The sequence below is a fragment of the Schistocerca americana genome, chromosome 3, assembly GCF_021461395.2.
Source record: "Schistocerca americana isolate TAMUIC-IGC-003095 chromosome 3, iqSchAmer2.1, whole genome shotgun sequence".
In the NCBI taxonomy this organism is placed as follows: Eukaryota; Metazoa; Arthropoda; class Insecta; order Orthoptera; family Acrididae; genus Schistocerca; species Schistocerca americana.
This window is the reverse complement of record NC_060121.1, coordinates 180663735-180952092: the sequence shown is the minus strand read 5'-3', so window position 1 is coordinate 180952092 and position 288358 is coordinate 180663735. Positions and strand designations below refer to the sequence as shown.

At 42.5% G+C, this 288358-nt stretch overlaps 1 protein-coding gene and 1 non-coding gene across 2 annotated transcripts; both read left to right on the top strand.

The window, feature by feature from the left end:
- The first annotated feature begins 152475 nt into the window (after positions 1–152475).
- Trnap-agg lies at positions 152476–152550 on the top strand. The gene has a single exon. It is a non-coding gene; the product is annotated as a tRNA-Pro (tRNA).
- Positions 152551–159839: 7289 nt separating this feature from the next.
- On the top strand, positions 159840–271972 carry LOC124605958. Its single transcript, XM_047137921.1, has 5 exons — positions 159840–159900; positions 190660–190760; positions 226154–226298; positions 253010–253160; positions 271639–271972. Exons 1-5 carry the CDS (start codon positions 159840–159842, stop codon positions 271970–271972), a joined length of 792 nt encoding a protein of 263 aa, XP_046993877.1.
- The last annotated feature ends 16386 nt before the right edge of the window (positions 271973–288358 follow it).

Sequence of the window (288358 nt, the reverse complement as noted above, 5' to 3'; positions counted from 1 at the left end):
ATTTAAATGGCAACTATGTAGAAAAGTAATATTTATGTGTGGCTTTAATCTGTATATAATAAAAAAAATTTCCAATACTTTATTTATTTTTAATTCCAAAACGTTATGTACTTTGTGGATAGCCCTCGTATAAAACATAACTAACGGTGCTACATACATAGTCGAGAAGGTAAGAAGGTTACCTTCTAATTTGCCGCACGGAGAGAGCCATTGTAGCTTCCGATGTTGTGTAAGATGTTAGCTTCGACTTCAAAAGACTATGGTGACCAAAAAAACAGTATATTCTTGAACCAAATATGGTCGCAGACACAATGAAAGACTTCATGTCCAAAGTAATGAAACTGGACATTTTTCAGATAAAATCTATTGTCAGATGTGAATGAAGCGACATACCTGTGTGCAAGAAAATAATGCTAGAATCTACTGAGTACTAAGAAGCAGACATTTGGATTATTGGAACTAAATTGCTTATTCTCGGAGTTTTTCGCGGCTGCATGTCTGAATAACGTCTTCTTGGTTTTCAAGCTGCGTCAGTTCAAACAAAATTTTCTATCTCCCGATTGCCATCTCCACCATCGTCGTCAGGAGTAAAGCCACTGCGTGACAACCTATGGCTGTATGAGCAGCCCTTAGAGGCTCGCCTTCACACATTCTTTTTAAATATATTGTGACGAAAGCCCTTCTTGCCTCTTATTTATTTTATACGTGACATGTAAGTACTGTCTCTGTCTTGTATTGTTAACCAGTACTTAACACTTTTTTAAATAAAAACATTTTTTCTTCCCATAAATTTGCAACTATTTTATAAACGACTTTAAATGTCTTAATTCTAATGAAGACACTGTCAGAAGTGTTGAAACCTGGTTAATATGACTAAAAAATTGTGGCCAAGGGCTCATTTGTTTCAATTTTAATTTATAAACGGTCACTGAACCAAGCCGCCATCTTCAAAACTTCGCGGTTTACAAAATAATATAATACAGTAGAACAAACAGAGTATTGTGCTTATCATTTACAGTTAACGGAAAACATTTTCCTAAGTTGTACACGTTAGGATAAGATAGTGTGTTAGGGTGTCCGTGGCTTTCTAATACCGCGAGCATCTCGCTGTGTCGTCGTTGCTGCAACCGGAGGGCATGTTACACAGAGAGTGACCATGCCCCGCGTAACGAGATGCATATAAAGTGCAACCCTCGTACCTCAATAAACTGTTTTGACAGATTTCAAGGGATTGATGCGTTCACTGCCGCATGTAGCGAATTATTAAGAGCCCGGTGCAGGCAAAGAAACATGTGATGCAATCACTGCAACGGACATCAAAGGTAAGCACCCCTGGGAAGCGTCTTCAAAAAAAGTTTACGAATACCGGCGAATATTACGAAAATACGCATGGTGGTGTTGACGCATCGCTTATTTTAGCTAGCTATGAGTCAAATGATGCATTGCCCAGGACAGGTGTGTTTTAAAAACCTCGGTTTATTTGCGCGGGCGCGTTCTGCTCTACCTCGACCTCGGCGCGTTTGATGTGCGTGCCGCATTCCGTTGCAGGCCTGTTTAGACCATCTCCCTCCGTCCATCCTCTGGTAAAACTCGATTTTTCTGTTCGCAGTGGACAGTATAACTTCGTCCTCCTGCTTGTGGTATCTACAAGCCCAGAGTTGTAATACACTCTTGGAAATTGAAATAAGAACACCGTGAATTCATTGTCCTAGGAAGGGGAAACTTTATTGACACATTCCTGGGGTCAGATACATCACATGATCACACTGACAGAACCACAGACACATAGACACAGGCAACAGAGCATGCACAATGTCGGCACTAGTACAGTGTATATCCACCTTTCGCAGCAACGCAGGCTGCTATTCTCCCATGGAGACGATCGTAGAGATGCTGGATGTAGTCCTGTGGAACGGCTTGCCATGCCATTTCCACCTGGCGCCTCAGTTGGACCAGCGTTCGTGCTGGACGTGCAGACCGCGTGAGACGACGCTTCATCCAGTCCCAAACATACTCAATGGGGGACAGATCCGGAGATCTTGCTGGCCAGGGTAGTTGACTTACACCTTCTAGAGCACGTTGGATGGCACGGGATACATGCGGACGTGCATTGTCCTGTTGGAACAGCAAGTTCCCTTGCCGGTCTAGGAATGGTAGAACGATGGGTTCGATGACGGTTTGGATGTACCGTGCACTATTCAGTGTCCCCTCGACGATCACCAGTGGTGTATGGCCAGTGTAGGAGATCGCTCCCCACACCATGATGCCGGGTGTTGGCCCTGTGTGCCTCGGTCGTATGCAGTCCTGATTGTGGCGCTCACCTGCACGGCGCCAAACGCGCATACGACCATCATTGGCACCAAGGCAGAAGCGACTCTCATCGCTGAAGACGACACGTCTCCATTCGGCCCTCCATTCACGCCTGTCGCGACACCACTGGAGGCGGGCTGCACGATGTTGGGGCGTGAGCGGAAGACGGCCTAACGGTGTGCGGGACCGTAGCCCAGCTTCATGGAGACGGTTGCGAATGGTCCTCGCCGATACCCCAGAAGCAACAGTGTCCCTAATTTGCTGGTCTTGGCGTGCATCCGTGCGTCGCTGCGGTCCGGTCCCAGGTCGACGGGCACGTGCACCTTCCGCCGACCACTGGCGACAACATCGATGTACTGTGGAGACCTCACGCCCCACGTGTTGAGCAATTCGGCGGTACGTCCACCCGGCCTCCCGCATGCCCACTATACGCCCTCGCTCAAAGTCCGTCAACTGCACATACGGTTCACGTCCACGCTGTCGCGGCATGCTACCAGTGTTAAAGACTGCGATGGAGCTCCGTATGCCACGGCAAACTGGCTGACACTGACGGCGGCGGTGCACAAATGCTGCGCAGCTAGCGCCATTCGACGGCCAACACCGCGGTTCCTGGTATGTCCGCTGTGCCGTGCGTGTGATCATTGCTTGTACAGCCCTCTCGCAGTGTCCGGAGCAAGTATGGTGGATCTGACACACCGGCGTCAATGTGTTCTTTTTTCCATTTCCAGGAGTGTATATTGTCCATAGTGTTCTAACAGTTACCGGAAGTAACGAATTTGAGGATGCATACGCAAACCAGTCGAAACCCCTGCGAGAAACACACACATTCTGTCCAAGGGTTATCCAGTCTTCGAATATATTCTCGTAAAGATCAATTTGCGAAACATTTGGTCCACGATGAGGAGCCCCAGGTGGACCACTCCAAAACGAGGTTATCTGGGGGAGGAATTGTCGAAACGAAAAGGTTAATCATCAAGTTAAATCAGGTTTAGTAAGGGTTACTAACGTTAAGTGTTAAGAGGGATGGAGATTCCTGGTGAGGTTGATGCACGTTATCACCAAAAACCTAAGTGATTGATATAACAGGTTTCGGCACCAGCAAATCATAGCATGAGTACTTCTCCATACAGTTCAATCGAAGGCAACGGAAAATAGCATTTTCCAAATGTACAAACATACTAGCTTACAAACCCGCCATCGTGCGGGAATTCATTTTGATAAATTTTTCTTACAAACGAAAACCAAAAATGAACTCTGTTTGTAGTGTGATATCTAAAAATTTTGTTCCACGCATTCGTGAAAAGACCTCTGAAGCTATGAAAGAGTCGTCCAAAGAAATATGCACATTTGTCAAATGTATGAGTAAAGCTGCTTCGCGTGCCTACAACGCGATTTTTTAAATGCCTCTACGCTAGCTTCTCTTGATAGCTTTTTAGACGGCTACTGCTTCCGCCCACAGCTGTTTGCGCTTCGGAGTTGAAAGCTGCCAAAAGTGCTGCTTAACTTGACTGAAGGAATCTCGTTGTAGTAAAGATAATCCAGTCAAATGGTGATTATTTGAGGGAAGTTCTATAGAAGTTTGTTTGACACGCATTCTGTATGTTTCCGAGGGTACTGAATCCGAATTTTGAAAGATCCACCAAGATTTCGTCCCGGGTCATAACAACAAATATCACCTTGCGGAGACACCTCCAGCCAGGACGTACATTGCTGTTCTAGACATGTAGATAGTCCTAGCTCACCAGATGAAATTTTGCATATACTAATGTCAGATGGATTTCCCATACGCAATGACTACAAAGTCAATACATAGAAACATTTTAAAAATGTTTAATTAATTAAAGAAATAGTTGTTATAAAGGTTTCAGCTATCAGTTGTCCCTTTGAAAATTTTTATAGGCAGATCTAGAGTTCAGCTAGAAACTAGCCATTCTCAATCCACTATTATTTTTGATCAATGCATGTAATGCCTGTTGGTCGGGCTGCATCCACAGTTCATTGAATAATATTGATCAAAATTGATAGTGCATTGAGAACGGCTAGTTTCTAGCTGAAATCTAGATCTGCCTATAAAAAATTTCAAAAGGGTGACTGATAGCTGAAATCTATTATTTACAAGTCAATATAACAGGCGCTGCGTGCAACAGCTTTCTGAATGGAAGGTAAACTGATTAATTTAATAGTTACTAAAACATAGTAATAATTCTAAAGCCCACCATCCATTTCACATTTTCTAATGAACCTAGTATGTCCTCCTTTACAGCATTGTTGTTGTTTTCTGGGTCTACGGGCGAGTTTATGGTTTCGGTTATCTTCCACAACTTTTGGACGACTTCCAAGTTGTTTTCGTTATTTGTCCAGTATAGGTGCCATTGCTCGAAACGAATTCTGCACTCGACACCACCGGGAATGGCAGGGGTATCGCATTCTTTTCTGGTAGTTGGGTCCATGCAACTGGTAGTCATCGTTTCCTACACACAAAATCACGTAGTGTTATTCAGGAAACAATCAACATAGCTCCGATGTGGTTCACGACAACATGAACAGTGATTTCACTCATCAGCTGCATGTGTATCAAGCTAAGATGCTCCTTAACATTCGGACGGAAACCAATATGTTTCTCCTGCTGTTGCTATGTCCCTGGAGTACTGTCATTCGTTGTAGGGGTGTGCGGTAATTTCTTCTGTAGTTGACATATTTTTCTTCATCTCCCGCCTTCAACCAGTACCCTACCCTTCTTTCTCAATTTCGTCTGTATTGCTCAGATTCCCAGGATGTCTAAGGGAATCCAAGCCGCCATAGACTTACGTTCACTTGAAAAAATGCGGAGTCACGCTTCGCCACTTACGTAACAGAGCTTGCATTAGTTTCACCAGTTTCAGCCGGTAAGCAAACATGCTCGTGCGATATTCTGCAATAGCTGTAAGAATAGCCTGGTGATATTAAATAACGGGAGTTCGAATCAATTGTAACCTAATTCGTGCATTACATGAACTATCTGTTACGCGCGGAGAGGTGTTACTTCTCGTTTATCAGCAATGGGCCACATCATTACAAAGCACTAAAACAAAACAAGTTCTTTTAGTATTTTTTAATAACGCGACCTGGCACCCAACAGGATTTTACTCAGATTGACTGTGGGAGCCTAACAACTTACAGTATGGGAAGTACTCCACCTGACTGTAAAAGCGAAACACTCACAAGACATGGTCGGTTGTCAATGTCAATTTGTAGACAAGTATACCACCGATAAGTATGTAAATGATTACAGAGTTGCAATTCTTTGTGGCAGACACAACAGTCACAAGAGTGTGTTAGTGTTGATTGTGTTTCGCGTTGTTGCCAAGCCTCATACGGTATAAAAGAGGAGTGAACAGCGTCAGATGTAGAATGAACGCTGTGAAGGAGACGGGGATGCTGCGTACATGTTTGAGACAGCGTTATCAGCACTTGACAGAATTTGAAAGGGGTCGCATTGAGCGCCTCTATATGCTCGGCTGATTGATTTATAGAATATTCAGGTTTCCGAGACAATTGGACGTGACAGCGTCTCAATGTTGGACTGCATGGGGACTTGAGTGCAGGCATAGTTGTTGTCAGGTTTCCGATCGACGTCTGACCACCACTATGTAGGATCTGCATATTGTGCACCTGCATAACTGTACCTGCCATTCGAGAACAAGTAATGGACTCCCTGCTACAGCCTGTATCATTGGTTGTAGACTATCAGCAGCCGGACTAGAGCTTACTATCCCGTGTGTAGCCCGCCGTTAATACCCCAGCACAAACAGTTGCGTTTGGCGTGATTCTCTGACCGGGAAGCAGAGACTAGAGATGAACAGCGTCGAATATCATCGAACAGTGAATCGCAATTCTGCACCACCGCGAATGACCATCGTTTGCGAATGTTGCAGCTACCTGACGAGAGGTTCCAGTTGTCCATTGTTTTGGAGATATTCTCCTGGCTTCATGCTGTGGGAGATGAGATCATGGCTGGTAGTTGCTGATGGAATTCGGACGGCACGCAGATACGTCAAGGACATCCTGCGTTCTTATGTGTTGCGTCTCATGTGACATAATGGTGGTATCATTTTTTACCAGTGCAATGCTCACCCACACGTGGGACACGTTTCTATGAACTATTTGCGTGGTTCTAAAGTGCTCCCATGACCAGCAAGAACCCAGATCTGTCCTCATTGGAACACGTGTAGAATGAGCTCGGACGTCAAGCACCAGCTACAACCGTTCTTTTTAAGCGTTCAGAGTACTTAGCATATGCTTGCTACTGTCCACTAGCCTTGAATCAGTTTTTTTCTTAAAATAGTGCGAAGCAAGGTTATAGAACTTAGATGAGAAATGATTTCTACAAAAACTGTAAGGCCTTAAAATTAATATGGAAGGAATGACATAAATTTACACAGTGTGTCTGACGTGTGAGAATAATTGAAATGCTTTATTGTTATCACAACGGGGTACATGAATGAAATGAAGAACTTTCTATTGGGCAATTACTTCTGCTACGTGGAAGAAAATCTCTTAAGTGTACTATTTCAAGTTACTGTAGTGAACGTTAATATTTTAATACTATAATATTTGGTAGCGTTAAATCACTTAATTGTATTGCACTTTAGCAAATTGTGCATCTTTTGACTTCATCGTGGTGTCCATGAAATACGACTAATGTTATGTTGTAATCAATACTAAGTCCTTGTGTACTCATCTCAGTTTGATGCTTCATGCGATTGCTACTAGAATGGTAGCGAATCGCCTTACATCACACAGAATCTAGGAGGTTTAACACTACTGCCAAAGATCATACTGTACGATAATCACAGAGCCTGCATGAGAAGCCACGCATTGTCGACGTTAATTGACAGCTTATTGCCGATGCCGCTCTAATAGCCTTATGATGAACTGTAGGATTTGATAATGATGTTCCTCTGGTTCCCTAGTACCTCGCTGTACTATTACTTTTAGCGTAGTTTTATGCTTTTAATTTTCTACTAAGTCCCACCGCAATGCGGTAGCAATAGGTGGTTAAATGCACTGTTAAGTGGACACAGGCTCTCGTGGGTGTTCACTGAATTGCTTCATGGAAGTCACTATTCAGAGATTATTTTCTGTAAACTTCTATCATAAGTATTTTTGTGATCTAGTCTCTTCATCCATTATTACAGGTTCTTCATAAAGTCGCTACACGTGTAAATATATGATTACAAGCACGCACGTTCAAGCGTTTTACACAAGCATGAAGAAATCCCTCATGCCTCCACACATCTCAGGCATGCAATTACATGCATCAGTTCATACCTGAAATATGTGGCTGGTCCTACACAGCATATGATTTTGCAAAGAGATGGAATTTTCAGTACTGCACTGGCTGCGCTGGTAGAAAATATGCAGAGAGAGTTCCTTCAGCTGCAAGTGGCTCACTTTATTTTAATAACAAACACAAGCGCTGTATGGTTCTACTTACCTCAGCAGGGAGAAGTTACAGTATTATTGCATTATTCAAATTGCATGATGTTGAGTGGAGGTGATCTTCAGAACAAAAACATTTTAAGAGACTTGTGAAACTCATTGAACGTACAAAAGAGACTAAAGTCGCAAATAATTCAAGGAACTTGCCGTATGTATTCATAGGAGACGATAGTTTTGCTTTGAGGCCCAAGAAACTGAAACCATTCAGGCAGAGTGACATAAACTCTGTTGGGAAAAGAAAACTACAACTAGTTGGTAGGCCATCCACCTAGCAGCCGGCAACCAACAACACACGTGAGAGAAGCGATCATATAACTCGTAGGGGCGAGTATTCCCGAAGAGAGACGCAACTCGGCTGTGCTCCGGTCGTTCACCAGGAGATTTCCCAGGCGCCAAAAGAGGTCGCTAGCCCGATATTAATCTCCGTGGGTTACGTGACCTGAAGTACTGGCTATGGTATCTCGGTGTACGGGCAGCATTAAGGCCGGAACATAGGCCAGGCGGTTCAGCTCACTCCGAGTGAGCATCCTGGGCCATATGTCGTTTATGAAAATTCTCAGTCAAGAATTAACCTTGGAGATGCAACAGCGACGATGCCGATTTTCGTGATCAGCTAGTGACCTTAGAAGATTTCTTGTCTTAGTTTCATTAGTGCTACACTGACTGTGTCTCTTCTTTTGGGATTTTAACTCACAGGGTCTCTGAGTTGAATTTTTCTTTTCCCTGCGCAGTTCAAACACTCTCCCTAAATGGTTTCAGCTTATTAGTCCTTAAAATTAAAACTATCGTCTCCTATGAACACACATGGCAATTTTCTTGACTTACTTGTGATTTTCCCGTTAGGACTAAAACTTCGGCTAGGCTAGTGCAGTCTGGAATTTACTAGTTGTTGACGTCTTCCAACAGTGGTTGTTTTCCTAAAGGCCTTCAGCCTTCAAACAGTATTAAAGTTTTTTTTTGTTTTGAAAAATGACTGTTTATTGAGACCTAAGTCTCCAAATAAACTTCACGGTTATTTCAATAGTAGAGAAGAGACAGTCTTTCAATACTACTTACTCTTTACACAATTGGAAACATTTTTTCTAAGATGATTTATTTTGTACTGTCTGTGACACACGTCAGAGTAGCTGAATTCTCTCTTGTTAAATAATTTTTTTACTATTTATACATGAACATTTTGTTCATCAAGCCAGGCGGACATATCAAAAACTACCAGTTATGCAGAGGTCGCATTATTAAGCACGTTTCTGGTCTTTTTACTGCACTATTCTCGTTTTCTAATGCCACTCTAAATTAGGAATTATACTCTAAATTAGGAATTATACCATATGATCAAGCAATAAAAAAACTCTTGCTTCACAGAATTCTTTAAAAACTATAGATCATACCTACGCTCTTTGTGATTCCCTAGACTGTACTGGCGTAGAATGTGGCCTAATTCATGCTGATGTAGCCTAATACAAAGTAATTTGAATGTTATCATTTTGAATGTATATCCCTGGAAACACTTCAATTCATGATAAACATGTTAAAGAGTTCATGAACTACAGATATATGGAGGTCAAATTCCTTGGTCAATAAACCGTTGATTAAGAAAATGAAATCAGAACAAGCAAAAATAAAACTGTGTACATAAGTTTTGTAAAAGCAAGTAAAGGAAAATATCTTGAGCTCTAACAGTGTTACTGTAACTAATTCCAAAACATCTCTAAACTATACATTACTAACTTCTTTCTTGTATATTAGTTGCAAAGCTCCTGTCTGACTCCTCACCACACAGAAAGTTAACCAAATGAAAATAACACAGCACTGGCTAATACATTTGATATTCAGCAGTCCATAATTTGTAACTACTTACCATCTTTTTCTTTTCCATATCGTACATATTTATCTCGAAGAATTTATATTATTATTATTAATCTATTTCTGCTATAATAAGATTGCTTTATATTTAAGAAGAAGCGTCCCAGGTTGCATTATCATGATTTGATGTAGTAGAGGAAAGATTAGCTTTCATGATTAACGGTAGCTTCTTCTCCTTATATTGCGCTAATATATATGACAAAAACCCAGAAGCTGAAACTATATGTATTATCAAAATGATCTTACCAAATTCAATAACATGAGCTAAATAGAAACTGATGAGTCAGGTGTCATTATTGTGTTAGTCCTGTCTGAGAACTATTTTCTGTTCAATGACCACATGCATGAACATAAGAAGGCCTAATTATTGGAAAATTTCTTATCAGGAACGCTCCAAAATATTATTAGATCGCACTGACAACAAACTTTTTGAAAACTGCGATAATGTGACTAAAAAACGCCGCGTACTATCGCCGTTGCTTAAATGACACACTAGTCTTGTTTGATGGCACTCTTTGCGGGAGTAATAGATGTCACTACCGATTTAAGAAATTACATAGGGATATCACCTTCGCTACAGAACATAAAGACAAACGCAGTATTAATTTTAAGGACCTGAAGGTTAAAAGAGAATGAGATACCCACCTTTTCAACATATTCCGGAAACCCACAACATCTAACTGCATAACTCACAGCAGTTTTCGCCATCTACGATTCCATAAAGAAGTATATTTCTGCTCAACGATTGACGGATTAATCAAACACTCATTAAACGAGGCGGATATTAATACTGAATTACATACACATACACATCTAACAATGGCCCTGAGCAAAACCTAGTTACGATTTTATACACAAAAGGATGTGAAGAACAAGCTAAGGATGGAAATGAGATCATATTACAAAAAGTGCGGAAATAAAAAAGGCTAAGTTTATAACATTACCATACTGTGGTCATATTTCCGATAAGATAAGCCGTTTGTTTCGAGAAACTAGGCTGCAAATTGGATCGGGACAGACAATACTATAAGATCACCTATGACGTATAACACAGAGAAGAGACAAGTATATAAAGTGCCCGGTGTATATAAAATGACATGTAGTGACGTGATAAATTTTGCGTTGGGGGAACAGGGGGAAACTTCAAAATGAGATTTGGAGGAGCTCTTAATGTTAGTGAAGCAAACCCTGAGCATTCAGTGGTCATTTAATAGAGAAAAATACTTTGCTAATGACATAAATAAAGACAACACACTCTCAATAAAGCAGAAAATGGTAGATTAGTAAACATACGATACTGAGATATACACTCATTTGACGAAACACCCTGACAAAATACTTCACGAACTAACAATTACAGAATAAGACGTATGTGCAAAACCGACAAAGTCTGGTCGTTGGTCTCCCCATCTCCTACAAGAGAAGTTGTATAATCTGACATGAAATGTTGGATTACCATTGGATTCATGTCCGAACTGACAAAATCGTTATACAATACAAACAGATTTTACATTAAGGCCAACTTCCTCAGTGTGTACTTCGTGACAGTTAGAATCGGCTTTTAACTATTTGATATGCACACTACTCAGCCAGAACATTCTGATCATCGACCATTTCTTTTTTAGTCATCAGTATTCTGACTAATTTGATGTAGCCAGTCACGAATTCGTCGCCTGTGCCAACCTCTAGCACTTGCAACCTATGTCCACAGTTATTTGTTGGATGTATTCCAATTTATGTCTTGCTCTACAGTTTTTGTCCACTACAGCTCCCTGTAGTACTACGGAGGTTATTCCCTCATGTCTAAATAGATGTCCCCCTACTCCTCGTCAGTGTTTTACACGTATTCCCTTCCTTTCCGATTCTGCGCAGAACCTCCTCAATCCTGACCTTACTAGCCCAACTAATTTTCAACATTCTTCTGTAGGATCACATTTCAAATCCTTCGACTCTCTTCGGTTCCGTCTTTCCCACTGTCCATGTTTCACTATCATGCAATACTATGCTCCAAATGTACATTCTCAGAAATTTCTTCCTCAAATTAAGGCATGTGTTGGCCTGGAATACTCTTTTTGCCACTGCTAGTCGCCTTTTGATGTCCTCTTTGCTCCGTCTGTCATTGGTTATTTCGCTGCTTAGGTAGCAGAATCCCTTAACGTCATCTTTTTCGTGACCGTCCTGGTATTAAGTTTCTCGCTGTTCTCATTTCTGCTACTCCTCATTACTTTCGTCTTTCTTCGATTTGCTCTCATTCCATATTTTGTACTTATTAGACTGTTCATTCACCTACATATCATGTTATTCTTCTTCACCTTCACTCATGCTAGCAATGCCATCAGCGAAATCGTATCACTGGTACGCTTTCGCCTGAATTTTGATTCCAGCCCTAAATCTTTATTATATTTCCTATTTTTCTCAGAATTTCGGACACTTTGCTCCCTTTTACAATGTCGAATGCTTTTTCCAGGTCGACAGATTCTGTGAACGTGTCTTGATTTTTCTTTACTCTTGCTACCGTTATCAACCGCAACGTCAGAATTGCCTCTCTCATTCCTTCACTTTTCCCAATGGCAAACTGATCGTCATCTAACACATCCTCAATTTTCTTTACCATTTTTCTGCACATTACTCCTGTAAGCAACTTGGACGCATGAGCCGTTAAGCTGATTGTGCGGTAGTTCTCGCACTTGCCAGCTCTTGCAGTCTTCAGAATTGTGTGAATGATATTGTTCCGAAACTCAGATGGTATGTCACCAAACTCATACATTCTACACACTAACGTGAATAGTTGTTTTGTTGCCACTTCCCCCAATAATTTTAGAAATTCTGATGGAAGGTTATCTGTCCCTTATGCTTTATTTGATAAGTCATAGCGCTCTTAAATTCTGACCCTACTAATGGATCCCCTGTCTCCTGTAAATCGACTCCTGTTTCTTTTTCTAACACATGAGACACATCTCTCCTCTCATAGAGGTTTTCAGTGTATTCTTTCCACCTATCTGCTCTCTCCTCAGCGTCTGACAGTGGAATTTTCGTTGCACTCTTAATCTTATCATCCTTGCTTCTGATTTCACCGAAGGTTATTTTGACTTTCCTATATGCTGAGTCACTCCTTACGACAACCATTTCTTTTTCGATTTCTTCACATTCTTCATACAGACATTCTGTCTTAGCTTCCCTGTACTTCCTATTTATTTATTTCCTCACAGTCTTATTTTTGTATTCCTGAATTTCCCTGAATACTTTTGTACTTCCTTCTTTCTTCTTTTAACTGAAGTATTTCTTCTGTTATAGTTTCTTCGCAATTACCTTCTTTGTACCTGTGTTTTTCTCTCCTGCTTTTATGGCTGTCCTTTTCACAGATGTCCATTCCTGTTCAACCGTACTGCCTACGGAGCTATTCCTTATTTTTGTATCTATAGCATTAGAAAACTTCAAGCGTATCTCGTCATTCCTTAATACTTCGGTATCCCACTTCGTTGTGTATTGATTCTCCTGACTAATTTCTTAAACTTCAGCATAGTCTCCATCGCTACTGTATTGTGATCAGAGTCGATATCTGCTCCTCTGTACACCTTGAATCCAGCATCTGATTTCGGACGCTCCACCTGGCCATGATGTAATCTAACTGAAAAATTGTCTTATCACCCAGCCTTTTCCAAGTACACCACCTCCTCCTCCTCCTCCTTCTCGTGTGATCCTTGAACATAGTATTCTTTATTACTAGCCGAAATTTATTACAGAAGTGAATTATTCTTTCTCCTCTCTCATTCGTTGTGCCAAGCCCATATTCTCTTGTAACTCTTTCTTCTTCTCCTTCCCCTACAATTAAATTCCAGTCCTCGATAACCAACAGATTTTCATCTCCCTTTCCGTATTGTATTATCTTTTCAGTACTCTCATTTTGTCTATCTCCATCTTCAGCTTGCGACGTCGGAATCTATACGTGAACCATCGTTATCGCAGTTGGTTTGCTGTCAATTCTGGTAACAACAACCCTATCACTGAACTGATCACTGTAACACACTCTGTGCTCTCCTTCCTATCCATAATGAATCCTACCGATCTACTATCGATTGCAGCCCATCCAGGCAACAGGGAGGAAACACCACTAGTTAGTCACACGCACGGTGCTTGTAACACTAGTCACTAGGGAAGGAACGCAATCTATCTGAGTTTGACCGAGGTCAATTTCGATGGCCGAAAGCCCGGCATGTGCATTTCAGAAATTGCACGAATTGTCGGGTATTAGAGGAGAGCTGTGGTGAGTGTGTTCAAGACATGACGAAACGTTCAGACGGCGTCGAGTTGTGCGGCCACCCCTCATTACAGACGTCGGACGTCGTGAGCTGGGCAAACTGGTACAACAGGACAGGCGGAGAACTTTGGCGGAACTAACATCAGACTGTAAAGCTGGGCAGACTACAAGTGTGTCTGAACACACAGTGCAACGACAACTCCTAACGATGGGCCTCCACAGCCGACGACCAGTGCATGTGCCAATATTAACATCGCGAAATCGGCAACTACGACTGAAATGGGCACGTGACTATCGGCACTAGACGATGGGGCAGTGGCAGTGGTGTAATGAATTCCCATTCATATTTCATCACCCCAATGGGATGGCCGAATCCGTTGTCTTTCAGGGTAACAGCTCCTTCATACCATACCTGTACTGCGGGACAGACACAATCTGGAGCCGGCTCCATTATGCTCCTGCCGACATTCTCGTGGGCATCCATGGGTCCAGTGGAGCTCATGCGAGGCGCCATGACGGCCAAGGTGTATCGTACACAGGCTATAGACCACATACACCCCTTCATGAAGATCATGTTTCCCGACGGCAGTGGCACTTTTCAACAAGATAACGCGCCATGTCACAAGGCGAGGAGTGTGATGGAGTGGTTCGAGGAGAGCAGTAGTGAGTAACAATTGATGTGATGGTCCCCCAACTCTGCAGATTTGAATCCGATTGAACAGAACTGGGATGTGATTGAACGTGGCGTCAGACCCCATCGCCCCCGCCCCCCCCCCTCCCCCCATCCTCCACAGAATTTGCTGAAATTAGGTAACTTGTGTGTGCAGATGTGGTGCGAACTTCCTCCAGTGGTCTACCAATGCCTCATTGCTTTCATGCCACGACGTGCGAAAGGTGGACGTACCAGCTATTACATTGTGGTCGTAATGTGCTGGATGGTCAGTGTACATTTAAAATTGTATACCCCTTGTATTTTCTACCGTTACTTACTAACAGTCCAACATGATATTTTTCATGTATAAATGCATGTCACAGATGTAGACAAACATAGTTGCAGAAATAACAAAACACATGTTATATGGACTTTTCGGATTATGTGTAAGTTATATATTTAATTATATAACAGCTACCTCATATGTAACCAAGAAATCTCACTTCCTTACAAATGACAGCGATAATGTACATGACAACCCGCGTGCTGTGAGGTAAGGCGGATTTCGTAATCTAACATATTAAAATAAACAGTGTTGAAATTGAATTCTAGGTATCCACATAGATGTTTGCTTTCTAGATGGAATTCAAGCCGAACGTGGAAAAGAATTTATGACATGTGTGTCAATGGTATATAAAAATGTAATGTTAGTGGACTTACGTTTCTGGTATAATGTACACGTTTGTCAAGTTGTAAACGTCGATCTACATACAACTGTTGGTTGTCCTCTGTATCAGATGCCAGTGATGAGTTTTTCATTTAGCCAGTCTCCCTCCGAATTGTATAATATGTTTTCTAATATTATCTGTAACTGGAGAGAAAACATAGTAGATTTCAATCAGGCAAAGAAAAAAAAAGAAAAAGAAAAAAAACGGGCCTTAAAAGTGGATTTGGGAGTATAGCGGATTTAGGCATCTTTAACTTAATTATGGCGCTGAGTAGTGAAACGAGCTGCTGCTCTCTCTGGGAATCGTACACAATGAAAAAGTTTCTGACTGAATTTCAGCAAAATATGTCCCGACAGCCTTTGAGAAACAAAGCACTTATTCAACATATTGGCATAACGAAAAGCTGTGACACTGCTCTAAGCTCACAACAATCTTCATCAGATTGGTGGGGAATTCAAAACTGAAGAAGGAATCAGACCAGGAGATTATGTACCACCAAAGCCATCTACAGAAATGTTTCGGAAACTAAACCCGCGAAAAGCAGAAGAAACACTTGTTAATACCTTCGTTGTACGGATGACAGTGTTCTGTTTGCGTCTGATCGAACTAAAGAACTCAATAGATCAACTTTGAAAGTAAACATAAATGTCAGTTCAATCGTGACTAAACTAGCTTAGGATGCTATTAGCAAGTCTAAAAGAAATTACTACAAATTACCAGTGAATTCGTAGCAAAAATTCCTGGAGTACTTTTGTTATACACAGAGTGAAATTTTTCGTTTCTTAAACACACTGTCTTCATATTAAAATTTCTATCGTGGGAGAGTATTTTTTCCGTTGAAACTACTATAATTAAGATGACGGTTTTTCTCATTCTGCATCGATGTCATTTGTTTCCGACTGGATGCTGTTGTCATCTTCCGGTGTAAACATGCCTCTGTTTACACGTCCTTTAACTGTTCAGGAGCTTCCTGTCTGTCTGTTTGTTTGGCTCATTTAATGTGGCACGAAACACCCCGAGGCGCGCGCCTCGCTGTTTGATCGGCAGCCGCGTCGCAGATAACGGGAAGTCTCCCCTCAGGCTGCTGTCACAACGCGTAATCGTGTCTCCGCTGCCTCTGGGACACTGGCCCTGTCTCGCCGCAACCGGATTTACGTTTCTGTAACAGACTTTTCCCAGAGTGTTTGTTGTGTACTGCCATCGCCGATTTTGACCTGGCCTTTCTGTATTGGAACACCCCACCTTTCCGAGTCAGGTGGTGGTGTTAGAATCTTGCTTTTATTGTTGATCGCTTATTGTTAGAGACTCTGTAAATCTGTTGAGAGACCGTTCTTATCGCTCTTTAGATATTCCCCACATTCGTCTCAGATTATTGGACCTACTTACTCTTTATTTTTTCTTATCATGTCAACACTGACCAACAATATTCTAGCGCAACGCAATCTGACTGATTAAAAAAAAAATGCAACCTGACTTCAAATAATTAATTCAAAAGAATGGCCCTGATTAAATAGAAATCCTGCCAATAACCTATACATTTCATTAAGCACTTACCTCCCAAAAATCACCATTATGCGAACTACTGCAATACAGCGAGCGTCAATACTGCCAGCTAAATAAAATATTCTAACTACTACAACCATTAACTACTAATAGGCATGTGGTCAGCAAAGGAAAGATTTTGTTGCAAGCCAAATAATGTATTTTGTACACTAGTAATGTGGCATCCGGTTCAGACACAAACATAAATCGTCAATGACATCTAGTACAAAGGTGAATAATATTCAGTCTCCAAGTCGAACATGTACAGATCATTAGCCTACGCTAGCTCTTCAGACCTCTACCCTCTATCAATGCTAACTTACGCACATCTAACATCCATCACTGCTGGCCGTTCACCTCCAACTGTAGAACAGTACTTCCATCACTGCTGGCGACTAACTTCCAACTGCCAAACACTACTGTCGATTAACTTCCAACAACGAGTCCAACCAGCCACAGAGTCTCACAAAGAAAGAGCAGTGTGAGATCCAGTGCAAAGCGCTAGACAGCGCTGACAACACAGAAGAAGCCCACTTACACGTTCTGCGAATTGTGGCTTGCATGCCTTCAGTTTTCTTCCTCTTATTACTTCGTTATTTCGGTCCCATATTTACTGTGGATCCAGACTGGAAAGTTTCATGTATGTTACTTATGAAAGTTCTAAGGTACACAGCTAGAACACGAAATATACCTCACAGACGTACTTTTCTATTGAAGAGAAGTACTATTGTTGTGATTGTTATGTGCATCTTCTGCTCCATCGTCAACATTTCGATAAGGAATTTCGCATTTACACTTTAGAGATATTACTGACCACAAAACGGTAGGCATCCAGTTGTATAGAGTTGTTGCTGTGTCCAGTCCACCTTTCATAGACATGACAACGTCTGCCCCAGGATTATCAGGAACAAGTACGAGGATAAAAAGCATAAAATGTATAATGCTACTAAGAACGTACTGCAATACTCATTCGTCCAACATCTAGTAAAGGAATGGTGTTCTACGTGACCTTTCGCTCATTACAGTGTCTGCCACACTCTCTATAAAACGGAACTGAAGTACAGAGGTAAAGGTTGTCTCTAGTAGCCACAGAAATAAAATGGGAATACCAGAAAAAGGGCATAATGAGAAAAGTAAAATAATGTAAAAGAGTTTCAAAGGCAGGTTGTCATCACCCTTGCTTGAAATCTACATAGAGGGAACGGTCTGAACAGGGGAAGGCAAATAGGAAAACCAATGGTAACATCCGTGAACGTTCAGTATTTCTAACTGAATCTAAGAATGTCTTAGAATAAGTTACAGATTGTTGAACCTAGAGTTCAGGTTGGAGAGACTTGGAGATAAACAAGGCCGGCCGGAGTGGCCGAGCGGTTCTAGGCGCTACAGTCTGGAGCCGAGCAACCGCTCCGGTTGCAGGTTCGAATCCTGCCTCGGGCATGTACGTGTGTGATGTCCTTAGGTTAGTTAGGTTTAAGTAGTTCTACGTTCTAGGGGACTGATGACCTCAGAAGTTAAGTCGCATAGTGCTCAGAGCCATTTGAACCATCTGAGATAAACAAGACACAGACACAAGTGATGGAATGAATAACAAATATCTAATTTTCGGAAAATTACTGTTGAATTGACTGGTCAAGTTTCTTAATACTGAATCTTGGCTATAGTTGAAAAGATAAAAGGGAAAGTAATCATTAGCAGAAAAGAGAATAACGACTTACAAAGCATCAGAGTTGGTGAAGAAAAAGTGATGGAGACGAAGAATTTTTGTATTTTTGAAGCCAGACTACAAAAATATTGGATCAGTACTCATATCAGGACTGCCTACAGCTCAGAGATGGCATTTTCATAACGCGTTTCCTAATTGTACTGTCACAGATGCATGGTACAAAGTGCGTGTGTATTGGGTGGACTATGTGAGGAAGAAGATGGACATACATTCATTTCCTAACCTGGATCCTCTACCACACTGTGTCACTAGTTAATGTTAGTATTTGTTAATGTAATTATTGATAATTTATGTAATCAGTATTAGAGTCGTACGAAATGGTGACAAAAGTAACGATATTTTGAAAATAATCTAGATTAATGATCGAGAGGCAATCGGATGTTATTGTTTTTACCCCTCAGAACATTTCAAACCTCAGGATGCAATTGCACCCAGGTTGGGAGACAATGTAGTAGAGGGAGCTGTAGAGGGTACAAAATGTAGGAGAAGACCGCGATTGGAATACATCAAACAAATACCTGCGAACGTCCGGTGCAAATACTACTACGAGATGAAGAAGTTGGTACGAGAGAGAAATTCGTGGCCCACCGCACCAAACCAGTCAGAGGACTCAAAAGATTGATAAAAAAAAAGAGGATATTTGTGAATAGTCCGGACAGTGAACCTTGTGGCGAAAAAGAAGCTTTCTGCTTCTTTCCTCCTCAGTGTTCGTAGTGGCAGACGGCGGGGTGACAGAGGTCACGCAGACCGTCCCTCAGAATCAGCGGCGGAACCTGGTGTGCGCAGACGGCGGCTGACAAACAATGCGTGGGGCAAGACCGACGGCAGCGGCTGCGGCGGTGGCGGAGGCGACGGCGGGGGTGAAACTCAAAGGAAGTTCGCTGCGACCGAGAACTAAGGCGCTCTTCAAACGGCTCCAGGGCACTCTCCAGCGCAACGCCAGTGGCTGTCTCCTAGCAACATTTGTCTCCTCTCTCTACCGCACTCTACTAGATTCCTATACAGTGATTTACTAAACAATTGTGCTGTTGAGGATATTTTTCATTAGTTTATGTTATTTAGCTATCGAACATTCCAGAACAAAAACGCGCCAGCGAAACCAGTAATTGCGACTAAGAACATCATACACACTGCCTGAAAATTAAGGCTCACAGAAGAAATTATCGGATCTCGTTCCAGTTTCGTACACGTACACCCCATTGGTGGCTATGTGAATGATTATAGAGTTTAATTCTCTGTGACATTTAGAAAGGCTACCAGATTGCATTTGTGTTGTTTGTGTTTAGTGTTGTTATATGGCCGTGTCTCCGTAAACATGTAGAAACCGTTTAAACTATTGCCTTCATAATACATATTACAGTAGTTAGCCAAAGTAACAGCAAGCAGTATTCTCTGCTGTTTTATGTTTTGGCAAAATCTACTTTGTCTGAGGTTTTGTTTAATAAATCACCATTCGAACAGAAACTTTTTGTGCTCGTCACCTACTTTCTCATGGTTCAGTTCGTACTGATTAGAACAATCAGTACACTTGTTTTTCAATAACAGTAACGCTACTCGCAGTTTCGATGTCGAAAGATAGCAGAATGAGAAAGTTTCTGAGGGTTATTCTACAGACAATAAACCAAGAGGTACAAAATTTCGAAGAACAAAGTGGATTTGGAACCAGTAGAACACGCACATACAACACATGCCTTGTCGAACAGCTGGCAGAAAAAGTAACCGCACATGGACGGGGTTACACATGTTTACTAATTTGAAGCCGGTCTGTGACAGTGTACAAACCACAAGTTACTGGAAAACAATGAAAGACAAAAAAGTTCCTACAATATATATTAACTCGTTGGAACAGACGTAAGTGCAGAAAAAAATTATAGTCAAAGTAAGTAACCTTTCGTTGAAGTTTATATTTGACATCGAATTTAGAGAAAGTTGTTTGTTCGAAATATGTATTGACGATGGCCCTACAAACTGGTGGAAAGAATGTCAAAATATGGGCTTTTGAGTTGGAAGTGAGGATTTATTTAGTCTACTGTTTGACTGCAGTTGAAGATGAAAAGGATATGAGATACATGTATTGAAAATTAGTGGAAGAAGAGTGGGGAATGGGATATGATGATGAATGTTGTAGAAACATGGTGCGTCATTACAGGAGTGAAGAGCATGACCAAACGAAGAAGGTATAGTGGTTCCCCTTCATAAAACTGAATTAAATATAACAGTCTCTTCTGACGTAAAAGACGACTATTTAGATTCTCTCTAACACGATTTAGTACTGTAAATTAACACACTAAAAGACTACGTTATTGCTTATGTGAAGTTGCAAATGGAACACTACGTTGGGCAGACTGTAGTTTGCACTCAGAGTTTAGCTATTTGTCTGAGTGGAGATCCGCTCATCTCACATCTTCTATAACTGCCGTCTTAACACCACTGAAATTCTTCTCCGTACGTCACGGCTTCCAATGCGCTATTTTAGTTAGTGAAAGCCAGTGTCGATTTTGGGATTGCTGGTACGTTAGTAAAATAATGTTCCAACTCTTAAAACGCGTGGGATAACAAATTATTTATTGCTCCACGTTAAATAAATAAAACTCTGCCATAACACAATCAGCCCCATGTAATAGTCTAAACTAATGAATCATTGTATTGATAGCGGAAATCCATCGTAACAGTTCGAGCACCACAAATATGAAATATTAATTCACTGTGTATACTTCAGTGTCTATTATATTCTAATCGACTTTTTTCGAGCCAAAATTATATTTTAAATCAATTTCTTGAATAAAAACAACCGCTCTTATTTGTGTTCACATCACTGATGCTAGATGACGGCTGGTCCAAGGCTACTGCTAGACTGTCTTTGTTTCCAGCCTGCTAGTGCAGGGTGCTCTTTAGTGGTAATTCGGTTATCTCCACCGTAATCGGTAACAGTGACATGATACTTTGGTTAATTTTTGCAGTTTTGTTTTTCATACATAGGTGGCGCTGCAACGCACCTGCTGGTAAGAATGAGAGAACGTGAACTAAATATACATTGCCACTAAAACTTTATAAATATAATGCACATCAAGCATTAATGAGAAAGAATTACTGGAAGCAGCACCTGTGCATTAATTTACCCAAAAATTATGCCGGAGTAAAAATTAAAAATAAGGCGGTAAATTTACAGTGTGTATAATACAACACACAGATGCTGCGCCTAAACAGGTATTATGTATCATATATCACTAGAACGAGAACATTACTAACACAGGACCATAATTTCGGATGAAGAACCCCATCTATAACACGCAATACTGCGTCATACGGAGCAAGAACTTCTAACAATAAATTTTTTTTATAAAAATACCATAGTAAAATTATTACACTTGAAAGATGCACAGCGTGGAAGTAAGACGTAATGCGGGTGAACTTCTTTCCCATTTCCATTTTATACTTACATTAAAATGTGAAAGATACGTCAACATTTGAAGCGACAAACTCGCAATATTATTTTCTGGTCAAGTGCGAGTTTTGCCTAAATAAGGTTAAACGTGTAGTTGATAAATAAAAACACTAAAATTTCAACCAAGACTGTTTTCAACTAATAACAGAGGCAAACTATGTATCCTCAAGATAAAACAGTAAATTTGTAGGAAATGTTACATTATTGTTCCCCAGGAACTACTGGGTCATGTGATATGCACAGCACGTAAGAAATTCAATAAGACAGAAACTTGTTGAGGAACCTTTCCGCATGTTTCGGGTAGGAGTTTATAGACAACTAAAAATCGGACAGACTATTTTCACTTTTTCCTAGTGACTGTCTCACTTGTGTAAGCAGCTGAAATGGTTTTATTCCCAGCGCCATCTAAGTGGATTCGCGTCTTTTCACTTCACATGTCTGCTTTCGAGCCTTGGAGTTACGACAACGAACACTGGATATAGTATGGAATTTTTGTAATTTATGATGCTCTCCAAACGGCGCTTGTACTATCTCCCAATCATAGATTTCTATAGAAACGTTTGTAGGGAAACTAAAATCGTGCGCTATAGCGATCAACATGATTCATAAATTCAAACTGCGAGTGCAATTACCTAATGAGCGGTTATGTAACTGTTTGCGTTGGACGTGCTCTGAATTACCGCCGACCTGTGTGACAAAATGATATGTAAACACCGAGTTATTAGTTTCCACGAATCACAAATACAATCGAGTATCTGCTAGTTGTGGAATAGTGCAACAGTGTTCACTATACTCGTATTATCTTCAAATTAACTTTCCAGGTCACACTCATTAATCAAACCGCTATCAGTAAATATCGAAAGGGGACTAGTCTGCGAATGCGTAATTCCGCTATTAATGAAGACATTTAAGCAAAAGCAAAGCAGTTGGAATTTCATTTGCTACATATCCTTCTCTCTAGTGTCCCAACGCTCCAGATAATTGCATTCGTACCACGTAGAATTTCCAACATACTGGGAACGAGTAGTCGAACATTAATATCCTCTTGTACAACGGTCTCCGCTGTCGCTACGTGGGTGGCAGCATTGTTCCTGGAAACGATTTCATGATTTGTAATTTCAGTTTTCCCGGAGACGCATGAATCGCAGTGCCCTGCAGCCGTAATTCTGTATTGCGACAGTGTATTTCATTACTAAAAGGGCCATACTTCATTTCCGACGGGAAGAGAGTTGAAGTTCGATTAGACAGACAAAAAAAAAAATCAGCAGTATCTGCAACGAAATAAAGTCTATTGTTCAATATGTCAAAATAAAACATTGGAGTCTATTGCATTAAGTAGTCAAGTAAAACTGCTAGCCAAGCAAAACTGTAATGCGAACCGATATGAGTACTAAAGTTGGCAGTGACGACTGCGTTTCTGGTTGAAAATTAAACAGAAACTAGAAACTTATGTTTTAAAAGCCGATCGTTCCATTGTTCCATTCATTGATTTTCCATATATCTCGTCAAGAAGTGGTTGGAAGAAGTGAAGTAATATATCAGCAAAAGATAAGTAATTTTTATAGACTTAATCTGTAGATGTTGTTAATAATAAACTATCTCTGTAACAGGTAGTTCTGTTTGTTCTTGAATGAGCTAAATTTAACCGAGAATACTCGATTTTGAAGAAAGTTTGTGTTTCCTCAGTTGTTGTAAGTAACTTCTGATTATCTTCCGATATGTTATTATTTACTGAATTGCACTGGTATTTTTCTCAGAAAATAGTTAGCTCCGCCCATTTACGATAAGCTGCTATTGTACTTGTAACGTAGCTTTATAATAAGTACGTGTACATTCAGTGCACCTAACCATAATTTTAAATCCTTCAGTCCATGTAATTAGATAATATGGAAGGGCTTGTAAATAAGTTGCATTTCAAATTTCTTCATCCTTCATAGGTATTTCAAATTCCTTGCATTATGTTAGATGGGAGGTCACTGAAAGTCTTTGCACCGTAGTAAGGAAGGAAGAAAGATTAACGTCGTAAGTGTTCTACCACATGAGTAATTGAACTACTTGTATAAGTGGTAGCCGTGATTTAGTAAAATAATGCATTGTTATAATCAAACTCATGATTCAACAAAAACAATTTTGTAACGCTGTCTGACTTCAATAACGAAAAAAGGAAATTAAAAGAGTAGGTCACACATAAATCGCACAACTTCATGGAAGACAGGCAAGGTATGAATAATTTAACATTGATGAATAGGAAAATCAGTCGAAATATCCTACTAAATCTGCTAGGCGTAATAGTGACCAATTTATAGTTGACCGCTTTCAGTCAGAAAGAAATATGTTTAATTTAAAAAAAAAAAATAATTTTTGTGGCAGTCTGTTACTTAAGGAACTTTCCGGAAGGCTTATAACACTGCAGACTGAAAAAGATTCAAACTAATCTAGTTGGTATATGAAGATGGTATCATCGGTGACCATGCAGCGCTCTAGAATGAAATGATAATTAAATCAAGACTCTACGCTGTCGACAGGCGTTGGTGTACATCGACGGGGGCGATTGAAAATGTGTGCCGTGACCGGGACTCGAACCCGGGATATCCTGCTTACATGGTAGAAGCTCTATCCATCTTTTTTTTTCTTTTTGTTCCATTTTGTTCGGCGTTGTTCGTTGCGTTTGGTCTGAGCGGAGGTCACAAGACATCAATTCAAGTTGATCGTTGATTCCTTTACGCAGTTTTTTTATTACAGAGGGCAAGCAGCCCTCTGACCGAACAGTGCCAGCTATCCATCTGAGCCACCGAGGGCACAGAGGATAGTGCGACTTCAGGGACTTATCCCTTGCACGCTCCACGTGACCCACATTCCCAACTTAATGTCCACACATTACATTCGTAGTGCCCCTGCCCATTACACTAATACTCGCGGCAGACAATCTTACCGAGCCCGTAAGACTACGGGCAATTGTTGTGCATCCGAACAGAAGAAGAAGGTCAATGGCCGGTTAGCCTTGTAAGCAGCAGATCGCGGGTACGTGTCCCGGTCAGGGCACACATATTCAACTGTCCTCGTTGAAGTATATCAACGCCTGTCTACAGCGTAGGGTCTTACCCTAGTTAGACTTTCTACTGAAGTCGGAACCCAAGACGTGAATAATGTTAGCACACTTGTTTCTGTTGGCTATCAACACCACAAGAAATAAAGAAATAAAAAGAAATAGAACTCGTGTATTTTGTCCGGACGCGCCTACGCTAAATGTTGAGCAATGGAATGTGAGTACTGGGAACTAGACGTTAATTTTTACGATAAAACAGAGACAGGAAGAAACTACGGTTAATAATGCTATTCCTTGAACCAAATTGCACCACGAGCTGTTTGGTACTGACAGGTCCATCGTTGGACGCTTGTTCACATTGATGATTACAGTGAAATAACAGAACTTATGGGATACCTCCTATTATTGTGTCGGACCTCCTTTTGTGTCATGGGCTCAGAAAGCCGTTGGAAGACCCCCTACAGAAATACCGAGCCGCACTGTCTCTACAGCCGTCCGTTATTGCAAAAGTGTTGCTGGTTCAGGATTTTGTGCATGAAGTGAACTCTTGATTATATCTCATATATGTTCTGTGGGATTCATGCCGAGTCATCTAAGTGGCCAAATCATTCTCTCGAACTCTCCAGAATGTTCTTCAAAATAATCGTGAGCAATTGCGACTTAGTAGCATGGCGCATTGTCACCCAAAAATGGTTCAAATGGCTCTGAGCACTATGGGACTTAACTGCTGAGGTCATCAGGCCCCTAGAACTTAGAACTACTTAAATCTAACTAACCTAAGGACATCACACACATCCATGCCCGAGGTAGGATTCGAACCTGCCACCGTGGCAGTCGCGCGGTTCCAGACTGTAACGACTAGAACAGCTCTGCCCGCGCGGCCGGCATTATCACCCATAAAAATTTCATCGCTGCTTGGGAACATGAAGCCCCTGAATGGTTGAAGATGGTCTCAAAGTATCCGAACATAACCATTTCCAGAGGACCCAGTCCGTTTCATGTAAACACAGCCCACAGCATTGTCACCAATAGCTTACACAGTGACTTGTTGACAACTTGGGCCCGTGGCTTCCTGGAGTCTGCGCCACACTCGAACCCTGCCATCAACTCCTACCAGCTGAAATCGGGGTTCATCTGACGAGACCACGCTTTTCCAGTCGTCTACGGTCCAACCGACTTGATCCCAAGGCCAAGACAGGAGCTGCAGGCGATATCGTGCTGTTGGCGCTGCCACATCCCATTAACGGCAGACTTCGCCGCACTGTCCTAACGGATACGTTCGTCGTGCGTCCCGCATGATTTCTGCGATTATTTCACGCAGTGTTGCTTGAATGTTAGCGCCGACAACTCTACACAAACGTCGCTACCCTCGTTCGTTACGTCAATGCCGTCACGGGGCACTGTTGAAACGTCCCCTGTGCTGGTAAACCTCTTACGTTATTTGATTTTCAAACAGCTGAACAAAACTGAACGTACTCAAACATTTCTCTCTTTACTTATTCTGATCATCACTAAACTGACACACAATATTTTTAGCGCAACGCAATCTGACTTTCAATAATCCCTACAAAAGAATGGCCCTGATTAACAATAACCTATACCTTTCATGAATAATTTACCTCACAAAAATTTTCGTTACTCAAACTACTGCAATACAGCGTGCACCAATACTGCCAGCTAAATAAATGATTGTAGCTACTGAAGGCACTAACTACTGATAGGCATAGTTAGCAAATGAAAAATTTTGATGGAGAACAAACAATATATTTACCTTAATAGTGTTCAAAAGTCATAATATATATGTATATAAGTTCATGACATCCGGCCTTACAAATTTCGTTTTTCTGACGGACACACGTCCAGATCGTCCGCTCTCAAAAGTCTGCCATCTCTCTCCCCACATCCACCACTGCTGGTGGCTCACATCCAACTGCACAACGCTACGCGCTGTTCACATCCAGCTGCCCAACACTACAATAGCAAATATTCCAACAATGCAAACCAGCCACAGACTGCACACAGCGCAGTCAGCGATTTTCATACAGAGCGCTACGTGGCGCTACCAACATAAAAACCTAAACAGCCTACTTACACTGTGTTGTCCGTGTTGAGAGGTAATGCCTGACACTATGGATCTCGGAATACTGAATGACCTAAGAGAATATCGCACGTGTAGCTCCAACTACCGTTCCGCGTTTACAATTCATTAATTCGCGTCGTTTGGCCTTTTCAGTGAATCACCTGAGTACATATGACAGTTCCGCCAATGCACTGCCCTTTTACACCTTTTGTACGCGATACTACCGCCATGTATATATGTGCATATCGTCATCTCATGACTTCTGTTACCTCGTGTAGATTTAGCGCATTTTCCTTTAATTATGTTAGAGAAACTGTGACTAGTATTAATCTTAGATAAACTGTGACTAGTATTAATCTTGGTGTTAACTGGGGAGACGGATATTTTTTGTTGTCTTTGATATTCAGGTTAAGCTTTATTAGACTAGATTTACAATTTTTTTATATACATCTATTGTCAGAATGTGGCGACGTAATCTCAACGCTGTTTTGTCGAATACTGTCATGGTAATGTCGTGTCTGTACAAAAATGCAATTAGTTTCTCCAAAAAGGGAAAACAGCAATCAGCCAATGTTAATGTCGGTTATTAAGCCCAAAAGCGCTGTTGTCAGTTTCGAACAGACAGTTTTATTGTTCGGCTGTTCCCGTACAAAATTACATACATCTCATTTTACCTCAACTGCTTTATAGGTCTTTTTACTAGTATTAGCTACGAGCAGGAAATTTAATGCAATTTTAAACGTGAACAACTGTTTGACGCTGAACCTGTCTGTCGAAAACCAGTAACGATGTTATTTATTCTTAAAAAATAATATTATTAACCACACTGCCTGTCGTTTTTACTTTATTGTAAGAATTATCGCGTATCTTTATTCTGCCGTGGCCTCATAACGTCAGTTTTCGATGAAATACTATGCTGGAAATGCTATCCGCATCGCATTCGCTAGTTGCTGGTGTAAGCCCGCTAGCTTTTGAGCTGCTTCCGCCTCTGCGGATATTAAAAAACATCGCAAACTCTTCAGTCCGTGCTCTCTGCCGGATCCGTTGCGGTAGTTTTTTGCCTGCCCTGAGCTATTTCCCTCCACCGACTTCCGTTCACTCGGATGGGAAACTTGGCTGTGGATTAACGGCAGGATGTATCGGAATGGAAATCACACTAACGCTAAACCCTTCTCCTTCTGGATCGAAGAATGGCAAAGTACATTTTGTTACTTAATTTTCTGTTTTATACCAGTGATGAGCATATTTCAGTTCAAGGTAGCAGGCCGACGTTTATTGCCTTATGGAAAAAAAAACGAAGATAAATTTAGAAACGATTCAATACACTTGTTAGTAAAACACAGAACAAACTTAAGGTATTTTCAAAATTCAGTTTCATGGGAGGGATAGCCTATAAAACGCAAAACCAATGGAAAAGATACGTCATTAACTTCAAATAATAAAACAAAGCTAGTCATTTCTGACAACTGCAATCAGATATTTACAAGATCACGCCCCATCTAGTCTCTTTTATTACAAAGGTAGTAGGTACATCTTCTGGGATACAATAAATTGGAGACAATATCAGCTACACATGTAAATGAACACTACAAATCTGTGATGACAATTCGCCTTCTTGACAGCAAAAATTGACCTGCCAGACATTTTTAAAGAATATTACGACGTCCCATACATCCTCCTCAAACACAAAACTGAATACAGAAAATAAACTATATTTACATTCGAAACTATTTTCCAACACACTATTATCGTAAATGAAAAAAAAAAAAACCACGGAAAGAACTAATGTACTTTCGATATTTAATTACAGCCGCTCAGTACAACAGCTTCATAAGACTGAATGAACACAAATATCAGTCCCTTCTTTTCCCAGGATACAACTTTATCGAGCCGGCCGGTGTGGCCGTGCGGTTCTGGGCGCTTCTGTCTGGAACCGCGTGACCGTTACGGTCGCAGGTTCGAATCCTGCCTCGGGCATGGATGTGTGTGATGTCCTTAGGTTTAAGTAGTTCTAAGTTCTAGGGGACTGATAACCACAGATGTTAAGTCCCATAGTGCTCAGAGCCATTTGAGCCAACTTTATCGAGACGTCCCCTCACTCTCCCTGCCTCTCTTTGCTTCATTTCACTTTTCGTTCAACCCAAAGCTATGAGGTACAGCAGGATTCTATGAATTAGGGACTGCACTAGCAAAACGTTTAAGCAGAGGACAAGTGTACATACGGGCATCTCGAAAACATCTGCTAGTGAAGTATAAATGAGCACTTTCCAAGTGCACTTTTTATTTAGTGAAATTTAACTGTGGAAATATCACCAAATGTGCACTACTGTAATTGTGCTAAGACACTTTGTGTTTATATCGACTGTTTAAGACAAATTATTATGAAATTTATATATCTTCTACATTTGTATGGTTCATAATGACGGTAATGTATGTTTAACGTACAATGTATCTCTTGTTGAGGATGATTGTAACAATCCAAGCCCTCAGAGAATTACCAAAAACGTTTACAGCTAATGGCACAATTTTCTTTTCAAATTACTTAACAGATGTAGACAGTCTCTACTTAAAGGTATAATCCAGTTCTTTTTTATCCATTTGCATGGTCTTTCGAACGAAAATTTCACAGTCGTTTGGGATCCATGCCATATAACTCAACTGATATTCAATCATCCCTTTTAATATTCGTGCGGACACTAAGAGGCACGAAAACTGGACGAAGTTTAGAATTCTTTCCATATAAGAATTGTTTTTAGAAAAAAGATACTTTTACCACTTTATTGTGTATACGTTCGTGTACGGAAAACATTTTTTATTTCATAACGAACTAAAAATGGCGACTGCAGCCCTTGTCGAAGTACGCGCCTCACGGCGCATCCTAGATTGCGTGAAGCCTTGTGCAGAGTCGTGGCTATTTCTGAAACCTATAAAAATAGAAAATTCTTAAATTAGAGTGAATTTTGGAACCCATCACGATGAGGTTTCCAAAAATACCTCAAAAACGTAGTTTTGTTTGCATGTTTTTCTAAGTTCAAATGTATAAAACAAGTACTTAAGATTAGAATAATAAATAAAATCTAGCTAGGGCCTCCTAAGTTTAATTATCATTCATTTAAAAAATGAATTGAATCGGTTAATCTAGCGAGTCGCTATAGCGCGTCGAGCGCTGAAAAAACGTTGTTAAAAATTTAAAAAACGCGTTTAGAGTTTGTAGTAACAAAAAGAAACGTTGTTTCAAACCTCACGGTCAATTTTCCATAGCCATACAGGAATCCATCCTCTTCCATAAGCATACCCTGGTTCTGAGTTTGGTGCCGTATATTTTTCAGTCCGGGCTCTTTTAACGAACTCAGTGAGGGCACAGTACGTAGTGATAGTAAATCATCGAGTAGAACAGAAATGATATTTGGCGTTCCGCCAGGTAGTGTCATAGGCCCTCTGCTGTTCCTGCTTTAGATAAATGATCTAGGTGATAATCTGAGCAGCCCCCTTAGACTGTTTGCAGATGACGCTGTAATTTACCGTCAAGTAAACTCATCAGACGATCAGTTCCAATTACAAAATGATCTAGAGATAATTTCTGTATGGCGCGAAAAGTGGTAATTAGCAATAAACAAAGAAAAGTGCGAGGTCATCCACATGGGTACTAAAAGAAATCCTATAAAGTTTGGGTATACGATAAATCGCACAAATCTAAGGGCTGTAAGTTGAACTAAATACCTAGAAATTACAATTACGAGCAACTTAAATTGGAAAGACCACATATATAATATTGTGAGGAAGGTGAAACAAAGACTGCGCTTTGTTGGCAGAACACTTAGAAGATGCGACAAACCCACTGAAGAGACAGCCTACATTACACTTGTCCGTCCTATGTTGGAATATTGCTGCACGGAATGGGATCCTTATCAGGTAGGCTTGACGGAGGACATCGAAAAAGTGCAAAGAAGGGCAGCTCGTTTCGTGTTACCGCGCAACAGGTGTGAGAGTGTTACTGATATGATACGCGAGTTGGGGTGGTAGTCACTGAAAGAAAGGCGGTTTTCTTTGCGCCGAGATCTACTTACGAAATTTCAATCACAAATGTTCTCTTCCGAATGCGAAATATTTTGGTGACACCCACCTACGTAGGGAGAAATGATCATCATAATAAAATAAGAGAAATCAGAGATCGAACGGAAAGATTTAGTTGTTCCTTTTTCCAATGCGCCATTCCAGAGTGGAATGGTAGAGAAGTAGTATGAAAATGGTTCGATGAACCCTCTGACATGCACTTAAGTGTGAATTGCAGAGTAACCATGTAGATGTAGATGTAGATGTTCCTTGCTCCGCGGCGTTCCAAATGTAAGCGTTGAAGTTCTGGTTGTCATTATGCGTACTGGCCACGGTGCCTCTTTTAAGCAGATCTTAATTGGACAGATACTCGTATATACCGGTCGAATATTTTCATGAACTAATACATTCAACACGCTGTAGTTTATGAAGTACTTTTACAACCAAAAAATCCTTTTGCATGCATAATCTATACATCTCAGGATCCAAATTATATGGAAAAGTCAATTTTTTTCATTGTCTCGATCAGAACCTCCATTTAATGGAAAAACACAATAGCCAACACTCCCTCCTTAGCATGGCATTCGCCATGATTAATTATAACTCAGATTTTTATAACCACAGATTTTTAGTCAAGTGTATAGACTTACGTTTCGCAGTCCTTTAGGGATACCAGAATGTATTCACTTTTTTGGGGGGGTGGGGGTGGGGGTGGGGGAGGGGAGGAGGTGGAAGAGTGGGGAGCATGCTGGTGCAAGTTTTATTTTAACCACTAGTCGTATGTGTAGCAATGAGAATGAAACTAGTAACACTACCCTACAACTTGTATTCCTAAACCTGACAGTAAAAAATTTAAATCGCGAGCTATTTCTTGCCGAGTTGCTGCCTCAATTCGGTGCAGCACGTCATCTCACTCGATATTTTATACCCTTGAAATTTTTTCTTACCGACGAACACGAACATTGAAGGAAATTATCTATTAACATACCTCTTTGTACGAATTTTTACGCGTTTCACCACAGTCGAATGTACTGTCCCTAACAGCAACTTGTATATGGGATAAGGGGTTGAAATAACGGTAACAAGTTAATTATACATGGAGAGCAAGTACGAGGGAGCTTGTCAGCCGTGTTATTTTCAGAAGAACCATACTGGCATTTCACTTGCCTTTTGCTTTTCGCAGAAGCACGGAGAACCCATATGTGTATGGCCGACCAAGGGTTTCAACCACCATCATCTCGAATGCGAGTTCATCATTTTGCGGCTGTATCATTTCTCTCGGCTGGGTGGAAGGAGCTGTCCGCCTGGAGTGTATTTAGAGAAGCACGGAAAATGTAAACTGTGGTGGGCGGACGAATTAGAAACTTCTTCTACCGTAGTACGAGTCTGGGTATTGAAATACTGGTTCTTTCACAAGGTAAGGGAACCCCGAATTCTTAATTGGACGAAATCTGATTTAGTTTGGCCAATTTACCCATGAAACCATTGCTGACAGTTGTTATACGAAAATCAGCAGTAAGTTGGACATTGCAGGCTGCTGCACTCATTTGTTAAAATTACTAGCAGGTGACGATTAAGCATGCCCTTACGACTCAGTGTGCTTTCTATGTCCTACACAAATAATCAGTGAAGGTTATTACAGGGGCAAGACTCAATATTTCACAATAGGTCATGTAAACTGTTCTCTTTCATATAGCACAACTGTGTCATGTAAATAGTACGGATTGAAAATACCACTTCAGTTGCAACGTTTTTTTTTTATTTTTAAATACTAAGACCACAACCGGTTACGGGGTATTACCAGCCCATCGTCAGCTGTGGTACTTCGCGTCCTTTTCTCTACACTGCGCCGCTCGGGGTCGCAGGGCCAACTGTAAGTGTCCTGGTGTTCATTCCATACTTCTTTACCCAGACAGTCTTCCGTTGTATTGTCTGGTGTCACTTTGGCATTCATTTATGTTTTACTGCACCTAGCCCAGCTGCTGTTTCCTAAAAATTTATATGGTACTTCATTTTTGAATTCTCATGTGCATTAGTGCCTGCAAAAACTATAATTAGCATCGGCCTCTTGTTAATTTTCAGTACCACACCATATGGTGGGCATTTAATAGCCCAAAACAGGTCGTGGTCTTAGCACTCAAAAATACCTGACAACTGAAGGGATGTTTTCATTGACTGCTATAATGCTCAGTTGTGGATGTTCCTCCAGCAGGACTGTTCGGCCCATGTAAATACTAATGTTGTTGAAAGTTTGATTAGTGTTCTTTGCTACACAGGATATTCAGTACCAGCTCAAGTGTACAACATTTTTAAAACTAACATAGCTAGTGGCCAAGGTTTGGCTTAGTGATGTTTTCTCCGAATTGTTGCGCATGAAGACTTTAAATAATTAAAAGAGATTATTTTGCTTAATTTATGGAATACTTTATCATTACGAAGTATTATATTATCAAAAATGTGTCTTTGGCGTTTATTTATATAGCAACAGCTGCCTTATAAGAGGAAGATACCAAAAATGTATTTTTTGAATTTGGTACAAATATTTGACTGCTTAAGCGACATATTTTAATGTTGTACATTCCAGAATTGGATATGTCATCAGTGTTTGTTTTCGCGTTGCGTGGCAGCCTATTGACAGAGGCGCAATCCTTACCTCAATCGGCTGAAAATTTTTGCAACTCTGACATATCGAATCGAAGAGTGGAATAACAGTCTTTTGGTATACGATAATAATTTGTTGAGTTAATTTTTGTTTCTCGAAAATTTTTTTGTTATGAGTAATGGCTAATAGGCAGCTGAACCAGATGTTTGTATAATAATGTGGACTGCAGTTTGTTTAACTTTAGTGATGAATGGTATCTCATATACTTTGTGCAACATAAACCACACGTTTCTGCGTATAATATGGCAGGAGAATCTATCAATATAAGTAGTTTTATCCCGTATACCCTCAAACGATATTCATTTTTTTTTCGTGGACGAACTGAAGTCAACAAAGTAAACTGAAGTGTGTCGCTCATATCCACTATATTCAGTAAGCCGATAAGCGCTACATATAAGAGCCCAGAAGATTATCTTACCCGAAATGTTCGTGAATTTGTCATGGTTTATAGTGTGCTACTTCAGCGCCATAATCTGGGTAACATGGTGCACATACTGACTTTTATAGTGAAAGGAGACTGAAAGCAGACGTATGGCTACATGTAGAGAAAATACACATCTACACGTTGCCAGTGGTTTAAGGACCCGCTGTTTACACATGAAAATGAAGTAAACTTTCGAAATCCATCATAGATGACATTAATAGCTGTATAAATGAAGCAGATATGCGTTTCTGTCTCTCTAAATAAATGTTCTACATGAAGACGAGAAGGTCACATTCAAAAGAATTTGCAAAATGGAGCCCGTTCCACCTTTTATTCCTCATTTAACTTTTACGTCCTGTCTAGGCTCATCTCCGTGACAGACACTTTGTTGCAGATAGACTTCAGTTGCACAAGCAGTAATAGATTTAATTGATATACTGATCGCAGTAATATTAGTTATGCTGTTTTTATGAATGTGTTACGGTGTATCGCCATTGTCGGTCTTAAAGATCGGGCTATTTATGAAAAGTGAATGCTTTATTATTGTAGTAGTGGTTCTGTAGAATCACAGCATGTACAATGTCTTATAATGTAAACAATAATTCCAAGTTCCACGTTCTCATTGAAAATATTCTTTTGTGGAATAGTTATTTGGCTTAGTGTACATGCTGATGGGACACTGTTGTTGATGAACTACTGTATGCTGCAGCTCAGATGGCTACGTTCTACATCTGATACAGTAGTGAGGTTCCCATGTTCTCCCCTTGTGTGTGACACTAACGTTACCTCGTACACCAGTCTCTCATTGTTTACAATTATCTCTACCAAGTTCTTAAAAAAAGCCGCATAGGGTGAGTGTTGGCCGAATGATGTGATCGAAAGTATGCGCCAACAATAGAACACATTGTTGCAGATGTTCCGAGCTAAAAACTCTCGACCATTAGATGAAGAGATTTGAAGGAATGGCTAGAGATTTCGGGAAAAAACGTAACTGAAATCGACTACATGAATGGAAGAAAGGCGTAACTCAAGAAAGCTTGTTTAGAGTTAACAAAAAATTGTCTTTAAAAGTTGTCGCGAGAAACCAACTCTTTTCTACCTTATACTACATAACAAGTTAGACCAGTCTGCGGAGATGAGTTAAAGCACCTTCCCTTAAATGGGAATTACAGTTTCTTTAAGTTTCGCCCTCTATTTCCATAGTCGAATTTACTTTTTAAATACTTGCCTTCTCGTCACAATTTATAAAACACTATGCATGTCGGTATATGTAACAAGTGGAATACATTTGGACGTCAGGAAGAATGTAATAACTCCATTCCAAAACACACAAAATACACTGTAAACCTGTTAACTAAATGGCGAAGGCTGCAAATGACGTGTGAATCGCAATACGATGACTATGTTTGGGGTGCACGCTATGCCATCCGCACCCGTCAATGACTGCGCAAATTCGGCAGTCATACATAGTGGCACTGTTAGTTAGGCAAACCCATCCATCATGGCAATCTCATTCTACATCGGACGGGAAAAATCGCTTTTCAATTGTCCTGAGACCATAAACCGCTTAAAAAACAAAAAGATATAAGTTTTTTAAGTGTCTTGGGGCCAAAAACAAGCATAAAAATCAAAATGGCATCGGTTTCTAATTTGTCGTGAGACTGGTGCAAAACATGTTCAGTATGCTATCCACCATTTACTGCCACGAGCTGAGATCGAGAAAAAGAACGTTTCACAACACATCGGGATGTCTTGCGGTCACATTCAGTATGCGTTGCTCAACACGTGCTTTCAATTCAGCTATGCTCCTAATTGGAGCATTGAACGCAACATCTTTCGCATAAGCTATTACCTGACATTATCAGCTGTACTGGAGGCGATCTCAGACTCTTAACAAGGTTGTCCTCCTTACTACAGAAGTTTATTCTCCTGGATCGCTTAAAAATACACAGTGGTTACTAGTTCCAGCAAAAGTAAATAGCCATCTGCAGATCATTTGTATAGAAAAATTTTTACAGTGCCAATCAGTTGACTGTTTATGTTAAGTGCTAGAGGCGATGTTCTGTACTACCCTCTCTCGTTATACAATAAGAGAATAGCTGTGTGACCAGTGCACAGTAGCCATAGACAAACAAAACACGTAAGAAGTGTATAAAATCTTTTCATGTTGTGTCCTTTCTTGCAAAGCTGTTTTCTTATTGTATATTCCACAGTAATATGAATAGTTGACTAAATGGATTGACCGTGTAAAAATTTTTTCTGTGCAAATGATCTGAAGATGGTGATTTAATATGGCTAAAACTAATAATCGTTGTATATTTTTGTGCGATTTAGGGGAATAAACTTCCGTAATAAGAAGAGCAACCGTACTTATCTTTAAGATAACTCGACCGCCAAAAGTCACGCGGTTGAAGATCATTTGTTCTGGACAGCCAGGCAGTAGGGAAACAGTGGCGCATAATTCCAGCATTTCCGAAATGCCTCTGAAGTAGGCATTACACTAGCTGTTCAATGTGTGGAGAAGCTCCATCTGGCATTAAAATAATCCTTCCCACACATCCTCACTGTTGAAGTGCCAGAATGACGCTGGTGCAAAAAAGAGTGTCACGGGTTTCACCAGTGACGGTACAGGTTACAGGACCCTCAGGACTCATCACTTGGAAAAAAATAAGGCCCTATGACAAACGACGCACCACACAGTCAACTTTGAAGAATGAAGCCGTATCGATTGATATGCGTGCCGACTTTCCGTTGCCAATATTATGCTATTATGCGTATTGACATGTCTTTGGAGATAGAAATAGATTTCGTCTGACCACAGTATGTTCCATAGCCATTTATTTTCGACTTCCATGCGAGCAGACCGAGCGAGATGGCGCAATGGTTAGTACACTGGACTCGCATTTGTGAGGATGACAGTTAAATCCCGCGTCCGGCCATCGTGCTTTAGGTTCTCAGTGATTTCCCTAAATCGCTTCTGGCAAATGCCGCGATTGGTCCTTTGAAAGGACACGGCCGGTTTCCTTCCCTATCCTTCCCTAATTCGATATTCTGCTTCGTCTCTAATGACCTCGTTGTCGACGGGACGTTAAACATTAATCTAATCATCCTCCTCCTTCTCTTCCAATCCATGTGAGCAAGAAATTACACAGCGGAAGTGTGTCTTGCTGGCGAGTCAGCAGGAAGCAATTCCTGAATACGCGTGATTTTGTACGGATAGCAATGCAGTATGTTTCGTAGGATATTATGCACCGTGCTCGCAGACATGTCAGATGTTCGATCAATACCCTGTGAACCGCCTGTTTGCACACAACTGCTCTAACCCTCCTGCAATGCTGTGGCCGCATATTCCAGAGACGTCTAGTCAACTGCTGTCCTGTCGCTGCCTCACTGCACTTCAAAATAACCTGTCTTCTCGAATTTTGCAACCATTTTCTCCAGACCCGTTGTAGAAACCGACTCAATATATCTTTTCATAGCCTTGAGTGTCCGGAAGTTCTGTAGGGCCACTGGTGCACAGTCACCGTTCTTGTAAAAGAGCTACATCAGCAGCGTGCTATCCTTCATGGAGACAGTCATGTGTCTCGGACGCAAACTGAGGAACAGCCGTAGTCCACGCGTCTATTGGTGTGCATATTATGACGTTTAAAGACCATCTATGGGCAAATTTTGCTCTATGACATTTCCTCTTGTGTGAATGATATGCCGTTCGGACTTGAGCAGTGGTTCTCTTTCTACAGCCTTTTGAACCTGGATCTTTAATTATGGACACCTTGTACATCTTGGCGAAGTACGAGAATCCTTTTTTACTTTTTTATACTTCTAGTGCTTCTCACAATTTAAATACTTTTTTTCCAAAACACATAATATTAATTAAACTTTGTGGTTTAGGCACAACTGAAAATAACTTCTTTGTAGGCGCTTCACGTAGTAAGCATAACTCAAAGATTATTGGTTTTTCTCATAAACACCTCTTTCCACCAGAGATACTATGGTATAACGAGTATTAAGAAACATTAAATCATTTAATGGCGCTCCTGCCTTGGGAAATGTGGTTGGATGTTTTCTTTCGTAAGATTAGCTCCATGTTTTGAGTTTTCTAGCGATGCTCGTCGTAGCAAACCTTAGTTTTCCCATCATTACCTAACATTACCTACGTTTACGCGCTCAACAGAAGAGCACATGTCGTTGTCGAACAAAATTCCTTCCTGGAATTACATTCCTATGCTGTGCTTACGCCATGATCTGCGATATAGTTCGTAAGCTTGCTATATGAGCAAGGTAAACAGATAAAGTCAATGAAGTTTGAGAAACTAGGAGAGAGTTGTGTAATTCGGTTACCTGAAGGCGATAACGGTAAAATATTGTCCGGATGAAAAAAATCTGGAATCTAGCCTTTGTTTAAAAATCATCCGAGCGATTTAACTCAAAACAGCTCTGCAGTGAGAGTTGTTCGAATGAAAATGAATGGTCATTAATAATTCACGATTGGCTTGGAAGCAATGTGATAGCAGACAGCGTTCCGTTTACTGTGTGAACTGCAGAATGCTGAGTCCGAGTGAATATTTAAAGTACAAACATTCATACTGGTAATTCATTTCAGCTCGGCCCTCCGATTGAAAGCCACTGTTAAACGTTTCTCCCAACATTGATCAGCCTGCCTGCCAGTGGAATTGTTGATGCAAGGAAAATTATTTGCCCGACCTCTACCAGAGAAAGTGAACAGCTTTCACACAGCATCCTAGGGATGATTACCTGAAAACTATCTGCACTGGATTGTAAAGCAGAGGTTGGATGTTAGTAATTTTTTAATTTTTGAAAATTGCATGTTATAATTAAGCAAGAAACAGAAATTTGAAACATTGCATTTGGTGATTCCTCTTTATTACTGGCATATTATCACCGCAGTAATGATTTATCATTGAAGTAGGATGAGCACATGATGGAAATGAGTTGCTTTTCATAACCAAATATTTCTATGATTTGAACAATTATTTCAAACGTCTGTAGAGTGCGGGCCACTCAATTACATAATTTTACCGCACACTTGATACTTCAAATGACTCTACAGAAATGAATCCAAATCTGCTGATATTTCTGACCAACTTTCATTGGTTTGTCTCTGACATTATGTATTATCTAGAGGGTCTCCAACTAAGATGCTAAAGTGAATTAAATGCCTTCAGTAAATCACATGTGCCTCTCTTTCACGCCCTTCAGAACACCTGCACTCTTCGATTTGTGAATGCTATAACTGAATTCTTAGTTGAAATAGGTCCATATCTGCTTTGGTAAGACATCTCAAAGGCCGGCCGGTGTGGCCGTGCGATTCTAGGCGCTTCAGTCTGGAACCGCGTCACCGCTACGGTTGCAGTTTCGAATTCTGCCTCGGGCATGGATGTGTGTGATGTCCTTAGGTTAGTTAGGTTTAAGTAGTTCTAAGTTCTAGGGGACTGATGACCATAGATGTTAAGTCCCATAGTGCTCAGAGCCATTTGAACATTTCAAAGACTGGCAGAAGGCAAGTATGTACCGCCATCAAAAAGGCTATGACGAGTAAAGAATTGCGAGCGTCCAACTAATCTTCGCTAGGATCTGCTGTATTTTTTTTAAATTAATGACTAGTTATAGACACAGAGCATCATCATCGTCATATCAACCTGCCCAACAAAATAACGAACAGACAGAAAAAGCGAAGCACCCATGCATGGTCAGAAGTCAATTACGTTCATAAATACACACATCTTTGGCGGATACGTAGATCTTTGGAATTGCAGTTCTATGTGATAGGCAGAACGCCTACCAAACTTCATTAGACAATTTTTTTGGTAGGTTATAAAAGGGGCATGAACATCTTCAGATAGTGAATTACCACAGTGAAGGACACACAGGTGCAACTAACTCGTGTGAGGCACTGCTTTCAGCACCTAACAGAGAGGGTCAACATTAGGTCAGCTGGACTGCATGTTGGATGGCATGGGAATGTGAGGGCAGGCAGAGACTTCATCAAGGTTCTTGTCGACCGTAACTGACCACCAAAAGGGATGATCGCTGTGTTGTGCACCAAGTACATCATAACCTGTTCACATCTGTGCTTGCCACCTGAGAACAAATAATGCACTCCCTGCAACGTTGAGTGTCATATCTAACAGCAGTCGCACTAGGGAATTACCAACCCATACACAGCTGCAGTTAACATCACAACACAAACAGCTGTGTCTGGAATAGTGTCATGGTTGAAAACTGGTTCAAATGGCTCTGAGCACTATGGGACTTAACTTCTGAAGTCATCAGTCCCCTAGAACTTAGCCCTACTTAAACCTAACTAGCCTAAGGACATCACAGACATCCATGCTCGAGGCAGGATTCGAACCTGCGACGGTAGCGGTCTCGCGGTTCCAGACTGTAGCGCCTAGAACCGCTCGGCCACCCCGGTCGGCGAATAGTGTCATGACTGGGATGAATGGCGTTGCATTGTGTTCACTGATGAATCGTCATTCTGCATTACCCTTGATGACTATCATCAGCACGTATGATACAGTGGTGCCACTGCTGGCAATACTGTGATGGGGGGAAATCACATATGACTTCAGGCAAAGAGCCCCTCCAAGACCCCCAATGTGACAACATCCTCAGTGATGCTTGTGCACCTTTACTGATCACTTTAAAACAGTGTTCATGTACAGAGACTTCAACACCTATTCAGCTGAGTAGTGCTCCACTGCCTTCTTGTGAGCATGAAGAATCTAAGAAGTATCGAAGGTGTTGCCTACCCCCAGGCGCAAGAGCAGCACCACAGCACCACACAACTGAATGCATGTAAAGGTCACTGCCCATGGAAACTTTCAAAGTGCTCAACAAAGGTGCCAAGGTGGCTCCAAGCCTGTTGCCCAATAGTGGATCTTAGCCGTTTTATTCGTGCATGCATCAGTGGTCAATGTAACCTCACTCTTCCCCAACCTCTTTGATCACGGCGTAATAGAGTGCGAAACAGGAGGTCTGCTAAAGCATAAACACTCTTTCCTGCTTATAATCATGTTCGAAATACTTCAAACGGTTTTGAAAGGTCCCTGCTGGTTCCATCCTGTGTACCAGAGCAAAAATTGCAGTTACGCCTTGCTGGGAAGGGGTCAGTCACCTTCAGTGGGGCTGCAACTCCTCGGTATCTTTAGAGATGGATTGTATTGTGTGGAAGATGACTGCCACTGCGCTTCTGGCCAGAGCTAGTTGTTTGGCTCACTCCTTGTTGCACTTTTCAGCTGTTCATGTCACGCCACCGCATGGCCACAATGACTTAGTATGTATCCAGCCTCGGGTGGTTAATGATTTGGAACTGTTGTATTGCTACGCTGACTCCAATACATCCCAGATTTGCAAGTGCTTCGTTTACTTTGTGAACTGGATATGTTGGGGACGTAGAGAAACATATGTTCATTTCTCTGTGGTTTGGTGTATCCACCAGAGTGAGTGATTATAAACAGTTTCCGCCTACAGTATACAGGACAGAAAAATACGCTTCCTAACTGTATTAGAAAACCATTACATCCTGGATTTGCTAGTACTTCGTTTACTTTGTGAACTGAATCTGTTGGAGACGTACAGAAACACGTGTTCATTTCTGTGTGATTTGGTGTATCCACCAGAGGGAGTGATTATAAACAGTTTCTACCCACACCACATAGGACAGAAAAGTACGCTTGCTAACTGTATAAGAAAACCATTAAAGTTTGTTTAAAAGATGGGACCTGTCTCTCAGATTCTTAGATTTATCATTTAAACTGTGTTAGTAGGATTACTTGGGATAGTGTGCATTTGCGAGTGCTGTTCGGGATGTAACGACTGATAGGGCACAAAATGGAAACCGTAGTGACAATCCAATGATGCTTTGCACAGACGTGTTTTGCAGCATCTCTAATATTCTAGTCGATCATGTCACAACACTCTTTTCAGTTCTGAGCTGGCAGTGGGCATGTAAAAATGCCTACAAAATAGCGTCTCCCACCAAGTATGATTACCTAGTAAAGCGAAAAATTTCGCCTGATGTCATGCAGCCCACATAACATAACTGTCATGCTTTTCTTTCCTTGATTCTCGGCTGCACTTTGCTGGGGCAATGAAAATGTTCTTGCAACGTTGTCGATGGGAAGTTTTTGATCACCCAATACAGCTCATAACTGGCTGCTTCTGAGTTTCATCTCTTCTCATATAAAAAGCTGGCTGTGAAGACAGTATTCTGGTACAGATAATAAGCTGCAGACCAGAGTAGAGGATTGGTGGAAAGTACAGGCAGATACTTTCTATGACGAGGGTATTGGAAAATTGGTACAACGCTACGACAAATGACTAAGTGAGAGCGGGGACTATGTAGAGAAGTAGCTGTAAGGTGTACCTAACTCCTGAAAATAAAACAGGTTTGAATTTCACAGTGGTTTCCATTTCGTAACCGTTGGGACCTTATTTTTCGAATGGCCCTCATATCTTCAAATGTCTCACGTCGTGTTTCTCTGGCATAACTGTAACCCTCTCCCATGGGTCACACAATCATCTGATCATTCATGCTGGCCTGTGTCTGGAATACCGTCTGTTAGTACTATTTACTACAGGTTCTACACACTGGAGTAATATTGTGATCTGTTTCGCACGAATCAGTTGTAAGCAGTTTCCTTTTTTAGACTGAATGGATTTCCCTAGAATTCTGCTAATTGACCGAAGTCTGCAACCTGCACCATCTGCGTCTGAGCCTACGTGATCGTTCTGCTTCATACACTAAAAATTGTAAAACTCAGGTATTTTTTGTGCTGGCCGATTCCAACTACGGCTAGTTGATACTGTAGTCAGAGTACTGCGTCTTGTTCGTTTTGTAAACTGCACAGTTTGTACGTTTAAAGTAAGTTACCAGTATTTGCATAACTTTGAAATCTTATCGACATCCCACTGAGCGTTTGTACAGGTTTTCACAGCCAGTACTTCATTACAGATAACTGCATCATCTGCGAAAAGTGTGATGTGGCTATTAAATCAATATAGTTTACATCGTCATTAATACACCACATGAATAGGAACGGTCTCAACACACTTCCTTGGAGCACAGATGACGTTACGGATAGTTCTACATCTTTTGATGATTTTCCATTCACGACATCATGTTGCATCCTTCCTACCATGAACTCCTCAGTTCCAGATTTAGTTAAATACCTCACAGGATCTTACTTCCGGTATTAAGTGTGGGTTTGGCACTGAATCTAATGGATTTCGGAAATCAGTAATTGCCTGCCTTGATTCATGCTTTTCAGCGTGTCACGTAAGAAAATTTCTAGTTTGTTTTCACATCTCTCTGTGCATAGTCCTATGCTTTGTTTTGCATCTGTTAAGTAGTAGTCTCTGTTTTGTTACAATTTTATTTACTCTGACTGTATAGCATGGAATGTCCCTCTATCATAAACCATTTTATTACGCAAACATTCTCAAGTGCATAGTCAACTATTCTTCTAAACCTATGACATAGTTTCTCTACATGCTTCTCTCAAGAGCTAAATGTTTCTTGTACCTTATTGAGATGTGATATCACTGCCTCCTTGTCTAGTTTGTTGAACTTCTTTTAGATTCCCTTTGTACTTTAGTATCATTGTTGCTACAACTGTATCATAGTTACGTTTATCAGTTTCTATTTGGACAGACTCAAGGGGGTCTGATGTTATTAGATCAAAAATATTTCAAGAATGAGTGGGCCTTTGAATAATCTATTTCGGGTAGTTCTCAGAGAATTCCTTTATTAACGTTTTGCAGGACGTCTTGTCACGGCCACCACCTACTGAACTATAATTTTCCCAGTTGAGTGTTGGATACTTAAAACCTCCTCCAATGATACCAATATGATTGGGGAACATATCTAGTCGTGAATATTGATTACATCTGGAGGTGAGTCCAGTTATCGATAGAAGTGTCTGATAACACTTTTATGCCCATCCTTCATACTGAGTCTTCTTGAGAATTTCCCATGCTGATTCAATTTCTGTCCCGTTGGATTTGAGTTTCTTGTCGACAGGTAAATCAGTTTTTAATTTAGTAAGCGACCAAAGTTGTGAAATTCAGTTCTTCTCGTTTAATTGATGACTGGTTTCGGGTATCATAACTCATTCTCAGATCATCCAAACAGGGAAAAAACGGTGTATTCCGTGACAGCACGAGGGCCATGTTCTCTGTTTGGATGGCCTGAAAATCGGTTCTGCTGTGCGAAACCGGTCATCAATTAAATAAAAAGATCTGAATAGCTTTGGACGTTTTTTACGTCAAAATGCTTAACACAAGTTACAATCCTGTCATTATCGCAGCATTTTGGAAATCCAAAAGTACAGCACTTCTATTTATCACTAGCCTATCGTTTGGATATACCTTTAAATTTTCCCCAAATATATGGTCGCACAATCAGTTCTGGGTTTTAACCAACTCTCTGCTTGTCTTGGGATCCCTGGCCGGTCTCGTCATGTTTTCAGTGCAATTTTTGATAAGAAGACATATTCCATTAAGGACACTGAAGTAAAAACCTGCAATAAATGAAAACTTAAGGAAGTGGCTTTTTTTCTGTTTTCTTCCTAGATTTTGAATGCCTGGGGCACACCTTATCCTACTGACTTAAGATTCCCCTCTAAGTTTAGTGCAAGCAAAATTTTTCTTACGACAAAGCGCCATTTAAGAGCCACCCTAGTCTACTGGACACAAATAGACAAAATGAATATTTCAGCATCTGAGTTGCAATAAATGCACTTACGTGCACCGAAACAGCTACATTTGTGTGTGTTAATGGGGAATCTTTTCTTTTGCAGGTTGCCAGCATCGCAGGACAGGACAACAAAATAATTAGTGGTAAGTATACTGCAGGAAAAATTCATCTTTCTTTCAATACATAACACGCAATTTGTCTTTTTTGTAAAAGTTCCAAATGGAATATGCCCTGTTTCATTTCATTATCAACGTGTAAGGTTTAGTATTTGTCAAGTCGTTTCCTACACTTTGTAGAAGTACTAACTTTTTACTTTGACATACAGTTCTATGTCCATCTTCATTATAGTGCACCGTATGTGCTATCAAGAGATTGGCACGCCTTCACTCACCACACACTACGATTCATCATATCTAGCACAGGTTTAAAGCAGCATGGAATGATGTACCTCTTTCGGTCTTCAATCCATGCCCAGCTGGGTTACAGCCATCCTTGCTTTGCCTTGCCTTGCTGTGGTATACAATCATTGAAGAGCTATTGTCCATATGAACCTTGTGCAATAAGAGCTATTTAACATTACATTATGAAGATAATAACGATAGGGAATATCACGTCGTTTAATCAAATAAAAATTCCTTCCAGACGGCTAAGTTCAGAAGTAATTGTACAACTAGCGGGTTGAATTCCGTACTCTTTAACTAAACTGTGGTGATTTTTCTTCTCAGCGGAATAATTTTTGTTGCAGGTCATTTCATTAAAAATCCAAGTCGCCGTCCTTTTCTAATATTTACGTTAGTGTTTCGCTAATTTCACTTTTTAGTGTTGGCATCATTAAAAGTTGTTTCACCTTAGTACTATTTAAAACATTTGACAAGGGAAAAACGTAGTGGCACTTTCACACTCTGAATGCAATGATGGCTGTAACCCAGCTGGGCATCGATTGAAGACAGAAACTGGTACGTCATTACATGTTGCTTTAAACCTATGCCAGATATGATGAATCGCAGGGTATGGCGAGTGAAGGCATCCCAATCTCATGATAGCGCATAACTAGGTGTTTTAAGTGGGTATGCCGTCTGGAGGACATCCGGCCAGTGCAACATTCGAAGGGCCTCCGTATCGATGTAGGTTAAGGCAGAACGGCTAGGATATTAGTACGTTATATCGTTCAAAGGTAATGTCATGGAGTCATGATAGACCCACATTCACCTCCATAATACATCAGAAGTGTAACGTCTGATGTCAAAGTTAACAGCTATGAGACCGAGAGGTGATCGTGTTGTGTACGCAGTGGCGTAGCAGACCATGATTCCAAGTATTCGACATGTATGACGGTGACGAACACAATGTGGTGACTTTCATTCACCTCGGATTATCCAGAGACATACACCAACGTGACAAAGGCCATGGAATAAGTCCTGACATCGAGTCGGAGATCCTTTTCCCGTATAAGTGCAGAAACTCGACGTGGCATAGACTCATCAAGTCATTGGTAGTTTCCTGCAGAAATATTGGGCTATGCTGCCTGTACAGACGTCCGTAATGGCGAAAGTGTTGCCGGTGCAGGATTTAGTGGAGGAACTGACCTCTAGATTATGTTCCATAAATGTTCAATGGCACTCACGTCGGCGGTTTGGGTAGCCAAACCATTCGCACGAATTATCCAGAATGTTCTTCAAACCAGTCGGGATGAATTGTGGCCCGGCGATATGGTACATTGACAAAATTCCTTAGTTGATTCAGAATATGAAGTCCATGAATGGCTGCACGTTGTCTCCAAGTAGCTCAACATAACCATTTCCACTCAGTCATCGGTGGCTTCGTGGCGTCTTGCACCACACTCGAACCCTACCAAAAGGTCTTACCAACTTATCTGACCAGGCCACTGTTTCCAGTCGTGTAGGGTCCAACCGATATAGTCATGAGTCCAGGAGAGGCACGACAGGTGATGCCATGTTCGTGAGGGCGCTAATAAGCTCGCCGTTAAGCGTGCATAAGCCCCAATGTCTCTCTCTTTCTCTCTCTCTCTCTCTCTCTCTCTCTCTCTCTCTCTCTCTCTCTCCCTCTCACGCACACACAGACATACACACACATACACACACACATATTCATAATTTTTTTGTTGATTCTGGAGTTGTATAAGGTAGATGCCGGATGACATTTTTACTACAAAGAATTACAACTGTATCGGTAAAGTTAGCTCACTTTTATTTACAATACTTGTATGTGACCAAGTTGGCAAAGGTAAATACAATAACCGATAAAAAATCTCCAGACTCCCCTACGTAATGCCGAATGGAGCGGTAGATGTCAAGAGAGACAGACCCGCCAGTTCGAAAGGAGGTGGAGAGTAATTCGTGCTGATTAGAGAAGCAATAACAGGAGAATGGATGGGTAACGCGAGCTCAGCGTCTTCGACCGTCGATAAGACAATGGCTGTCACCTGAGTAAGATATCCAAGCTGAGCTTTCTGACAGCCAAATTGTCAGCTTACGGGCTGCAAGGATACATGGCCGGGACACATACAAGAATAGGCCATACATGCTGACGTCGAGGCGCATCATGAGACATTATCCAACTACAACAACCTATCGGAGGTAGGCGAGAGATAAGCCTCGAAAACGAACAGGAAGGATTTTCTGAGAAGCTGGCAGCCATCTTCCAATCTCTTCAAATTTGAGTAGCACGGCAGTACAGCCCCTGTGAATCCTGAGCTATTCTTCACCGCCCCAGGGGCTTAATATCCGGGAAAATGAGGACACCCAGTTTCGTCCTAATAATAAGTACAGCAGTTTAGGGTAATGTAGAATATAGTGCAGTACCGTGTAATGTAGTGCTGGGTTGTGTAGTGAAGTCTTGGACTATACATCACAAAATTTGTAATATAGTACTACAATATAGTACAGCAGACCATGAGATTACGCTATAGATGATTTTGGGGGCCCTAATCAACACGATGAAGGATCCCTACAGCCTCACACGACTAGTGCCAGAAACGACAGGTATTGTTCACTTCGGAGGACCATGCAGCCACTGTCGTACCTTGAGCCAGTAAATGGGCTTCTTTGCTGCAACGCAAGTATCAGAGGTGCTACAAGCTTGGAGCAGCACGAGCTGTCAGCACAATTGCCACAATTCCCTACACTCGGCAGCAGAAACAGATGTGCCGGAAGCGGTGCGTCCGACTACAACACAGGACACACGAGTGGCACCATGTTGTCTTCTCAGACGAGACCTGGTATTCTGTCAAGCGTTACGATGGAAATATACACTGTGGTGACAAAAGTTACGGAATAGCGGTAGGCACATATATGATAGCGATAGTATCGCTTACACAAAATATAGGAGGGCAGAGCACTGGCGGAGCTGTCTTTGTACTCAGGTGACTCATGTGGAAAGGATTCCGACGTTATTATGGCGGCACGACGGAAATTAACAGACTTTTAACGTGGAACCTAAGAGGTTGAAATTTCTCCACGCTCATGCCCTTGAATCTATCAAGTAACCACACTATCTCGCATTAGCTAAAACAATGGAGAAAAGGTAAAAGTAGCAGTACATGAGATTAAAGCACAAGTAAAACGAGAAAGGAGCTAATAGAAAGGCACAGATAAATGTCACAGGTTGACTACTTACAAAAAATACGGATGGGCCGGTCACCCTGTTAACACATTAAAGCCATCTCTCTAAAATCTAGGGAACGATTTGGATAATTCGCTAAACTTTAAAACTTGAACCACAATCGTGTGCACGTTGCTTAAAATAGAGGGCAGATGCGTCGGCAAATCAGCAGCGGCCTGCCCATCAGAAAATAAAATACGGTCGAGTAAAATGTAGCGCACAGTGATCTGTACGCCGTGAACCGATGCGTCTTAGGGTTGTGGGCTATGCAAAAACGGGTAAGAAGGACCTCGAAGGAAGTACTCCACGGCTGAGTTGTGGACTTAACGACACGGAGCTTATTGCCTGTCACTTCAAGCCACTCATCCTCCCACCGACGCATGACTGCACTTCAACAGCGTGGTGATAGCATGCAGAGGGATGGCACACTGAACAAAGAGATTCGCACCATTTCGTTCCCCGCAATATCCACGTCCCTAATACCCAGCAGAAAAACACCTCCTTCTCCAATAAAACTGTTGAGTGATACGAAAGTCAACTTGGTGGAGTTAACAGCCAGGTTGCTCCTCTGCTTCACGAAATAAAGAATTGGGGTGCCAGTCAATACAACGAAAGCGTTTTTCTCTGTCTCAGGGCCTTCTCTAGAAATTTCAATCATCAACTTTCTCCTCACACACACACTCACGCACACACACACACACACACACACACACACACACACACACACACACACACACAGGGGGGGGGGGGGGCAGACTGTCAATCGAAAGGGCCCGGGTTCGATCCCCGGCTGGGTCGGAGATTTTCTGCGCTCAGGGACTGGGTGTTGAGTTGTCCTAATCATCATCATTTCATCCCCATCGACGCGCAAGTCGCCGAAGTGGCCTCTAATCGAGAGTCTTGCACCAGGCGAACGGTCTACCCGACGGGAGGCCCTCGTCACACGACATTATTATTTATTTTCCTCACAGTGTGAAAGTATTTTGCTGGCGCACATCCTCATAATAAAATAAGAGAAATTAGAGCTCCCACGAAAAGATTTAAGTGTTCGTTTTTCCCGCCCGCTCTCCGAGCGTAGAACAGAAGTTGCTTAAAGGTGGTTCGATGAACACTCTGCCAGGCACTTAGCTGTGAACTGCAAAGTAGTCATGTAGATGAGATACTCCAAAGACGCTTCACTATTACCTTCCTGGACGTCTTTGCAGTAATGCGAAAGTATGGACTGTACAGGTGCACTTAACATAGTCTACCGGCAACGAAAAACTTCTCCGTTTCTTATAATGCCGGACTTTTTATTGATTTACAGTATTTATTAAGAAGACTAGCCACCAATGAAGACTGTTAGACGCCCCTAATATGCTTGAAATTGTATTTAAAAGTGTATGAAATCGTATATCCTTTAAGAATGACGGGATCAGCGGTCTAAGGAATTTTTCGCATCGCGTCAGTAAACAGGACTGGAAGTCAAAGTGATAAGTAGATCATACTTAAACAAAGGAAGGAAAATAGGCTACAGGTTAACCTACTATCTGATTAGTGACTGGGAACCATTTGAATCGGACAAGGTTACAGAGTGGGCAAAATAAGGGGAACAATTCATGCGTCCTAAGAGAGGCAACCCAAGTTACATCATCCACCCCGATTGCGAATGATGTACGTTGTGCTGCCTGCCGTGAGCTGAATGAAATATTTTCCACGGCAGATAGATTTTGCAACATTGTAAAACGGGAACGAAGCCACGGCCTTACGGCCTTACACATATTTGATGTGGGAGAAACAAGTAGACTATTCAAATACACGTCACACATGTTAGCTACAGGTCGCTGGGATCCAAGGGCTGGTAGAACAATTACTTCTACGAAGATGTGACGGTACGGCTTGGACCTGTATCTGGCAGGCTTCATTCAGCTCATTAGCACTTCACTGACGCTGCGTTATAGCAGGAGCCTTTGGTTCCCTATTATCACTTACCTGTTCCGATGCGTCCCGCAATGATTTTCTATCATAGGCATTTCGTGGTTGAACCTCTCTTTTCGTCCAGATATCTTTCAGATATTCTGTGATGTTAATTTCACTTCCTGCGGCTATGTCACAGTTACCTAGTGAGTTGGAGCTGTGTGTCTGACAAGGGAACCTCCCCATCGCACCCCCCTCAGATTTAGTCATAAGCTGGCACAGTGGATAGGCCTTGAAAAACTGAACATAGATCAATCGAGAAAACAGGAAGAAGTTGTGTGGAACTATGAAAAAAATAAGCAAAATATACAAACTGGGTAGTCCATGCGCAGCATAGGCAGCATGAAGGATGGTCTGAGCTCAGGAGCACCGTGGTCTCATGGTTAGCGTGAGCAGCTGCCGAACGAGCGGTCCTTGGTTCAAGTCTTCCTTCGAGTAAAAAATTTAATTTTTTAGTTTCAGACAATTATTATCTGTCCGTCCGTCCGTCCGATACGAGGTAACTGTGCCGTAGTATCGGGCAAGGTAGAAGAATCTTTTTACCCATTCGCCAAGTGTACAAAAAATGGTTCAAATGGCTCTGAGCACTATGGGACTTAACATCTACGGTCATCAGTCCCCTAGAACTTAGAACTACTTAAACCTAACTAACCTAAGGACATCACACAACACCCAGCCATCACGAGTCAGAGAAAATCCCTGACCCCGCCGGGAATCGAACCCGGGAACCCGGGCGTGGGAAGCCAGGACGCTACCACACGACCACGAGATGCGGGCCCCAAGTGTACAAGTTAGGTGGGTCGACAACATATTCCTGTCATGTGACGCATATGCCGTCACCAGTGTCGTATAGAATATATCAGACGTGTTTTCCTGTGGAGGAATCGGTTGACCTTTGACCTTGCGATCAAATGCTTTCGGTTCTCATTGGAGAGGCACGTCCTTTCGTCTACTAATCGCGCGGTTTTGCGGTGCGGTCGCAAAACACCGACACTGAACTTACTAAACTTCTTACAGTGAACAGAGACGTCAATGAACGAACGGACAGATCATAAATAAAAAAAGTAAACATTTCACTCGAGGGAAGACTTGAACCAAGGACCTCTCGTTCCGCAACTGCTCACGCTAACCGCGGGACCACGGCGCTCCTACGCTTACCCTCTCTTAGATGTTGCCTATCTTGCGCATGGACTACTCAGTTTGTGTATTTTGCTTATTTTCTTCAGTTCCGCACAACTTCTTCCTTTTTTCTCGATTGATCTGTGTTCAGTTTTTCAAGGCCTATCCACTGTGCCAACTTATAACTAAATCTAAGGGGGTTGCGATGGGGTGGTTCCCTCGTGAGAAAGCAGCCCTGCGCATGCCCTGCCGCGGCCTGGTCTTTTGCCGCCGGAACCTTCTCTGTAACCCCCCTTGTCGGCAGAAAGACCGCCGCTGTATCTCATTAGTTGGAGAAGGACCCGCTGTGGGGAGAGCAGGCAGTTCGCAGAATCGGGGCAACGACCCGGTCTACAACTGCTGAGACCTGGGGTGGCGCCTACGTCCGCCGGGGGCAGCGAACGCTGCAGCCACCTTGCGGGCCCCAGAAAGTAATTGACAGCGACAGTCCTCCTTTTCTGCACAGTTTCAAAAACACCGATCCCACGGCACCATCTATCCAGGGTGGGAGAATCAGCTGCATTCGCTCTAAAACTGTTGGTTGAACCAATAGTATTGCTCCGCTCTGGATAGGAATGCCGGACATTTGCCACGCCGGACATTCGCCACACTTGCCCCTTCAGCAGGTAGCTTGAGTAGCGATACCTCAGGTAAGGGATGCCCCTCCTCGTACTTCTTCCGTCCGCATTCAAACCGCCGTCTCCACATCTTACTCGATACAACCAGTACGTAAGGGAACTTCTTCTTCGACATCTTGGCGAAATACAGAGCTTCTTTTCCGAAATCGCAATATTTTTAACTTTTGGGAAACGAAAGCAATACCGACGATTATGTCAGTATGTAATTAGTTCTGCCAAGTATAAATATAAATCCCTCTCTCTGTACGGTAGCTTCCTTTCACACTTTCTGATTGCGATAGAAACAGTCCATCGCAATGGGAGCAACAAGAAAGGAACGATGCAAAGAGAGTGCGAATGTACGCTAATCATTTCTTTTTTATCACTGCATTTGTGCCTACGTTAATTACTACAACTGCATGCCCAAAAGACAATAAGGAAAGAAGAAATGGGTACGTGAATGTTTTAAAAGAAGAATGACATACTCCATATTAATTTACTCTCTAAAATTCGATATCCCTTGCGGCGAATTAGTTAATAAAGTGTAGCGGGACAATGTTGAAACCATGACCGAAAATACGTTCACTAAATAGAGATAAGAACATCTATGATTGACATGTCATCTAAAGTCGACGTACAATTTTAAAATGTTAGAAATAAGGAAATGAAGTAATACAGAATGCTATGCTTGTAACGTACGTTGTTGTTCTACATTGTTTAGTTCTGGTATTTACAACGTCACACAGTAAGCATCCTAGGTTTTGGAGGGAAAAAGCCGTAATTGTGATGATCTGCACTATAACAGAAACAAGAAGCACAACTTAAGGAAAAATAATGTACTGTGTGTCCCAGCTTACAAGCGACATTGAAGCAGATAGTTCCTGTGGGCAGAGGTTATATTCGACAACCGGAATAAATTAATAACTGGCTCCTTTTACGAACCCCCGGTCTCAGATGAAACAGTTGCTGAACTATTCAACGAAAACTTGAGTCTCATTACAAATATGTACCCTACTCATACAGTTATAGTTGGCAGTGACTTGAATCTACCTTCCGTATGTTGACAAAAATACATTTTCAGACCCTATTGTAGATAGAAAACAACTTCCGTAATTGTTCTAAATGCTTTTTAAAATTATTTTGAACAATTAGTTCACGAGGTCATTCAAATTGTACATGGTTACGAAAACACACTTGACCTCTTAGCCACAAATTATCCTGAGCATCACGACGGATACAGGGATTAGTGAACACATGGTCGTAGCGAGGTTCAATTCCGTAACAAAGAAATTCACCAAAACTAAACGCGAAATGTATCTATTTATAAAAGCAACTAAAATTTCGGTTGACTTCTTTCTAAGAGACAGTCTCCAGTCCTTCCAAACTATGTAAGTGAAGACCATATGTGGCTTAAGTTCAAAGAAATAGTATCAACAGCACTCGAGAGATTCATACCAAATAAATTAATAAGATACGGAACTGATCCCACATGATACACAAAACAAGACAGAAAGCTGCTGCAGGAGCACGGAAAAAGGCAAGTATAATTTAGACGAACGCAAAATCTCCGAGATTGGCGAAGGTTTACTGAGGCTCGAAATTTGGTGCGGACTTCAATGCGAGATACATTTAATAGTTTCCACGACGAAACTCTCTATAGAAATGTGGCGGAAAATCCAAAGAGACTCTGGACCTATGTTAAATAAACCGGCGGAAAGGCTCAGTAAGTACCTTCACTGCGCGACAGCAACGGTAATGTTACTGGCGAGAGTGCCACTAAGTAGAGTTACCACATGCAGTTCCAGGGGTCGGGCGACGGGTGAGGGGGAGGACGGGGAGACAAGGGACGCAAGCCTTCGGAGCAGGTAAAATCATGGCAGATGTCCGGCGTGGCAAATGTCCGGAGTGGCAAATGTCCGCACACCCTGGATAGAGTTCTTGGCGCGTAAAGCTGAACAATCATACAGCCAAGTGAGAACTTCATCTTAAAAAACTCTGGCGCCACTCCAGAGATCGCCGTTTTGTTTCCGGTTCGAAGTGATGGAACCCATGTTTCATCGCCTGTGACGATGTTTGACAAAAAATTGTCACAATCAGCCTGGTAGCGAGAAAGAAATTCCGCACAAACTGTTCTTCGTTGCTCTTTATTGTCATCTGTTCGGTAAGGAGTAACCCAGCGGGCACACGCTTTCGAATACCCAGACTGGTGGACGAATGTGTCAGCACTACCAACAGACACGTCCAGTTGAGCTCGAATGAGTGTGTCCTCACGTACCAACATTGTGGGAGTCACAGTTGTGTGCGGCCGAAAAGTAGCACCGATGAATATCTGCAGCGCTCCGGTTCTCAGCCAGAAGAAGCCCAATGACAGGTCTCTGTCTGGCGTGCACTACCGTTAGAGAGGCCATTGTGAAGGATACGTAAAGCGCTGCTAAGCTACCGTAATGTGATGGCACTTTAGGGGCTGAAGAGGGAATATTTTACAATTTCCACAACAAATTCCGCATTTCTTCGTTCCAAGTTGGCCGAGAAAAAGTGTGTTGCTTTACTTATAGAACACGCTTCGTATTTGTGGCTTCTTGTTGTTACGTCGTGGTCGACTATACGAGCTGCCCAGATAAACAGACCTTTTGTGCTAAGCGTATACCGTCATCCACAGTTTTTTCATATGCACTCGCGCATCCTACATCGGAACTCTGTACTATTGAGTGTTGCTGTGTGAAAGCTACGAGTACTGCACACTACTCGACTTGCGCTACCACACACGAACAGGGGGCCTGCAACGGTTCAATGTCTTTACATATTACTAAATTATATTCTGCTCCCCCTCGCCTTTTTCTGTTTGTGGATGCAAATCTCAGGAACTGCTATAGCAATTCTAATACGGTTTTCACTAACTGATAGACTGATTTAAGACATCGGTTTTTGCATCCACCTTTTGATCCTTTCGCGCCGATTACCTGAACTATGTAGATTGAAGCCCCGCCACTGTATTTTTCTCTCTCTCTCTCTGTGAGTGCCAATCTCTGGTAATACATTAGTGATTCTGATGTGGTTTCAGTAACTGACTAACTGATCTGCGAAGAAGGTTTCTGTGTAAAATTTACTAGCGGCCAGGTAAGTCGTTCGGCCGTAGCTCCTCTGTGCTACTGTAGCGAAGTAGTGGAGGATCGCTAGTAATTATGAAAACAGCCAGAAACAAATATAAATTTTTCTTCAACATGCATGCATTTTCGAGGAAGGTTCACCTTTACCAGAGGGTTAGTTTTATTTATTTAAGTTTCTGTGAAGTGTGAGTTAAAAATTTTGCATTATAATATACACAATAAATACACAGCCGTAGCGTTATTTACAAAATATATATCTCAGTATCACATATTAACAGTCATATAGCATTGCAGTACACCTATGTCTTTACTCCAGTTTGTCGTCTGGAAAAAATCAGGTTTTTTCAATAGTGTATTATATATTTTTGTCAAAATTTTGAACATAAAATGAGAGTATTGCTCTTTTCCGCTTTGGTAATATTAGATTATAGTACTGCAGTTGCCTTACATTCTGCTCTGCTAACGACAAATTAATTATGTATCTATGGTTTGGTAAGTTTGTTAATGATCCGATTTCTTCATTTCAGAGCATCACTTACAGAAAATCTTTGTGTTCCCGTACAATGTTTGCTCTCTACTGCTCTATCCAGTAAATGGAAGTTGTTTCTTGATGTCATAACACATGTCCTATCATTTTGTCCCTGCCCTTGGTTAGTGTTTCCCATAAATTGCTTTCCTCATATCATACGACTGAGTCGAATATTATACCCTCTGTTTGACATTACACTTGTTCTTAAAAATTTTCCTTGCAGCTGTAATTTTTGTATTTTATATGTTCTAAGTGCAAGAGCGTCGAAACAACGTTGATGGAACCGAAGCGCAGGCTGAGCCACTTCTTTCGGTGTATTTGGCGTAATGGGAACACATGAAACGGTGTCAATTTTTTTACGCAGCTGCTCGATAGTAGATGGTTCTTTCTTTTCGATACACGTCCTCCTTGACGGTTTCCTACATCTAGAAGATAGTAGCAATCAAGTCGAGAGATCGAGATTTGATCTGGGCACTGCCTCTATAATAACCCACGTACCATCTGACTTCTCGATGGCAATGAGGTAGAGCTCTGTCTGTTGCGTGTAAAACATTACGTCTCCTTTCAAGATTTGGATGACAGGCAAAATCCTTGGCCGAAGCACGTCAATACTCACCTGAGCAAGTATGGTATCATCGAAGAAAGGGAACAATCAAACTACGCGTTTATCGATCATATGCTCCATTTGCTTCAGAGTTAACCACATCAAAATAATGATTTTCGGGAATCCAGTAGACGCAATTGTGGAGGTTCATAGTAGCGTTACACTTTAGCTGCACCTCATCAGAACACAAAAATTTCGTTGCAAATTCCTCATCCTCGCGGAGCATGTGTACCATCCACTCGATCCAGGTTGTTCTCGTTCGTCTGATGGAGAGGTTGGCTGTTAGCAAGGCGAAGATTTGGTGAGGTGCAGTGAGGCTGTGTCCAAGATGAACACATTTGTGTGGTGCTCTTGCTAATCATTTACAGAAATCACGTAATTAATACCTTGACTCGCTTCTACAAAATTTTGAGGAGGAGAATAGCACTCAAGCATTCGCGACTGCAGAGCGTGTGTTCCGTGGGGAGAAACAGCCTTTGGGTATTTTGAGGGGAATCGATTTCGGTACTACGTACATAATCTGTTTGCTAATAATCCATCCGAATGGTAGAACATTCAGTTTCGTCACACTCGCTGCCAACGGGCTGTAGTCATTGTATTACGAGTTGTATAGTATTTTCTTATTCTGATTTTCTTATAAACGTTGAATGCTTCGTGTACGACGCATTTCCTGAACACTAGCTTTGGAATACTACAGTGCTTTAATTGCTCTTTGAGACAAATATTTTGATTTATATTCAATCCTACTTTTATAACATTTCCTGTTGCCTTCACATTCCTGTTTGGAAGAGTTGATGCCGACTTTTAGTTAGCAGTTAGTTTACACTCTCTCGAAGGGGAACGTAATATTTTCACTCAACAATGAAAAAATTATTCTAAAGTTTTTACATTAATTAATATCTAAATAGTGTCAATCACTGTTATCGTTATATAAGGATCAAACAACAGTTATTTCGAAGTACGTACAGCCCAGAGTCGGTATGTCAATCAGGGAACAACGTCATAAACATTGAGCCAGTCACCCTACCGACACACCATGTTGAAGATAACTTTTTGACAAAACACCGTGCCCTGTTGTGTGAAGAAGTCCGTAAGTGCCTGCTGTACATTCTCGTCCGACAGGAATCTTCGACCCCTAAAGGCTTTTTTTTAACCCTTTGAGCCCCGATAACATAAAAAATAATTTTAAAACTTTTCACCAAATTGATTTTTATCATCGTAGAAAGCAACGAATACAAGATGAAATTGAAAAAAAGTAAGCAATCGGTTGTTTTAAGGAAATGATTTCTCTTTGGAATACAATATTAAAAATTTTCACAAAGTTAACCTTTATTATCACAGTAAGCAACGAATAAAAGAAGAAGTTTGCAAAAAAAAAGTAAGTCATTTATTTAAAGGAAGTGATTTCTGTTTTGAGGCTCTGGGACATGCAGTTTTCAAACGTCCAGCAGTTCGTGAGATATATTTGAAAGCAAACCCGCATTTGTCCTAGATACAGACTCATATCTACAGACCTCCATGAACTCATGATGCCTAAAAGAAAATACAGTTCTAAATAACAAGCGATGATTGGCCTATACTTAAGAAACCTGTACAGTAGTACATACTGCCCCAATAATTTCTTTTCGGAACCACTCGTAAAAATAGTGGTAAAAAGTCAAATTTACGTTACAAAAACTTTAGATATACTTATTTTCGCTGTCAGTGATCATCTTCAGTATGATCACTGTAAAAAACCGCCTCACAAACTCCTGCAACCACATAGTACAATTGATTTAAATGCTTTAAGTGACTGCTACATCTATGGCTGCAAGTGCATCGGTTGTTTCAGAAAGAAAGAAAACATAAAAACATAATGGTGATTTCAGGCAGAAATCATTGGTACTTAAATGGTAATAGGTTACATCTGTTTTCGTAACAGTTTGCCGTTTCAGTAGGAAGCGCCCTTGTGTATGTATAGATGTAACTGACTGATCTGCAAGGCAATTCCCTTTTTAAAGACAAATCCCTTTAACGTTAAAAGTGTCCAGGACGTTAACATTGCATTCCTCAGCTAGTGTCTCCAGGCCTCCATAATGAGGTTGGAAAAGGGTTACAATATTAACACCAACATATGTGTGTAAAAGACATTTTTTCGACTGTGAAACTAACGAAGTCACGATATGTGGCAAACTGAGTGCGAAAATCTATTAAATTCACTGTGTCTGTCATATAGCGACAATTCGTACCGGATAAAAATTAGATGTCTTCAACACACCCAAAAATAGTTAAACAATACTGCAAATTTGTTTTGCTTGTGATCTATGTTGTTGAGAAATATGAAACATAAAACAAAGGAATACAAACGTCTCAAGAATGAGATTGACAGGAAGTGCAAAATGGCTAAGCAGGGATGGCTAGAGAACAAATGTAAGGATGTCGAAGCTTATCTCACTAGGGGTAAGATAGATACTGCCCACAGGAAATTTAAAGAGACCTTTGGAGAAAAGAGAACCACTTGTATGAATATCAAGCGCTCAAATAGAAACCCAGTCCTAAGCAAAGAAGGGAAAGCAGGAAGTTGGAAGGGGTATTTAGAGGGTCTATACAAGAGCGATGTACTTGAGGACAATATTATGGAAAAGGAAGAGGATGTAGATGAAGATGAAATGGGAGATACGATACTGCGTGAAGAGTTTGACAGAGCACTGAAACACCTAAGTCGAAACAAGGCCCCGGGAGTAGCCAACATTCCATTAGAACTACTGACAGCATCGGGACAGCCAGTCCTGACAAAACTCTACCATCTGGTGAACAAGATGTATGAGACAGGCGAAATTCCCTCAGACTTCAAGAAGAATATAACAATTCCAATCCCAAAGAAAGCAGGTGTTGACAAATGTGAAAATTACCGAACTATCAGTTTAATAAGTCACAGCTGCAAAATACCAACGCGAATTCTTTACAGACGAATGGAAAAACTGGTAGAAGCGGACCTCGGGGAAGATCAGTTTGGATTCCGTAGAAATGTTGGAACTCGTGAGGCAAAACTGACCCTACGGCTTATCTTAGAAGCTACATTAAGAAAACTCAGACCTATGTTCTAGTATTTGTAGACTTAGAGAAAGCTTCTGACAATGTTAACTGGAATACTCTCTTTCAAATTCTGAAGGTGGCAGGGGTAAAATACAGGGAGCGAAAAGCTATTTACAATTTATACAGAAACCAGATGTCAATTATAAGAGTTGAGGGACATGAGAGAGAAGCAGTGGTTGGGAAGGGAGTGAGACAGGGTTGTAGCCTCTCCCCGATGTTATTCAATCTGTGTTTTGAGCAAGCAAATAAGGGAAAAACAAGAAAAATTCGGAGTAGGTATTAAAATCCATGGAGAAGAAATAAAAACATTAAGGTTCGCCGATGACATTGGAATTCTGTCAGAGACAGCAAAGGATTTGGAAGAGCAGTTGAACGGAATGGACAGTGTCTTGAAAGGAGGATATAAGATAAAAATCAGCAAAAGCAGAAAGAGGATAATGGAATGTAGTCGAGTTAACTCGGGTGGTGCTGAGGGAATTAGATTAAGAAATGAGACACTTAAAGTAGTAAAGGAGTTTTGCTATTTGAGGAGCAAAATAACTGATGATGGTCGAAGTAGAGAGGATATAAAATGTAGACTGACAATGGCAAACAAAGGGTTTCTGAAGAAGAGAAATTTGTTAACATCGAGTATAGATTTAAGTGTCAGGAAGTCGTTTCTGAAAGTATTTGTATGGAGTGTAGCCATGTATGGAAGTGAAACATGGACGATAAATAGTTTGGACAAGAAGAGAATAGAAGCTTTCGAAATGTGGTGCTACAGAAGAATGCTGAAGATTAGATGGGTAGATCACATAACTAATGAGGAGGTATTGAATAGAATTGGGGAGAAGAGTAGTTTGTGGCACAACTTGATTAGAAGAAGGGATCGGTTGGTAGGACATGGATTGGTTGGTAGGACATGTTCTGAGGCATCAAGGGATCACCAATTTAGTATTGGAGGGCAGCATGGAGGGTAAAAATCGTAGAGGGAGACCAAGAGATGAATACACTAAGTAGATTCAGAAGGATGTAGGCTGCAGTACATACCGGGGGATGAAGCAGCTTGCACAGGATAGAGTAGCATGGAGAGCTGCATCAAACCAGTCTCGGGACTGAGGACCACAACAACAAAACAAAGGCGTACACAGTGGACTGCAATGCCATTTAAATGCGGCGCGTTCGCAGTTCCCTCTCATGGCAGTGGGGGAAACGTGCCAGCCAGATTGAGGGCTATGGTACTGGTGTCATGGACGGTCCGCTAGCCGAATTCTCGGTCACACCAGTTGTTCCTCTGAGTAAACTGTCCATAGTTGCTGGATGACATCAATAAAAATCCCATAGGTACAAGACCTGCAACAACATAAATATCTCTGAGTAAAGAGCTAGCTGTCAAACTTGAATTTCTACGACTGTCAAAATAATAAAAAGACGTATGATAATGAAACATGGGACTTAAGGAAGGCAGGAAAAGGTGTGTACGCGTCCTTACTTAGTTACCGTTGATTGCTCAGTAAACAGATAAACTTTATTTAAGGAAATAAATCTTTAAAAACAATCATTTTTTTTAAAAAAAGTGAGTGTAACACAAGCTACACTGACGACTGAAAGTCTTATTAAGAAATAATTCAAAATTGTTTGGCGGACGAAGGCCACAAGCAGTACTTCAGAACAATTAGAGGCTGAAGGCATGAATTACAAGTGAGGAAGACAATTACACGTTGATACTACCAAAATAATTTTTAAAAACAATAATTAAAAACTTGATTGTAACACAAGCTACACTGATGTTAAGAAGGAATTCAAATTATTTGTCGGATGATGACCAAAACCAATACTTTAAAACAATTAACAGTTGATGGCCTGAATTACAAATGAGGAAGGCAATTACACATTAAAAAATTACAAAATAATTTTTAAAACAACAAAATAAAAAAATTGACTGTAATACGATCTACACTGGCTGCTGAAGGTCATATTAAGAAGAATTCAAATTATTTGTCGGCTGAAGGCCACAAACAATAAGAATAATTTAAACAAAATATTATTTTTTGGACAATTGACACAGTGAGACCAAATAAAGAAGGGAGTGATCCACTGACAGTGCTCCAAGGATCGACCTGGAAAAGTTCCTTCAAAAATGGTTCAAATGGCTCTGAGCACTATGGGACTCAACTGCTGTGGTCATTAGTCCCCTAGAACTTAGAACTACTTAAACCTAACTAACCTATGGACATCACACACACCCATGCCCGAGGCAGGATTCGAACCTGCGACCGTAGCAGCAGCGCGGCTCCGGACTGGAGCGCCTAGAACCGCACGGCCACCGCGGCCGGCTGGAAAAGTTCCTCAAACGTAAGTAAGGTGAGACAGGCGGTCCAGTGTGATACTCACTTAATTGGATGGCAACTCAAACCAGTCACAGTTAAACGTAAGGCCAATACTTTCGCGAAATCTACCTAACGTCCGATGCCCATTACACGATAGAATAACCCATACCAGGCAGACGGGCTGACTACGCACTTAACATCGTAAAACGACAGTCATTATACAAGAGAAGCTGTTCAAACGCAAGGTAATCACAACAAGTTGCCTCCATGAATCCAGTACGCAGGCAGCGTTAAAACGACTGCTCTATCAAAACCACACTACACACGGATTAGCGAAAACGATTCCACAAACAACTCAAACAATACTAAAACCAGTCACTGTGGAGCAACAAGGACGAATTACAAGTCGACACAAACACAGAGAACCCAGAAGCGGTCGGATGACCACATACACGTCGACCGTTGAGACGACCGACCGAACGACCAACCAACGGTCGCTCTCGATCAAGTCAGGCAAGGAAAACGTCCCAGTATGAATGGCCAACTAACAGCTTGTTACCATGAGGTCACACACACAATGGTGGCGGTTTCACTACTCGGACTTAACAATCCATTCAACTTAAACTAGTTGAATCCGGTCTTTGGCGTGGTCGTGCACTCTCGTGACCACATCCTTCCATCGGGTGGTGTACGTATTGCTAGCCGTCCCGGCGAGTCCTAGGGCTGGGCGGACCTCACTGGTCCTCCGTCCCCACCGAATTCCGACACACGACGACCCGGAAATAGTGGATATCGCTCCAAACATAGTACCACAGCACTCCATATCGGTTAATGTCGTTGCTGCCACTCACGGACAGACAAAGCGTGCAAACGTAGTGGCGCCAGTGAACGCACTAAGAAAACGAGAGGTCACAATCCGAATACACGACGCCAACCTGTCAAAGGCACAAACGGCTCAGATCACATAGGTGCAACTCAAATCATCGAGCAACTTTAGAAGGTTACTGCAAAAATGTTACATCCAAGAACGGCAGACAGCTGTAATAGTTTACTCATAGTCTAACATTCTGTGTGGTGTCTGTTGTTCTATGTCGTGTCTCCCTACCACTTTCGCGCAACGACGCTCTGAGCGTGTTTTTTAGGGGATTGACTAGTTTGAACCTGGGACCTGTTGCTGGTAAGGAGACATCAGACCACACATGACATGTAGAGTTCAGAAGAGTTCAGTGAGACTAGCGATGATATAACCAAATACTTAATGATTTCAGCGTCAGCTCCACTGGACTCCCTGTAAAAGAATCTTAATACTAACTAAATTTAGTATAAGGGGTTCAAGGCTTTCCTATTTTTAGTTAGCTGGTAAAATAACGTCGAAAAAGCAGTTCAGTTTACCATTGGAAATTTTATTCTACTCAAAAACATTGTTTATAAATTGCACAATTGACAAAAGGAAATGTTTTAATACAGGATGATAAAAACCAACTGCGTTCAACAAAAATGTGAACGAATATTCCCTGAATCGGTTTCCAAGGTCTACAATGGATCGAAGGATGACCTATGCCATATCACATCTATAATCTAGGTTTAAATTAAGTTTCACAAAAGAGAAAACTATAAAAATGGTCTACAGTGACCCTCAATTATCTTTAATTACTTATCTAACTTGTCGTAAATTACAGTGGTTGATGTGGCTTCTCAATAATTATATAACAGAAAAATCATCGCGTTTCAGATTTTAACTTACGTAGCAAATGTGAATACCATGAGCTTCAATTGACGATCGACACTAGTATTACGTAAAAAGGGGATGTAACAGATGAGACTTCTGCAATTCTGAGAGAGCCTTATGCGCTCAAAACTGCGGCATGTCGTGCGTTCATTACCTTGTCAGTGTTCGTCAGGGGACGGCGGCCGGCGCAGCTCCATCCAGCTCGCCGTCTCCAAACCAACTCGTTTCTAACTTCTCCTTACTACGATTTACCGAAGTTGGTTTAAAAAAAAACTATCTGGCTGTGTTTTCATCTGACCAATCAGGGTCTCAATGTTAACCTTAGGCTCCGCCTACAAAAATTCTGTCTATCCAATGAGAGACGTTATACTTTTTGTGGTGGGGCAATGTTTTTGAAGTTTGCAACGTAACAGAGACGCGAAAAAGTCTCACACTAAAACTTGCGGCTGGGGTGGCCCTTTTAGTGTTATGGTAAGATCTATACTGTTTTTCTGGAGGGCTCTAGCTTTTAACATGGGCTGGGGGGGTGGTCCTGTCGGTTAGTTGACGACGTGGGTGTCCGTCCCTTATCGTAGGGCCTTCTAGCTTAACACGGTTCTGCTCTCAGCTTCTGTTCTCGTTTCTCCCCTCGGAACTGCGTCTGTCTCACGGTGGGAAGGTATGACATGCATTTAGGCATTCTTGTGTTAGTCTGTGGTATTCCATTTGCTCACTCGTTACTCTTATTACTTTGGTTAATTTAATGTCACGATTTACTCGGAGCTATGTGACATACTACTGGATTTTCTTATCATGTCAGGGTTTTCATGGAAGGTGTTGGATTTGCCTGACACCTTACATATGACCACCCTCTGAACTTAATTTTTGCACTGAAGTTAGGCAATGATTGAATCGTTGTCTAAGCCAGTCAAAAATTATTCCTTTATCTAAATTTTGTTGCCTACTGTTCAGCCGTGTTATTCTGGTTCTATGCTAGTTTGTATAACTAATTTATATTTTTATATTCTTCCACATTATTCTCAAAAATATGTTTATATTGACAAGCGAAGAATATTTTTATATTATTATTATTATTAAATTTTAATTATTTTCTTTCTTTATTTAAGTGTTAAGTTTGTTTTTTAAGAAGTTTGTTATCGAAAGTGAGGAGTCTTTAACATCGATTTTCTTAGAAATATTTTTTTTATAAATGTAGTAATTAAGTAAAATCTATTCCTAACATATTTTTTAAATATCATGTACAAGTAAAATGTTTTTGTTTCTAGACACTCATTTCAACATTGTTACACTAAGAAATACGAATTATTTCCAAGAATTGCTTTGACAAAGAAATATACATACACATGTGTTGAGATATTATCCTAACAAATGGTACAAATGTTAAAAAAAGGGAAAACATGCAACAAGATAATTTTTTATTATTTGTTTTTATAAGGAGAAAATAAGTAAAATATAGTTATTCTTTTAGTTTTATGAGGAGAAAACAAGTGGCATATAGTTTTAGTGTTTATTATGCCTTACTTTTGTTCTTTATATACTGTCCATTTCAGAACTAATGACTTATTTTTATCAACAGTCTATTTTTTACTTAAGTCCATAGTCGATGACTGTTATTTTGTAGTTTATTAACTGTCTGGTGTGCTTAACTTATTTAGTTTTTCACACGTTTCTTTTGCACAATTCCTACATCACATAATTTGATTTCACACATTCACGCAATCCCATGAATGTTTAAGCATGAGGTTGGCGAATGTTTTTTGCACAAAGGTGATGGACTTGAGCGAGATGGATGTGGGAAAGTATTTGATGTACAGCTTCGTTTGTCGTTCCTTGTTGGCTTTGCAAGTGTGTGTTGCTGTTGTGGAGGTCCCATAATGGAATGGAGCTGTGAGTGCAGAATCTCGTGGTTTACTGGCTTTGTATGCATGAAAGTCATCGTTATGTGTCGCTGAAAGCGGGCGTTTTTCGTTGTAATACTTCGCCGACGACTAGTTTACAATAGGATAGGGATTTGCAAAGGGATGTTGTCTATTCTTCGCCCATCTTCTTTCTTGGTCTCAATCTTGCGAATCTTCAACTTCTGTTCTTGCTGCTTTTTCTCTGCTTCTTACTTGGTTCTTGGTTTTTCTCTGAGCAGGATATGGAAATATTTATTGATAACTAGTCGCTTTGAAGTTCTCCTCCTACTAACAGTTTGATAAATTGTTTGGGCGTGTCATTTTTACTTTGTGGAAGTTTTCTTCAGTTTTGTGTATCAGCATGCTGTTTAATAGCAGTATTTTGACTTTTACACATAATAATATTTTTTTTTTTTTTTTTTTTTTTTTTTTTTTTGCCAGTGGTGGCTTGTCCAAGTGGTCTTTTCGTCAGGCCGTTTCTTGCTCGCTCCGCTGAGTCGGGGCGTCCTGGGGTTAACGAGTGGTGAAAGTCTGGTGTTTGCTTGTCAGTCCCTGCACTGGTCCCTTCTGTGTTGTGCCACTCTGTGGTTCCATGTTCTGTCCCAGCAGGGTTCTGCCACCCTGTGGTTCAGCGGATTTACTGCCCACTTCAGCTACCCTCTGTTGGTGTCGCTGTCCTTTCCCTTCTCTTGACGCTTCTGCCTTGTAGGAATCGTGTCTTGCTAATTACGTCATTTTCTTTCTTGATACTTCTCTCATTGCAACTTGTGGGTCGTTGCATCTCGTCCTCACTGGAGTTTTTACAATGGTTCTTACAAAAAGTTTTACTTATAATCATCTAATATATGTCTAGTACCTACATTGTTTCACGCCTTCTTAAAAAGCTTTACAAATTTCGGCGCCCTTTCCATGTTACAATTCTCATATAATTTGAGTCTTAACTTCTACAAGAATCCTCAAATTCGTTTATTTTTTATTTTTTGTGTAGTGTCATGGTGTATAGCATTTTAGTATGTCATGCTGTTAGACTATCTATGTTTTATCCCTTCACCTTAATCTATGGTACTATTGGTGTTATTTTTGTTTTTGTTTTTATTGAAACTACTTTCTTTTTCCCACCTTCCTCTCTCTCCATTCTTCTTTCTCCTGACGATCTTATCTGCAACATAATCTTGAAATATTGTGCCGATTATTTACCAGTAATAAAATCAATCTTCAAACTTTTTGATATGGCTCACATGGTGAAGTCCTAAGGTTTTGCCTGTTTTTGGGTTCGTTAGTTCCACAGCATTATCATGAGCAATTCGCCTTATTATGACAGGTACCTTGTATGCAGCGTAAAACTTATGTATTTTGTGTTTCTGATTGCTGGAGAGATGGTGTACCTTTACAAATACTTTCTGGCCTACTGAGAATGTTCTTTTAATTGCTGTTGTATCTCCTCTTACTTTTCTTTTAATAGCTGCCTTTCTGATGTTGGAGAGTGCTGTTGCTATGACTTGTTTGTGCTGTCTACGTGGTACAATAGTAAATCTAACATTTTCTCTTGTTATGTTTGGGGGTTCAATATTCTTAAGTACAGTAACTGGAGGTAGTAGTGTAGTGCTATGTAGCATTTCATTTATTACTTCTTGAAAATCTTTAAGGTATATATCCCAAGTGTTGTGTCTTTTGCCTGCATATAATTGGCATAAAGTGCCTATGTCCTTCATAGATCGTTCTGCTGGATTTACGCTATGTTTGTACTTAGATATGTAGATGGATTTTATTTTGTGTTGTTTTTACGTGTTCTGCCATTGCACTGATTTGTATTGTGGGCCATTATCCGAAATTATTCGTTGCACTCGACCTACTTGTCTGAGAAAATGTTGTCTAAATGCTTTACTTATAGTAAGACCTGTTGCCCGTTATAATGGTGTCAATGTAACATATTTAGAAGTAAGTTCCAAAACGACAAATATGAAAATATATCCATTTTTTATGCGTGGGAGGGGCCCATCAAATCTGTTGCAGATATTTGTTTTAATCTTTTAGGGATTATTAGAAACATAGGTGGTTTGGTTTGGAAAGTGACGTGTTTAGCCCTCATACATTTTTTGCATTTCACTAATACTGTTCTAATTCGTCTTTCCATATTAGGAAAATGGCTTGTTTGTTTTATTTTTAAAAAGCATTTCTTTGGTCCAAAGTGGCCATTACTTAAATGTGTATACCGTATGTACTTATTAATTAGTTCATATGGGATATAAATTAACCATTCATTCGTTGCAACATTTCGTCTAAAAAATAAAACATTGTTTTTTACGAGATAGTGCTGTCGAATGATTGGAAAATCCTTACTTATCCACTTGTGTTTGATTCGTAGTATTTTGGGATCCTTGTCCTGTTCTTTGCCTATGTTTTTCAATGCTGTCGTAATGTAGTTTTCGAAAGGTACTTGTTTCATATAGTACATTGTAAACTGGTCTTCTGCTGCTTCCAAACCTATGTTATTGGATGCACCCTGTGGACATCATGATAAAACATCTGCTAATACATTCGCTGGTCCTGGTATGTGTGTAATAGTCAAGTCAAATTCTTGTAGTATTAACATCCATCTGACTAACCTCCCATGAGTTAGTTTGGCGGATAACAGAAATTCTAATACTTTGTGGTCAGTGTATACTTTTGTTTTTCTTCCGAATAGGAAGTATCGAAAACGTTGGAAGCCCCACACAATGGCCAATGCTTCCAGCTCCGTGACTGAATAGTCTTTCTCGCTTTTTCTGAGTGCACGACTGGCAAATGCAATTGTTCTATATGATTTTAGCCCTGCCTGTTCGTATTCTTGGAATAAAACAACTCCTAAACCTGTTTTCGCGCTATCAGTGGTCATACAAAAATTTTGTGTTAGATCAGGATGTGCTAAAATCGGTGCTGTTGTTAGTGCGTTTTTCAGTTTTAAAAATTCTTCATTGGCTTGTTGATCCCATACCCATGGTGTGTTTTTTCCAGTCAATGCACATAGGCGTGGTGTTGCGAGAGAGTCGATTGAGATAAATTTTTTATAGAATCCGGTGAGACCTAGAACTCCTCTGAGAGTTTTCTTACTATATGGAGTACAGAATTCTTTGATTGCCGTTAGTTCTTCTGGGTCGGGCATTACCCCTTTCTCTGAAATTATGTGTCCTAGAAATTTGACCTCTCGCCTTCCAAATTTGAATTTTGTTATATTTACTGTGACCCCATGCTCTTTCATGATCTGTAAAAACTGATTTAATGTGTCGTTGTGATGTTCCCAAGAGGCTTCTGATATAATCACATCATCAACATAACTAGTAATTTTTTGTAAAATTTCAAGACTGAGTATAGTATTAAATCCCCTAATAAACGCTGCTGATGATAGCTTTAAACCAAATGGCAATCGTTTAAACTGGTAACATCTACCGAATACGATAAATGCTGTAAATTTTCTACATTCTGGGGCCAATTCTATTTGCCAGAAACTACTCTGTATATCAATCGATGAAAATATCTTAGCACCGTGGAAGTTTTGTATCAATTCCTCTAATCTTTCTGGGCGATCTGTCTCAGTGATTATGATTGTGTTGATCTGTCTGGAATCAAGCACGAACCTGATGCTCCCATCTCGTTTTTGTACAATATGGAGCAGGCTGTTATATGTGGAGGTAGCTGGTTCAATAATATCGTCATCTAACATTTTAGATATCTCCTGGAATACTTTATTCCTGTAGCTTAATGGGACTGTATAGGGTGGCACTCTAAATGGTTTGTGCTGTTTTACTTCAAACTTGTACTGAAAGTGTTTAATACTGCCGGTCTTAGGTAAAAATACCTCTGCTTTATCTCGTAAAATACCCTCTAATTCTCTTTTACTGTGTTCTGAAATATCTTGAACTTCTTGCAATTTTTCGTCGATTTCTTTATGGACTTCTAACATTAGTTGAGGCGATTCCCCCTTTTGTGCATACCATTCTAATTGTTCATCCTCTTTATCTCGTATCATTCTTAATTGTTTGTTTATAACTGGTATTTCTTCTAATTTTAGCTTTTGCTCAAAGAGAAGTGTGACATTCCCGAATGTTACGCTGCCTTTCCCCATATCTATTATCGCTCGTCTCTCATTTAAAAAATCTGCACCCATAATCAAATCTACAGTTACTTTAGGTATAATGACGAAGTTGGCTTCGATCTTTTGACCTTGACACGAAAGAGTTAACCTTGTTTGTCTCGTAACTTCCGCAGCATTGTTTCTAATAGGACCTCTTACTTTAATCTTACGTGTTTTCAGAACTAGCAATTCCTCATTGGCATTACACTGCATGAATAAATTTTCTGAGATCGCAGTCAGTTCACTTCCGCTATCAATTACAATATTGACTGGGATATGCTTTACCATGACCTTCACAATTGGTTGAATTTGAAAGGGTTGGTTCTGTTCTTCTTCTTCTTGCATCAACGAATCCTCCACTGAATCATACATGAATCTTTTCAGGAATTTCCCTTCTGAATTCGAACTGTCTGTAGGATAAGCTTCGACTGCTATTTTTCTCTCTTTTATTTCCTCTTCTCTATTTCTTCCTTCATTTACGCTTTCTTCAACGTCCTCTACTTTTTCCTCATCCTCGTCTATCTTCTCCTTCTTCGTCGCTACTTCCACATAATCGCATCTAAATGCTCTAGGTATCGCTTCATAACTTCCTTCATTATATACGTTTGGTTGTGTGCCCACTAGTAACTTATTTTCAACTTCTGTCGACTGCGCATTATCCTCATTGAATTCGTTTTTCCTGGTTTCCATCTCAAATAGCTCTGCAATACTCATTACTTCGTCCTTTACTCCTACATTCGTTGTGCATGCCTCTGGTAATTCATCTTCCTCGTCAGTATTCTCCCAATTAATTTCGTCCCAACACGATATTGTTATTTTCCTGTCTTCGTTTTCATCTGGTCCCTGCGGATTTGTTTCTTCCTTCTTCTCTTCTCGTGATAGGATTTTTACTTCTCTGTTCAACGTGCTGCAATTGTCCTGGGTCGGTGCGTCATTCTCTTTGGCATGGGCGCTTAGCTGTCAATTAGAACGTTTATCGGGGTTTGGTGGTCTTACCTCCACCTCTTGTATCTGTATTCTCTTTTCTTGTTCAGCTTGTTGATAGTGGTTTCTTTGTTGATAATTTGTCGGTCTATTGGTTCTCCAGTACGCGTTCCGGTTGTCGTTATTCCCTCTGTAATAGTTGTTGCCGTTCCTGGGTGAAATATAGTTATTGCCATATTCCCTTCTAAATCCATAACCAGTTCCTTGTTGAAATCTATTGTCGTTTCTTGGTGCGAAGTTATCACGTGGTTCGTAATTATTGTTTCATCGTACTGTGTCTTGTGGATTCCACTGCTTTTTGCTTTCGTTTTCACTTGCGCTTCGTCTTTTTCTTGCGTCATCTTCCGAAAATATGAACTCCAGTTCCCTTAGAATACCTTCAAATGCTTCGACGTCATTGCCTCCGCGACCTACTAATGATTGCTGGTATTTCAATGGTAACTTCATCGCGAATAATTTAATAAACTCTCCGTCACTGTATGGTACATCTAATCATTGATTTTTCTTTGCCATTAATTCGAAAAATTTCACGGGACTCTTCTCTCCTGAATTTTCAAAACGTGGGTTCTGTAATAATTCGTACTTCACTCTGTTCTGTGCTTCGCTGGACCAATATCGTGAGAGAAACTTCTCTCTGAAATCTTCGTACGATCGGCATGTCGCTGCAACATTCTGCATGGTTTCTGCGACTGTTCCTGACATGTGTGCACATATAAAGTCTAATTTGTGTGCTAGCGTCCAGTGTTCTGGTACTCGTACCCGGAACTGATCAATAAAAGTTCGTGGATGTAATGAGTTTCCTTCTCGAAAGTGTTTAAATTTTCTGACTGTGAGGAAATTATCGTTGTCGTACTTCGTCATAGTTCCATATGAAATTTGCGATTCCTCGCCACGTTTGTTTCTGATCATTTCTCCCGTCGTTCTTCCCGGTTGTGGTAGATCCATTGGATATTGTCCACTGTAACTTTTGCGTACCCGCGGTGCAGGCTGTCTGATTTCACGTATGTTACTTTCCGCCTGTGATTGGAGTCGCAAATGCGTGATATCTTCGTTAATTGTTTGTTTTTCCGGTGCTGTTACAGATACGGATGTGGTTGCAGACTCAGTGCTTGTTCGATCCTGTTCACTACGCTCTTCAATGGTTTGCAACAACTCTGTTCGCAATTTTTGAAATTGTCGCTTCGTTTGCCGTTCTATTTTGACTATGCGGTTATCATATCTTTTCAGCGCTGCTTTTGTGATACGTTTGTGTAGCACACTGTTTTCAACAATTTCACGCGCTGTACCTGCTGCTTGTATATTAATTACGTTTATCTGTTTCTCTAGTTTCTTGACTTCTCCCTGGGTGTTGTTACGTAATGTTTTGATCTCGTCCTGAGTGTCATTACGCAATGTTTGTACGTCCGATTGTGCCTTGTCAGTGTCTGTTCTCAATTGATTGTGACCAGTTATTAAGTTTCCTATCACTTCTCGAGATTCTTTTGCCTCGTCTTCAATATGACTTAGGTGTAACTGATTTTTTTTTGTTTTGTTCATTAATATCATGAATTTGTCTCGTGGTTTCTGCATTCTGAATTTGAATTTCGTTCGCTTTTTCTTTATTTTGCCTTGTCATGGTTTCCGTAATTTGTTGTAATAGTCCTGCCAGATTGGTGGGTCCTATTGCGTTTTCTTCCGACGTCCTACGCTCTGTGTTTTCGCCAAAGTGTTGGTTCGCAACCGATTGCATTGAACTGTGCTGTGACACGTTTCTGCTCGCATTCCTTGTACTCTGTGGTTAGGGAGCTCTGATTACTTGTAATATGGGTTCTACGTATTCAAGACGCAAGTTAGAATCATCATCGACTGTCTCTCTACTTTCCTGCTCCTCTGTCGTATGCTGACTTATGTTTTCTATGCCTTGACGTACATTATCCTCGTTATGGTGCGTTATATGTCCTATTTCTCGCGATACTGCATCGTCTGTTGTACTGTCCTCTATTTTCTGTCCATCTTTATGTTGGGTCTCTACCTCAATTCGGTCAAGGTCTCGATCTGCCATTGCTAATCTTTCCGAATCCCTTATTTTCTGTTTTAAAAGCAATTCACGCGCCCTACTTCGCGTCAACATGCGCCCATATGATCTCACGCGTTTCATAAACTTTTTGCACACACGACTTGATAATCAATTCACTTACTTGTTGGGTCAGAACCAACTTGTCAACGATGAATCTGCCACCTGTGCGATTGCATTGGAGAGAAAACTTAATTCTAACAAAATTAAAATTCATAACTTATTTTGTCTCTGCTAGAATGTCTCACTATCTATTGAATACTTTCTTACTATCTATCGCTGCAGCTACTGTTTTCAACTATTTACGCATTTCAAAAAAAAATTTATTACGAAAATTTTTAACAGGATATTTTTCTGACCTTGTTAGGCATGTGGTCGACCTTCAATCATGGTATTTTACCATCCTGGCAGGGTCGCCATTCTCTAACATTCTGCGTGGTGTCTGTTGTTCTATGTCGTGTCTCCCTACCACTTTCGCGCAACGACGCTCTGCGCGTGTTTTTTAGGGAATTAACTAGTTTGAACCTGGGACCTGTTGCTGGTAAGGAGACGCCAGACCACATATGACGTGTAGAGTTCAGAAGAGTTCAGTGAGACTAGCGATGATATAACCAAATACTTAACGATTTCGCCGGCCGCGGTGGTCTCGCTGTTCTAGGCGCGCAGTCCAGAACCGCGCGACTGCTACGGTCGCAGGTTCGAATCCGGCCTCGGCCATGGATGTGTGTGATGTCCTTAGGTTAGTTAGGTTTAAGTAGTTCTAAATTCTAGGGGACTGATGACCACAGCTGTTAAGTCCCATAGTGCTCAGAGCCATTTTCAACTTAACGATTTCAGCGTCAGCTCCACTGGACTCCCTGTAAAAGAATCTTAATACTAACTAAATTTAGTATAAGGGGTTCAAGGCTTTCCTATTTTTAGTTAGCTGGTAAAATAACGTCGAAAAAGCAGTTAAGTTTACCACTGGAAATTTTATTCTACTCACAAAACATTGTTTATAAATTGCACTATTGACAAAAGGAAATGTATTAATACAGGATGATAAAAACCAACTGCATTCAACAACAATGTGAACGAATATTCTCTTAATGGGTTTCCAAGTTCTACAATGGATCAAAGGATGACCTATGCCATATCACATCTATAATCTAGGTTTAAATTAAGTTTCACAAAAGCGAAAATTTTAAAAATGGTCTACAGTGACCCTCAATTATCTTTAATTACTTATCTAACTTGTCGTAAATTTCAGTGGCTGATGTGGCTTCTCAATAATTATATAACAGAATAATTATCGCGTTTCAGATTTTAACTTACGTAGCAAATGTGAATACCATGAGCTTCAATTGACGATCGACACTTGTATTACGTAAAAAGGGGATGTAACAGATGAGACTTCTGCAGTTCTGAGTGAAGCCTTATGCGCTCAAATTGCGGCATGTCGTGCGTTCATTACCTTGTCAGTGTTCGTCAGGGGGCGGCGGCCAGCGCAGCTCCATCCAGCTCGCCGTCTCCGAAGCAACTCCTTTCTAACTTCTCCTTACTAAAATTTACCTAAATTGGTTTAAAAAAACTATCTGGCTGTGTTTTCATCTGACCAATCAGGGTCTCAATGTTAACCTTAAGCTCTGCCTACAAAAATTCTGTCTATCCAATGAGAGACGTTATACTTTTTGTGGTGGGGCAATGTTTTTAAAGTTTGCAACGTAACAGAGACGCGAGAAAGTCTCACGCTAAAACTTGCAGCTGGTGTGGCCCTTTTAGTGTTATCGTAAGATCTATACTGTTCTTCTGGAGGACTCTATCTTTTAACATGGGCTGGGGGGTGGTCCTGACGTAACGGAGACGCGAAAAAGTCTCACACTAAAACTTGCGGCTGGGGTGGCCCTTTTAGTGTTATGGTAAGATCTATACTGTTTTTCTGGAGGGCTCTAGCTTTTAACATGGGCTGGGGGTGGTCCTGTCGATTAGCTGGAGACGTGGGTGTCTGTCCCTTATCGTAGAACCTTCTAGCTTAACACGGTTCTCCTCTCAGCTTCTGTTCTCGTTTCTCCCCTCGGAACTGCGTCTGTCTCACGGTGGGAAGGTATGACATGCATTTAGGCATTCTTGTGTTAGTCTGTTCTATTCCATTTGCTCACTCGTTACTCGTATTACTTTGGTTAATTTAATGTCACGATTTATTCGGAGCTATGTGACATAATACTGGATTTGCTTATCATATCAGGGTTTTCATGGAAGGTGTTGGATTTGCCTGACACCTTACAATAGTTGACATAATCCGCTTACAACGTCGGAACGTGGGTACAACACCCAACCTTTATAAATTATGTGTATGTAAAACACAAATAAATGCCATTGTTTGTAGAGATACTGACGTAGACAACCGAGCCGAAATAAGGTTGACAAAAACAAAATGTCAAGCAGCATACTGTCTACTAATTCTCTGAACAATGTCCTACTGCGACGTAATACATACTGCTGCTGCCATAATAAAGAAACGAAAGCTGAATATCAAATCTCGAATGCTGAACCTCGACTGCCGTCTCTCGAACGAATGTTAAATCTCACGCGTCTCAAAATGGAATGACGAGAACTTATGCTCTATTCTCCATCACGGTACGATCCCTCAAAAAACTGAAGTTTAAGCCAATCGAAAGACGCGTCCCTTATTGTCCCAGTCTTAATCCTCAAATAGCTATATTGCAGAACTTTCAGTGCCGCTTTCTGGCAGATTGCGTAAAGCGGTCTGTGGTAAATCGCCGCTCGCGGAAGTTGCAAGTGCCGACCGACCAAAGGCCGTTCCGCCACAACTTTATGTAAATTTCCTTTAGCAAGGCTTACGACCGTGGCGGCAGTGTCCCGGCAGCACGATACAAAGGCTTGATTACGGAGGCGCTCTGTATCTCAAATTCAGCAGTGAAGTGATAACTTTCCCAGGCACAAAGAAGTGGTCAAGAACCTTCAAAGAAACTACGTATTCATGGCTGTCACTGCGGAGAGACCTGAGAGCGGTCGTTGAACTCACAGCCCACAGGCGCACTCCTCCGAGAATGTCGCTAATCCTGTCAAAGGCTCGCGCTGCCCTCGGCGACAGACAACGGTCGAAGGGTCTCCTCCCAAGAGCAAAGAGCAATAATAGACCTGTCCCCCCCCCCCCCCCCCCCCCGCCTCCACCATCGTGCGGCCGCTGACTCGCCTCGCCTACTACGGGTAGCGAATACTGAAGGACCATAGCACCTCTCCCTACAAACCACCAAGGAAATGAACATAAGATGAATTTTAGAATTAAAAGAAAAAAAATGAAATCAACAATCATCACTCACTCTCATGAATAGTACTGTTCTATACAGGAAATACATTAGATATTACGAAAGAAATTACCCTTTGATTTTATCCATACTGGATGAGAGGTCGTGGTTGTGAATGTCAATGTTAAAAAATATATCGGCTCAACTACTTGTTTATAGTCTCAGACACTAAGATTGACGCGTTTCGGGTGTCAAGCTTCTATCATCACAATAATAAAAAGTAAAAGAACCTGTTAAAACTCGCTAAAATGGAACATACACCAGGCACAATAAAATTGATAATAAAATTAAAACATCGTGGCTGCTTCCATTGTTGCAGCCTTGTCTTCCAAGGTGCATCTCCACGTAGTCGTCAAAATATAAAAAAACTTTAAAATGGTGTCGCCTATGGTGTTCAACATCTAACCACATGGCTCTCTCTTCTATCGTCGTAAACCGCCCGTGCGTCTTCGTTGATACCACACGCCACACAGCCGAGGAAGAAAGTCCTCTTCAATAGCTTTTTTAACTCGGCTTGTACCTTTTTTGTTAAATCCATGCCGATTTGTGTAATATCGTTTTCCGAAAAGATTTGCAATGTTTTATTTATGTACTGCTTTTCACTAACAATAATACGCTGCGGTTTAAACTAAGAAACAATTTACAGCAGGAAAGCGATAAATATGAGAGAGCTGGGGTCTATAAAATTCAGCGTAACACGTGCAAGGCAAGCTATATAGGCCAAACTGGTAGGTCCTTTAAAGTATGTTACAAAGAACATAGCGATGCTTTCCGGCTTAATAATTTCGAAAAGTCAGCTGTAGCCACGCATATTTGGCAAACGGGACACCCCATTTTGGGAATAGATCAGGATCTCGTTATTTTACATAGACAGGACAAAGGCAAAAGCTGGATCTACTAGAACAGCTGGAAATTACGATACATAGCGTGGATAATCACAGTGAATGAACAGCTAACTGGTGATACAAATAACTTTTTCAAACTTTTCACTGGTTTCTTTTAGTAACTACATTTTTAGCAATTGGCAGGATACCATCATTTCATGAGGTCCTTGGAACATGTATACATTATCTGTTCGTATAGACATCTCTGTGACTTCCTTGTTTACTTGCGCGTGAGCTCACTCGCGTTTCAGTGTCGTGTTTCGCTACGTGGTGTGTGGTATCAACGAAGACGTGCGGGCGGTTTACGACGATAGAGGAGAGAGCCATGTGGTTAGATGTTGAACACCATAGGCGACACCATTTTAGAGTTTTTTATATTTGGACGACTATGTGGAGATGCACCTTGGAAGACACGGCTGCAACAAGGGAAGTAGCCACGGTGTTTTAATTTTATTATCAATTTTTTTGTGCCTGGTGCATGTTCCATTTTAGCAAGTTTAACAGGTTCTTTTATTTTTTATTATTTTGATGATGGAAGCTTGACTTCCGAAACGCGTCAATCTCAGTGTTTTACACTATAAACAAGTGGTTGAGCCGATATATTTTTTAACTTCAACGTAGAAATTACCCCGCCGCGTCAAGGAATTGTGGGGGGTGTACTTAAAACTGGTTAAAAAGGTTGAAATATTTGTGCCATCAGATGCTTGTGTAGCATGTAAGAAATATAATCTTTAATTGTCAGAGTTTAATTCGTCCTACAGATAATGTAAGGCCTTCCTGTTCGAACCAAGGCGCAGCGCCATGTTTCCTTTTGCACAGGGCTGCCCTATTTCCAGTATTTTATTATTTCCCGCCATCGAGAAAACAGATGTACACTATAGAAGGCTGTGAATCCACTTACGATGCGGTTAGTTACGACTTATTGAAGAAGCGCAAACACGGTGGAACACAAAAGCCGTAAGAAACCTTTAATACCCTCAGAAACTATGCTCAAGCACCACAATTTCCTCGTCTACTGTGGTTAATATTTCCTCATATGATGCTTGTCTGGTGTTCAGTGATGGTAATACCGCAAGAATCAGGACCATTATGAGATTAGGTCTTGATACAGAAAGCTTCCGTGAAAATCTATTGAGGAAGACTGATGATGTGCATATTCCTGGTTTAGAGATCTAAGTGAACGATATTGCCAAAAGTTCACTCCAGAAGGATCAGACTAAAAGAAAAGAAATACATTATGACCAAAAAGACCAAATGTACGATTATGGAATAAATAAATCGTAACAAAATTTTTTCCTACGTTTCCTACAAATTTCATTTTTCAGTGTATAAGGAACATTCTCTGCTGAAGCATTGCGGATAAAAAGGTCAAATTTACTACAGACTATAAAAACTATAATACAACTTCCACTGGTGCAAAATTTTTCAGACTGCATTACTGTCGTATTTATCTAAATTTTTGCGAAGTAAAAGCTGTAATGTATCATACACGTAAATTTGTAAAATTGTAGCGAATGTTCTAAGATTGATATTAAAAAAGTGGTACACAGATTTGTTTATCTAATTACGATGAACAGCTTATAACATTTTGAAAGTAGTAATACAGTAATCTTTGAGATAATGTTCCTCATGTGACAGTGTGTGTTCTGAAAGTATCCGGCAGCGTCCTGGTTAAATTATTTGACAAAAATTTGAAAAAAAAAATTGCGGATTATCGCGTATGACATATTGACAAAATGTGAAAAATTTGGTTGAATTATCTCCCAAACAGTATAAGTTACACTAGCTTACATGTAACGGTGTATTTTCTCGTACATCTCCCCTTAAGCTTGCTCGATAAAAGAAAATGAAACACGAGGGTGGATACAGCCCTACCTGTTTCAAGGTATACAAATTGTGGGGTCAGCATTGCTGCGTCTCGAACGATACGAGAGCAAATACAACCTCTAGGAGCTGCGACAACGCACGATTGAACAACTCCGGGCACATCAGTGAGTTTTACGGTTGCTTGTCTTTGAGCGCCTGCACCACGGCAGTCATTAACGTGGACTCAGCACATGAGTCATAGGAAATCTGACTGTTTTGACGCGACTCGCCACCCATTTCACTCCTGTGTCAACCTCTCGTCTCAGAGTATACCTACAACGTACGTCTTCAAATACTTGCTGGAAGTGTTCCAGTCACTGTTTTCCTCTACAATTTTTATTCTCTACAGCTCCATGTAGCACCATCGAAGTCATTCCGTGATGTCTAAAGAGGTGGTCGTACAATCCTGTCCCTGAGGAGATCCTCCGCCTTTCTTACGCTATAATTTCATCTTATTTTCAACATTCTTCTGCAGCACCACATCTCAAATGATTCGATTCACTTCTTTTTCTGGTTTTCCAAAAGTCTTTGTTTCAGTACCATAATATGGTGTGATCCAAACGTACATTCTCAGAAATTTCTTCCTCACAGTATGACATACGTTTGCTATTAGTAGTGTTCTCCTGGCCAGGAATGACCTTTTTGCCAATGCTAGCCTGCTTCTTAAATAATCTTTGCTCCATCCGTCGGGCCATTTTGCTGTCTACACAGCAGAGTTCCTTAACTTCATCTACTTCGTCATCACCAATCCTGATTTTAACCTTCTCCCTGTTCTCATTTCTGCTACTTCTTGTTACTTTTTTTTTGTCTACTCTAACTCCATATTCCGTACTTATTTGACTGTTCATTTTATTCAGCGGATCGTGTAAGTAGTGCACTGAATTTTATGGTTGCGTGTCGGCCCAACAATTAACAGGGATTCTCAGGACGGAAATATAGTCCAAGACTGAATCATTCGTGGAAGTTAAAATTACATTTGAATCTCGTGGTTTGATTATGTTACTATCATTCAAATCTAAAATTAGGCAAAGGACAGAATAAACTGAGAGTGGCTTAAGAATCGAGTGTGCTTAGTGAACTTAACCCAGTCCGTTATTAAGTAATACAAGCGATGAAACAATTCATCATCGTCAAAGGTAATTATCGACGAAGTGAGGTAATGCGACAGGAATTTTCGTTGGTGCAGAAAGTTTCGCACGCTGACACATGTCGATAGTTTGCGGAAGGGTTGCACATTTGACACGTTGAACGATTTTCTTCAGTCATTGTTGGTCAGGTTCATGCAGGACCTTTTTCCGGCCGCAGCGATGTCGGAGATTTGATGTCTCACCGGATTGCTGATAGCGAGGTACAGTCGTGAAATGGTCGTACGGTAATATCCCCACTTCAGCGCTACCTCGGAGATGCTGTGTTCCAGCGCTCCTGTTCCGACTATAACACCACGTTCAAACTCGCTAAGTCTTGATAGCCTGCCTTTGCAGCAGCAGTACCCAATCTAACAACTGCACCAGACCCTTGTTGTCTTATATAGGTGCAGCGCCGTAATCTGCCTGTTTACGTCCCTGTATCTGAATACGCCGGCCGTTGGTGGCCGAGCGGTTCTAGGCGCTTCAGTCTAGAACCGCGTGACCGCTATGGTCGCAGGTTCGAATCCTGCCTCGGGCATGGATGTGTGTTATGTCCTTAGGTTAGTTAGGTTTAAGTAGTTCTAAGTTCTAGGGGACTGATGACCTCAGATGTTAAGTCCCATAGTGCTCAGAGCCATTTGAACCATTTTTTGTATCTGAATACGCATGCCCATGCCAATTTCTTTGGTGCTTCAGTATACTCGCATTTACGAGATGAGTGGAAACTTATGACCACTGCACAGTCCGAGATAGAATGCCACTTGGTGGCGTTACGGTCGCTAGACGCGGTAAGGGAAGTACATAGGCGGAGCAGTGACGAATGGGAAATCAGCCCAGCGTTGATCCGGGCCTAAAATGGGGAAATTCATAGTCTTTGCCCAAGGGCGGACTGTTATAGCCCGACGACTGGGAATGAGCATCTCGCAAACGGCGAAGCTGGTCGACTGTTCGCTTGCTACTGTCGTGAGCATCTATACAAAGTGCTTGAAGGATGGTGAAATTACGACGAGGTGACAAGGTTTTGATCATTGATGTCTCACCACAGAACGTGGAGATCAGAGGGGTTGCCCGCAGTGTAAGGCAGGTTTTGCGGCGAGCTGTAGCATATCTGACGACAGTGAAAGTGCAAGCGTAACGGTTTCGGTGCTCACGGTACAGTGGAAGATGATGAACATGATGCTCCACGGCCAAAGACTTCCATGTCTTCTGAGGTTGACGCACGGACTTCACCAGCTACGAATGCACTTGGTACAGCATCATCGGACTGGACGTATGATCGGTAGAATCGTTTACCTTGTCGGATGGACCACGTTTCTTACCACACCAGAGATCTATGGGCGTGTTCGGATTCGCCATGTTCACGAAAGGCTCCTCGAAACATGCTGTTCCCCATCTGGCCTCCCATGGGACTTGCGGTAGCGATGTAGCGCACCCTTACAGCTTTAGACTTATTGCGCACAACTTGCATCCCTTCGAGCTTGATGTCTTCTCCGACTACGATGGCATCTTCCATCAGGTTGACTGCCCATCTTACAAGACCAGAATCGTGACCATGATAGTGAACGCACGTTGATGTCTTGGTAACCAAATTAGTCTGATCTCAACCTGATGGAACACATCTGGGACGCATGCTTTGCGGCAGAAATAACTGGCCTATAAATTACAGGAACCGCGGGACCTGAGTATAGACATGTGGTACTACATACCTTCGGAAACCTACCAATGAGTTGTCGAATCCAAGCCACTCAAAAACGTTGTTGTATTTCGTTCTGGAGATAGAGTGAAATGCTATTAATGAGTTAGTTATAATGGTTTGGTTTTGTCCATTAAAATTGCTACACCAAGAAGAAATAAAGATAATAAACGGGGATTCATTGGACAAATATATTATACTAGAACTGACATGTGATTACATTTTCACGCAATTTCGGTGCATAGATCCTGAGAAATCAGTACCCAGAACAACCACCTCTGGCCGTAATAACGGCCTTGATACCCCTCGGCAATTAATCCAAACAGATCTTGGATGGCGTGTACAGGTACAGCTGCCCATGCAGCTTCAACACGATACCACGGTTCATCAAGGGTAGTGAGTGGCGTCTTGTGACGAACCAGTTGCTCGGCCACCATTGACCAGACGTTTTCAATTGGTGAGATATCTGGAGAATGTGCTGGCCAGGGCAGCAGTCGAACATTTTCTGTATCCAGAAACGCCTGTACAGGACCCGCAACATGCGGTCGTGAATTATCCTGCTGAAATGTAGCGTTTCGCAGGTATCTAATGAAGGGTAGACCCACGGGTCGTAACACATCTGAGATGTGTTCAAAGTGCCGTCTGTGCGAACAAGAGGTAACCGAGACGTGTTACCAATGGCACCCAATACCATCACGCCGGGTGCTACGCCAGTACGGCGATGACGAATACACGCTTCCAATGTGCGTTCACCGCGATGTCGCCAAACGCGGGTGCAACCATCATGATGCTGTAAACAGAACCTGGATTCATCCGAAAAAATGAAGTTTTGCCGTTCGTGCACCCAGGTTCGTCGTTGAGTACACCATCGCAGGCGCTCCTGTCTGTGATGCAGCGTCAAGGGTAACCGCAGCCATGGTCTCCGAGGTGATAGTTCATGCTGCTGAAAATTTCGTCGAACTGTTCATGCAGATGATTGTTGTTTTGGAAACGTCCCCATCTGTTGAATCAGGGATCGAGACGTGGCTGCACGATCCGTTACAGCCATGCGGATAAGATGCCTGTCATCTCGACTGCTAGTGATACGAGGCCGTTGGGATCCAGCACAGCGTTCCGTATTACCCTCCTGAACCCACCGATTCCATATTCTGCTAACAGTCATTGGATCTCGACCAACGCGAGCAGCAATGTCGCGATACGATAAACCGCAATCGCGATAGGCAACAATCCTACCTTCATCAAAGTCGGAAACGTGATGGTACGCATTTCTCCTCGTTACACGAGGCATCACAACAACGTTTCACCAGGCAACGCCGGTCAACTGCTGTTTGTGTATGAGAAATCGGTTGGAAACTTTCCTCATGTCAGCACGTTGTAGGTGTCGCCACCGGCGCCAGCCTTGTGTGAATGCTCTGAAAAGCTAATCATTTGCATATCAAAGCATCGTCTTCCTGTCGGTTAAATTTCGCGTCTGTAGCACGTCATCTTCGTGGTGTAGCAATTTTAATGGCCAGTGGTGTAATAACATTGTGCTTAAGAGTCGGCAGTTCGTTACCTAGCATACGTACTATGGCTATGTTAAAAAAGTGTTACCAGAAACTAATAGATATCCTTTGTATTCTATCGACAATCGTGCTATACCACAGACTAAAGTTCCAAAATAATTTTATCTTCCTTAATCTTGTGGAGTCAGAGGTACTGCCCTTGCTACAGTAATTAACCGGAGCGTGAGTACAGGACAAAATATGCCTATCAATAAATATGATTTTACCTCCTGGCAGGCAAAGAAGGGCGAGTCGAAGTGCTAAACTGAGAAATTTTGTTGAAATGTGCCTGGATATGGTGCACCGCACTGCAAAGCAGGATCTTCCTTCCAGTATACGCACTTGGCACTGCAGTGTGTAAGGATGTGGCCGCTTCGCAGTCATTATAAAGTACAGGCATAAATCAGGTTACCTTCCATTCGGAAAGTGGATGCACTCAGCGACTGTATGTGACTTATAAATTATAGAGTGCAGCAATCAGGATTTATTATGGAAATCCAGTTTTCGGCTAGTAGCTAGCCATTCTCAATGCGCTATTTTGTTATTCTCAGTGCATGTAAGTCAATGTTGTTCGGGCGTCAGTCACATTTCGTTGAATACATGAGTAGTATTCAAAGAACTGTGACTGACGCCCGGACAACAGGGTCTTAAACATGCACTGAGAATAAAACATAGCGCATTGAGAATGGCTAGCTACTAGCCGAAATCTGCATTTGCATAATAAAATCTAACAAGGACGACTGATTGCTGCACTCTATAATTTATAAAAAAAACAGATATAAATTTTTTTGAGTTATCAGTCTCTAATAATGTTCATTTTTACGGCGGGTTGTCGCTTGGCATTAAATTCGTCTTGTACACTCCGATAATTAAGCTTGCCGTGTCAATCAGGAATCCTTCACTTTTTAATGGATGCCACAAACTGGGCGCTGCTTCAGACGTCTAGTAGTTAAACACTCAGTTCCACAACTTTTGTTTCTTTTGACTATGGCTTTCCAGCACAGATTCGTTCTTGCACTCATCCTAGAAAATTCAGGCCCATGAAGCCCTCTCTCACAATGAACCAGTTATTCCACAGATTTCACAGTTCATTCATTTCGATAAGCTTGTTATTACATCTAATACATAGTTCAACGGTTAGAAATTACTACACTGAAGAAAACACTGGTTTTACGTTCGTTCATGAGAATTACAACAAAAGAATTAAATAACTTACAGGTGGCAGATTTAAGCTATGCGCGCTTGAAATGGTAGACATGCGAAAAGAGATCAAAGAGAAAGAGAAACAGGAAGGATGAAAATGTGCAAATGTGTGTAAAATCTTATGGGACTTAACTGCTAAGGTCATCAGTCCCTGACCTTACACACTACTTAACCTAAATTATCCTAAGGACAAACACAAACACCCATGCCCGAGGGAGGACTGGAACCTCCGCCGGGATCAGCCGCACAGTCCATGAAAACAGGAAGGTGCTAAAACACAGATAAGGAAGATATTTGAGAAGAAAGTGGCATGACTGACTGAGGAATGAAAAGAGAAAGAAGCGTAACAGGAAGAAAATGGAAGCATTTTTTTCCAAGTTTGAGAGAGAGAAACTGGCCTCATACGCTAATTTTCGGGCACAAGGAAGTGCTTCGCCTTCTTAAAAGCAGCAGGGCTCTGAGTTTTTCTCTGAGTACAGCGTAGCTTGTTTCAGAAATGGACAGCAAAAACAGAAAATAAACTTTTAATGTTTACATTTCATGCATGACCAAAGCTAGGGTGCCAGATAAATGAGACCTTGCGCATCAGTTACGGTGAGAAGACCGATATCATAGTTAATATGTGATGCGAGGTGTAGGATGCATGCCCACTGAGTTGCCGATAAAACAGAATCTGCTTATGGCAGTCTCGTAACATGTCTGGCCGCAGCCAACATAACGGGCGTCAAACAGACGAGCGTTGCAAATGCAACACATACAAGCATTCATACCATTGAGAGAGTTCCCTACTCATGCCATACTGGATTACAGCGCACTGGTGGAAGTTTGGTACAACAAATAATTACACAGGTTTAAGCTTCTTGCCCTATGGAAATATTTCTGGAACTTCTGAAGGAGCATAAAGGTAAGCAGATGTTTCCGTGCATGCGACATCATTATTTTCTGTGTAGTTGACGTGCTGATTCAAAGTTACAGTTACAAGTTACTAACCGTTTTGTGATGTGTTATTTGAATACCATAGAGAAAATATCAGGCAATTTGCTCTCGGAATTCAGTACTTCTTGATTTCTGATGGAGTTCTAAATTTCCTTCGGTCTCTTCCGCACTGATGTCTCCCGCTGTAGAGTCAGTTTATAGAAATGTTTACATTTACCTTTACACAAAGCATCGCTACTTCCAGCCGTTTTTGAAAGAAAGCTGCAACGAGCGAACGTCGTCTTTTTGCCGACGGAGGGAATTTTCCTCGCTCGGACGCAAGTTTCGACTAGTCTCTAGTTGTTTCTACGGCGTTTCCGACGTGATCTCCGTGCTGTGACTTCACAAATGTTACTGAGAAAAGGAAAAGGACTTTCAGTAACTGCTTCTCACTGGTGAATACTTAAGGACTTCTTGTCTGAAGGAGCTCATTATGAAGTTCTTTGGAAACTGTTTTAGTGTAAGATGTTCTCCAAACAAAACTCTACAAACTTAATTGCCTGTTGTGCTCTATATGTGGAGACTACTGCAGAGAGAGGGAGAGAGAGAGAGAGAGAGAGAGAGAGAGAGAGAGAGAGAGAAAGTGTGCCGAAAGTCTCTTATTTCTTAGCACAATCTACATTTTGTTACCAGTATCGATCTTTCTTAAGACCAAACTTTTGTTCGGTTGGAATCTTTGCTCGCTGACGTTGTTCGTCTCAGTTACGTTTCCTAGCGGGAACCACTTCGCACAAATATTATTAATTTAATTCCTTTCATGAGGAAATTGTTCTAAGTACAAGCAACTTACAAAAAACGTCCTCGTGGCCGCATCTCATCCCTCTTCTCTGTCACGTGCAATTCTTAAAGTAAGCGTGTACCATGTGTTTGGCAAGCACAAGGAGCCCTAGCTAATATGGCATTTGCTTATACAACTTTACACTTCGCTACCATGTTTCTCTAACACATACATTACACAGCTATCTGATCATTTAACTGAGAGACAAACATTTTTTTTTTACTACATCAGTGACACATGTTTACGCAATTACACAGTTGGATAATTTCATACTTATGAAATTGTATTTTGTCTGTACTTTGTGAACTGTTCACATTTTTTCGGAACCATTGTGATACTATGAGAGCTTTGAATGATATGGGACCATGATTTTTATAGTACGTTTGAGGTAGATGACACTATTTAAATGAGCAGAGAATTTTCTTTAGGTTTTGAAATTATTGCAGAAAGCTACGACGTTTTCAAGATTTGACTGAGGTATTATGATGTTATTATTACGACGACGATGTGTATTATACTGCTGAGGTATGTTTGTGATCAATAAGCTGATGCTATATGAGGAATTTGATTATGCTACGTATCTTTTATGACGAAATACTGAAGAAGTGTCGACGAATATGTATATGTGTAATAAGGTAAAGATTAATGAGAAGTGGTTAGGGACTCTGACTTGTGAAAAATGATGTTGGAAATTAAGAATCGTACTTTAAGAATTATGAAATGTGTGTAAATGCGTGAATATATTACAATGCTGTTGAAAATTTTTTGGACACTGTTATATTTATAGGATTTTGTTTCTATACTTTTCTACTGTAATTTCTCGACTTGTGAAATTTTATTTGTATATGAGACTGTCACTGTAGTGCTAACTGGTGTCGTAAATATTTCGGTAAGAAAGTTAAGTGACCACCTGCACGTAATGCGCCGTGGGCACCCAGCTGCGCGACAATTGCCTGGAAAGAAGCCATTTGTGTGTGCCTTTCAGAGGCACAGGTGAAAAAAAAAAGGGTACGTTTCAAACTTACAAAAAACGTCCTCGTGGCCGCATCTCATCCCTCTTCTCTGTCAAGTGCTATTCTTCTGTAGGAGATTTCTTTGCTGTCTGCTTCTCATATTGTTGCATATACTGCGATCCCTTGAATATTCCCGCTCATTATCTGACACATATCATCTGTCTTACAAAATATCTGCTTAGTGTAGGAGTACGCACAATGATAACTGTAGTTGATCCCGTTACCTTTGTCGACCAGATGAAAATTTACTGAACTTCACACGAAACCACCTCTAACCCATATACAAAGGTAAGACTCACTGAGCATATGTCGGATAAGGGGGAGGAAATGACTGCTATTGTTGCAGTTGAGAAACGCCACGTACATAACATAATATACTAACATCAAAATGTTTTCCTAAGAGAGAAAAAAAGGGAATGCTACTTGGTGTATACGATAGACTCGTTCATCACGTTCAGTCAGAACATAACGACTTTCAGAGCTACCATGACAGGAGATATCACTAACTCTGTAAACGGAGAATGATACTGGGAGGAACACTGGCTGATATGCAGATGATAACAAGTCAGTAGCATGCAGAGATCACGTTGGATTGTACGGCGATGTAGTATCCGAGAACCCATAGGATGCTGGAAATGATAGTATCTGTCACATAGGACTCACAGCCCTCAGCTGATGGCCTGTATTAACAGCCCCAGTCTGCTCATCGAAAGCGCATAATTGCTCCAGCTCTGAAAAGTGACGCCTTGTATCCTGACGTCACCTCTAAATAGCTAGCGACGTCAGTGGTGAGAGGAGCTGGTGCGCCACCTACCGCAGACTAAGATTTTACTCCGCCCATTGAAGACATGCAGTAACTCTGCATTGTCATGTACCAGTAACATTGCTTGATTATCAACCATGAGTAGTCTTACACTTCTATCTACGTGCCCTAGTTGGCTATTCACATGTGTTATCTCTCTGACGGTTTGAATGCAAATTAAGTGCCTTCGCCTCAGCCATTGCTAGTGCCCACCTTGTGATCGAGCTACTTTATTGTTGTGCATATATCTGTCCTCAGCTCGCCAGTTCCCTTTATTCACCTCTTACACATGCAGTGTACCAAAAAAAAGAACAAAAAAGAAGGCAATATCTGAGCCATTGCCGAGTTCTAGTCGACAATGTTATGCAAATACTTTACAGCAGTACGCACTGTAACAAACAAAACAAATAAGTAACGGACCTAATGTCTGAGCCATCGCTCAGTTCCGTTCATAAAAATATCGCGCAAGTACTTTACACTACCACATGATAATAAATAGTTGATAGAAAGAAAGTAACATACAAAGGAAGGTAGGTAACAGGGACATTAAGACTGAATGCACCCATACCACCGCACAAAAGTTCTATATCATTAATGTTGTCGTCGTGATTCGTTTTGCCGCGCGGGGTAGGCGTGCTGTCTAGGGGGCATTGGCACGGTTCGTGCGGCTCCCCCATCTGAGGTTCGAATCCTCCCTCGGGCATGGGTGTGTGTGTTGTTCTTAGCAAGAGTTAGCTTAAGTTAGATTAAGTAGTGTGTAAGCTTAAGGACCGATGGCCTCAACAGTTTGGTCCCATAGAACTTACCAAAAACTTCCAATTTCCATGATTCGTATCCATTGTACACAATGTACAATTAAAAATAATAATACCTTAAATTAAGTTCAAGAAACTGGCACGAGTTTCCCACCGAACCCAAACATGTTTGCAACTCACTACTCCACAGCACACACAAATCAGCTCATTTAGCTGTAGGGCATTCTCCAGAGCAGTCTGTAATAGTTCAACTTCCTGAAACTAACCACAAATATCTGCAAAGTTATCTTCATAGAAACATTTAAATTACCTTGTTGATTATATCATCACTCATTGTCAATCATTATAATCGTTAGAATAAGGACATATAAGAAGAAATGGTGTGTCTAGCACAGTCTCATACAAAAATTAAAGTAATCACTTCTCGACCTGTCTGGAAGAAAACAGTCATTTAATATGGGGTATATATTAAGAAATCTCACCACTTATTCTAATTAGGAACTGCCAGACAGTCATACACAATCAGAGACGTGACTCATTGGGTATTATCACAAAATCATTCATTAATAATAAAATAATCTATACCATTACACCACTCACAAATGACACATGTATTCTCTATGGTTTGACAGCCATGTAAAAACAAACAGATCCATTAAAAAAGAAACTGAATTCCTACTTAGGCATAACCAAATAAATTAATCATTACCGTAAAAAATACATCATCTTTCTAGACGGCTGGAAGTGTAAGAACATAACCTGAAGTGACAAACTGCTAGTTGGTCCAGTCTTTATCATAAACTTTCACTTTATATTAATTGAAAGCTCAGAATTTAAGTACATTGTTTCATAATCAAAGAGGAACCAAGATTTGTCCACGCAGTTTGATGAACACAGGACTCATCATAACATTTCACACCTTCAATCGCATTTTCACCTCTGCAAATCTTAGTACTTTAAAATGATTTTTCACAATGGTTGGTCATTTACCTAAATCGGGGAAGAAAGAATCTTTATATATTTTCTCAGTGCTCCAGCTTCAACCATTCTCTTGTTTCGAAGCAAAATATAGTCACCAAAATTCTCGATTGGAATGCCTTATCTCAATTAATTCACCTGCCTTAAAACTTCAAAGAGATTTTTAAATATAGCGTGGCTTCTAACGTTCTGTAAGTAAAACATTCGTCATTACCTTTCCATTTATACTGATTTACATAATGTAGCTATCGCATCTTGGGCCAAAATGAAGAGGACTGTCTATCGTTACTAGGCCAGCAGTGTTTGACTTTCTTCCTGCTTCACCAAATAAAATGGGTACCTGCTTCCTCGCATCGGCAAATCACATCATCCAGTGGCTCAGGGCTCTTCGTTCCACAACTAGCAAGACTCAACACCCCTTTAAACATCCTAAGTGCCCTCAGTCTAACAACTTGTACCTACATAAATCCATAATCAACGCGGTGTTCCCTAATACCTGACAACCACATACTTACCATAACAAAGTGTAGAATAATTTAAAACACTCTTTAACACATTTTTATAACTGCCTCGCTTCAATTAACATAACCACAAGAAAAAAGTAACTTTGCATCCACCTCCAGCTAGATGGACCAACAAACAACACAGCTCACTTCTCAACAACAGCTTGGCGTATATACTCATAAAGATACAACTCCTTCTCTGAACAATCACATCATAGGATACCGGTGACAGAACATTTCTCACCTGATACTCATCGATATGGATCACCCACCATCATTCACAGTCACTCTTCTTGTTGTTTTATTGAAGTCAGTCGTTGATGTAGCCAATCTTCTTTTTTTCCATCGTTGACATAGCCAACCTTGCCAAGAGCACCTATGCTTTCTATTTTCGCAATACCAAGGTAGATTTTTTCAGTATTTCAATAATTATTGACCGAATTTAAAAATGTGAAATGCTTTCATAATCTACTAATTAAGAGGTGTAACCTTACGTTAAAGCTTTAAAACAATAAGTCAAGAGTTGCAGTTACAAACTGTGTATTTCGTCAGGCAAAATTGATCATGGTGTGCGAATTACCAAGAGTACAATGAACCAGTATTTGAGACTGAGAAAACTTAGCGACTTCTAAAATGCTTTAAACATAATTTGAAACCTTTACGAAACTTCTTCTCGTAGATACCCCCCAAGAAAAGAATAAAAGGGAGGAAGTTTACAGTTTACCATTTTCTGCTGTTCATGCTATTAAATTCCAGCATGAGATATGTCGTTCTTATTTATTACTTCTTTATTACTTACTCTATTCGCAATATGTTTCGCAGACGGTATCCACATATTCAGCTGAACGCAGCTACAAAATTATACTATTGTGTGACATACAGTGAGTTCTGTGAAAAACTAACATTTCTTAAAACACATCATCTCATTTACGACGTAATCAGACGTTTGAAACTATTTTATACATGAAACTTCGATTCCTTAAGGCATTGGATATGTGGGTGTGGGGAGGGTTACGGGTTTATACTGTACGAATAGTCCTGGAAATCGATGATGCTGCTCTTTAATTGTAGTAAAGAACTCAGAAAATTCTAACGACATACCTTTATATCCAGAGTACAAGGCATTCATTACTCATTATCCGTCCACATTAATCATGGATGTGGTGGGACGATACAGAGAAATCCTACTAAATATAAAGAGCAAGTTTCCCAGTCATGCCGTACAGATAGGAGACCTTTCAAACTGTTGTCTATAAGTCTAGAATACCGGAGGCACATACGAACGATACTGCAATGTATACTAAATGTATTTGTGGTGGCACCGCCAGACAACATACTTGCTAGGTGGTAGCCTTTAAATCGGCCGCGGTCCGTTAGTATACATCGGACCCGCGTGTCGCCACTATCAGTGATTGCAAACCGAGCGCCGCCACACGGCAGGTCTAGAGACTTCCTAGCACTCGCCCCAGTTGTACAACCGACTTTGCTAGCGATGGTTCACTGACAAATTACGCTCTCATTTGCCGAGACGATAGTTAGCATAGCCTTCAGCTACGTCATTTGCTACGACCTAGCAAGGCGCCATTATCAGTTGCTATTGATCTTGTGATGCATGTACCGTCAGACCGACGTTCACCATTAATGGATTAAAGTTAAGTATTCCACCAGCTACGTCCATTTTTCTAAATTCTAATTTCCTTGTCCTGTCCCAGACCTCACGCCAGCCTGCGTGAGCTAAAACACGTGCCCTTCGGTTTCCTCTAGTATTAAGGTGTTGGCTCTCCTGCCAACTCACAACAGTATTCGCTTGATCGTATTTAGAGCAGTGGGTGGGACTCCACCCGCGATATGAACTAATTGGATCTTGCTGGCAGACTGGAGATTAGAGAAAAAACAATCTGTCAGCCAATATTTTGTTAATTACGATATACGTAATTTCTGTGAAATATTCATATAATCGCATTACAGAATTTAAACTTTAATGGTGACCGAGCGAATACTGCCCTGCGTCTAACATATTACTGTCAGGATTGTTTTCAGCACTTCTTGCAGAGACACGTCGTACATGTACGAATAATATTTTCGTATATAATAACAAGAAACAAAATTAACATCTTTTCAAACCGGCATTGCTTTATTAAATCTTCTTCAAATGGATATTATTTTTTAATTCATTAACGCGTGAACTTTGCAGTGAAAATTGACTCCCGTTATCAACTAAAATTAACAATCTCTACCCTTCGAGGACGTTAGTAGACAGAATCACGTTTTGTTCACACGTCGTTATCAGATGTAGTTTAAATGTTTCGAAGGGCTGCTACACACACCTACGAAGAGTTTAAACTGTAATGATTAATGCTATTCAGTAACGCAATAGGACAGAGCGTAGAAAACGACTCGTCACGGACAAAGGCACAATCAGGAAAATGAAATTATATTCGAGCTCGAATCTTTTCGTATTTCTTCGGCTTTTCATAGCAGTGTTATGATACCGTACTAATTATTTAGAACAGCGACACACACACACACACACACACACACACACACACACACACACACACACACACGCACTCTCGCGCGTGTTATGTAACGACCAGTTGAAAAATTCAACATGATTTTATTACAGGCTTGAGCCCCATATCGTTATTTCATTACTTTATAACATATACCTGTTTCTCACCGAATGTTCTCCGCCATTCATCATATCCGAACATCGTGTACTCAGGCAAGTCAGTAGTTCACATTTTTAGATCAGTAGCCTCTTTTAAGTTTATTGATTTCTGTTGACAATTTTTTCGTATCTGTGTAATACATTATTTATATCTTCTTTGTCACAGGAGTAATTTTACGCATCCACGACGTCTATTTAGAAAGACTGTTTCTTACAGCAAACATGATTCAAATATTTCATAAAATAATTATAAAAATTCTTTGCAAGACGCAGTTGTTATGTACCCGTTTCTTTCGCGGCATCTCTGGGCTTTAGTACATTTTTCCATTCTGCTGAGCAGTTTCCTGAGAGTTTTGATTTATTTGTGACTGAAAGACCGGTGTCACGAATTTTGTTAAGATTATGTCGTTCTGTTTTCTTTTTTTTTTTTTTCGTAAGGATAACACTGATCGCCAGTAACCTGCTCGTATAGGGTAATGCGCAGCAGGCTACCCTGCGTGACAGGGAGGGGAGCCAGGCACAGATTGACTTCGCATAGCGGAAAACGGACAGTTAGTCTGGTACACCAGGCACTTTGAGTGCGGATCTGAGGCTGTTTTCCACTCTCGTTTTGGGAAATGCTGGACTGGTTCCACATCTCAGCCACAGAAAATGCTATACACAAACAATTGGAATACGATGACACACAGAACAGAGTTTACGAGATGCACAGATAGATGGCGCGCCCAACGTCCTTCCCTCAGGTTAACTGACAGCAATGGCGATCGGAACGACATTCGACCATAAAATTAAATAAAATTAAAAATATGACAGATAATGAAAACAGCAGACCCCGTACCACATAATATACTCTAGGAAAGAGAAAGCTGCTCACAAGCCTGACCTTAAGCCTACATACCTGCTGATCCTTTTGCAGACTCGCCATGAAGTCTGTGAGACGTTGGTGCCACTGATAAATGCGGCAAGATCCTGAAAATTTGAGCTGAGAGCAAGCACAACACCGCTACCACTAGAGAAACCATCCCCTGAATTGATAGCTGCTGAATGTAGTTAGCTATAATGCAAGCCCTGAGTATATAACTGTTTTCGTTTTGTTAGCAGAACTGATCACCTGTTGTACCAGCAGCAGGTTATATGCAAGAATGGTGGACATCGTCTCTCTGCGTGTTCTCGAGGCTACGCAGAAGCTCATTCATGTCTGCGTCAACCTGAATGTACCAATGCTAAACCATAACCCACCATAGCTCGCAGGCACAATCTGTTGATGGGAACATGTAGCTGCTGTGATGTTACACCGCCCGAAAAGAAATAGAAGTGCACCACGTAGGAGACACTATCAGTTTCCAATGCAACTTTATGCACAACATCTGGTGGGCATATAAATTACTAGATTATTAGAGATCTCTCTGACAGGTAGAACTAGCCCAAGACTGCATTATTGTTCTTTTTGTTTATTACTACTAGGCTTGAATGGTATATAGCGGATGCGAACAGCGTCAGTTGTTGAGTGATCACTGAAGGACATGGGGTTGTCTCGTACGCATGTAAGGCAGCGTTATCAGCAACTAACAGAATACGAAATGGGTCTCTTTATGGATGTCCACTGGCAGGCTGAACGAATCATCCAGAGTGCAGATTTGCGGGACATTCTGATGTGGCAGTAGCCCAGTGTTGGGCTAAAGGGAACGTCAAGAATCCCGTCGACCACGTCTGACCACCACAAGGGAGAGTCGCTATGCTGTGCACCTAGCACACTGTAAACCCTGCACATCCGTGCCTGCTATCCAACAACAAATAATGGACTCCTTGCAACATTCTGTGTGATTCTGCCCCAATGGAAGAAGACTAGCAGCAGCCAGACTATGAATTACCGTCTCAAGCGCAGGCCGCCCTTAAAACCATAACACAAACGACTGCGTTTGGATAATTAAACTGTGTATCATGGACTACAGATGAGTGTCGGTACAGATATGCACAATAGACATCGTTCACCGTCATATTTTTACCTTCCAGGCGACAGTATCATGGTGCATGTTACAACGGGACAATTCTTGTCCACATACGACACGTACCCCTATGGACTGTGTGCCTGACGTTAAGGTTCTGCTGTGGTCTCGAAGATCTCCAGATCTGCCCCGACAGAATGCGTGCGATGCGAGCTCGGACGTCAACTCGTACCCAGTTCCAACATCCAGTATATGAAGGGCCAGTTACAACAGTTTTGGGCCAGTTTACCTCAGGAGAGGACATAACAGCTTTATGACAACCTTGCCAACCGAATCGGTGCATGCATCCATGCAAGAGGAGGTGCAACGTCGTTCTAATAAATGGGCTCTTACTTGTCAATTTGATCCTCTTTTGTTATCACTGAAATAACATCATATACCCTTTTGAACAGTGTTTTATTTCGTTTCTTCCTCTCTTTCTCTGTCAGGTAATGTATATAAGTGAAGGGAAACATCGTTGATCCACTGACTTGTTCTCCGGCTTATGAGTTGGAATTCGTGCTGAAGACAGCCCCTCCTGATGAGTGCAGTGAGGTGGACACGTGACTGGTGGCTTCCCTTCCGTCAGTGTACACCTTTGGTGCAGCCATCCGAACTCTCAGATAACATGACGTCAGGCGTAAACATAACGAATGTAAATAAACGTGTCAATATTATTATCGTTCTAGCTTGTGGTTCATATGCCACACAACAATGAAGCGGACACGATGCAATTATGGAAACTTTTCCGTAAGTAAGTAAAATATATGAACCTTGCATGTAACGTAAAAACTTTTGTGAATAATAAAAACCGCTTATACCCTTTTACACTACGGGGAAAAAAATAGCAAATTTGTACGGAAAATCATCATTGCCGCCTGACTATGAGCATTGGCCTGGAACTAAGATCGACGGAATAAATTATTTATTCAAAACCAGTCTGTCTTGTTGCAGTTATTTTCCTCGTCGTGCGGATTTTTGTTCGTGAAAAACGGAGTAGTATACATAGAATACGAGCAGGTAGATTTCAACGGAGAGAGAGAGGGAGGGAGACATATATACACACACACACACACACACACACACACACACACACACACACGTAGAGAGAGAGAGAGAGAGAGAGAGAGAGAGAGAGAGAGAGAGAGAGAGATGAAAACAGTGAATAAAACGGGAAAGATAGTGATGTGACAGTCTGAGAAACGAAAAGAAAAGAAAAGCCCACCTGGGAACAGACGTGAGCATTTGCTTCTATGTTTGGCAGAGAGAGATAAATTCTAATGTAAGAGGGAAAAGCTACAAGGCTGACAAAAAAGAGTGTAGTATAATGACACGGACTTTTATGTACGAAATATACGGATTGGAATTTATTCGCGAGAATAATTACGATGTCACTGTCTTAAGAATGTGTAGATGAAAGTCTTCAAACCTGCACAGGTTCTAATTCCAAAAAAGAGTTATTAAGCGGATGAAGAGTTTATGCAGAGGATTTTCGAATTTACTTTAAGGATTCCGGAATCTATCTATCTGTATAAGTCTGATTAACTTTTCATAAATATGAGAGTCTCATCTTTCTTTTCCTTTCTGATCAAACAAAGTGACGAACGAAGAGACTGTTTGCTCTTAATTTACTACAACGGAATTGTGCCGTGCTATTTATTGACTTCCAGATATGCACTATGAAAAAATACTAAACTTACATAATTACTGCTAAGTTAATCTTTCATGAATAAAGTATGGCATTAAGAAATTACGTGGAACCCCAAGTTTCTTATTCAACGGTTTTTTCGGAGCAGTTGGAAAGAAATGTAGCCTATCTACGTCATACATCCTCAAATAAAAGATTCAAATCCTCGTCTTCAAGGATGAGGCCTTCTGGCCTGTTCCGTTTCAGAATTGTTCATAACTCATGGACATCCAACGCATCTCTTTCCTACACTGCTGCATTTTTAGTTATCCTATTACACTAGTCAACAGCCATATCGCATTTGGGATGTGATACGTTAACTAGTATGCATTTTGGTGTGTAGAATCCTAATATGCCTTTAAGAATGTTCTAGCACGTACCATTTTTGGGAATTTAAAGGTTTTTTATTGGTTGAGCCCGATAAAATCAGTTTGCCTCCGTATGAAGCTGGGCCTTATCAAGAACTTTGTAAAAGCTCTGGATAAAGAAGGTGAGGCCTTCAATCACTTAAAAGAAAGTTTCATAAATTAAGTGAGGCAAAGCTGAAAGGGGGATTTATTTTCACTTCGAATCACGCATCTTGGTGTGCGTCTTAATGCTTGTGGTCTCTTTTTCTCCCAATAGTTCTTCCTTCTATCTGGTCTCTTCTTTCTTTCCTCCCCTGATATCTGAATCGGTTTCCTGGTGTTGCTCATAACTTGGAACCTCTTTGTTTCGTCTTAGGTCACGGTCTTGGCTGTACCATTCTTTAACATGACTTCAGTAATGTGGGGTTCTCTCAAATCCTTTTCCACCTCGTTAAATCAATTGGGATTAGTCTTTTTTATGTAAAAGTAGTGAAAGATTTGTTTAGTTAGTTGTTGGACCACAAATAAGAAAACTGCTGAGAGATTCTACATTTGATACCGAACTCACAGATATTCAATAATTGCTTGGTCTTCTGTTAAAGCAAATGTGAAGGGCTTTTTGGGTAACAGAAAAGACAAAAACTATGTTACAATTATGAATAATCTGTTGGACAACTATAAGAACAAGGGCTGTAGAATGTCGCTTGAAATTCGCTTTTTACATTCTCACCTTGATTTTTACCCGGAAAATTTGGGAGCCGTAAGCGAGAGCTTGTTGAACGCTTTCACCAAAACATTCTTACCACGGAACACCGTTACAAAGGCTATTGGAACCCTTCGATGATTGTGACTACTGCTGACGTCTTATTAGGGAGAGTGGTGTAACGGTAAACAAAAGGACAGCTTCGTTGTCACGTTTTTCAAAAACCAAAGACGATTGAAGGTGAAAATGTCTTATGAACTAATTTTGACCTTCCTTTGGCATCATGTTCATGTATAATACAAAATAGTATTGATTTCAAACTGAATGTGTAATTTTGTTTGATTTAATTGTATGAATTTTCGAAATTACCATTTTTTGTACTGCCATGTATCTAGGAAATGTGACGTCATAGAGAGAAACTGATTTTACCAGTGTATTCAGCACACATTTACAAACAAGATGCAGAAAAAAATGTTAAAATTTGTTAACTTGTGTTGGATAAGGTCTTCCCAGTTCAGTATGTATTTTTTGATCAAAGTTGTAATGGGTTTTACGCCTAGCCCGAATCATCAGAGATGAAGTTCATCCATTTGGTAAGAGGATATTCATTATTGGACCATAAAAGAAACACCAATATTAGACAGTAAAAAATATAAAGAAGTTCATTTTTTTCTCTAGAATCCGAGGTGAATATCCTAACGAAATATTTGAAATGACAGTACATTAATTGAGCAAACACAATTGCCAAACTTGCCGAAATTATACGGAAATAGTCTTCTGCATTGACGACGTACGCTATTACAGCAAGACTTCCTGAATTTCTACGATTGCCTTCACTAAGAGAAAGTGCCTATAGGGAAAGCATCTGCATTCAAATGCAAAGGAAAATTTAGAAGATCAAAAGACATTAATACGTTTCAGATTTGGAACGAAAATGGCAATGAGATGAAGACACTACTCTCCAAATTAGTAAAATCAATTCCATCCCATAAAAAAAAGTTTTGAATATATAGTACTTATAGCTTAATCTAATATGGCTAAAAATTCGAAGAAATCCAGCACTTATAATGAAATGAACACCCTCAGCTGCGTACAGGCGTTGACATACGTCAACGGGGACAGATGAAAATGTGTGCCCCGACCGGGACTCGAACCCGGGATCTCCTGCTTACATGGCAGACGCTCTATCCATCTGAACCACCGAGGACACAGAGGATAGCGCGACTGCAGGGATTTATCTCTGGCACGCCTCCCGGGAAACCCACATTCTCAACGTATTGTCCCGCACTACATTCGTAGTGCACCTGCCCATTATACTCATTACTCGCGGCGCGTTGCCGATTCCCGTAAGAGTTCGGGCACTGTTTGTGCATTCGCACAGAAGAAGAACATGGTCAAGTGGCCGGTGAGCCTTAACTATATATATACTAAGATGGTATCTGTCCTTTCGGACATGTTCGAAAGAACAGATACCATCTGTGACCATGCACATCGTTAGAACGAAATTATAATGAAATGAACACCCTTAGCTGCTTACAGGCGTTGACATACGTCAAGCAGGAGATTCCGGGTTCGAGTCCCGGTCGGGGCACACATTTTCATCTGTCCCCGTTGACGTATGTCGACGCCTGTAAGCAGCTAAGGGTGTTCATTTCATTATAATTTCATTCTAACGAGCTGCATGGTCACAGATGGTATCTGTTCTTTCGGACATGTCCGAAGGACAGATACCAACTTAGTATATACAGTATATAAATCCAGCACTGTTTTCATAATCAGCAACGACATAGTAATTATACGACAAGCGGACTGTCTTGAACGTCTAGATAAAACCAATTGCTTTTCAGTAGTAATAATGTTACGCAAATTATGGGTTGTCCATCTTGTTGCGTGGACCAGGGACTTCAGCTGATGATATACGTAAGAAGAAGTATCACGACAGCGATATCTTGAGACTGTCTTTATTCTAAGACTAGTTTCGGCGTCATATTACCGCCATCCTCAGACCCACCATTGCCAAAACATTATTTGATTTCCGTGGCGTATTTGCTATGGGATCCTAATTACTAGCACACATGGGCTAGCTTTCGCCAGGAGTCTATACTCGACACCGTAGTGTCTCCTGTGGCATTGCAGTGAGAGAATGATTTTAGCACATTCATTTCTGTAAAATATATTGTTTGTAGTGTCTGTTAATAATGTGTGAACAAATTTGAGTAACTACTGTTGCACTTTTAGCGTATGCAAGGACGAATGGTCTAGTCACCAAGACATACGGCACACTCACCTGCGTTTACATCCATAATCTGCAAATCACTATGAAACGCTTAGAACTAGGTTGAAAGATGCAACACCATTCAAAGCAGAATTATATACTCATTTTGTGATTAGATCTAATAAAATTGAATACCAGTTGTATCAAAATCTGCTAACATGCAGCTCTCCATTAAATGCGAGAAAGCACAGAAAACGAATGCAAACGAACATAAAAAAACTAAAATAAAAGAAATATACTTACACTACATTCAAATCGAGCGTTCACACACGGATTGATAAATAGAAACAAATATGCATAATTCCACGGAACAACCTGTGTCAAAACCATCTTCTTTTTCATACTGGGTGTGTCAGAAAGACGTTTTAAAAATTGGCGACAAGGTTCTTACACCAAAACAGGAAAAAAATGTCCGGTAAGCATGGGTTTTAAAATGCGTACATTAAGAGCTATGAGTACTTGTTCAATAGTGAATATGAGCATGTGCTCGCAACTGTTAAGGTATGCATTTTAGGGCCAATGTTTGCTGGGAATATTTTTCTTGTTTTGATTCGTACTACCTCCTCACAAAACACAAAATATGGAAAGCAAAGAGATTGCAGTAGAAAAGGCGAGGTTCGCAGTATCGAGGATGAACAAGTGCTCATAGCTCTTAAAGTATACATTTTAGAGCCTATTTTTACTGGACTTCTTTTCTTGTTTTGCTGTAAGGTACCGATCCCCAGGTTCTTAAAACATCATTCTCAAACACCTTCTATGAAACAAAAACTGTTGTATGTAAAAGAATAACATATGTAGAATTTACTTACATATAGCATTATGGAATAGCTTGGGTCAGCAACTTCTGTTAATCAGAAGAATGAAAAGCCAGTCTAAGTTGCATTTTTTTTTACTTTTTATCATTAGATGACTAGTTTCTGGCCGAGACCCATTGTGCTGCTGTGTTTTACTGTTCACCGCTTTTAAATAGTTGACTGTTTCTGTTAAAGGATTTAAAAAATGCAATAATTTTGTTGAGTTGTGCGGTTTTACATTTAATGATTTTCACGTGCCAACATGGCATACAACTTTGTAATACTCGCCTTATGTGGCGCTGCTGTATTTTTCTGTTTAATGATTTTACGTATTTGACTTTTTGGGAAAGATTTTACAAAGTATTAATTTTATTGCTGACGTGTGCGGTTATTGTATGAAATGTTGAATTCTTGATGGTTAGAGAACATTTTTAATAAATAAAAGATTTCCATTACTCTGATATGGCGCTCCCTTTCTGGGTTTTCCTTACGACAGTGGAAGGCGAAAAACTGCCAGGTCTCTGTATGCACTGTAAATGTTCTTTGCAGATTTTTTACATCTGCACTAATGCCTTTTCTACTATGTTATGTAAGCTTGGAAAAAATGTGTTCTGTATCTTAAGCGTATGCTTTAAAATCTGGTAATAACTGTATTATACATGAGTGTAAATTTTGTTTTCTGACATCTGGAATGATTTGAAAATGGGTCTTGGCCAGAAACTAATCATCGAATGAATAAACTGTAAAAAATTTGCAACTTGGACTGTTTTTTTTTCTTTCTACTGAAATGTGGAATTATTTACTCTACCCAATGCTGCAGATGCGAGAAGAAATACAGCAGAATAAAAGCAAAATATTTGCAAGACAATTCAGAGGACAATATATGCAAGTAGATGTAATCAAAAACACAATGTGGTGAAACCAGCATCTGCTTACAACGAAACTAAAGCAAATACGGAAAACCTTATACCACCCAATAAGAAAGCAAGATGATGAAGGACTCATTAATTTGCAGCGCTCGAAGTGGCTGGCATCGAACCAAGTTCGTGTTGCCGGGCGTCCCTGTATGACTTTCATCCTTGTGCTTGTTCCTGAGCATGTAGAAACACGGAGTAATAGTAGTGCAACTTTTGAATTCTTGGGAACTTTCCAATTTTGTACAACGAAACCTTTTTACTAGTTACGTGACATAAAACACCATAAAACAAATGTGAACGCAGAAAATTAAAACCTGTTAAACAATGCTTGTACTGACAAGGTATTTAGAATATCCAGTTTATACAAATGTAAACAATGGCGACGATGGACACTGGTGAAAGTGCACAATGACAGTATACATCGGTGTGCAGACGAACCGTATATGAGATAGATCCGAATGTGTCATTAGGAGTTGCCACTGGCTTCAGTAAGTTTGTCCTAGGTAGTGCAAGTGTATTTCACATGTACACTGTTCTATTAAGTACATATCCAATTGGGCATAAATTTCACGATTGGCCCACCTCAGCATGAAGTGCGATACTACTGCACCACGTCACATTCGTACCTGTCGTGTTTCTTAAATCTGGATGGTTCAAATGGCTCTGAGCACTATGGGACTTAACTTCTGAGGTCAACAGTCGCCTAGAACTTAGAACTACTTAAACCTAACTAACCTAAGGACATCAAAAACATCCGTGCCCAAGGCAGGATTCGAACCTGCGACCGTAGCGGTCATACGGTTCCAGACTGTAGCGCCTAGAGCCGTTCGGCCACCCTGGTCGGCAATCTGGATGTAATTCTGTACTCGTCTCTACAGTGAACTACGAATTCCTTCTAACACCTCCGGATCATCTCTTAAGTTTGACAAAACTGTACATTTCGCTGCTCCAGTTACTCAACACAACGCTTTTGAGATGATCTGACAGCTAAATACGGATGATCAAGGTCAGATGATCTTGGGAGACAAGAAATAAACCGTTCTTGACCTCTTCATTCAGGTCCAAATAGCGCTTTAGGTTTCGTCTAACATCAGCAGCAAAATGTTAAGATTCCCACGCTGCATATACCACGTTCCCTAGTGCTCGAAGGGAAAATCGTCGAGCTATCGAGGAAGAACCCAAGGGGGGAACCGAAACGTTTGCCCGCATCTCGTGGTCGTGCGGTAGCGTTCTCGCTTCCCACGCCCGGGTTCCCGGGTTCGATTCCCGGCGGGGTCAGGGATTTTCTCTGCCTCGTGATGGCTGGGTGTTGTGTGATGTCCTTAGGTTAGTTAGGTTTAAGTAGTTCTAAGTTCTAGGGGACTGATGACCACAGATGTTAAGTCCGATAGTGCTCAGAGCCATTTTTGAACCGAAACGTTTTGGAACAATATGTGACCCAATGAGACGATCAACTAGATCATCTAACAATCACAGAGAAACTGTGGTAACTCATGAACAACTTAAGTGTTAAAGATAAATTTAATCGCAATTGGAATTCACACTTCAAATACAGTTGTTCCGACAAGGACAATATTTCATACTAAAGTCATAACCACACATTCGCAACAATCTTGCAAATAACTAGAACTCTTTACATTTATTATTCCTTCACCCGCGGCAGTTTTCACTATTGGTTTTTACACACCCATTCACCACGGAATTTTTTCAGCAACTGGCAACGGTGTTACGAGATAACGTTCAGGACTGGCCGATATTGGGAGATGTTGGTGCTCGAGTGCGATTTGGGGCGTTAATAAGAGGCCTTTTGTTCACCAGGACACTTCACGCTGCGCGTTATCTGTACGGCCGCTTAATTCGCATGCTTCCACTGACGTCAGAACACTGACAAGTGCACCATCTGTTTCGCTTGAACAAGGAACATGATTCTCGGTTTCGGGACAAATTTTACGGTGCGTGATTCTATTCATTAGCATTGCGTAGGAAGTGCTCATACGATCATAAATCAAAACAATAGTCCAAGCAGATCTGTGTTGGGAATCACTGCAGCCATTAATCCGACAGCTGTGGAATTTGACTTTGGTATCAATGAGTGCCCAATGATTTCATTCATCAGCCTGTTGTCAGTCTTCTCTTTTTCTGAACGTGTGCAGATGATTAAAAGTGATTGTCGGTTAGACAGAACGTGAAAATTTTGTATGACAAATATGAGGCAAATCGAAAATATTACTTGTCACTTTTTGTATAGCTTTATTTTATGGGGGGAAACATTTCGAGATTTCACTCATCCTCAGTTTGCGTAATATATTAAAATTCCATCAGTACAATTGTTTTTTGACTGTCTTTCGAGTGGTGTGGATTTTTTCTGTAATATGTGGCCTTTTTATCCACAGCAGAAACACTTTTGTTCACAGATCAAATGATACAGTGAGTCGAATGCCACCCTGTAACACATCTCTTTATCTTCCTTTGCATTTATCTCTCTATACCTATGATTCCTTCCCTATCTTTAAACTGTAAGTCCGCATCTCGTGGTCGTGCGGTAGCGTTCTCGCTTCCCACGCCCGGGTTCCCGGGTTCGATTCCCGGCGGGGTCAGGGATTTTCTCTGCCTCGTGATGACTGGGTGTTGTGTGATGTCCTTAGGTTAGTTAGGTTTAAGTAGTTCTAAGTTCTAGAGGACTGATGACCGTAGATGTTAAGTCCCATAGTGCTCAGAGCCATTTAAACTGTAACATTTCATTTCAAACAAATGCTAGAGATTAATCCGCAATTTTTCCTACAACAATAAAATATCCGCTATTTCTTTCAGAAGTTACAGAATACCGTAGGCGGTATTAAGAAATCGCTTATTTATTCAGAGGTAAAGACACAATTTAGATGACGGAGCAGTAGCGCCTCGAAATACAAGCGTTTATAAATTAATTTTACGAAAGCAACCTTTAATTGTGAAAAGGGTAAAGAACTTACAGAAATGTTTCACACAGCACTAAATGGAATATACACTGCTGGCCACCGTAAATGCAACACCAAGAAAGACAAGAGGTAGTACAACAAAATTTATTTTGTAGATAACATGTTCACCAAGTATCAAATGATTACGTTTACAGACGTCTGTGGCATGTGGTTCCTGCCAGAATCAGTAGCCAGAGTAGCCGCCATTGTTGGAGATCACCGCTGCCACACGTCTCGGCATTGAGTCAAAGAGACGTTGGATGTGTTCCTGGGGTACAGCAGCCCAAGCAGCTTCCACACGTTGCCAAAGATCATCTGGTGTGGCAGCTGGGGATGTAATCTGGGTCACTTGTTGAGCAACCATGGACCACATGTTTTCTATCGGCGAAAGATCCGGAGAGCGAGCCGGCCAGGGAAGCACTTCAATCTTGTTATTGACGAAGAACCTTTGGACAAAGCGTGCCACGTGTGGTCGCGCATTATCCTGTTGAAATATGGCTGTGGCCGAGCCCTGAAGGTAAGGAAGGACAACTGGCTCCAGCACCTCGGATATGTAGCGCCGGCCATTTAAAGTACCAGCAATGCGTACTAGAGGCGTGCGAGAGTAATATCCAATACCGCCCCATACCATAATACCCGGTGCAAGACCAGTGTGGCGGTGCATAATGCAGCTGTCCAGCATCCTCTCTCCACGGTGTCTCCACACTCGAATCCGACCATCGTGGTGCTGCACACAGAAGCGTGCCTCGTCAGTAAAGACAACGTCATTCCATTCTGCCTTCCACATCCGTCTGTCATCACACCATTGGTGACGGAGACGTCTGTGGTTCTGCGTCAATGGTAGACGAAGCAATGGACGTCTTGCGGACAGACCACTCTGCTGTAAACGGCGTCGAATGGTACGTGCAGACACTGGATGATGCGTTACAGACGCAATGAGCTGTGCTATGGCTCGGGATGTCACTGAGCGATCCGTCACTGCGATGCGCACAATTTGCCTATCAGCACGTGCAGTGGTGCACCGAGGTGAATGCGATCGACCACGTCGGTCCGTCGTACCCTCCTGCATCCAACGCGGCAGTTATGCCTCGTAGACAACAGGGAACATCGTTTGATCAAGTATCCGAGTCCCCCCTGCGGGTCCGGGGATTAGAATAGGCCCGCGGTATTCCTGCCTGTCGTAAGAGGCGACTAAAAGGAGTCCATCCCCCTCACGGGGGTAGTTCGCGCCTGCGTCCGGAGACGGACGGTTCCACGACCTATCATCGTGGTCCTTTTGGTTTTTTCACTTCTCGTTTCTTCCTTCCTTTTGTTGGTTCCTTTCTTTGCTCTTCTCCACCTCACTGTCTTCCTTACTCTTTCCCTTGCCTTCTCCTTGCCTTCTCATTGCCTTTTTCTCCTTGCCATCTCATTGCCTTCTTCTCCTTGCCTTCTTATTGCCTTCTTCCCCTTGCTTTCTCATTGCCTTCTTCTCCTTGCCTTCTCTGGTCTCCGCCTCGGCGTTTGAGACAGTCTGTCCTCTTTCTCCCTCTCTCTCTTCTTTTTCCTCTTCTTCCTTCCTCCCTGTGCGTGCCTGAAGGCCGACCCACGCGTTCGCACGCGTAGCCGGTGACGGGGTAACGCGTAAGTCCCCGCCCTGGGTAGACATGTAAGGCACGCGCGTACCCCCTGGTAAAGGCCAGGCCCGGGGAGGGGTGATTGCCTGAGCTGATACCTTCTGACCATGCCGATTGGTCCCTCCGTCTGGTTCTCGGGAGGTGTGACCTGAGGTGTAAACATTCACCTAAGGCGGGAGTGCCCTCTGAGAGGGTCCCCACAAGGAAGGAGCGCGCCATCGGAGACGCTGGCAATCATGGGGGATTCCTCCGCAATGGATTCTACTCCATCTCTTTCGACTTCGACCCAAAAACGGAAACGTGACCAGCCAACAGTGACAAAAGTACTACCGCCTGCCCCACAGTTCCTCGTAGTTTCTCGAACTGAGGACGGAAAGGATTTTTCCTCTGTCAACCCTTTCGTTATTCAGAAGGGCGTAGATGCCATAGCCGGATCTGTCAAATCCTGTACCAGGTTGCGTAACGGCACCTTATTACTAGAAACTGAGAATGCCTTTCAGGCACAAAAACTGCTTCGGGCCACCCTCCTGTACACGTTCCCTGTCCGGGTGGAGGCCCACCGAACTTTGAATTCGTCTCGTGGTGTGGTCTATACTGGCTCCCTCGACGGATTGACTGACGAGGAGCTTCAATCATTCCTCGCTGAGCAGGGCGTGACGGCTGTCCATAGGGTCATGAAAAAGGTCAACAATGACCTTGTACCGACCCGGACAATTTTCTTGACCTTCGATAGTGTTAAGCTGCCATCGCGCATCAAGGCGGGCTACGAGGTTATTTCTGTTCGCCCCTATATCCCGACACCTACGCGCTGCTACCAGTGTCAGCGTTTTAATCACACTCGACAGTCTTGTTCCAATGCGGCTAAATGTCACCTGTGGCAGGGATGCCCATGAGGGTGACTGTCCACCTCCGTCTCCTCGTTGTGTGAACTGTCAGGGTGACCATGCCGCATCCTCCCGCGACTGTCCTGTCTATAAGGAAGAACGCTGTATCCAGGAAATTCGGGTCAAAGAGAAAGTGTCCACCTCGGCTGCTCGCAAGCTATTGGCTAGTAGGAAGCCCACGCTGCTCCCAGCGGGGAAATACAGTACTGTCCTCGCCTCTCCTCGGTCTACCCGGGAGGTAGCAACCCAGACATGCGATCTGACCTTCAGCACCACGGTCGTCCGTTCGGCCAGTGCTAAGATCGCGCGGTCGACGTCTCCTCTTCCTCCCATCACCCCACAGACACGAGCACCTTCTTCAGCTTCTGCTAAGACGAAGACACCGAAGTCAGATGCACGGGCCTTCAAGAAGGAACCATCCCGTGCAGACTTCCTCCGTACCTCGACCTCACAGCCTTCGACCGGTACTTCCACTACACGTCCTTCCAAAAAGGCGCATAGGAAGCACAGTTCTCCTTCCCTGCCACGGCGCATTTCTTCTCTTGCGCCACCCAGCGGCTGCCGCCCCAGGCCGTCATCCGTTTCGCCTGGCCGCACCGCTGGTCGCCGTACATCTGGCCGTTCACTGGCGGAGGAAGCTCCCCCTCCCGGCCATCCTCCCGAGATGGCCGATGACCCTATAGACCCAATGGACGATGACTGTCCGCCTACTGATAGCGGCGGCAGTGCTCGCTCGAAGCCAGGCCCTAAGCGGCCTTCGAGGTGACCACTTCTCTCATCTTTCTTTTCTTACGATGGCACTTATTCACTGGAATATTCGCAGCATTCGCTCCAACCGAGAGGACTTGAAGTTGCTGCTCCGCTTGCACCGTCCGCTTGTCTAGCCCTCCAGGAAACGAAGCTACGCCCATGCGATCAAATTGCCTTGGCACACTACACCTCTGTGCGTTTTGACCTACCCCCTGTGGTAGGTATCCCAGCTCATGGAGGGGTTATGTTGCTGGTACGGGATGATATTTACTACGATCCCATCACGTTGCACACCGGCCTGCAGGCAGTTGCCATCCGCATTACTCTCCCCACTTTTACGTTTTCCTTTTGTACCGTTTACACTCCATCGTCATCTGCCCGTTACCAGGGCAGACGTGATGCAACTTATTGCTCAGCTACCTGCACCATTTTTGTTAACTGGAGACTTCAATGCCCACCATCCCCTTTGGGGCTCTCCAGCATCCTGCCCGAGGGGCTCCTTGTTAGCAGACCTTTTCAACCAGCTCGATCTTGTCTGCCTCAATACTGGCGCCCCTACTTTTCTTTCGGACACATCTCACACCTATTCCCATTTAGACCTCTCTATATGTACTCCCCAACTTGCACGCCGGTTTGAGTGGAATGCACTTTCTGATACATATTCGAGCGACCACTTCCCGTGTGTTATCCATCTCCTGCAGCATACCCCCTCTCCATGCTTCTCTAATTGGACCATCTCCAAGGCAGACTGGGGGCTCTTCTCTTCCAGGGCGACCTTTCAGGATCAAACCTTTACAAGCTGCGATCGTCAGGTCGCACACCTCACTGAAGTCATTCTCGCTGCTGCTGAATATTCCATCCCTCACCCTCCTTCTTCTCCACGTCGCGTACCGGTCCCCTGGTGGACCGCAGCATGTAGAGACGCTTTACGTGCTCGTCGGCGTGCTTTACGCACTTTTAAACGCCACCCTACAGTGGCGAATTGTATCAATTATAAACGATTACGTGCTCGGTGTCGTCGTATTATCAAAGAAAGCAAGAAAGCCAACTGGGCTGCTTTCACAAGCACCTTCAACAGTTTTACTCCTTCTTCTGTTGTCTGGGGTAGCCTGCGCCGGCTATCTGGCACTAAGGTCCACTCACCAGTTTCTGGCTTGAAGGTCGCGAATGAAGTCCTTGTGGCCCCTGAGGCTGTCTCCAATGCCTTCGGCCGCTTTTTCGCCGAGGTTTCGAGCTCCGCTCATTACCACCCTGCCTTCCTCCCCCGCAAACAGGCAGAGGAGGCTAGGCCACTTAACTTCCGCTCCTCGAATTGTGAAAGTTATAATGCCCCATTCACCATGCGGGAACTCGAAAACGCACTTGGCCGATCACGGTCCTCTGCTCCAGGGCCAGATTCTATTCATATTCAGATGCTGAAGAACCTTTCTCCTGCGGGTAAAGGTTTTCTTCTTCGTACATACAATCGCATCTGGATTGAGGGACATGTTCCCGCATGCTGGCGCGAGTCTATTGTTGTCCCGATTCCTAAGCCGGGGAAGGACAAGCACTTGCCTTCCAGTTATCGACCTATCTCGCTTACCAGCTGTGTCTGTAAAGTGATGGAGCGAATGGTTAACTCTCGATTGGTTTGGCTGCTCGAGTCTCGACGCCTACTTGCCAATGTACAATGTGGATTTCGTAGGCGCCGCTCTGCTGTTGACCATCTGGTTACCTTGTCGACCTTCATTATGAATAACTTCTTGCGGAAGCGCCCGACCGCGGCTGTGTTCTTTGATTTGGAGAAGGCTTACGACACCTGTTGGAAGGCGGGCATTCTCCGCACCATGCATACATGGGGCCTTCGCGGTCGCCTCCCTCTTTTTATTCGTTCCTTTTTAATGGATCGCCAGTTCAGGGTACGTGTGGGTTCTGTCCTGTCCGACACCTTTCGCCAGGAGAATGGGGTGCCACAGGGCTCAGTTTTGAGCGTCGCTCTCTTCGCCATCGCGATCAATCCAATAATGGATTGCCTCCCAGCTGATGTATCAGGCTCCCTTTTCGTGGACGATTTTACCATCTATTGCAGCGCGCAGTGTACACGTGTCCTAGAGCGCGGTCTTCAGCGTTCTCTTGACCGTCTTTACTCCTGGAGTGTCGCCAATGGCTTCCGTTTTTCTTCCGAGAAGACGGTCTGTATTAACTTCTGGCGCTACAAAGAGTTTCTCCCACCGTCCTTACGACTCGGTCCCGTTGCTCTCCCAATCGTGGAGACAACCAAATTTTTAGGCCTTACATTTGACAGGAAATTTAGCTGGTCTCCACATGTGTCATATTTGGCCGCCCGTTGTACCCGTTCTTTAAATGTCCTCCGTGTTCTCAGTGGTCTGTCGTGGGGAGCGGATCGAACCGTCCTACTTCGTCTATATCGGTCGATCGTCCGCTCCAAGCTGGATTATGGGAGCTTCGTATATTCCTCTGCACGACCATCCATCTTACGCCGCCTCAACTCCATACAACATCGGGGTTTACGACTTGCGATCGGAGCATTTTATACCAGTCCCGTAGAGAGTCTTCATGCTGACGCTGGCGAATTGCCACTCACCTACCGGCGCGATATACTGCTTTGTCGGTATGCCTGTCGGCTACTGTCAATGCCCGACCATCCGTCTTATCGTTCCTTTTTTGACGACTCTCTTGACCGTCAATACGGGTTGTATGTGTCTGCCCTGCTACCCCCTGGAGTTCGCTTTCGTCGCCTCCTTCAACACCTTAATTTTTCACTCCCTGCAACCTTTCGAGTGGGCGAGAGCCGCACGCCACCTTGGCTCCAGGCTCAGGTCCGCGTTCACCTTGACCTCAGCTCGCTCCCAAAAGAGGTCACCCCCGGTTCGGTCTACCACTCCCGTTTTTTGGAACTTCGTTCGAAGTTCATCGACATGACTTTCATTTATACAGATGGCTCTAAGACCAATGACGGGGTCGGGTGTTCCTTTATTGTTGAGGCACAAAGTTTCAAATACCGGCTCCATGGCCATTGTTCGGTCTTCACAGCTGAGCTCTTTGCCCTCTACCAGGCTGTTCTTTACATCTGCCGCCACCGACATTCTGCTTATGTCATCTGCTCAGATTCCCTGAGCGCCATCCAGAGCCTCAGTGATCCGTACCCGGTTCACCCTTTCGTACACCGGATCCAACGCTCTCTTCAGCAGCTGGTGGAAGTCGGTTCTCCAGTTAGCTTTATGTGGGTTCCGGGCCATGTCGGTATCCCTGGGAACGAAGCTGCAGATGCCGCGGCCAAGGCTGCGGTCCTCCAGCCTCGAACAGCTTCTTGTTGCGTCCCTTCGTCCGATTTTAGCAGGGTCATTTGTCGGCGCATCTTATCTCTGTGGCATGCCGATTCGGCTGCACTTACCGACAACAAGCTTCGGGCCTTAAAACCTCTTCCCGTGGCTTGGACGTCCTCCTCACGCCCTTCTCGGCGGGAGGAGGTCGTTTTAGCCCGGTTAAGAATTGGACACTGCCGGTTCAGCCATCGCCATCTGCTGACGGCTGCGCCGGCGCCGTTCTGCCCATGTGGGCACTTGCTGACGGTTAGACACATTTTAATGTCCTGTCCAGATCTTAACACACTGCGCCTCGATCTTAACCTGCCAAATACTTTCGATGCCATTTTAGCGGATGACCCACGAGCAGCTACTCGTGTTCTTCGTTTTATCAATTTGACAAACCTCGCTAAGGACATTTGATGATGCTGTTTTTTAATCCTATGCCTGTCAGTCTGTCTTTTATCGTGTTTTCCCTTTTAGTTGTTGTGGTCAACTTGTGCCTCGTGGTGCATTCTTAGAGTAGTCAGGGCGCTAATGACCATTGAAGTTGTGCGCCCTAAAACCACAAAAAAAAAAAAAAAAAAAGTATCCGAGTTCGACAGAGGAAGGATAGTGGCTTACCGAGGTTGTGGATTATCATACAGAGAAATCGCTACTCGTGTTGGACGAAACCAAACAACTGTAATGCGGATATTCACATATCCGCATTACAGTTGTTTGGTTTCGTCCAACACGAGTAGCGATTTCTCTGTATGATAATCCACAATCTCGGTAAGCCACTACCCTTCCTCTGTCGAACTCGGATACTTGATCAAACGATGTTCCCTGTTGTCTACGAGGCATAACTGATCGTCTTGTGAAACAACCACAAGGTAAACACAAGTGCCGAACGTACACTCGTCGAAATCGCCAAGCCTTAAATGGCGCTATGAGGTGGCGCCACAGGCGCGCTTGATGTGCGTCTGCGCTGAAATTCTAATCAGTTGCATATCTCATCGCTGCAAACCCATGGTGTAAATTTCACTTGATTCGGATGCTTCCTTCAGGGTGTTGCATTTACGGTGGCCAGCAGTGTATTTTCATGTTCCATTCCTGGCTAACACTTTTAGTTGCCAACGTTCCCACTAGGTGGTATGTGCGAATGAGTTATTCCAACAGGCATCACGGAGCACTATAATGGTGCAGAACGTTGCAGTGTTTTCTATGGGTCCATGAATCCAAATCTGCTACTACCGTCCAGAGGCAATCCAGTAGTAAATATCGCAAGCCACCGCCTGTTATTAAGTGGAACAAGCGTTTCACGGAAACTGGCTGTAGTATCACCTAGGATGCCAGGACGCAGCAATTGAACAACTGTAATTGGCATATAGTAACTGGACATGTTTGAACATTATATAATGCTTCAATTACTTTCCAGCAAGATGGTACGCTACCACATTGTCGTCGTGAAGTTGTCGCGTATCCCCGTAGAAATGTGCCGACTTGGAGTGGGATTGGTGGAACAATATCTTGAGATAGCCACAATGGATTTAAAGACAGAAACTTTGTTCTTCCGCTTCTGTGAAACATCGACGAGCTGCGACAAAGGATAACACAAGCAGTTGCCACCATACATCAAGACTTGCTTTATAGGATTTGACAGGGAGTAGCAATAGTGGTCAGAGAGGGTCTGCAGGAGGAGGTGGAAGGTATCAATGATCGAATGATAAAAGCCAGAGTACGAGTGAAAGGAAAAAAGCATTGAAATCATCCAAGCATATGCCCCACAGGCGGGGTGTACAAAAAAGGAGAAGGAGGAATTTGAAGATGACATGCAAAAGCAGCTACATGGAGGTAATCAGATTATAATAGGGGACCTCAATGCACATGTTGGCACAGACAGGAAAGGATTCGAGGAGATAATGGGACCAGAGGGCTGGGGGAACCGAAATAGAGAAGGAAAATTGTTGCTGGAATTCTGCAAGAGGAATGGGCTGGCGATCGCAAATTCCTGGTACAAGAAGAGAAGTAGCCACAAAATAACTTGGTACAGTGGAGACTGGTCCCAAACTTCAGTAGTAGACTATTTACTAGTGGATAGGCAGATGATGAGCAGCCTCACAGATGTTAAGGTCATTCCATCTGAGGCCTTAGACAGTGACCATCGGCTGTTGGTAGCCACCCTGAGAGAGAAAAAAGATAGGAGGGCAACAGATATACAGGAGAAAAGGTTGAAGACATGGATGCTGAAAGAGGATGAACGGAGGACCCAGTACCAGACACTGATCAGGAAGAAGTTGCCAAAGGAAGATCAGAGAACAGTGGAAGAAGAATGGGGAGATTTTAAGAGGGCTCTAGTTGAGGCAGCTGAGACTGTGTACGGAAGAACTAGCACAAAGAGGAGAAGTAAGGAAACCCCATGGTGGAACAACATATGTAAAGAGGCAGTACTTCGAAAGAACAAAGCCTTCAGAGAATGGTTCCAGACCCGAACAGAGGAAGCTAGGGTAAAATATAAGGAAAGCAAGAAAGCAGCACAGACCATAGTAAGGGCGGAAAAGAAGAAGTGGATGGAAAAATGGACAAGAATGTTAGAAGAAGACAGTGAAGGGAACAAAAAAGTACTTTACACCATGGTAAGAAATAAGAGGAACGACAGAAGCGAGTGCCTGAGGATCATGGATAATAATGGAAGAGTTGTGGAGGAAACGCATGAGCTCAAAAAGATTTGGAAGGAGTACTTTGAAGATCTGTTGAATGCCGCCAAGTGGGCAACTAACAGCGTTGGAGAGCCTAAGGCAGCAGACGATTATAATAGTGGGGAAATTGATGATCTAACTTGGAATGAAGTGGAAGAAGCCATAAAGAGGATGAAAGGGGTCAAGGCACCAGGTTGGGACGAAGTAACAGTCGATATGATACGAGCAGCAGGAGAAGTAGGAACCCAGTGGCTATAGAGAGTGCTGAGGGTGGTGTGGAAGGAGAACAGAATTCCTGAGGATTGGAAGAATGGAATTATAGTCCCGATGTTCAAGAAAGGGGATAAAAGGAGATGTGAGAACTACAGAGGAATCACCCTGCTATGCCACTGTGGAAAAATCTATGAAAAGATCCTGGAGAAGAGAATAAGAAGCAGTATTGAAAGTAGACTGCAAGAGGAGCAGTATGGTTTCAGGCCGGGAAGATCAACAACGGACCTCATCTTTGCGGTAAGGCAACTGCAGGAAAGGCACTATGAGTACGGGAAGGACTTAATCATGGCCTTTTTAGATACTGAGAAGGCGTATGACAGTATCTGTAGGGACAAGCTCTGGGATGTGTTGAACGCAAAAGGGATAGATGAAGAGATAACACGAAAAGTCAGAAAAATGTATGAGGGAAGTGAGAGTTGTGTGAAAGTGGGGAGGGAACGTACTGCATGGTTCAAGCTGGAAAATGGGCTGCGACAGGGAAGTGCACTTTCGCCTTTATTGTTTATTATTGTTATGGATGAAATCCTACAGCAAGTATCAGATGCAATTGGAGATCATAAAATGAAAGCAGTGCTTTTTGCCGATGACCTGATGTTATGGGGAAATTGCGAGAAGGAGGTGCAAGAGCAGTTAGATGTATGGGAGGCAACGGCAGCACAATATGGAATGCATTTCTCTGCAAAGAAAAGTGAAATAATTGTCACAACAAGGAAGAAGAATAGGCCAAATGTGGATATAACTTGTGGAGGGGAAAAACTACAAGTGGTAGAGAACTTCAAGTACCTGGGAAGCATGATTGAAAGTAAGGGGGGAAACACAAAAGCAGGGCAGTTCTTCAAATGCATTAGGGGGCTTATTTGGAGCAAGGAGGTGCCACAGAAATCCAAGGGAATTATATACCGAACCTACCTTGTCCCCATATTGGCATACGGAAGTGAGACATGGGTAATGCACAAAAGCGACAAAAGTGGAATACAGACTAGTGAAATGAAGTTCCAGAGGAGCAGGTTGAACGTAACAAGACGAGACAGATTGCGAAATGTGTATATGAGGGAAAGACTAAAGAAGGAACCAGTACAGGACAGGATAGAAAAATCAAGACTGCAGTGGTATGGACACGTGAAGAGAATGGATGAGGGAAGAATTCCAAAGAGGATGTTTGATCTGCAACTGGAGGGGAAGAGGCCCAGAGGAAGACCAAGAGATAGATGGGTGAAGGGAGTGAAGGAATGTGTGACGAGAAGAGGAGAGAACTGGACGAAGGTGGAAGAGGGGGAATGGTGGAAAGACAGAACACGATGGAGAGGCTTGTGTTCCCGACAGACCCAGCCAGTGGCTGGAAACTGTCCAAGATGATGATGATGACAGGGAACAGATTACAGATGGGACATTTGTCAAGCTACAGAAGGTAGCCACACTCGACATTTGTAAATAAAACTTGAACTTCAGTGCTGTATCAACATTTCTGTAAGTTATTTGCCTTTTTCAAAATTAAAGGTTACTTTTCTACAACTAATTTATAGATCACCCGTATGCAGTACATCGCGCTTCCTCCCTATGTGGGGTTCACAAAACGAAAGACAACTATGTAATCTTCACCATATGCATGAAAAAGCGGTAGCAGGGGTACAACAGCTCTAAGGCAGCAGCTTACCTGAAAAATACATTCATGACACAATGCAATCTCCCACAAAACAAGACTACTGTTGGGGTACGTGAATATATAGGAACATGGCTGGTAGAGCCCCACTACTTCAGATTATGATTGTGTTTTAGCCCCCGTTGTCCATTAGTGTCAGCACCTCGTGGGAATCTAGATGTGATGTGACAGTTAAGCAGTTTGTCTCTAGACCGATGTGATTAGGAAGACGAAGATAGCTTCACATTTTTTTTTTCAAACTTCTCCTTGAAGAAATTTGAAGGACAATTACATCGCAAGAAACCCCTCTCCTTGTCTCTGGCTGTTCCAGTTATAGACCCCCCGAGTAAACAAAGACGTCACAATTCGAATCGGTCGTCTCGCATTCATCTCAGCTTGCATACTCATTGTCCGCCCCGATAGCCGAGTGGTCAGCGCGGCGTTCTGTCACGCAAAGAGGCAAGGATACGATTCCCAGCTGGTTCGCAGATTTTCTACGCTCAGGGACCGGGTGTTGTGTTGTCCTCACTATCACTTCATCATCATCAGTGGAAGGCAACTGCAAACTACCACTGCAATTACTTCCCTAGACGCTCATGCGGTGGACCTCTCTCACGAGGCATCCTCCATGACAAGACCTGCTGTAAGGCAGAACACAAAGTTTAGTTACATATTCCCATAGAGAACTAATTCATTTTGGCGAAATGTTCCCACGCAGGAAGTGTGTCCTTTTTGGTATTCATAACAAGAGCAACAAAATCGAAACAGGTACGGAATGTTGATCAGGCTCTTCATCAACGCCCGCTGCCATCTTTCTGTCGCTTCCCCGTCCATCCGATTGTCCACGATCTCTGTGAGCTCAGAATCGACGGGATGGCACATCCTGACCTACCTAGCTTTACGAACAACAGTGGTAGCCGATAAAACTTTATGAAATGTGGACCCCGCTACTGGAACAGTCAAGATGAATGAGATACCAGACATCGAAATGACTTCGGGGCTGGTGGAGGAACAGCAGTGGTGTCACCAGTACGCGGATCTGGGTGCGAACCAAGGACGGAGCACTGTGTCGGCGAGAGCATTGGTTATAGGGATGCTGGGCGCGGACGGCCGCGGGAACGTCATATCAGAGGGAGAGAGGGAGGGGATAAAACTGCAGCGCTGGCCCTGCATAAGTCAGTTCGTCAGCGCATCTGATGATGATAACGTAGTCGTTTGCCGGTATATAGTGCCCGTTGCACACTGACGTCCAGCAGTTCACCCGTAAACTATTTCTGCACAAAGTATGCCAGGAGAAGCTAAAGAATCACAGCAGTGAAGTAGCTTGTTTGTAGCACGTTGCCACACAATAGCAGGTATTTTCTGTTGTACATATGTAGACCGTGACAATGGAGTATTTGATTTATTCAAGAGGTGCAGTTATGGGCGTACCAGGAAGTTGCGTTCACCGTCCAGCTTGGAAACAATTTTTGATCTAGAGGAACCACAAATGTGAACATTAAACTAGTTAAAACTATTAAAATAAACTTCAGGGTTACTGATGATAAGTTTCCGCTACATATACCGCATGAAAAGAGGTCATTATACAAAACGTGATGCATTTTGCAGCGAATTTATTATGGTTGAATAGCTCACTGAAAGAAGGCCACATACCAGATGGAATTATTTCCATACTACAGAGTTACTACGTGATACGATATTATGAAGCCAAACAAGTGTTTAAGTATAAATGTACAAGAGGCTGAATGATTTATCTGTGTAATTATTAATTATTCGTTGTTACCTTTCAAATTTCTCGTACACAGATTAGAAAAATTTAAAAATATGTCTGCTAAAAAGTCATTCTTCATCTGGAGTTATTAAATTTTGGTCAAAGCGAAAACGCATGAAGTAGAAACAGTATTTCATCACCAAAATCACCAAAGATTACACAACAAAATTAAGGGATCATTTTTTTCGAGACCACGTAAATGTCTCCCATTGCAACGCACAGGTTTTAAATTGGGCTTGAAGATGCTTAGAACTTCGTCTGTAACGGTGCTAAAGCGTGGCGCCCTGTGACCTCGCAATAGCGCTCGACACTTCAAACAGCGAGGTGTCGACACATGGGGAGGAAAAGATCAGAGGGCAGAGGTGGTTTAACATTCCACACTGCTGACACACGACGGGCGATTCAACCACACTCTAAGGACATCTTGGGGCTCCAACCCCTTCGAACGTGATCTGACCCCTTTGGAGTGTAAAATGACCGCAAGTTTTGCTAATACAGTATGGGACCAATAGGGACCATTCAAAACCGTGTTCTAAAGCAAGGAAAGGTGTTTATGATTTTCCAGCCTTTTGTTACTCGCCCTCCTGTGGCATGATAATAGCGGGCACAACATTTACATGTGCGTGCATAAAACGCCACAGAGCCCCTAATTCACCGCTAGTCCTGCAACACCCTCGGAGTCACCGACGCACCTTTGGTGAGCACGTTAAACATATACCTGACAGACACATCCGTACCCATTCAACCTCGCGGCTGCTCTAGCGTTTGAGGGCAGGCAGACTGTTCAAAAAATGTTCAAATGTATGTGAATTCCTAAGTGACCAAACTGCTTAGGTCATCGGTCTCTAGACTTACACACTACTTATACTAACTTATGCTAAGAACAACACAAACACCCATGCCCGAGACAGGACTCGAACCTCCGGCGGGAGGGCAGGCAGCCTGCACCCAAGGGATGTTGAAGGGATTACTTGCACTCAGACGATAGAGCTGAATATACCCAACCTTACCACGTAGCCCGTGGATTAGCATGACATCGCATAGTATCACCACTGCATTTTCTTCGACTGCGCCAAAACATTGTAGCACTTGACGGGATAAGGAAATGATATAAGTGGAGCTGAGACGAATGTGGAATTGTTCTACTGACGGCACGGACTAAAAATAGGGGGTTATACGTAAGCGACGGCAGACTTTTATGGCCTGAGAAATAATATGCCGGACAAGACGAAGTTGGTCAGTTGTCATTGAAGGATGATGAAACAACAAGTAGGCAATGAGGCGTTGGATCGTCGACGACTCGTCGCAGAACCTCCGCTCCTTGCAGCAAGACAGACGGTGATCTGTGGCAGATCTGACGACACCGTACATTACTGGTGCACACAATTTCTGGAGCACATCGTCCAACGCACATAGATGAGCACAGAATCCTACAAGAGACGACCCCCAGTAGTTCCCTGTGAGGTCCTGCCCACTCGTCTCTTACAGGGTGCCTAAATGATGCTGCTTTCTCGGATAGCTATACAAAAATTCAAGCAAATCGCATTAACAGTTTTTATTACACTAAATAAGAATGACAATATCTAACTTTGTATTTATAAGAACGTGTCGCAAGCGATGGGCGACATGCAAGTAAGTCAGAGTCCTTCACTATGTGTAGTTTCCATGTAACCAATGTACATGGATCAATAATAACTGCTATCGTAGTGCCGCGCTAGTACTGAGAGGCAGAAGCTGTCAGGAGCTGCGCTTATATTCTCTTCTTGTAGAGGCCGCTCCTGACTTGGTGCGGTCCTAGTCAACGGGCTATTAGCTGACTTCGTTTCACAGTCTTCTCTACTTTTGTGTTCTTACTGCCGGCGCTTGTCGACACGCCGGAAAATTCTCATGCTCATCCAGCGACATCGTCTATTACGATTTCAGTGGGCACTGAGTTTGAATCTTGAGAGTCGCTTGGTGCGACAAAGTACGTTTCCTGTCAATGGTTGCGTCTGAATATGTCCTCATAAAGGAAAATGTCCCCTCGAAACAATTATCACGCCACTGACGCAGACCGGTGAGGGTAGTATTATCCAATAGGGGACATCCACCTTTATATGAAGGTAGTAGCAGTTCCCAAAAGAACAGATACCATTGATGAACGTGCAGCTTCTCTAGAATGAAATGATAATGAAATCGACACCCTAGCTGCAAACAGGCGTTGGGGTCATGTTGAAAATGTGGCCACGACCGGGACTCAAACCCGGGATCTCCTGTGCCCTTGGTGGCTCAGATGGATAGAGCGTCTGCCATGTAAGCAGGAGATCCCGGGTTCTAGTCCTAGCCGGGGCACACATTTTCAACGTGTCCCCAATGATGTATATCAACGCCTGTTTGCAGCTAGGGTGCCGATTTAATTATCATTGCATTCACATTTGGTTTGTATGAACATTATTGTGGACCACCTACATCCTTTAGTGCTCGTCGTCTTCTCCGAAGCAGACGGCATCTCCCTATAGGTTAAGTACCCGAGTCACAAGGCCTAAAACCTGCTACAATTGATTGAGGAGCATAATAGTAAACTCATGTTGATATCTTGACCAGCAAATTCGTCCGATCTGATCGATATGGAAGATATCAACATGGAAAACCAGTTCTGCGCTTATAACACCGGCCCGTAATTTACGGGAACTGCGTGACCTGGGGCTAGACATTTCGTGACATACTCTTCCACTAACCTACCAAGGGGTTGTCGAACCCACTCCACGCAGAATCGCTGACGCATTGCTTTCAAAATTTGGACGAACACGCTACTAAGTGATTACTCTTATGAATAAACTGGTAGCCAATATCGCAGGAATTCTTTTTATTCCATGATTACCGGTTTCGGCGAAACTAAAGCCGCCATCATCGGATCTTAGGATGATGGCGGCTTTAGTTTCGCCGAAACCGGTAATCATGGAATAAAAGGAATTCCTATGATCTTGGCTACCATTTTATTGTTTTACAAGCATTTAGATTGCTGCCACATGAGCACAATGTACTCCCTACAAAAAGATTACTCTTAATGTTGTAAGGTATTGCTAGGGTTAAAGCTCTAGTCAATCTCATGTGTCACTCACATGCAATGAGTATCCCAGGTGAAGGGGAAAGTGCCCTACGACAGTCCACGTGTATATAAAGGAACAGTGCCCTAAGAAACTGAATGAAAGGGTTGGCCCTAACACATGAACTGCAGTTGTGTGCCCTGATTAAACATAATTACTAAGCAGTGATTGGGAGTAACAAGTTATGTACTGTAACAAGGGTCATCAACCGCGTATTTTTATTGGCTGAAAACTCAATGACTGCTCAAGACAGACAAGGATCAAATACTCTTCACGGGAGAATGAGTGCATATACGCACATTAACGTGCAGTAACTGTAGGTATTTGGCGGGCAAGTTGCGCTTAAGTTCTCATAGAACAGGCTGAGGAAACGTATTAGCCAACTTCAGTTCGCGAAATTAAATTGGTGGCGATGACTGGAAGGTTAGTGAGTAAAGAAAAATAGAACCCCAGACAGTAAAATCATGCCTGAGAGGTCACCGTAGAGTGACTGATTAATTAATCAGAAACAGCATGCCTATAATCCTGTACGAATCTCATATGCCGTTTTGCAGCGAAATTTGCATCAGTTGTGGGAGACAAGGTGTGTCGAGGTCGCAGGGGGAGCGGACGCTCGTATGGTTGAACCAACTGCACATCTCCAAGTCCAGACATTAACACTCTACTCCTCGCAGCGAAGAAATGTTCTCTTTACTCCTCCCAGAGCGAAGAAGTGTCCTCTTCTGCACCACCACCTCTCCTACATCTTGGCGGTAAGCAACCGCCAAAACTGACATTTTCGCCAGACCGACATGGCATACTTTGTTTTTGCAAGATGAAATTCCTAATAAATTTGTTCTGAAAGGCACGGCGTCGTTTTCTAGAAGATAGCTGAACGATGGCCAATCAGAACCCCTCGTTCTAAAAACTTGCGATTGCCGTCGTATGGCAAATCGCCGCTCCCAAAGACTGCGGACTCCAACATATGAAAAGGCGTCCCACCAAAATTTTCTGCAACTTCGCCTTCTCACTGTTTAAGATCTTGACAGCGGCGGCAAATAGGTACGAGACGAAGGATCGACTAAGGAAGACCCTCGCTCCCACTGGCTACTGCGTAACAGTGCGATGTTATCATATTGGACACGCCGTTCGCGTTGGTGGTCTGCTCCTTTAGGGAAAACCCTCGTATTCAAATTCATCAATGGAGAGGGGTGGGTGAGTTCACAGAACTCAGCAAGCAACTACGTCCTTCCTCGAACACTGATAATCTTCTCAAAGACGCAAGGCACCCTCTGCCGCAGTAAATGCGACGGCGGGTTTCCAGTCGCTCGCTTCGGTCGCTGAGGACTGGTTGAAGTGAATGGAAACTGCAAAAGCCATGCTTTCACTCCCTACTAACCACCAGAAGAATGAATTCACCATGCATTTCAGAATATAAGGAAACCAATGGGAATTTATTCATGATGCACTCCCACGGATAATACTGCTCTTTGTATATACATCGAAATTTATCGATGGATTAGACCTACCATGTGAAGGAACGAAGCGTGCGGAGTGAAAAAGAATGAAACACGAGACTGGCTACTGTTTTACTCATGTCAGTGTTTTCACTCATCACTGTATATTCCTCATCATTTTGTACACCAAATGTGTCATCTCGATGGCGTAGCCAATCATTCATTGATAAGCATAAAGTTTTGTAAAGGTGGATAAATTAGCCTGCTAATATATTGTAACTGATGCTTGAGAATATCTTTAGTATCTGCAGTTACTAAATATGTCGCATAAATAATCAATAGTAATGCAATGCAATAGAAACAACTTACATAAGCTGCTGAATCTGAGAGAAGTCAGTTTGCCACATGTGTCCAGAAAAATGCTGATTTGATGCCTCATTTTAGCCTCAGAAACAACCATATTAAAGGGACAGAACAATAACTTTCTAAAAGATTAAAGCGTTGTTCCAGACTGAGACTGCAACCCTTGTCTTCCATAGAGTCTTAAATCCGTCTCGGTCCTATACAGAGGGAAACAGTTACTCTTGTGAAATAAACGGAAAGAGAGACTTTAACAGATCTCAAACGGATGGTCTCTTCGCTTCCTTCCCTCTGCACGGTAGACTAACGACAGTTGGACGGAAATAAAAAAGAGAGGAAAAGAAATGGAAGTGGAAATTAACAGGTTAGCTGGGACACCGACGGTGATGTATGTTTCACTGCCTCACCGGGCCTGGCCACTGCGTTCGGTGTGAGGGAGAAGTCAAAGTCTTAAATAAGCGAACGCTACTCCAAGATTTAAGAAAAATGTCATATCCCTGCACACACACACAAACTGAGGAGCAGTAGCCACTTCAAACATTGCAAGTAGTTGCGAGTATCACCCGTGTAGACACATGACACGCACGCTAAACACGTAAGGTAGATCCATATAATCGCTAACAGATCGATTATAATACCACCGAAAGTTATCGGCTGGGCAGGACTGCATGTGATCACAGAATGAGGTATGTTCGATGTCATGGTGTTGATATAAAATGAACACAAGGATGTATACCTTCCGTAAGTTAAGACGCTTCAATATTTGGTGTAATAAATGAAGAAGCCATGATGAGAAAACAGTTCGGAAATATACGAAAATTGCGGTATTGACTACAGAGAATTTCTTCAATGTCAATAAAATCGACCAACAGCCGCATACTTTAGGATATTATTTTATTTGAAAGTAACCGTTATACAGTTGCATTGCTACAACGATTGGAATTCACGATATCCAGTGACTTAGTGATAAGTTCGTTTATTTGGATAGAAGCGTGCGGGGCCTGAAGATGCAATAATGAAATGCCAAAATTGGTTGCTTTAAGAATAAAATAAAATAATTTCTTAAAGTATACGTCTGTTGGGGAATTTTATTGATATTGGCAATTATTTACCAGCCAATGTCCCCTGACCATGATGGACTAACAGAGACTGATAATTTCGCACAATCTTTCGTTGTTGCTACGGTGCAGAAAGATATTATGTGACATGTATTCATAGTTAATCAGCACTTTGTGAACGGAATTTAGGTGATCTTAGCTGCTCGTTCCTTCTGTGCTTGCAAAACCTCTTTATGTAGCTCTTATCACGCTCCTTTCATTGCCAGAACAAAAGCTTGTGTACCCCTTTTGTCGGTAATGAGCTCCTAATGAACCATGCCTCGTTAGAAGCTAACTTCATTGGACGTAAAATCTCCCCGTAGATGCTAAACGACGCACTTTCTAATTAGCAGAATCGTTAGCAAAAACGAGGGCAATACGGGATTTAATTGTAAAAATTAATCTTTAGTGTTTGTGTGTGTGTGTGTGTGTGTGTGTCTTTAGTGTTTGAGTGTGTGTGTGTGTGCGTGTGTGTGTGTGTGCGTTTGTGTGTGTGTGTGATTTGAGCTTATGGGCGCTCAGCGGCGAGTATATCAGCGCCATTACACACATTAAAAGAAACGAATGTGGCTAAAAGGTCGAAAATCATTCCATACTCATGCTCTCAAATCGACGACAAAATCACTCTACCACACATGCGTTAAAATAACAAAGAAAAATAATAGTAGCTATAGATGACATTAAAACAAAAGTAAAACGAGAAAGGAGCTAAAAGAAAGGCACAGGTAAATGTCAATGGTTGGCTACTTACAAAAACTATGGGTGAGCCGGGCACCGTGTTAACACATTAAAACCAAGTCCCGAAAATCTTGGGGGGAGATGTTGAACTGTACAGAAAACCTTAAAACTTGGACCCCATTCGTTTGAACATTTCTTAAAGTAAAGGGCAGATCCGACTGCAATTCTCCGCGGCCCGTTCGTCAGAAAATAAAACACATTCCAATAAAATGAGGCGAATAGTGATCTGCACGCCATACGCCGGGGGGTCCTCTCGCCGGAGTAAGAAACCATGCGTCATAGGGCTGTGGCCGATGAGAAGACGAGTAAGAAGGAGCACATGCCGTCGACGCGGCTGGAGGAGCCACGCCACGGCCGAGTTGGGGGCTTTTCTACTCGGAGATCAATGTCGGTCATTTCCAGCCACTCGCCTTCCCATCGATGCATGACTTCATCTACATCTACATCTACATTTATACTCCGCAAGCCACCCAACGGTGTGTGGCGGAGGACACTTTACGTGCCACTGTCATTACCCCCCTTTCCTGTTCCAGTCGCGTATGGTTCGCGGGAAGAACGACTGTCTGAAAGCCTCCGTGCGCGCTCTAATCTCTCTAATTTTACATTCGTGATCTCCTCGGGAGGTATAAGTAGGGGGAAGCAATATATTCGATACCTCATCCAGAAACGCACCCTCTCGAAACCTGGCGAGCAAGCTACAACGCGATGCAGAGCGCCTCTCTTGCAGAGTCTGCCACTTGAGTTTATTAAACATCTCCGTAACGCTATCACGGTTACCAAATAACCCTGTGACGAAACGTGCCGCTCTTCTTTGGATCTTCTCTATCTCCTCCGTCAAACCGACCTGGTACGGATCCCATACTGATGAGCAATACTCAAGCATAGGTCGAACGAGTGATTTGTAAACCACCTCCTTTGTTGATGGACTACATCTTCTAAGGACCCTCCCAATGAATCTCAACCTGGTACCCGCCTTACCAACAATTAATTTTATATGATCATTCCACTTCAAATAGTTCCGCACACATACTCCCAGATATTTTACAGAAGTAACTGCTACCAGTGTTTGTTCCGCTACCATATAATCATACATTAAAGGATTCTTCTGTCTATGTATTCGCAATACATTACATTTGTCTATGTTAAGTGTCAGTTGCCACTCCCTGCACCAAGTGCCTATACGCTGCATATCTTCCTCCATTTCTCCGCAATTTTCTAATGCTGCAACTTCTCTGTATGCTACAGCATCATCCGCGAAAAGCCGCATGGAACTTCCGACACTATCTACTAGGTCATTTATATATATTGTGAAAAGCAATGGTCCCATAACACTCCCCTGTGGCACGCCAGAGGTTACTTTAACGTCTGTAGACGTCTCTCCATTGATAACAACATGCTGTGTTCTGTTTGCTAAAAACTCTTCAATCCTGCCACACAGCTGGTCTGATATTCCGTCGGCTCTTACTTTGTTTATCAGGCGACAGTGCGGAACTGTATCGAACGCCTTCCGGAAGTCAAGAAAAATAGCATCTACCTGGTAGCCTGTATCTAATATTTTCTGGGTCTCATGAACAAATAAAGCGAGTTGGGTCTCACACGATCGCTGTTTCCGGAATCCATGTTGATTCCTACATATTAGATTCTGGGTTTCCAAAAACGACATGATACTCGAGCAAAAAACATGTTCTAAAATTCTGCAACAGATCGACGTCAGAGATATAGGTCTATAGTTTTGCGCATCTGCTCGACGACGCTTCTTGAAGACTGGGACTATCTGTGCTCTTTTCCAATCATTTGGAACCCTCCGTTCCGCTAGAGACTTGCGGTACACGGCTGTTAGAAGGGCGGCAAGTTCTTTCGCGTACTCTGTGCAGGATCGAATTGGTATCCCGTCAGGTCCAGTGGACTTTCCTCTATTGAGTGATTCCAGTTGCTTTTCTATTCCTTGGACACTTATTTCGATGTCAGCCATTTTTTCGTTTGTGCGAGGATTTAGAGAAGGAACTGCAGCGCGGTCTTCCTCTGTGAAACAGCTTTGGAAAAAGGTGTTTAGTATTTCAGCTTTACGCGTGTCATCCTCTGTTTCAATGCCATCATCATCCCGTAGTGTCTGGATATGCTGTTTCGAGCCACTTACTGATTTAACGTAAGACCAGAATTTCCTAGGATTTTCTGTCAAGTCGGTACATAGAATTTTACTTTCGAATTCACTGAACGCTTCACGCATAGCCCTCCTTACGCTAACTTTGACATCGTTTAGCTTCTGTTTGTCTGAGAGGTTTTGGCTGCGTTTAAACTTGGAGTGGAGCTCTCTTTGCTTTCGCAGTAGTTTCCTAACTTTGTTGTTGTACCACGGTGGGTTTTTCCCGTCCCTCACAGTTTTACTCGGCACGTACCTGTCTAAAACGCATTTTACGATTGCCTTGAACTTTTTCCATAAACACTCAACATTGTCAGTGTCGGAACAGAAATTTTTGTTTTGATCTGTTAGGTAGTCTGAAATCTGCCTTCTATTACTCTTGCTGAACAGATAAACCTTCCTCCCTTTTTTTATATTCCTATTAACTTCCATATTCAGGGATGCTGCAACGGCCTTATGGTCACTGATTCCCTGTTCTGTACATACAGAGTCGAAAAGTTTGTACCTCAACAGCGAGGTCATCTGTTAGACGTAATCATGAACAGGCAGGAGACCCGGTGATTTACCACCTCGCAGTGAACAACCCGTTTCAGCAAAGTTCTTTAGCCAAGACTAAACTGTAGGCCTGCCTGGAGATTCTTTAGCGTAGTCGGTGGGAAATTTACGCCGAACAGTTGTTGCAGAGTTCGTTTCATGAAACCAAACCACACAGTGAGAACACTCTGCACTAACGACAGTAGCCAGTTTAACTTCGTATTACCCTGGCGCTACAGGCGGCTACTGATGCACAGCATTAAACCAAATTTGTGGTTGTTTGCTACAAAGTTACACATCTACCGATTCTGTAGCTCTTCTCAATTACTTTCTATAGCATCCCAGATTTGTAAAGTCCTTTCTGACGCATCCGGTGCATTCAATATACCCTTACGTTTGGACAATAGTTGTGTTGCTTGCGCAGTTGGCGTAAGACGAACATATATAGTAGTGTATTCTGAGACATCAGATGCAATAACCTGACAGACGCGCAGCTCGCTTTCCTGTCAGTGCTCTTCATTCTTACTGTCGAATGATCTTACGATACATTAACGTTCGATAGTAGTTGATTGAACAAGTATAATCATATGGAAACTGTCATTGAATTTTTCTAATTTTCATTTTTTCCTCGTATCTTCATACACATCATTTTATATACAGGGTGGTCCATTGATCGTGACCGGGCCAAATATCTCACGAAATAAGCATCAAACGAAAAGACTACAAAGAACGAAACTTGGCTAGCTTGAAGGGGGAAACCAGATGGCGCTATGGTTAGCCCGCTAGATGGCGCTGCCATAGGTCAAACGGATATCAAATGCGTTTTTTTAAATAGGAACCCCTATTTTTATTACATATTCGTGTAGTACGTAAAGAAATATGAATGTTTTAGTTGGGCCACTTTTTTCGCTTTTTGATAGATGGCGCTGTAATATTTACAAACGTATAAGTACATGGTATCACACGGACGGTGTTTGGTTCGTGATACACTACTCGTGTTCAAATAGACCGTTTACCAACTGCGGAAGCCCCTCCATCTACCCCTCCTATCAACTTTGACCCTGCCCCACCCCCCACTTCCCGTGTCCTTTCCTTTCGGCACCCTCCCTCCCTTCTCTTCTCTTCCCTTCTTTTTACATCTCCCTGTCCCCTCCCTTCCCCCTCTTCCCCCGGGCTTCCTCTCCCCCTTCCTCCCTCCCCCCTATCTCCCCTGCCTGTGGCATCTCTGCTCTCCCCTCTCGCTCTCCCACTCCCCTTCCTCCTCCTCCTCTCTTGGCAGGTCCCCGGACTCGCACACGTATAGTGAACATTCGCGCGCCGGAGATCGTCGCCTTTTGTGCTTCGTGTGTGTGACGTCATATAGTGTTTTTGGTGTCCGCCATCCCACTCCTACGTTCACTTGTGCCGTCGGACTCACCAGTGTTTTGTGCGCCGTGCCGACGTGTTTTCCGTGTTGTTATCGTCACATGTGAACGACTCCGTGTTTTTTTTATGTCTCTGTGACCTCTCTCTTTTGCCCGTCACTTTGTTCATTGTCATTCACCATGTTTTATACTCTTGTAAAACGCTATGGCTGAAGAGCGGCGTAGTGTGCCGCTGCCAGCCTACCTGAATTGTACAGGTTTTAAAATAACAATAAAGTAAAAAAAAAAAAAAAAAAAAAAAAAACTGCGGAAAAGGTCGATATCGTGTTGGTGTATGGTTATTGTGATAAAAATGCCCAACGGGCGTGTGCTACGTATGCTGCTCGGTATCCTGGACGACATCATCCAAGTGTCCGGACCGTTCGCGGGATAGTGACGTTATTTAAGGAAGCAGGAAGTGTTCAGCCACATGTGAAACGTCATCCACGACCTGCAACAAATGATGATGCCAAAGTAGGTGTTTTAGCTGCTGTCGCGGCTAATCCGCACATCAGCAGCAGAAAAATTGCGTGAGAATCGGGAATCTCAAAAACGTCGATGTTGAGAATGCTACACCAACACCGATTGCACCCGTACCATATTTTTATGCACTAGGAATTGCATGGCGTCGAATTTGAACGTCGTGTACAGTTCTGCCACTGGTCACAAGAGAAATTACGGGACGATGACAGATTTTTTGTACGCGTTCTATTTAGCGACGAAGCGGCATTCAACAACAGCGGTAACGTAAACCACCATAATATGCACTATTGGGGAAAGGAAAATCAACGCTGGCTGCGAAAACTGGAACATCAGTAACCTTGGCGGGTTAATGCATGCTACGGCATTATGTATAATTGGCCCCCATTTTATCGATGGCAATCTATATGGTGCAATGTATGCTGATTTCCTACGTAATGTTCTACCGATGTTACTACAAGATGTTTCACTGCATGACAGAATGGCGATGTACATTCAACATGTTGGATGTCCGGCACATAGCTTGCGTGTGGTTGAAGCGGTATTGAATAGCATATTTCATGACAGCTGGATTGGTCGTCGAAGCACCGTACCGTGGCCCGCACATTCATCGGATCTGACGTCTCCGGATATCTTTCTATGGGAAAAGTTGAAGGATATTTGCTGTCGTGATCCACCGACAACGCCTGACCACATGCGTCAGCGCATTGTCAATGCATGTGCAAACATTACGGAAGAATAACTACTCGCTGCTGAGAGGGATGTCGTTACACGTATTGCCAACTGCATTGAGGTTGACGGACATGATTTTGGAACATTTATTGCATTAATATGGTATTTACACGTAATCACGCTGTAAGAGCATGCGTTCTCAGAAATAATAAGTTCACAAAGGTACATGTATCACATTGGAACAACCGAAATAAAATGTTCAAATGTACCTATGTTCTGTATTTTAATTTAAAAATCCTACTTGTTAACATCTGTTCGTCTAAAATTGTGAGCTATATGTTTGAAACTATTACAACGCCATCTATCACAAAGCGAAAAAAGTGGTCCAACTAAAACATTCATATTTCTTTACGTACTACAATATGTAATAAAAATGGGGGTTCCTATTTTAAAAAAACGCAGTTGATATCCGTTTGACCTGTAGCAGCGCCATCTAGCGGGGCAACCATAGTGCCATCTGGTTTCCCCCTTCAAGCTAGCCAAGTTTCGTTCTTTGTAGTTTTTTCGTTTAACGCTTATTTCGTGAGATATTTGGCCCAGTCACGATCCATGGACCAAACTGTACACTTTCGTTTTACCATAAATTTCATTTCTACTACTTGCCACCTCACTTTAATATGCAAGGTCGTGCTGGAAAGTAACGTCTCTTAAAGCTTTTTAAATAAAACAAACGTTATTAACATTGTACATCTTTATTCTTTACGTCTATTTATTTGCAGCCCTTTGTCCCTATTGGACTCCGAATTGTATCCTGAACCATGGTGCTGTCTAATGTATATATGTTAATGTGTGAGAAGCAGCGTGCTGTAATCGTGTTTTGAATTTGAAGACTTCGTCCACACATGGAGCAAGCAAGCTCTCCTTCAGTGTGCCAGGCCACTAACGACCGCCGCGACATATGCTATAAGCCGAAACTTCTGGTTCACTGTCGGCGATCATCGTCCATACAGTCTCGACCTGGTTCCATCCGATTTTCATCTGTTTCAAAGTGCGCCTTCTAAGTTTACACATTGATATTGATAAACTGATGCAAGCAGAGGTGGGGTTGTGGCTCCGTCAACAAAGTGACGTTTTCAACAATCTCTAGTTAGAAGAAATGTGATCGTCACGAAGATGACTATTTTGAGAAATAAATATTTAGAGATCGAGAGTACAAATGTATACTCTTAATAGCGTTTGCTTCATTTAAAAAAAATTTCAGTTTGGGATGCTACTATCCTTTACAGAAGGCTTTACGATCTCTCGTGAATATTCTGATAAGACGGGATGCTGATCCAATAGAGGGGTAAGACAAATACAATTCTGACTCATCAAATCTAGGCACAGCGAACAAGATATTTCGTGAATGACACCCACCCTGAGTTACACGTAACAAAAATGTGCTCTCTGTTTTCTTCCTACGCCTGCCTTTGGCTGTAAATAAATACTGACAGGCACAGCAAACACAACCAAGCCAGCATAAACAATAAACGAGACGACTCCGAAGGCACAAACCGCGACTGCGAAGGCCGAGGGAAGCAATATATTTTCAAGTGCCGTATGCATACCGCTTCCTTTGTACGGCAGTCTTTCGCTGTAAGTAAATACTGGCCCCGCAGCATCCTCAACCGAGACAGCAGAAATGAGAATGTGTCGACTCGGGAGACGCAAACCCGAACCACGAAGGAAGAGAGAAGTAATAATTCTTCCGATATGATAGGCACATTTTCCAGAGGCGAGCATAACACGACGAACCGGACCCCCGTCGTCGTTGAGTGACTAAGTCACACAGCAGAAAGCTAGGCAAACACAGAAAGTTCGATCGAGCGAGCGTGCCATAAAATCTGTTCGTTTCGGAGCAAATCTTCTTGCTCTTGAAATTTACAAAATTCCTTCTAGTATACCTCCCACCACGGGGAGATGCTTTACAAGAAATAATAGGACACTGGTAAACAACAATACTTACTAAGGAGAACTCTTCTCAATGAAAAACAATTCAAATTCTTAGACACTAACAAGTATACGCCTGTAACAAACAGTGAATAAACCTGGTGGGACGTGAAAACCGTGCCGCTGATAATCCGTAACGACAGAGGCTGAGCGTTCGGCGTAGATGGCCGACAGGTGCTTTTTGGGATATCGCTGGGAAGCTGTAGGACCTGCTGCAGTGGCTTCCGACTGGGCACTAACTAAACATCTGATAAGAGCCGGTGAATAATTGGGCCCAGAGCTTCGGTGGAGCAAATTGACGGCGTGTTGGCTTGCGCCGCCCTATATAGCCGGGGCGCGGATAAATTCGTACCGATCCAGTACCGCGAACGTGACACAGTGGAGGAAATAGGTCCCTGGCACCGAGAACCTGTCTGTGGTGGTGCTTATCCTGCCGTATGTCGTCCTTGTGATGATCGATGCAGTGCGAGGAGGCAACGTCTTGTACGTATGCAACCCTGCAATGCTTCGGTGTCTGAGTGGTTGCCGATCGAGGCGAACGACGAAGACATGGCACCTTGTCGTTTCTCACAATGTCTCAATTTTCATGTAGCTTCATTCCCAAAGATAATTGTATTAGTGAAATTATGGCCCTAGCTTTCTTATTCCACACATCTGTTTCTTCGCACACAGTGGAAGCTGTCAACTTCTGAAAAAAACTACTAGCATCTTAGGTTCTTCTGCTGCTATTATTACCTCCATCAATTGATAAAATTTCTTCTAGATAGTTGGATTTCTCTCCTACCTAAGGGTAAATATCGCGAGATCACTCTTAACTCCTGATTTGTGTATTTCTCATTGCCAATTTGTATATTTCCTATTGCCATCTCTACTTTCGTTTAATACCCTTAGCCTTCACGTCCCACTGCGTTTATTCACTGTGTGTTCCAGTCCTATGCCTGTTAGTAGCTGAGAAATTGTATTATTTTTTATCGATAAGAGTTTTCCTTAGTTATGAAATCTTTCTAACATGGTCGTAATAAATCCCTTGTTTTAGTTTACCTGTGTCCCGTTTTTCATTTTGTTTTTCAACCATTTATCGTCTTTTTTCTCTTCCCACAGTTCTAAATCTTGTTGTATAAGGAACGTGCTTTTTTTTTCGGCTCCTTTCAATCTTTCAGAGTGAAATTTCTATTACCGCTTCGTTCTGTTATTTTCGTTCACATTCATATATAACGCTAAGTATTATCGGTGCGGTAAAGTTCCCCATGGCCAATTATCAATGGTTCAAACGCAGGTCAGCGCTGATTTTGTAGTTTTAGTTTTCAAATCTTTTTGTAATAAATTACATGTCATGACTCTAAAAATAAAGGCGATACAGTTGTATCACATACCTTTTCTTTGGAGATTAATATTTCCAATTGTTATATATTTTACTGCCTTTTGTGTGAACATGAACCATTGCACAATTACCAGGAAGCCATGTAGTGGAATTAGTTGACTTACTGTAAATGTCATCAAATCGGAGCCTGCTGACATCATTCTGTATTGCGAATTTATCTACATAGGCCGTAATATTTGTTCTATAAAACAAGAATTTTGTTATCTTTTTTATTGTAATGAAAACATAACCTAATTTTTTACCAAAAGCTTACAAGTGTACTTTGGAATCTAGTCTAGGACTTGGGCTCCTCATACTGCATGCATTGTCTCTGCTAAAGACTTTCGAAATTTGACAACGAGGAAAAAACAACCCATGTTTTGGAACATTAGTGGTGTGGGATGAATCTCAAAAATCACAATACTGACTGTTATGTTTGTACATGCAATGTGAATGGTTCTAACGCAAAGAACAAAAAAGGAATTAAATCCATAAGGTTGCCATCTGCTATGAGACACAGTGGCACATGGCCCTGGTATTCCTATACTTAAGCCAACGACAGACGGAAGGGGAAGTATTTCAGGTACAAACAGTAACAGTTTTCATCATTGTCGCTGGTGTCCGACGAGTTCGTTCCTGAAACAGCAAATGCACCACAACCATTACCACAAGACATGCACGATATAGTAATGGGTTTACACCTTCCTAAGCATTCAGCTGACCTTTTAAGATCCACACTACAAGATAACAGCTGACCTGCATCGCTACGCCAGTGCCTTTCTACAGGAACAGAGAAAAAGAACTCTTACAGTAATTCAGTGATGAAGAAACTCTAGGTTACTGTAATAACATTACAGACTTAATAAACCAACTGAGTTCCGTTAAACACGATGCAAATGAGTGGAGACTACTTACCGACTCTACGTATAGTAAAAGAAGTCTTTACGATGAGGTGCTACACAGTCGTAATGCTCTCCCTTCGAGTAGACACTCAGTGAATCTGAAGGAGAATTATGAAATTTTGAAGTACGTTTTGGAGAAAATGAAGTATGTTGAATATCTCTGCTTGTTGCGTGGAAACCTGATAGTAATCTGCATGACAGTAGGTTAACGACAGGGATTCGCAAAATATCCATATTATTTTGTGAGTAGTACAGTAAGGCGGGAGACAAATATTGGAAACAAAGACAATGGCCCAGAAGAGTAAGTTTAAGATCAGGTAGTAGCAACATAATAAAGGGTAGCCTAATGGACCCTACGAAAATCCTTTTGCCACATCTTCATACAAAACTTCTTGACACAGTTTGTGATAGTTCGTGACCACGACGATAATTGTTTTAAATATCTCAGCGACAAATTTCTTGCTCTGTCTGAAGCGAAAATTAAAGAAGGGCTCTTTGTGGGTCCTCAAATCGAAGTTATAGCTAAAGACATAAAATTGGAAGCTACTATGATTCTAAAGAGATAAATGTTTGGAATTCATTTAAAGAAGTTACGGAAAATTTTGTAAGAAACAAAACACATCCTGATTATGTCCAACTAATGAACAACATGATTCAGAAGTTGAGATCTTTGGGGTGGAACCTGAATCTCCAATTACACTTACTGTTTTCACATTTGGACGCATTTCCTGGTAACCTGGGTGCGGTCAGTGACGAACGAGAAGAGAGATTCCACCAGGTTATTCGACAAAATGGAGAGGAGCCACCAGGGACGATGGAATTATTCAGTGATTGCAAATTACTGCTGGATGCTGTCTAGGGTTTCTATGGAAAATACGCAAAGGAGAATCCAAGAGACCCACATTTAGTATCAAAGAAACAAGATTTTACTGACGTGTTGCTTATAAACAAACGGAAATACAATGCTTAGTAATACAAAAAACCAAATCACTTCTAATTCTCTTATTAAATCAAGATTATATCATTTTTGAAGAAATTATGTGAACACTTCATTCGTGATTTGTCGTAAAACCTCATGCGATGGGGAAAACGAAAGTAAGTTCTGAAATCAGCAGTACTGAAATATTAAGAATCACCTTTCAAACGTAAAACAGCTCGCAATAAGTTTTAATTTGTTAATCTGTGTACTGTCACGTTCTGTATTGCAAGGAACTCGCATATCCAGATACAGGATATGCCAAAGTAACGACTGATTTTATGAAACACATGTTTACTATAGGAAATATATGTACACAACAAGGGTACATATGAGGCACTGGATATTAGTTCAGCGTGGCCATATTGCATGTAAACACAAACCGACCGCCTTTCCTCCGTAGTTCCGATACCGTTCCGTAGTTATTAGATGTGATGCTGTTAACCGCCTCCACATTCCGATCACACAGCCAACTCAGGGTATTGATATAACAGTGTACAAAAGGGGCTTGATGTAACCTCACGAGAAGATGTCTAAGGTGCATAAGCTGTGAACCTATAACGATTCGTTGTCCAAATAACATGCGGCTAAGGTAATCTCGAACAATGGTCGTAAAATTTCACACGTGGATTAACGACACTAGCACTCTTTGGAATATTCTCTCTAGATACAAATGCAGTTTTCATGTTCTTTTCCTCATACACAGAAGATGAATCAGTATTCGTGTTTCTAACTCCCAAGGTAGTTAGCCGGTTTAGTTTTTGTTCTCTAGCATCATGTAGTCAGGGAACAGTACGCCGGCCGTTGTGGTCAAGCGGTTCTAGGCGCTTCAGTTCGGAACCACGCTGCTGGTTCGAATCCTTCCTCGGGCATGTATACGTGTGATGTCCTTCGGTTAGTTACGTTTATGTAGTTCTAAGTCTAGAGAACTGATGATCTCAGATGTTATGTCCAATAGTGCTTAGAGCATTTTGAACAATTTTTGGAACAGCAGGGTAAATAAAGCGTGAACGGAAACGACGTGTGATTGCTGCTCTTTACCACTTTGGAAATTACACCGCAGTCACAGCGATTTATGAAGGTCCTCTGGACCTTTAAAATGGCGGGACATGCTTCTTAATATGATGTGTGATCACCGCGGAAGACGCTTAAGGCTGTACAACGTGCGCCCATGATGATCTGTGGATTGATAAGGAATTCTTTGGTAGAGTGTTGCATTCCTCCAGCGGCACGACTGACGACTGCACGTTGACGTGCTGAAATATGTCACCAGAACGCATCCCACACATGGTCGATGGACGGACAGGCCAGTCCATTTGCTGAATATTGTCTCCTTCCTGGAGTTCCTCCATCTGCTGTGTTAGATGCAGTCGCACATTTTTGTCATCCTTAAAATAGAAGTCTGTGCAGAACACATCCCTCAAAAGATGCACCTGAAGAAGGAGTACAGTGTCACAGCACCGTTGACGGTTGAGTGTACCGTTTTCAAAAATTTGGTGGTCAGTACGACCATATAGCATTACCCGCAACATAACACCTGAACCACCAAAACGATCACGTTCGAAAATATTGCTGATTGCATTACGCACTCTCATACGGCGAGGGACGGAAACGCATTACACACCCTCATATGGCGAGTGACGGAAACGAGTAATGCACTTACTTCTCAACATTATTGTGATATGGTGCTCCTTCCCCAGGTTCGACTTTTCAACGTGCATTCGGGTCTGTTTTTATTTTGATGGATGACAGCGCACGACCGCATCGAGGAGCTTTTGGACGAGCGCTAGAAGATAGACGAACTGTAGCACCTCCACACGCACTAATGACCATCCAAAAGTTGTTGACGGCGCTGGTGGAGGATCAGAACGCCCTACCAGAAGGCCAAACTTCTGGCCACGATGAGAGCGCACTGCAAGTGTAGTCACTGACTTTGAATGAAAGTAGTATTTCTGTTTGTTTCATTTCGCATTCCTTTTAGTTACGGTACCTTCTGTACTATACTGCAGTAATTCTTTCTACGTATGGTCCATGTTCCACCAAGCTATGTTACTTCACAGTGACACATCATGCAAATTTCATTTTCGTCCTTTAGTTTTGCACACCATTGTAGATGTAGAAACATTCCAGCAATTTTAATAGTGCTTCCGCAACCGAAAGAGTGTGAGGTTAGGAGTCACCTCTGACTTTGGTATGAAATATTGTCCTACTTAGTACAGAGGTATTTGATACGTAAGCTCTTCGATGAAGTACTCATCGAAAAGGGCTCACATTTGACCCTGAGCCTTTCTTAACAAGAAATATAATACTACTTCAGGATGTTGTAAGCTACAGTTTCAAGTTAAATTTGCTTAAGGACGGAGGACGCCCTCCCATTTTGGATACGATACTGCATACTTACCTAAAATGAATTACACTACTGGCCATTAAAATTGCTACACCAAGAAGAAATGCAGATGATAAGCGGGTATTCATTCGACAAATATATCATATTAGAACTGGCATGTGATTACATTTCCACGCAATTTGGGAGCATAGATCCTGAGAAATCAGTACCCAGAACAACCACCTCTGGGTATTGAGTCAAACAGAGCTTGGATGGCGTGTACAGGTACAGCTGCCCATGCAGCTTCAACATGATACCACAGTTCATCAAGAGTAGTGACTGGTGTATTGTGACAAGCCAGTTGCTCGGCCACCATTGACCAGACGTTTTCAATTGGTGAGAAATCTGGTGAACGTGCTGGTCAGGGCATCAGTCGAACATTTTCTTTATTGTAGCCTATTGCGGTTTATCGCATCACGACATTGCTGCTGGCGTTGGTCGAGAGGCGATGACTGTTAGTAGAATACGAAATCGGTGGGTTCCGTAGGGTAATACGGAACGTCGTGCTGGATCCCAACAGCCTCGTATCACTAGCAGTCGACATGACAGGCATCTTATCCGCATGGCTGTAGTGGATCGTGCAGCCACGTCTCGATCCCAGGGTCAACAGATGGGGACGTTTTCAAGACAACAACCTCGGAGACCATGGCTGCGGTTACTCTCGACGCTGCATCACAGACAGGAGCGCCTGCGATGGTGTACTCAACGACGAACCTGGGTTCACGAATGGCAAAACGTCATTTTTTCGGATGAATCCAGGTTCTGTTTACAGCATCGTGATGGTCATAATCGTGTTTGGCGACATCGCAGTGAACGCACATTTGAAGCGAGTATTCGTCATCACCGTACTGGCGTATCACCCGGCGTGATGGTATGGGGTGCCATTGGTTACATGTGTCGGTCACCTCTTGTTTGCATTGACGGCACTGTGAACGGTGGACGTTCCATTTCAGATGTGTTACGACTCGTGGCTCTACCCTTCATTCGATCCCTGGGAAACCCTACATTTCAGCAGGATAATGCACAGCCGCATGTTGTAGGTCCTGTACGGGCCTTTCGGGATACAGAAAATGTTCGACTGCTGCCCTGGTCAGCACATTCTCCAGATCTCTCACCAACTGAAAACGTCTGGTCAATGGTGGCCGAGCAACTGGCTCGTCACAATACGCCAGTCACTACTCTTGATGAACTGTGGTATCGTGTTGAAGCTGCATGGGCAGCTGTACCTGTACACGCCATCGAAGCTCTGTTTGATAAGCCCAGGCGTATCAAGACCATTATTACGGCCAGAGGTGATTGTTCTGGGTACTGATTTCTCAGGATATATGCACCTAAATTGCGTGAAAATGTAATCACATGTCAGTTCAAGTATAATATATTTGTCGAATGAATACCCGTTTATCATCTGCATTTCTTCTTGGTGTATCAATTTTAATGGCCAGTAGTGTATCCCGAAATGTTTCTTTACAACTTCATCTCTTTTTCGATCTTCCCTTGTACATCGTTCCACTCTTCTCCTAAATCTCATTTCTTGAACGTGTATTCCACTTTTTGGTGCCTTGTTTTGCCCACGCTTCACTTTCATAAGCAAGGTTTAGTACTGATATTGTTTTATAAAACTGGAGCTGAGTTCTTGCCGTGCTTTATTCTGCAAAATTTTTACTGTGTTTCCACATATGGAAGTATATTTAAATAATTTTTGGTCAATGCCATGCTTATTTTCGTAAGTGGTGTCGCATCCTACGTATTTAAAATGTTTTTTGCTCCCAGATTTAATATTCAATACTATTTTAGATCTTACTGCTTGAATGCCCTGAAATGCCATCTTCCGACAAGTAAGTTGTAACCTAGGGCTATCCGCTGCAACATATTGACTCCCATCTGAATGTCATCTTCATTCTCTGTAATCAGAGTTATTTCATCTTCACATAAAATTATATTTAACCTAGAGCTACGATCTAAAAGATCTCTATTTTATGTTCAACATTTTCCAGTTGCTGATGTTGGAGAAGTACACAGTCTTGTCGTACTCCTTTGTTTGTGTCCTTTGGCTTTGCTTTAATATTTCCCATACCTATAACGATTTCGGTGTTTGTGTATTGACTCTTATTAGCATTTGTAAGTTGAGATGCATATCCTCGTCCATCCATGATATTACATAGCATTTCTCTGTTCGCTTTGTCGAAAGCTTTCTCAGCGAAATGGGTTTCTCTGTTGAGCTCTCGTCCCTTTTCTGTAACTTTTTGTAGTATAAAAACATTGGCAACAGTTGATCTTCCTTTCCTAAGACCTGATTGTTCCTCAAAGGTTAACTTTTCACCGATATTTTTCAGTTTTGCATTCAAAAGTTTGGCATATAATTTACAGGCTGAATCTAGGTATGCAGAATAATTGCTACATTTATTTTTGTCGCCCTTTTTGAAAATAGATATTACTTTGGCTCTCAGTCAGTCTTTTGATATCTTCTTATTTCTAAAACATTGATTAAATATGTGAAGAAGTCTTACATGTAGGAATAACCCTCTATACTTCCACAGTTTCATATTAATACCATCTAAACCATTGGCTTTCCTATTTTTTGTAGCTCTTAGAGTTTCCGTCGTTTCTCTCATATCAGTACCAACCAGGCCCTTTGTGTTATTTAGTTCTGGTAATGTCTGAGTTAAAGTATTGTCGTATCACAATTTTTTGTAATGAGACACCCAGTCGTTCTCTCCTATATTATTAATACGTATACGATCATTTTCTTGTCTGCGGACCATATTGGCGCGTTACAGATTGCCTTCGATACGTTTGCGTAACTCTGTTTACTGTAACGGTTTTCCTTTTACATTCACGCGTGTTGTTTTCGCTATCAGTTATTATGCACCCTTTACACACCGCCGAACGTAAGCACTCGATAGGGGCTATCGTGAGTCACTGCGTCGTTCGTTGATACAAGGACTTGTTACGCTGAGGTTCAACAAAGCGTAGAACACTGTACGCCCGTGCTGACGTCACAGGCAACACCATGAATTGTGATATGTGCGTGACGCATTTAGAGCGCGCGTGGAGCGAGGTTATCGGATATTCCCTGTCGACGGGCGAGCGATCGCCTGACAGTTACACGTCCTGACGCTGCTTTCCTGTCTGCGTCCAAGCCGCCCCTTCTACGTTTCTTGCTGCTGCTGTTTAAGTGCTCAAGGACGCCAAACATCTGAGGTCATCAGTCTCCCACTCACCCCGCTGGGCGGGAGCAGAGAATCCAATGTGTCTGCGTATAGAGTAAATTCTGTGTGTAACCAGGAGCAAGTGTTCTAAATGTTTGCGTAGCACTGCATTTCTTGACGCATGATTCTAAATTAAGAATTATGGCACAAAGTATAGGAGGAGAAATCCCTGGTCACACAGACATTCTTCCAGACGCAAATGGAATCACCTGCTGTGCTACATTTTAAGAAACGTCAGATTTCCTGTGGAGGGGCTTGTAGGAGCCAAATTTAATGTCGATTGAAGCCGGGTAGCACAAGATGTTAACTGACGAATATTCAAAAGAAGCCGTGGGTGAAATTAAGAGCAAAGGAGTGAACGTTAAGATTACAAGAGGAATTCCACTGTTAAACGTTGGGCAGAGAGCGAATAAGCGGCAAGACATGAGATGACATGATGTTCGCTAAGTAAAAAGACGGCAACAGAAAGAAAAGAGCACAGAAAATACGTCGTAAACAGTACCAATAATTGCCAAAACATTCTGTAACATACAATAAATAAGGTAGTATGAAAGTATCAATAGAAAACCATATTTCAAAAGACGAATTGTAAAAATGTAATAATGTTTTACTGCGTTTGTACAACCATGCCATTTTCAGCATGTTTTAGATTTAAAATACCCCACTGATCGTGGTGATGTTTGTCGCCGAAACTGGTTTGGGATAATAAAGAAATAAACGAATAACAAGGTGTTTTGCATCAAGGCGGACTCAATTTCTGATATTACCCTTAGATCACAGCCGTATGACCAAGATATTCTACGCCCCGTTTTGTTCTCCTTCGTGGCAAGCCACCCTGCGCTTACAATTTGCAAAAAATTTCAAGAGTGAGAGTTTCTACAGCTTGTCTTCGTGATAGCCAAGCCATACGTCGGCCAGCAATGGGGCAGGATCTCTTCTTAATTGAGAACGTTTGGGGCATGGTGAGGAGAACGCTCCAAGCATGCCAGAATTCTGACGATCTAAAGCGCCAATTGAGCAGAATTTGGCACGATGTCCCTCAGGTGAACATCCAGTAACTGTATCAATCAATAACAAGCCGAATAACTGCTTGCATAACGGCCGGAGGTGGGTTAATACGATATGTTCTTGTTCAGTATCTGAAGCTCTTTCGCTTGAATCAATCATCCAATTTTTCTGAAACTGTAATCAATTGTTTGTCTGTAACCATGTACACATCTACACATCTAACGATTTCCATCCCATTCGGATAACTGATTTGTGGTGCGTAATTTTTTCTTGTCTGTATATCATTAACTTACGAATATAAATGTGAGATTTTGCGCACTTTTACACATTTTTATTGCAGCATTGTAGTTATTTCTCGTTTATTTATTTAGCTTGTGGTATGACACTCTACATTGTAAACAGCATAAAGGAGAATATACATTGTTAAAATGTGGGATAGAAACATAATAAAATAATGTAAATTGAACATTGACATATAACAATAAATGTAAAATTATATTACAAAACAATAAGACTGCATAAAGTTCAGATTCCAGCACTTTCAGCAATCACGATTCTACAATCAGATTCTGCAGCCACTCCACAGATTATGGTGTTGCCCTCCGGAAGTCGTCATCAGTGCCGGTGAACGCTCTCAGTGGACACTCGCTGACGATGTGGCGGGTGGTTTGTTCTTTGGCACCACAGTCGCACCCAGGGTCAGGTCTCAAGTTCCGTCTGTACATCGAGGATCCGCATCGGCTATGACCTGTCCGTATTCTGTTCAGAGTCTCCCAGGTTTGCTTAAGGAGGTGAAAGCCCCCTGGTGGATGGTTGGGAGTCTCAAATAAAGTATGCCATCTTGGACCGGCTCTGTTTCTTCATTCCGTTTGCCAGATTTCAACGCCATTGTAGTTTTGGTTCAGAAGTTGCTGTGCAGTCTTCACAGAAGGATTTCTGGTTTTGAGTCTACTAAATACAGTAAGGTCCTGGTGGATTGGCAGGGCTGTATTACTGGAGATCTTTTTAAACTCCCTTAGGAGTTTGTTGGATCGTCGTATATAAGGCGGTCCGATGTTACTGAGTACTGCTAGCCAGTAGAGTGGAGTGGTTTTAATAGCTCCAGAAATTATTCCCATCGTCTGATTTAGCACCACATCTACTTTTCCCACGTGCGGGCTATTTAGCCACACCGATGCGCAGGATTCAGCTGTTGAGTAGAACAAACTTAGAGCGATCGTACGGAGTGTCTCTGCTCCAGCTCCCCAGGTCGTTCCCGCTAATTTGTGGAGTATGTCGTTCCGGGATTTCAGTTCTTCGGCCAGGTTTGATAGGTGTTTTTTTATAAGAGAGAGAGTGCGATCCAATGTTACGCCCACATAGTTTGGATGGAAATTGGATGCGCAGTGTCATTCAGAGATATCTGTAGAGGTGTTTTAGCCAGCCTATTATTTAGGTGGAAGCATGAGGTCTCAGTTTTAAGTGCGCTTTGGATTAGTTGCTAAACTAAAGTGGTGGTATTTCGACAAGCAGCTTGGCTATATGTTAAAGTGCTCATCTGCATCTACATCTACATGATTACTCTGCAATTCACATTTAAGTGCTTGGAAGAGGGTTCATCAAACCACAATCATACTATCTCTCTACCATTCCACTCCCTAACAACGCGCGGGAAAAACGAACACCTAAACCTTTGTGTTCGAGCTCTGATTTCTCTTATTTTATTTTGATGATCATTCCTACCTATGTAGATTGGGCTCAACAAAATATTTTCGCATTCGGAAGAGAAAGTTGGTGACTGAAATTTCGTAAATAGATCTCGCCGTGACGAAAAACGTCTTTGCTTTAATGACTTCCATCCCAACTCGCGTATCATATCTGCCACACTCTCTCCCCTATTACATGATAATACAAAACGAGCTGCCCTTTTTTGCACCCTTTTGATGTCCTCCGTCAATCCCACCTGGTAAGGATCCCACACCGCGCAGCAATATCCTAACAGAGGACGAATGAGTGTAGTGTAAGCTGTCTCTTCAGTGGACTTGTTGCATCTTCTAAGTGTCCTGCCAATGAAACGCAACCTTTGGCTCACCTTCGCGAGTTCCAGTCCTGGTGGAACCAAATTTTTAAACAAACGTGCATGTTGCATGTTTAGTGAGCATCTATGTGACGCATAAAATATAAAAATACAGAAAAAATTAATTTGTAATTTTTGTTAAATCATAAAAGATTGGTAATTAAGAATTTTTATTTGCAATCAAAACTGGATTTTTATGTGCAATGTAGAATTAGAAATAAGAATTAGTGTGTGTTCAATAAATTTTATATTTAAATGACATAGGTACTTGAACTGCATGGAAAAACCGAAAAAAATAATGACCAAAATGAGGCTCGATCTATTGATTACCAGTCTTGTGGACTTAATGTATTCTATGTTTTCCGAGAATGATCATAGAGCATGCACCTTTATTTAAAAATTTGATTGCACCTACAATCAAACTCAGGCCACCCACTTAGTGAACAAGCACTCTGCCACAGAGTCACACAGCTAGTCAAAAAATATGAACCTTATTTTAGCATATTGAATATGGTTGGAGAATTTCAAAGGTGATTTTCTGCTGTGGGAGACAGAATTTCTGAACTTAACATACCACAAATTTAAAAAAAAATTAGAAAAATCCAATTGCCATGTGAGGCAATACAGACCCTATGGTTTATTTCAGGAGATAGACTGAACCATGGACCTTGCCGTTGGTGGGGAGGCTTGCGTGCCTCAGCGATACAGATAGCCGTACCGTAGGTGCAACCACAACGGAGGGGTATCTGTTGAGAGGCCAGACAAACGTTTGGTTCCTGAAGAGGGGCAGCAGCCTTTTCAGTAGTTGCAAGGGCAACAGTCTGGATGATTGACTGATCTGGCCTTGTAACAATAACCGAAACGGCCTTGCCGTGCCGGTACTGCGAACGGCTGAAAGCAAGGGGAAACTACAGCCGTAATTTTTCCCGAGGGCATGCAGCTTTACTGTATGATTACATGATGATGGCGTCCTCTTGGGTAAAATATTCCGGAGGTAAAATAGTCCCCCATTCGGATCTCCGGGCGGGGACTACTCAAGAGGATGTCGTTATCAGGAGAAAGAAAACTGGCGTTCTACGGATCGGAGCGTGGAATGTCAGATCCCTTAATCGGACAGGTAGGTTAGAAAATTTAAAAAGGGAAATGGATAGGTTGAAGTTAGATATTGTGGGAATTAGTGAAGTTCGGTGGCAGGAGGAACAAGACTTCTGGTCAGGTGACTACAGGGTTATAAACACAAAATCAAATAGGGGTAATGCAGGAGTAGGTTTAATAATGAATAGGAAAATAGGAATGCGGGTAAGCTACTACAAACAGCATAGTGAACGCATTATTGTGGCCAAGATAGATACGAAGCCCACACCTACTACAGTAGTACAAGTTTATATGCCAACTAGCTCTGCAGATGACGAAGAAATTGAAGAAATGTATGATGAAATAAAAGAAATTATTCAGATTGTGAAGGGAGATGAAAATTTAATAGTCATGGGTGACTGGAATTCGAGTGTAGGAAAAGGGAGAGAAGGAAACATAGTAGGTGAATATGGATTGGGGGACAGAAATGAAAGAGGAAGCCGCCTGGTAGAATTTTGCACAGAGCACAACATAATCATAACTAACACTTGGTTTAAGAATCATGAAAGAAGGTTGTATACATGGAAGAACCCTGGAGATACTAAAAGGTATCAGATAGATTATATAATGGTAAGACAGAGATTTAGGAACCAGGTTTTAAATTGTAAGACATTTCCAGGGGCAGATGTGGACTCTGACCACAATCTATTGGTTATGACCTGTAGATTAAAACTGAAGAAACTGCAAAAAGGTGGGAATTTAAGGAGATGGGACCTGGATAAACTGAAAGAACCAGAGGTTGTACAGAGATTCAGGGAGAGCATAAGGGAGCAATTGACAGGGATGGGGGAAATAAATACAGTAGAAGAAGAATGGGTAGCTTTGAGGGATGAAGTAGTGAAGGCAGCAGAGGATCAAGTAGGTAAAAAGACGAGGGCTAGTAGAAATCCTTGGGTAACAGAAGAAATATTGAATTTAATTGATGAAAGGAGAAAATATAAAAATGCAGTAAGTGAAACAGGCAAAAAGGAATACAAACGTCTCAAAAATGAGATCGACAGGAAGTGCAAAATGGCTAAGCAGGGATGGCTAGAGGACAAATGTAAGGATGTAGAGGCCTATCTCACTAGGGGTAAGATAGATACCGCCTACAGGAAAATTAAAGAGACCTTTGGAGATAAGAGAACGACTTGTATGAATATCAAGTTTTCAGATGGAAACCCAGTTCTAAGCAAAGAAGGGAAAGCAGAAAGGTGGAAGGAGTATATAGAGGGTCTATACAAGGGCGATGTACTTGAGGACAATATTATGGAAATGGAAGAGGATGTAGATGAAGATGAAATGGGAGATATGATACTGCGTGAAGAGTTTGACAGAGCACTGAAAGACCTGAGTCGAAACAAAGCCCCCGGAGTAGACAATATTCCATTGGAACTACTGACGGCCGTGGGAGAGCCAGTCCTGACAAAACTCTACCATCTGGTGAGGAAGATGTATGAGACAGGCGAAATACCCTCAGACTTCAGGAAGAATATAGTGATTCCAATCCCAAAGAAAGCAGGTGTTGACAGATGTGAAAATTACCGAACTATCAGCTTAATAAGTCACAGCTGCAAAATACTAACACGAATTCTTTACAGACGAATGGAAAAACTAGTAGAAGCCAACCTCGGGGAAGATCAGTTTGGATTCCGTAGAAACACTGGAACACGTGAGGCAATACTGACCTTACGACTTATCTTAGAAGAAAGATTAAGGAAAGGCAAACCTACGTTTCTAGCATTTGTAGACTTAGAGAAAGCTTTTGACAATGTTGACTGGAATACTCTCTTTCAAATTCTAAAGGTGGCAGGGGTAAAATACAGGGAGCGAAAGGCTATTTACAATTTGTACAGAAACCAGATGGCAGTTATAAGAGTCGAGGGACATGAAAGGGAAGCAGTGGTTGGGAAGGGAGTAAGACAGGGTTGTAGCCTCTCCCCGATGTTGTTCAATCTGTATATTGAGCAAGCAGTAAAGGAAACAAAAGAAAAATTCGGAGTAGGTATTAAAATCCATGGAGAAGAAATAAAAACTTTGAGGTTCGCCGATGACATTGTAATTCTGCCCGAGACAGCAAAGGACTTGGAAGAGCAGTTGAATGGAATGGACAGTGTCTTGAAAGGAGGATATAAGATGAACATCAACAAAAGAAAAACAAGGATAATGGAATGTAGCCTAATTAAGTCAGGTGATGCTGAGGGAATTAGATTGGGAAATGAGGCACTTAAAGTAGTAAAGGAGTTTTGCTATTTGGGGAGCAAAATAACTGATGATGGTCGAAGTAGAGAGGATATAAAATGTAGGCTGGCAATGGCAAGGAAAGCGTTTCTGAAGAAGAGAAATTTGTTAACATACAGTATTGATTTAAGTGTCAGGAAGTCATTTCTGAAAGTATTCGTATGGAGTGTAGCCATGTATGGAAGTGAAACATGGACGATAAATAGTTTGGACAAGAAGAGAATAGAAGCTTTCGAAATGTGGTGCTACAGAAGAATGCTGAAGATTAGATGGGTAGATCACATAACTAATGAGGAAGTATTAAATAGGATTGGGGAGAATAGAAGTTTGTGGCACAACTTGACCAGAAGAAGGGATCGGTTGGTAGGACATGTTCTGAGGCATCAAGGGATCACCAATTTAGTATTGGAGGGCAGCGTGGAGGGTAAAAATCGTAGAGGGAGACCAAGAGATGAATACACTAAGCAGATTCAGAAGGATGTAGGTTGCAGTAGGTACTGGGAGATGAAAAAGCTTGCACAGGATAGAGTAGCATGGAGAGCTGCATCAAATCAGTCTCAGGACTGAAGACCACAACAACAACAACATTGGATTAGTCGGCATTTCCTGAAGTATTCAGCCATCAATTCCAGATATCGGGTGAGAGTTTGTCCAAGAGCAGTCGTATTAGTATGTTGGCAGCAAGAGGGATGTTATCTGCGTAAATAAATTTTCTGGATATCAGTGCCTTGCCTCACATCTGATAAGACTTTTCTCCGTTACATATAATCATCCACCAGAAAGCAGAGCCGAAACTGGAACTAACAGAGTGTTGCGTCTCCTGTATTGTCATGTATATAAGGAACCTGTCCAACAGATTTTTCGGGAAACGTCGATACACATTTGTGATTAATGTTTCTTTCTCCGATCAAAAGCAGTCCTCGTTGCCCCTTTTTATTTCTTCCCTCGAAATACGAAGAAAATGAACGCTGATTTATGGTCAGTTAAACTTTTTCCCTGTTTGTACAGTGTAACAAAATTGAGTTCTACGTTGTGAGTTGTGATTACAAATTTAATAAAAAGATATTTAGCTTATTAAATTCGTGTATAATGCGTTAATGTAGGATTGCGGGCCTTCACCTATATGAATAAAATGTATCTCGGTTGTAAACAGTCTCAAATTAGACAGCGTAACCAATGAATCCGTTTGAGTTCCCATTATCAAGCCGACAACAAAGGTCGTAAGTTCAGAAAATGCAATAATATTCAGATCTTCGTCATATTCCTTATTTTTTCCTTCATCTGCCTTTGGCTGGTTTATACGAACTGTCGCGAATTCTTCTCCTGTACCATTCCAGAGCGTCAGTTGCACTCAATGTCCTCAATTATTTGTTGCATATTTGTTCCACTGTGTATGTTACCCTCTATAGCAGGGCTTCCCAAAGTGGTCAATATCGACCCCTTGGGGTCGATATCGGTTTCCTAGGGGTCGACATAAACGAAAACTGATTTTGGGAGTCGACGAGGTCTAAAAATCGACCCCTATTAAATTAACACAAGTTCTTATTTAAAACTTTCAAAATAGCTAGGTACTGTATTGTTAATTAGTGTTACGTGTACTAAGAATAATTAATATTTTTGTAGGAAATAGCATTGTTGTAGTAATGTAAAGTCTCAAGTTCGTACAAGATGAAAACTCGGCAGGTCTGTGTGGACAAGTTTGTGCAAGATAATGAGTTCGAGCGTACGTCTTTCAGGCGCGTTTTGACTTGCTCTCTATTTGACGTTTAGGCGATTTAACACGAACGAATCCATGATCATGATCCAATTGGTACCTTAGTAACTAGGTATTTTGCATCAATAGGAAAAAAACATAGGCCCCCTTATTCACAACAGTCTGCTAACTTAAAGCATTGCTAATTCTCACTCTGTCTTCTTCTATTGACCTAAGTCAGAATGAAAAATAACACTCTGTAGCAGCTGTTTTAAGTTAGCGGACCATTATGAATAAGGGGGTTGATCTTAAAAGTAGGTAATTTGGCCATGGGGGTCTGAGGTAACAGTTCATTTTGGAAAAGGGGTCACTTGTCCAAAATAGTTTGGGGATCCCTGCTCTATAGTTTCCTCTAGTACCATGGAAGTTAATCGTTGCCTTAGCACATATGCTATAATCCTTCCTCTCAGTAATTTACACATGTTCCTCTCCTTACAGATTTTTCGGAGAACCTCGTAATTTCTTATCGGTCCACCTAATTTCCAAAATCCTTCTATAGAACCTCATACGCTTCGATTCTCATCTTGTCCGCTTTCTCCACAGTCCGTGACTGCAGTGCTACAAGTGTATATTTTAAGAAATTTCTTTCACAAATTAGGATCAGTGTTTGACACTAGTAAATTTCTTCTGACTAGGAATACAGTCTATGCCTGTTCTACTCTGCTATGTCGTCTTCGTTTCGTCAAATATGCCTTATTTTGCTTCCCAAATCGCAATATTCTTTACTTCATCTACTTCGCGGTCCCAATTTGATAAGCTAATCACTAATCCCAGTTCTGCTATTCCTAATAACTTTTATCTCTTCTAACCTGTGTGTTAGTCTTTTCGTCACATTAACCTACAACCACTATAAAATGTTTTTCATATCCTAGTCATTGTCTGTCGCTGCTATTTCTCCTCGCTAATGCTCCTTCGTGCGAAACATTCACTAGTCCTGTATGATGTGTCAGATGTCCTACTAACCGACCCCTTCTTCTGGGAAGGATCATCCATAGAATAATTCCTTGACCTATGCTCTTTGTTACATCTTTCTTTGCTTTACATCTACATCTACATCTACATCTACATGGATACTCTGCAAATCAGATTTAAGTGCCTGGCAGAGGGTTCATCGAAGCACCTTCGCAATTCTCTATTATTCTAAACTCGTATAGCGCGCGGAAAGAATGAACTCCTATATCTTTCTGTACAAGCTCTGATTTCCCTTATTATATCGTGGTGATCGTTCCTTCCTATGTAAGGCGGCGTTAATTATTCACTTAATTTTTCACATTCTTCAATAGCGCCATATTTAAATGCTTCCAATTTCCTCTCACCAGATTTCCCATGCCGAAGTTTTATTTTAGTGCAGTAGTATAATCTTCCTCCGTTTTATATGAATATCTGGTGTCAGTAGAGTTATTTAATTGAATAATGCTTTCATCCCCTGTTCAGATTTACTTGTGATATTTCCGTTGCTTCGGCCAAACTGTGTAATCGTACATTCCTTATAGGGGAATTCACCCACTCCTTCTGGCACTGTGTCACTCGAAACGTTGATCTTAAGCAAGGAATTTTTCTCTTACCCTCTGTTCTTCAATGCCAGCAATAGTACAGCAAGGTAGTCTTTGGTTCACTTTGCACTTGAACACTACATTAAAATGCTTGACACCACTAACGTCACAATCACAGATGGCGGCAACGTTGCACACAAACGTGGTACTGAACCATGTGATCCAACTAACATGTCAAGCCTCACTCCCTCTTATCAATGACGTCATCACCCTTGTCGATGATGCAATTATCAAGAATTCACAGGCCAGGCCACTTTTCTATGACAATGCGTTGGTGGTAAATTAAAAAAGAAATATGGACGAAACAGGCCACAAGTATGCATCCACTATGTTCAGTTCCAGCTGCTAATATTATCTGCTTTTAAAAAATGTATAAGCTCCACCAGAGTTGCGTAAATTGAGGCTATTCTATAAGAAAACCATCTCTCTCTCTCTTTCTCTCTCTCTCTCTCTCTCTCACACACACACACACACACACACACACACAATGTTCATAACATGAACTTACAGATTAAGCAACAGTTACGAATGATTTTGTATCATACTTCGTATTACGAACAATTAAAAATTTACAATTCAAAACATATTTTTTAGTCAAAACTGAGGCCTAAAATATGACAGCGGAATTTAAAAAAATGTTCCACGATGCTGTTTCGGTTTCTAAGTTTTTCTATAACTGTACAAAACACATGAAGGAGACATTTCAGGCCTAAATGAGGATAGGCATAAAAACACCCTAAACAAGGGTACAACGGCAAAAAACACGTACTTATGAACTATGCTTAAATTACTATGCTTAACAGATAAGTACAGAAACAAATAGCCAGTCTGAATAACTCTTCTGTAACTGTCAGCTAAGGTAGACCCGTGAACTGTAATCAAAACGTCTTCTGTCCCGGGTTCGATCCCCGCCAATGCCTAAATTTTGATAAATAATCAGCATTGGAGGCCGAAGACTTCCGGCATAAGAAGTCAGCCTCATTTTGCCAACGGCCTTGTCAAGGAGGGCGGAGGAGCGGATAGAGGTTCAGGGCACTCTCTTGTCCTAGGGGTGGGAAATTGCCCCTAAAGGCGGAAGAATCAGCAATGATCAACGACATGAGGATGCAGAAGGCAATGGAAACCACTGCATTAAAGACACGTAACGTGTATCCACAGGACATGTGGCCTGTAATTGAAGAAGGGTCATGATGATCTCTCCATTGGCAAAAGATTCCGGAATAGTCCCCCATTCGGATCTCCGGGAGGGGACTGCCAAGGGGGAGGTTACCATGAGAAAAAGATTGAATAATCAACGAAAGGATAAAGTTCTACGAGTCAAGGCGTGGAATGTCAGAAGCTTGAACGTGGTAGGGAAACTAGAAAATCTGAAAAGGGAAATGCAAAGGCTCAATCTAAATATAGTAGGGGTCAGTGAAGTGAAGTGGAAGGAAGACAAGGATTTCTGGTCAGATGAGTATCGGGTAATATCAACAGCAGCAGAAAATGGTATAACAGGTGTAGGATTCGTTATGAATAGGAAGGTAGGGCAGAGGGTGTGTTACTGTGAACAGTTCAGTGGCCGGCTTGTTCTAATCAGAATCGACAGCAGACCAACACCGACAACGATAGTTCAGGTATACAGGCCGACGTCGCAAGCTGAAGATGAACAGGTAGAGAAAATGTATGAGGATATTGAAAGGGTAATGCTGTATGTAAAGGGGGACGAAAATATAATAGTCATGGGCGACTGGAATGCAGTTGTAGGGGAAGGAGTAGAAGAAAATGTTACAGGAGAATATGGGCTTGGGACAAGGAATGAAAGAGGAGAAAGACTAATTGAGTTCTGCAACACGTTTCAGCTAGTAATAGCGAATACCCTGTTCAAGAATCACAAGAGGAGGAGGTATACTTGGAAAAGGCCGGGAGATACGGGAAGATTTCAATTAGATTACATCATGGTCAGACAGGGATTCCCAAATCAGATACTGGACTGTAAGGCGTACCCAGGGAGCAGATATAGACTCAGATCACAATATAGTAGTGATGAAGAGTAGACTGAAGTTCAAGACATTAGTCAGGAAGAATCAATACTCAAAGAAGTGGGATACGGAAGTACTAAGGAATGACGAGATACGTTTGAAGTTCTCTAACGCTACAGATACAGCAATAAGGAATAGCGCAGTAGGCAGTACAGATGAAGAGGAATGGACATCTCTAAAAAGGGCCATCACGGAAGTTGGGAAGGAAAACATAGGTACAAAGAAGGTAGCGGCGAAGAAACCATGGGTAACAGAAAAAATACCAGAATGAGATTTTCACTGTGCAGCGGAGTGTGAGCTGATATGAAATTTCCTGGCAGATTAAAACTGTATGCCCGACCGAGAGTCGAACTCGAGACCTTTGCCTTTCGCGGGCAAGTGCTCTACCAACTGAGCTACCGAAGCACGACTCACGGCCGGTACTCACAGCTCTACTTCTGCCAGTACCTCGTCTCCTACCTTCCAAACTTTACAGAAGCTCTCCTGCGAACCTTGCGGAACGGTACGGGCAGAAGTAAAGCTGTGAGTACCGGCCGTGAGTCGTGCTTCGGTAGCTCAGTTGGTAGAGCACTTGCCCGAGGAAGGCAAAGGTCCCGAGTTCGAGTCTCGGTCGGGCACACAGTTTTAATCTGCCAGGAAGTTTTAACAGAAGAAATACTTCAGTTGATTGATGAAAGGAGGAAGTACAAACATGTTCCGGGAAAATCAGGAATACAGAAGTACAAGTCGCTGAGGAATGAAATAAATAGGAAGTGCAGGGAAGCTAAGACGAAATGGCTGCAGGAAAAATGTGAAGACATCGAAAAAGATATGATTGTCGGAAGGACAGACTCAGCATTAAGGAAAGTCAAAACAAACTTTGGTGACATTAAAAGCAACGGTGGTAACATTAAGAGTGCAACGGGAATTCCACTGTTAAATGCAGAGGAGAGAGCAGATAGGTGGAAAGAATACATTGAAAGCCTCTATGAGGGTGAAGATTTGTCTGATGTGATAGAAGAAGAAACAGGTTCGATTTAGAAGAGATAAGGGACCCAGTACTAGAATCGGAGGACTTACGGTCAAATAAGGCAGAAGGGATAGATAACATTCCATCAGAACTTCTAAAATCATTGGGGGAAGTGGCAACAAAACGACTATTCACGTTGGTGTGTAGAATATATGAGTCTGGTGACGTACCATCTGACATTCGGAAAAGCTTCATCCACACAATTCCGAAGACGGCAAGAGTTGACAAGTGCGAGAATTATCGCACAGCTTAACAGCTCATGCATCGAAGCTGCTTACAAGAATAATATACAGAAGAATGGAAAAGAAAATTGAGAATGCGCTAGGTGACGATCAGTTTAGCTTTAGGAAAAGTAAAGGGACGAGAGAGGCAATTCTGACGTTACGGCTAATAATGGAAGCAAGGCTAAAGAAAAATCAAGACACTTTCATAGGATTTGTCGACCTGGAAAAAGCGTTCGACAATATAAAATGGTGCAAGCTGTTCGAGATTCTGAAAAAAGTAGGGGTAAGCTATAGGGAGAGACGGGTCATATACAATATGAACAACAACCAAGGGGGAATAATAAGAGTGGACGATCAAGAACGAAGTGCTCGTATTAAGAAGGGTGTAAGACAAGACTGTAGCCTTTCGCCCCTACTCTTCTATCTGTACATCGAGGAAGCAATGATGGAAATAAAAGAAAGGTTCAGAAGTGGAATTAAAATACAAGGTGAAAGGATATCAATGATACGATTCGCTGATGACATTGCTATCCTGAGTGAAAGTGAAGAAGAATTAAATGCTCTGCTGAACGGAGTGAACAGCGTAATGAGTACACGGTATGGTTTGAGAGTAAATCAGAGAAAGCCGAAGGTAATGATAAGTAGTAGAAATGAGAACGGCGAGAAACTTAGCATCAGGATTGATGGTCACGAAGTCAATGAAGTTAAGGAATTCTGCTACCTAGGCAGTAAAATAACCAATGACGGACGGAGCAAGGAGGACATCAAAAGCAGACTCGCTATGGCAAAAAAGGTATTTCTGGCCAAGAGAAGCCTACTAATGTCAAATACCGGCATTAATTTGAGGAAGAAATTTCTGAGGATGTACGTCTGAAGTACAGCATTGTATGGTAGTGAAACATGGACTGTGGGAAAACCGGAACAGAAGAGAATGATCTGATGAACGGAATGCTCTAGACGAATGTTGAAAATTAGGTGGACTGATAAGGTAAGGAACGAGGAGGTTCTACGCAGAATCGGAGAGGAAAGGAATATGTGGAAAACACTGATAAGGAGAAGGGACAGGATGATAGGACATCTGCTAAGACATGAGGGAATGACTTCCATGGTACTAGAGGGAGCTGTAGAGGGCAAAAACTGTAGAGGAAGATAGAGATTGGAATACGTCAAGCAAATAATTGAGGACGTAGGTTGCAAGTGCTACTCTGAGATGAAGAGGTTAGCACAGGAAAGGAATTCGTGGCGGGCCGCATCAAACCAGTCAGTAGACTGATGACCAAAAAAAAAAAAACTGTCAGCTGCTGGAAGAGAGCAACTAATGTGTGATGCCTAAAACATGTATTTTAACCCTCCAATTAATTAACACAACACTATTTACATGTCAGATTTGATACAAAATACGTGTCACTGGAAATAACGCGCTAACCAGCCAGTTGAGAGTTTATTTTTAGGCCTAATGAAGCTACGACTAGAAGGAAATTTCTGAGAAATTCTTGAACATTCATCGATCGGGACGACTGTGTCAAGGCTCTCTAAAACGTTGCAGGAAGTATTTCCTTAGTTTCCCTAATAAACTACTAAATAATACCAAAATCTAATTGTAGTGCTCCAAAATTCGAGATGAAAACACGCGACATTCGCAAAGTTATAGGAACTGACACAGCCCTAATCTTTGGATGTTAATTTGTCAAAACTTCTTTTATTTAAGCTAAAGGCGACACCAAATTCAACCAAAAATTGTAGAGACGTCCATGCTAGGGTATTAACTATATCTCACACTATGAAAATTATGTCATCTTCTGGCGACAGTGCTAATTTATCCTGTCATACCGTGTCAGTTATATGACACTTCGATGAAATTGCATATTGAACAGCAGTAATACGCAATCACATTGGTAAGATAAAAGGGTTACTATGTTTATACTACTTTGGGTGTCTTTGAAATTATTTAAAAGCACAGTAACCCTCTTACCTATATGAATGAGTGTTACTACTGTTCAGGGTAAACAGTAGTTTAGCATATCTCCCATCTCGTCCTCACCTACTTCCTCTTCTCTTTTTCTCTTTTTATAACATTATCCTCAAATTTGTTTCCTTGTATTGGACCTCTATATATTCCCTCCATTTTCATCTTTCCTTCCGTTTCTTATCACTGTTTTGCCATCTGAGCTCTTTGTTGAATCCTGCCTAGTCGTCGAATATGGGTGTCTAGGAAAACTGTTTCCCGTATCACTAGACAACAGTTCAACCAAATCTTATTGATGAGTCTTATGACGAAAAGTAGTTTACAATAACTACCTTTGAGAATTACATAGATGTGTCGCAAACAAAGTGTGACATGCAAAATTAGCAAGGTTCATCAGTATAAACACTCTTGATACAAGCATATTGACTAGTCTTGAAGTTACTCTTGAACTGGGCCGGGACCAGTCGGACGCGGCGCTTATGTCCCCTCCGCTCAGAGGCCGCTGTTGTCGGGGTGTCGTCCTGGAGAGGGGTTGGCCAGCGTGCGATTGGCTGACGTCTCGTCACAGCCATCTCCCCTCTATAGTTCCCGATTGGCGTGCTGGCGCTTGGCTTTACACCATAAGGGTCTTGATATTCATACAGTTGCTTTTCTTTTTTCTAAAGGTCTTTTCATTTTTATATAGGCAGCATCTATATTTCCCCTAGTAAAACATGGTTTTACAGCCTTGCATTTTCCCTATATCTATTCCTGCTTTGACTTCTACTGGGCCTTTTTCTTTTTACCTGTATGACCCTCTACTGCTTTCACTATTTCACCTCTCAAACCTATCCGTTCGTTTTCAGCTATATTCCTTTCCCTTGTGCAAGTCAAACGTCATCTAGATTTTCCTTTCAAATTCTCAGTATTCTCCGACTCTTTTAACTTACCTATGTCCCATCTCCTTAATTTCTTCCATTTTTGCAATTTCTTCAGTTATGGCATGCAGATCATAACATCTTCTTTCATAACTCTTAAACCAAATATTAGACATGATTAAATTATGCTGTGTGCAAAATTTAGGAAGCCGGCTTCCTCTGTCATTGCAGGCAGCTATCGCAATTAAATTTTCGCCTCCATTAACTATCACAATAATAGTCTTTGCCTCACCACATATTCTTTCAGTATTTTCATCATCTGCGGACGTTGTTATCATTACTGTCGTTGGTGTTGACTTCGTATCTATCTTGGTTATAGCATTCCGTACAAATGCGACGACGGCGAAAGGAATATCTCCTAAAGGAGCGCGAGTGTGAAGCAAACTGTGGCATTTAACTTTCTCGAAATTTACTTATTATATTTCTTGTTAAGGTAGGTGATGGGTAGTATATGAGCAATATTAGACGTTCACCGAAAAGTTTCCATTTGAGATACGTTTGAATTAACCGGGGTAATATTTCACGCTGAAGTCAGTATCGGCTGGTAACCACATAAATCGCCAACGGTTCGTTCACCGGCCTGTGTTTACTGGAGCGTTTTTGCTTGAATTGTCGTATAATTTCATTGCTGTCGGTTTACACTATTGATTATGAGACGCCCTGCGTATTTCAAGCACGTGACGATAATCTTAATGTTATGAGGGGAAACGGTATTGTAGAATACAGAGTGGTTTTAGTTCGTTGCACAGAGACATGAACTAAAATGGTTAATTCTGCTGATGATTGATAGGTCAACAACAGTCAAGATCTCTGAATTCGTAATGTCTGTGGTTCCATCCTTTTGAATCGACGTACCTTGTAAGTGTTCACTCAAATGAGAGCATGTAAAGTTCTGGAACGTTTCCCAAGCAGTAGCAGAGGGCACACATGTTGTTAGCCATTCTGAGACGATCCCATCCTCCTCGTCGTGGAAAAGTTTGGCGCCGCCGTCGTAAACTTCTTCGTCGTCGTGAAGTTCTTCGCCGTCCGCATCTCCCTCTCTCTTTCTCTCCCTCCACCCCACCCCCCCCCCCTCTCTCTCTCTCCCTGCTGAGTGTGTCTGTTTTGGCTTCATTTTCTATTCATTTTTTAAATCTTAGACAACTCCTCTGGGCAACTGAAAGAGGCCGTCACAAAGAAAAATAATAAAATTTTGACATAGTTTTGCTTCTAAGTCCAATATCATTCTGTTTATACAGCGGAAGAATGCTAAACGGTGCATCACAGAGGAAAAGATGAATCTAGACTACGCTACAAAGGCATAGCCATAAAATTTCTGACCAAGTGGCGCTTTGTGGTCTTTCAATATCCACAGTGATGAATAAGTGATGGAATAAACTTTAGGAATAGGAAAAACAGGAGTATGCACATGTGTATCCGAAAATTGTCACCGAGTGTGCAACAAAGCAGGCGGTTTTGATACATTATACTACACCACACATGGGATAAATTTTTTCGTGTGCTAAAGATGGTCAGCACGGAGGCTACGAGATACAGAGCTAGCGAGCACATGCCGCATCCCTGATCTGCACCCTTTTGAAAAGTTGTAAGCTGTAGCGCAATACGGTTGCAGGCAACATGGAAATGCTGTTCAAGGAACGGCACAGTATCAACTGGTTCAACATAAACTACACTTTTCACGTGCTTCTTCGAGTGAAAATCATTAATCGCAGCATCTTTCACAACCAGTGCTTTCAAAGCTGTCTGCAAAGCTCTTCATACAGATCCTGGAAAATGAGTGGAAAGGTTTTGTGCATCGGGTGGTGTGTCATGGTAAATTGATGGAAACGTTTTCTGAATAGATTTGCATTGTGTATCAGGGTACGTGGCTCGCCGAGTTGGTGCAGCCCCTAAAGCGTTACTATGTGTTTGACACTAGACGAAAACCATCTCTTTTTGCTCCTGGAACATATAGCCAACCATTGTGCTTCGACGTAACTGAAATAACTCTAGCAACAACACGGGGACCAAAATAGATGACTAGCGCCAACTATGTCGCCACTTATACTGGTATATAAATTAAATAGCATGTGTTTATTCAGCAATTATTAATCGCAGATTTCACGTAAACACATTGACTTGGACTGTTTTGTATATTTTCTTGTCATGAATCACGTCTCCAAGTTGCCTCCCTTACTTGATATTCACTTTGCGTAACAAATCTCATCATCACTCCACAACTTGTTATATAACTCCAATTATCTCCAAACTTCCATCTTTAAATATAGATCGCATGAACAGTCAGTAACTGACTCCTACTGAATGAGGTATTTCATTAAAATTTCGATTACACATATCATATAGGCCTAGTCCTTAAAACTTCATTGCTTGACATACCTGATTCTCACTAAAGTCATCTGTATCTCCGTGCACGTTAGTGACAGTTGCGTAATTTACGTTCTCTATACAGATACGAAAAGTTAAAACGCAATCAGTATAAATGCCATACAATTTCTTTCAAATGGCTATACAAATAATAGTGACTGTTACTGATAAGTTAACTACTGTATGGTTTCTCTGAAATCGTACGCCTCACTCTTTGTGCCAAAACCGTCACCTCAATTGCGTTATCTATCCCGCCATCTCTTCCCTCGTGCTGTGATACCATATATCAGGTGGGAAAAATATCCGAAAAGACGGAAATAGGTCGCTTGTTCTATTTTAAATACATGGAAAATCTCATATGGGGAATATCTATATGGCGAGGGTATGACATTTATCATAAAGTAATAGGAAAAAGTATTCAGATATTGTAGGAAAAATTCAAATTACTTTTGATAATTTAAATATTCCCTTCATCTTAAAGTTTTCATCGCCGACTCCAACACGGAGTAGAGGACAGAGAGTGCCGAGGACTGGTTGTGGAGGGTGGTGGAAGTACGCAGTTTGCTTGAAAATTGCTAACACACTAGATACATTCTGTTGCGTCACTTTCCTTTATTTTGCTGAAATTATTCCGAATTGAGAATTAGACAGTCACGTTGAAAGTTTTGGTTTTCGAAAGTTATATGCTGAAACTGTGTGTAACTGAACTTCTCGCTGGCAATCTGAAAACTGTCTGACTTCTAAATTCCGATTACAGATTTTGATCTAGAATCTGTGTAGCTACCCTACATCTGAAAATAAACTTGTGAGTCTGTGTAGCTACCCTACTTTTGTACTGTGCAGTACATCCGCAATCCAAGCTGCTGATTCTGCCCTCTCTTCGCTACCCTACAATTACCGCTGCTCAAGACTGCGACTCAACTGTTACCTACTTACCTGCCCGAGCTCTTCTCAACAATGTAACCTCTGGAAACTAGAGAATTTGTATCGCTGATGTGTTCACAATACAAAGATATTTAAAGTGGCAACATTCCAATTAAACTGGAAATTTTCATTATATTTGCATTCACAGATGCACCAAATGATAACATACCACACAAACTGAGATTTACTGCCATATCACTCAGTGTATAAACTTTTCAATGAGTAGGCAATGTAGCACCTCTATGGTGATAGGAGCCTGTTCGCGGTATATCCACACATTGAAAACATTTAAACTGTTGCAGCTGCGTGAGACACAATACCCAACACTGAAATGTAAAAATTAAACCCCCTTCCCACTGACGAGCCGGAATACTACCAAAATTTAATGGAATATGTGAGATAATTTAGAGCTGTATAATGTATTTCACCGTGGTAATCTTTAAACGTGGTGCCTGTTTGTTTCAGAGCCTGTAGCACTGGTGACGAATCTGCAAGTACATCCCATGGTGCATGACAGGAAAGCGCGTACACTGCAGCTCAACATCAGCTGGACTGTGCCCAAAGGTAAGCTGCCGCAGTACCTACAATAACTGGAATGTGTCAACAAGTGCAGTTGTACATTAATTGGACAGCGTCAACAGGTAAGTGCAGTGTTACTAGATGTCAAGACGCCTGTGCTATTGTGTAAGATAGCTGCAACTAAAGTCTTATACCGGTGTACTGTGCTCACTGAGTAGTGTCTATGTTATGCATGTATTACATTGTTCAGGCAAGGCAAATGTTTTCTGACTCACAGATCTTGATATTACGTGATGACTAATTTCTACGCCATCCAGCTGACGGAGATGATGTATCCCGTGGGCCCCTGGAAATAAGTTTCCTGATGGTTCTTGTTCGATTGTTCTTAGGGCATTTTGTGAGTTCCTGGAACTATTAAAGTAAGCCATTTTCCATTTCGGATGGCGTAATGAAATAGAACACACAGCAGGGGCTTGTATCCTGAATGGCACACTTGGGGACTGCTCTGACCAGAAAACGTAACTCCATCATGTGATTAAGGAGTATGGGACAGTGGTTGGTCGATGATTTGTACAAACAGTATTCCAACAGCCGTTATTTTTATGTCTTTTTATTTAGGCTACCAGTGTCGATTCCTCAACAGAACTGTCTTCAGAGGCTGTAGTACGAATGACAAACGGCGTGCTGTTATACAGATGTATAACAGGCAACTAGGCGCAGATATTGTTTTCTTGTCAAGTACGACTGGATTCTTTTTGTCGTTCATACTACCTAGCCTAAATAAAAAGCTATAAAAATAACGGCTGTTGGAAAGCTATTTTCACAATTCTCTGACCAGTGCAAACAGTTTCTTTAGACTGTACAAAATACGGAATAATATTTATTTGCGCTGAAAGGATGACCAGTGATCTGGTTCATCCTTCCAAAATCACCGAACGTAAACAACATAACAGGTCGAGACTCAGGCCATATAGTCAGAATGACTCTCCAGTCCAGGGAATAATTACGTTCATGTTGAAACCTCCTGACAGGCTGAAACTGTAATGCATTAATACTGTACCAACAGCCGTTATTTCGATATTGTGTTGTTGAGCAAGTTTCGACGTTCTGATCTCATCATCTTCAGGCTTGTTGCATGAATGACACGAAGTACCATTCGTGCATGCATAAGGCAAGCAACCGATAGACATTCGTACATGGCTCCGTAGATATTCAAATTTCATGAGCATGTGCGGAATTTTGATATCTAAGGAATCAGTTACGAATATCGGTGGCTTGTCTTGTACATGCACGAAAGGTACTTGGTGTCATTCATGCGACGGGTCTGAAGATGACGTGACTGGAACCTCGAAACTCATTACCTAATAATACAATATCAAACTAACGGCTGTTCGTACAGTATTAATACAATTCATCGACATGCCGTTGTCCCACGCTCCTGAACTCAAGATGGAGTTAAATTGGCTAAAACTATGACCAAAACGGAGTGTCGAATCGCGGACCTTTTCACTTCGTGGGCAAGTGCTCGATCGACCGAGCTATCCAAGTACGACTTAGGACGCGCCCTCACAGCCCATATCCTACCAGCACCTCATCTCCTACGTTCCAAATTTCGGCCCACACTCCGCTGAAGGGTGAAATTTCATTGTAGAAACGTTCATTTTATTCGAATCCACCAATCAGATAAACAAGCACGAACCCAACTCAGATAGCGGATCGCTTAAAGTAAATCGAGCCTGCAGTTGACCTTTGCAAGGAGCTTGCGTCGCTGTGGATAATAGGAACACACGCCAGTAACGGCGAGGCATCGGCCACAGGGTCGATTTCAGGTCGCCACATATTACTGAAGGACAGCCTCTGACAGCCCAGAGAACTAGAGCATCGAACAACAGAAGTGGCCGAAGTTGAAACCAACTCTACCCGTACTTATCATTTCTAAAACTTCTGGTTGCACATAAATGACTGTTTAGCAATTGCTTTCTATCGGTCCATCTAATTAAGTTACAGGTCAGTCTCTCATCATAATACAAAAAAAAAATTCCTTTTGTTTTTTACTTGTGTGACTTCTGTGACTTCTGCCTGCACATATATGTATGGGTCAGCGAATTACCACTTGTCAGATGCTCACCACCAGTGAAAATGTGTTCCTCTCCGATGCTAAATTTGAGTTAGGTAAGCAAAAGCTATGTTTGTCCTGTTTGAGAAAACGAAATGTAAGACACGTTTGGCGACACTGTCTTTAACAAAGTGCTTGACTTTGCCAATGCGAAGACCTGAAATGCGATCTGCAATGCTTAATAACTGTCACACGGAGCAGTTTTCTTCTTCTTCTTCTTCTTCTTGGTTGGCTCTACAGTCCCTGAAGAACCTTGGCCTTCTGTGTCATCTGCCTCCATTCTTCTCCGTCCATCGCCTTCCTTCTCCAATTTCTCATTCCCATCGCCTTTAGATCTACTTCCATATCGTCCAGCCACCCTTTCTTTGGTCTACCTCTTCTCCTTCTCCAGTCAGGTTTTCCCATGAAAACTTTCTTGACAGTCCTAGTTTCTGGCATTCTCTGTATATGTTCTGCTCATCTTATTCTTACCTGCTTAATTTTAACAATAATATTCATCTGTCCAAAAAGTGTTTGTAGTTCTAGATTTCTCCTTGCTCTCCAGCCATCTTCCTTTCACTGCTCCAAAAATCTTTCTAAGTATCTTTCTTTCCCATCTCAATAACCAGTTCTCCTCCTTTAATGTCAATACCCAGCCTTATGACACACATATTACTATAGGTCTTAATATGGTCGTGTAAATTTTGATTTTTGTATTCCTACTAACATTCCTGGAATTAAATACATTCTGCAAGGCAAAATAGCAACGATTTCCACTCGCTATCCGTTCTTGAATTTCTACTGCTACTTTATTGTCCTGCGTTATTACAGAACGTAGATATTTAAATGTTTTCACTCTTTCATATTGTTTCACATTCATTACTATTGAATTCTTTTGTCCGTTTATATTGGGCTCCCCGATCACCATATACTTTCTTTTGATGTTTACTTCTAAACCTACCTCTCTTGCTTCTTCCTCTAACGTGTCGTAGTTCCCCTTTAGAATGGCGCAGTTTATCGAGTTTTTTGTGAACGATTATTTCTCAGCACAGCATCCCCTGGTGTACCCTCGCAAGCTTTTGAGACCACGCCTTTTCTAACCACGCCCACGGTGATTGTTACTGCAATGCAGCAGCAGTGCTTAGTCTCAACTGTAGTACTACGTTATTCTTCGTGTTTTCAAAATGGTTCAAATGGCTCTGAGCACTATGGGACTTAACATCTATGGTCATCAGTCCCCTAGAATTTAGAACTACTTAAACCTAACTAACCTAAGGACATCACACAACACCCAGTCATCACGAGGCAGAGAAAATCCCTGACCCCGCCGGGAATCGAACCCGGGAACCCGGGCGTGGGAAGCGAGAACGCTACCGCACGACTACGAGCTGCAGACTCTTCGTGTTTTACTGTCACTGCTAACACATATCTAAACGCAAATAACGCACTAGTCTAATTTGGGGCTGCCGTATTAAATAGGCACACAAAATTTTGCTTTAACAATCAATTTGATTTTAAACGTAAGTAAACTGCCGCTTTCCGTCAACAGTGAAAGGCGCTTGAAAGACGTGATGAACAGTATCTGTTTGTGCTGACTCCAGCTACACATTGCAAAAGAAATATTGAAAATATTCTGAGAAACACTAGGGAAGCTCTGTATTATATTCTTTAATGAAATTCTTCATAAATTATCCATCACAAATTGAGGGGAATAGCGAAAACTATAAGCATTTTACCAATAATACAAAATGTCTGACAGGTAGCATAGTTAAGTTTCAATTAAAAAAAAATCATTCTTTCTGGGCAACATCATCTTTTTCACAAACGAATTTATATTTAGAAATCGGTAACTTGTAAAAAAAAAATAATGAAAATAAAAGAATGAGAAACCTAGTTTTAAGTGTAGATGCATGAGTACGACCGAAAAACAAATTCATTAATGTTGAAATTAATCACAAATCACATATAAATATTTTTTAAAGTGACTCAATTTATATTTTTTAGGTATAGAAAATTATTCGAAGGATGTATATAACATGTAACTAACATCGCGTGGGAGTGCCATTTTTACCCAGTGTCCTTAACGATTATATTTATTGAATAAATTTCACTACAGTGTACGCTCCCTACGGCTATCTCTAGTACCCTGTAAGTTATTTCATGAATTCTTGTGGGCAGAGAGAGTCAGTGCTCGTCTGGGACGTTCTGCGTGAGCAACAGTTACGTCCGTACCACCTACAAAGGGTACACGCTATGGGTCTAGTCAATTTTTCACAACGCGTTGCCTGCTGCATGTTGTTCCTGCACCGCTGCATTGAGCACCTCTGTTTCCACGACTAGTTCCGTCCACCGATGAATGTAAGTTTACTAGGGACTGCTTTCTGAAATCGCGAAATAGCAATGCCTGGGCAGACGGAAACCCTAGTGCCACACCTGTTCAGGGCTCTTAGCACCAGTTTGGTATTGACTTGTTGGCAGGTATTCTTGTCGGTCATGTGATTGGGCCACACCTGTTTCCACCGAAGCTAACTTGTCCTGCAGCCTTGATCTTCCTACAAAACGTATTGAGTCCGTTCTTGAAAGCTGTGCCACTGAATGTCCTTTGGGAAATGTGGTTTCAGCATGATAGTTTACCACCTCACCACGTGGGTTTCGGAGACATCACAGCGTACAGTATGGTAAAAGATGGATAGGTCGAGGTTGTACAACCGTGTGACCGCTGCTATCGCCGGATTTAACTCCCGTGGACTATTCTTTTGGGGTGGTATGTAATGTTTAATTTACAAGACTTCGGTAGACACAGAGCAATATCTGCTGGCACGAGTTATGGCTGCTGCACTAGAAACTAGTGGTAAAATGTAGCCTGTTTAATTCTTTTTTTTCTTTTTTTTTGCCTTCTTAGAAAATGGCTCTGAGCACTATGGGACTTAACAGCTATGGTAATCAGTCCCCTAGAACTTAGAACCTAACTAACCTAAGGACATCACACAACACCCAGTCATCACGAGGCAGAGAAAATCCCGGAACTTAACAGCTGTGGTCATCAGTCCCCTAGAACTTAGAACTACTTAAACCTAACTAACCTAAGGACATCACACACATCCATGCCCGAGGCAGGATTCGAACCTGTGACCGTAACAGGCGCGCGGTTCCGGACTGAGCGCCTAGAACCGCTAGACCAAGGCGGCCGGCACCTTCTTGAAAGGATGATACTCTGTCTTTACCGTAGATTTACGATCTTTTAGACTTCAGTATCGATATTGAAACTTTGACCCTTAAAGCTCACATAATCGGTATTTTACAAATATCAATGATTATGGAATGACCCTAGATCCGTATCATCACTGCCGTGGAAGACGCGACCACGGAGAAAGCTTTGAAGCTGTGCCCAAGCAGATACTTTCGATGAGTAATACTGTGAGTGGCTTTTACTAGGATGTTAACAATAAAGCAAAGATACTGAAACTGTAAATACACTGCTGGAAAAAATGCAGCACCTTCAAGGACTGTGTTCAGCGTATAATATGAGCATACTGAGGGGTTGTGGTGCTAGTGATCCATTTGTCATGGTCATTGGCCATCACATGGCGCTGACAAGGTTTGTCTGCGTCCCCAATGTTTAGACTCTGCAGGCGGCGCTCAGTTTAGAGGCGAATAGTGTGTACAGCATTCACGTTATGGTACATCCATGTCCCATGGAAGAGGGAGCAGTTCCAGCCGTTTAAAGTACGTCACACTGTGGTCCTACGACAAGCTGGATGGACAAACGGACGGATTGCTGCGCGTGTTGGGCACAATGTGTAGATGGCTCGTCACTGCTTTCAGCAGAACATTACCACAGCCGTTGACCAGTTTCTGGACGTCCATGTAGTTCAGACGCACTTCATGATCGACGCAATATGTGAGCAGTGGTTGCCGGCCTAACATCATCCAGGTACGAAATCCGAGTTCGTGTTGCACCTGCTGCGTCATCGGGGGCCATTGGGAACTGCCTGCGTGGAGCAAGATTAAGATCAAGTGTACCGCTTGCCAGACTATCATTGACAGCACGACGCCTCCAGAGTGCATTCGCCCAAAAACCCAGGCCTCACTCCAGGTTTCATGGTTTGGAGGGGTCGACAGGGACAACTGACGTTCAGATCTCATGTTTCTGAATTATAAATTAACCACAGCCTGCTGCAATAAGCAGGCTGGTAACCTCGATTTACTTTCATTTCTTCAACAGGAAAGTGATATGTTTTTTTTTCAGGAGGACAATGCACGTACTCACCGGCAACGTCCTTTTCGTGGTGTACAGCAACAGCTCTGACCAACAAGAGCAGCAAGTCCCTCTCCAATCGAACACGTATGGGATATGATGAAGTGGCAACTTATTCTCTAGGTCCTGTAAGAACCTGTGCTGAATTTCAACAAAAGGTGCAGACCGATTGGGACAAATGCGTCGCAGGAAGCCATTCGGTACCTTTATGATTGTTTGCACATTAGTATGCGAAAATACTACCGCCTGGGAGGGGTGCTCAGTGCACTGATGCGACTGTCTGCGCATCTTTCGTGTGACATGTGTATTTCATACTGTTATCGTGTACTTCTGTTAATGTCACTTTACCTGTCAGAAATATGACCTTGTTCCTGCGAACGCTGCATTTTTCGCACCAGTGTATTTAAGTACTAAAGAAGGATAATTAATACGGCAGCGGAAAGCGGTAGTCGCACTAGTGTGTGATGTTTCATTGTTTTATAAGTCACCGTTGCTGGCTGGTTATCTGTCGTTTATATGGAGACGTAACCTTGGCGACCAGCTTGTGGTTTGTGAACGTAACGTTCGTGCCACTAATTGGTTCCCCCTCCGCTTTACTTCTTCATACAATACGGTCACCTAGCGACACATGAACAACATTACAAGCACCACCTAAGACTGTCGACTGCCACACGCGATACACGTCATTCAGGTGAAGATAAAACAACGACAAAGGCAAGATACGACCAGCAAGACATCTTAGAATCTGTACAGTATGCTTCCTCTATCAGTAGTTTGTGGCTGTTTCCAGATTTTTGTTGATTCTGTGTTGTAAAACGGAGGCGTTCACTTTGAGTGCTCTACTGTCGCAATTAATCACTCGAAACCAGGGACTTAACCCGAAATTAGGTGAAGCGGATGTCATGTCGCTCAGTACCCATGGACATGGGAACTTTTGCAACTACAGATATCTGTAGAGAGCACTGTAGCGCAGTGTATACAAACATTCACCTCGAGCTTGAGGGCTCGTTCATCTGAGATGGAGGTAGTGACTGCAGACGAGGGATAACAGGCTGTAGTCGGTAAATCCTACAACACCCGGTACCTGAGAAGAAAGCCTGAGAGAGTCAGGCTGCATGCGGGCAACAGTTCTTCCTCTCTGTCCCTCCCGCCATAAGGCTACCAATGGTCAATGTGTTTACGTATCGGTCTTTCGTTTTCCTTTACTTTACTTCGTTAGCAATGCTCACTCGCTACATATCTTTACTTCGGAAGAATCCACATAATAAATTTCATAAATCTACCAAGCTGTACAAAATGTGATAGTTACTGCTAACTAAAATTATAGCATTGAATTATTTGAAAGGTACCGAAAGGAATAATGTCTCTTTCACTGAAGCTCTCCAGTCCTCCAACTGAAGCAACTTCGTCTCCTAGTTTATTTTTTTCCAGGTTGTCTTCAAATTTTACTCTCGTACCTGTCAAATATTTTATATCACTGGAAAGAGATCAATCAATTTAGCCGCAGCATTGTGCAGTACTTTTTGTGCTTATTACAACTTAAATGTGGAGTAATCAAAGTAATTTTTTCATGTATTTCAATTGTGTACATCACTGTTACTTTTGAATTGCAGTGGACTATTTACAACAAATATCACGAGGGAACGAATGTACTGAGAAATGACAGTAAAAATGCCCAACTTCCTAAACAGATATCTACAAGATGATCATGGCTGAGCATCATATGTTACACTTCGTTTATGGCAATTGTGAGGGTACTGGTGTGTAGTACCTGTAAGTGGTTGTTCTTTGGAGGGCGAAAATGCCCAGTGGCGTAGAGAGTCGCAAGCAGAGGCAGTTGTTGAGAGGCTGTGGCGGGTGTAGGCTGCGTGAGCCAAAGGCTGTTGCGTAGCGAAGGATTTATCTCTAAGTTTAATAGTAATGGCACACAGTTTGAATAATAGTGTGTTTATGTTCGTTCAGTGTGGTAAAGGAAATAAATTAAATTTTACCAGTTCTTAATGCGTCTCCATCAGTTAGTACCACACCATTGCATTTAACAATGAACGAAGTCTCGAAATACACGGTCAACTAAAACAAGAGGAATCTAACGTAATAATAATTAATTAACCCATATAATCTCCAAGGACAAGGAGACGGGAGCTTATACAGTGAAGACTTTCTTTGTGCTACATCATAACAGTACTGACTGAATACATTTCAAGTTGACTCTCTCCGCCTTTTTCAATGATTCTAAGTGCAAATGTGGCTGAAATAAGCTGTTTTAGGAGTTCCAAACTGCACTTTCTCCAGATTAAATTCTCAGCAATACCAACAATTTTGAAATTTCCACAATATTTATTATTTCCTCACCATGTGTTACACTTATCAAAAGCATAATACCCATAGTGGTGTAGAACTGAATATGCTGGGTGTACACTGTTACTGTCGCCTGCAAGCTTACCTCTAAATAAAAGTTTCTTTTGTTACATAAAATAAAGTCTTTAAACCACGTGCAAGTGACACTGCTTATTTTGTTCTCTTTTGCTATCAGCGTTTTTGGTATCCAAAGATATATGTAGGTAAACAGGGTCTCTCCATGACGTAGGAACACGGTGAGTGAAGAGCAATCTCTGAAGTTGTATCCAATATATTGACTCTTCTTTCTTAAATATTACGTAACTCGTCATTAAAATTAGTCATGAAGCTTAAATGACTGATCGCTGTAGTATACCATTTTCTGCCAATCAAATTTATGTGCGTCAGTTTATGGTATGATGATAGGTCTGGATAGGGACTAAGTGCTCTCGGACATCGATATCATTCACATAACCCCGCACGCTCAGTTCAAGTCAATGGGAGATTATTTATTGATTGGTAATCACATGGAAGTAGCTGCAGTACACCCGCAAGATTTATATAGAGGACTTTACAAACAGTAACATTCTTTCACTGAGTAAGTGTAGCATACCACAAAACACCCTAAGTAACAACTGCTTTTAAACGTCACAACCCGAACTCCGACAGTCAGCTGTCACTTTACACAACTTTACACTCCAATAATTCATTTTCAGTGTTCTTTGATGTAACTTTTTATGTTTCTCATGCATCGTGTTGCCATCTATCCGAACAAATGGCATTTCATGTTTCTCTCCACTAAAGTCTTTTTCAACTACCTCCATGTCCCTGTTCTGCTGATAACACATTTATTTTAATTTCTATTGGCACAGCATCAATAAAATAGAAAATGTAGATGTACAGTATTTTATATAACATTAACGTATGTTATATAACATAGATGGGAGAGGTGAACGAAAGAAAAATAACAATATGTAATTAACCAAATAAAATTGCAGTACAAATGGCGTTGTCTGACCCACAAAATAATGTCGTACTATTAAAATACCATGAGATACTTACTGCGTTCTGTATCGCTGTTTGCGTTCTGTTTGTATATGTACAAAAGTACAACGCACACTGCACACTGAACCATATGAATATTTTATTCATAATATTAACTGTGTATGGAACGGATATGACCATAGACTTTCCATGTTATTCACTTAAAACATACACGTGGAGGCGATCTGTCTTCTGTTACTCGCTTACGAAGAGGTGCGTTGCCTGTTTGCACATTTCACATGAATTTTGCCTTTGAAATTTGTTTTTCTCTATGTTTTTCTATGTACAGCACGATTGCAAAATGAGAAAGTTCGTATGAGACCAGCACGAAGACAAGAATACCCCTCGTCATGATTTTATAAGTGAATAAGGCGACACTTGTCGTAAATGTTTGATATCTTCATGCCTGGTAGGTAGTCAAACTGTTAAAGTGGGGGAAGAGTCCTGTCCGTGGTAAAATAATAATTTCCAGTGTTTGTAATGTTTCCTAGTGTCAGTCTAAACCGTTTAAGGCAGTGTAATTCGTCCCTACTTGCAGGTGGTTGTAAATTGATTAATTAGGAATATGAATAGGTGGGCAGGGGATAAAAGATACGAAGAAAACGGTTATCATTAACATATTCGTATATTAGAACCAGTAACTTTCGCATTACCGAGGACAGTCTCCATAATAGCACAGTCTGAACCAATAATTAATTGCAGACAACATCTGCATCTACATTTAACCCTAATACACACTCCGCAAGCCACCGTACGGTGCATGGTGGAGGGTATCCTGCACCACAACTAGTCGTTTCCTTCCCTGTCCCACTCCCAGATAGAGCGAGGGGAAAACGACTGTCTGTGTGCCTCCGTATGAGCCCTAATTTCTCGTAACTTATCTTCGTGGTCCCTGTGCGAAATGTATGTTGGCGGCAGTAGGATCGTTTTGCAATCATCTTCAAATGCCGGCTCTCTAAACCTTCTCAGTAATGTTCTTCGAAATCCCTCCAGGTATTCCCTCTTGATCTGGATGGAAAGAGTAGACTGGATGGAAATACGGATGGATTATTTGGAGGGACCAAATAGTGAAGTCATTGGTCCCATCGGATTAGGGAAGGATGGGGAAGGAAGTTGGCCGTGCCCTTCCAAAGCAACCATCCCGGAATTTGCCTCGAGTGATTTAGGGAAACCACGGAAAACCGAAATCAAGATGGCCGGGCGCTAATTTGAAGCGTCGTCCTCCCGAATGCAAGTTCAGTGTTCTAATCACAGCGTCACCTGGCTCGATCCACTGGAGCTCACGATTGATATGCGCGACACTTGCTTGTTAATAGAAGCTCTCTCTTTGTGTTCTGCCTTACGGCAGGACTTGTCATGTGGGAAGCCTCGTTAGAGAGGTTCACCGTATGAGCGTCTAGGGAAGTGATTCCTATCGTGGTTTCCCGTTGCCTTCCACTGGTGATGATGAAATGATAATGAGTACAACACCGTAGCCAGTACCTGAGCGGAGAAAATCTCCGGCACAACCGGGAACCGAACCCGGACCCCATGGCGTGACAGACCACCGCGCTGAGCACTCAGTTATCGGGGCGGACTGATAGAACCTACCTGTAAAAAATCTAGCAGCTCGCCTCTGAATTAGTGGCTACAGAGTAGTGGACGACGTGTCATTACTCTAGAAGTTAAATTTAACCTCTACATTGCAAACGCTATTAGGGGAAAGTTTTCCAGATAAATCAGAGAGCTATCGGAGTGATGACTGCACCAGTCCAGATGACAAAGGGAGGGCGTAGGGGCTTGGGGACAGCTTTCGATGCCATCTTGCCAAGTGGCGATGTCGAAGTTAGCTTGCGGCATCCAGCGGGCTGCTACAATGCTCTCCTGTCATTAAACAGTACCTTCCTCCACCCCCCCCCCCCCCCCCCATCAACCTCGTGACGCGTTCAAACGGCCCCACATTATCGGAGGTGTCATTACGCTTCTGTGTGTGCGTGTTAATGGACAGCAAAAGTGTAATGAGGTTTTAGGGGGCAAGCGCCTGATAACCAAATGCGATAGCCGTTGGCATCTTCCGATCATCTAACCGCAGACGTGGCTATCGAAAAAAAATGTGTGAGACGGCCGCGTACCACACTTTTATGATCTTGGAATTCCCTCTCCTACGTAAGCTCCTGATATCAAAAATTGGGTTACGTACCAGACGTAGAAAGCATATAATGCTTTCGTTCCTTGGAGACCTCCAGTCCTCCCTAGGCACAAACCAACATATGGGAGGTCGTTTTCTTTATCGAGCCGCGTCTTTGGGCAAGAAGGTGTAGTTCACATTTTCAGCGGATTCTAGCTGCTGTCAGAATTTTGGAGAAATTACTCTCTCATGACAGTTGTATCATGGCTCTGCAGCATGTAAAGAATTCTGCTGTGATCGTTTTCTCTCAAATATTTATGTGAGAGAAATGAATTGCATTTAAAGGTACGTAGACATCGAAATAAATTTAGTACTGAAAAATGGAATCACCGGAGTGATATTTGTGACGAGGTGATAAAATTTCATAGGAACAGAAATCTCATTTTAATTAATTGGGAGCTCTTATTTTGTTATTTAATCTCGCGAGTACGCTCACACTCGGATCTCGGCACGTAGCGAGGCTGGTTCGGTGTGTAGTTTCAAAGACCGTCGTATCGAAAAGCCATATTTCAGCAGCTGTATGCACAGTGCAAGAATTTAAAAAAAAAAAAAAAACTATTTAACCAGCAGTCATCGATAAGATAGACACGAAAATGAAGAATCTCACTATTATTGTGGCAGAAGTATCAATAACTGAATACGCGTGATGGCATAAATTATTCACGTAAATGTATGTAAAAAGTCAGTCAGTTGTGGTACAACTGAATTAGAGACAATGTATTTAGAACGGCATGTATTATTTTGATCTAGACTGTGTCAATATGGTTCAAATGGCTCTGAGCACTATGGGACTTAACTGCTGTGGTCATCAGTCCCCTAGAACTTAGAACTACTTAAACCTAACTAACCTAAGGACAACACACACATCCATGTCCGAGGCAGGATTCGAACCTGCGACCGTAGCGGTCGCGCGATTTCAGACTGTAGCGCCTAGAACCGGTCGGCGACTCCAGCCGGCAGACTGTGTCACAATGTACACCCTACTAGTTGACGTATTCCTCCTGTGCGCTTCTCCGGTATCCAGCAGCGACATACAATGGCGGAAAAGAAAGTCGCAGCTCCAAGAACGGGCTGTGCGACATAAAGAAATTTGGTTGGCGTGGTTCTACATCCGAAAGAAGTTATCTATAAATGTTTCGCGTCAATCAGGTAAGAGTGGTGCCACTAGCACCATTAGGAAGATGTGTGTTAGTTATCTTTGAGGCTGGACATGGTGAATTGATGTTGGTCAAGAATACCCTTAAGACGACAAAGACGTCATTATTAATACCTCACTAAGTATGAACGAGGTGGTGTAATAGGGCTACGAGAAGCTGCATGTTCCTTCTGCCATATTGCAGACAGACTTGGGAGGAATGGAGCCACTGTGCATGACTGCTTTCAGCAATGGTTTCGAGAAAGTACGGCCGCAAGAAAACCGGTTTCCTAAGCCACGTAACACCTCCGAGAGGGAAGACCATCGGGTTCGGTGTATGGCTCTGGTGCATGGTATTGCTTCTGCAGCTTTAATTTGAGCAGCAGTGGGAATCGCAGTGAAACAACGAACTGTTACAAATCTGTTACTATAAGGAGATCTCCGAGCAAGACTGTAGCATGCATTCCACTGACGCCAAACCCACATTTCCCACTTCAGTAGTGTCAAGCGAGGTTCGAGTCCTCCGTCGGGCGTGGGGGTGTGAGTTTGTCCTTAGGATAATTTAGGTTAAGTAGTGTGTAAGCTTAGGGACTGATGACCTTAACAGTGAAGTCCCATAAGATATCACACACATTCGATTTTCTTTTTGTCAAGTGAGGGCTCATTTGAGGGCAGGGTGGAGGCCTGTTGTGTTTTCTCATGAACAGTCGTTCTGCCGCGGTGCTACTGATAGGCTAGTTTAGGGCCTGTAACCAATCTGTCTGAATACTAGACACACAGGATATACACCAGGTGATATTGTCTAGGGTGTGATTTCGTACTACAGCGGGAGCACTCTCGTGGTCATTCCATGCATCCTGACTGCAAGATTTTACGTCAGTATGGTGACTCGACCTGTTGTGCTGTTATTCATGAACAGCATTCCTGGGGGTGTATTCCAACAGCATAACGCTGGCCCACATACTACTGCTGTAACCAAACGTGCTCTACAGAGTGTCGACATGTTGTCTTGGACTGATCGATCACCAGATCGTCTCCAATCGATCACATACGGGACATCATCGGATGAGAGCTCCAGCGTCATGCACAAACATGCACTCACGTTTGCGTGCTTCCATTCAACTTTCTGGCACTTACATTAGCCTGTGATCTTGCGCAGTTAATCACTAAAATATGTTACCTAGACAAATGTTTTCCCGATACTTAATTACTGTACATTAATTATTTTTTTGTGTTGCTTTTTTCCGTCAGGCAGTCACAGAGGAGCGGCCAAGTCCTCTCCACGCACTAGATAGTGTCCTTCGATGAATGCATTCCATCTAGAGCGTCCAAGAGTGCTCGATGCTAGCGGTGTGCGAATGTAATTATGGAGATTTAATGCAGGATGTTTGATAGAACAGGGGATTCCGTGATAGGGGTGCGGACGTGTTTGGGGTAATGGCACAGGACGTGGCAACTGCTGAAAGTTGCTTGTCACAGTGACAACTTTCAAAACTGGTATTCCTTCTGTGTATTCTAACCCGCAAACATACTACAAAGATGTGATTCTTGAGTTTCTCCCGGCGTATTTGATAATCAAAATATCTCTGACGCAGAGAGTCTACCCCAGGAATTGGAACATCTGAGAACTGTATTTCGAAAAAATGGGTACTCAGAGTGGCAGATTCAACGTGCTCTCCGCCCATCCACTGCAGCACAACCTGTTGAGATGGATGAAGTCACGAGGGAGGAGGTAGGCACTGCATTTATTCCATACACAGGCGCACTCTCGTGGAAAATCGCCCGCATTCGGAAGAAACACCGGGTCGGAACTGTGTTTTGTCCTCCAAATAAAACTCGTCCACTGGTGGGGAGCGCCAAAGATGACCTCGGTTTGAGGAAGGCCGGCGTGTACCAGATTCCGTGTCAATGTGGCAAGTCGTATATTGGTCAGACGATGCGTACCGTCGAGGATCGATGCCGTGAACACCAGAGGCACACTCAACTGATGTATCCGAGCAAGTCGGCGGTCGCTGAACATTGTTTGTCGGAAACTCACGCCATGGAGTATGACCGCACGAGGATTCTGGTACAGACGTCGAGATACTGGGACAGCGTTGTTAGAGAGTCCATCGAAATTCGCACCAATGAAGACCTCATAAACCGAGACTGTGGCTATAATCTTAGCAAGGCTTGGGAACCAGCGATCAGGTTAATCAAGAGTAAATCGAGCAAACGTGTAGTTGTGACGACCACGGTGGACAGAGCCATCACACCGACGACATCTCAGACGCCGTCGCAATCTGTTCCACCGCGCGACCGCGGCGCGGGGCGCGGACGGCGGAGGGAGCGCGCCGAGGGCGGAGGGTATTTAAATCGGCCGCCGCCGCGACCGAACCCAGTTCCCTCTGAGCAGCCATAGCGTACGGATCTCCGTGCCGGCACGTTCACAGGAGCTCAGTCCGTCAGTTCACCTGATGATGGCGACATGTATGATCGCCGAAATATTGTGCCCGTTGGACACTATAGACCGGCAGCACACCCGTGGATATTTTGAATACTACAAAGATGTTTCTGTACCAAGTATTAGAACCCTGGTAGCATGACAGTCTCTGTCGAACTTAGAAGAAATGTCTCAATTGAATGCCTTGGCCGAGTGGTAGGTTTACCCAGCGGGCAGCAAGTGCGATCGCCTGTTTCGCTGTGTGTAGGGTGTTCAAACAGCACTAAGGTAGTCTAGGCCTGGTTGGGGCTTCGTGTCAGTGTGTTTGCGGTAAAGATCGGAAACGTGCTCCGTAACTTCGCTTTGAACATGCCAGCGGGTCCTGTGACGTCATCTGCAAACTCGTCGTCAATCCTGGGGAACTGCAGTCAGTCCACGAAGGAGACTACTTACAAATCACCCCTGCGACATGTTCTAGAATTTCGCTCAAGCATGTGGAACTCGTACCAAATAGGATTAACATGAGATATTGAACGTATACAGAGAAGGGCAGGACAAATGATCACAGGTTTGGTTGATCCGTGGGAAAGTATCTCAGACATACTGAAGAAATAGAATTGGCAGACTCTTGTAGATAGACATAAAGTAAACCGAGAAATTTTACGAACAAACTTGAAAGAACCGTCTTTAAACGATGACTCTAGGAATATATTACAATCCCCGACGTATCCCTCGTATAGGGATCGTAAGGATAAGATTCGAGCAATTACATCACGCACAGAGACATTCAAACAATCATCCTTCCCGCGCTCCATCGTAAACGGAATGGGAGGAAACCCTAACAAATGGTGCATTGGAACATACCTTCTACCATGCACTTCATGGTGATTTTCAGAGAACAGCTGGTAGATGTAGATGTTGATGTAGATAAAATACGCTCAAGCAAGAAATTCAGAGACGTCATTACATGAGTATCTTCACACTTCTCGAATCATTCTTTACAAAATCATATTTCCAAAATTCGGCATTGTCTTGCATCTCAGTGTTCTGTTAGCCATTTCCATACCATTCAGTAGTGCGATGAACACCCGACCCTCTCACTGACTTCTCACTGAATGCTACATTGGCGACAATGCTACTCTGAACTAGAGGTGGGTCGAACTCGTTCATTCCCGTGAACTACTTCATTCATTTCACTCATTGCCGTGAAGCGTTCAAATGAAGTAGTTCATTCATGAAGTACGGAAGCCTGGCGAGTTTGCCCAGTTCGCCGCTCAGCTGCGGCTACGCTCGCTTCGCCTCGCTCGTACAATAAAGATTCGTAATACTTCATAATTTTACCAACATATGGCCAAACTATGCAGTAACGTGCACGCAACGTTTTACGCTCTTACAGCGTCTGAGTTAAATAAAGCATGGTCGAAGGGGACAAAGGAAAGATAAACAGAGAAGCCTGTCACATATAAAGAAGGTATTACAGTTAATCTTGCTCGATATTTTCCCATGAAGCACCCAAAAAAGTCTTTATCTACCAAATGAAACATTATTTGTTGCATTCATGGACTGAAAACTACGGCTACCAACGAAATGCAGTCAAATTTTATGTTCCTTTTAAAATTTAATCCAAAGTACAATGAGTATGTTTACCACTGTCACAAAGTCTATATACAGCGTTATTACAAATGATTGAAGCGATTTCACAGCTCTACAATAACTTTATTATTTGAGATATTTTCACAATGCTTTGCACACACATACAAAAACTCAAAAAAGTTTTTTTAGGCGTTCACAAATGTTCGATATGTGCCCCTTTAGTGATTCGGCAGACATCAAGCCGATAATCAAGTTCCTCCCACACTCGGCGCAGCATGTTCCCATCAATGAGTTCGAAAGCATCATTGATGCGAGCTCACAGTTCTGGCACGTTTCTTGGTAGAGGAGGTTTAAACACTGAATCTTTCACATAACCCCACAGAAAGAAATCGCATGGGGTTAAGTCGGGGGAGCGTGGAGGCCATGACATGAATTGCTGATCATGATCTCCACCACGACCGATCCATCGGTTTTCCAATCTCCTGTTTAAGATATGCCGAACATCATGATGGAAGTGCGGTGGAGCACCATCCTGTTGAAAGATGAAGTCAGCGCTGTCGGTCTCCAGTTGTGGCATGAGCCAATTTTCCAGCATGTCCAGATACACGTGTCCTGTAACGTTTTTTTCGTAGAAGAAAAAGGGGCCGTAAACTTTAAACCGTGAGATTGCACAAAACACGTTAAATTTTGGTGAATTGCGAATTTGCTGCATGAATGCGTGAGGATTCTCTGCCGCCCAGATTCGCACATTGTGTCTGTTCACTTCACCATTAAGAAAAAATGTTGCTTCATCACTGAAAACAAGTTTCGCACTGAACGCATCCTCTTCCATGAGCTGTTGCAACCGCGCCGAAAATTCAAAGCGTTTGACTTTGAAATCGGGTGCCAGGGCTTGTAGCAATTGTAAACGGTAAGGCTTCTGCTTTAGCATTTTCCGTAAGATTTTCCAAACCGTCGGCTGTGGTACGTTTAGCTCCCTGCTTGCTTCATTCGTCGACTTCCGCGGGCTACGCATGAAACTTGCCCGCACGCGTTCAACCATTTCTTCGCTCACTGCAGGCCGACCCGTTGATTTCCCCTTACAGAGGCATCCAGAAGCTTTAAACTGCGCATACCATCGCCGAATGGAGTTAGCAGTTGGTGGATCTTTGTTGAACTTCGTCCTGAAGTGTCGTTGCACTGTTATGACTGACTGATGTGAGTGCATTTCAAGCACGACATACGCTTTCTCGGCTCCTGTCGCCATTTTGCCTCACTGCGCTCTCGAGCGCTCAGGCGGCAGAAACCTGAAGTGCGGCTTCAGCCGAACAAAACTTTATGAGTTTTTCTATGTGTCTGTAGTGTGTCGTGACCATATGTCAATGAATGGAGCTACAGTGAATTTATGAAATCGCTTCAATCATTTGTAATAGCCCTGTACCTACGGTAAGTAATTATTCAGAAGTTTTTCTGTAGATTTTATTTTTGTTAAGAATAATAACCCTCCAGATTCAAAACGTAAACTGTCACCTGTAGTCATTGGTACGATTTTAGGTAAAATCCCTCTTTCAGTGTTATTAACAAACCTTTTATTTTCGTGTTGGCTGTGCGTGCTCACACAGCCAGCCTCTTCGTTTATATTCATTTGTCTGCAAGCGCTGCCAACGGTAGGCTACCCGTAGACGCGAAGTTTAACTGCACAAATAGTCACGGGTAATGATGGCAGCATTGCCGGAAGCAACTGACGCTGCTTTCCCCTCGCCCCTCATCTCCACAATCCCTCGTAAACCTATCGTTCCCCACAAACACCGCGCGATTCGTCGACAGGCAGTAGAAGGAGAAGTGAAGGGAGAATGAGCCGATGTAGTGGGAGAGGGGAAGAGAGTGAGTGAACTAAAAAAAGTGTGGAGTGTGCTATCTGTGAAGAGTTTGAAGTACCAGTTCATTGAAATTGAGTGGTTAGTTGACACTTCACTGGAGTGAAGCGTTCATTTGAACGATTCATTCACGAGCTCCCCATCACTACTCTGAACGAAAGATCACACTGCTTGTACTCAGAACCTCTCTGGCATTCCATATCGACTACTGACAACTTCTGTGTGAAAAATATCCAGTGTACAGATATGAAGTATGATTGTCGTTGTTGTGGTCTTCAGTCCTGAGACTGGTTTGATGCAGCTCTCCATTCTACTCTATCCTGTGCAAGCTTCTTCATCTCCCAGTACCTACTGCAACCTACATCCTTCTGAATCTGCTTAGTGTATTCATCTCTTGGTCTCCCTCTACGATTTTTACCCTCCACGCTGCCCTCCAATGCTAAATGTGTGATCCCTTGATGCCTCAAAACATGTCCTACCAACCGATCCCTTCTTCTAGTCAAGTTGTGCCACAAACTTCTCTTCTCCCCAATCCCATTCAATACCTCCTCATTAGTTACGTGATCTACCCACCTTATCTTCAGCATTCTTCTGTAGCACCACATTTCGAAAGCTTCTATTCTCTTCTTGTCCATACTAGTAATCGTCCATGTTTCACTTCCATACATGGCTACACTCCATACAAAAACTTTAAGAAACGACTTCCTGACACTTAAATCTATACTCGATGTTAACAAATTTCTCTTCTTCAGAAACGATTTGCTTGCCATTGCCAGTCTACATTTTATATCCTCTCTACTTCGACCATCATTAGTTATTTTACTCCCTAAATAGCAAAACTCCTTTACTGCTTTAAGTGTCTCATTTCCTAATCTGATTCCCTCAGCATCACCCGACTTAATTCGACTACATTCCATTATCCTCGTTTTGCTTTTGTTGATGTTCATCTTATATCCTCCTTTCAAGACACTGTCCATTCCGTTCAACTGCTCTTCCAAGTCCTTTGCTGTCTCTGACAGAATTACAATGTCAGCGGCGAACCTCAAAGTTTTATTTCTTCTCCATGGATTTTAATACCTACTCCGAATTTTTATTTTGTTTCCTTTACTGCTTGCTCAATATACAGATTGAATAACATCGGTGAGACGCTACAACCTTGTCTCACTCCTTTCCCAACCACTGCTTCCCTTTTATGCCCCTCGACTCTTATATCTGCCATCTGGTTTCTGTACAAATTGTAAATAGCCTTTCGCTCCCTGTATTTTACCCCTGCCACCTTCAGAATGTGAAAGAGAGTATTCCAGTCAACAATGTCAAAAGCTTTCTTTAAGTCTACAAATGCTAGAAACGTAGGTTTGCCTTTTCTTAATCTTTCTTCTAAGATAAGTCGTAAGGTTAGTATTGCCTCACGTGTTCCAACATTTCTACGGAATCCAAACTGATCTTCCCCGAGGTCCGCTTCTACCAGTTTTTCCATTCGTCTGTAAAGAATTCGCGTTAGTATTTTGCAGCTGTGACCTATTAAGCTGATAGTTCGGTAATTTTCACATCTGTCAACACCTGCTTATTTTGGGATTGGAATTATTATATTCTTCTTGACGTCTGAGGGTATTTCACTGTCTCATACATCTTGCTCACCAGATGGTAGAGTTTTGTCAGGACTGGCTCTCCCAAGGCCGCCAGTAGTTCTAATGGAATGTTGTCTACTCCCGGGGCCTTGTTTCGACTCAGGTCTTTCAGTGCTCTGTCAAACTCTTCACGCAGTATCGTATCTCCCATTTCATCTTCATCTACACCCTCTTCCATTTCCATAATATTGTCCTCAAGTACATCGCCCTTGTATAAACCCTCTATATACTCCTTCCACCTTTCTGCCTTCCCTTCTTTGCTTAGAACTGGGTTTTCATCTGAGCTCTTGATATTCATACAAGTGGTTCTCTTCTCTCCAAAGGTCTCTTTAATTTTCCTGTAGGCAGTATCTATATTACCCCTAGTGAGAAAAGCCTCTACATCCTTACATTTGTCCTCTAGCCATCCCTGCTTAGCCATTTTGCCCTTCCTGTCGATCTCATTTTTGAGACGTTTGTATTCCTTTTTGCCTGCTTCATTTACTGCATTTTTATATTTTCTCCTTTCATCAATTAAATTCAATATTTCTTCTGTTACCCAAGGATTTCTGTTAGCTCTCGTCTTTTTACCTACTTGATCGTCTGCTGCTTTCACTACTTCATCCCTCACAGCTACCCATTCTTCTTCTACTGTATTTCTTTCCCATCTCCATAAATTCCCACCTTTTTGCAGTTTCTTCAGTTTCAATCTGCAATTCATAACCAAGAGATTGTGGTCAGAATCCATATCTGCCCTTGGAAATGTCTTACAATTTAAAACCTGGTCCCTAAATCTCTGTCTTACCATTATATAATCTATCTGATACCTTTTAGTATCTCCAGGATTCTTCCAGGTATACAACCTTCTTTTATGATTCTTGAACCAAGTGTTAGCTATGATTAAGTTATGCTCTGTGCAAAATTCTACAAGGCTGCTTCCTCTTTCATTTCTTCCCCCCAATCCATATTCACCTACTATGTTTCCTTCTCTCCCTTTTCCAACTGACGAATCCCAGTCACCCATGACTATTAAATTTTCGTCTCCCTTCACTACCTGAATAATTTCTTTTATCTCGTCATACATTTCATCAATTTCTTCATCATCTGCAGAGCTAGTTGGCATATAAACTTGTACTACTGTAGTAGGCATGGGCTTTGTGTCTATCTTGGCTACAATAATGCGTTCACTATGCTGTTTGTAGTAGGTAACCCGCACTGCTGATATATTGAATGAAAAGAGACGTCACATCACTTTAATCGAGAGCCAGAAACCTTACAGTTTAGTTTCGTAGTCCCGTTCCTCGAATGTTGTACATAGCATTCTACCTTGTGCGACCATAGAAATTATTGTAGAGTTCCTATTCCAAGTTGCTTAGTTTAAAAACCAGCTTGGAGTTGTTTAGTGACGTTTACAAAAAATGCTACAACGCTATGTCGTTGATTATCGGTATTTTAAGAACTTCCTGAGAGACGATGATCCACTAACTAACCGTCTCTATGTGATCGTTGTAAGGGATCGTTAAATTTACGTATCATTAAGTCATAATATTCCTTTGACATCTAAATAGTATCGGCATCAATTAACCGCTCATGAAGCGACTGCAGCGCCACCTTTCTCAGACACGTTATACTCTCGGATTCACAGAAGGAAGGAGAGAAGCCAGTATATACTGCCGTAACAGCGACGTCTTGATCTCTGATGTATGAAATCCTTAACATTAAACTCATGTTAGCTCCATTTCTCCTCTCTAGTTCCGGATGCAGCCGCGCTGCCAATGCGTGAGTTATGTACTAAGTTGCTTTGAAGTTGCTTTCTGTTGATCATCCTGAGATTATATGTTACAGTTTTATGAAGATATTCTGGCTCACTTCCTGCAGCTTGGCGTAATATTATGTGCAATGCTTACAGATCTTTAATAAGCATTTTTCTACGTTCAAACTTAACATTCGCTTTAATCAGCTAGGGGCTCTTATACATGTCTCTGTTTGTGGTGAGGGTGGTTCAGTTTGTAGGGTCAAAGAGTGGTATATGCTGTGATTAAAAACTGCATTTCAGCAGTTGTTTGCACAATATTCTACTCTCTCATCGTACTGCGTTCATTTTGCATCGAGCTGTGGTGCTAAGCTTTGAAGATTTTCTGCCTTTAGAGCGACTGTTATACATAGTTTATACATTTCTCAAAACTGCAATTAGCGGAACTCTCTTGCCAATTCTTTGTATGTTTCTCAGGCCTTTCATCCAACATGGTTACAATGTGTCCTTAGATTTTCGATTTCTACATAGAAAAACTTACCAAACAGAGATGTGCATGCTCATTGTGCATAACGGTGGATTATTTACATGACCTTAAAACCATATTTTGAACTTAATGCTTGTGACTCAGTTGTACAACTTTTTCAAATATTCTTTATGCTCACTATTCTTTCGTTTCGCAAAGTAAGTTGTATCTACATTTGAAAATATTCATTTCGTCGCACATAACAGCCAGATAGCGTTATAAATCATTTGTTGGGTCTAAACTGTATCTAGAAAAGAATATTTATTCAGGATACGTCTAGGGATAGAAAGTTTCGTGTACTTCAGATACCTTTAGAAGGGAAGCGCCAAAAACTGCACAACGGTGAACTCATCATTCTGACTGTAGAATATCCCATCACCCTTATGGGTCATTATAATAATCAAGTCTTAATTATTTATTTTACTTTGTGCTATTTAGAAGTTTATTACTATCCTGTTGCTTATTACAATCCTCTTGTTATTTGTCTGCCTTCCGTGGTATACTACACAAATATAAACCAACTCCAATGACAAAATTTCGGAATTTGTTCAACGATATTTTCTGAAATCTTGGCTATGGATTATTTAAAAATGATAGTGAATTCAATCTTGCATATTTTATGCATCTCTCCGAAAGAATTAGTGCAAATAGAGACTGGAACCAATTATACCAGATTTGTATATCATACTATATAAGGGGCAGTAAAATGCAAATGAGAGAAACAGAATTAAAATAAGTAAACTGTTTATTATTTCTAAAGTAATCATCATAACTGTTAATACATGTATGCCATTGTGGGACAAGATGGTCAATGACTTCGGGGACAAATGTTTGCCTGGAGCCACTCTGCGGCGGTTCTGGTGTTGCGTTGCCCTACTGTAACTGTCCGAGTTCCTCGGAATGCACAATGGACTTGAATGGATGCTGGTGATCATACAGAATGCTTACGTATGTGTCACCTGTCAGTCTCATCTAGACCTATAAGGGGTCCGATATCACTCCAACTGCTCACACCCCACATCATTACAGAGCCTCTACCAGCTATCACAGTCCCCTGCTGACATGCAGGGTCCATGAGTTCATGAGATTGTCTCCATACCCATAAACGTCCATCCGCTCGATGCAGTTTGAAATGAGACTCGTCTGACCACGCAATATGTTTCCAGTCACCAACAATCCAATGCTGGTGTTGACTGGTCCAGGTGAGGCGAAATGCTTTCTGTCGTGCAGTCATTTAGAGTACTTGAGTGGGCCCTCGACCTCGAAAGCCCACATTGACGATGTTTCATTGAATGGTTCGCACGCTGACACTTGTGGAGGGCCAGCATTGAAATCTGTAGCAGTTTACGGAAGGGTTACGCTTCTGTCACGCTGATCGATTCTCTTCAGCCGTCGTTGGCACCGTTCTTGTGGGATCACTTTCCAGCTGCAGCGATGTGGAAGATTTAATTTTTTTATGGATTCCTGATATTCACGGTAGACTCGTTAATGGTCGTAAGAGAAAATCCCCACTTCAGCGCTACCTTGGAGATGCTGTGTCCCATTGCTCGTGCACCGACTGTAACACCACGTTCAAACACACTTAAATCTTGATAACTGCCGTTGTATAAGCAGTAATCCATGTAACAACAGCGCCAGTCACTTGTTGTGTAATATAGGCGTTGCCAATCGCAGCGCCGCATTCTGCCTGTTTACATATCTCTGTACTTGAATACGCATGCGTATACCAGTTTCTTTGGCGTTTCAGCGTACATATGCTGTTGATTACAGTATCAATATACGTGAAATGTAAACTATCAACTTACTCGTACTCGTAACACTAAACTAGGAGACAGTTGCAGTAGAGATATTCGTATTCAACGCACCGAAATCAACAAAGACTGTCTACTTTTATTTCTGCACGAAGTCCTATGTGGACCAGTGTTTTGTAACCAGATCAGTCTATGAATCGTCAGTCAGCTTGCCAGCACGAGTTCGTTTATAAACCCTTCACACAATACACTTGAAGAACGGAAATAAAGTACGGTACAGTAGTAACTGGACGTTAGGATCTGGAGTTTAGCCTCTGTAGAATGTGCGCTGGCTAGACAAGAATTAGCTTCTGTGGAAACTCAGGCAACAACGCAGGGGCTCACTTGTGCGGAGTTAATTGCATTCCTAGGACTCTAATGGGCAACTCTAGAAGAGAGACGAGTGGCTTAGCGGCGTCTGTCGCAGGGAGAAACGGAGAACTGGCAGGGGCGCGCGACTATTATCGTTGAGTTAGAGAAAATTGCCTGCTCTCCTTCTCACACACGGTGCACGCTTTAGTCATCTAGGCAAAATCCTGTCTTAACACTGCGCAATAGTGACTACGGCCCTTCCTTAGCTGCAACTTTTATCACCGTAAGAGTGATATCATCCGTACAACGTGCAGATGAAATACTTGCACGAAACCTATCGTGAGAATGTGGTATTCCACAATAATTACTTTAGTTCTTTTTCTCTCTTTGTTGGACTGAGAATCAGGTGCTATCGAAAAACATGCAGACTGAGGGAGTATCTCCTGAAACCGAATTTGCAGTTGATGAGCGACATGGCAAAGAAACATCGGCTGTGTTTCTGCTGAATACTCGTCACGTGTCAAAATATTGCTCACTCCTATAAAACAGCTCACCGATCAGTCCGTAGCACTGCATATGGTATAGAATTGATACTAGGTGACCACTTTAATCTTAATATTGCATAACTGTAGAAGCCAAAGTGATACCTAGATCTAGAATAAAAGTCTGTCTTACTGTCACTGTCCGAATGCTTTCTTAGGGAACACTTAACATGCTCAAAGGAAGTGTTAATATAGTCAGTTTTCTCTATTTATAAGACGCCCTAATTTTTTGTAATTCTATAATGAGTCGCAATTTTGGCCAGTAGCAGGGACTTTTCGGAGCCTTGAGGTTGCTATTGAACAATAATAGCGTTTAAGTCTCAAATCACGTTTAAGTGCCGTTTAAGCGCCAAATCGCCCGAAGTTACGTAAATATGAATAGAAATTTAGCCCTAATTTCCACCACAAAGAAAAACACGCAACACAGCTACAGAACTTCAGGTCGACCGACCAGGGTTTACGCTTCACTAAATATTTCCAATCAGTTCTCTCTTACAAGTTACTTGAGGCTATAGGTCCCAGGAGCAGGGAACGTGTGCTGCAATGCACAGGCCGCTGGACCTGGTGGGATACCAGTTCGCTTTTACACAGAGTACGCGAAGGAACTTGCCCCCCTTCTTGCAGCGGTCTACCGTAGGTCTCTAGAAGAGCGTAGCGTTCCAAAGGATTGGAAAAGGGCACAGGTCATCCCCGTTTTCAAGAAGGGACGTCGAACAGATGTGCAGAACTATAGAACTATATCTCTAACGTCGATCAGTTGTAGAATTTCGGAACACGTATTATGTTCGAGTATAATGACTTTTCTGGAAACTAGAAATCTACTCTGTATGAATCAGCATGGGTTTCGAAAAAGACAATCGTGTGAAACCCAGCTAGCGATATTCGTACACGAGACTCAGAGGGCTACAGACACGGGTTCCCAGGCAGATGCTGTGTTTCTTGACTTCCGCAAGTCGTTTAATGAACAAAGTAAGAGCATATGGACCATCGGACCAGTTGTGTGATTGGATTGAAGAGTTCCTAGATAACAGAACGCAGCATGTCATTCTCAATGGAGAGAAGTCTTCCGAAGTAAGAGTGATTTCAGGTGTGCCGCAGGGCAGTGTCGTAGGACCGTTGCTATTCACAATATACATAAATGACCTTGTGGATGACATCGTAAGTTCACTGAGGGTTTTTGCGGATGATGCTGTGGTATATCGAGAGGTTGTAACAATGGAAAATTGTACTGAAATGCAGGAGGATCTGAAGCGAATTGACGCATGGTGCAGGGAATGGCAATTGAATCTCAATGTAGACAAGTGTAATGTGCTACGAATACATAGAAACAAAGATCCCATATCATTTAGCTACAATATAGCAGGTCAGCAACTGGAAGCAGCTAATTCCATAAATTATCTGGGAGTACGCATTAGGAGTGATTTAAAATGGAATGATCATATCAAGATGGTCGTCGGTAAAGCAGATGCCAGACTGAGATTCATTGGAAGAATCCTAAGGAAATGCACTCCGAAAACAAAGGAAGTAGGTTACAGTAAGCTTGTTCGTCCACTGCTTGAATACTGCTCAGCAGTGTGGGATCCGTACCAGATAGGGTTGATAGAAGAGGTAGATAAGATCGAACGGAGAGCAGCGCGCTTCGTTACTGGATCATTTAGTAATCGCGAAAGCGTTACGGAGATGATAGATAAACTTCCGTGGAAGACTCTGCAGGAGAGACGCTCAGCAGCTCGGTACGGGCTTTTTTTGAAGTTTCTAGAACATACTTTCACCGAAGAGTCAAGCAGTATATTGCTCCCTCCTACGTGTATCTCGCGAAGAGACCATGAGGATAAAATCAGAGAAATTAGAGCCTACACAGAGGCATACCGACAATCCTTCATTCCACGAACAATACGAGACTGGAATAGAAGGGAGAACCGATAAAGGTACTCAAGGTACCCTCCGCCACACACCGTCAGGTGGCTTGCGGAATATGGATCTAGATGTAGATGTGGTGAAGTTTAATGAATTAAATAGCTGCATGAAAAACGTTTGGCTGGCCGAAGTGGCCGTGCGGTTAAAGGCGCTGCAGTCTGGAACCGCAAGACCGCTACGGTCGCAGGTCCGAATCCTGCTTCGGGCATGGATGTTTGTGATGTCCTTAGGTTAGTTACGTTTAACTAGTTCTAAGTTCTAGGGGACTAATGACCTCAGCAGTTGAGTCCCATAGTGCTCAGAGCCATTTGAACCATTTTTTTGAAAAACGTTTATTCAAAAATAATAACCTCCTTTTGCGTGGTGTAGTGCAGCAGTTCGATGTGGCATGGACTCCACAAGACGCTGGAAGTCCCTCACCGTCCATAATTGCGGTGCAGGATTTTGTGCACGAAGTGACTTCTCGTTTCTGTCACCTAAATGTCTGATAGGGTTTATGTCGGACCATCTGGATTGCCAAACCATTCGCTCAACTGTCCGGAATGTTCTCCAAACCAATCGCGAACAACTGTGGTCCGCTGATGTGGCGCATTATCATCCATAAAGGTTCCATCGTTGTTTGGGGAAATGAAGTTCATGAATTAGCTACAAATGGTCTCCAAGTAGCCGAACGTAGCCATTTACATTCAGTGATCGGTTCAGTTGTACCAGAGGACGTAGCCCATTACATGTAAACCCGGCCTCACTATTATGCAGCCACCACCAGCTTGCACACAGCCTTGGGTTCATGGACCTATGTGGTCTGCGCCACACTCAAGCCCTAACATCAGCTCCTACGAACTGAAATCAGGACTCATCTAACCAGTCTAGGATTTTCCAGCCGTCTGGGGTCCAAGCTATGTGGTGACGAGCCCAGGAGAGACACTGCCGGCTGTGTCGTGCAGTTAACAAGTGTGTTCGCGTCGGTCGTCTGCTGCCACAGCCCATTAACGCCAAATTTCGCTATACTGTCCTAACGGATACGCTCGTCGTACGTCTCACTTTGATTTCTGGTATTATTTCTCGCAGCGATTCCCGTAAGAGTTCGGGCAGTAGACGGCTCCATTTGCACCATCAACAGAACAGGCTATGCTAACGGTATACTACGCCTTCCACATCGCTTACAACGGGTTCTACACAACGCTGGTGACTACTTTGAAGGACAGTAACAGGTGCAAACATGGAACTCTTTTGTATCGGTTGTGAACAAATTATTGCCACTATTTAAGTTCCAACCCTCGTATCTCACATGAACTTTGGGCTTTTCGCATGTGTCACTGCTGTTTCAAGGGTCTTGGGTTAAGTCGCAGGGTGTCCCACTTTGACAGCATTGCAGAGGAATTGTGGAGACTCCTCTGCGCCTAATTTCAAGCTTCTGCGTCCTAACAGGAAAAAGTTATGGGACTTCAAGAAAGTGGAATTTTCATTGCGTTACGCAGTGTACTTAGATTTTGGCTTTAGAAAAGGTAAAGGGACCAGAGAGGCAATTCTGTCGTTGCGATTGATGATGGAAGCAAGACTGAAGAAAAATCAAGACACGTTCATAGGATTTGTCGAACTTGAAAAAGCGTTCGACAGTGTAAAATAATGCAAAATGTTCGAAATTCTGAGAAAAATAGCGGTAAGCTATAGGGAGCCAAGAAGGGATAATAAGGGTGGACGACCAAGAACAAAGTGCTCGTATTAAAAACAGTGTAAGACAGGGATGCAGTCTTTCGTTCCTTCAGTTCAATCTATACACCGAAGAATCAATGATGGAACTAAAGGAAAGGTTCAGGAGTGGAATTAAAATTCAAAGTGGAAGGATCTTTTGATAGGTTCGCTGATGAAATTGCTAACCTGAGTGAAAGTGAAGAATAATTACATGATTTGCTGAATGGAATGAACAGTCTAATGAGTACAGAATATGAATTGAGAGTAAGTCGAAGAAAGGTGAATGTAATGAGAAGTAGCAGAAATGAGAACAGCGAAAAACTTAACAACATGACTGATGGTCATGAAATAGATGAAGTTAAGGAGTTCTGCTACCTCAGGGAGCAAAATAACCAACGACGGACGGAGCAAGGAGAATATCAAAAGCAGACTAGCATAAGGGCATTCCTGGCCAAGAGAAGTATCCTACTATCAAACATAGGCCTTAATTTGAGGAATAAATTTCTGTTAATGCACGTCTGACGTACAGAATGGTATGGTAGTGAAACATGGACTGTGGGAATGCAAAGTTATGTCTGCTGCCAAAGAGGTGTCCTGGTGGAAGTGGCCCGCGCCTATAGCTTCGGAACTTTGTAGTGTCGTTGGATGACGGATCTAGACATTCGTTCCTATCCTTGATTTTTCCTCAAGACAAGCCTCTACAACACCTCAAAATTTGTCGATAAATTTCTGGAATACCCTTTGTACACAGCGTTACAGCTGCCCCTACTGATGGGTTTTATGCAACCCGCATCGCCTTCAAACGTCATGCATAATGTTTTCACTTTCTCTCGCTAGCTACACTCGACTTACTCTACCACTCAGACATGAACACACAGCTGCAAAATTTAGGAAGACTCAAATCTTCAACATATTTTCTCAGGCACTAGCTTATACAAGACATTCACTACCGCCGTCCTGATTCAATCCAGTTAAGCATGGCAGTGCGCTGGATCCGAATCAGCGGTACCGTAGGACAATAAACCACAGTATCGATTGGCCACGATCCTGACAATGTCGAATTCAACATGTACGAGTAAACATTCCTTCTTCTTTGACGGTGCAAAACATGATTTTCTCACAAACAACATTCAAATTTGATTTCTGAGTAAGATACCCTTCGTGTAATCTTTCCCCATGAATATAATGTTAGTGTCGTTAATCATACCTACTTAGAGTGGCCGCACTAATATGCTTATCATTTGCACATCCGAACTTGTAGTACACCTGAGGCCAGTTTGACACTTGTTGAACATCGCCTCCGTAGTGCTGCTGCCTTAGTGCTCAGCAGTCTACCTTGCTGTATTAACATTCCAGAGTTAATGGATACACTATTGCACGCTGAGCATTGCTGTGAACAAATGAGAAAAAATTGTCTGAAAGTCGTTTATATCAGCGGAACTGTGCCGTACACTCCCAAATGGAGACACAGTAATACTCTGAACGACTCACCTGTATGTTATTCCAGTGTACTCGTATATGTCCTTCTTGACAGAAAAGACAAAACACTATAATCCTCTCTCTATGGGTATGGGGCTGCCAGCACCCTCAGTGACTCATATGCAGCACTGAACAGTTAATAAGTCGGCCCGTGGTACACTGTCTAGCGACACACTTGGAGGAACAGCAAGTAATTCTAGTCCCTGTACTGAGTTAGATTTAAAATAATCTAGTTGTACAGCACTGGTAAAGAAGTGATCTATTTTATTTTCGTTTCAGAGGGCCGCTTACCTAAAGGCTACTTCCTGAAAGTGAAGTCCATCAATGACTCCCATGAGTACTGTGAAATAATGGACTTCATGGAGGACATAAACAACACGGTGAGTGGCAGCTTCACCTTTATCTCTTACCCTTTGTCTCTTACTCTATGTGATTATTGTGCTTGTGTGGCTATAGTACCTCTTATTGTCATACGCAAACATGACATAGAGTCGCCCAAAACTTTTTCTTTCTTTTTTAAGGTTCTGTATATCTATCGATATAAACGGAATCCTTATGTTACCACCACTTTATTTGTCTCTCCGTCTGCTTAGAACCATTTTTCGCAGGAACGAGTATAGGTATGAATTTGAAATTTATGTCAAATGCTAAGGTCTACAGTTCCTTGGTGGTGTAGAGCATTTAAACTGCTAGGTTTATGCAGTAAAAAGATAGGCTCATTTATGTTGCACATTTTGATACTCACAAATTCACTCATCAGAACCTACAGAATCTACATAATTAAGTCTGTGCACAGCCATCAGAAAGCGGGTCGTGTTCGCACTTGTCCAGCTTTCGTGAAACACATTCCATTTGCTGATGGGCTCCTCGTGATAACAGCCGAGCAATCTGGTCGACGAATAGCAACGCTTCGGTAAGATTAATTGGTGCCATCTCCTCTATTCACCAAGAAATAAGAAATTTGTTGAAATGACTCTGCACATCAATCAGAGCAGATATAGCGTGAAAAACAATTTCCCGTACAAGGAATGTAGCTATGCGATGTCTGCCTACTTTTGTAAGTAGTGTCTTGAAACCTGCCGAGCACTTTACGCTCACTTCTATCTTCTAATATCTGTTAATCTTCTTGCCGCAAATTCAAACACTGCTCTGCTCCAAACATGCAGTTTCACTTTAAATGCGAACATTTTAGGTTAGGCTTTACTCTGACTGTTATTGACATCCAATGAAATATCAAGTTTTCTGTTACCAGTCACTGTTTATTTATATCCACGACGTATTTCGTAGGTTTAAAACTCATTTTACATGTGATATGTTACGATGGAGAAAGGAACCTGTGACCACTGTAGACAGAGCCAAAAATTATCCCAAAATCTTAACACAACATGTCGTACGAACACACATAAATCCACCTCATGATGGAGCTTTAAACGTGCGAACCGCATCGTGGGTATAAACTCTTTATTTCATTCGACATGCAGTTCCCGTAATGCCTTTCAGGACTTTAGGTCAGCAAAACTGTATGTATGTGCAACGTCTCGCTTCAGTATCAGAATAACTTTGTACTATGCAGTATGACATTTCGAATCTTGTGGGTCCATCGACAGATGCTTTGGCTCAGCTTCTTCATATCTTTTCGTATAGTTTATTACATATAGTGTTAACAAAGAGGACTTAGAACACAGACAAAGAATGTTAGTATAAAAATAAGTTTCTGTTATGGACGGAAGGATTTATTAGCAGTGTGCAAACGTCAAACACCCGCTGGAACACAGAAAATACTGTAATACAACACAGTAACCTCGCAACCGTTAAGGGCGCTACACGTTGTATACATTTGATCGCAACGAACTACAGATAGCAGCGTATGGAGATGCTGATTGTAGCTACACTTAAATTTGTAAACTTACAGGGAACAAACTGTTGTACGTTAAGGCTTAAACGCTGGAGATGGAAAACATGTTAACCGCAGCCCACCGCGACACTTGATGCGTTACGCGGTAATGATGTTAGGAAGTATTCCGCTAATAGCTGGTAAAATTGTTTATGAAAACACATCACCTCGGTTCCGAGAGTTCCAGAACCTGTATAGAAAATCGGAATAGATATTAACATAAACATCATTTCCGACCTTTATATTCCTCATGAAAACCACACATTGCGTGTTGTACCACCATACAGCGAGACCTTCAGAGGTGGTGGTCCAGACTGCTGTACACACCTGTATCTGTAGTAGCCAGTAGTACGTCCTCTTGCATTGATCCGTACCTGTATTCTTCGTTGCATACTATCCACAAGTTCATCAAGGCACTGTTGGTCCAGATTGTTCCACTGCTCAATGGTGATGCGGCGTAGATCCCTCAGAGTGGTTGGTGGGTCACGTCGTCCATAAACGGCCGTTAGACAGTATGTCTAAGGCGTTCAGCCCGACCAGGTTGCCTCCAAAGACATCTCCGACGATTTTCTGGTCATATGCGACACTCATCGGTGAAGAGAACTTGATGGCAATCCTGAGCGGTCCATTCGACATGCTACTGGGTCCATATGTACCGCTCTCCATGTTATTGTGGTTGCAAAGATTGGCTTTGCCATGGACGTCGGGAGTGAAGTTGCTCATCATGCAGCTTGTTGCGCACAGTTTGAGTCGTAACACGACGTCCTGTGGCTGCACGAAAGGCGTTATTCAACATGGTGGCTTTGCTGTGAAGGTTCCTCCGAGCCATAATGCGTAGGTAGCGGTCATCCACTGCAGTAGTAGCCCTTGGGCGGACTGAGTAAGTTAGGTCATCGACAGTTCCTGTCTCTCTGTATCTTGGTTCAAATGGCTCTGAGCACTATGGAACTCAACTGCTGAGGTCATTAGTCCCCTAGAACTTTCTCTGTATCTACTCCATGTCCGAACAACATCACTTTGGTTCACTCCGAGGCGCCTGGACACTTCCTTTGTCGAGAGCCCTTCCTGACACAAAGTAACAATGCGGACGCGATCGAACCGCGGTATTGACCTTCTAGGCATGGTTGAACTATAGACAACACGAGACATGTGCCTCCTTCCTGGTGGAATGACTGGAACTGATCGGCTGTCGGATCCTTTCCGTCTAAGAGGCGCTGGTCGTCCATGGTTATTTACATCTTTGAGCGAGTTTAGTGACGTCTCAGAACAGTCAAAGGGGGCTGTGTGTGTGATACAATATCCACAGTCAAAGTTTGTGTTCAGGAGTTCTGGGAACCGGGTTGATCCAAAACTTTTTTTGGTGTGGGTGTAAAATAGTTTGTTACGCAGTAAGATAGGTACACAGGGTGCCCCAGGAGGAGTGGACGATATTGAGGGATGTAACAGGATCGATCATTAGTAGCAAAAAGTATAGTAAACAAGAAGCTCAAAGGTACACGTCTGAAGATCTATGAGCAATTGTTCATCTTAGATATTGTGAAACACGTCACTTCTACTGACCAAGTGTTCATAGCTCTTAAGTCAAGCATTTCAGAGCCCATGTTTACTACACAGTTTTCTGCTGTCTTGTTTCATACCACCCCGTAGCAACATATGGAAAGCAGAGAGCTTTCAGTAGAAGAGATAGGGTTTACAGTATCGAAATGAAGTGCTGAAAGCTCTGGAGATATCCATTTTAGAGCCAATGTTTACCAGACTTTTTGGCTTCGAATAATAGTTCCTGTTATACCCCCGTATATAGACCACTTGTCCTGGGGCAACCCGTATAAGTGGTGCAGAGACAAACGCAGAATCATTCCAGCGAAAATACGGTCCGCAAATCGGAAAAGCCACTGACTTATAACGTAGCGACTTTCTTATGGTCCAGCACATAGGTACGAGCATCTCGGAAAAGCCGAAGGTAATCCGTTTTTCGCGTGATACTACCGCGAGCGTCTATGGCAGTCGTTGGACCGTGACACCACGATTGGTGACTAGGTGCTCGAGGTACGCAACACAAAATGTGGAGGTCGGAGGCTTGACAGTCCTGTAAGGCAGGAGAGACGATGACCTGTAAGCAGATGCCGACGACTGAGTGCAATGCACGTGCCGGATCACTCAGTTCAGCTCAAATTGCTACATATGGGGCTCCGCAGCAGACCATGTTCCCACTTTGACACATAGATATCATCAGTTAGACAAGATAATAGAGACTGGAGAGTGGTAACATGTGACCTGGTTTTGTTACATCAGGTCGGTGGTTGTGCCCGAAAACCCGTTACCCAGGTGAACGGCTGCTCAAAACAGGCACCACGCCACTGACGCAGGCAGTGGTATTATGGCAACTGCAGACTAGTGCACATGACTGTGGACCACCTTCACCCCTTCACGCATGAAGTCTTCCATGGCGACGATGGCACCTTCCAATAGGATAAATGTCCACGCTGCAAGGCTAGATTCCTGTTATAGTGGTCTGAGGACGGTGACAGGGGACTCACTTTCATGTCTTGACCAGCAAACTCGCTCGGTCTGAAGACTTCTGAGATGTTATCGGGCGCCTATTCGACCCCCCCCCCCCCCCGCTCCCCCTCAGCTCGTAATTTACGAGAACTGCAGTGAGATATACGTAGACATCTGGTACTACATACCTCCGGAAAAATACTCAGGAATTGCCGACTCCATGCCACATAGAATCGCTGTTGTGTAGTGTATCAAAGGTGGACCGACACGTTATTAACCAGCTGGATATAATGTGTTGGCTTATCAGAGACTAGAAGCACTAATCAATTTAGCAATATAGTGTTTCATCCAAAATTGTGAAGTACGCAGCAGAAGGGAAAAATTAATGAATAATATTGGCTGTGAAATTGAGTTTACTAATTCATCGTAGTTTGTGGCTGAAGATGGGTTATTACGTATATTCATTTAAAATACCACCATCATGGTCCTTTTCATGCCAGTTTATAAAATTCACACTCACTGTAAATTTTTTATAGTTAGGGTTACGTACTTCAGACGGTAAAAATGGAACCCCTACAGGATCATTTTGTTGTCCGTCTGTCTGTCTGTCCATACGACTGTTAAAAACCTTTTTCTCAGGAATGGGTAGATGGATCAAGTTAATACTTATATCACATACTAAGATCTGTCTTCCCTCGGCGGTGTAATAAATGTTAGCTTCTATGTCAGTGCAATCAGAAGATACGGCCACTTACGTCACATACTTTGATCTACATCTACTTCTACATAGAAACTTCGCAATCCATTGTAAGCTGCATGGCGAAGGGAACCCTGTACCCCTACTTGCCGTTTCCCCTCCTATTCCACTCGCAATTAGAGCTAGGAAAAAAAGATTCTCTATACGCATCCGTATGAGCCCTAATTCCTCGTATCTAATCTTCGTGTTCCTTACGCACGATGTGTGTTGGCTGCAGCAGAATCCTCTGGCAGTCAGCTTCCAAATGCCGGTTCTCTAAATTTTCTCAACAGTATTTCCCGAGAAGAACTGCGCCTTCCCTCCTGGGAATCGCATCTGAGTTCCCAAAGCATCTCGGTAACACTTACCTTTTGCTCGAACCTACCGGTAACAAATCTAGCAGCCCTCCTCTGAACTGATTCGATGTCTTCTTTCAATCCGACCTGGTGCAGATCACAAACACTCGAACAGTACATAACAATAGGTCCACCAGCATCCTATATGCGGTTTCCTTTACAGGTGAACCACTCTTCCCTAAAATTCTCCCAATAAACCAAAGTCGACCACTCACATTCCCTACCACAGCTTTCAAATGCCCATTCCACCTCATATCGCTCTGCCACGTTGCGCCCAGATAATTAAACGACTTCACTGTGACTCGAAAAATCAGTAATTAAACACTGCGATTATCTGCCGTCTAAGTAGAATCATGAAGTTTGGCAGGAATAAAGGTTTCACAGTACAAGTAATCGAAAAGCATCAGAAAATTGTTAATTTGTAATTACGTCGCACAGAAAATATTTTCTTTCCGTTTGTTATCTGACTTCAAACTCGAAATTAAAACATACTTGCAAATCTTGGCATCTCTGGAACCGACATCGTGTCAGTATCAAAGTCGGAAACACGCAAAAATCGTAGAGATCCACGATTCCTGGAACGGATGAAATGCCCATATACACAGGGTGTTACAAAAAGGTACGGCCAAACTTTCAGGAAACATTCCTCACACACAAATAAAGAAAAGATGTTATGTGGACATATGTCGGGAAACGCTTAATTTCCATGTTAGAGCTCATTTTAGTTTCGTCAGTATGTTCTTCCATCTACGCTCAATGGAGCACGTTACCATGATTTCATACGGGATACTCTTCCTGTGCTGCTAGAACATGTGCCTTTACAAGTTCGACACAACATGTGGTTCATGCACGATGGAGCTCCTGCGCATTTCAGTCGAAGTGTTCGTACGCTTCTCAACAACAGATTCGGTGACTGATGGATTGGTAGAGGCGAACCAATTCCGTGGCCTCCACGCTCTCCTGACCTCAACCCTCTTGACTTCCATTTATCGGTTCATTTGAAAGCTCTTGTCTACGCAACCCCGGTACCAAATGTAGAGACTCTTCGTGCTCGTATTGTGGACGGCTGTGATACAATACGCCATTCTCCACGGCTGCATCGGCGCATCAGGGATTCTATGCGACGGAGGATGGATGCATGTATCCTCGCTAACGGAGGACATTTTGAACATTTCCTGTAACAAAGTGTTTGAAGTCACGCTGGTACGTTCTGTTACTGTGTGTTTCCATTCCATGACTAATGTGACTTGAAGAGAAGTAATAAAATGAGCTCTAATATGGAAAGTAAGCGTTTCCGGACACATGTCCACATAACATATTTTCTTTCTTTGTGTATGAGGAATGTTTCCTGAATGTTTGGCCGTACCTTTTCGTAACACCCTGTATAACTAAGTTTGTAGGGAACCTTCAGTCGACCAGTCCTACTTGAAACTGGCCATTTCTTAACTACTTCTTATTCTTTAGGAAGAACAGGATATTCTAGTAGTGACGTAAGTAGAGGCTGGGACTAATCAGGTATGTTCGTGCCGGGAGAATGAGAGTCCCGACTGGGAATATTTGGAAGGGGACTTTCAGTTACTATGTTTACGTTACAACCAGGGGTGGCCTACATAAAATGTAGCCTAGAACCAGGGATGGGACTAATTTTTAATTTAATGTTACGACAATATGTGCGAGACTAAAAACTTACAATAGCGTATTGAACGTGAAAGTGTATTTCATTTTTTTTATACAGAGTATAGTTGATAAATGAATCCAATCTACAGTTCACTTACCTCGCCGACATGACTCATGTTTTCGAAGTTGACCGTAACGATTCAAGTAAGAGTGGCAGTTGCGTATGTGACGCTCAGGCCAGTTGCAAATGGTTACTTGCACCGAGTACTAGAGAAAGTTATTTTCTGTGCCGTTGTGTGGCGAGCGAATGGGCTTTTCTCGATGGCCATCACGTCTGCAGGAGACCGAGAGCCTAGAATCGCCTGCCGCGCCACGACAGTTCCATCTGAGTCTTGGCGTGGCAGCGTCTGGCCTCTAGCCGTACTGAGAGGTACTGTTGGACGCACCCTGCCGTGTCGCACTGAGCAGCGGCAGCGCGTCACCCCCGCAGATACAGCCTACATGTCGCAGAACACTTCGGATGGAAAGCTGCAGGGCAGGCGTGCAGAAGAGATCCCTTCCTCCTCTCCTCACACACACGCCCCGCTGCGCAGCCAGCCGTCCGATTTTGTCCAAACTGAAGAGATGACGCGCTCCACTACTGGCCGTCCCGGGACTTGGTTACCGGTGCACAAAATGTAACTTGACCACATATAGAGCTGTGGCCACCGTACTGTAAACTCCCTGTCGTGTCTGAAAGCATGAGGTGAATTTCATTTATATAAAACGTTAAAAAAGTATCTATGTATTCACTGTTAGCCGTTGAAACTGGAGCATCAAGACGACTAACAGCTAACGAAATTTTTAAGACAATTATCATTTATTGTTCCGTTCAGTTGCAAATTTTTAATTAGATTACATGTTTCGATCACTCAGGTTCATCTTCAGATATCAGTAGTTGCGTCAGCTACCCGTCTTGTCGATTCAGGACCACTTACCAGAGTACAGTACTTTGATATGTGGCTATGAGTAGACACGAGGGGTTGCTGTAGTCTGTTATGTGATTTTGAGTAGACAAGACGGGTTGCTGACGCAGTTAATTACAAATTAGATGTGAAGACGATCCTGAGTGATCGAAATACGTGATCTAATTAAAAATGTGCAAGTAAGACGGAACAATAAATGAGAATTGCCTTAAATATCAATAAAATTACTGATTCTCACAAGATGAGCATTTGGGCTATAGTAAAGCAGTTCTGTGGTGCGCGTAAAGAAACGTAACATGAATACATGGTCAAATTTAGAAGTGATTTAGGAGTTGTGCTGGGTGTGAAATTTATTACACAAACGTGCCACCTATGGCAGCAGTAGCGTCTCTAACACGGCTGGGTATCAAGTCGAAATGAGCTTACAAGGGGAGGCCGCCAATTGTGAAATTCAGATTCGATTCATACTGCGCATAATAACAGCTCATGGCCAGAGGTGTAATGTGGGAAGGCACCAAGATGCACTTCTCAGCCGTTGTCGAGAAAATCGACAGTTAAAAGAAACCGTTGCGGTGAAATACTCTCTACGACTAATAATTTTCTAGAGCGTCCTGGCGCAGCGGTAAGCTCTCGGGTTCGTGATCTGAAGGTCGCCGGATCGAATCTCGCGCCATGCAACTTTTTTTTTATTATTAGTTTTTTGTAATTCATATATATATATATATATATATATATATATATATATATATATATATATATATGCTTATGCATGTTGGTGAAGGCGGATCGCTCTCCAATTGTACCGCCTCCATTTTTCCGTTTTTTTAACAGGGTGTACCAAAGCTCTCCCGTCCGCACTGATTTTCGACGATGTTATAAGTTGCGCTAGGGACCGCATCTACCTTCTTTCGAAGTCAGCAGGCAACTACGCTGTTAAGCGGCGGCTCGTTTCGGCCCATTCAACATCTGTCCTTCAAGTGTAACGAGCGAGTAACGGAGTTTATATTTCATACCTGCCACAGCAAATTTGTGTTCGTGGGGTTTCTATTCTAATTCGAACGTTTGACTTACGCTATACGTATTCGTTTCGGAATATCGTTTCTACGTCTTCCGTTAACTATACGTGGTTAACATTATAAAGACAATTAATAACACTTGTGAAATACAACTTTGTTTGCGGAAAACATAATGCTGTTCGAAGTCGCCAGTTTTTCCACGACAAACGACTTTGAACAACTTATTATATGCATAATTGTTGCAACTGATTGCCGACAAATACTAAAAAAAAAAAAAGTTTGCATGGAGCGAGATTCGAACTGGCGACCTTCGGATTACGAACCCGAGCGCTTACCGCTGCGCCAGGACGCTCTGGAAAACTATAAATCGTAGAGAGTATTTCCTCGCAACGGTTTCTTTTAACTGTCGATTTTCTCGACAATGGCTGAGAAGTGCATCTTGGTGCTTTGCCACATTACACCTCTGGCCATGAGCTTTTATTATGCGCAGTATGAATCGAATCTGAATTTCACAATTGGCGGCCTCCCCTTGTTAGATAACTGGAACTGACATGTCATTCTATACTACTTCAACTCTGCGCCAGAGTTTAGTAAACACAGCGGATGACAAATCTTTGTGTGCCAGGCTCTCGGCAACCTATGATCAGGTGATATAAATGTGTGGAAGATCTGGAGACCACGATAGGAAGGCAGTCGAACACCCTCTGAATGTAGGTAGGTGTCGACAGCACGTGAAACATGCGGTCCGGTGTTATATTGCTAAAAGATAGCATTACGGACACCTTGAAGATAGGGGCAAGTCTTACCACCTTATAAATGTAGCGCCTGATGCCCATATTACTGGCTATGAGGACCAGAGATGTTCATGTGTAATCAGTCACAAACGTACACAATGATTCTTGGTGCTTGAACCCATATGTGGACGACGAATGCAGTCTGACAATGTTCCTGATATTCGATGCGTCCACACACACACACACACACACACACACACACACACACACACTACGATGTTCTAGTCAGCATGTAAGTAGCCCGACACGAGAAAAGTGGTGCCATTCGCGTATCTAATGCTGACAATTGAATAAATAAGTACGTACTGCGAAATCAAGAGGAGCCATGTTAGTGTAATGAGAAACCAGCCTAGCGTCGTATAGCCATCCCTCGCGTCCTGAAGATAGCGAATGAACGTCGAGTGCATCCCAATAGCCATCCTATCCTATGCCTACTCTAACATCGACCACAACTCACTGTAAGATATGTAGAAGTTCCTCAATGGTATCACAACATTGTTGTGATCACATGAGCTGGGGTACTACACTAGCACCATCTTTAAACTTCCTGGCAGATTAAAACTATGCACCGGACCCACACTCGGGATCTTTGCCTTTCGCAGGCGAGTGCTCTACCATCTGAGCTATCCAAGCACGACTCACGACCCGTCCTCACAGCTTCAATTTTGCCAGTACTTCGTCTCCTACCTTCCATACTTCAGAGAAGCTCTTCTGCGAACCTTGCAGAACTAGCACTCCTGGAAAAGGCAAACGTCCCGAGTTCGAGTCTCGGTCCGGCGTACAGTTTTAATGTGCCAGGATGTTTCATATCGGCGCACACTCCGCTGCACAGTGAAAATCTCATTCTAGCACCATCTTGTCAGTGCAGTGTTACTTAAAGCATCCAGATGCAAGTTAGGAGGAATAAGAAGGTACATTTTCCTCCTGGACGTGCAGTAGATTACTGTGTCGTTCTCCGGGAGGAGATAATGTCCGAAGTTATATATTTTTTATTTAGATTTCTGTAATCAGTAAACTGAAGATTAGATGCGACTCTCCACAAAATCTACTCTCTTCATTTCAGAGTTGGACTTGTAGTTAACGTTGGACTTACTTTACTCTCTGCCGTTCCCTACATTTTTAACGCCTACATCTCCCTATGGTACCATGGAAGGTTTTCTCTGCTGTCCTGTCACCCTGACTCTTCATCGTGTCAGCATTTTCCGTATGTTTCTTCCTTCACTGACTCTGTAGAGAACCTCCACATTCCTTATCATTCCATCTAGTTTTTAACATCGTCCTATAGCACCACATCCCAAACCCTTCCATTATTATCTACTCTATTTTTCTCACCGTCAATGATTCACTACCAAACAATGCTGTGCTGCAAACGTACTTTCTCAAATATTATGGCCTATATTCACAGTAGTAGATCTTTTGCTCTGGAATGCCCTCTTTCCCTTTGCTAGTCTCTTTTTAAGCCCTCCTTGCTTCGTCCGTCATATGTAACTTTCTACAAGCTAGCAGAATTCTTTTATTCGTCGATTTCGTGGTCACCAATTTTGTTGTTAACTTTATTACTAATCTCATTTCAGGATGTCTCCGTTACTTTCGTCTTGTTTCGGTTTACTGTAGGTTCATATTCTGAACTCATTTGACAGTTCATTCCATCATGTATTGTGATTCACCCTTTCACTGAGGATCACAATATCATCAACGAAATTTACCAGTGATCTTCTTTGTAATGGCACCCTTGAGCTTATCTCTCAATGCGTTATTGCTTCTTCCATGTACCCGGCGGTTATAAATAAACTTTTCCTATTCAACACGTTATAACACGGAAACTAATTACCGTACGAGTAGCTAACTTAATAGCATTAATGTCAAGGGCATGGGGAAGAGAAATAATGCATAATCAGTTCGATTGCAACACTTTTAACGGTGCATCATACCATTACATACCGGTACCATTAATGTTCCAAAAGGCCGGACAGAGTGGCCGGGCGGTTTTAGGCGCTACAGTCTGGAACCGCGCGACCGCTACGGTCGCAGGTTCGAATCCTACCTCGGGCATGGATGTGTGTTATGTCCTTAGGTTAGCTAGGTTTAAGCAGTTCTAAGTTCTAGGGGACTGATGACCTAAGCAGTTAAGTACCATAGTGCTCAGAGCCATTTGAACCAATGTTCCAAAAGAGGCTTAGCATGGTGCCCATCAGGCTATAGAAGAGTCTGAAAGTGCAGGATTGCATACTGCGCAGCAGAAACAAGCATGTCTATAAGTATGCTGCCTACCTCTCTTGATATGCTGCGTTTCACATCAGCACATGTGTGAATGTTCCACTGGCAAAAAGTGTCCTTCAGGTAGCAAAGAAAATGGCTCGGAGCACTATGGGACTTTACATCTGAGGTCATCAGTCCCCTAGAACTTAGAACTACTTAAACCTAACTAACCTAATGACATCACACACATTCAAGCCCGAAGCAGGATTCGAACCTGCGACCGTAGCGGTCGCGCGGTTCCAGACTAAAGCGCCAAGAACCACTCGGCCCCACCGGCCGGCCCTTCAGGGAACCCCACAACCAGAAACACAGGGAGTGAGATCAGGTGATCGTGCTCCGGCCAAGCGTTTGGAAACGATCAGCTGATAATTCGATCGTTTTCAAATGTGTTTCGGAGAAACAGGTGAACATCGCGAGTGATGTTCCGTGGCGCCAATCTCGCATGAAAACTGCCGAGTTCAATGTGACTCTCTCATGTAGGGCGGGTCTGACATGCTGGTGGTTCAAAAATGGCTCTGAGCACTATGGGACTTAACATGTGAGGTCATCAGTCCCCTAGAACTTAGTACTACTTAAACCTAGCAAACCTAAGGACATCACACACATCCATGCCCGAGGCAGGATTCGAACCTGCGACCGTAGCGGTCCCGCGGTTCCAGACTGAAGCGCTGAGAACCGCTCGGCCACACCGGCCGGCCATGCTGGTGGTGCATATCGCAGTAACGCTGGTCAGTCACACTGCACGTCTTTCGTTCTTGAGCGCCAACCTGTTCAAAAAGAATGGGGCAAAAATTAATGTAGCCGTGAAGTCACACCATACGGTGACACGACACCAGCCAGAGGAACTTCATGCATAGTGACTGGAGGTGAAGATCCCCCCGCTTGGCAGTTTTGTGTTTTCACCTCACCCGTCGGAGAAAAACATACTTCCTCTGGCCATAGGTTGGTCCAGGGCCAGCCCCCGTGAACTTCCATCCTTGTGAGAAAGTGTAGAGCGAATTCAAGACGTCCTGGTGCATCCTGTGGTGCAAGCTGCTGTACGATACGGATCTTGTACGGATACCATTTCAGAATGGTTCGAAGCACTTTCCATACAGTGGACCACGGAATGCTCAACTGTCGTGACACAGCGCGCGTACTTCCTGACGACCGGAAATTGCGCGCAGCGTTGTCTGCCGTAGCAACAGCGATTTCATGACCCACCTGTTGTGCCACCGGTCGTCAGGCTCTTCCTGGAGTGACGCCAAGTTCTACAGTTGATTCGAACTTCATCATTCTCCGCACAGCGGGTGGAGAAAGAGAACCCTTCTGTAATCCTTTCAGCCGGCGATCTTTGCGAGTTGCCGCTGCAGCGTTACTGTCGTTTTGATAATACAGCTTCACCAATAATGCCCTGCTCCTTTTCTCCAAGCTAATACTGACACATCAGCAAGTGCACTGGGACTCGTCAGGTGCATGGGACTATGCATCACGATGACTGATCACGGCACCTGTTGGCCATAGTTGGAACTGGACGGTAGGGCTGTGACGCATAGACATCATGCACCGTATACTCTGGACATTAATGCTACCAAGTCTGGTAATCTGACGGTAATTAGTTTCCGTGTTATAACGTGATAAGTAATTATATCCACCTAGTATAGATTGAACATATTGTCTTCCACTCTTTTCAGTCTTCTTACTGACCTCTCCTCGTTCTTGAACATATTGTATATTACCCGTCTTTGTCTGCAGCTTACTTGTGTGTTTCTTGGCCTTGAACCATTCTACATTTTCGACTCTTTCGTAGCTCGAAGATTTTTATTAGGTCACGGTCATTTTTCTTAGATCATAGTTCCGTAATCAACTGCCTCTTTGCTGCCTTTACGTTTCTGAAAACCAGACTAATAATTTTCTACTAGATCCTAAATTTTATTTGGCATTCCTCTCATAATTATTCTTGTCTGTAGCCTTGATACGAGAGATATTCAGGTGACTGACCGTAACTCTCGAACCCTTCTGCCCGCCCTTGCTACCTGCAGGATTTTGTGGTCGTTTGGTTACCACTTTTCCCAATGATTATAGAAATGTGGAAGGACTATTACTATGCCTTCTGCCTTATTTAATCTCAGGTGTTCCAAAGCTATGTTCAGTTCTGAGTCTAATACTTGATCCTTTATTTCTTCAATAATGACTTCTTATTCTACATCTATCACGTCATCAGACGGTTCCTCCCGTCGTAGAGGCTGTCGGTGAATGCGATCTTTCCTTTGCGTTTAAGACTGGGCTTCTCATTGCACTCTTAAATTTGGCGCTCTTGGTTTTAATTTCATTGAAGACTGTTTTCAGTTTTTCGGCCGTGAACCAGTGCTTCCGACGATCACTTCCTTTACGATTTCATAACACTTTCGTGGTGCCATTTCACCAAGTCTTCCCTATGCTTCCTTCTCACTTTATTCCTAAGTGACTTACATTGCTGTATTGCTGGCTTTTCTTTTGTTATTCAGCTGAATTATTTCTTTTTGTTTTTCATCATTTTTCCGCCGTTAGCTTACTTGTATCTACTTTTTTCTGTCCAACTTCTGTAACTGCGCTTTTCATGGACTGTAACGTCAATCCTCGTTGCCCATTAATAATTAATGCATCGATTAAGAACTGAGAAGACAAAGACGGAAAAAACATACCTACAGTGTCTTTTAGAACGAATAGTTCGCAGCCATTGGCGGAATAACTGTCGTGCGTGATCTAGTGATACCTGATACCTGCCTGCTGTTTCAGTTCATTCGCTGTCGATAGGCACTGCTTCCACCTGTTACAATTCCGTCTTTGAGTCATTAGTCTTCCGACTGGACTGATGCGGACCGCCACGAATTCCAGTCCTGTGCCAACCTCTTCATCTAAGAGTAGCACTTGTAACCTACGCCCTGAATTATTTGATGGATGTAATCAAATCTCCGTCTTCCTCTACAGTTTTTACCCTCTACAGCTCCCTCTAGTACCCTGATGTGTTAATAGATGTCCTATCATCCTGTCCGATCTTCTTATCAATCTTTTCCATATATTTTTATCATTACTGCTTCTGCGAAGAACCTCCTCATTCTGTACCTTATCAGTCCACCAAATTTTCAGCATTGTTCAGTAGCACCACATCTCAAATTCTTCGATTCGCTTCTTTTCCGGTTTTTCGACAGTCGATGTTTTACTAGTTACCTGTCCGTAACTGCTCTGCATTCGTTCTGCGGACCCACTCTATCAGTGTTAGCATACCTACTCTTACCGAACTCAACCAATGGAGAGGTTTGTACACTGTCAAATGAGCAACACACGAATCTGGTAAACACACACTACATAATGTCTGAGTCCAATGTCCTCCTATTAGCTAGGTGTACATCAGCAACATTATAAGCGGAAAGATAAAAGTGTCACGATCCAGAATTAATGAGCCTGCACTGTATCCACTAATTCCTAGTAACATTAATCTCTCGTAAATTTTCCTCTCTAACGGCTCCAGTCTCAGATCAAACAGTGACACTGTTGGCACGATGGACATGATAAACGAAAGGCCAGAATAGTTCTAAAGCTGCTTGGCATCTAAATATTCTGCAAGACGATAAAAGTTGACGCCCACAATCGCGATCAAAATGTCGTTTGAGATTATTCAACAAAACACTGAGAAATTGCACCGCAAGATAAAAAGCATTATCCTACTTAACAGTATCAGTGTAAGAGAAGACTTAATTGCACGACACAAGCTTTGTTCATCGGAGCTAACCACTTCCACATCTACAGCTATTCTCATAGTCAAAAAGTAACTGTAGAAAATCAATTAAAGTCATTTTCTATTTCACTCTTCTTCTTTTGACTTGACAAATGTCAGATCAACTTGAAAACAGCATCGCTAAAGGTGTGAACGGACATCGACTACAGGTCAGTCCTTAGCCAACATCCATGACAAATTGCTTCGAACAAGGAACTACGCCCGTATTTAAAACATTTTAGGTGACAGTGATACCACGCACGTTACTTTTCCGACAATATACAATTCTGATATAGTGAAACCCCACACTTGTTCCGCCCAAGTAAACCCACGCATAATCCACATTAGAATAATTCTGGGGTCGCTCTGTCACCTGTAAAAGGCGTTTTTCTGGACGGATTGCTTCTGCTTCCCTCACCCTTCACGGCCAAGGTCGAGTTCACTATTGCTAAGGGGTGACTCCCAACAAAAACTGCGTCGTATTTTCAGTTTTTCACCAAGGTACTTCTGTTCCAAGCTTCGATAACATTTCCTACGCCCTCGCTTCAACTCCATATGGAGGCCTCATGTCTTCGGTTTTCGCATCGCCCCACCTTGCGTTGCAATAACTGCATGGGGCTGCCGCACAGCTCCAGGAAGCTTGAGGTACTACCCAATTAAAATTTGAGTAGCTCATGACCCGTTTGATGGATTTCGATGAGGTCTGCATCTGTCAACTGGAAATTAAACGCAGGCCTTTAACATCGTCGCACAGGAAAAATAACAAGTTACACATTCATTAAAGATACACGAATTATTAACGTAAATGTTAAATAAGAATGGCTAGTAATAACTCAACCACTGAAATAACTTACAGAAACGCTAAGATTGACAAGGTGGCCTCATTTAACTTTAGAGAACAGCGTTAAGGCCCACAGCAGTATTTGTAAGCAAAAACGCTACGGCCGGCAGGCAATACGAGCGTTCACTCCCCACGGGTTGTGCACAGGCACACTAGTAGGCGGTATATATTTATATATAGTCCTACCGGCCTCACAATGAGCGGTCCTGACAAGAATCAATAACCGCACCAACGCCAGGACACGGACTTAACAAAGGGCCTGCATCGCAAATAGACTGCAATGAAAACTAGGTCAAATCACAGGCACACTGGAATATATAATAAGCATGCCCCCACATTCTTATGGAACGAAACTCTAACATTACGTGCCTCCCCGTAATTTAGCAGGAAACTTAGTGATGACTTCCAGTTGCCTTAAGGCACTTTCAATATTAAGTAAACAATCCGAATGCTGCCGTGACAAATGATTAAACCATTAACTCTACGGCTGCCGGGCGCGTACACAACGGGAACCAGTCCCCAAGCGGTCACTATTTCCTAAAACAAGTTAAAACTCGCATGCAAACCACTTAAAAAACACACTCCACAGATGATGAGAAATGAATGAGGAACATCAGCCTCCTTAAAATAGCCACTGTGGGACCAAGTTCAGAACCATCTCCGGCTCAATAAGTTTCAACAATCTTCTTAGTTAAACACAGAAGAAAGGTCATACGTAACTTGGAGCTTGCAAATTACGAGCTGGGAAGCTGTTCAGCGTGAGACGACGAACCCACCACAATTTTGCACTTCAAGGCGCCCAATGATCGGCACCGTACATCCGGCGCGAGAAAAGACAAGGGCGGCGAGCACGGCGAGGCCCATGCACCACGGTTAGGGAAGCGGGCTTGTTTTCAACACACGTTGGCTCGTTGAACGCCGACCGGAGACTCTCTCGTCACACGTTCTCGCGGAAAACCGACGGGGGAGGGGGGGGGGGGGCGGCAGTCAAAGATAGCACGACAGCCCAATATAGATATCACCGATGCAAGTAGAACACCCTAGCGCCAACCGCCACGGCTCACTGTAACCAGTGGGGATTGTCTACACTCTTAGTAATGCATGTTGTGCTGGTTAACGTTACCATGATTTGCAAATGTAAACCCATCGGAAAATAGTACCTCGGCAATGAATGTGGGGTCGTTTGCATTTGCTAACGTGCCCATTCACAAAACAAAACAAAACAAAAAAAAAAAATGCTCAAATGTGTGTGAAATCTTATTGGACTTAACTACTAAAGTCGTCAGTCCCTAAGCTTACACACTACTTATGCTAAATTATCCTAAGAACGAACACTCACACCCATGCCCCAGGGAGGACTCGAACCTCCGCCAGGACCAGCCGCACAGTCCATGACTGCAACGCCTTAGACCGCTCGGATAATCCCGCGCGGCATTCACAAAACACTGTCCGATTACGGAAACTGGGGCCATGAAGTTCTTGACGCAGTGACACGTGGTATGGATGCTACTTATGGCGCTGCAGTGTTTTGACAATACTACTACGGACATACTGGAATTGCGGTGTAACTGCCGGTCGCTTATTCGTGAGTTGTGGTGCACTGCCGACTGCCGGTAGTACAGCTATTTCATTAGCTTCTCCTCTTAAGACGTTTGCTTCGCTTCCTTTTGTGGTTCTGTACGCTGCCATGAGACATACAGGCGCTCACAATCTTGTAAGAGAACGAACGAGAGCGAGCTTTCTCTGGAAAACGCTCGCCATACAAGAAAACAGTAGCCTCAACATTTCTCCTACGTTCTCCGTAAATCAGAATCATTTCAATTTTTTCTTCTGTGGTTGCAACAATCATTGTCCGCTTGCAAGTCTGTTGTCCAAATGAAAGGAAAGTGCGCAGGCAATAAAAGCTGCGCAAATACTGTAATGTTTGGAGACGTTGTGTGTTGTAAATCTGCACGATACATGAGCTCCGGTCACAGTGTGTCATACGTATTATGGTACGTCGTAGTTCGCTACACAGCCACGGTGGCGTATCAAGTTGTATCCTGCTCGATATGTCAGACGGAGGGATGTACCATTGCGAATGGGGGTTTCCAATTACAAGTTATGAAATACTGGCCTGTCCTATTCTCACAGCATGGAAGTTGATTCCCACGTGCCACTGGATATTCAAGGGCCGCTGAGTAGCGTGTCGTAAATTGCGAATGTGTATCCATTTCTTCTCCTCCGATTACAGTGCCATCTGTGACGAAACGAAGATAATGCTTCAGATAAAACGAAGAATCGTAACCTGCAATAAAAAACGGGGGTTCCCATTTAAAATTTAAAATTGCCCGATGCCACACACGCAGGAGTGGGGTGGAGGGTCGAGCGTAGTATCGTTTGATGTCCACGCCCCTCCCTTCTGCCCCGAGACAAACAAATTGGAATTATTAGTTTTTTTTTATCCGATGTCTAGTCTTAGAGATATTTCAATGTCTTGAGTTAAAATTAGCACCCTGTACATAAGAAACAGTTGTGGTCCGAGAACTGATCTGTGGGCCGCTCCACCACTTAATAGTGCCTCAGTCAGACGTCATCTCACAGTAGTTATTCTTACTGCGGACAATGGCATTTTCCTTTCTGTTCTTCAACTATGAGAGGAATCGGTTCGGAGTTACTCCTCCAATAATATTTTACGCTGAATACAAACAAGCGCCTCAGTTATCTCAAAGACGACACTTAGTGTTAGAGAGATTTTTAACCCGTGCACTGCCAGAAAGAGAAAAATAGCATTTTCAGTTTAAAATAACGTCTGAAACCAAACTGTACGTTTGACAGCAAGTTACGTGAAAAGAAAGGATCAATTTCTCCAATAGATAAAGCTTTTGGAGTAACTTTTCTAGATAACAGACGTGCAGAAATAGATCTGAAATAATCTACAATATCCCGTTCTCCTTTGTATAAAGCAGTTTCGCTATTGAGTACAACAATCGTTCAGGAAACTGATCATTGTTAAACGTAAATTTACAAATGTGAATTAGTATTTGTTAGCACAGGGCTTCAGCATCCAGCTAGATACCCCATCATATTCACGAGTACTTACCCTCCAGCAATTTAATTCTTGATTCAGTCTTCCCCTTGCAAGTATTAAGGAAGTGAATTTCAGCTGGCAGTATTGTAAAACCATTTTCTAAGAGAATTATATGATTTCCTGTAGAAACAAGCTTTCTATTTAATTTTCCTGCCGTAATCACAATGTGGTTGGTCAAGGGTGATGGAAGCTTCTTTATAGGAAAATGCGAAGAAAAATTCATTTTAAAAGCACAAACTAAAAGAAGTGGTTTTAGTATTATTTACGCCAAGTAATGCACCATGAACACCTAAAACGAATGCTACCGAAATGTGAGTCCTTTATTTCTATGCCTGTGAGATACCGTGATTAAAAGAATTGGACGAGCTTAATTTCATTATTTTCAGTACAGACAAAATCCATTGCTAGAGAAGAAGTATGGTGTGAGAACATGATGTCTGTGGTGTCACCGCCAGACACCACACTTGCTAGGTGGTAGCCTTTAAATCGGCCGCGGTCCGTTAGTATACGTCGGACCCGCGTGTCGCCACTGTCAATGATTGCAGACCGAGCGTCGCCACACGGCAGGTCTAGAGAGACGTCCTGGCATTCGCCCCAGTTGTACAGCCGACTTTGCTAGCGATGGTTCACTGACAAATTACGCTCTCATTTGCCGAGACGATAGTTAGCATAGCCTTCAGCTACGTCATTTGCTACGACCTAGCAAGGCGCCATTATCATTTGCTATTTATCTTGTGATGCCTGTACCGTCAGACCGATGTTCACCAATTATGGATTAAAGTTAAGTATTCCAACAGCTACGTACTTTATTTGCTAGACTCAAATCCTTTAACTGTTCCAGACCTCACGCCAGCCTGCGTGAGCTAAAACGCGTGCCTTTCGGCTTCACCTCCTAGTGGCTTGGCTGTCTTGCCAAGTCACAACAATGACTATTGAGCAAATCTAACGTTAGTGAAACCATTCAGCTGGAAATTAACACACAGAATGCTCACAGGACGTGCACGTGCAGCTTATCTCCACATTCCGTACGTTGGAAAGTACAAATCATTGCCATTTGGTACATGGGAGCATCGTAGCCGCAGATAGTGTAGACGGTTGATTGTTGTGAAATGACAACGAGTGGTGACGTGGTGGACTCAGGACAACAACGTGGCAAAAAGGGGTGGGTACGTGTCCTTCTAAACTTTGACGAAGGTCGAATGATTAACATTAGGAACATGGGAATATCATGCTGAGAGATCGCACCGGCAGTTGGCCGTATTGTAATGACTGCAAAGCCAGTGGTGAATTGGTGGAGTCAGACACAAGAGAGTGGCAAGGAAAATACTGTAAAATACTGACATCGCGAAAGTTAACAGCCAGCCCATAGAGGCCTCGCACATGCACAAACGATGCGCTAGCACAACGAATGACCGGTGATCTTCTGGCGAAAGCATGGATAATCTAATAAGAACAAGGAATGTTGGGACGTCTGAATACAATGTCATCAAATTGTGAAAATTAACTTGTATTAAAATGTATCACTAGTAACGCCCATACGACGGTGTTTGCGTAAGAGGAAGAACCTGAACTAAGGACGTTTAATGACGTAAATGAATTCCACCAGATACACGCGTTACGCCAAGAAGGACAGGTGCGGCTGAAAGCAGTAACAATATCCAACAAATAAAACTTAAAATCTAAATTACAAGTTATAAAGCTACTTTGAAAACACATAATTTTCACATTTTAGAAAGATCTACAACGTTAGAATATACAATTTTAACAACTTTTTGGTTATTGCGCCATTTTGTTACAAGCTCTCCCTCTGTACTTGAAACTACCGCTTATCTGGTCTTAGTATGAATTTTTGTGTATTTTAATGTCACCAGTGGATTACTATGATGAAATTTGTTTAGCCTCCACCGACCATTGTCGACTTGGATCACGCCTCATAATGAAATGTATAGTGGACATCAGTTCCGAACGAAATGCAAGTTGAATCATCTAATACAAATTATGAAATCTCTTCACCAAGTCCGATAAATATCAGCCACGTGGGTCACGGTGTTTGACACTGCATTTCCGTCAGCTTGTTGTCCACAATTCATTTCGTGAGGTTCAAGCTGTCTCACGAGTCCAATACGTTAAGCGGATGAGCTGTCTACGAGACAATATGTTGCAATTAGAAAGGGTCTTAAATTTTCGATGTTAGACTCCCACTTCTACTGCAGGTCTATTGAGAGATTTCGTAATAACATTAGTGGGACGGTAATATAACTTAAAATAAATCGCGATAGTTGTTCCTCTGACATACATGTATTCGCCTGAAGTATTTCATACAAATCACGGACAATGTAAATCAGAAAGGTCAAACGAGAAATTGAAACAAACTCCTCTGAATGCGACTAGCGTGTCGTAAATACTACACCAGCTCAGTTGGTTACTGATGTGAGGTGTTTTTTGGTATGCATTTTTTAATTTCCAGAGTGTGGTATACATGCAGGTACTGAAAGCCCGTTGTTTCTGAGTTCTTCGTGCTCAAAAAATCATTACTGATTTACTGCAGTGACACAAATACAATCAGATGTATTGTCATCCATTTCCTCTCTTCTGACTATATTCGTCAACTGTGCACAACTCATCCTTCAGCTGGGCTTGTAATTTCTCACTTAAAGTTAAGAATGGGATGACAGTAGATCCAATATCTTTATAACACACATGACGGCAATATTACTATCAAACAAAAGATCAAGGAACTAAGCTCACGCATTGTAGTGTGCACAGCTGTCCCAGCACTGCCGTAGAAATGATATATTGAAATAAACTGTCGATGTTAATTTAAGCTTTTAAGGAAACACCGCCATTCAAAAAGTTGAGAATGAGTTGGAAATGAATGCGTTAAGCCCTTTGAAACATTTACAGCATTAGTATTTAATATACGAGGCAATATTGCAAGGTTTAGTATTGCATTGAGACTCTTCAGAACGCTACAGCAGAATGATATTTCCGAATATTTTTACATTTCTGAACATAGGTTGGAAAGAAAAAAAAACTATTGACCAGCCGCCGTTATAAATGTAATATAGTCAGACAAACAAGTCTATTGGACCACGAGCACCATAGTTTCACGGACATAATATTTACGCAAATTAATGGATTTGTGAAGTTGTTAAATTAACTGAAACACTAAAATGGCGGCTGAAGTTCAATAATTAGCCCAGACGGAAGTCACAAGAATTTAATGACGCACGCAGAGAAGCGTGTGGTTAGTTTCGCGTTGGCACTCATACACACACACACACACACACACACACACACACACACACAGTGCCCACCACCATAGACCCTCCCTCCATCCCCATCCTAACACCCCACTCCATTCCACTCTCTCCCTCTACAGTTCCCATGATCCCTAACTCAGCCCTAAAGCGTGTAAACAAGAACGTCTGCACTGTCCTACAGTATGGGTTATGTGCAAAGAAATGTTTAAATGTGAGATATCAATTGAAACTCACATTGTGGATTTAGCGCTTATGAACAACAAATAGACGTATGAATAGGACATAAAAATGACTGTAAGTGTAAAACGCAAACATCTCCTTCAAACAGAAATAGCTGCATTCAAATGAGCTAACACGAATCACAACAAATTTCATTTCAAAGTATGTATAATTAAAAAAAAATATTTATATTTTATGTTTGATACGCACAAATAAATTCAGTTGCAAAAGACTGAATTTTTCTTATCTATATGATAAACCATAATCGATGTTTTCTATTGCGTGGTGATTCGCCGGAAGGCATGGAATCAACTCCTAACAACGCTTTCTTTGTGGAAAGTTCCCAAATTCCGGCGAAGATACGAAGAAAGATATTACTAGAGACATTGTTCTTGAATCATTCATCAATGTCTGATCACTACTCCACAATGAAAGTGATATTACTTTTGGGGCTAACGCAAGCACCTTACAGAACAAGCACAAACAGAACAAGAAGCTACAAGGAACGTGGAAATCTCTTATTAAAAATCGTGCAAGACATCAAATTAGCTTGCTTTCGGAATCCATAGGACATCATCTGTAATCCACCCCCAGTGTCATATTTCCCACAAGATTCATGAAATGGGAAGGGAATCAGTTACTAACTGTAGCAATTAACTGAATGATATTGGCTATAGAATCCTTGTACTCGTGTATACAAAGATGCTTCTAAAACAGGAGAGGAAGTGGAATATGACTTCTTCAGGCCTTCTAACGAGACCTACAAGATTATTGTACTTCACCTGAAACATGCCAAAGAAATTCAGGCTGTTTATTATGGCATACCTACTTTTAAGTCATGCTGATGCTCACTGACCCCAAAAGCATTATGCAGAAATTAAAAATTACAAAATTCGACAGACATATTTTGGGTGTACTGAAAACCATCAACGAATCAAGGAAGTCCAGTTGCTATGTATAAAGGACAAAGGACATCATGGAATTTTACGTAGCCAAATGTTAGAACACCTAGCAAGTAATAACATTACTGAAGGAGAATTTAACACTAGTCCCTCATACAAATTACAAACCTACCTGCGAGCATCAAAATATAGATGGCCGTATCTTCGACTGCGTCGACTTAGAAGCTCAAATTATTTACACCGGCAAGGGGCCGTAGAGTTTAGTATTAGACAAAAATTTCAATTTGATGCGTCTACCCGTTCCTGAGGAAACTGAGTCTTAACAGTCGGACATACACACAGACAGGTGGAGAAGGCACCTATCTTATAACGTTGCCGTTTTCAGCAAATGAGCTACGGAGCCCTAAGTATTAAGCAAAGGAACAAGAATTTCATCGATTATGTGGCCGCTGGGTGTCATCCTTATGCTGGTGACATAAATACCGTTTCCAGCAGCTTTCTTGATAGAAATTAAAATCAATGATGTTGCACTGGATGAACATGAAAATAGGAGCTTGCTCTCTTTATAAGTGTGTGGATTTCTTCTGGAGTGTATATTCGAGTAGTCTTGCAAATAATTCTCTACGTTGTGGCAAAAGCTCTGTCACAAGGCAGGAACGAGAGTCCTCTAATTGAAAAATAATGAATAATAATTCCAAATCACCCAGGTGATGATCCAGCTGACCAAGGTGTTGCTTTTATTTTGAACTGGGCAGCCATCCAAGAAGTTCTTTCACATCTTTGGGAAAATTTTCGTGAAAATAGTTGTTTAACAATGAGCAGGATTCCTTGGGTCCTTTACGAGCCCGCGCTTTATGGTATGAGAATAACATTGCTTTATGATCCCGCAATCAAAAATTCAGAAACCCACAATTGCTTCTAATAAAGCACGTCCTGCGCTGGAATATCTGACAGTGGCATGTTCTGCATGCAGTCGATAGCAATGCCACCTAGACTTGCTTTCCTGGGCAAGCTTCTCAATTGCGTCAGCTTTTTTGAAAAGTTTCTTAGCTCCGTTTTTATGTGGTATGAGCTGTGCTGCAGTCACTCTTTTCACGTTGTCATTCAAACGTTGGCTTTTAATTTTTTGTATTCAGTTCCTCATATGTCGAGCACGTGTCAATCTGTGGTTTTCCAAATTCATAATAAAAATTTTCCTTGAAGAACTTCAAATAAAATTTGTAGTTCACTTTAGTATCAGGATACTGTTTTTTAAATAACTCAATCATCTGCTTGGCATCGAGCTGTGGTGACAACTATTTTCTTCGTGTGTTGTACGAATAATGGACGACGTGTACAGGGAATGACCAACACGACTCTTAATCAAGGAAAATACTTCTCTGGAGATTGAATTATGTCTTGATCCCTCCGACTATGTTTTCCACCTATTCCATGGAGACTTAAGAACGTACTTTTACAAACTTTTATCCATCTTCCGTCACTGTTCAAGTGATAATCAAAATTAGCCAGTCGCACCATGGGATTTGTGATATTTGACTTCCTCTCTCTTTTTTCCGGATGTGCATCTAGTAGGCCTAGCAAATAACCATCCTCAGTACCTTTATCAGCTAAACCATTCATATCTGTCAGTATTTGCATTTGCTTTTTCCCTGTAACAGCCTCAAAACACTTCCATGAGCGCTTAAAAACACTAACACAATCGATCAGCTTGTGATCACACAGCCTATCTCTCAAGGTACAGCTGCAGACTAATTGAGATAGGATCTCTAAGAGTATTGCCCAATACAGCATCAAATTCTGACCTTAGATGTACCTATTAAGTTCTAGGCTCAACATCAGTAACTACACTGCACTGCGGTCCCGTTTCGCGTGCTAGTACGGCATTTCCACCGTAGCTAACATGCTCTTTGCCTTGGAATTTTGCTCCTTTTATTCCCTGAAACTACCCATTTTCTTTCTTTTAACTCTTTTTTACTCCCTCACAGCCACTGGCACTATCACTTTCATTCATTTTAAACAGAAGCATAACATAGCCCTACGATGAAGCACTGTCAGTTGTCCACCCAAACATTCAGTCGGCGCGTACCGCTTCCAGTAGTCAATACATGAACTGACAGCTGGCGATTCTGAAAAGGTCATATCGTAGGAGGTATGGCTCTTTCCCGGGAAACGTGAAATACAACTCTTAATATCACATGCGTAGGAGTGAGCGGGATATGGCATTTTCACAGGGATTGCGTGTTTCTTCGAATATTTCCAGATTTTGATCTAAAATGATAATATGGTGGGGATGAACATACGACGTTTTCAAAATGCCTGATTCAGTTAAATCTGTGCCGAATCCGCATAGCTCAACATTTTTAAATTACGAACTGCTATATGCATATGCACATTCAAACTATCTTGAATGAGATATTCCATATGAAGACATTGTATTTGGAAAGTTGTGGTGAGTTCCTATGAAACCAAACTGCTGAGGACATCGGTCACTAGGCTTACACACTACTTAATCTACCTTAAACTAACTTACGCTAAGGACAACAAGCACACATATACCTGAGGGAGGACTTTAACCTCCGACGGGGGGAGCCGCGCGAGCCGTAGCAAGGCGCCCGAGACCGCTCGACCACCCTGCGTGGTGAAAACATTGTAAGAACAGACTTGTAGGTCATGTGATTTCCTCAGCATATTGGTTACCTCCAAAGCTAAGCTGACTCTTTCTCTTTAATTTAATTCAAATATTTTTTATTAACTGTGTACTGTTACTGCTGGCTGTTTGCTCAATGATGCCTAAAGTCAAAATAAGTAAAAATAAAAATACTTTTCTCATTGATGCTCAATCATGCACACTTAAACTTAAACAAAATTATTATTTTTGGAATTCCAACACTGCCTTCTCAAAAGGATCAGCAGCGATACTAAATGTTATATCATTATTTTCCCTCTCAACTGCACTGACAATTCGGGGACTAGTTTCTCACGTTTCCGTTTATTATCGAACCTCTGCCTACACTACTTACGTCAAAACTACATAATCAGTAACAGTAAAAGATCACAGGTATTAGACCTGATACCTCTATGATACTCTGTACGTTCAAGCCGCAATAGTTCATTACAATGGTTATAACCTACCTGATTGGTTCTGAAATGATTAATGTGGCAACATTTATACATCTGTTCAATTTCTAGAATTCTGAGACCTTAGTGTAACTGCGTAATTTCCACTGAGATATCTGTTAGCGGAATGTGGGGGAAGCATTTGACAGGTGTCATTTGTGTTTATTATGTATTCTTGCGCGCTGCATCGTGGCACATTACTATCATTGTTCCGGTAATTTTCAACACCACCTTCTTTTAGTGTAACACTCGATATTTGATAATAACATCTACACATGAATTTTATGTAGCTCTCATGGCAGTTTCAGATAATATGACAGTAGATATAAATATTCTGCACTGTATCCAATAAATTCTAAAATTCTGGTGTGCCAATTTGTAGCGATGTTCACCTGTTTTGGGTCGCTTCCTACCGTAGCCCAGCTTGCAAAGCACTGTACACTGCAACTGTTATTAATATTCTTTGATTCTTTGTTGCCTTAACTGTGCTCTTTATTTTTTGTCTTTTTGCTTAAGTTCGCGAGTCAAGTTTGCTATCGTATCCGGACAACGTCCTACAATCAATACTCTCTGCTAACGAAGTCAAGCAAGTTTGGCGGCGAGAGAAAGCTTTCAACGCCGGTCGAGTACCACCGGTTTGTATCGATTCAGCTAGGACCCATCAGCCACCGCACAGAATGTGCAATAGTACCTTCGATTTGGAGATTCGGAAAACTTTTTTACTTAAAGACAAATGTGGCAACTTGTATAGAATGTAAACAGTTCACTTTTTAGTAGATTACAGTACAATTTTCAGTTCGCACGGAAAGTATTACAGATCTTTCCAGAGGTCATTTTTGTCTAGATACTGATAAGAAATATCTTTATACAGTTTTACCATCATCAAGTAGAGACGTTTCGATCAATCGCACCATGACCACAGATACCTAGGCATGTCAAGGGAGGATTTTCCAGCTCAGCATCTGTAGCTAAATTTGGCCTTTCAACACATTCCTCTATCACTATATCAGTTTTCCTGAGAATTACTCTAGCTTCAGTATTATTAGATATTTCTATTGCTGTGCTAATCAATATGAACTGTATCTTGAGACTCAGGTTGATGATCTCAATGGTGAACACAGTTGTAGCTTTGAATATTGTTTTATTAAACGACGAATTTATATTATCTCGACTTAATTATAAATAAAAAAACTAATAAGGATACTTGACATCATGTAAACTTCTTCCCTGACATACATGGCCGGAAATAAGGAAACACTGCAACAAATGCATCCTTCAAGATAAATGCAGATTGTAGGCAAGCCTCCAGGCTGCGTTGTATTTGACGAAAAGCAGCCCTGCAATGATCTCAGCACGTTGCAAGTGAATGTCGGGGTCAGAAGAGTGTTCTGTGTAGCTGCGAGTGTATGATGTCGGAGTTAAGTGACTTCGAACATGCGAAAATTGTTGGTAGTCCGTAGAGAAGGTGTTTGTTGTTTCAAGATATGTATCTACCGCAAACAGGGACAGCGAAAGAACGTCGTCTGCTAAGTCACAACGCAGACGAACTTGTGTGTCGAGTGATCGTGACAGACAGTCATGGAAGGGGATTGTCATGAAAAATAGAAAACGACAGCTGTAAGAGTCAATCTACGACTGAATGTCGCTCTCGCGCGCCCCATCGGCACCAGAACTTCACGAAGGGAGCTCCGCAAGCAGAGGATTTCAGGACGAGCTAGAATTCTAAAACTAGATATCAGTGGTGCAAATGTCCGTAAGAGGAAAGTGCGGTACCGAAGACATGAAACATGTACTGTGGAGCAATGGAAGAAACTCATTTGTTCGGATCAGTTTGTTGTTTCTAAGCTCTGGTCGAGTTTACGTCCGAAGAGTGAAACTTGGCGGGGTTTCACCGATGATTTGAGCAGCCATGTCGTGGTATTTCATGGGCCCCATGGTTACTCTACAAGGCTGCGATACTGCGAAGGATTGTTGTGACCATTTTGGCTAGGCAGGTCCATCCCGTAGTACAGTGTTCGTTTTTGAGAGCACGAGGATGAATCGGCACATGTCGCCTGCCCACCAGTCACGAGATTTCAGTACTATTGAGCCTTTGTGATTCACGTTGGAGACGAGTCTGCGTGATTGTTAACCACCTCCACATAGTTACCTCAACCTGAGAGTATTTTACATGAAGAATGGAACAGGATTCCCTTGAAATCTTATAAAATACCTGTATTCATCCATTCCGAGATGATCGGAATCTGTTTTGAATGACACTGGTTTTCCAGTACCGTATTACGCATGCTAATGTGTTATATTGTGCGGTGTTTCCGTATTTTGACCTCCCCTTTCCTTTTATGCGGTATGAAATCAATGCTTAAAGCTGTCTTTCAACTGGGCGAAAGTAATCTTAAACCTTAACTCACGGAATGGAGTCTCTGGTATCCCTACACTCAAACCGAGATTTAAAGCACAAGTTTTTAATGTAGGTGACATAACATTTGACCTCAGACATTTCTTTTTAAACATCATGAATATACGATTGTTGTTCGGAAAGTAAGGAACGATCGGTAGCGAAATGGAAACCACAGTGAAAATCAAAACTGTTTTCTTCGCACATTTAGCTATACTTCCCAGGTACTTCTCTACATAGTCACCGCTCCGACTTAGAAATTTGTCGGAGCGTTATACAAAATTTCCAACACCATCGTCATAGAAGGCAGCCGCCTGTGCTTTCTGATAATTCTCTACGCTGGTCTATAGCACGCAGCCTGCGCCCAAGTGTTGTCTTCGTACCCAGCGTTTCATGTGAACACACATGATACTCAGGACGAGTTAATTAGGGCTGTGTTGTGGGTGATCGAACACTTCCCATCGAAAAGACTGCAGGCGCGCCTTCACTGTCCCTGTAGAGTGCGGCTGGGAATTGCCATGAAGAAGGAAGTGCATGGCAGTTGTGCTAGATGGGCTGCATTCATTATGGCGATGCCTCTTAGCGGGCCCTCCTACTTAGCGGGAGACATCGTTGTTGTAGGCAACTTTCCTCGCACACAGTGCGCTCACAACTCAAAAGAGGGTCTTGATGCGATCGACGGGCATACTAGAGACACTGCCCAAAACGTCTGTGAACAGCCTCGTCAGATTTTCACATTGGCTTCCATTTCGCGACCGATCATCCCTTACTTTCCGAATAGCCCTCGTATATAATGGGCAGTTAACTGAAACCGAATACCAGTCCCAATGGGATTATGGAATGGTGCCATTGAAAAGTAATCACCACACAAATTAGGACATTTATCCCACTGGGACGCGAAACGATCAAGCCCTGTCCTGCGCGGTCGGGCGCTGATTGATAAAAAAAATGGTTCAAATGGCTCTGAGCACTATGCGACTTAACTTCTGAGGTCATCAGTCACCTATATCTTAGAACTAATTAAACCTAACTAACCTAAGGACATCACACACATCCATGCCCGAGGCAGGATTCGAACCTGCGACCGTAGCGGTCGCTCGGTTCCAGACTGTAGCGCCTAGAACCGCACGGCCACTCCAGCCGGCCGCTGATTGATCCACAACCGCATCCACTCTTGCACTTCCTCGTGCGACTGTGACTGACGTCCACGCATGTCTTCTTTAGTTCGTCAAAGATGTGATTATCACACACTGAAAGATCTGGTCTTTACATAGGGGCTGCGGCATGGTCTCCAGGAACATGTGGCCACGGAGACTTGCGGACATCGGAGATTTATGGACGCTTAACGTTGCGTAACAAACTGCAGCGCGGTAGCGGCCGCAAGTACTATTGCTTAAGGTACACACAAATAGTTGGCTTAAGTGGTCGCACGCGGCTGAGTGACAACGGATACGTAAGTATGCTTTGCTCAAGTGATATGAGAGGTCGCTCCCGCGTGATTAATACAGATACATACGTTTGCCCTGATCCAGTGCTCCACGGCTGCACAGTTAATAATTGTTTTTGAACAGATTCGAAAGGAATCTTGTCGTCATGGTTGCGGAAGGGCCCCATTCACAGTGGTAACCAGTGGCATCTATTAATACTGTAGTTACGAAATTTTTTATTTATCGTTTAGGTAGCATCACAAACTTACACACATATTTAACACAATCAAAATTAGGCAGTTCTCTATAGTGAGAACCAACAATTAACGCAATGGCCTCTGCGGTTTCTTCTTAAACATCATGGATATGTAAGGGGCAGTCAAATGAAAACCGAACCATGCAGTGGTTCCATTCAAATGACCGCACTCTTTAGGGCATTTCTCCCGTTGGAAGACGATACGATCAGTTCCTGTTTCCTAGTACACGGTCGGCCGCTGAAAGTTCCACAACCGCATCCATTCTTGCACTTCCTTGTCCGACTTAAAACGACGTACGGGCATGTCTTTCTTCAAGTCGCCCAAGGTGTGAAGACCACATGGGATGTTGCAATGCTTTCGAACCAAATCACCGAAGCGCACCCTTAGTCGGATTTGCAGAGTGGGGGCGGGCGTTATCGTGCCTGATGATAATTCCGTCCGATAGCATTCCGGACGTTTTGACTTTACGGTGCATCGCAGTTTCTTCAATATACATCGCTCTGCAGTCGAAGAAGGTCATCATGACCTTTCCGGAACTTGTGTGAAAACCTTTGTGTTTCTCTGACGGAGCAGATAAATTTCCCCTGTTGGCTTTTCACTTTGGCTTCAGGTTGACGGAATGCTGTCGGAAGGACACATCCTGTTGTATGGTAATGCCCGTCCCCACACCGCCAATGGGAGGAAGGCCACACTTCAGCAGTTTCGTTGGGGAACAATGCAACATCCTCCCAGGAACTTCACCGTGTGATTTTCACATCTTTGGCGACAGTAAGAAAGACATGCATGGATGTCGGTTTCAGTGGCACGAGGAAGAGTGGGTGCGGTTGTGGATCCTTCAGCGGCCGACAGCGTTCTACGAAACGGGAACTAATCGTCTCCCAGTGGCATGTATATCTTAACGCGTGTGGTGACTACTTTTGAATGGAACCATTCCATAGTCCAGTTGTGGCGAGGGTGTTCGAATTTCAGTTGACTGCCCTCTAAACGTGACCAGCTCACGCGTACATATCCGCATTAATCACGTGTTGTGTCTAGCTTAAACAATAATACTTGCAGCCACTATCGCACTGCATATTATTACGTAACCTTATACCCATGACCCCTCCCCCCCCCCCCCCCCCCGCACCATCACCACAAGCACTAGCAGAAACACAAGTGTCTACTCTTACTTTGTTTCCGAAGTTTCTAGTGTGACTATCAGCATGGATGCAGTAACATCGACCAAGGGCAGGCCGTCCGCTCATTGCAAAGTTAACACGTACCGTAAAGTTAGCAAGCGTAGGAAAGGTGTTGTTATGTGAGTGTCCTCAGGCGAATAGTTCGATCATTACAAAGGTAAGATTATTCTAAAAATGGAAGAATTTTACGTGTCGTAACATGTCTGTGAACCTACTGACGAAGCAGCTCTAGACGTGAAGAAGAGAATGGAGACGGTGAAGAACAGGGCTCAAGAAGAAGCTACCCTGTTACGCGAGATACACGTGTATTAAATAGGAACACTTCATAATAAAAGTTATGATTTTGTTACGGTAATGCCTCACTCAGAAAGTACTGTACAATCCCCATGAGCCCACTTCTGACACTTTAAATGCTTCATCCCGCCATCTGATTTTCTTGTTGACGAGCATACCTCTTCGCAAAGAATAAAGACGTTTCATTCTCCCCTTCAGATGAGCTGTTTGCCTAACGCGTCCTCTGATATTCTGACTCTTTTATTGGTCTACACCCGAAGTCCTTCAATACCTTTTTTTTAACCTGCCAGGAATATGCTTTTGTTGCACAGTAAGCATTTTTGTAGGGAGAGTCCGTGGACACCGCGCACATTCCTCTTCAGCTGGTTGATGATGGTCTCTCATAATATGGATGGTTCAAATGGCTCTGAGCACTATGGGACTCAACATCTGAGGTCATCAGTCCCCTAGAACTTAGAACTACTTAAACCTAACTAACCTAAGGACATCACACACATCCATGCCCGAGGCAGGATTCGAACCTGCGACCGTAGCGGTCGCGCGGTTCCAGGCTGAAGCGCCTAGAACCGCTCGGCCACACCGGCCGGCCATAATATGGAACTGGCCTTACACGCTCCGATAATACGGTGCATGAAGACTGTGTCTGCACAACAGTGGACAGACCAGGATGTGGAGAAGAGGCGGTAACTGACTCACGTTCTGGCAGTCTGGTATCATTGTTTTTGTTGGTTCTGATGGTGAAATTTCATCTTCGCCAAATGCATTTGTATTAAGTGGAAAAAGACACGTCTCATTTAAAGTCAAATGGGTCATTTTATATTGTTGCTATTCTACTACATGCAAATCCGAAGAACTGAGAAATTTGGTACTGGGTGCCACTTTCCTCGGATCGCTATTAAGTCATGTCTTAATTTCCCGATTGTATAAAGCGTTTAATGGTCCCATGTCAAATGAAAATATACCTCTTCAGTAACGATAATTAATCAAGTTATTAGTGACAAAAATTGACCAAAAAAAGGAGCAAGGTAATTGTAAATTCTATATGTAATTGTTAAAACGTCTACACACAGTTATCGTACCGTTAAAAGCATATACCTCTTACGTCACGCCTATGTTATATGTAACGAAGTCATGGGGTAATATCAGATGGGTCAGGTTTTTGCACCATTGCTTGTACCTGAAAAGTAATGCCTCCACCTTCGTAACTCTTCAACAGTTGGCAGCATTGGTATTCGGAAGATACTGGCTTGTTCAGTAGCCTCTTCTCTACAGTTCCAATTGGCGGGAAGGCTTAGCTTTGAACGGTTCTGTTGTTACAGTGTAAAGTTTGGAACCCTGCGCAGACGGTCGGTCAATGAAATTTAAGCAACGTTCAGTCATTGAGTTCTTGACCACAGAAGGTGTCACCAGAAAGGAGCGGTTTATGGTGATTGTGTTGATGTGAGTACTGTGCGTCTTTGGGCGAGTAAGTTTAAAGATGTTGCGGCGGGTATATCTGACCTGCGTGAAAAAGTTGGACGTCCTGTGACAGCATCCACCGAGTTTCACAAGCAAAATGTTGAAAAAATGGTTCAAATGGCTCTGAGCACTATGGGACTCAACTGCTGAGGTCATTAGTCCCCTAGAACTTAGAACTAGTTAAACCTAACTAACCTAAGGACATCACAAACATCCATGCCCGAGGCAGGATTCGAACCTGCGACCGTAGCGGTCTTGCGGTTCCAGACTGCAGCGCCTTTAACCGCACGGCCAATTCGGCCGGCCAAAATGTTGACACATTGATTCAGGACGATCGTTGTATCACTCAGAGAGAAACTGCAAGCACAATCGGCATTTCACAGGAACGTGTGGGGCACATTATTGCTTTGCGTGGCTATCAGGAGATCTGTGCACGATGAGTAACCTGGATGCCGGCTCCTGAAATGAAAGTATACAAGCTTGAAATTTGCCAGAAACTCCTCTCGCGTTACAAGAATGAAGATGATGCCGTTCTCCACTCAATTGTGACAGGAGGCGAAACGTGGGTACACGTTTATGACAAGGAGACGAAATGCCACTCTATGGAGTGTCGACTTCTTCCGTGACGGCTTCAGAAAGCTTGATCATCTTTGGCAGAAATGTATCCAACTGGATGGTGATTATGTGGAAAAGTGAATATTGGTAATTAAAGATCACATTCTTAGAATTATTTCTGCGTTTGAGTTATAAAAATATTCCCATCCAAATCCAATTGCCGGCCACAGTGGCCGAGCGGTTCTAGGCACTTCAGTCCGGTACCGCGCGACGGCTGCGGTCGTAGGTTCGAAACCTGCCTCGGGCATGGATGTGTGTGATGTCCTTAGGTTCGTTAGATTTAAGTAGTTCTAAGTTGTAGGGTACTGATGATCTCAGATGTTAAGTCCCACAGTGCTCAGAGCCATTTGAACCAAACGCAACTAACGAAGGTGAAGGCATTATTTTTCATTCCATCCTCTTAATACGACGTCTTAAGTTCCTTACTGAACACCAAAGAACAGAGAGTAAGATACACGACCACAAGAATTTAACAAATTGTTTTGCACAACAACAATGTCTGACGCTACCAATCCTCATGGTGGTGCTGAATTTACCGGCTGTCTTTACGGTCCAACGGCCAAAAAACAGTGTTACCAACTTGTAAAGAGAAATATGAGGGTTCACCACCTACTTCCCCTACCCATATTTCATGATTAATTGTGCCAGCCTCGTTTCAACTCAGATACTTATCAGTTTCTGTTGCGTGACTTCGAAACAGTATTTCACATGGTCTTATGGGGAGTGCTCTGTTCCTGCTTAGGTCACCGTGTTAATCTCAGGGATGTGCTAACAAGGTAGTCTGACACTCTCCGTGTTGTGGCTTGTAGACTATGTACGTAGATGTATATGTTGCAGAGTACATTTCTTCTACTTGTTTGTGCAGATGACATCGTGGGCGGTAGTCCCGCCAGAGGTGACCAACGTGAAGAACGACCCGCGCGTGATGCAGGAGTGCTGCTACAACATCCGCGTGGAGTCCCAGCCATATGACGGCCGGCGCGCCGCCGAAGTCAACTACACCATCCCCGGTAAGTCTCGCTGTGCTTCAGCAACAGACGTGCCCATGGAGCCGCAATCTACCCCAGTCTTCGCTCCCTACTACCGTCTTCTGTCCACGTTACCTCTCTACAGTATCTCGGGTCGCAGCTAGCAAACGACTGTGACGAGGTGTTCACGACGGAAGTAACCCACTGCAAGGCCGCAGTAGTGGGAAAAATATTCACAGACACTATTCCATCGGGAAGGGGAGGAGAATAGATTGTAGAATAATTCCAATGACCAGTTTTAGCGTTAGTGTTTTCGGGTCAGTCACAAATGAGTTTGTGTTGTCTCATGGATTGAGGCATGTGCCACACTCGATCTGTCCTTCGGATAGGGGCTTCGGTCGGCGACACCTCGTTGCTATTACTTAGCAAGATAGTTGTTTACTCATGAAAGACCACTTTACAACGGTGTTCGACGTGTCAGCTTAGTCCCTTGATGCCTGGAACATATAGAGATTGATTCAGCTGCCCCTAACGATGTCATTTTATGCAACCTGTAGTGTTACATTTCGCTTTCAAAAACCATGCGTGAGATTCCAATATTCTCTCGCTAGCTTAGACTATTAGTACTACAGAAAAATGAAGAGGACGTTTTTATAAGTAATTTAATGAAGTTAAGTTTTGTACCAGGGTACTTTGCCACTAGAAACTCTAGTTTCCGAATTATTCAAGAACATGTTTATTTGACACGACAATAGTGAAGCCGCAGTCAGAGTACATAAAATTTTTCTTTAAAAATGGTGTTATATTACCGGTTACCAACGAACTACGCCGTCATTTTCAAATGTAAAACATTGGATAATACATAATGGGAATCATTTAAAACTCCTTACGCAGCTATGTAGTATGTACTGTGACTATGGCTACATTATCTTAGTGTCAAATAAACATTTAACTTATAACATAGTCTCACTCCTTTAAGATAGTTATGTCGGAATATAGAATCATAATGCCCAGCTGGGCAAAAGGAGTTGTTAATGATTCCCATTATACGAGGTATATTCTCGAACTGATGTTTTACATTTGAAGATGATGACATAGTCCGTTGAAGCCTGTAATGGCTCTGAGCACTATGGGACTCAACTGCTGTAGTCCCCTAGAACTTAGAACTACTTAAACCTAACTAACCTAAGGACATCACACACATCCATGCCCGAGGCAGGATTCGAACCTGCGACCGTAGCAGCAGCGCGGCTCCGGACTGGAGCGCCTAGAACCGCACGGCCACCGCGGCCGGCGCCTGTAATGTAATTCCCTTTCTAAAGAAAAATTTTATGTACTGTGACTGTGGTTTCACTATTGTAGTTTATGCTTATAGTATTGTCACACTCCTTTACGACAATTATTTTGGGATATAGAATGTTCAAGAAAATCTTACAAAAGTGATCTTCAAGCACACTCCACTCCTGTACTCATCCACATGGTGAGGATTTCTAGTATGTTGTTCATGCTACTCCCTCCTACCACCGAGTGAGGTGGCGCAGTGGTTAGCACACTGGACTCGCATTCGGGAGGACGACGGTTCAATCCCGTCTCCGGCCATCCTGATTTAGGTTTTCCGTGATTTCCCTAAATCGCTTCAGGCAAATGCCGGGATGGTTCCTTTGAAAGGGCACGGCCGATTTCCTTCCCCATCCTTCCCTCACCCGAGCTTGCGCTCCGTCTCTAATGACCTCGTTGTCGACGGGACGTTAAACACTATTATCCTCCTCCTCCTCCCTCCTACCGCTGAACAAATATTTGTGATTGCATGAATTATTTCCCACATTCGAACATTTTTGGTGTTCCTTGACTGGCGTTATTATACCACCGGCGTAATCGAGCACTTGCAGATTGTAAAATTGGCGTCTGAATAAATTTGATCTAACAATTTCGTGAATTTTTCGCACAATAAACAATCACACCTTAGTATTCGTCATGCTTTCTGAGTACGAAACCACTGTACTAGTGAGGTTGAAGATTTTTACCGAATTTTCAGTGTAATTAGCTTCAGTGTAACGTTTACAAAAGTCGATTTTCTTTCATTACACTCGTGGACACGTTTAAAATACAAGTTGTTAACGAAATGATGGGTTATGCTGGTGACATAATAGCCCAGTCAATAAAGACCATAAAAGGTCGAATAGGCTTATCTGGAATACTTCGTGTCGCCGTAAATTTTTGCACAGTGGTAGGTGGAGTGTCACTAACAACATACTAGATACCTGGACTGGTGAGGCATCAGTGTAGGGGTGGAAGTGCGATTGAAGGTCACTCTTGTACGTTTGTCTAGAATAACTCGAAAACTACGCCCTACAGCGAAAACGTATCCCAGAACAAAATTTAACTACATTCAGTTGCCTACAAAAATGTCTTGGTCATATTTTATGTAGGATTTATAGTTTGCTCGTGGCGACCGAGGGAATATAAAAAACTCGCGCCTGGGTTTTCAAGGCGACATAACATTGCGGGTTTCATAATACGGTATCGGCAGAAGCAGCTCAGTCATCCTGTATATTCTGGCTTCACAGCTTCAGTGATCCAAAGCAACGTCATCACTTGAAAGGCCGAAGGCATAAACACTTGTCCGCAGCTCGTGGTCGTGCGGTAGCGTTCTCGCTTCCCACGCCCGGGTTCCCGGGTTCGATTTCCGGCGGGGTCAGGGATTTTCTCTGCCTCGTGATGACTGGGTGTTGTGTGATGTCCTTAGGTTAGTTAGGTTTAAGTAGTTCTAAGTTCTAGGGGACTGATGACCATAGCTGTTAAGTCCCATAGTGCTCAGAGCCTTTTGAACCATAAACACTTTTATTTACTTTTGTACTGCCTACAGGTTTCATCGTTGTTGTCACTGTCATGTGCAAGTGCACTGTAGCGTCGTTGTAATAAGTGCGGAACAAGACATCGTTAAAGGCGGTATGACTGAAGGGACTTGCGGTGATTGCACTCAATAAAATAATATCTGTCTTCCAGCCCCGTCAAGTAGTTATAGATTGATGAGCCATAAAAGTATAACCACTGTCCACTGTGACACTAAATGCTGCCTGGTGGCGTTGTGGAAACGATACGTGGTAAGGAAAGTGTATGATCTAAACACAGGTGAATCCGGAATCATCTCAGGGGGGAAGGAGGCGCAAATACAGAAATCCACCGACATAAGCCACATTGACAAAGGGCAGACTGGCCATGGTCCAGTGCCTTGGTACGAGTATCTCGCAACCTTATGAAGTAACAAGAAAAAGCGATGCTCTTTGAATCCTGTCAGTGGCGTACTTCCAGTGTAACGCAGTCATCTTCATTGGACAACGGTCGATTATAACGCCCAACGATCGAAAGCGGGCCACCACCATAGCCGGTAGAATCTCAACCGCGTCAAATCCAGGCAGAATGAGTAACCGAAACTTCCGATCGTTAATCTGTGCTTCTGCAAGACGGCTAAATGCTTCGAAAAAGTCATTGAGCATCGATATATCGCCATGAGTGCAAAGAAGTACAATAACATCACAGGTATAAGCGTGAAAGATGAACCTTTCTCCCAATAATGACACGAGCAGCTATGGGCCGCAATGACGGTTTCAGAAACAGCACGAATAACGGCACAGAAGGGGACTTCCTGCAGAACACCTTGACACACCTTGGGAGTGAGACTATTCACTTCAATACACCCTTGGAAGCTAATAATGAGAGAGGTCTTTTCCGTCGTGCGGCATCAGTAAAACCAACAGCCGTCGGCACTTGCTACAGAAAATCGTGACTATATCGGTCAAACACAAGGTTAAATTCAATAAAAAGTGAAGCTGGCATAGACTGCATCAATTGATAAGAGCTGGCCAGATGGTAAAACAGACAAATAAATACGACCCAATCGACTCCTAGAAGTAGCTGTAAAATACGAAAACGCACTAATGTGCGATACCTGCAGATCGAAGCTTCCTGCAGACTTAGTGACGCCACCATATCATTAAGTATGTTTCCTCTAATTTATGTCTATGGTCACAAACTTTTTGTTAACAGATTACCGGTTTCGGTCTTTAATGACCATCATCAGATCTGCAGCAAAAATGGGAAAAACATAAATACACTCGCAGATTGTCTACAACTTAAAAACAATACATAGACCATAAAGAAAAGTAGTACTGACAATATATAAATTTGTGTGCTTTAAATATGAAGAGGCATACCTGTCTCACAAAAACAAAGTCCTAATGTATTGCAAAAAAATGATTTAAATGGCTCTGAGCACTATGGGACTTAACATCGGAGGTCATCAGTCCCCTAGAACTTAGAACTACTTAAACCTAACTAACCTAAGGACATCACACACATCCATGCCCGAGGCAGGATTCGAACCTGCGACCGTAGCAGTCGCGCGGTTCCAGACTGAAGCGCCTAGAACTGCTCGGCCACTCCGGCCGGCCTAATGTATTGCAGCCATAGTGGTATCGTGAAATGTTAAATGTGGAATCAGCACCAGCATCGTCAAATACATGTAAATAACATCATATGTACGAGTCATGTTGGCAGTAGCACTACTGTTAAAAACAAACTGCCGTACAGTAGCACAAGAAGTTTGTGTTGTAAGTTCACCAGTTGTCGCTAATGTCGGCATACACTAGTATTCAATAATCAATTGAAACAGCGAAAATAAAGGGGGATACAACAGTTGAAGTCTGTAGTGAGTTTATAACGTATAAATGGCGTTACAGTAATAAAAAGCAATAAAAAGAGGAACACGAAAAATTAAGATTGTTAGAAAGAGGGCCATCAGAATGTCTCTCGGGTTTTAACGATGTAAATAATTGGTACCTTTCCTATAAACGCGCGATCTGTAATATTTGCTACCAGATCCAGATACAGCATAAAGAAAAATTAAGGCGAGACCATAAAAATAACACCCAGTATCCCTACCGTTGTCCAGCGTTGACCAGCGTTTCCAAGTCCCCATAAAACACTGCCACGCCAGTAGAGCTTTCTGTCGCAACATTAAAAGACATCTAATATCTAGTAAGACAAAACACGTCAAATAGCACATCTTGAAAATAAAAATCAGCTTGGGAATCATAAATAAATTGTCGTAACGACAAGGTTTTTCATTATCACGCAGAGGACAACTCGATCAGAGATGGCCACTTTCATTACAAAAGAAGTAGGTTCCTTCTTGTTCTGCATACGTAACACGAGTCCGGTAACCACAAACATTCCGGCATGAAGGAATATTCTTTCGAACATACATTTCTACGGTTCGGATACCACTGTGACATTGCAAGCGGCGGTGAGCAGACCAGCGTTCCCGCTTGATATGCCGAACGATGCCATAAGGAAGCAACGCCGTCGTAAGAAGTGAATCGTCCACTTCGGGTGTAAGATTATAAACTCCAACCGAAATGTACTCGGTCGCTGCATTTACAAGAAGGAACCATTAGACTGTGTAAACACCACCTGAGAAATAACCCGAGAGAGAACCCAGTCTACTTGCAAGGGTTCGTGAAACTTCACAAAAAATTACATACAGATCCGAATCAAAATAAGCAGTATCTGTCTGTTCAGATGTAACTCTAATCGTATCTACCCATTAACCGTGAATTTCTAGAGAGTCATACATATGAAGTGTACTCGTGTCAAAACTGAAACTTGCTGTACCCCGACGAGGAATATTCTTGGGTGATTCGAAGGACATCAGAGCGCCGGCATAGAGTGCCGATGTCAGAAGACAAACAACAACGAACTCCTCTAGGCAAGAGTGATGTGACATCGACCGATGCACCCAGGAGACAGAGTAAACTGAAGTTCGACACACGCAGGGCTGCCAGATCGGCGCACAGTGAGGGTATACTGACCCGTAGACCACAGGTACATACTACGTTGCTATACTGTGTTCCAAATGTGGAGCACCAGGCTATCACCATGTGTTTAGTCAGTGTAGGTTGTCGGTCTTTTGGGCGAGGCCGGCCGGTGTGGCCGTGCGGTTCTAGGCGCTTCAGTCTGGAACCGCGTGACCGCTATGGTCGCAGGTTCGAATCCTGCCTCGGGCATGGATTTGTGTGATGTTCTTAGGTTAGTTAGGTTTAAGTAGTTCTAAGTTCTAGGGGACTTATGAGCACAGATGTTAAGTCCCATAGTGCTCAGAGCCATTTGCAACTTTTTTTATTTTTTATTTTATTATTATTATTATTATTCTTTTTTTTGGGGCGTTCGCGCCTCAGACCTTGTCAAGCTATAATTGGCTAATGTGAGATTGCTGCCTTCTTGCTTATACGGCTGTGCTACCGGCTGTATGGTTTCGTACCGCATCTGCCGCTTTTGCTTTGTCTTGCTATGGGCCGATTCCACGCTGTGTTCACCTGGAAATAGCCATTTTTATTGACGGTGATGTCACATATTATCATTTCTATCTTTTCTATCTCTGTACATATCAGGCAATGTCATGACTGACTCATCATCGTCCATCGCAAACCGATAAGGGTAGAAATTTGGAGAAGGTGTGGATCTTATACTGTATGCGTCAGTTAAGAAGGGATTTTCGAAATTCCAACCTTAAAGGGTGAAATAGGAGATCAAGGGCTTTTTCAAAACTGTCGCTACAAAGGTAATTTTGAAGCTAGACCTATGAAAATTGGAGTTCGGTTTCACGGTCAGAAATAAAGAAATAGCTATTTCGACATTTTTATAAATTCAGCCTTGTAGGGGTGAAATAGTGGGTTCGAGGCAGGATTCGAACCTGCGACCGTAGCGGTCGCGCGGTTCAGACTGTGTAGTCCCTAGAACCGGTTGGCCACTCCGGCCGGCTCCGATCAATGGTGTGGGATGACAATGAATATTGCTGGGAGTCCATTGCTTGTTCTGTGATGGCAGGCGCAGATGTAAAGAGGTTGCTTGTTGCACAGTATGGGCTATCCTCCCTTTTTGTGGTCACACTTAGTCGCTCACAACCTTAATGACGAGTATACCTGTCCTCACATTCTCATACAGTCCAATTTAGGGCTACTGTCACACCGGAATGCGCCACATCTGATACTTCAGCATTCGACTAGCTGGTGAGATGGTGTCAAAACTACAGGTGCTGATAACGCTGTCTCACACTGCGACGCGGCCTGTCCTTATCCTCCGCAGCGAGCACTCCACAGCAGAATCAGTTGACGCCCCTCTAAAATCCTACCAGTGCTGATAACGATGCTAAACAGGAACAAGACATATACACTCAAGTGACCAGTCTGTGTGTCACACAGAATTGCAACTTTAGTTATCTGCATACCTGCCGACGCTGTGTGGACATACACGGAGTTACATTGACATCTGACCATGCCTTTTGCTTGCTACACTTTTCTTGTCAAGCACTGTGCGTTTCGACATTCATATAATTCTCCAGCATCTCATGGAATGCAGAAAAGACTTGCAAGCACGGAAAATACCAATATATAAAAAGACGCCTCAAAGTGGAACTCTCCGAATAGGGTGGAAATCGCTGAAATTTCTAGATGTGATAGGCATATACAGACGAACAAGTGATTACAATTTCAGAAAAATTCGATGGCTTATTCAAGCGAAAGAGCTTCACATATCGAGAATGGGAGTAACGGGTTGGTCCACCTCTGGCCCTTACGCAAGCAGTTATCTTTCTTAACATTGATTGATAAAGTTGTTGGTCCATCTTCAGGGGGTATCGAGGCAAATTCTGTCCTAATAGCGCGTTAGATAATTGAAATCCCGAGATGGTTGGAGAGCCCTGTGCTTAGCTCTCCAAACGTTTGTTAACTGGGGAGAGATCCGGTGACCTTGCTGGCAAAGGTATGGTTTGGCAAGCACGAATGCAGGAAGCAGACTCTCTCGCCATGTGCAGACGGGCATTATCTTACTGAATGTAAGGCCAGGATGGCTTGCCTTGAGGTCAAGAAAACGGGTCTCGGGATATTGGCGCTGTGCCTCCGTGGTGTAAGTGTTCAGCGGATGACAACCAAAGGCGTCCTGGTATGAAGAAATGCCACTCGAGACCGTCAAACCTGTTTGTCGGGCCACACGGCGGGCTGGAGTCAGGTTGATAATCCAACGCTGCCTGGAGCGTCTCCAGACACGTCTTTGGTGGCATCGGGCCTCAGTTCGAAGCGGGACTCATCACCCAAGACATCTATACTCCAGACAAAGAGATTCCAGGATGAAAACGTTTCTGGAGACACCATGGGCTGAAGTGAGGCCCGGCATACGGCCTGACGACCAGGAGTGATGGTCTGGGCTGGTGTTTCGTTTCATACCGGGGCTCCTTCGGTTTTCTTTCGCGGCGTCCTTACATTACATCGATACGTCGACGACATTCTACGCCCCATTTTGTTGCCTTTCACGGCAAGCCATCCTTGACTTGGGTTGCAATAAGATAATGCCCTCCCGACACAACGGAGTCTCTACTGCTTGTGAATGTGCGTGCAAAGCATACCTTGACCAGGAAAATCGCCAGATCTTTCCCCACTTAAGAACGTTTGGAGCATTATGGGTGGTACGTGGCGCGTTGAATAAGAACTTGCACAATCCATACCACAACTATTATCAGGACGGGAAACGGGATGGCGAACCATGGCTGGTAGTCATACTTTGATTTACACACACTTAATTTTCAGATAATTCCCCACAATTTTCAGTAGAATGCAGCAGTTACTTAGTATAAGTTCATATTAAAACAAGACAGTTATCAGAACCCAAGAAGTACAACCATAAAATGAATTTGAAATCAGTTAAGAAACAACTAGAAAACAAGGTATTGCCGTGGATTCACCACACTTAAGAAAAGGTTCAAATGGCTCGGAGCACTATGACACTTAACTGCTGAGGTCATCAGTCCCCTAGAACTTAGAACTGCTTAAACCTAACTAACCTAAGGACATCACACACATCCATGCCCGAGGCAGGATTCGAACCTGCGACCGTAGCGGTCGCGCGGTTCCAGACTGTAGGGCCTAGAGCCGCTCGGCCACTCCGCCCAGCCACACTTAACAAAAGCTTACAACTGGCACTACAGTTCCTATCAGAGTGGGCCAGCCGCTTAAATGTATTTGGTTACTACATGGCCCAACACGGCCCAAACAACACTTAAAACTCACGTGGTTAACCACAATTCACTAGAACATGGACATGTAACAGAAGCAAGAAAGATTGCCACAATCTTCAGTACAATGCAGCAGTCACTTAGTATTACACTTACGTGATTACACACTGTAAATAGAGATGTGACATCGTCTCAAAAAACGCTGAGGACTGTCTATTACTACAGAGACAGATCACTGCAATTAGCCCAAAATTACATGACAATCGATAGAGAGAATTTAATTACTTTACACCTATTTGCTAACGTTTGCCGGCCGATGTGGTTGAGCGGTTCTCGGCGCTTCAGTCTGGAACAGGGGGACCGCAACCATCGCAGGTTCGAATCCTGCCTCGGGTATGGATGTGTGTGATGTCCTTCGGTTAGTTAGGTTTAAGTGATTGTAAGTTCTAGGGGACTGATGACCTCAGATGTTAAGTCCCATAGTGCTCAGAGCCATTTGAACCATTTGCTAACATTTACTTAGTTGCAGATCCATCTTTATGTACCCCAAAAAAAAAAAAAAACATTTGCTTAAACATGATAAAATCACACTCAAATTACAAAACGCGTCTTACCCGTCTTGGTGGAAACGAAAGATATATTAAACTTTAGGCATGGGGTCTTCGCCCAAAGCAATCCAGTCATGGCAGGGTTACGTAAACACAGCAGGACCTAGGCTGCGGGTTACACCTCACTCCCCGCCAAGGCGTTGGCGCTTACAGCAGCTTGTGACAAACGCAGGACTATTGCAACTCTCTGAAACACACACAAAAATACAGGGCAGAATCCTCTCATCAGACATACATGCATCATCAACAAAATGTTCCGTCCACAGTAGTCACTGACCTTTAAATTGAAACCATTTAAGGACGGTTCACCGATAATAGTAATATCACTTAGGTGCAATTTTCAGTCACTTAATACCCTTAATAATCAGAGAACAACCAGTACAGTTACAACTAAGACCTCACTGCGAAGCCAACATTTGACCAGCTCACATGGAGCTCATCCACATACCTTTAGATTAACGGCTGTGTAAGTTTAACAGTCATCTAGCGAGTGAAACGCCTCTTAACACGTCGCTCAGCCACATACACTAACGGCCAACGTACTTGATGTTTGTACACAGCACAACTCAGCGGCTCCTGCAGCGTAACCCATTTACTTCAGGGACCTTTCCCCTGATAGAAATCACGAAACTTGGATCTCCGAGCTGCCCCAAAACACAGACTTGCCGACCAATACAGCTGCGCGGTATATCACGGTGATAGAGCACACACGATCGCAGTCGACACTCCTTTCTCCGGAGACGTCCCAAATCTCTCAAAGTTGTTCTTTCGAAAGCTCACGGCCGACTCTTGAAGCCCATCAACCCGGAAGAAAGTCACACGATATCCAAAGATCACATGTAACCTCCAAAATCGATCACAACGATATAAATGGCACCGGTCCGCCACGGCTCAATGGGCATCTCGGAATTTTAACGATCTAATGCGCCAGTTGGACAGAATTTGGCACTATATCCCTCACGAGGACATCCAATATATATATATTTTAACAGTACAACATTCATTTGAGAATGGCTAGAAAGCCGCAATCACGATTGTGTACAATAAACGAACAAGAGTCAAATGGCGGAAACTTCATTCAAAAAATTTAAATGAGTGTAGCCCTCCCCCCCCCCCCCCCCCCCCCCACGAAGGAAATATCGCTTATCAACCAACGAGAAGCAAATATCTGCTTGCATAAGGGCCAGAGGTGAATTAACGTGTCATTGACTTGGTCAATCTGTGAAGCTCTATCTCCTGAATAAATCACCGAATTTTTCTGCAACTGTAATGATTTGTTTGTTTGTACACGTACATCACATCTACCGATTTCCGTCACATTCGGGTAATTCCTTAAAGTTTATCTGAATAGTCCTCAGCCTTCCTGGTGCGTATGAAGAGGGTCAGTGTGATGAAGCTGGGGATGTCTTACAGGCAGCAACTGTCTCTATCGAACTCTTGATTGCCTCATGAATAAGCAGTGTTGACATCGATTTGCGGTCGTCACGAAAGGTCGCGGTCGCAGCAAATGGACGGTAAACAGCGAATCCCAAAGAACTGATAAACAATCCAAATGACCCGGAAGATCCCTGTGTTTTATGTAGAACCTCACCCACACACGAAAATCAGACGATTCAGTGGGCGTTCTGGAGGTAGCATAAAATATTGCTTCAAGTGATCTTTTTATGGTTCAAATGGTTCAAATGGCTCTGAGCACAATGGGACTTAACATCTGTGGTCATCAGTCCCCTAGAACTTAGAACTACTTAAACCTAACTAACCTAAGGACATCACACACATCCATGCCCGAGACAGGATTCGAACCTGCGACCGTAGCAGTCCCACGGTTCCGGACTGAGCGCCTGAACCGTTAGACCACCGCGGCCGGCCGATCTTTTTATATCTGTAATGTTGGTTACTACTTCTTTTGTAATTCCTGGGAAGTTCACTGTCATTTCGAATGCAGAATGACGACAATGTCTCAGATACCCTAATGAGCCAAAACATGTAGCACGTTGGCTCAGCTTTGGAGTGCAACACGAGGGCTGTCCAGAAAGTAAGTTACGATCGGTCGCGAAATGGAAACGACTGTGAAAATCCGATAAAACTTTGCAAAGATGTGTTGGGCAGTGTCACTAGTATGACTCTAGGTAGAATTATGTCGCTCTTTTCATTCCTGAGCTCTTAGTGAGCGCGTAAAGATGTTATAGAAAATAGTGTCTCCCGCCAAGTACGAGGGCCTGGTGAGAATTTTCCCCTGAAGCTATGCAACCAACATTACAGAACTATCGTGCGGTTTCTTCTTCAAGACAATTCTCAGCCTAATTCTGCAGGGGCAATGAAGATGTTCCTGCATCGTTTCAATTGGAAATGTTTGGTTACCCACAATACAGCCCGTAATTGTCTCCCACTGAGTTTCATCTCTGCTCAAACGAATGGCTGGCTATGAAGACAACATTTTGGCACAGACAACGAACTTTAGGCCAGCGTAGAGAATTGGCGGAAAGCACTGGCGTCTGCCTTCTATGATGAGGGTATTGGAAAGTTGGTACAACGCTACGACGAATGTCTGAGTCAGAACGGCGACTACGTAGAGAAGTAGCTGAAAGGTGTAGCTGACTGCTACAAATGAAACATTTCTGATTTTCACTGTGATTTTCGTTTCGCGATCAATCGTAACTTAATTTCTGGACAGCTCTCGTATAGTTGCGACTCTGTGTGACACGGATGCGACAATTCCCTGGTAGGTTTCCGGGAATGTGACATCTGGTGTGTGTGCACTCCTCAAGAAATTCCCGAAGATAACGGGCCAGTAGTTTCCGGGCGTGGAACTGTCACCATATAATGTTGGACATGTATTCCATTCTATTCTGATCAGAAGAATTTGACGGATGAGAATTCCCTGTCATATCCCTCAAACCACTGTAGCACTGGAGCACTGTGGTCTCATAACGATGACAGTTGTCCTGCTAGAAGATGCCATCGGCTTCAGGACACCCATCAAGTAGGAAGGGTTGCAGGTGGTTCGCACCAGTATTCACAGCTGCCATGGTGCGTGCGATTACTATCACACGTTGCGTGAAATACCACACAAATGTGCTGCATTGCGTAACACTCTACCACAGACCTGCGTCCGGTGGCGCGGTGCATGTTTCCAACCACCTTTCACCTGGTTGGCGCCCGCTATCGATCGTGTGTAAGTAAAAAAGTTGGTGCCTTGATTTATCCATGCAAGATTTTGTGTGATTTATGCGACACATATGTAGATGATGTGACTGGAACGTCCAAAGTGATTGTCTAATAAAACAATATCAAAATAACGGCTGTTGATACCATATTATTATAATGAAAGAACTACAGATGTCTGAAGATGGGAAATCCAAAGAAGCAATAGCGGGAATAGTAAAAATTTTAAGATGGGCTTAATGGGAAATTTTTAGATTAATCAGACATACACGCCGGTTAAAAAGGCAAGATGATGATTGTGGAGAATTTTTTAAATGGAATATTCAAGGGTGTAGCTTGCAGTATTTCCATATCTAAAAGTATTTTACAGGCCGCTAAAATGAAACAGCCTGCCACAACGTGGCCACCGTAGAAAAATCAATCGTTCTTTTGTCAAACATCGTGTCACTAGCTAACATCCACAACAAAACTATTAGGATATATGCTGGAGTGTTATTGAAACACACACGACTGGTTAATAGCAATCACTATTCAGGGTAATGATAGTCACCATTCGGCGTAATGGAAATCACCACATGTGTTTGGGGTCAAGGTGATATACATGGTTGTGGTTATGGCAGTCACTGTTTAGGGTAATGGCGGTCATCACTTCAGACAATGGTAGTCACCATGATTCGGGCAATGGCAGTCACCACCTGCTATTCAGTACGCTATGTCACTGAAGTGTCACGTGGTCTCCAATGTGTAACAGCATAATTTAAATTATCAGCAGAAGATGCGAAACATTTTGTACTGCAAGATGAAGTTAAAACCCTTGGATGAAGTCACTATAACGTTTGACTGACTTTGATTTCGGTATTACAGACGAGTTTTTATTGAATTTAAAAGTAGGACTATGATTGTTTGCTTTGGTAATTCTCATTGTCAACTGGACTATAATCCTTTAGGTTATACAAGCAGTGCCCGCCTGGCTATCCGCGCGGTCTAACGCACTGCTTCACGAGCGGGAAGTTGTGCCGGCGCGAATCCGCCCGGCGAATTAGTGTCGAGGTCCGGTGTGTTGGCCAACCTGTGGATAGTTTTTAAGGCAGCCATCCATCTGCCTCGGCGAATGCGGGCTGGTTCCTCAGTTACACTGAGTTGATGATTGCTGCGCAAACAGCGTTACCACATATGCGTACACCATAATTACTCTACCACGCAAACATCTGGGGTAACACTCCGCTGGTATGAGACGTTCCTGGGGAGGTCCACTGGGGGCCGAACCGCACAATAAACCTGGGTTCGGTTGGGGCGGCGGTGGGGTGAGTGGACTGCTGTGGCTTGTTGTGGGGTTGTGAACCACTGAGGGCTATGGCGGTACTTACCCTCTCAAACGTTTCTACGTTCCCCGTTTCATACAAAACAGTACAATATATCAGCAGTAGTGCGCAAGTGTGTCTTGCAACAAGACATATGTGTCATTTACGGTGAGCCAAGAGACAAATGCATTAGGTGTCACCAAGACAAGACTTGGCAGAACAAGGTAAACGATAAGTCAGCGAGTGCAGTATTGCTGATGCCTGCTTGCCTGCGTTGTGACAGTTGAGAAACATCATACAATAATTTAAATATGGAAAATAATTGATATCTGGCTCCATTGTTCCTTACACCATGTGTGGCACAGAAACCGGAATTTGCACTTGTAAGGAAACTGATTAACAAAATTTTTTGGACAAATACTTCTGAACATCTCGCAAAGAAGAGTTTTCAGACAGTACAGATAGTTTTGAACACGGCCAAGATGGCTGTCCTGTGATTGGTTGTTTTATTTTAATGGTATGTAAAGTAATTTTAAGTGTGGAAGTGCTGTAAGTTACACCGTTTATATAATTGTTTGGATAAATACTTCAGATGGTTCAAATGACTCTGAGCACTATGGGACTCAACTGCTGAGGTCATTAGTCCCCTAGAACTTAGAACTAGTTAAACCTAACTAACCTAAGGACATCACAAACATCCATGCCCGAGGCAGGATTCGAACCTGCGACCGTAGCGGTCTTGCGGTTCCAGACTGCAGCGCCTTTAACCGCACGGTCACTTCGGCCGGCGCATAAATACTTTCGAATATGATACAGAGAAACATTTTTGAGAGTTCAGCCGAGATATGTGTGTGTGTGTGTGTGTGTGTGTGTGTGTGTGTGTGTGTGTGTGTGTGTGTGTGCATGCGTGCTTGTGAGCTTATGAAAATTTGTTGTTATAAATAGCGCTGTTGGATACTGCTGTTAATACCTTTGAATATGGCACGCATGACAAAATATGCTGCATTGCTATTGGCTGAAAAATGCTTCCCCGGAGTGATCTTGCCATCTTGCACTGTGAATGCCTGAATAAAAGTTTCCTGCCATCTGGCATCTTTCATTTTTAGATTCCCCACCGTAAGCCATCTTGATGACGTCAAATGTTCAAGATCGTTGATCTAACGTGACATCACTAGGATTCAAGTCAAAAGGCCATTTATAAAGTTATACGAAAAATGCCACTGGCTCATGAAGCTAGGACCTCAGCAACCGATTACTGATGTGAAGGGTGTGCCAGAAGTGGCATAGCATTCCTTCTAGCAAGCGACAAACTTCATTCCTAAATGACGGTTATAAATTAATCATTGTAGGGTATCAGTTTATTCCTTTAATGGACCATGTTTATAAATTACATTACTGGCTGGTTTCGGCCATAGGCCAGTACCAAATGTATGATATTGGTATGTCTGTGTCATATTTAAAAAATGTTTGTTGCTTGTTATTGGGTATCGACACGTTCCCACACATACACATGTGTCTGTCTCCAAATAAAATGCAACAAACATGTTTAAGTGTGACACACCACCAATATCATACATTAGCCAGTAATGTAATTTATATGTCTGTGCACTAAGGCAATAAACTGACAGCTTATGTGGTTAAAATGGTTCCATCATTTATACTATTCATTAAGGCTGTGGATCCGCACATGAGGAAATTCTTTTCATTACGTTGTGAGCGTGTCAGCGAGAAAAAGTCTGCAAAAGATTTGAAATTTTGTGTAAAATTTTTTAGAAGTCGCAAAGTGCTCTCGTTTTTAAATACTGGATGCTTACAGTCTGGGTAATCTGCACACTGTGAGTTACGCTGCTTCACGACATGTTCACAGTTCCGAATTCTAATACTTGTCTTTGGTCGTCTTTCCCTGCATTACAGTTTTGCACACTTCTTATTGTGCATTATTATTGTGTTGAACTTTTATCGTAAAATTTTACTTCTTAATGAATAGTTTGAAGCACAGCATTGTATGTCAGTGAAACATGGATTGTTGGAAAACCGGAACAAAAGAGAATAGAATAATTTGAGATGTAGTGCTATAGGCTAATGTTGAATATTAGAAGACTGATACGGTAAGGAATGAGGATGTTCTCCGCATAATCGGAGAGGAAAGGAATATGTGAAAAACGCTGAGAAGAAGAAGGGACAGGATGATATGACAATTGGGAATGAGTTCCGTGGTACTAGAGGAGCTGTGGAGAAAGTCAGAAACTGCAATACAACAAGCAAATAATTGACACGTAGGTTGCAAGTGCTACTCTGAGATGAAGAGGTTGGCACAGGAGAGGAATTCGTGACGCTTCGCATCAAACCAGTCAGAAGACTGATACCTACACTACTGGCCATTAACATTGCTACCCAAAGAGGAAATGCGGATGATAAACGGGTATACGTTGGACAAATATATTATACTACAACTGACATATGATTACATTTTCACGCAATTTGGGTGCATAGATCCTGAGAAATCAGTACCCAGAACAACCACCTCTGGCCGTAATAACGGCCTTGATACGCCTCGGCATTGAGTCAAACAGAGCTTGGATGGCGTGTACAGGTACAGCTGCCCATGCAGCTTCAACACGATACCACAGTTCTTCACGAGCAGTGACTGGCGTATTGTGACGAGCCAGTTGCTCGGCCCCTTGACCATACGTTCTCAATTGGTGAGAGATCTGGAGAATGTACTGGCCAGGGCAGCAGTCGTACATTTTCTGTATCCAGAAAGGCCCGTACAGGACCTGCAACATGCGGTCGTCCATTGTCCTGCTGAAATGTAGGGTTTCGGAGCGATCGAATGAAGGATAGAGCCACGGGTCGTAACACATCTGAAATGCAACGTCCACTGTTCAAAGTGCAGTCAATGCAAACAAGAGGTGAGCGAGACGTGTAACCAATAGCACCACATACCATTACGCAAGTTGATACGCCAGAATGGCGATGACGAATACACGCTTCCAATGCGCGTTCACCGTGATGTCGCCAAACACGTATGCGACCATCTTTATACTGTTAACAGAACCTTGATTCATCCGAAAAAATGACGTTTTGCCATTCGTGCACCCAGGTTCGTCGTTGATTATACCATCGCAAGCTCTCCTTTCTGTGATGCAGCGTCAAGGGTAACCGCAGCCATGGTCTCCGAGCTGTTAGTCCATGCTGCTGCAAACATCGTCGAACTGTTCGTGCAGATGGTTGTTGTCTTGCAAATGTCTCCATCTGTTGACTCAGGGATCGAGACGTGGCTGTACGATCCGTTACAGCCATGCGGATAAGATGCCTGTCATCTCGACTGCAAGTGATAAGAGGCCGTTGGGATCCAGCACGGCGTTCTGTATTACCCTCCTGAATCCACCGATTCCATATTCTGCTGACAGTCATTGGATCTCGACCAGCGCGAGCAGCAATGTCGCGATACGATAAACCACAATAGTGTGAGGCTGCAATCCGACCTTTAACAAAGTCGGAAATGTGATGGTACGCATTTCTCCTCGATACACGAGGAATCACAACAACGTTTCACCAGGCAACGCCGGTCAACTGCTGTTTGTGTATGAGAAATCGGTTGTAAACTTTCCTCATGTCAGCACGTTGTAGTGTCGCCACCGGCGCCAACCTTGTGTGAATGCTCTGAAAAGCTAGTCATTTGTATATGACAGCATCCTCTTCCTGTCGGTTAAATTTCGCGTCTGTAGCACGTCTTCTTAGTGGTGTAGCAATTTTAATGGCCAGTATTGTATAAAGCGGACTATTGTGCACCGAGCGAGACGTCTTTGATCGTACGATAAATTTCTGAAGCATGCTCTCCTACTGCGCAAATTAAGTAAAAGAAAACATTTGAGTAGCTTACGACAGAATTTCATATGAAATACAAAAAAGAAGTTTTTGTCTTTCCTCGAAGACATTAGAGAAGCAGCTTACAACTGGAAGCGACTGACCCTTTTAGTCTTTTCGTAATATAGAAAGTCACAGCCAATGAACAAACAATTTCGTAAAAGCTACAATTGTGCTCCTCTGAACACGACGGAATTTCTCATGTCTGAATAATGGATCAAAGGACGTGCTTACGCCAGAGCGGCGCTGCTGGCACGTCGCTGCTCGCTGCTCGGCCGCAACGTTTACGCTTCAGTTGTTCACACCGCTAGCTGAATACACTACTTTCAGTGGTGTGGAGAAAAGACGATATTCTCTTCATCGTCTAACGTCACTAATTGTGCTTTGTTCACACCAAAGGTAAGGTTACTGGCAAAGAGACAGAAGAGGTGGTATAGCTGGGAACTTCGGCTCACACCGTCCACAACGCAGATAGTTTACCGCTTCCAGCAACAACTCAAGAATTATGCCCTGCCCTTCAGGAGAGTAGGACGTCAAACGGGCCGACTTGGAGCACGAAAGGCCACCACACGACATTTTAATTTCCACTGTCTATACTTTTACAAATAAATACATAAAACTTTGTCAACACGACCAGGAAGAATTCAGGATTCACACTCATAGCAGAGGAAGTTCAAAAACATAAAAAAAAATTTTTTACATGTGAAATTTCATCATTCTTTCACTTGGTATTGGCTACATTTGTTGCTGTAGGTACACTTTTCTTCATAAGTAAGAGATGAATTTTGCACAGCATACAGACCATACTTTCAGGTGCATGAAACTCTAGAATTTCCCAAATCTGTTAAAAACTGTGGTAAAAATTGAGATAATTAACTATAAAATTCGAGTTTTCTCTAAGCACGAAGTTTAAAACGTAAGAGCCCATTCATTTTTCCATAGATTAAATAAATTCTAGAGTTTCATACACCTGTAAGTATTGTTTGTAAGCTGTGCAAAATTCATCGAAGCATCTCTCGTACTTATGAAGAAGTGTACTTATAACAACAAATGCAGCCAACAGTAAGTGAAAAAAATCGTGAAATTTAACATTTAAAAATATTATTTTTTCGTGTTTTTGAGCTTCCACTGCTGTGAGTGTGAATCCTGAATCTTTCCTGGTCATGCTGACAATGTTTTATGAATTTATTTGTAAAATTATAGACAGTGAACATTAAAATGTCCTGTGGTGTCTCTCCTTCTCGAAGTCGGCCCGTTTGACGTCCTACCCCCTTAATCAAATTCAAATATCACGGCAAATTTTCAGCTTACTTCAAATACTACGGAACCATAAATAGATGCATTCCAACATTGCTAATGCAGTTTTCGTGGATGAGCCATTGGCAAGCCTACACTCTCCGATACTTCATTTACTCTGCTGTTATCTATATTTAGGAAATAAAACTTACGTAATACACTCCCACCACCTCTCTCTCTCTCTCTCCCTCTCTCTCTCTCTCTCTCTCTCTCTCTTTCTCCCCCTCCCCCCCCCCCGCTCTGCGCTCCTCCCTCCCTCCTCTCTCTGCCCATTTCCTTATCCCCAACCCCTCCCTCGCTACCTCTCTTCCCCCTCTCTGCCCGTCCCTCTCTCTCTCTCTCTCTCTCTCTCACTAAATAACAATCACAGTTACTCCTGGCTAAACAACGTCTGTCTTCTACAGTGAACTCCTGTATCTCCTAAGGAAAACAGATTCTTAATAATCTACTCAGAGTGTGGCAAGATGTCAAGATTCAATATGTCTAAGATAAATAGTTCTGTGTTAAAGCACAGCCCTCACATTCAACACATATGCCTTATAAGCGTTCGACAGTTTCAAGTGGAGCAAGATGTTCGAAATTCGTCGGAAAATAGGGCTCAGCTATAGGGAGAGACGTGTAGTATACAATATGTAAAAGAATCAACAGGGAATAATAAGAGTGGAAGATCAAGAACGAAGTGCTCGGATTGAAAAGGGTCTGCCGGCCGCGGTGGTCTAGCGGTTCTAGGCGCTCAGTCCGGAACCGCGCGACCGCTACGGTCGCAGGTTCGAATCCTGCTTCGGGCATGGATGTGTGTGATGTCCTTAGGTTAGTTAGGTTTAAGTAGTTCTAAGTTCTAGGGGACTGATCACCACAGATGTTAAGTCCCATAGTGCTCAGAGCCATTTGAACCATTTTTGAAAAGGGTCTAAGAGAGACGTGGTCTTTCGCCCCTCCTATTCATCTATACATCAAAGAAGAATTGACGGAAATAAAAGGATGGTTAAAAGGTGGGATTAAAATTGAAGGTGAAACGAAAAATATAGTAATATTCGCTGATGAAATTCCTATTCTGAGGTAAAGTGAAGAAGAATTACAGAATCTGTTGAATGGAATAAACAGTCGAATGAGTACAGAATATGCGCGGAGTGTAGACCGAAAAAAGACGGAAGTAATGAGAACATGCAAAAATGAGAACAGCGTGAAACGTAACGTCGGAATTAGGGACAACAAAGCAGACAAAGTTGAGGAATTCTGCTGTCTAGGCAACAAAATAACCGTTGATAGGCGGATCGAGGAGGACATAAAAAGGAGACCAACACCGGAAAAAATGTTATTCCCGGATCAAAGAAATCTACTAAAATCAAACAGTGGCCTTAATTTGAGGAAGAAATTTCTGAGAACCTACTTTTGGAGCACATCACTGTACGGTAGTGAAACATGGACTGTGGGAAAACCTAAACGGAAAAAAATCGAAGCACTTGGGATGCTATGCTACAGACGAATATTGAAAATTAGGTGGGCTAATAAGGTAAGGAATGAGGAGATTTTCTGTAGAATTGGTGAAGAAAGGAGCACATGGGAACACTGACAAGAAGAATGGACAGAATGGTAGTACATGCGTTAAGACATCAAGGAATAGCTTCCAAGGTACCAAAGGGAATTTTAGAGGGTAATAACTGCAGAAGGAGACAGAGATTGGAAAGCATTCAGCAAATATTTAAGGACATAGGTTGCAACTGATACTCTGAGTTGAAAAGATTGGCACAGGAGAGGAATTCGTGGCGGGTTGCATCAAACCATTCATAAGACTGATGTCTTAAAAAAATGATACATGTACATTTTCATTCTTTTAGGTACACCAAACATACCTAAGTGAAATAGGATATATAGGTAAAAGTTAATCAGTCGCGAAATTTAACGACGCGGTATTACAAGCAATGGTTAATGAGTAAATTAAAATTTAAAACGATTGTAGCTGAACGTAACGGTATGTGAAGATTGCTGCTAACATTTTAATCTGATTGTTATTCTGACTTACATGCTAGCCAAATTTTGTATGAGAAAATTAAGCCAAGAAAACAAGTGTCGCATTACTTTTATCAGTCCAATGAAGCATTTTAGTTTCTAGTTTTGTAGTTTCTCCTAGGCAAAAGTAAATTTAGTGAGCTTATAAACGGTTCTTCACACGTTTGGGATACAGAAACTTTATGTAGTCTATATTATAATCAACAAGTCGAATTGATTATATTTGCTGTGATTTCATTGAAGAATTAATCTTTTCAAAATTAATTTATTTTATGTAACTAGTATCTCTCACATCTAAATGTCTTATCAAGCTTTAATGATTTAATTTACACAGCTGTCAGTGTGGATATATGCCGCAATGGAGATCCTATCCCGTTTGGTCTCTGTTTGCAACATTCGTCTGTTTTTGTCAGGCCTCCTAACACTCCTGATGTCACAGGATTCTGTGGCTAGATGTTATGTGATCTCTGCTCCTCTCTCGTCGTAGTTGATTGTTGTAGTCTGACAAATGGCGACCCTCGGCAACAACTTACTAACGAATACCACCAAAAATTGAATGAATAAAAGTCTTGCTCCCAATCTACGTCAGATGAGAAACAAAAGCTTTAAATAATAGAGAGGAAATTTCTGGAAGGGATATGACTTGTTGCTTTAGCACAAGGCCAGCCACGGAATGCCAAACTCCACGTGTGCAGGGTGTGAAGGCCACGTGCATGCCAAGACAAGACCTGACTGGGCTTTGCTCGACCCTTCGCAGAAGTACCCGGTACAAGACGACATTACATTTGGTATTGCGGCGTGGCAATTTTCGGTTAGCACAACTCTCTTCAGTTCTGCAGAATCGAGTTGTCAGAGCTGTTTACGCTTCGCTATTTGTTCATGATATGAATGATGTCCACAGGTCCAGTGGCTGATTGCACAAAAAGAGGCAGTCTAGCGATCTACCGTCACAAGTCTTTAAAAAGGAATAGGAATGACAGAAGAGAGCGATGAGGACTCTCGATATATAGCACGTAATCGCATTAGAGATAGGTACTCTAAATTTGCTACAAAACGACATTACAGTACCCATGAAGAACGAATTTAAAGATTTAGCTAGCAATGAAGAGCAAAAACATACAATGCATTATTATGGGACGCATTGTTCCGTACATCAAAAGCAGTTTGTGGTTAATTTGCAGCCATGGATCGCGTGCAGAAATTGGTGATATGAATAGTAAAAATGGTTCAAATGGCTCTGAGCACTATGGGACTTAACATGTGAGGTCATCAGTCCCCTATAACTTAGAACAACGCAAGCCTAACTAACCTAAGGACATCACACACATCCATGCCCGAGGCAGGATTCGAACCTGCGACCGTAGAAGTCCGGACTGAAGCGCCTAGAACCGCTCGGCCACAGCAGCCGGCTATGAATAGTAAAATCTCAGAAGTCGTGAGCAGTGTGTCAGTTGCATCAGTTTTCACTGGAACTAAACAAAGAACATGGAAACTTTATATAAGACTGAAAAGTACATAGGTTAAACCAAGCAGAATGCCTGAAATGATTTTTCGGTTTAAAACTCACTACTGTTGAATTTATGAAGGAAAAAGGAGTACAGGGACGAAATTAGCATATCCAGAATGGATTGCCGATCTTGCATTTTAAGTGGACTTGGACTAAACAAGAATAAGACGTTGCCAGGTGTTATAAATTGTTTTCTTCTGGTAGCTTCTACATCTACATAATGACAGTGCAAAACTGTTACAATATTTCGACAAGCGTATGTGTGTGAAAGACAAATTTATTTCAATTATGAAATTAAACGAGTAAAGATTACGTGGCAACGTGAGTGTGAAATGATGTGAAATCGTCTGCGTTTGACTCTATGCGGACAGTTTGCACCAGGAAAAAATTGTTTGTCTTCAGGGCGTCAAAAACAATTCAACAATACTGAAAATTTGTTTTCTTTTATATTTATGTTGCTGACAAATGTGAAATATAAAACCAAGTCGTACACAGTGCGGCTGTACTGCCGTTTAAAATTTGGAGCATTCGCAGTTCCCTCCCCCCTCCCCCTACCCCTTCCTCCCCCGCCCCCCATGATGCTGAGACAACTTGGGGGCTAGTGGGGGAAACGCGCCAAGACATGGCGCAAGAGTCGAATTCTTGGCCACCCCTGTTTTAGCAGAACACACGACATTACACACAATATTAAATTTATCTTTTTGTTTACGCACAAATTTACGAACAATTTTTACCTCACGCTAACCCTTAAAGTCATTTGATAATTCTACCTTTGCTCCGAAACTCTTTTGTCCACGTAATGTTTTTAATCTTTCTAACGACACGACACTGACCATATTCACGATAGGTTCTTAACCACTTTATTAATGCTTGACTGAATTAACTCTTCATCCTTCCTCCTTGTCTACATCACTCCTGGGTGTCCTCGTATTAAACTTCTCGAAATTAATACGTGTGCTATCCAGCATTATCTTTTCAGAATATCTTCGACATTGTTCTTGTTGCTTCCGAATCTTCACCAGGAGAAACACTTCTGGCCGCTCTTCATATTCTCTGTCTTCTAGTGTGGCTTCCTTCAGCACATCCACTTTCCTTTTGTTCTTTTAATAGCCGATGCTTCAGTTTAACATTAATCAAACAGCTGCACAACATAATCATTACGTGCCGACACCACGACAATTTTCAACACGCGTCAGTATATCTCAAAGCCGACTTCACCTTTTACTATATCGAGTAGCATTTCTGTTAATAATCCTTTTTACTTGTCACAGTTCAAGATACAACAGCTCCACGTTTCTTTTTACAGACTTTCGTAAAAACCCTAACAAAAACGCAACTCCGTTTCTCACTCTCCACTATGAACTGCCATCGTGCTAGTCGACCATTAAAATCGTAGATCATACTTTTACTCCTGGTGGGAAATACCACGTGAAAATTAATGCACAATAATTTCTGCCATTTTAGAAATTATCATTACAGGAACATTATCACAAACAACAATTTTATACAAGGAAAAAGAATTCGTAAGGAATTAACACCTGTGTAAAAAGAAATATCCCAACAAATATGAAAAGAATTTACACTCGAAAAAAAAGAACGGTTGGTGAATCAGAGAATATTGTCTAGTGAAGGTAGATAATTACGTATAACTAAAACTTACATATCGAAATACTTTATGTACACCTGCAACATTTAAATTTTTTACATATAATTTACAGAATAAAACGGATATATTAAGTGAAATTATTAAATCTAATCCAGTGAGAAACGGTTGTGCTGATCTGTGTAGCCCCTGTCCCAGATTACAATCAGAAACGTCCGAAATAAATTCGTTTTCAAAATTGTCTTTTGTAATTGTCCGTCCTGATATTAGCTCCTCAGCTCAAAACAAGCACTACTGTCTGTGTACATTGGTTTCATGTGTAAGATGTTGGGAAGACGCAGACAGTGTAAATAGAACATTGCTTATAAAATATTCGTGCGACACACCCCAAGAATATAGTCTCAGGTGTATGGGATGTACGTCAAATAAAAGTGGAAAGTAAACGTTTACATGAAACGGAGGCGCCAGTGGACACACGTCCATTACTTTTACACTTCCACGTATATGCTAAGACACCTGAACTGACAGGCGACTGAAGTTAAGTTCCAATCCACAGAAGCCTGTATACAAAGTATTAAGAACCAGGTCCCCTGAAGGAACTGAGAAGACAGTATTATGAAAATTACAGCACACACTGAGGCTTTTTGACAGTTTAAAAATGTGTGTCCGACCGAGACTCGAACTCGGGATCTTTGCCTTTCGCCGGCAGGTTGGTAGAGCATTTGCCCGCGAAAGGCAAAGGTCCCAAGTTTGAGCGTCGGCCAGGCATACAGTTTTAATGTCAGGAAGTTTCATATTAGCGCACACTCCGCTGCAGAATGAAAATCTCATTCTGGACACAATGAGGCATTTACGGACTCATTTTTCCATCGCTCCATACGCGAATGGAAAGGGGAAAACCGTAATACGTGCTTACAATATAAAATACCCTCTGTAAATGCACATACAGTAATTTGTGGAGTATGAATCTAGATATAGGTGTCTGATACCCGAGAAAAGCGTAAACGAAAGAAGCCCATTTAGCAACGAAAAGGGTAGAGTGACCTTGAATCAGCTAATCGCACGTCCAGCGATGATCGCTGCTCGAAACTCATCAAACTAGCTAGATGTCCTCTCTGTCTCTTTCCTTATTTTTTGTAATTGATTGGCCTTTGTGATTAACCATTTAGCCAGAGAAGTGATTAACTACAGGTTTGGTAGATATCATACATACAGCAGAGATATTAGGAATTTTGCAGCCAAACTTCATGGTACGTTTTGCATATTCACCCACTCAAGACATTACGTGTATGACAACTTCACACCCTGGATCCTTTGCATCTGACTTATAACGGGATATCCGCTTCTAGCAGAAGCAGGGGAGTACCGACATAGTCTGTTGTGGACAGCTGTCGAAATAGGTCCGTCACAGATGTAGGTTGTGGAATTTCTGCTCTGTTTAAGGCGTTAAAAAACTTGCGGCGTCGTTTGTCATCGCGTCATCAACCCAGCCTCAGATGGTGGAGGTCTGCAGTCTCAGCTGGGTGGATTTCGCAGTACAGAGATGGCTGAAGTTTCATCCAGCACGGTGAGCGTCATGGTAGCACTGAGTCGTCTGGATTGTTTTATTTGGGAGAACCTTGTTTTCCGCGAAATAAATGTTCAAATGTGCGTTAATTCCTAAGGCACCAAACTGCTGAGGTCATCGGTCCCACTACTTAAACTAACTTAAGCTAAGAACAACACACACACACATGCCCTTCCTCCCTCGGGTGGGAGGGGCCGCGCAGTCCGAGACATGGCGCCTCAAACCGCACGGCCACTTCGCGCGGCCTTCCGAGGAATACCCGGCTTTATTACGGCTGATGTCAGATTTCCCACGTCTGTGACCATTCTTGAAGCACTTTTCCTGTAAGTGGAAGGCAACTGCAATAAGGACGGCCACCAGTCACACTTTGTTCCACCTAGTGCTTCGCCATCACGTTACATGAGATAACGGAGTGTCCCTTGATCTGTAATAACTGGACAATTTATCTTGACCTTCACACTGATAGTTTAAATGAATTACAACCTCGATGTCCTCCCCTGGCGAGAATCGCAGCGCACATGCGGCCAACAGCGGTGCTGCAGGCTATTTTTGCACCAATAAGTCTGTGAGGTTTTCACATTATCACTGGGCCATGCCGGCAACGTGTGAGCAGCCAAACTGCATAGAAAGGAATAGAGGCTTCATGTGGTAATATATTAATTATAAGGCTATGTTGTTGCGTGAATATCAGTTTGCTTGGCCATTCAGGTGTTGCGGAGCGACAGTGGAGAGTACAGCCGCGTCGGCGGTGTCCTGTTGCAGAGCGGGTGGGCGAGCTCTGGTCGTGCAGGCGCAATGCGCAGCTGCCCGTGCCGCGTGACGTCCAAGTGTCCGTCATCGACTCCGGCACAGCCCACGTCTCCTGGACCCTGGACGCCTCCGCGGCGCGGATCGCGCGCAACATCTCCCTCACGTGAGTTCCCGCTTGTCTGCGTCTCTTCTCCTGCGGCCTTTCCAGGGGAGAATGGTAGAGACTTTTCACTGTGTACAGGTATCGACAGTCTGATTCTAGTCAGTGTTTCGGACAACTCTAGCTTCAGATGTATAGCCACAGCTATAGTCTCAGGGTGCTAACTTCCATTGGTGTCTCTACACAAAGGAAAGAATCGTTTGGGATGTGTATATGTTCATGAGCAAGGTGATTATCATTCTGTGTTATACAGTTTTTTAGCAGTTTTTGTTTTTGTATGTGAGTAGCTTGTACACAGGGTGTAGAATAATTAATAATGAAAGCGGACTCAGGATTAAATGTCTTCATATACACTACTGGCCATTAAGATCGCTGCACCAAGAAGAAATGCAGATGATAAACGGGTATTCATTGGACAAATATACAGGGTGATTCAAAAAGAATACCACAACTTTAGGAATTTAAAACTCTGCAACGACAAAAGGCAGAGCTAAGCACTATCTGTCGGCGAATTAAGGGAGCTATAAAGTTTGATTTAGTTGTACATTTATTCGCCATTTCAGCCAATAAAGTTTTTGGTCCCTTTTTCTTCGAAGGTGCTGCTGTAACTGGACTACAGTATCTGGAGATGTTAGAGAATTGGCTGTTCCCTCAGCTCGAACAAGAAGCACAACAATTCATATTTCAGCAGGATGGAGCGCCACCACATTGGCACTTATCTGTCCGTAACTACCTGAACGTCAACTACCCGAGGCGATGGATCGGCCGCCAGGCAGCCCGTGACTTCATCACTGGCCTCCAAGAAGCCCTGATCTTACCCCCTGCGATTTTTTCTTATGGGGGTATTTTAAGGATATGGTGTTTCGGCCACCTCTCCCAGCCGCCATTGATGATTTGAAACGAGAAATAACAGCAGCTATCCAAACTGTTACGCCTGATATGCTACAGAGAGTGTGGAACGAGTTGGAGTATCGGGTTGATATTGCTCGTGTGTCTGGAGGGGGCCATATTGAACATCTCTGAACTTGTTTTTGAGTGAAAAAAAAAAACCTTTTTAAATACTCTTTGTAATGATGTATAACAGAAGGTTATATTATGTTTCTTTCATTAAATACACATTTTTAAAGTTGTGGTATTCTTTTTGAATCACCCTGTATTATACTACTACTGACATGTCATTCCATTTTCCCGCAAAGTGGGTGCATAGATCCTGAGAAATCAGTACCCAGAACAACCACCTCCGGCCATAATAACGGTCTTGATACGCCTGGGCACTGAGTCAAACAGAGCATGGATAGCGTGTACAGGTACAGCTGCCCATGCAGCTTCAACACGATACCACAGTTCATCAAGAGTAGTGACTGGCGTATTGTGACGAGCCATTTTCTGTATCCAGAAAGGCCCGTACAGGACCTGCTTCATGCGGTCGTGCATTATCCTGCTGAAATATAGGGTTTCGCAGGGATCGAATGAATGGTAGAGCCACGGGTCGTAACACACCTGAAATGTAATGTCCACTGTTCAAAGTGCCGTCAATGCGAACAAGAGGTTACCGAGACGTGTAACCAATGGCACCCCATACCATCACGCTGGGTGATACGTCAGTATGACGATGACGAATACACGCTTCCAATGTGCGTTGTCGTGCACTCAGGTTCGTCGTTGAGTACACCATCGCAGACGCTCCTGTATGTGATGCAGCGTCAAGGGTAACCGCAGCTATGGTCTCCGAGCTGATAGTTCATGCAGCTGCAAACGTCGTCGAACTGTTAGTGCAGGTGGTTGTTGACTTGCAAACGTCTCCATCTGTTGACTCAGGGATCGAGACGTGGCTGCACCATCCGTTACAGCCATGCGGATAAGATGCCTGTCATCTCGACTGCTAGTGATAAGAGGCCGTTGGGATCCAGCACAGTGTTCCGTATTACCCTCCTGAACCCACCGATTCCATATTCTGCTAACAGTCATTGGATCTCGACCAACACGAGCGGAAATGTCGCGATACGATAAACTGCAATGGCCAATCGCGATAGGCTACAATCCGACATTTATCAAAGTCGGAAACGTGATGGTACGCGTTTCTCCTCCTTACAGGAGGCATCACAACAACGTTTCACCAAGCGACGCTGGTCAACTGTTGTTTGTGTGTGAGAAATCGGTTGGAAACTTTCCTTATGTCAGCACGTCGTAGGTGTCGCCAACGACGCCAACCTTGTGTATCACAGTATCTTCTTCCTGTCGGTTAAATTTCACGTCTGTAGCACGTCACCTTCGAGGTGTAGCAATTTTAATGGACAGTAGTGTAATATAAAAATGTATGTATGTTTGTATGCATGTAAGATCAACACTTCCTTCTAAACTACTGGATCGGTTATAACCCTACTTGGTAGACATATCACTTCCTGTCTGCAAGGAACCACTGTAAGGGTAAAAACCACCTGTCTCTGAAAAGAGTCTGGTGAGGGGGGTAGGGGGGGGGGGGAGGAAGCGTAACACGCTGCACACACTTACCAAAACGATACACATCCAGTATTTGAGAATGATGCCACTTAGCAACCTAAAACACACTTCACACATTATCTCAAACCCTTATTTTTGCAGTCGACTACACCCCCTCACCCCCAATCCCCCAAATGATGAAAAGATAAAACGAGTATCGCTTACTTCATTTTCTTTCGCTGTTCATGCAGTAAGACATCTTCATTAGCCGTGTTGCTTTAACTTATTACTTCTTTAATACTAACTGTATTCGCAACGTATTTCGGAGATAGTATCCACATGTACCACTGATTATATCTTAAAAATGGTATCATTCTATGGCACATGGTTCCGGAGATCGTCATAAGTACTGAGATGCGTGAAGAATTAAAATTGAACACGAATTATCCAGTGTTTGTTAATGAGAGCACTTAGCGACTACCAACAGACCTTAAAAAATACAAGCCTATTCTAAAGTCTTTTCCTTACAAGCTCGACAATAGTATTTAACATCAAATGCTTGGTTTTTTACTAGGGAGTTCGATTCTTTAAAAAATCTGTTGTTTACTGATTACTTACTATCTGGAAAGAATTGCTTTGCGTTTAAGAAGCAACTGTACCCCATAGGGATGGGAAGAGCAGTGGAGATGTACAGAGAGAAATGGGAGGAGAAGATAGACTGAAAGAAGGGTTTGAAGGAGATGTACAAAGAGAGAACGTGGAGGAAATGGACAGAGGGGAGGGGAGGAGAGATGCGCAAAGGTGAGGGCGGGATGGTTAGAGAGACGTGGGGTGAGTTAGAGAGAGAGAGAGAGAGAGAGAGAGAGAGAGAGAGAGAGAGAGAGAGAGAGAGACAGACAGACAGACAAAAATGGTGGCCAGGGAGGAAGGGAGAGAGCTAGGGAACGAAGGTTGGGGAAGGAGGAACTGGTCAGAGAGAGGATAGAGGGAGGAGGGGGCGGACTAATGGAGGATTAGAATAAATAAACACCCGTTTTCGTCGATTACTCCCAAACGAGGGCCCACCACCCACCAGGATGAATGGCTGCAGGGTCTGACTCCTTGAACCTTAACCTACATCGCTATATAGAATGTTTCAGAAAGTCTGTCCCTATCCTAGGGACCTCTCCTTGTCAGTCTCATACAGCCGAACGACCGATAAACCGGCATAAGTCTGGAAATACTAAAATATTCTCGTAAATATACTGACATAAAGAAGGTGGAACACCAAAAAATAGCCGCGCTCAGTTTGACGCTCCATGTCACGGATTGCGCTGTTCCTCCCGCTGGAGGTTCGAGTCCTCCCTCGGCCGTGAGTGTGTCTGTTGTTCTTAGGATAATTTAGTTTAAGTAGTGTGTAAGTCTAGGAGCCGATGAGCTAAGCAGTTTGGTCACTTAGGAATTCACACACATTTGAACATTTTTTAACCAAAAAATAGTTAATGAAGAGTAATCTGGAATTAATTTGTCTAGTTAACATATTTAAGTGATTATCATTGTAAGATCGCAGAGTATGTACGCGCGAGATAAGCCATTGTAAAGCTGATGCTGGTACATTGATAACCGGTGTAACTGCCAGAATGTTCAATCTAAACATGCAAACGTGCATGCATTGTGTTGTACAGGCGCCAGATGTCAGTTTGTAAGGTGGAGTTCCATGACTATTGCACTTGGTCGGTCGATACAAGGATGGTTAATGCTGCTTGTGGATGACGCCAGAGTTCTCGTCCAGTGATGTTCCACATGTACTCGATTAGCGACAGATCTGGTGATCGAGCAGACCAAGGCAACATCTCGACACTCTGTAATACATGTTGGATTAGAACAGCGAGCGTTATCCTTATGGAAAACAGCCCTGGAATGCTGTTCATGAATGGAAGTACGACTGTCAGAGTCACCATATTTGCAGCCAGGGTGCATGGAACATTCACGAGAGTGCTCCTGCTGTCTTACGAAATCGCACCACAGACCGCAACTGCAGGTGCAGCTCCAGTGTGTCCAGCACGACAGGTTGGTTGCAGGCGCACAACTGGCCTCCTCCTAATCCAAAAGCGGCCATCACTGATCAGATCTCCGCACTGCCCTCCAATGACTTCTCGCTTGATACCACTGAAGTGGCAAATGGCAATGATTTGGGATCAGTAGAGTTTCGCAACTAGCATGTTGATAAAAATGTTAAGCCTGTGGTACAAACCCGTAACTGGAGTATTGGTTTGACTGTAGGTACAGTACAGCATTCCTTTTCTGCAGCACTAGGAAGAGAATGGTGCCAGGTACATCTCTACAACTGCCTTTTACTCCTATGAACGATCTCCAGTACTTGTCTGATAGCAGGCTGAATGGACACGAGGCGCCCTGGAGGGAACTGAATAAGGAAATACTCCCCATACCATTCTGGGATTGAATCCGACACCTCCATGGATAGAGCCTAGTGCTCCGCCGGTACACCAATACGGCCACAAAGTATGCAATGGTAGAAACAGATACGGTTCAGAACACACGGGTCTGCAAACGAGTCTTTCCGTTAAGTCTCGTTCTAACTGGGGTCAGTCTAGTTAAGACATGATCGAAAAGTTTATGTTACATATGCATTGTAGTAAGTAGGACAAAATTTCCTTTTCAAGTTCTGTGGGTTCCTTGCTTCATATCCCCAATTACCTCGCATGTGACTTATTTGCGGACCAAACTTTTCTGCTTCTGTTATTCTCCGCGTCAACTTTCGCTATTAATTTTCGATACATCCTGTTTGATACTCTCGGCATCTTTTCTTTGCCACATCATATACACCTGGTGTCCCTCCTTAGAGTCGTCAGTCGCGTTTACTCTTATGTTCCGGTAGGTATTTCTATTCTGTTTTCTCAGTGTGTCACTGGAGTTGGGACAACTAAATACTGCTCATCAAGTCTTTCATGCGACGCTCATTGTAGACGGGAAACGTCGGTTTGTCTCAAATAACAAACGAAATGATTTTTAAAACGGAATTTTACGTGCCCATCCGATAGAATGGTCCCAAATTAGTCTATTGCGGTAGTTGTTTTATATGTAAGTATTAATAGTGACAGTAAAACGTGAAAACGAACCAGTACTCCAGTAGCGCCTGAGCAGCACTGCTGTATGTCGGTACCAGTTGATGCGGGGCAGGGGGGCGCTGTCACACCTCGTGTACTGGTTACCGCTGTTCTTCGTGTGTTACTGTCCTGTTAATATATATCGATTAAACAAATAAGTCACAACACTGATTTGCGACCGCTCTGTCTGATCGGCACATGAGAGGGGAGCCAGAAAGCCGCAACATTAAGATTTCTGACTGAATGTCTCAAAATTCGTAGCGGACACTAGGAACCCCAACCTGAGAGGGGGCACCCAGGTGCATGATTTGTATTCAGTCTGTATCATAAATAGTACCGAAAACAAACACGGGCGGAAGTGTAGAGAACAAGAGAGGGATGGGAAGGAGACCAGCAGACGGGGATGGAATGGAAGGGGAGATGGGTTGGTGAGTAGAAGGAACGAGGAGGGAGAGGGTGTGATAGAGAGAAATAAGGGAGCAGGAGGGATGGAAAGAGAGGAGAGAATGGGAGAGGGGTAGGAAGGGGTGGGGAGAGAGGGAAAGAGAGGGGAGGGAGGGAGGGAGGGATTGGAATGTGATAGTCAGAAGGGGGCGTGAGTGGAAGATAGAGAGAGCGAGAACGAGGGGTTAGGAGGAAGGGACAGAGAGAAACAGGGAAACATACTAAGAAGAAACTGCTCTTAAAAAATTTGTAAGATTATAAAAACCATTGTAACACCAACGTTTGGTCCACCTTGAATTTACATCGTGTGATCGTATGTACATCTCAGACTCAGAAGACTCCAAAATCAGAATTCTACAAGCTGACTGGCTATGGATACCCAAATTAGCTGCAGCAAAACTTGAGTACTGAGACTCCAGGAGCTGTGTGTATGCTGTGGTCTGCCGTACCTAAATCCGGTTTATCACAGTGCAAAACAGTGGCAATTAGTGGTGTTATAATGAGTGCATTTCCGAAGCATATTTCCTCAAAATTTCTGGAAAAAGATGCAGTCAATTGTGACATAGCGACCCTGGCCAATCTTTTCACGTGCTGAGAAGTGTACGTGTGCATTCGTGCGAGGTCATTAACAAAATCTTTATACACAGAATGTGGACCCGTTCTTCATGACTGACATGCCGGTGAACCCCTATTTTTGTTAGTGGGCTTACTTCGAAGTATGTAAGACTGTATATACAAATTACTCCCTCGGAAGAAAATCAGAGAGAGGACGATTAATAATCAGATATTTGAGTACTGGTGATGAGAATCCGTATTCTGAATACTGATACCGTAATTAAATGTCTCTGAAACTGTGTCATTTTATCCTCTGTTTGTTCAGCTATCTTTTAGTATCTCCTCTGTCTCCGATCTACATCAAGATTTGCCACCCACAGTACCACCAGCATATCAGTAGAATCTATCCTATCCACCACAGTAATGACAAGTTGTCATCCTGTCTGTGTTGAAACGCCACTCCGTGGTCCTCAGACTGTACAACGTGCACGTCAGTCCCGTTTAGATGTGACTGTACAACGTCCTGCAGAGAATGGCCGCCACTTCCTGAAAAAGAGGAGAGCAATCTGGACTCCTGCTCGCCATGTTCGACAGCCATTGTGCCTGGCCGCCGGACCGCGCAACGCACACGACTCGTGGAGCAGCTGAAGGCAATATCGGGCAGCAGATAACCCGCCCATCGCATTCTTTCCTCACTGTGAGGCCCCGTCCTACATGTAGCGAAAATACCTCACACAATAAGGCGCGCCCATTTGTAACGCGGAAAACGCTGTCGCCCTTGGGCTCCGGTACGGGTCGCAAATCAATAACCTTACAATTCATTGCAGGGAATAAAACTTGATACAGAAGGTGTACAACTTTGCTTCCGCCGTTTGCCGATAGATGGCGGCAACGGTAAGTAGCGAGCGAAAGAAACAGATCGCAGACGTCAGGCAGTTAGCTTGGACCTCGGTCAACATAACCTCATCCAAACATTAGTCGATTTCTGTATGCATCATAAAGTTGTTATTGATTGAAAATGTCGATTCACAAGTCTAATTCTCGTCATTTCCGGGAGGTGTCACTGTTTTGCTTCAACATGAAGAAAACTGCGGCTGAGTTTCATTGAATGCTCTCGAGTATGTATGGTAAGGACGCTATTAGTGAAAGAACGTGAGTGGTTTCATCGCTTCAAGAGCGGTGATTTTAACGTCGTAGACCGGCAAAGCGGTGGAAGAGAGAACGTTTTCGAAGATGCAGAATTGGAAGCATTGCTGAGAGAAGACTCGCGTCAGACTCAAGAAGAATTAGCACGATTGGTAGGAATGACACAGTAAGCCATTTCAAAACATCTCAGGGCTAAGGGCATGATTCAGAAAGAAGGAACCCTTTGTATCCCGTCTGGAAGGCGGCGCGTGGGTGTGCTCCTGTCAAATGAAGGGTGGCCTATTGTAGGGAATAAGTAGGAGCAGAAAAAGGTGAAATGCTTCGGTACTGCGTATACGTTATAGCTCTTTTACTGGTGTATGAACATATACAACTCATAATACTTAACTTTCGCTGCGATGAGCACGTAGGTGCGAAGCTGAACATCAATCACATCTATTATACGCTAGAAGTTACACAGGCAAAATCTGTAGTGGCTTTCCCACTTTGAAATAGAAACAATGTTGCTTGTTCGTCTGCTCGGAATCAAATGGGTAGAATCTGGAGCGGCGCTCGTAGAGCTGCACAGCGCCGGCTAGAGGGCGCTGTCGCCGGTGTCAGTGTCGTAGTGCCAACCTAAGATCTTCTACCTACGCCGTGGCATCGTAGCTACCGATACCACAGAACTTGGGTCCCGTGTGAGCTAAAAACCAAGAGGCGTTGAATGGCGTTTGTGTGTTTGTGAACAGTTGCTTCAGAGGTAAAATCAGAAGGGATTTCTGCATTTCATTGTGACCGGGGACGAAAAATGGGTTTATTACAATAAACCTAAACGCAAAAAATCATGCGGATATCCCGGCCATGCTTCCACGTCGACGGCCAAACCAAATATTCGCTGTTCTAAGATCATGCTCTGCATTAGGTGGGACCAGCTCGGCGTCGTGTACTATGCGCTGTTAAAACCAAGTGAATCAATCACAGGATATTGAGGAGACGTGGCTTAGCCACAGCCTGGGGGATGTTTCCAGAGTGAGATTTTCACTCTGCGGCGGAGTGTGCGCTGATATCATTTCTTGCAGGAGTGCTGGTTCTGCAAGTTTCGCAGGAGAGCTTCTGTTAAGTTTGGAACGTAGGAGTAAAGCTATGAGAATGGGGCGTGAGTCGTGCTTGGGTAGCTCAGATGGTAGAGCACTTGCCCGCGAAAGGCAAAGGTCCCGAGTTCGAGTCTCGATCCGGCACACAGTTTTAATCTGCCAGGAAGTTTCGAGGTGAAAACGCACATGGAAACGTTAAAATGGGAAGTTCTACCCCACCCGCCGTATTCTCCAGACATTGCTCCCTCTGACTATCACCTGTTTAGATCAAAGGCTCCTAGCCTGGCTGACCAACACATCCGATCTCATGAACAATTCACAAAGTGGATCGATTCGTGGATCGCTTCAAAAGATGAACAATTTTTTCGACGCGTGATTCGTACTCTGCCCGAAAGATGGGAGAAAGTAGTGGCAAGCGATGGAAAATACTTTGAATTATACATGTACACCTTATGAAAGAAGAAAAGAAAAACTTGGGATGTATATCTGACATTAGGGGTAAGACAGGCAGTAAAAACACTCGCACTTGTGTAATTGTTTGGCGATACTCTTGTACACTGCTATCACTACTATTCAAATCCGTTAATTATACTGAGTTATGGTCCAGGGTTGTAACATATCCAATTCGTCCAAGCATTTATATTCGTACAATAGTCGTCACCGACTGCTGCTCAATCATAAATAAATATCTAACACATATCTCTCACTTAACATCAGATACATAAGTTGAACAAAAATATGGAAATACCAAAAGCACATTCTTGATGTTTTGATGCTGACTGGACTCTGAGGGCGACGTTCAATTGTGCGAAGATTTTTGCAACTGTAGTCCTCTTATTTTTCCTCATAATCGAAAGTTATAAGGGAAAATAACTCTGACAGTGGAGCCTTTCTACTGCAAGCTCTTTTCTTTCCGTATTTTGGGATGAGTGACATGAGTCAAAACAAGGGGAAATTGTCTAGTGAACATGCGTTCTAAAATGCATTCCATAAAAAATATGGGCAACTATGGCAAACCAAAGGGAGCAGAACACGAGAAGAAGGCAATGAAGAGAAGCTTCCACTGGTACACTTATCATATGTAAAAGGCGTCAGTGAACGACTAGGCAACGTCCTCCGCCGACGAGATTCCAAACCAATTTTTCTAAGCACTAAGTGATTGGTTCCACCAAGGATGTAGTCAACAATCTTAACACTGCAGGTGTTTACGAACTACGGTGTGAGTGCGGAGCTGCCTACATAGGAGAAACAGGGAGACCTGTCAGCTTACGAGTAGCAGAACACGAACGTTATGTACGATTACAACAACATAATAAATCGGCGATGGCTGAACACCGCTGTGACTGTGGATAACCTATCAGCTTCCAGGAAGCCCGAGTACTGGCGAAAGAGTCGTGGATGCGAGAACGAAAAATACGGGAGGCGATCGAAATTATTAAGCAGCCTGACAACATCAACAGAGAAGATGGCTACAAACTCCCGGCGTCCTGGCTGCCGGCCATCCCAGTCCAACGGGCCGCGAGCGGTCGCGGAGTTAAAGCTACACGGGACACTGAGGTATCTGCACAGACAGCTGTAGAGCAACTGTCAGTCCACTTCCGCGAACACCAGGAGGAAAACTTGCCGACCAGAAGCCGAACGCTGAGTAGCGAACAGCTACCAATCGTTAACGACATGGACATCCACGAATAGCCTCTTTCCTTCCATCTCCCCTTACGTCATGACTAGACAATCATATTAGAGGGCCAATTAAAAGTATTACAACTGTGACGTCAGTCATCGATAGTCTGTAATAAATAGAAGCACCTATCCCCATGCAAAACCAGTTGTGCCCTGAGGAAGGCCGTTGCAATTCGGCCGAAACGTCGGTTTTAGTTTATTATTGGTTTAAAATGGTTCAAATGGCTCTGAGCACTATGTGACTTAACTTCTAAGGTCATCAGTCCCCTAGTACTTAGAACTACTTAATCCTAACTAAGCTAAGGACATCACACACATCCATGCCCGAGGCAGGATTCGAACCTGCGACCGTAGCGGTCACGCGGTTCCAGACTGTAGCGCCTTTAAAGTTTATTATTGTTGTTAGTTTTTAGCAATGACGCGGCATAATACCCAGAAAAATTTTAATTACTATGGGCATTTGTTCAGTAGAAGAGATGTGTTTCACAGTAGCAAGGTTGAGTAAGTACACATAGCCCGCATCTCGTGGTCGTGCGGTAGCGTTCTCGCTTCCCACGCCCGGGTTCCCGGGTTCGATTCCCGGCGGGGTCAGGGATTTTCTCTGCCTCGTGATGGCTGGGTGTTGTGTGCTGTCCTTAGGTTAGTTAGGTTTAAGTAGTTCTAAGTTCTAGGGGACTGATGACCATAGATGTTAAGTCCCATAGTGCTCAGAGCCATTTTTGAAGTACACATAGGTTTTAAGGAACGCATTTTAGAGCCCGTATTTACTAGATGTTTTCCTTGTTTTGGTCCGTACTGCGTCCTGTCAAAATATGGATCCCAAAGAGCTTGCAGAAGAATAGAATGACATAATAAGTAAGGTTCCAGTAGCACAGTGTAAAAAATTTGAGTATTACGACAGCTGTTTCGAAAGATTTCGATTTTAAACTAACTGTATATATGGAGGTTCTTGAAAGTAGAAATCATCCAAAATAGCTGTCGTAATACTCAGTAAATGTTTTAACACTAGAACGGCGAAGGGGTCAAAACGACCCCTGTCATACTCTTTCGCTCATTGTCGTATCCAGATTATTTACTTTGTTAATGAAATTGTAGACTGTTTCTAATTTTTCTCATCTTTCTGAACATGTTTGATTATTTACAAAATATTTCAATGTTGTTCGCTATTTCACTCAGTATACCTAGAACGGCGGAAGGGGTCAATTTGACGCCACTGTAGTTTCTCTTTCGAATATAAGTAAATCATCCAACAATACAGTGGCAATAGTGAGCAGTAACGCAGAGCAGTTCCTCCTCATTCTTGTAACTTGGCACGAGTACATTCCAGTCTGCCACAGCTTATGTTGTGTCACTCAGGCAGTCTTCGTCCGTGAAACACGTGTTCGAACACGTATTGTCAGCGCGGACTTTCTGTTGAAGTGTTACATCTCATAGAGAATTTCGAAGTTGAATCGTAAACTCACTTCACTGTTGAAGATGATGATTGTGTACCAGGCACGAGGGAAGAAGGAGGCTTTGTGAACGAGGGGTGATCAGTGGAAGAGGATTCAGATGCTGATATTCGTCAATCATTACCTCTTTCAGGAACTGTTGGAAGTGTCTACAAAGATGATTGCAACGGTTGGAACAGTGTAGGAGATCGTAAATTATTCATCTTCTGAAAGGCGGTCAGCTGTGAATGTTTTGAAGGAGAGAGGAGGTCCCACTGCTTAAGCTTGCCAACTAGTATACAACTGTGTCATCAGTGTATTCCGTCTTATTTTTGATGAAGCAGTGCTATGTCTCATGAAGAAATACACAGAATCAAATGCTCAAAAAGTACTAAAGAACAATGGCTGGACTGTGTCACTAGAGGAACTGGAGAAACTGATAGCCATCATGTAGGTTCTGGGTGTATTGTGCACAAAAGATACGTCCGTGGATGATCTCCGGTCGCACTCTTGGGGACCTGCTTTATCACGAACATTATGCCAAGAGACAGATTTCACGAGTTTCTCAGATTTCTCCTTTTCGATGAAAAATCAGCACGGACTGAACGCCTGGCAGCCAACAAATTCGCTCTTGTATCTGAGAGTTTGGGGTAAGTTCATTGAAAACAGTGTTCAAGCTTACTGCCCTGGAGAAAATATAACCATTGACGAGCAACTGTTACCAAGCAAAGCAAGATGCCAGATGCGATTCATCTCCAACAAACCAGACAAGTATGGTCTCAAATTCTGGTTGGCTGTTGATGTAACGACAAAGTATATATGTAATGTTTTCCCATACCTCGACAAAGAGGGCGCAAATAGAGAGAAACAACCACTTGGAGAGTATGTCGTTCTGTGTCTCATGGAGCCATTTGTAAATCAAAGAAGAAATGTGACCACAGACAATTTCTTTACGTCTCTTCAACTGGCTAAAAAGCTCAAAGATAAGAAAACTTCATTATTTGGTAGAATGGACAAGATCCGCCGTGAAATCTCCGATGAAGTAAGGAAGCCGAATGCTGAAACACACTCCGCCACAATACTGCACAACAGTGGTAACACAAACTGCACCTTGACATATACCAAGGAAAGAAGAATAAAAATGTCGGTCTTCTGTGTACGCTGCATGCTGAAGTAGTAACAAGCTAGGAAGGAAATAAAAAACCTAAAACTCTAATGTTCTACAATGCAACCAAGTACGGGGTGGACGTGGTTGACGGGTCTCCTTTGGAGCTAGGCATACCTTATACAGGGCGATTCAGTTATTCCTACTGATGTCGTTTTATGCAACCCGCAATGTTATATCTGGCCTTCAAAAACCACATGCGAGATTTTCACGTTCTCTCGCTCGCTGCTCACAAGCTATAAGTGCTATAGAAATAAAATTAACGGGACCTTTTTGTAGGAAATTGAATGTAGTTAAGTTTAGTGCTGGGATACGTTCTCGCTAGAAGCCGTAGTTTTCGAATTATTCAAGAAAAAGTACAAAAGTGCCCATTAGAATTACTGCCACTCCCACTCTCGTCACCCACCGGCCAGGCATTTTGTTCACGGCACTTCGTCCCACCACTGAACAAAAATTTGCGACTGCATGAATTATTTCCAATTTTCGACCTTTTTTGGTCTTCATTGACTGCCCGTATTACGCCACCAACTGTCGAGCAATTACAAGTTTTAAAACTGACGTTTGCGTAAATTTTACCTAATAATATTGTGAATTTTTGCAGCATAAAATGAACGGTTACCCTGTTTTCGCCAGGCCTCACGATTATGAAGCTACTGCACTTGTGAAATTTAAGTATGGATCTAATTCTCAAGGTGATTAGTTTTAGCATAACGTTTACAAAAGTTGTTTTTCTTTCATTACCTCCACGTGCACTTTTAAATTAATAATATTAACGAAACAGCCGACTATCCTGGTAGCGTAATAACGAAAACAACAGATATAAAAAACGGTCGAATATCGGGTAGCTTTTGTAGTCGGTGGAAAGAGGGAGTATCGCGAACAAAATACTAGAAATTGTGATTGAAAAGGGCTGAGTACGGAGATGGTGGTGCGTTTCAGTCACTTTTGTACGTTCTTCTTGAATAAAACGGTGGCCTCTAAGGAAGACGTATCTCAGTACAAAATTTAACTGAATTGAATTTTCTACAAAAAGGTCCTGTTCATTTTCTCTGCAGGACTAATAATTAGCACGAGCGAGAGTACATGAAAAATATGAAGGCCACATACAACACTGAGGGCTGCATAACATCTGTAGTGACCGCGGAATCATCCTAGCTGTTTCAGAGAGTTGCGGAACTATTTACAATTTTTTGAATAGAACATCGTCGTCTTTTCTACCAGGAAGCTGATATATTCTATCCTATAAAATGTGTACGAATACATATTAGTGAAAATTAATAATATCAATGCTTATGCAAACAATTATGGTCTTAGAAACGTCGAAATGTTCCTATACTGTACGCAGCCCCTATTCTGTAACATATATTCCTATCGTTCCGCGTTTATCACTTTAATCGCGAGGCGGGGATCATACTCTCATCACGAGAACACCTCTTCCAACTTCAGTGGATGGCGGTCAACTGGAGGACTTGTTATTTCTTGATTTCCAGAAAATGTAAGGCATTGCACCATAGTGCATATTACGGGGGTTGTTCAGAAAGTAAGTTCCGATCGGTCGCGAAATGGAAACCACTGGGAAAATCCGGTAAAGTTTTGCACAGATGTGTTGGGTTGTTTATCTAGTATGCCCGTTGATCGTGTAGCGTCGCTCTCTTCAGTTTTGAGTGAACAGTGAGCACGTAAAGATGCGTAGCGAACAGCGTCTCCCGCCAAGTATGAGGGCCTGGTTAGAGATTTCGCCTGTGTCATGCAGCCCACATAACACAACTGTCGAGCAGTTCCTTCTTCGAGCCAATTCTCGGCCGCACTGCGCAGGGGCAATGAAGACGCTCCTGCAGCGTTTCCGATGAGAAGTGTTTGATCACCCACAATACAGTGCGTAAATGGCTCCCCCTGAGTCTCACCTCTGCTCACAAGAACCGCTGGCTATGAAGACAAAATTTTTCCACAGACAGCGAGCTGCAGACCAGTGCAGGTAACTGGCTGAAAGCACAGGCGGCTGCTTTCTATGACGAGGATATTGGAGAGCTGACACAACACTACGACAGAGCTCGAAGTTTTAGCGGTGACTATGTAGAGAATTAAGTGGAATGTGTATCTAATTGCTGCAAATAAAACGTTTCTGATTTTCACTGTTGTGTCCATTTCGAGACCGATCGGAACTTAGTTTATGGACAACCCTCGTATTAAAAAAGATACTAGCGCAGGACATGGGTTCCCTAATACGTAACTGGCTCGAAAACGTTTTGAATGTCTGAATCCAGTATGATGTCCGAGGGAGTCAGTGTTCATCAGAGACGTTGTGCATCACGGAGAGATTTACTATTGAAATTTCGGGACAGCACTTTTCAGGAGAGTAGTCAAACAACATATTACTTCCCCCCCCCCCCCCCCCCCCCCACATACATCTCGCGTATTGACCACAACTAGAAAATTCGAGAAATTAGGGCCAATACGGAGGCTTACCGACAATCATACTTCCCGCTCACTATTTGCGAGTGGTTAGGGTTGGAGGGATCAGAAAGTGGTACCGAAATTACGCTCCGCCACACACCGTTAGGTGGCTTGCGGAGTATGATGTAGATGTAGATGAAAGGTGACGTCAGAACCGCATCAGTGAAGTGTGACAATATAGTTCCTCTTCTCCATGTAAATAAACGGTTCGTGGAATAGGGTTGGTTGCAACCTGAGACTGTTAACTTGCGACACTGTTGCTTATGGAAAAACGTCTCCATGCAGATAAACGATTCGTGTAGTAGTGTTGGTATCAACCTGAGACTATAAATTTCCGATAGCGTTGATTTTGAGAAAGAGTTGTCGTAGACTGATTGTAGGTGAATTCAGGGTAACTCAGACAATATTTCTAGCTCAGTAACGAGCAATCCAAATCGCAATGTTTATTTTACTTCATTTATTTTTTATTCTGGTTACTGGTTTCGATATATGGGACCATCCTCAGATCAAAGTCCAGATGATGTGAGGAGACGGTGCTCGGAGCGACTTAGTGATACTGACTGGTACCTGCCACGAAATGTATTTCTATTTGGTGTTATGGTCGGCAGTTTGCTTTAGATGTGGAAAAATGAGATGCACATTCCCGCTGTAATGTCCGAATTCAGAATTAATGCTGCTTGATTCAGTCTCGTCGATTAAATGTCTTGGCGCAACGTTGCAAAATGACGTGAAATGAAACTAGTACGTATGATCAGCTGCATTAACTGCAAATGGCTGACTGCGATATGCTCGGTGGTAAAGTTCTCGGAAAGTGTGGCGGACCCCAAAGGAGGCTGCGTAAGTAACTTGTGCGACCAATTCTCGAGCACAGCACAGACGCTCGTAATCCTCTCCTGGTCGGACTAAAGGGAGATATCAAAGCAATTCCCAGGGTTGCTAGTAGGTTTGGCTCCGCAGGTTCGATCATTACACAAGGATTAAGGAGGGCAGAACTCGATCTGCTCGAGAAACGATCTTGTGCAGTTTCAAAGAACAGACATTCACGACAGATTGCAGAACGGTTCTACTGTCTCCAGCTGTAGTCTCGCGTATGGACAGTAAAGATGAAATAACGATAATGTGGACTCATACAGAAGAGTGCGGGCAATAATTTTTCCGATACTTAATTCACAAGTGGAATACTGTATTGGTTTACAGTATGTGTTTGTGTTTGTATACATATGTGTGTGTATGTGTCTGTGTGTGTGTGTGTGTGTGTGTGTGTGTGTGTGAGAGAGAGAGAGAGAGAGAGAGAGAGAGAGAAGGTGTCCGAGAATTTGACGCTCATGTGGTTGCGCAGGCAACAAGCCGAACGGTTTCCGCACGTGTGCAGTAATTAATGGAAATTATAAGCGCTTCATGACGAGCACTGAATGTGAAGAGAGTTTTGAAAAGCTGTATTCCGCAGTTATTTGAAATATGGACAGCAGCTTGTTTCGATATAATGTACTGTGGGCTGCAATGATGTTAACTTACTTTAAAGTCTGTCGTAGGCCATTATCTGACTGCTACGTGTCCAATGCGACGAATGCGCGACTGCGAATTACGTTACTGCTGGGCTATTCTCGTACCATCTCATAATGCAATTATTGAGCCGTACTCTGATGAAACGGTTACGTGATTATGTTTGCTGCGGCAGAACGTTCTGAGATTCAGTGCTCCCGAATGTTTAGTAGCATCCTATCCAGTCTCAATGAAAATTAGCGTCAGTTTTGTGCTGTTTCAAAGCTCCACTGTGTATGGAATCTTGCTTTTTATCTGTACTGCCTCGCTACCCCGTACCCTCCCTCCCCCTATCTGTCTCTCATTCACACACATCTTGAAGACAAATGCTGTGACGGCGCCACTCACGGGAACAGGTTGAACTAAGTTAGAAAACAAGCGGGAAGGATGTGGCTACACACTGTAAATCTTTCGCACATGCAGAATGAAAACTGTAGTTTTACAAAAATAGCATGCATTTCTTTTAGAGTGTCCCTCGTATCTAGATCCACATTCGAAATTTTTGAAGAAGGTCGACGGTCTTATTGGCTAACGTGGGCTGGCTCAGTCCTGGAGAAGCCTGTCCTATTCGAGAGCTTGCCCCTGCAATTGTTCTTGAATGCATGTTTGAGTCTCAGCGGTGTGCTGCAATAACGCTCAGCGTTAGCTGTTGCGCCCCCCCCCCCACCCCCTTGGTAGCCAGTCGATAAGAACAGGTCCGTCCTGGTCGAAAAAGCCTTGGGGGCGGGATGGTATTCATCCGTTTGGAGGCAGAGTCGAAGGGGGTGACATCACTTTTCATCACTGGCAGTCTTAGCAATAATATCCGTTTCTTCCTCCATGGGACAGGCAAACATCAGTTATGGCCGTCTTCTGATTCCATGAAAGATGCTTGGACAAGCACTGTATGCTACTTTTTCCATATCAAAAGTTCTCGTAGATTATGTGATGCGCAGTTCCTTTGTTTATCAACAGTTCAACAGCAATGTCGCGAGTGGTGGTTCGATTATTCCTCCGTGTGAGCTCCTGCACAGCCGAAATCATGACACTTGTGGAGACAGGTTGCACCTGCCCAGGTTCTTGATGTTTACACCTCGCTACGCTGCCAATGCCGGAATATTGTGCACCGAGCGAGACGCTGCTCTCCGTGCACTCCTTTCATCTTATGATAAATTTGTGAAGCAGATTCCGCGCTCCTTATGCCGTTCAGGAGAGATCCATCACGCTATTAACAGTGGAAACAACTCTCCAAGACTGAGGAAATTCCTGCGAAACCGTTAATCCCTCTTGTGCAACTGGAAATAGCACCACACCATCTTTCGCAAAACCCATTCGTCCACTGGGATTACAAGGAATGCTACATGAGGGTATCCTTTTCAGTTAGGCATACCTTATACAGGGCGAGACCGTCGTATGTCTGGAACAGGCTCCAACTCCGCCTCATTCGCATCTCAAACTTGTCCTCAGGCTGGGGCGGCAGGTGGTGAGTTCACTGCTCGACTGGTTCGAGTACGAGTCCGAGGTGCTGCTGGCCGTGGCCAACTGGAGCGGCGGCGGCGGCGGCAGCGGCGGCGCGCTGCGGATGGAGCATCTGCTGAAGGGCAACATGCGCCGACCCGCCCAGTACCTGGTGCAAGTGCGCGTGGTCGACCGGCGCGAGTGCCGAGGGCCGCCCGCCGAGAAGCGCTTCTCCACGTTCGGTGAGGCGGCAGCCACTGCAGCAGCCCGCGCCCTCTGTGTCCATGTCCGGCTTCAGCACCAGATCGCTCCCTGCTCCACTACTCTCTCAGGAGTCTTGTGATCAAAACGCTTTAGGCACTGGCCATGTCCACTGCAGGAGGTCGTTTAGTCCGATGGAGACTCGTCTGTGGCTGCTGTCCATAGTTGTACTGGAAACGCCTCTCTAGAACACTTTTATCGTTTGCTTCCACCTCTCATTTCAAGAGGCTTCGAAAAGCTATTTTATGTCGGTCTAGTTCTAACTCACAAGAGGACAATCAGACCCATTAATCATGGATTTTGGTGAGCCTTGGGTATGTTGTAGAGCAGGGGTACCCAAGCACATTTCGAAGTATGCCACATTATTAGCATTTATCACTGTAGCGGACCAGAGCAAAAACCATTTTGTGATGAAACAGAACCAATGCAAATACACTACTGGCCAATAATATTTCTACAACAAGAGGAAATGCAGATGATAAATGGGTATTCATTGGACAAATATATTATACAACAACTGACATGTGATTACATTTTCACGCAATTTGGGTGCATAGATCCTTAGAAATCAGTACCCAGAACAACCACCTCTGGACGTAATAATGGTCTTGATACACGTGGGCATTGAGTCAAACAGAGCTTGGATGGCGTGTACAGTTACAGATGTCCATGCAGCTTCAACACGATACCACAGTTCATCAAGAGTAGTGACTGGCGTATTGTGACGAGCCAGTTGCTCAGCCACCATTGACCAGACGTTTTCAATTGGTGAGAGACCTGGAGAATGTGCTGGCCAGTGAAGCAGTCGTACATTTTCTGTATCCAGAAAGGCCCGTATAGGACCTGCAACATTCCATCGTGCGTTATCCTGCTGAAACGTACGGTTTCACAGGAATAGAATGAAGGATAGAGCCACGGGTCGTAACACATCTGAAATGTAACGTCCACTGTTCAAACTGCTGTCAATGGGAACAAGAGGTGACCGAGACGTGTAACCGATGGAACTCCATACCATCACGCTGGGTGATATGCCAGTATGGTGAAGACAAATACACGCTTCCAATGTGCGTTAACAGCGATGTCGCCAAACACGGATCCGACGATCATGATGCTGTAAACAGAACTAGGATTCATCCGAAAAAATGATGTTTTGCCAATCGTGCATCCACCTTCGTCGTTGAGTACACCATCGCAGGCGCTTCTGTCTGTTCAAATGCCTCTGAGCACTATGAGACTTAACTTTTGTGGTGATGAGTCCCCTAGCACTTAGAAGTACTTAAACCTAACTAAGCTAAGGACATCATACACATCCATGCCTGAGGCAGTATTCGAACCTGCGACCGTAGCGGTCGTGCGGTTCCAGACTGTAGCGCCTAGAACCGCTCGGCCACTCCGGCCGGCGTTCCTGTCTGTGATGCAGCGTCTAGGGTAACCGCAGCCATGGTCTCCGAGCTCATAGTCCATGCTGCTGCAAACGTCGTCGAACAGTTCGTGCAGATGGTTGTTGTCTTGCAAACGTCCCCATCTGTTGACTCAGGGATCAAGACGTGGCTGCATGATCCTTTACAGCCATGCGAATAAGATTCCTGTCATCTCGACTGCTAGTGATACGAGGCCGTTGGGATCCAGCACGGCGTTTCGTACTACCCTCCTCAACCCACCGATTCCATATTCTGCTAACAGTCATTGGATCTCGACCAACGCGAGCAGCAATGTCGCGATACAATAAACAGCACTCGCGATAGGCTACAATCTGACCTTTATCAAAGTCGGAAACGTGATGGTACGTATTTCTCCTCCTTACACGAGGAATCACAACAACGTTTCAGCAGGCAACGCTAGTCGACTGCTGTTTATGTATGAGAAATCGGTTGGAAGCTTTCCTCATGTCAGCACGTTGTAGGTGTAGCCACCGGCGCCAACCTTGTGGGATTGCTCTGGAAAGCTAATTATTTGCATATCACAGCATCTTCTTCCTGTCAGTTAAATTTCGCGTCTGTAGCACGTCATCTTCGTGGTGTAGCAATTTTAATGGCCAGAAATGTAAAACAATTTTTCAAGGGAGGCAGGAAACACATATAGTAGAATATCACAAACTTAAAATGACACAATAACAGTAAAATAAGAAGAATAAACCGAAAATTTTTTTTTAGTATACAGTTTTCTGACTGGTTTTATACGGCCGGTCACGACTTGCTGTCCTATCCCGACTTCTTCATCTCAGAGTAGCACTTGCACCCTACATCCTCAACAATTTGCTGGATGTATTCCAAACTCTGTCCTCCTCTATAGTTTTTGTCCTTTACAGTTCCCTCAAGAACCATGGAAGTCATTCCCCTATGCCTCAACAGATTTCCTAACATCCTGTCCCCTGTTCTTGTCAGTGCTCTCCACATATTCCTTTCCTTTCCGATTCTAGGCAGAACCTCCTCATTCCTTACCTTATCAGTCCTTCTAATTCTCAACATTCGTCTGTATCACCACATCACAAATACTTCGATGCTCTTCTGTTCGGATTTTTCCACTGTTCACTCCATATGTATATTTTAAGCAATTCCTTCCTCAAATGAAGGCCTATGTTTGATACTAGTAGACTTCCCTTGGCCAGGAACACCCTTTTTAGCAGTGCTAGTCTGCGTTTGATGCCCCCCCTTGCTCCATCTGTCATTCGTTATTTTGTTGCCTAGGTAGTAAATTCCCTAACTTCATCTACCTCGTGATATTAAGTTTCTCGCTGTTCTCATTTCTGCTACTTCTCATTACTTTCGTCTTCCTTCGATTTACTCTCCATATTCTGTACTCATTAGACTGTTCATTCCATTCAGCAGATCATTAAATTCTTCTTCTCTTTCACTCAGGATAGCAATGTCATCAGTGAAACGTATCATTGATATCCTTTCACCTTGAATTTTAATTCCACACCTGAACCTTTCCATCATTGATTCCTCGATGTACAGATTCAATACTAGGGACGAAAACCTACATCCCCATAATATCCCTCATTACTAGGAGCGTTCTTGGTCGGCCACTGTTATTATTCCCTCTTGGGTCTTGTACATATTGTGTACTACCCTTCCCTCCCTATAACTTACCCCTATTTTTTCTCAGAATTTCTACCGTCTTGCACCATTTCACATTGTCGAACGCTTCTTCGAGGTAGACAAATCCTATAAAAAGTTTTGATTTTTCTTCGGTCTTACTTCCATTATCAACTGCACGTCAGAATTGCCTCTCTTGTGGCTTTACCTTGCCTGAGCCAAACTGACCGTCAACACATCCTCAATTTTTCTTTCCATTCATGTATACATTATTCTTGTCAGCAACTTGGATGACTGAGCCGCTAAGCTGATTGTGCAATAATTCTCGCACTTGTCAGCTCTTGGCAATCTTCGGCATTGTGTGGATGATATTTTTCCGAAAGTCAGATGGAATGCCTTGAGACCCATACATTCTAATACCAACACGAACATCCATTTTGTTGCCACTTCCCCCGATGATTTTAGAAATTCTGATGGAATATCTATCCCTTCTGCCTTATTTGATCTTAATTCTTCAAAAGCTTCCTTAAATTAGTAAACTCCGTAACACAAATAACAATTTTTTGCTCATACAGTTTCTCGATGTTGGAGAGATATTCGATGCTGAAATTCTGAGAATTACGCTCAGATAGCCTTCTGTTAACGAAGATATCGTTTTAGATTCTACATTTTTCATTATCGAAAAAAATTTCTCGAAGATACAAGTTCTTCCGAATAAGGACACATGCTGAAATGATAGATTGGATAGGCTGGAATTTGATCAGGTTTCATATATATTTATAAAATTCTATTTCCATTCTGCGGAGAATTATGGTAGGCAGTTTGAAGTCTTTCATTACTTTTAAGTTTAGTCAACTCCATCTGTAGGTGTAACGTGGGGTCTTTAATCTTAACGTCAAAAGGATTTTGGGAATGGCTCTCGATATTTAAAATCTATGGATCTTTCCTGAAACTCATTCTTTATTTTTTGCGGCAGAGATATGTACTTCTCAAGAAACTGATATCACCTAGACAACGTTTCCCATTGACAGAACTGCTTTTCCCCTATCTGTTTCTCGAACAAGACAGGCTTTTTAATAAATATTTGAATATAACACCACATTTCTACACCTGCTTGATATTTATCTTTTAGCTATAGATTTAGATCCGCGAGGTCAACTAAAAAGCCAGATCATTCAGCCACTCTTCATTATCCAAAAATCTGACATTTTATCCTTTATCAGCCACAAGAGGTTTTATTTCTCTCAACAGTCGTGAGAGCGTTGCTAATCTGCCGAACCAGTGAAGTTGGCTGCAGTTTGTGATATCATCGTGTCCCGGGAACTGTCTATGATTTAATTCTCTTCCGCGTTTGAAATAGGCTGCCCATAGTACCTTTTCTATCACATTCTTTAAATAGAGAACTTTGCACACACAGCTGTTGCTGCTGAGCAATGCAGTGGTGTTGTACAGTCGTGCATGTCACGCTATTACTCATTAAAGTCACAAATCCATTTTTTCTCCCCGTCGTTGCTGGCGCACCATCTGATGTTAAACTGTCTCATTACTGTGTCTGTAAAAACAAGAAGTTCGTCGGGCAATTGTTGGCTGCTTTCTTCGTCGTATTTTGCCCCGCGGACCGTACGTTGGACAGCTCTGTTGTAGAGAGACCTGCTCTGAGTAACTGGCTAGTCGCTTTTCATGCGACGGACTCTGGTTTCCGAGAAAATCCATGTTGAAATTTTATGCGTACATGCTATATCCGTCACGTTAATCATGTATCGACCGAGCTGGTGTAGCGCAAGCACCAAGCTTTCCGGGTAACGTACTAGCTGTATGGGTCCAATCACTACCTGCTTCTTTTTTTCTATAGTATATGTCACGCTGAATTACTCAAAAATGGTTTTCACCGAAGTAATTTCATCAATAGATCAATCACTATAGCACACTTTCTTTAAATGTTTAATCTGCTTGTGGTTCGTATCTAGAATTCCAAATATTTGGTCAACTCGAAAGAGTTCGCAACGTTGGACGTATTCTTAGCAGCTGCGGAAGGATTTCAGATATAGACGAAAGTACTCATCCCTAACTTTGAACTCCAAGACTTAATTAATACCAATCGAATCGGTTGCCACTATCAATCGACGTACAGTAGATCTTTTGTAGAACAAGGAGCGGAAACCTATTTGAAAAAGATTAATTATTCATTCACAGCACAGTATACTGTGACTGTGTCCGGAGAAGTTTCCTCTTGCGCCTTCTTATGTGTGTAACCATACGGGAAATCTGAATGATTTGTCCAGAAAAGAAATGACGAGTTACTTCATAACATAAAGAAAGTGTCGACCTTCATGAAACCGGGTTACGGGAGTTCTGAACGAAGGATTTTAAAAATATGTCACTTTTGTTTACTTCGGAGAAGAAAAATTTCTTCAGCCGCTTTACGATTAAATGTTTTCATACGAAATTAGAATGTTCATCTGCACCGTAAATGCTATCCCACCGAAATGCACTGCGCTTTGCCGAAACTGTGACGTTCATTCTTACAGAGAGGTTAAAATTTTCACGAAAAATCTCAAAATGCTCCAGACCTGCTAAAGTCTGCTAGGGATATCGCTTAGAGCCAAGATTCCATAAACATACGTTGTTTAATTCTGCGTCAGTTCAGTGCACCTGCTTTCACAGGAATTATTAAATTGTCCTTGAGTTCTAATTATCAAATACATGTGCTTCGCGTCGATGTTCATTGCAGAAAGAAGTGTCCCTTTGAATCCAAACGTACTGTGTTTTCCCGTAACGCGTATGAAAAATCTGTCTGCTGCAAATGCAATAGCTTTCATTAAATGTGCCTGGTGCTCTATGCATTTGTGTTTCTGTTACTTCTAACACAGCCCGGAATTCTGTTGTAACACAGGAAGCGATGCAATCGACTGCTAATAAGACGATTCTGCCATCTATTGCGTAACAAACGGTATATGCATTTGAAGATTTTTTACTGTAATATCTGAACTATTAATGAAATTACTGCAGGAAAATAAGTATTTTTGAATAATACTACTTGACATCTACCATTTAATGATACTATATACGATCGAAGACAAACGTGGGTGGGGATTGAACGTGTACAGCCTCCGTGCTAGGTGTAAACCTTGGCCCCTGAGCTACACTTGCCCGGCTGAAATGCCGTTAACGTGACGGATATAGCACGTATGCATGTAACTTCAGTATCGATTTTATCGGAAACTTGGGGAAACTTGGGGCAGTCGCATGAAAGGCAGCTAGCCAGTTAGACAGGACAGGTGCCTCTACAACATACCTAAGACGATAAGAATCAATGAATAACACATCAGACGGGTCTCTTGTCAGTTTGAGGTATATATGCGAGGAAATCAGTGGTATCCTTATTAAAAGAGACATCCTGGTATACACAGCAATAAACCTAGGGAATACAAAGTTGTCTCGAGAAATATTGCACAACTATGTACAGCATATACACTGATAATCCAGAAGCGTATGACCACCTACCTAATAGCCGGTAAGTCCACCTTAGGCTGGGATAATAGCTGTGACGCGTCGTGGCATAGAAGCAATGAGGCCTTGGCAAGTTGCTGGAGGGAGTTGGAAACACATCTGCACACACAACTCCCCGATTTCCCGCAAATTCCGGAGAGTGTGGCGATGAGATCTGACACCACGTTCAATTGAATCCAGATGTGTTCGATCGGGTTCAGATATGGTGAGTTGGGGGACCAGCTCATCAATTGGAACTCGCCACTGTGTTCCTCGAACCACTCCTTCACACTCCTGCCCTTGGGACACGGCGCAGTATCTTGTTGAAAAATGCCACTGCAGTAGGGAAAGTGATTAAAGGGTGTTAGAATTCTGCAACCACTGTACGATACTCTCTGGTCGTCATGGCGCATTGCAGGAGGTCCACTGCTGTCATGGATGCCCATGTGAATGTCGCCCAGAGCATAATGGACCCACTGCCAGCTTGTCTCCGTCCCGCAGTCCAGGTGTCAAGGAGCTGTTCCCGTGGAAGACGACGGATTCGCGGTATTCCATTGGCGTGATGAAGAAGAGGTCAGTATTTATCGGACCACGGAACGCTCTGCCACTTCACCGACGTCCAGTGCCGATGGTTATATGCCCATTTCTGTCGTAGTTTCCTATGTCGTGGTGTTAACGTTGGCGTATGTATGGCTCGTCGGCTGCGGGATTCCATCATTAGTAGTGTGTGTGCAGACCAACTTGTACTTTGCCCAGCATTAATGTCTGATGTTAGCTCCGCCACAATTTGCCACCGGTCGTGTTTTACCAGTCTGCGACGTCCGACTTGTGTTACGAGGGGTGGCCGCCCAACCTCACGACGTCTGAACGTTGTTTCACCTCTGTTTCGCCACGTGTTGAAAGCACTCACCACAGCCTCCTTGAACAGCCGACAAGTCAACCAGTTTGCGAAACGCTCGTGTGGAGCCTCCGGTCCATTACAATCTGCCCTCGGTCAAAACTCAGTTAGAACACGCGGCTTCCCCATTCTATAGACGGACAGCGCGCTTGCTGATACTGTATGTACCGTGCATGTGTCTGACTAGGAGTCATTCTGGGCGAGGTTGCGCTGCTGTTGCCTGGACGGGTTTATAAGGATAGTAGGTAGATGGTCATAGCGTTCTGGCTGATCAGTGCGTATATACTTGTACACAGATACAAACCATCTCAAGTTTGTACTGGGTTCATAGCTGTAAGGCCAGGCTTAAGATCCAGTCAGAAGCTTCCAAAAGCCAATTGTGAAGGTCTTGCATTGTTCCTTCGAATGCTCTGAATGTTATGTGATGTATTGTTTGTTGCTCTCCACTGTAGTCTCATTCAGGGGACAAATTCCATAACTAGTGGTTCAGTAATCCTCCACATCTGTCCTACCAAATTTTGATTCGATTCAGTGTGCACCAGTGTCTTTGGGGTATATGAGAACCGTTAACTCTTACAGTTTGGAAAAAGAATCGTGTTATGATGCAGAAATTACTAAAAAAAACCAATGTTGACTATGCGCAACTGTTTTTCAAAGTACTGATGCGAACTTTCCCGTACATGACGGCGATGTTGTCTGAGTTCACATGTCCTGGAAGGCTGAACCAGGCCCCATCTGAAGAAAAGAGAACTGAGGCTCTAAACGTCTTGGTTCCATTTCACTCATGAATCATATTCAGACCTGATTGGTGCACCGAAATCACAGTTTCCATCATTTTCCGTGATAGGCAATTCTCCTGTTCATTAACAAAGGTCAATTCCGCATCAGTGTTATAAATATTTCACAGTCCAGTTTTATTTTGTCCACCCTCTATCTGTGCTACATCACGTAGAACCACAGCTATGAATCTTGTTAGCGTCGGTTGTAAGTAATGTAGCACGTATTGCACATAATGCACGTTAAACTATTCCTTCTAGCAAGTGGGAAGCTGTTCCAATGGGATTATGACTAAGATTTTAGGTTATCTGGAAATAGACACTCCATTTCCCTTAAGCCAGATTATTCCTGATGCTTGCCCATTTACGTGTGTCACCTCTGCATACAAACTCACGTTGTTAAGTATCTTTGTCATGACAGTGGAGCCACTCACAACTGACTGCAGAGCCCCTGAGCCAAACTTATTATTATCGAAATCGCCTAATCCACTATTAAAAAAACTCGTCCCCTTCTTCGCGTCCCGTTCCCAATGGGCTCAGAAACCCAGTTCAGCAAATTCAAGGTAAATTATATCAGATGTTTCTCCTCTACCTTCATAATACAACTGAGAAGGTACATATTCCCTCTGGGATACTCTATTTGTTAGCAGAAAATCGCTTCTAAATTTACACCAGATTTTCTAGTATTCTGCACTTTCATGTTAACTATCATTACTTCATAAGGTATGAATCGTTGCTCCTACTTCCTTTGTGATTCAGTTACTGCAAGACCTCACAGAGTAAATGCGAAATCGACATGTATACGCCTCTTCAGAAGATGTTCTATTCAAATATATATAACTATAACACTTAATCGTTACTTCACATAAAATAAATATTATTTTATAATACTAAAACCAGAAGACTCTGCTTAAGTTCCTAAGTGATGCAGTTATGAGCTTATTTATTTAGGCATATTCTTATATAACCAAAATTGATGGTTCTAAAATTTTTAATTATTTTTATTGTTATATTTCTTTCGTTATAGTGCAAGGATATTTAATTTTCCTTTTACTGTTAAACTTTTTGTTTGCTGTTTTAGCTTATTTGAGCACTCAGCTAGTATTTTCAATGTTCCTTGTAGCATTTTGTGTGTCACAATAATTATTGGAGTTTTCAGAAATTTCTTGCTTATGAAAAACAGTCATGTAAAATCAGTATAAATTTAACCACTATTTTGAGTTATCTAAGTATTTGTATATAACTGAATCCTTACATTGATGAATCTTTCGTAGCTGTCATTTGTTAACATGTATTCTGCTTTTGTGTATACTTTTTGTGTGTTCCTCATGCAGTATATTTTCGTACGTTTTGTGTAGCACATATTTTGGTACACCTTTGTTAATCGTATAACTGCTGTATATTGCAGGATGTTCAGGAGTAAAACGTTTTGTGAACACACTTTGCACGTGTGTAAAATAAAAAATATTGCAATTTGCGTTCAGTAAACGTTCTCGCATGTTTCGTCCAGTGCTTGACTGTTTGTCTGAGGGTCACTGAATGGGTTTTGTACGTAATTAATGTCATTATTTTATCATTTGGCTAACAGTTTATTGTTAAATGTTGAAATAAATTGTAGTGTGAACTATGGTTATTACTATCTCAAAACTTTACGCTTTTCGCAACGGCTATTACTGTACACATTAATATCACGTCCTAATTATTTTAATTTTTATCAACATAAGACGACATTAAGTAATGACAATTTCATTGTCTGTTTCGGTAAGGAGCCACCAATTTCATTAACATCTTGGAGACGACATACTACTGTATTGTTTCGGAACTTATACAGAGTCTTTAGCAGAACAACAGTTTTACCCTTGCGTTTGGAAGGAATATTCTACCCCAGCAAGTTTCTGTGTTCGATCAAGATTTTGGTTCTGCAGTGAAATTCCTGAACCAGTCTCAATATTCCAGTTAAACTTGTTTTCCAACGTACAGTAGTTTACGTATTTAGTGTCTCTTCGCCAGCAACAAAACAAGATGTAAAATATGCGATTCAAGTGTGAATAATAGCAATACTTGATGTACACCAATGTGTCAAACAGCAAAGGACTACAAAAAAGAAAGAAAAATCATGCAAAGTTTTCTCTATCGATACAAACAAAGACGACTGTTTGAAATAAAAGTCTCGCATAAACCTGGAGCTTGCATAGATATGATACTTAAGCCAGCGTGCACAGAAATTTTCCTTATGTTTATGACATTTCCTGTATGTATTATGCAAAAATACGTTGTGATGTTACAACATGCCATCCTTTTGCAAGATGCCTCGTATTTTGAAAAGCTGTAAAACATTCACTTTAGTGTTAAATGGTAATGCACACCATTCTCGAGGATGATTTTTCAAGTGGACAAGGCCCTTTCCCTTACTTATTGTAACATCTCTTGTAGTGTGGTGGGAGCGAACTGGTGAGAGTCACGCTTATGTTGCGGCGCTGTGATTGCATGTCTGCTAGCTGGCTGCATGTGCCTGCGTCCAAGTTTCAAAATATCGCTTGCGGAGTGTGCGGTGTCCGTCTCTGCTTCCAGAGGTATGAACTGTAGTCAGTATACAATGCGACTTCGTACATACAATATACCTGCGTTTCCCACCTGGAATAATATTTTCTTCATAGTTGACGATTCTCTTTGCCATTAGACATGTCACGATTAACGTTTGCATCTATACTACACAAGTGGCAGAGTTTACTTCGTGCACTGTTGGTGACTTACCCCCATTCCAGTTCCAGACCCGAATAAGCTAGTCGAATGGATACTTCTTTCAGATCTTGCCTTCAATGCCTCGAGATATATATATATAGACAGAGAGAGAGAGAGAGAGAGAGAGAGAGAGAGAGAAGGCAAGATCTGAAAGAAGTGGCCATTCCACTAGCGCATTATATATATATATATACTGTCTGTCTATATATATCTCAGAGGTAGCATTATGTTGGTGAGTTCCTCCAGGAATCCTAGCAAAAAACCACGCCACGATGAACCCTACCCTCTTTGGACCTTCTCTATTTTTCCTGTGATTTCCATTTCGTGATCGTCTCAGGTTGAGAAGTAACACTTGAGCATCGGTCGAACGAGGATTGTGTAAGTAACATCCTACGAGGGTGAACTACCCTTCCCTAGGACTCTTGCAATGAACCTCTGACTGTCGTCTGCCATTCTTAAAATGAGTTTTAGTGTTCGCTCCACTTTAAATCACTCTGTGCGTGTAATTCCATATATTTGATGGGTGTGACTGCATCCAGTGATTGTCCAGAATTTGTGTACGGTTCTTTCTGTCTATTTATAAGCAATATGCTACATTTGTTCATGTTGAGATGCTGAGGTTCAACTACAAAATCTGTTATACCTACCAAGCGCCAGTTCTCTGCAGATCTTCCAGTATTTCTTTATAATTTTCTAGCGTTGCGACATATCCATACATAACAGCATCGTACACAAAATCCTCATGGAACTTTTTGCACTACGCCATTTCAAGAGGCTGCTCGAAAATTCTCCTGAAAAACTTGTAGGACTTGTGGAGGGGACTGTGTAGATGATATTTTGAATTGGAAACCACGTCCGGTAACACACCGTTACTGTGCTACAGCCATTTGAAAAACGTTGCTAACGCGACGAATTTTACAAGTAATTTACTATGCGTGACCCAGTAAATCATTTGTTTTACAATTCCACTCATTAATATCCAAATAAAAAAAAACGAAACTTGCATTACGGCCTCTTCCAATTCGTGTGTGAGGCGTCTCCTTGGAGCTCCACAGTCACGCCTGCTGATGGTGAAGGTACCAATTTCTCGAAGCCGTTGCGTAATTGTGGCTATCAGTGTGTGCGATGGAGTCGGTCGTTGTGGATAACGATCTTGGTAAAGGCGACGAACAGTTCTTCTATTGCGGTGAGCTTTACCGTAAAAAAGGACTATGTCGGTGCATTCTTCAAATATGTCTTGTGAATGAGACTCGAACCAGGACAGAGGGTAGACTTCAAATTACATCAGCCGATTCGACGTAAGCAACCAACCCCCCCCCCCCCCCCCCCGTCCCCAACCATGACTACAATGTTGCATAACTACCTAGGAAAAAAATGGTTCAAACGGCTCTGAGCACTATGGGACTTAACATCTGAGGTCATCAGTCCCCTAGAACTTAGAACTACTTAAACCTAACCAACCTAACGACATCACACACATCTATGCCCGAGGCAGGATTCGAACCTGCGACCGTAGCGGTCGCGCGGTTCCAGACTGAAGCGCCTAGAACCGTTCGGCCACACCGGCTGGCCCTACCCAGCAAACATGTTTTTTAAACGGCAGTAGCACGGAAACAATTCGTTTCCTGACATGGGCTCCAACTCAAAATACTGTCTGCTTGGTCCCCACTACAAGCCCTAGGAGTTTGTAAGCGGTATTTTCGAACACCATATAGAATATTGGGAAAAATAATGCTCTTACAACACTACCTTGCGATACGCATAAATTTGTTTCATGTCTGAAGATTTCTCTCCGTGAACTTTTTAGACCAGTTACCAGATCTGATATTGCGAACGGTGGCATTTTATTCTTGAAGTGACAGTGCTGAGCTGTCCTGAATGCCTGCACCAACCTGAGCGCCGGCCACTACTTCCTTCTGGGTCGTGCGGACGAAATGAGCAAACAGGGTTTTACAGGATCGTTGATTACGGAATTCGTGTTGGTTTCTACGTAGGAGATATTTGCCTTCAAGAAAGGTTTTAATATGCGAACATAAAAAGTGTTCTTGAATTCTACAGCTGTGATATAGGCCTATCGTTTTGTGCATCTCCTCTAAGATATTTCTAAAACACAGCACAGAGTTGCGCAAGTTTCCAATCACCAGGAATGCTTCCATTGTCAATCTACGGCACCCTATTGCTAGGGACAAGCAAGTGTTCTCGTATATTCTACAGATTTTCCAACAGGTCAGTCATCTGTGCTCTTTTGAGTGAAAATATTTCATATTTGTTTTGTAAATAAAAACCACCACGCTGCACTGTATTTTTATTTACAAAACAAATATTTCTGTGCTGGCTGCGGAGGATGGCGACGCAAACAAATTCGACATTATTTCATGATTTTTTTATTTATTTCGGTCTTGTCTCTGTCAGCCACCGTTTCCGTGTCAGTATGGCCACTGAGTGACCAAACTGATAAATTTGTTCCTTTTATCGACATAATATTCTTAGGATTTAGCGTGACAGGTTTGATTTTCCTTCTGAGTTCCTTGAAAGCTTCATGCGTGCCTCTCCTTGTGCTCATTTTCACTTCGTTCAATTATTGATTGGGAGCAAAATTTGGATACGTTCAATAAGCAGTTTTATTACGTTGCTGTTGGATCACGATGGGTCTTGAATGGCTGAATTGATTGAAAAGAAAGACACAAATGCCATTCAAGACATTACTTTTTTCGAAAAGTCCATTTGCAATGGTTTCCAGAATTTAGGGTGAAACTCTGAAAAAAGCCAGAAATATTAAGTCAAAGAAGAAAATTAGACAAAGTGCAGGAAATTCGATATGATCTGAAAGAAACAAGACAAAACAATCTGCACAAAGAGATATGTCATATACCTGTTGAGGGGCGGAGAAAAGGCAGCATACACAAATAATGTAGAACAGTTTTATTAAGAAATACATAAACCGAAAAATTCCTCTTTAGAGAAAAAAATAATCATGACAACTGTTCGTGATAGTTCGTAATGTGCACTGAATCTGCATTAGTGAACTTGGGCTGACGGTCCTAAGGAAGAATAAGTCAAGTCTGAGATCCAGTTGATAGCGCAACAGTATAACGTAAGGTAAGGCCCTTGGCCAATACCAAAATTCCTTCCACTTCCCAATTTGGAGCTCAAGTGCCGGTGATGGTGGTAAAAGACACTGGTGGCTCCCTCAGATGGTAGTGCTGGTGCACTACGGCATCACAGGTTGCGTAATTTTCTACGAGAATCTGATTTAAGAGCTATGAGTGCAGTCGAAGCTTGTCCGACTTGATGGAAGTCTACTTGGAGTGGCTCTGCGCCAGCCGAAATACCCAACCCAGACAACTGCGTAGTGCTGGAGACACTCTTTGTGATCCTGTGGTCTGTGGAAGCAAACAGGATTGCGGAGCCAGTGACCTATAGCGGTACTCACTCTGCCACCTGTTGGCTTAGCATGCTCTGTCGTCTATAAATCTAGCTCCTTCTGTGTTAGGCTGCACGCATACCACAGGCGCGGAAGAGTTTGCATGTTTATCAGGCGAATGGCCCATGCACACCACAAATCATTTGTATTGTATCTCAGAATGTCTGAAACAAGGCTAACGTCGATACGAAAATTATAGATCTGAACTACAACAAAGAGCATGTAATGACATACCACTGCGTCTTTGTCCTGATCTAATAACTCTTTAGGAAGTGTTGGGAATTCTTCTTGCACAGCTTCTCTAAGTATGGTAGTGGTCTGTATAGGTCCAAAACAAGGTCAGCGTCACTCATTCTCATAAAATTACCATTGGTTAGTCAGAGGATAAAAATACCGACCTCGGTCTTTAGGTCGAAAACCTACTATGCAATAGCTCTCTTCTTGGCATCTCTGTGTCGTCGGCTGCCATATGGCCATCTCGTACCATTATGTGATGAGAGAATCTGCAAGTTATTTATGGCAGACATCATACATATTATAATATACCCATCTCTGTCTGGAGATCCTAACTGTTCAGTCACTCTCATGTATCTTATGCATTCCTCTTATGGACCTTCTAGGTAATCACTTTCTGTCACTTGTATGCCACTGACCTGAATTAATAGTTTATTCTGTAACTGGTGGAACATTATGATGGTCATTCATACGTCTTGTTTACTTCCAGTTTTTGATTCTCGTGTGCCTCGACATTCCACAAAATTTCACAGGGAATCTAACACTCTAGGCAGTTTCTGTCACTCCGTTTTGCATAATGTATCTTTTTGTATAGAAAAATTGGCCCTTCTCAACTGGTAGAATAAAAGCGCATTTCCGATGAGTTTTTTGAATTTCGAAATTCTGAATGCACTTCCTTGTAGTATTAGTCATTCTGATAACAACAGTACCAGTATTATAGTGATCGGCATTGATTTCCACTGCATGTGGTATCTGATGCTCTCACTAATAAACCTTGTATAAGGACAAGTAATGCAACCATTTATCCAGAAAGTCGCGGGTTATGGCAGATACTGGGACATGGCTAGAAAACGAAGATTTCATGCCTGCCTCCTAGTATCTTTCTCGCTTCCCGCGCATAGAGTCCCGGGTTCGATTCCTGGCGGGGTCAGGGATTTTCACCTGCCTCGAGATGACTGGGTGTTTGTGTTGTCCTCATTATTTCATCATCATTCATGAGAGTGGCGAGATTGGGTTGAGCAAAGGTTGGGAATTTGCACGGGCGCTGATAACCGTGCAGTTGAGCGTCCCACAAATCAAACATCACCATCACAATCATCATCATCATCATCATCATCGAAGAATTTATAGAGAAGTATTTACATCTTTCTTGCTAAAAGCAGGCGCTGTACGGGTAACTATGTAACTCGTCTCTTTGGACGCAGTCAAGAAATGTAACTTCACTACGTTATTTATGTACAGGAAAATAGTTATAAAAAAAGTTTGGAATCCCATTGACGCCGCAGCTATAAGAAAAGGAGCACAACCTCAATTCGTACATGATTACAGGCGGCGGCTTTATTTATTGAATAATAGCTGCAGTCACCGACAAGAAATCTCCAAATCCAGAATGGAATTTCAGTGTTGCTTGTCCTAAAATGCAATCCCGAACAAACCATTAAGTTGTCTCGCTTGCTACATCCTAATGAACTGAGTGGCCAAAGACCATAGGGAAGTAAAGCAAAGCGAGTCGCATTCTGAAGCCTATGCGATGCTTTTCTCACTATACAGTCCTTGTGGAAATGGTTATCAGACTCTCAATATGCAGGGTGACATAAGAACGGGAACTTTTGAAATACCGTATAAAAGTAGGAAGAAAACAACAAAAAGTTTTTTTGACAACTGAGTCATTACAAGTTGTCTTTTAAGAAAGTTTTATCCAAATTATCAGTCTTTGAAAATTTCTTGCAGTAGATGGCGTCCTCCTGATCGAATGCGTTCTTCCAGTCTGCTCTTGAGGCTCCCCACTGAGTGCTGCTACATCTCAGATGGGGTACCATGAATTTCGCCTTGAATTCTGCGTTTCCGTTCATCCTTCGTTCTTGGC

What these genes read in the sequence shown, in the direction of transcription:
- LOC124605958 (XM_047137921.1), top strand. Translation starts at nt 159,840, where the DNA reads ATGGTGCATGACAGGAAAGCGCGTACACTGCAGCTCAACATCAGCTGG. An exon ending in TGGAGGACATAAACAACACG is followed by an intron (nt 190,761 to 226,153) that starts GTGAGTGGCAGC and finishes TTGTTTGTGCAG; the next exon opens with ATGACATCGTGGGCGGTAGT. An exon ending in GCGCGCAACATCTCCCTCAC is followed by an intron (nt 253,161 to 271,638) that starts GTGAGTTCCCGC and finishes ACTTGTCCTCAG; the next exon opens with GCTGGGGCGGCAGGTGGTGA.